The sequence below is a fragment of the Amphiura filiformis genome, chromosome 18, assembly GCF_039555335.1.
Source record: "Amphiura filiformis chromosome 18, Afil_fr2py, whole genome shotgun sequence".
In the NCBI taxonomy this organism is placed as follows: Eukaryota; Metazoa; Echinodermata; class Ophiuroidea; order Amphilepidida; family Amphiuridae; genus Amphiura; species Amphiura filiformis.
This window is the reverse complement of record NC_092645.1, coordinates 65496099-65784456: the sequence shown is the minus strand read 5'-3', so window position 1 is coordinate 65784456 and position 288358 is coordinate 65496099. Positions and strand designations below refer to the sequence as shown.

The window sequence follows — 288358 nt, the reverse complement described above, 5'->3', positions numbered from 1 at the left end:
GTTCAGAAAATATCGTGGTCACCTCGGCGGTAGAGTCAACGTTGCCAGGAAATATCTGTAGGAGAGAGAATGTTATAAGTCAGTAACAAAAATGAAGTCTGCACAAAAAGTAACGCAGCTGTTATAAATACGCCTATAGGGTCAGAACTATTATTGTTTCCACACTATTTCTACATAGAGAGAATGAGGATTTATTTACGCGCATTTTGATACCCCATTTGTCAAATGTTGTTCAATATTAACAACACAGTAGTGTTTTAAAAGAAAAATACCCGAATTTAAAAGTTGCAGTTTACAGCGATCAATGGTAATTAGCATTGTGGCACCTAAACCCTCCATTATCTTCTCGCTGTCACTACAAATAGCTGCAAATAGCTGCAACTATTAAATTCGGGTATGTTTCTTTAAAAACACTGCTGTGTTGTTAATATTGAACAAAATTGGACAAATTGGATATCAAAATGAGTGTAAATAAACCACCCTTCTTGCTATGTTGAAATATTGTTAACACAATTATTAGTTCTTACGCTATAGGCGTATTTATAACAGCTGCGTTACTTTTTGTGCAGTCTTTACTTCACAACGATTGGATGTTCTGCATGTATATAAGCATATAGACAATGTTTACTTACAATCGCGATTCCATTTTGATTTTCAACAAACATCTCGTTGGCACTAGTAGTCACGAATGTTGACACTTTGAATGACGTCACCCAGTAATGATCACCACCCTGCGTTATAACACCTGATACATAGGTCTGGTATCCTAACAATAAAAGAAATTTTATAAGCTATTGGTCTATGGTTTCCTATTATTTTTTGCTTGTAACTCTCAAGAATAGCACATCGCAGCTATATAGGTTTAACTTTATGTTTCTTAATCCTTATAACAAGTGATGTGCCTTTTGAACATTTTTGTAACTTATTTGGGGGAACTCGGGTAGCATCATGCGTTTTGAGCAAGGTTAGTTTGGTTAAGTACATGTACTTAGGGTGCAAAGGGCCCTAGCGCGCCCTCTATATTCCTAAAATTATCGTTTCACGTTTGAGACAGTTGTTGTTTCATGATTAGTAGGCCTGATGATTTGAAACATTTTTTTTTACATGTTCTTATTTTGGATATTCATTTTTTTTCCATTTATTTATAGGTAGTCTATGAATATGATGCTTAAAATAAATTTGGTTATAAAATGCCAACAATTCTACATTGTGCAGTGTGGTTACCTATATCAGCTTGTATCCAAATTGGTCCTGTCTGATCAAAAGCCGCTGCCCAACAACTGGGACCATGCAGCCTTCCCTTTGAGGCTGCGTTGGTAGAATGGTACTCTGATGATGCTATAATATTCTCATCAGGTATGGTGTTATTTGTCATTCCCAGGTAATCCATGCAAACTGTAATATTGAAATAGGAACATTTTGTACAAGAATAAACTAACTTGGGTGAATATTCTTATAGACCTTGAGTGAAATACAATTAAGTAAAAGGTCCAACCCGGGGACCAACTGATATAATTGATGGAATCTGCCGAGGCAAGGAGGCTATCAGATGAAAGCCTAGAACAAAAACAAACAGCATCTGTCATAACATTAACCAAATTCAACAATGAAACCAAAATGTCAATTGACTCAATTCCAACAATATTTCCCTATCGTACAAATATTGCCATTATATTCAAATTATTACACATTTTGAATGAATTTAAATTTGAAAAGGAAATATTCAGTTTTGATATTACACCATTAGTTTCCAATAATTCTTACAGAATGATAGATCTCATGCACTTGGACATGACTCCACTTAGCTCTATCCGAACATAGGGCAAGGAATTTGGCACCCAGGGCAACTAAAATAGGCACACACACAAAACCGAAACCGTACGTCTGCGACAAACTACAAGTTTGCCACTGATACTACCAAATTACAAGAATTAATCCTATATTGAGACAAAGGCTAGAGATATCTGATGATGCTTGCATATTCTCAACAGGTATGTCACCATTTTTTATTCCCAGATAATCGATGCAAACAAGAATATTGAAATAGAAACATTTTGTAAAAGAATAAACTTGGATGAATATTCTAACGGACCTGGAGTGAAAGACAATATTAAGTCAAGTCCAACCCGTCGAAACTGGCAAATTTGGACAATTTTCATCTAGAAACACTTGATCCAAGATTTGGCACCTTCATGAAAGATGGTTCGTCATATCAGATGCATGGACCAAATGGAAATGGAAATGATCTATCCAACCTTCATCCCCGAAGGTCAGGTTGGTTCAAATATTGACAATAGAAGTAACTTTTGAAACGTCTTGTTCAGATGTCAATGTCTTTTTTTTTTTTTAAATCACCTCAACTACAAACAATTATTGTCAAATTATGAGTATAATATTTGCATTTTATACTATTTTGGCCCATGATCGGGATGAATTTTCAGTGGTGGAAAACGGGCTCCTTGTCCCTATTCTTTTCCTTTGCCTTCTCGATTTTCTTTCATTTTTTGTCTTAGGGACACTTTTCTCTTTCATTTTTTTATCAGGGGCACTCTGATAAATTTATCAGGGGCACTCTGATAAACTCTGATCAGGGGCACTCTGATAAATTTTGAATCGTCTTGTTCACGTTCACTATAGACATACATGTTACATTATGAGTATATCCCCTTTCTTTTCTATTTCAAACTTGTTAAACCTGCCACGCATCACAGCCTATATTAACCAACGGCATTTTACATTCCTCCCAATCTTTCCTATTTCAAACTTGATTGTATCCCTCCCAACAGTTTCCATTCCACCACAAGTGACGGTATGCAAAGCAAAGCGTAAAAGAGAACTGTTTAGGACAATAACATTACAATGGTTACCGTTACTTAAAATATGACACGATTAAAGTTCAATAAAATATTGTATAAATTGTCTAATCATTGGTCACATTACAACTATTGCTACTCGAACGAATTTGCTTTGAAAGTAAACTATAAAGCAATTATAATAGAAAATTTCGATAAAAATGCACCATTGCGATTTCACAAATATCATGTTTTGACACAAATATCATGTTTTGAAAACTTAGAGCAATCATAGTAGAATCTTTTTGGAAATCCATTTCCAAAAAAAGTAGTTTAACTCTAACTGAAGTCTGCACAAAAAGTAACTCAGCTGTTATAAATACGCTTATAGATTCAGAACTAATAATTGTTTTCACAATATTTCAACATAAAAAGAAGGATGATTTATCTACGCGCATTTTGATACCCCATTTCTCCAATTTTGTTCAATATTGACAATACAGCAGTGTTTTGAAAGAAAAATACCCCCAATTTAAAAGTTGCAGTTATTTGCATTGATTTGAAGTAAGCGCTTGACGTGTTTACAGTGCTGGCATTATAACCATTGATCGCTGTAAACTGCCACTTTTAAATTCGGGTATTTTTTGTAAAAGCACTACTGTGTTGTTAATATTGAACGACATTTGACGAATGTGGTATCAAAATGCGTGTAAATAAATCATCCTTCTTGTTATGTTGAAATATTGTGAAAACAATTATTAGTTCTGAATCTATAGGCGTATTTATAACAGCTGAGTTGCTTTTTGTGCAGACTTTAGACTAACCTGTGCATGTTGTTCCATTCCAACTGTAACCGGCAGTTATACATGCACATGTGAAGGAACCAACGGTATTGGTGCAAGTAGCAGTTGCGTCACAGTTATCAGTACTCGAAGTACACTCATTAATATCTGTAGAAAATTGTTTTAAATAAGTCGTCACATTTATGAAGCACAGATTTTGAGATATGATCAAAAGAAAAGTTAAAATATGTCATATATTCTGAAACATATTATAAATCTCAATAACGCTTGAATAAACTGTCTTTGTATGATAACATAATGTATCATTTTCGAATGATCACATCATTTGTTTTGAAAACTTAGAGCAGTCACAGTAGAATTTTCGATAGGCATGATAGGCATGTTCCAAAAAAAAAAAGTAGTTTGACTCGCGTATAGGTGACAATTATTCGAAGTAAATATATAAAATGAACATATATAACCAACCTGTGCAAGTTACTCCATCTCCACTGTAACCGGCATTACATTCACATATGAAGGAACCAACGGTATTGGTGCAACCAGCATTTGCGTCACAGTTATCAGAACTTATAGCACACTCATCAATATCTGTACAAAAATATATGAAATAAGTCATTAATTAATAGGTAAAACACAGCTTTCAAGGTGTAATCAAAAGAAAAGTAAACCTGATACTTGTACTCTGCAAAACTCAATAACGCTTGAATACATCTAAATTAGCTTTCCTTGTCAACATAATGTATTAAGTTTGATTGAACACTTCACAAATATTGGTACTGAAATAAATTTATTTTGAAAATTTAGGACAACCATAGTTAAATATTTCGATAAAAATGCCCTATTTCCAAAAAAGTTGTTAGACTCGTTTAAGTGACAATTATTTGAAATGAATTGAATAGTAATATGACACAAAATAGACTAACCTGTGCATGTTACTCCATCTCCACTGTAACCGACATTACATGTACATGTGAAGGAACCATCAGTATTAGTACAAGCAGCATTTGCGTCACAGTTATCAGTACTTAAAGCACATTCATCAACATCTGTATAAAATGTATGAAATGTTATAAATTAATAGGTAAAACGCAGATTTTAATGTGTACTCTGGAAACGTGATACAATTAAAACTCAATAACGTTTGAAGCTTTGCTTGCCGACTTAATTTATTATGTTTGACTGATCACTTCACAAATATTGGTACTGAAATGAATTTGTTTCGAAAACGTAGAGCAATCATCGTTGAAAACTAACGTCAGGAATGCACAATTTCCAAAAAGTAGCTTGACTCGTATAAAGGTGACAATTATTTGAAATAAATAGAATGGTTGAATGACACAAAATAGACTAACCTGTGCATGTTACTCCATCTCCATTGTAACCGGCATTACATGTACATGTGAAGGAACCAATGGTATTAGTGCAAACAGCATTTGCGTCACAGTTATCAGTACTTAAAGCACACTCATCAATATCTGTTCAAAAATGTACGAAATAAGTCAAGTATTATTAGGTAAAACACAGATTTGAAGGTGTTATCAAACGAAAAGTAATGCCGATACTTGTACTCTGCAACATGATACAAGTAATACTCAATAACGCTTGAATACATTTAAATTGTCTTTCCTTGTCAACATAATGTATCAAGTTTGACTGATCACTTCACAAATATTGGTACTGAAATCAATGGGTTTTTTTTGAAAACTTAAAGCAATCACAGTTGAAAATTAACGACAGGGATGCACAATTTCCAAAAAGTAGTTCGACTCGTATAAAGGTGACAATTATTTGAAATAAATAGAATGGTTGAATGACACAAAATAGACTAACCTGTGCATGGTACTCCATCTCCATTGTAGCCGGCATTACATGCACAAGTGAAGGAACCAACGGTATTAGTGCAAAAAGCATTTGCGTCACAGTTACCAGAACTTACAGCACACTCATCAATATCTATACAATAATGTATGAAATATGTCATAAATTATTAGGTAAAACAAAAATTTGATGGTGTGATCAAACGAAAAGTAAAGCTGATATTTACTTGTACTCTGCAACATGATAAAATTAAAACTCGATAACGCTTTAATACATTTAAAAATGGCTTGCCTTATCAATAGAATGTATCATGTTTGACTGATCACTTCACAAATATTGGTACTGAAATTAATTTGGTTTGAAAACTTAAAGCATTCATAGTTGAAAATTAACGACAGTGATGCACAATTTCCAAAAAGTAGTTTGACTCGTATGAAAGTGACAATTATTTGAAATAAATAGAATGGTTGAATGACACAAAATAGACTAACCTGTGCATGTTACTCCATCTCCACTGTAACCATCATTACATGCACATGTGAAGGAACCAACGGTATTAGTGCAAACTGCATTTGTGTCACAGTTATCAGGACTTACAGCACACTCATCAATATCTGTACAAGAAATGTACGAAATAAGTCATATATTATTATGTAAAACACAGATATGAAGGTGTAATCAAAAGAAAAGGAAACCTTATGATTGTACTCTGAAACATGATACAATTAAAACTCAATAACGCTTGAATAAATTTAAAATGGCTTTGCTTGCCAACATAATGTATTATGTTGGACTGATCACTTCACAAATATTGGTACTGAACAGAATTTGTTTTGAAAACTTAAAGCAATCATAGTAAAAAAATTAACAACAGGAATGCACACTTTCCTAAAAGTAGTTTGACTCGCATACAGGTGACAATACTATTGCGAATAAATAGAATGGTGATATGACACAAAATAGACTAACCTGCGCATGTTACTCCATCTCCATTGTAACCAGCATTACATGCGCATGTGAAAGAACCAACGGTATTAGTGCAAACAGCATTTGCGTCACAGTTATCAGGACTTACAGCACACTCATCAATATCTGTACAAAAATGTATGAAATAAGTCATACATTGAATATTCATATTAAATCAAATTAAGAGAATTTTTGAATTCAACACTACTTAAAATTTGATCGCTTACCGGGAGCGCTTTCACAGTACCAACTGCGTCCTCAGCCGGATGTTATGGCTCTGAAGGTTTATGGCTTGACAACCTTGGATGACGTCCCCCTGGTGGTCTTGGGTATGAGACCTTCTCAATTTCGTTTTGAGAACTCAAAGCAATCGTAGTTGAAAATATCAATAGGAATGCGCCATTTCCAAAAATTGTTTTGACTCGCGTATAGGTGATAACAATGATTTGAAATAGATAGTGTTATGATATGGCACAAAATATACTAACCTGCGCATGTTATTCCATCTCCACTGTAACCGACATTACATGCACATGTGAATGAACCAACGGTATTAGTGCAAACAACATTTGCGTCACAATTATCCGGACTTAAAGCACACTCATCTATGTCTGTACAAAACATGCATGACATAAGTTATCAATTATTATGTAAAACACAGATTTGAAGGTGTGATCAAACGAAAAGTAAACCTGGTACTTGTACTCTGAAACATGATACAATTAAAACTTAATAGCGCTTGAATAAATTTAAAATGGCTTTGTTTGCCAACATAATGTTGTTTTGAAAACATAAAGCAATCATAGTTGAAATTAACAACAGGAATGCACAATTTTCAAAAGTAGTTTGACTCGCATAAAGGTGACAATTATTTGAAATAAATAGAATGGTGATATGACACAAAATAGACTAACCTGTGCATGTTATTCCATCTCCATTGTAACCGTCATTACATGCACATGTGAAGGAACCAACGGTATTAGTGCAAACTGCATTTGCGTCACAGTTATCAGGACTTACAGCACACTCATCAATATCTGTACAAGAAATGTACGAAATAAGTCATATATTATTACGTAAAACACAGATATGAAGGTGTGATCAAACGAAAAGTAAAGCTGATACTTGTACTCTGCAATATGATACAATTAAAACTCAATAACGCTTGAATACATTTAAATTTAGTTTGAATTTCAATATCCAAAGTACATTCTGTATGAAGTATAAAACATTTTCGAAATGGACCATTAAAAGTGGATTTTTGGGTGAAAATTATCAAATGTATGAAAAGTGACGCATTACGCTATATGGAAAAAATGACACTAATAGTGATCCAGTTTTAAATAAAATGGTGGTATGGCACAAAATAGACTAAACTATGCATGTTTCTCCATCTGCACTGCAACATACATCACATGCACATGTGAAGGAAGAAACGGTATTGGTGCAAGTAGCATTTGCGTCACAGTTATCAGTATTCAAAGCGCATTCATCAATATCTGTATTTTGAGGATTTTGAGGTATGATCAAACGATTCTTGAATAAAAAAACATAACACAATAATTATAACTCAATAACGCTTGAATAGATTTAAATTGTTTATCCTTGGCAAATAATGCATCTTGTTTGATTGATCACATCACAAATATTGGTATTGAATCGAATTTGCTTTGAAAACGTATAAGCAGTCAAAGTACTCAGCAAACACAAAACGTTTTCGACATCATTCACAAAAGGTTATAAAAGGTTGTCAGAAAACGTTTTAATGGCGGGTTATATAAAGGGTATATTAAGAGTATAAAACGTTTTCATAACCTTAAAAAAACATTTTTTGATAATCTACTGCTCAGAAAACAAAAAATGTTTTACAGAAAACGTTTAAATGTCGGGTTATATAAAGGGTATAAAAACGTTTTAATAACATTCCAAAAACATTCTTGAAAATCTTGATACAAAACATTCTAAACAGAATGTTATTTTGGGGTTGAAAAATATTTTGCGAAAAATGTTTGCCCATAAATATTTTCAATAACGTTTTCATGACCTTTATATGACCTGACATTGAAATGTTATTAAAAGGTTTTGAAAAGACATTTTAAGAACATTGCTGTGTTTGCTGGGTTCAAATATTTTAACATAATGTTATGTAAGTATTGACACAATATTTGGCAAAAATGTTTGCAAAAATAGTTTACAATAAAAATTTTTTTAAACATTTAAAAATATTGTTGTAGTGTGTTTTCATACAAAACGTTTTAAAACGTTATCATGACCTTTATATAACCCGACATTTTAATGTTATTAAAACGTTTTTACCTAAACCAAAAGCCAAAATATAACTTATTTAAAGCGTTTTTAAAACGTTTTTGTGTTTGCTGGGTAAGTACTTTAACATAGGAATGCGCCATTTCCAAAAAGTATGGCTCGTATAGAGGTGACAATGATTCAAAATGAATAGAATGGTGATATGACAAAAAATAGACTAACCTGGGCATGTTTCTCCATCTCCACTGTAACCGGCATCACATGTGCATGTGAAGGAACCAACGGTATTGGTGCAAGTAGCATTTCCGTCACAGTAATCATTATTCAAAGCACATTCATTAATATCTGGATTTTGAGGATTTTGAGGTATGATCAAAAGTTTCTTGAATATAAAACATAACACAATTAGAAATCAATAACGCTTGAATAAATTTAAATTGTTTATCCTTGGTAACATAATGCATCTTGCTTGATTGATAACAACACAAATATTGGTATTGAAACGAATTTGTTTTAAAAACGTGTAAGCAGTCATAGTAAACAATTTACAAAGGAACGCACCATTTCCCAAAATTATGCCTCGCATAGAGGTGACAATTATTTAAAATGAATAGACTAACCTGTGCATGTTTCTCCATCTCCACTGTAACCGGCATTACAAGCACATGTGAAGGAACCAACCGTGTTAGTGCAAGCAGCATTTGCGTCGCAGTTATCAGTACTCGAACAGCATTCATTAATATCTGTACAAAAAGGTATAAAATAAGTCATATGTATTAATTAAACACATACTTTGAGGTATGATCAAAAGAAAAGTTACAATATTTCATGTACTCTGAACCGTGATATAATTTAAACTGGCAACATAATGTATCATTTTTGATTGATCATATCACAACTATTGGTAATAAAACACATTTGCTTTGAAAGTCAACTTAAAATCAACCATACTAGAAAATTTCGATAGGAATGCACCATTTCCATACTGTAGTTTGACTCGCGTATAGGTGACATGTACTTGGAATAAATAGAATTGTGATATGGCACAAAATTGACTAACCTGTGCATGTTATTCCATTTCCACTGTAACCGGCATTACATGCACATGCGAAGGAACCAACGGTATTAGTGCAAACAGCATTTGAGTCACAGTTGTCAGTAATCGAATTACATTCATTAATGTCTGTACAAAAATAAGTCGTACGTCGTATTAGGTAAAACACATATTTTGAGGTATAATCAAAAGAAAACTACAAATATTTTAAGTACTCTGAAACATGATATACTAGCAAGTAGTAGTAGTAATATAACGGAATATGACGTTTATAATTGAACCAACCCCCTCCCCCCTTCGTAGTCCGTGATACAAAATCTGGCTCAGTAGTTCTAGGGTTAATTCAATCATACTAGAAAATTTTGACAGGAATGCACCATTTCCAAAAAGTAGTTTGACTCGCGTATATGTGACATTTACTTGGAATAAACAGAATTGTGATATGGCACAAAATAGACTAACCTGTGCATGTTATTCCATTTCCACTGTAACCGGCATTACATGCACATGTGAAGGAACCAATGGTATTAGTGCAAACTGCATTTGTGTCACAGTTGTCAGTACCCGACTTACATTCATTAATGTCTGTACAAAAATAAGTCGTACGTCGTATTAGGTAAAACACAGATTTTGAGGTATAATCAAAAGAAAAGTTAAAATATTTTTATTTTAAGTACTCTGAAACATGATATACTAGTAGTAATTAAAATTCTATAGCGCTTGAATAAATTTAGATTGGCTTTCCATGACAACATGTTTCATTTATGATTGATCAAATCATAACTATTGGTACTAAAACGAATTTGCTTAAATCAATCATACTATAAAATTTCGACACAGATTTTAAGGTATGATCAAAGGAAAAGAAGATTAGTCGGTCGCAACGGAACATCACCCGCTACACGTTGGAGTATAACCTGACCCATTAACTCGTAAGTTTCCTTTGTTGGGTTATTTGTTTGTTTTATTGCATTATAATTACCTTTTTGTTGTGGATATTGTCGTTGGTGCCGCATGTTAACGTACACTCCGATGCCAGTCAGAATGTTGCTTATAACAATTACCATGAGAACGACAATCGTGCCCCAACGCAGTTTATTGGACGTGCAACTGATGCCATTTGAATTAGTTATCACTGTAATATCATATGCAGAAAACCAGTAAAACAGTGTTGACATTACGTATTCATTATGCTATCCAATCACTGGTCAGGAAATGCGACCAAGCTCAGTGATTGTCAAGTACAGTGAATGAGCAACAGGAACAGGGTACAAGTGTATTATGACTTATGTGTGCATGTTTTACTTGTGACACTTTTAAATACACTCATTATTAAATTTAGGGACTAAATTGGATCAATCTTGTGCAGAGAGCCGATTGAAAAATGTAGCAATTGTATGATAGCCAGAGTTTTGGAACCATAAAATTGAAATAACCTGGGTTCTTTCTTTACAAATTTAATACAATATCAGGTGTTAAATAGGCGCAAAAATAAGTGACTCGTTAAAAGCAGTGAAAATCAAATACTGAGGTATGATCAAGAGAGGTTGCAATTCCCATGAGGTATGATCAAGAGAGGTAGCGATTCCCATGAGGTATGATCAAGGGAGGTAGCGACTCCCATGAGGTATGATCAAGATAGGTTGTGATCCCCATGAGGTATGATCAAGAGAGGTTGCAATTCCCATGAGGTATGATCAATAGAGGTAGCGATTCCCATGAGGTATGATCAAGAGAGGTTGCAATTACCATGAGGTATGATCAAGAGAGGTAGCGATTCCCATGAGGTATGATCAATAGAGGTAGCGATTCCCATGAGGTATGATCAAGGGAGGTAGCGATTCCCATGAGGTATGATCAATAGAGGTAGCGATTCCCATGAGGTATGATCAAGAGAGGTTGCGATCCCCACGTGGTATGTTCAATAGAGGTAGCGATTCCCATACGCAGTGAACGTACGCCCGTCTAGCTATCATTCTCCCGTGACGGAGCGAGGTCGCTTATTTAGCTATTATTTAATATTCTGCACGTACAAAATAAATGTGCGGACAAAGAAGAAAATGCAAAAAATTTGTCCGTTTTACATTTGCATCGACAGGAAGAAGTTGAATTCTTATACTATAACCCCCCTACCCCCGTGACCCCAGAGTACCCCTTTTGGGTATATTTATATTGTAATTGGCGTTCGCTAACATGTTCACCTGACCCATACAAGATGAAATCAATATCAAATATAAAGTGGACACAATTTCCCACTTGAGCACAGATCTGAGACTGACTATTTATGTGTGCTCGTATGAAACGTTCGACGTGATCGCTCAATGTTAGTTGTAACGACAATCTACTCTCTCCACATACGGTAATGTACACGTAAAGTCGCTCAATAATTGATACATTCGGAACGACCATGCTAATTCGAAGCGTCCGGTAGAAACGTTTGACGTAATCTCTAAATTTTAGTCGCAATGACAATCTACGCTCTCCACACATTGTGCACGTGAAATTGCTCAATAATTGATACGTCCGGATCGACTACGCTAATTGGAAGCGTACGTCCCTTTAAAACGTTTGCCGTAATCGTTCAATCTATGTCCATCACATACTGTACATGATCATGTGCAGTAGCTCAATATTTGATACGTCCGGATCGACTACGCTAATTGGAAGCGTACGTCCCTTTAAAACGTTTGCCGTAATCGTTCAATCTATGTCCATCACATACTGTACATGATGATGTGCAGTAGCGCAATAATTGATACGTCCGGATCGACTACGCTAATTGGAAGCGTACGTCCCTTTAGAAACGTTTGCCGTAATCGTTCAATCTATGTCCATCACATACTGTACATGATGATGTGCAGTAGCTCAATAATTGATACGTCCGGATCGACTACGCTAATTGGAAGCGTACGTCCCTTTAGAAACGTTTGCCGTAATCGTTCAATCTATGTCCATCACATACTGTACATGATGATGTGCAGTAGCTCAATAATTGATACGTCCGGATCGACTACGCTAATTGGAAGCGTACGTCCCTTTAGAAACGTTTGCCGTAATCGTTCAATCTACGTTCATCACATACTGTACATGATGATGTGCAGTAGCTCAATAATTGATACGTCCGGATCGACTACGCTAATTGGAAGCGTACGTCCCTTTAGAAACGTTTGCCGTAATCGTTCAATCTATGTCCATCACATACTGTACATGATGATGTGCAGTAGCGCAATAATTGATACGTCCGGATCGACTACGCTAATTGGAAGCGTACGTCCCTTTAGAAACGTTTGCCGTAATCGTTCAATCTATGTTCATCACATACTGTACATGATGATGTGCAGTAGCTCAATAATTGATACGTCCGGATCGACTACGCTAATTGGAAGCGTACGTCCCTTTAAAACGTTTGCCGTAATCGTTCAATCTACGTTCATCACATACTGTACATGATGATGTGCAGTAGCGCAATAATTGATACGTCCGGATCGACTACGCTAATTGGAAGCGTACGTCCCTTTAAAACGTTTGCCGTAATCGTTCAATCTATGTCCATCACATACTGTACATGATGATGTGCAGTAGCGCAATAATTGATACGTCCGGATCGACTACGCTAATTGGAAGCGTACGTCCCTTTAAAACGTTTGCCGTAATCGTTCAATCTATGTCCATCATCACATACTGTACATGATGATGTGCAGTCGCGCAATATTTGATACGTCCGGATCGACTACGCTAATTGGAAGCGTACGTCCCTTTAGAAACGTTTGCCGTAATCGTTCAATCTATGTCCATCACATACTGTACATGATGATGTGCAGTAGCTCAATAATTATAATAAGAACCACACCGGACGGAATCATTTATAATCGTAACGTCGCCGTGAATTATGTCTTGAACGATTTAGACGTCATTCCATTCGCCGAAGATGTGGCTTTTTTCTACTTGTTGTTACAAGCTATATCGTCGCCGTAGACAGATTTATCGTTCCTACCCATATTTCCAGACATGTTCATCCTAACGAAGTCTCGATAAAAATGAACATGTTGAGACTTTTTAACCTTGTTTATATCCTCCATCACCCATAAACACGAACAAATATTTTTACACCGAACTCGAAAACATTATTTCTAGAATGTCTATATTGACTCTAATACTACTTGCCTATGGTATCAACATACATATTGGGAATCATTCTTATCTGTGGATTTTGTCTTAAGTATAACTAACCTCCTCCTTCTCTTCTTACATCATGTTCCACCATCTCCATCTCATTCATGAATATATTCTTATCATCGCAGGCCATTTTGGAATGAAATCTGTTGAGCGAAAATTTGAGTAAAGACATATACATAGAATTATTTTGGTTGAACTTCAAATAATACACGAAATAAAATATTGTATTACACTCTTAAAACACAGGTTAAATTGATCATCCAATACGGGTTACCAGATGAACCACATAATTTTAACCAAACACACGTTATCAGAGGTTAATTTAAACTTACAAATTTTAACCAAAAATTATTTTGTGGTTCACCTGATAAATCGGGTTGGTTAAGATTTTAGCACGTTTATTACAGTGTAATGCATTCAGCTAGACCAGAAGCACGATGTTATTATTTAGAATTCACTTCATGGGGTGAAATGGGCTACCGGTATCCCATTCACAATACACACTCCCCATGGGGTGAAATGGGCTACCGGTATCCCATTCACAATACACACTCCCCATGGGGTGAAATGGGCTACCGGTATCCCATTCACAATACACACTCCCCATGGGAAAGATTTAGCTGAAGTCATCCACAGTATAGATTTGAAATAGAATAGACAACTGTGTTCCATTTGAAATATATGGAATTATATGTAAAGCCATACAGAGAGAGTATTTGTTTCTACAGAATTAACCCCAGCAAATTCCATTTTGGATAACATACTTACATTGTGGAAGACTTTCCTTGTATCTTCTACAGATGTATTGCAGATTTCAAATGGAATTATCTATTTTTTGCCATGTCAAACCAGGAAAGTATGAGCAAATGATAAGCAGGGCGAGTAACATTGGGGTTGCACGAATAATCAGAGGCATTTTACAATATCATATAAACCACTTCATAAAATTGGAATATAACTGCATCCATAATAATTGTTCTTATTAAACCCTTTCGCACAAATGCACCCCATCCCACACCCCCCCCCCCCCCCCAACCCCAACCCCAACACGCACACCCACACACCAGACCACACCTACGATCCGGAGCGATCTCAAACTTTACACCGAAGAAAACAATACTTTATACCGTTCAGCACTGTGAAACGTGCAATTTTCTTCAGATTGTCAAGTCCCGTCTAACAGATAGGGGCTGCAGGAAATGAAAGTAATTTGTGCGAGCCAAACTGGAGAAAAAACAAAACCGTTCATTTGATCACCAGAAGTTTATAAAGACTAGGATTGTTGCAACAAAAATATTATTTGCCTTGCCACTATAAATCAGGGTGGTAAACTCGCATGAATCCCTCAGCGGTTATATGAGGATAGTCCGAAGGATCATTAGTCCCAGAACTAAATAAAAAGTTTTATAAACCCTAACCATTTCCATAAATTGTTTCCTGTACTAGGTTATACTAAGTCATAATTGAAGCATGTGATCCAGTCACAAACACTTAACCATGACATCTTCACCTTTACATTTTCCTGTTCAAGTTTTGTTTCAATCGTTTAAAGGAACATTTCCACACATGATGTTTTAAATAGATCCTTGATACACATTTTGAAGTCAAATTTGCGAGAAAATCATTTTAGAATGTCACATGACACATGTTGTCATTTAGTGCCTACCAAGACCCCCTACTTAGACTGCAATTATATTTTATACCGTGTGTCCCAAAAATATCTGAACACCTGGATGGCAAATAATTCTAGAAAATGGTGACACCATTAATGTGGGTTGTTTTTCCGTTTAGAACTCATTATAATGAGCAAGAGATAACGTCATGGCTTCAAACGTGTGGTTTTTTTTCAGTTGTTTTATTAGAATATTAATCGCATGATCATTATTTACATAATTATACATACGCTGTCGCATTTCATAATTACCATTGCGTGTGTAAAATTGCCTTCTCGAATTCTTTCCAATTTAGTCGAATTTAGGCTACTTATATATACAAGGGACGGTTAATAACTTCCCGCAACTATTATGTATCTCCACTCAGGCGTAACTCAAGTAACATTCATTTACAATAATAAAAAAAAATATATACGTGATAATTGTCAATGAAGAAATGTATGCATCAACATATGAGGTAAGGGACGGTCTTTGAATTTTATCAAATATAGGCCTTAAAGACAAAAAAAAATGGTACGAAAATCGTGAGAGACGAGCACACAACAAGAAACAAAAATTAAGATTATCTCCAAAATGAAAAACAAAAAACAAATATGATGCTTTATGCTATAATAGTCAGAACAATATAAATTGAGGCAATAAAAATAGAGGTTCAAACAAGGGGCTTAATAAGAAAGAATTGTTTCAGATTTCACCACTGGAACCTCCAATTTTTCAATGATCAGTAGTTACCTAATCGAACCAGTAGCATCTCTTATTATGCAAAGGGCAATGGGTGAAAAGCCTACTCAAAATTAGACATAATTAACATGGTCCTTTATCTTTAATAAAAATGGTATACATTTGTAGGTCTTGCGCATGCTCTAGTACCCCATATGATGCTGTTATTACAAGAAAATTCGATTTGTTTTCAGGTAAAACCCAGGTTTTGTTTCCAATACACTAACTTGAAATGCAATACACTAATTATCGGCCATGGCTGTTTGCTGTGGATATATTTTACTGCATTTTATGCGTAAAGATTTTGAATCGTAAATCGAAATTGTGATATATTTAATTTTGAGAATTACAATTATATAAAAGCTCTTATAAAGGAACACGTTTAGCCCATTCGCCTAAGATCCAGGTGCTGTATAGAATATTCAATCACACGTCTATAACACAATGCATATGTAAAACTTTCTTTATCTGTGTCAAGAATAGAATATTGATTTCAATAAAATTGAATACATTTTGAATTTGTACTTTACCACTGAGCGATCTAGCGATCGATTTCTAGCCAATCAGATAGGAATCCTTTTCTTGCGTTCGGCGCTCACCAACGGAGTATAGAGCTGTATGGAAAAACATATTTATATATAGGGTGTTGACACTGTGCGATGTAGGCCTATCCCCGTAGCCGAAATGAACCACCCTTAACCCACTCGGTCCGCATTAACCTTTATTCCTGGTACACCTGATCTCATCCCTGGCCATAACCCCTACCCATCCTTGGGACCCCTAGAAGACATAAACCGATTCGTGGGGTACCTTATCATGACTCGGGTTCTATAATCCACTGCCCTGCGGGTGTACGACGGGTAACCCGAGCGTTCGACGGGTCCGCCGAGTGTCGCCAGGTCGAGCAAGCATTCGACGGGTCGAGCGAGCGTTCGACAGATCGAGCGAGCATTCGACAGGTCTGCCCTGCATTCAAGCGGTCTAGCCAGCATTCGAGGGGTATTTTAATCCTCTTTCCTATCGTCACATAGACATATACCTCGAATTATATTAATATTAAATTTACTCTTATTTCCATGGAACGTTTTTTCAACAATAAGAAACCAATCGATATTATAGAATTCGATAGTTCATAATTTAGTCTGTATCGACACATATCCGCGGCACAGACTGAAAGCGTTAATGCCCTAAAAGATAACTTGTACGGATTTCCGCCGTAGAAAAGTACATTTTCGCTAAACGTTTTAAATCCCGCTATTATGTCTTCCCTTTTCGAGATGGCCAATCGTCATTCTCATCATCATCCTCATTACCATCCCTATCACCATCAATATTTTGTTCAACCACTTGCATTTCTGTGTGGTCGAGTGGTTAGAAAATCTATACATGTGGTGGATCAGCGTAACTGCACATTTTCACACACGGGTTAGAGTCCGTGACCATGTGTAGTCCTACCATTTTTCCTCTCATATTACTGATTCTCCCACACCCCAGTCTTTAGCTCTTCGTCTTTTTTCTCTGTTGATGCGTTTTATATTGGTATATACGCAAAGTTGGCCTAGGTATTGGTATGTGCCAGTGTCAGATACCATTAACGTCATTTATCACAAAATGTAGTTAGTGAATCTCGATCTCTGCCTTAACTCCCCCAACTCAATGTTGACAAAGAAATGTTGCCAACATGTACATGAGACCCTCCAATATTGAAAGAGGGAGGTGGTGTAGGATGGGATACAGAGCGGAATCTTTTCTTCTAATGCATTGCAGCAGTGTTCACTCGCCTTCATACTATTGCTATAGTACGCATATTTGAATTGTTATGAGCAAGTGTGCCACCTATTTTTTCGCGGATTGTAGATGCGTAAAACATTACAATAACATAAAAGTAATGAACCTAATAATGTAAATCGTTCACCCATAATTATGTATAACAATTCGCTGCTGAAAACATGCAAAAAACTTCACGACGTTTCTCAAACTTTCCCGAACTTATTACGGCAAGTTGTAGATGCATATAAGAAAAATTGCATTAAATAACTATAATATAGTTTGACAAAGTCATGCGTGATTTAAGTATAATATCTAAAACCCGAAAGAAAAAGTATAAGTGGTTGTTTGTATGTACCCACCTGCTATAATGCTCATCTACTAATAAAAATCAGCAACCTCCACTGTAGGTAGTTCTCCTGAAATTCTACAAACTAATAAAAAATCTTAATCGCACCCCATATTTATGCCTTCACAATCCCAGGGTCCGTTTGTACAAATATGTTCGCCTACAGTCGATGTTTTGCCAAACACATCCCATACGCATGCGTGATGAATAATATAATAGCGCTTGCTCAAGTCACTATAGGCATACCACATCCATGCAGGGAAACTGTATTAGGGCTGTGCAATATTTTATGTCAGGGAAAGAAAGAGTGTGACAATTGCAGGACGAAATGAGGGGCAAGAGATTTTGGCACGTAAAAAAGGGGGAGATTGTTGGCACTCATTCAAGAAAACAGTAGGGAAACTAGGCCATTAAAGGATCCCCAACAATTTGGCATGTGCAGATGGGGGGCACTGATTTTTTGGCAGGCCGAGAGGAGGCAAGCGATTTGAGGCAATGTTGATTTAGCAGGACGTGAATGTGCAAGCATGTTTTGCCTACCCTCCCCCCGAGGGATAATTATTGCACAGCCCCTAAAGGGTGCGGTGGTGTGATTAGTTTCCGCCTAAATGCATTCTCCAGGTAAGAGAGTATATGACATGGATACTGCTAGCTAACCACGTAAGCACCCAACAGAATATTGAGAACGTCATATTGACTTTCTCATAACCAAATATGGATGCAAAAAGCTACAAAGGTAGCCAAACGGAGGAACCACCGCACAACTCCCCGGTGCTGCATAATTATGACACAATAACAACCGGATATATCGGATATTGTTCTCTTTTAGGTATAGTGAATACACGTCAAATGAGTACAGCAAGCCAAAAAACTAAGTTACCAGTTATGTTCACCCAGTGTATATCCTAAACAAAGACAGGTATAGTCCGTGAATAAATTCATCAGGTTTGCAGAAACTCAGAATACAAAGTTCGTTTTTCAAACCCAATTAAATACTGTTTTTCACTGACCTGACAGTTTCGAGTGTCTTGGGCGACACTCTTCTTCGGAGTGAGCTATGTCCACAAACCTCCGACGAATTTCGGCCTGTAGAGGGCGCACTACTCGCGGAGATGATTGGGTCATAGATGTGACTTAGAAAATGGGTTCATCCTGTCCATTAAACACCCAGCTTGTGGTGAGCTGGATGATGACTCAAAATTCAGGTATTGGTCTGTGTGCGAAGCTTTGCGGTAAATGAGCAATTTCACTGAACCGTTTGGCTTTCTAACTATGCGTGTGTTGAGGAATGGTATTTTACCGTCATGTTCTTTTTCGTAAGTGAATTTTATGCTGACCGTGGGGTCTGTGCTGTTGAGGTGATCAGTAAGGTTGTTAGCTTGATCAGATTTTACAATCTCCAAGACATCATCCACGTACCTTTTCCACACTCAAGGGGAGGGGGGACGCGATAGCTTTTTCTTCCAAAATTCCATGTATAAATTGGCCACCACCGGGGAAACGGGCTGCCCGTGGCCGCGCCAAGTCTTTGTTTGAAAATTTTGCCCCTAAACAGAAAGTATGTGGTTGTGAGGGCGAAACGCAAAAGTTCAATGACATCGTCCACTGAAAACAAGGTGCGGTCTTTCAACGTTGTGTCTTGCTGAAGTCTGTTCTTTATTACATCCAGCGACTCAGTGTTGGTAAACAATGAAACCACGTCATGAGAGTTGAATATCGCACCTTCCTCAATGAAAACTTTTGTCATGTCCTCAGCGAGATTTTTTTGAATTTAACACATGATGTTCTGTTGTGTCGACTAACGGTGCCAGTATGTCAGCCAAGGCTCAGGAAGTTTGATATGCAATGGAACCAGTGTAATCAACAATTGGTCTGACTTTGCTGCCTTCTTTGTGAATTTTAGGCGTGGCGTAAATTCTGGTGATATTCTCCGCAGTGGGGTAATTTAGTTTCAGACGTGGATGACAAACAACAAGAAGAGAAGAAGCAAAGATAAAAAAACACTTAGTCTCTCTGGCTATCCAAATTGGTCCTTTAAGAAGGTGAAACAACAGAATGCAAACAAAAAGACTATGAAAACATGAAAAGTAAAACATAAGAAAAGTGAAAACAGCAAGAAATCCAAAGGACTGGTAGTTATACCTTATGTCAGCGGATTATCTTTTTTTAATTATCTTAGAAGGCCAACAGGATTTTCCAAAAACATGGACTCGCTACAGCGATGAGACTTGATTTGATTTGATTTGATTTTCTTCGGTACTCAGAAAATACAATGTTTACATATAAATAGAGAACAAACAACAATAAAAGATGTACACATTTTAAAAACAACACATTAAGATGATAAAACATTATGAAAACATTATAAAACAGCAGAGCACCAAGGATAGCCAAAAAGCTTTTCAAAAGAAAAGCCTATTTCCATTGGGTCCTTAAACAAGTGTGGGGAGGGGAATGCAAAAAACAATGAAGACAAAAAATATGAAGCACCAACACGAAATATTGCACAAGAAGTGAGACCAGCTCAAATTAATTAATTAGCTTGACCAGCAAGGTGTTTTTAGACTAATATTTTGAAAGTATTGTTTTTTATTAACTTGCTTGATTCCCTTTGGCAAAGCATTCCGATGATGAATAGTGGTGTTATAGAATGTGCGACTAGCTTGACCTTTACAAAGAGGAACAACAAAGTTGTATGGGCTACCCCTGGTACTGTGCCTGTGAACTGCAGATATACGAGTAAAATACAATTTTAAATATTCAGGGGCAAGATCATGAAAAATCTTAAAGGCATGATTTAGTTTAAGCTGAATAACCCTATCATTGACTGAAAGCATCCCAACCTTATTCAACTCGTTTTGACCAATGTTGGAACGGGGCCCCAATCCCAAAATATACCTGACAGTCTTATTTTGCATGACTTGAAGTTTATTTTTGTAATGTTGAGAAATTTATCAATACCACGAAGAACAAACGTAATCAAAATGACATAAAATTAAGGCCGATGACAGTATCTTGCGGGTTTTCATATTAAGGAAGCCAGCCTGTCTATATAAAAATTTGAGTCTACCGCTGGTCTTCTGAATGACGTTTGCAGCAATATAATCACCAGACAATGTGTTATCAAGAGTGACACCTAAATACTTGACAGACGTAGAGTTATCAATAGTCTCACCATTGCATTTGACAGAGAAATTATCAATAGTATTGAGCTTCCTTTTAGTACCAAACAGAATGCACCCAGTCTTACCGAGATGAAGGGAAAGTTTGTTATCAATCAACCATTGTCGGCAAGACTCCGTTATTCTTGACTTAACTTATCAGCAACAATTTTTGGATCTTTATGTGAAACCAGCAAGGCACTGTCATCGGCATATAAAAGAAGTTTGCAATTGACACTGATCGCCATGTCATTCACGTAACAGAGAAATAAAATAGGGCCAAGTATACTGCCTTGGGGAACGCCGCATGAAATTTCCAGTGGACCAGAATCAACCTGATTGGCATTAACAATTTGACTCCTACCACTAAAATAAGATCTAAACCAACCTACTGAAGAAACACCCATGGCCTCAAGTTTGTTAAGTAGAATGGCATGGTTCACAGTATCGAATGCTTTTTGAAGATCAATTAAAACCATACCAGTAAAATTGCCCCATGAAGTTTGGTTATGAACATAGTCAGTAAGATGAGTTAAGCAGGTCTCTGTTGAGAAAGATCGTCTAAATCCAGACTGAAAACCATAAAGAATATTTTTCTCTCTCAAATAGTTTTCAAGCTGGACATAGACGGCCCTCTCAAGCAGCTTGGAAGCAACACTAATACTTACTGGCCTATAATTACCAACTTCAGAACGATCTTTCTTTTTAAACAGAGGCTTAACACGGGCAGTTTTAAAGTCATTTGGAACAGAACCAGAACTAAAAGACAAATTGACAATATGAGCAAGGTGGTCTTTAAGAACTTTAGCACCATCCCTGAGGAATCTAGCTGAGATTCCATCGAGCCCAGTACTTTTGGATGAATTTTAAGCACATAACTCTTTATACACAGAATCGGTAGTAACAGGTGAGGGCTGGAAAGAATTGGGATAAACACCTTTATCAGTATAATAATTTGCAAAAACATCTGATTCTGTACAAAAAATTTCCCTCTGATGAATGAAGATTATTGACCAAATTATCAGCAACATTTGTATAGAATTCATTAATATAGTCAGCCACTTTGCTTGAATTAAAACACATTTCACAATTTGAGACTGATCTTTGTTCTTCGTGCTTTCCAAAGAGCTTTGGTGTTGTTTTTGTTTTCTTCGATCTTATTAGCAAAATGAGTAGCTTTTGCCTTCTTAACATCTCTTTGCACTTTATTTCTGATTTTACAGTAACTGGAATACAGCTCATGGTCTTTCTTATTTTTAAACATGTGTAAAAACTTGTCCCGAGCTCTTATGTCAGTTAGAATTTCACTGCACATCCAAGGCTCAGTTCTGTTTTTCAAACGAATTTCCTTAATGGGAGCAATGGTGTTTAAAATACCCAAGAAGGTTTCTTTAAAAACAATTCCAGGCTATATCTACATCACTACAATACACATGTGACCAGTCGGCCACGGTCAGTGCATCCAGCAGGACATCTTTATTGTAATTTGTAAGAGATCGCACCTTGATCACGTTATGCACCTTACTGATCTTCCTGGTGCAATAAATGAGGAAATGATCACTGAGACCTACACTGACCGTGTCCGACCGGCAGATATTATTCCAATTATTACAGACAACATGATCAATAATTGTAGAACTAGTCTCAGTAACTCTGGTATATGAATCAATCAACTGTATACCAACTTTGACCCGGCATTGATCGTGCACTCTCCTCTCTTACATCATGCATTGGTGACATTCAATCATGGATGACATGCAATATGCTTCAACTCAATCGTGAGAAGACTGAATTCTTCATCGCCGCTTCATCTCATGTTAAGAACCAGATGCCTGCTGTCACACTCCAAATTGGAAGTGAGGCCATTGAACCATCGGAAACAGTCCGAAATCTTGGAGTTATCTTTGATAACTGCATGACCATGCGTAACCAAATTTCTTCACTCACACGCAGTGTTTCATTCCATCTTCGCAATATCTCTCGTACCAGACGATTCTTGGACTTTGATACTAGTAATGATATTATCCGCTCACTTATCTTATCCAGACTTGATTATGGCAATGTTCTCCTCATGGGTGCCAACACTACTGATATTGCTCGCCTTCAGACCCTCCAAAACTGGGCTGCAAAAATCATCTTTTGTGCAAAGAAAAGGGACCATGTATCACCGCTTTTACATCAGCCCCACTGGTTGTCTGTAGAGGATAGAATAACTTTCAAAGCCATGCTGTATGTTTTTAAATGCCTTGCCGGCATTGGACCAGAATACCTGTCACCATGTCTGGAACTTAAGAATCCTCGTGAGGGCCTTATATCCGCCTCAGATCGCACACGTTTGAATGTGCCGATCATACGCAGTTGGACTTTCAAATCCGCTGCCGACAAGGCATTTACCTACAATGCACGTCTGATCTGGAACAATTTGCCGTCATCTATGCGAAGTGCTCAAACAGTCTCTGCCTTTAAAAAAAAAAAAAGGCCTTAAAACCCACCTGTTTCATTTTTCTTTTGTTTTTCAATTGTTTCTTGTATATATTTTGCATATGTTTTGGTTTTTCACGCTGTGATCTTTTGAAATGGCGTGTAACAAAAACTCTCGTGTATGTATGTAATCAACTGCTTGCAATCAAATGACTGTAATGACCCAACTCCACATTAAGGAAAATGCTCGTCCACCCCAAGGACAAGAACGATCCGGACTCTACAGCAGACTCTATATGAAATCCCTTGTTCTGATTGTGATCAGTCATATGTGGGTGACTATTTTCCACGAGACTAAGTGAACACATGACAGAAACGGACAAAGTTACGGGTTTGAAAAAGAACTACACCCGTCAGACCAGAAAACAATCTGAAAGCGATAGCCGATCATTCTGTACAACAAAACCATGTCATCGATTGGAAAGGGTCCAAAATTCTTAGCAAGGAAGGTGACGCGAGATTAAGAAGAATTATGGAATCCATCTGGATAAGGAAGAAATCCCCGCAAGTCATTACCAGAGACGAGGGGGCAATTTTTAATCTATGACCCAATCATCTCCGCGTGTAGTGCGCCCTCTACAGGCCGATATTCGTCGGAGGTGTGTGGACATATCTCACTCTGAAGAAGAGTGTCGCCCAAGACACTCGAAACTGTCAGGTCAGCGAAAAACAGTATTTAATTGGTTTTGAAAAACGAACTTTGTATTCTAAAACAGATATATCATAATTGGAACTAGCAGCCAATAGCTGCATCTTTTAGCTCATATTTAAGACCTTATTCGTTAAAATTGTTCAAGAAAAGACACTCCAAAAAGCCAAAGAAGATGCCAATTTGAAAGTTGCAGTTTGCTTCGTTGCATGCCCTATTGATTTGTACACTGGCGTCCGTGCTTCCATTGATTAGCACATTAAAACTATCGTTGTGCTTTCATTGATTAGAACACAAAAGTGCAACTTTTGATTTTGTTTCTTCAGTAGGTTTTAGGTCACCGTTTCTTTAATTCTCAAACTTCCTACATATGTGACCCGGCAGCACAAATGAGCCGTAAATTCCCTAAATTGTATTCTGAGTTACGGTGTAAAATGTGTACGAAGGTCGTATTCATCGGTAACTTAAGCTGACCCGACATCTGTCTCATTTTGATAGTCAAAAACTAATCAATAATCCTATTGTTGAAGTGGATAATAAGCTTCTACCTTAGATGGCTATTGAACTTTTAATAGCTCTGGTCTTTGTTTGCTTTTGCTAAATCCTATTCAAGTGGTGGGTTACCAGGCATTGTATTTTGTACAGGTATGCATAGCCAACAATTAACAAGGAGAGAACTTTCTTAAACCTCGTTGACTTGGGGATGATTTGAAATGACCGCCAATTATGACTGTTTGATATTTATTGCCAGCAATGTCGAAAAAGAGACACATGTAAAAACGTAAAAAGCTATAAATTTGTTGAAGGAGCAAAGTTTAACAAACCATAACCCCGCTTCTGGATATCGTTTGAAGTCAAATGATACACCATTTTTAAGTTTATGATGTTTATTTTTGAAACACGAAATAAAACAAAATTGACCGGGGGAGGAATTTACGGCTCATTCGCCGTGAACGGTATGTAAAACCTATTCTACTATGGATTAGTATGCTGAGAGGAACAGTTTGAGACCATTTTGATAACAATTTCAAATTTGAAACACGAAATAAAACAAAATTGACCGGGGGAGGAATTTACGGCTCATTCGCCGTGAACGGTATGTAAAACCTATTCTACTATGGATTAGTATGCTGAGAGGAACAGTTTGAGACCATTTTGATAACAATTTCAAATTTGACCACTGTAGTATAGGTGAATACCCAATCCTGTGGGGGGTAGGGATGTTTAAAGGCGGGTAATTTTTCGAGTCCCAGCCATACATCCCTACCCCCCCAGGATTGGGTATTCACCTATACTGCATTATTCATGTAGCACAAAGCATAAAAGAAAGAAAATGGAGAAAAAAATAACAAGAGGAAGGCGGAGAAGAAAAAGTGGAAAAGAATGCGTTGAAATGCAGGACGCTGAGACAAGTTGCCCTTTAATTATGATTGCTTGCCAATCTTTAAACAAATCTGAAAGGGTTTAATGAAAACGCACGTACGTTGCAATTTCCTATCTAGGAACTATTACCAGTTCAAAGCTCTATATTTACAAGGTCGGCGGTGTTCAAGTTTCCGAGAGCTTACATTGTTTATCACGCCATACATTTCGTTGTGGTTTAATATTTCCAGTTCCTCTTCTTTTAAAACCGGGTATATTTCGCAACCATATATGGTGAAACACTCTGAAGTCATATTTTCCCTGGTAGTGTGCACGTACCAAATTGCGGGTAGTTGCATTTGACCGAATTGGCTAATTGGAAATCAGTGCAAGTGGTACAGCATATGGTCCGTGCTTGTTAATGTTTACTTGTATTATAACCTGTTTAAGACCACCTAATTCAACTGATGAAGATTATATGGTAATACTATTGATTATTCATTTCCCTGTAAGCAAAATACGACTTAATATCAAGAACTGGAAAATAGGGGGCTACCCAATTCCCGACAATAACGCGCGATTCTCTTATATCGTTAATTTGACATATTTCTGACTGAAATGATAACGAAATACCAGAGATGTAATTTTTATACTATGATTGAACACTACAGGGTGGTCCAAAAACAACTTTACCCAATTTCAAAGGTACTCACAAATTTCCTTCACAACTTTTATATAACTCCATAATATAAATTAAAATAAAATAAAATAATGTATACATTCATGAAGGCCTAACGCAATAAACATATACTGTTGGTAATTTCAATAATGACGGAGGGTTGCACATTCGGCGAGACAGAGAATCGATTCCCGGAACGACTCTCCTAAAGTTAGTTTTCGAGAATTTAAAATTGTATATATATGCTAAATATATTCTTTTTCCAAACGCAGTAAGGTAATTCTTGCCAGAAGAGTTTGTGAGAATCAATTTGGATCCACGCAAAGTTTGAAATTGCACCACTGATGACATATCCCATAGGCTGACGTGTGGAAAAACTTAAGTTTGACCCTTTGTCTTACAATTGGCGCCACAATTGTAATTTACAGTCATATTTTCACCAAATGCTCGTATAGAAAGCTCGTTTAGAATATGCAAACACAATTTAAAACAGATTGATCAACCTAAATTCCAAAACTCGGTACAGCCCAAGTTATTTTTTTCAATGCACCACGTCTACTATTGTATACTGAACATCGCTATCTCGACATGTACACACACATTATGCACTGACTGATACACGTATTGTAGTACAGTACTGCTAGTGCGTACGGTACGTATATACGGGCGCTAAAATGTCAATTCCAATGTTGCCAAAATCTAGCTAATGAACCCATAAATATCCATCTTTAATGTCCCAGAGAAGCCCATGCATAACCTATCAAACGAATCTCGACTTTTGTTTAAGCTTGAATGACTCAAAACCTACCTTTTTGAATGAAGTTTCAGGAAGCGTTAGCAATACGATCCACACATGTGTGTGTTCGCCATTGCTTAATATGTCATTTTAAACAATAATTGGTTAAATTACGCGACACGCGATGCTTTAACTTGTGAAAAGTTAACGGATCTTAATCTTTTCTGTTTAACCCTTGTTTTAACCTGTTAAACCAAATTGTTTAAAAGAAAATGTGTGGATTTAAACAGATATTGCTTAAAATCGTAAACTATTTGTCGTAAACAGCTCAATCTTAACTTCTGAAATAAGAGTGCAAATATCACACAGTTGGTAATTTACTGCAATCAATTTTCACCTAGGCCTACATAATGTATGGCCAACCGACCACTGTGGACAGAGCATACACGTTTTGCTTCTGATTTGTAATGATTTTTTCCTTCAAGAATCTTTTGAATTTCCCCCACCTCTCCCTACCCTTTTGGGGGGGTTCCATCTGTTATAATAGAGTTAAATTTGTAATACTTCCCCCATCAATTTCCCCTCTGATAATTTTTCCTTTCTTCAATCGTCCGTTCCTTTTTACTTTGTACTTTCCTTCCTTATGCCTAGTCTTGCCTTCTAATTTTCTTTTTTCACTTTCTTCCCTTTCTCTAACTCCTTCACTTTCCATTACATTCACTTTACTTCACCCCAGTTCCCCTACATGTTAACTTCTTCATTTGTCTTCAGTCTTGTTCTCCTCTTCCCTTTCTGGAGTTTTTGGTGTATCACCCTATAGGGGTTTATGTTATTTACTTACTCACTAACCTTTTGGTCTTAAATCTTGTAATGCCACAAAAGTATGACCCCTCTCCCGAGTGGTGTCAAATGAAGGAGAAAAAAGTAACAAATACAATAAAAAAAACCACCGGAGTTCTACTCCAAATAGTTTTAAAGTTGCGTCCATTTTACTACCCTCCCATGCCAACTGACTCGGGAAGATGGGAGATGGGGAGATGTGGGGATGGCGATGGATGTGAGTATGTTTTTTCGTGAGGAACTCTTACACATGGGTCTGGGTATAAGGCTATGTTTTGAAGAAAATAATTCTTAGACATGGATCTCCTTTGGAAAAGTTTCCCTGCTACGCGCTCAAAACTCACCATGTGAACTCATTTAACCTAAAAATAATGATGCTTTTCACGGCACGCGAGAATTTAGGTGCTACAGAACGTAAAAATGGTAAAAGTATGGACTTATATACACCAATCCGACTAGGCCATTACTGCGGTGTCCCCGACGTAAAACTGCGGTGTCCCAAGGTCGTGGGTTCCATAAATTATATACTTGTTAGTGTGCTATACAGAATTGTACACAGCAGTGATTTTCAATACACGATCATGAATTGATTGAACAAATTAAATCTCCCGCACTGGTACAACTGTGGTTCCGTCAATAGAGCGTCAGTAAACAGATATAACCAACATTTGTTTAATAAATTCAAAAACAAATTGGTGAAAATAGAGGATTTTACGATTTAAAAAAAAAATTGTCTCACCGAGGTGTTTATTTATTTTTTTACTTCGCCGAGGTGCTAAAAAATTGTCACGACCCCAAACTACCCAGCAACCACCCCCTCCCCCCCCCCCAGCCCCAGCTACCCAGTCCCTAGATATGTAATGGCGCGTCATTTATATGTCGTCGTTGCAACACACATAATAGCGTACGTGCAGGACAAATGCAAAATACGTTTCCGAGAAAATCGCGTATGAGTAGGTAAGTCAAAAACCTCAATTCCGTGACCATTCTCTGGCTAGTAAGGTTTGACGATTGATTCGACTTCTATGGACCATTTAGAAAAAAAATTAGCCCCATGTCCCTCGTGAAAATCCCGGCATTTTTCGCTAGAGGCCAAAATCCAAAATGGCCGCCGCCGCCATTTTGAAAAATTAAGTTTTGAACCAGAGCACCTATAATCATGAACAAAGACACTTTTTCGGGTATGTCGAGCACAAGGATTCCAATTCTGACATTAGTTTGACATTGCGACATCATTTTCACCCAGAAATCCAAGATGGCCGCCGGCACCATCTTGAAAAATTTAGTTTTGAACCAGAGCACCCAAAATCGTGTACAAAGACACTTTTTCGGATAAGTTGACCACAAGGATTTCAAATCTTACATTACTTTGACATTTACCACATCAATTTTAGCCAGAAATCCAAGATGGCGGCCGCCATATCTTGAAATAATAAGTTTGGGACCAGAGCACCTAAAATCGTGTACAAAGACACTTTTTGGGTAAATCCACCCCAAGGATTCTGAATCTGACATTAGTTTGACGTTATGACATTGTTTGCCCAGAAATCCAAGATGGCCCCCCATTCGGTAGAGCGAAAACGTAACTTTTGAATGGGAGCTCCTAGGATCATGAATTAAACCCTTTTTTTTTTTTTTTTAAATGGTCAAGGATATGGAAGCATATAAGTGTGTCACTTCTGCCTTATCTGGGGTTTATGTCCCTTATCTGGGGTTTAGACTGACTTATCTGGGGTTTACATCCCCTTATCTAGGGATAAGGTTCTTATCTGTAGTTTAGACTGCCTTATCCGGGGTTTACGTTCCTTACCTGGGGCTAAGATACCTTAACCTTAGCATAACGCAGTCTAAACCCCAGATAAGGCATCTAAACCCCATATAAGGCGCCGTAATCCCAGATAAGGGACGTAGACCCCAGATGAGGCAGTCTAAACACCAACTAAGGCACCTTAACCCTAGATAAGGAACATAAACCCCAGATAAGGCATATAAACCCCACGTAACTCTAGATAAGGGTAAAGTCCAGAAAAAGGCAGTCTAAACCCCAGATAAGGCACCTTAACCCCAGATAAGGCAGTCTAAACCCCAGTTAAGGCGCCTTAACCCCAGATACGGAACGTAAACCCAGATAAGGCATCTAAACCCAGATAAAGCGCCTTAACCTCAGATGAGGGACATAAACCTAGTCTAACACAGTCTAAACCCCAGATAAGGCATCTAACCCCTATTATAAGGCGCCTTAACCCCAAATAAGGGATGTAAACCCTAGATAAGGCAGTCTAAATCCCAGATACATTTTTTAGGCATCCAAACCCAGATAAGGCGCCTTAACCCCAGATAAGGGACGTAAACCCCAGATAAGACAGTCTAAACTCCAGATAAGGCACCTACCTTAACCCCAGATAGGGGACGTAAATATAGGATAATGCAGTCTAAATCCCAAATAAGTTGTATAAGGGACGTTAACTGGGGACAACACAGTCTAAACCCCAGATAAGGCATCTAAACCCCAGATAAGGCGCCGTAACCCCAGATAAGGGACGCAAACCCCAGATAAGGCATCTAAACCACAGATAAGAAGCCGTAACCCCAGATAAGGGACGCAAATCCAAGATAATGCGTCTTAACCCCAGATAAGGTGCCTTAACCCCAGATAAGAGACGTAAACCCCAGATAAGGCAGTCTAAACCCCAGATAAGATACCTAAACCCCAGATAAGGTACAATAACCCCAGATAAGGAACGTAAACACTAGATAAGGCATCTAAACCCCAGATATGCGCCTTACCCTCAGGTGAGGGACGTAAACCAGATTTAGGGACATGAATCTAAAATAATGCAGTCTAAACACCAGATAAGGCGCCCTAACCCCAGATAAGGGACGTGAATCTAGGATAATACAGTCTAAACCCCAGATAAGGTGCCTTAACCCCAGACATGAGACGTAAACATATGATAACACAATCTTAACCCCAGATAAGGCACCTTAACCGCAGATAAGGAATGTAAACCCCAGATAAGGCAGTCTAACGCCAGATAAGGTGCCTTAACCTCAGATAAGGGACGTAAACGTAGGGTAACGCAGTCTAAACCCCAGACAAGGCATCTGAACCCCACATAAGGCGCTTTAAACCCCAGACAAAGCATCTAGCCCCCATATAAGACGCCTTAACTTCAGATAAGGAGTATAAACCCCAGATAAGACATCTAAACCTCAGATAAGGTGCCTTATCCCTAGATAAGGGACGTAAACCCCAGATAAAGCAGTCTAAACCCCAGATAAGGGACGTAAACCGCAGATAAAGCTGAAATGACATACTTATGCCTCCATATCCATGACCATTATAGAATTTCATGATCCGTTGTCCTTCATTTAACTCCTTGAACGAGTTGAAATTCACTCTTTTAGAGTGGTTTTCACTCTTTTTTGAGTGGTTGTGAAGTTAAAAAAACACATTTCACTCATTTTTGAGTGGTTTTATAAAGGAACCACTCTTTTTTGGGAGTAAGTTTTTCACTCTTTTACATTGAGAGAGTATACAAGAAACAAATTAAAAGACAAATGAAAATACATGTAAAATTGTGGCATTAATACAAAAGTAAAAGAAACTGTCTGTCTTAACAAAAAATTGGCTTGAAATTAGCAGGAACTAAAACAAAATATAGAATAATGAAAATATAAACTTAAATTAAATACTGGCATGACATGACAATTAATGGACATTAAATATTCTTCAAGACAGAGGATCTCAAAGACCATGCACGTTTTAAATAACTTTTGCAAGACATATCAAAATAATTGTTGACTTCATTCTCACGGTCCCAGGGGTTCCCAACATAAGGCACATTTTACATCTAAGTCCCCGCCATAAAAAAAAATGCCAGAACATCTCTAAATTCTGGTCCGAAAGATTACGTTCTAGCTCGTAGAATTCTTCAGATCATATATCATTCAAGGCGGTGCATGTAAAGAGGAAATGACGAAGATCTTCTGTACCATTTATGCACAAAGGGCAATTTTCGTCCATGCCTACAGTCCAGGAATGAATTCTACCATTAAGGGGAAGAGTGTTAGACCGTGCCTTAAATTTGAAACTTGCTCCGTGGAAATCAGTTTTTTCCCAAAAGATACCTTTCCATTTTAAGTTCTTTCTTATATAAAACATAGTCATTAAGAGAAGATTTAGCTTTAGCGTTATTTTTTTTTTTTTTTTATTAACGGCGTCTTTATAGAGGGTAGCCCAGATCAGTGAACAAAGCACTGCTTTCCACTGGGGCCCTCTTTACATATTAAAATACAAAGTTATAAAAAATATACAAATATTGAAAAATAAAATTTCCTTAATCGTAAATTACAAAGCATAAAATTACAAAGTATAAATTGCACTTTTGTAAATTGCATGCATATCATTTATCAATAAAATAAAGTCTGCACAAAAAGCAACGCAGCTGCCACAAATACGCCTATAGTTCCAGAACCAAATAGTTGCTCCCACAATATCCCAACATAAAAAGGAAGGACGATCCACCCACACGCACTCCGATGCCGTATCTATCCAACTTGGTTCAACATCAACAACACAGCAGCGCCTTGATAGAAAAATCCCCGTACTCAAAAGCTGCAGCTATCCGTATGGAATCGAAGCAAGCGCGACTTAGACAACGGTGGGCCCCACGCACCACAGCGCCGGTACAACAACCATTGAACGATGCTAACTGCAACCTTCAAACCCAGGCACCTCTCCCCAAAAGCACTACTACGCTGTCAATATTGGACGACATCCGACTAATGGGGCACCAAAACGCACGCAAATAAACCACCCCCCTCTCCACGCCGAAACATTCCGAAAACAACTACTAGCTCCGAAGCCACAGGCGCATCTATAACAGCCGCGCCACTTCCCGTGCAGACTATACATGAACAATGGATCACAATTTAAAATCAAATGAGCATAAAATGTAGGTACAACAAAATTGATAAAATTGCATTTATATATAAATAGATTGCAAGAGTACAATGATAAAAATAAATTTATTACAAAAACTTAGCACAGCAAAATCCAAATGTTACTAGTACAAAATAAACCTGGGTGTGATTCACTGCGAAAGCCATCGGACATCCCACAATTGCACAAAAGACACAGGAGGCGCCACACATGACCGACTCAAAACGTAGAGTGCTACCATTGACTTTCACAGTGAATCAAGCTGAAGCCTATTACATTAAACAAGAACACATAACCATCAAAATTACCATCAAAATCTTACTTAAAACCAAAATGTGACTTAAAACTATTTAATTTAAATACATACAAAGAAATGCAAATGTAATTGGTTTCACCAGTAATGCTAGTACATGTACCCACAGATGAACCCCTACACAAATGTCATGTAAGTAAAAAGAAACCCACACTAATCAAGCAAAAACCCACCCCAGAACCATGCAACACTTACTAAATCCTGCAAAATTTTAAATAAGTAAAAGTAAAATTCTACATAACTCAGCAAGCACCCCACAGCTCCAGGGCAACACTCCACTCAATCACCATGATGCTCCACAACCTATACACCAGAATGCAAAAATTCCTCTGTGTGCACATGCAGTACATTAATGGTGAAGTACATGTTGGGCATAAAGCCAAATCATAATCAAATAATCCAATGAGATAATCAATAAATCAATACAATACTAGACCCAGTCCCAGAAAACAAAAAACATGATACAAACCAGTTTAATTGAGGATGTGGGCTTTGAGCATTTTTTGAATATGTGAATATTGGGCGAGTTTTTAACCTGTGCTGGAAGCTGGTTCCACAAGTAAGCTCCTGAGTTCTGAAAGGTACGCTTGCCCCAATTGGTTCTACTACGACCAACACGGATGTTGATTGTGTCATGCAATCGTGTTCCATAACCATGGGACTTCATACGATCATGGATGTTTTGTACCAAGTACTCGGGGCTAACTTGTTGATACACCTGTACATCAAAATACATTTAAAATAATTTGCACGCTGATCCACTTTCATCCAATTTAGTTCACCATAGATTTCACTAACATGTTTATCTCTAACTTTACATCCCAGTGTGAGTCTTGCAGCACGATTTTGAAGCATTTGGATTTTGTTAATAAGCTTATCAGCAGCACCTACATATATCGGACAGCAGTAGTCAATGTGGGGGAGAATGATTGCATTATACAACATGGTCATTGTTTTCTGATCTATATAATACCTCAGGCGTCTTAGAATGCCAGTCTTTTGCGAGATCTTATTTGCAGTTTTTTTAACATGGGTATTTCATTTCAAATGTGAGTCAAACCACATGCCTAAGTATTTGAAAACATGTACATGTTCTAATTTTACATTGTTAAGTTTGATGTTAAGAACAGAGTTTTTTAACTTACGCTGTGACCCAAACAGCATTACCTTTGTTTTTGAGGCATTAACAGTCAATTTATTGACATGCATCCACTCAGCGACCAGTGCAAGTTCCTCATTAAGAACATCTTCAATGTCATCCCTGGAGTTAGAGTTGTACATGATGGCCGTGTCGTCTGCATATAGTACAACCTTGCTTTTGGAACGAACACCAGGCATGTCATTAATAAATGCAATAAAAAGGAGTGGGCCTAAAATACTGCCCTGAGGCACACCAACTGCCACCTGCATAAGTTCTGAGTGGACACCATCAATGCTTGTGCATTGTTGCCTTTTACTCAAGTAATTTGAAAACCAATCCCATTCCTTACCTATGATGCCCAGATGTTTTAGTTTTGACAGGAGCACCTCATAGTTGACGGTGTCAAATGCTTTTTTAGGTCAAGCATGACAGCACCTGTAAGCTCACCATTGTCCATGTTATTAAGAAGGTAATCGGCCACATCTGTGATACATGTAAGGGTTGAATGTTGGGGACGGAAACCTGATTGCATGTTTGAAAGAAGCCCTTTTGAGAGTAAGTGATTATAAACCTGCTTGTGAATAGCCCTCTCAAGAATTTTGGAGACAACCGGCAGCACCGATATTGGTCTATAATTCCCACACTCGGTCTTGAGACCATCTTTAAAATGGGAGTAACAATGGCTTGTTTCCATTCTGTAGGAATAATACCTGTGGAGATGGTGAGGTTCATTATATGAGTGAGCGGTTTGGCAATATGGGCAGCACCCTCTTTCAACAATCTAGAGCTTAAACCATCAAGCCCAGTGGCCTTGTTAATACAAAGGGCAGATAATTGTTTCTGGACGAACTCATCCTCAATATCAATAAATTGAAGGGGTTCCCCGCTGTAGCTGGGAAGTTCACACTCTTTACTACCTTCAAACCTTTGGGCCAACTTCTGACCAATTTGGACAAAAAACCATTAAAGGTGTCAGCAATTTGCTTGGGGTCACATAATTGTTTACCATCAACATTGATTTCACTGATTTTACCGTGCACCTTGGATGGTAGTAGGGTTTTGATGGTTTTCCATAGCTGTTTGCTGTCATCCTTATTTTCCTTGATGGTCTCTGTATTTGTAGTCTGGTTTCTGATATTACGATACAATTCCCAGTCCTTGGCACTACCAGATTTCTGTGCCTTACCTTTGTAGTAATCCCGGTCTTTACACATTGACAAAATATCTTCATTGAACCATGAAGGCTGGTTCCCCTTCACACGTACCTCAACTAGGGGTGCATGCTTATCTGAAATCTGTTTAAATTTGTCTTTAAAACAACACCAAGCAATCTCAGGATTATCAGCCTGAAAAACAAAATTCCAATCAGTGTTATTAAGATCATCATGAAACAAACTATTATCAAACTTACGGTACGACCTGGTTTTCAAGATCTTGGGTTTCCCTTTTACAGGGCGAGACTTGTAGGTCATATACACCAAATTGTGATCACTAAATCCATACCAATTTACACTCGTACATTTGTTTGTTGGCTTCCTTAAAATACGTTTTTGCCCAGCGTGGATTTGCTGTTGAATCGTACCCAAAAATATAGCTTAAATCGCATTTATGTTAAGGAGAATACACGAGAAACTGTTGATTCACGAGGCGGAGCCGAGTGGATTAATATCAAGAATCAACAGTTTCGAGTGTATTCTCTGACTTAAACCATTGCTTTATACTAACAATAGGCCTATTATTACTCTCTATAACTGTGGATTCTTACAAACACCAATCTGCAAATGTTAGGATTGATTTAAAATGTTTGTTACACAAATTGAATAACCGTGGATTCGTAAAACCTCTCAAAGTGATTAGACAATCAATAGCTGTTTATACCCACTTCTAATGTATGTAGTACTGCATTAGATGCGTTTAATAGGTCTCTATTTGCATAACAATTGCCAAAATGGTCACGGGTTCATCTCTGGTCATAGCAGATCATTGGCATTGCAGTGTTGCACCTAAAGGAAGCTAAACCTGCTTTGCGTTATGTGTACTGCTATACACACGATTTTATTACAGATGATGGATGTCCTATCTTTATAATGAATTATTATATTTGCCATACGGAAATTATATAATAGTGGATCAAACAGAGCCAAGGTAGCACCAATATACAAAGATGGCGATAAAGGTGATGTTGGCAACTATCTCCCTATATCAGTTCTACCTACCATTTCAAAAATTATTGAACGTGCAATTCATAATCAACTTTATGACTATCTCAGTGTCAAAGGCATTCTTTCACCAAGTCAATCTGGTTTTCGCCCTAATCATTCTTGTGCCACTACTTTACTTGATGTTCAAGATTATATTTTGAAAAATATGAATAATCGTCGTGCTGTAGGTGCTATTTTTCTTGACTTGAAGAAAGCCTTTGACACTGTAAATCATAATCTACTTTTAAATAGACTTTGTATGTATGGTGTTAACGGATATGAACTTGAATGGTTCAAATCTTATTTGAGTAATAGAAATCAGTGTGTAAATATTAACTCGGTTCTTTCTGACTTTAAACCTGTAAACATAGGTATACCTCAAGGGTCTATCTTAGGACCACTTCTCTTCATAATTTTTGTAAATACTTTACCACAAAGTGTATCATGTAAATCTGTGATGTATGCTGATGATACTACCTTCTTTGTTCTTCAGAAACTGCATCCCAACTTCAAACTGATCTTGAAAACAATTTGAATAATATTGCTGATTGGTTTTTAAAAAACACTTAACTTTGAATATCAAAAGACTAAATTTATGATATTTGGTACATGGCATGTTCTATCTAAATTTGATGATATTAAGTTAAGTTATTGTGATCAAACCATTGAAAAAGTTGACCAGTTTAAATACCTTGGTGTTATATTTGATTCAAACTTAACATGGTCTAACCATATCAACTATGTTTCTAAAAATATTTCTAAAAGATGTGGTGTCATAAATCGTATTAAGTATTATCTTCCACAGTCAACTCTGACCATGCTGGCAAATGCTCTCGCATTACCCCATTTTGATTATTGTAGCCCTGTATGGTCAAATTGTTCTGGAGAACTTGCAAACTCTCTCCAAATCCTCCAGAACAGACTTGCAAAGAATTATTTTGTCAGCTGACATTAGAACACCAACAGATGAAATGATGGATAAGTTAAATTGGATTAAGCTTGACAAAAGGTGGTACAATCATTTGTTATTGTTTTAAAATGTATTAAAGATCAAGCACCTTCCTACTTATCATCTAACCTTACATTTACACATTCTGTACATAATGTTGCAACCAGAGGCCAAATTTCTAATATGCTTTATCTACCAAAATGGAACTCAAACTCTGGTAAACGTACTTTTAATGTTAGAGCTGTTAAAATATGGAATGATCTTCCATCTAACATTCGTAGTAACTATAATACAATGAGTCTCTCCATGCTTAAGAATGCTACATTGTGCACCTCAACCAAGATAATTTAATTCATCAGCATAAGTTCATAATGTACTCATAATTATTTCATATTCAACTATGTATATTTTTCCTCATGTACTCAGTATGAATACTATTTAAGTTGTATTTTAATTTGTAAATGTACGGCTCTTGCAGGGCCCCCGGGAAGATCAGTGTTTTCATTGATGGGATTACCCTGCTTAAAGAAAGTATAAATATAAATAATAAACATATTCAGAAGAAATGGGGATATCAGTATAATGATGATGCTCTACTCCGTGAATCGAGAGTTTGGTTTAGGAACAACCATTGAAATGCATCCCGTAAATCATGATAATTAGAATAATTGTAATTTTGCGATGGAATCATTCCGAGGATATATTGTTAATTGTGTTTCGAAAAAGGATCTAAAATAGGATTCTAATTTTAGCCGAACACAGGTAAGTCCTTGTCAAATTTGCAAACAGTGTAAAGGAAGACTTCGTTTTATTTTGTTGGCCCTATGAACTATTTTACCTACATGCCCCTGAACTTGAAATCCGATCAATGTAGGCCTACGTACCCAGAATTGTACCCGGACTTCGGTAATATTATAACATTTAATTATCGAACTAGGCCTACTGAAGGATCCAAGTAAATATTCAAGCATGCCAAAATACCATCTGATGAAAAAATGCAGCTTGTTTTTTGTACGAAAAACAAATAAAAATTAAACAGAAAATATACCTACTGTGGATTTTATCATAATCAAACATGCTCAAAAACAAACAATTAAATAAACAAATACAAAGGCCTAAATGCATTCATACAAAATGTAGGCATATGCAGCGATATTTCCAAAATAAAATATACGTCAGCGACTGAAAAAAAAACATAAAAAAATATAAAGCAGATACAAAGAAAAGAAAAAGAAAAAAACATAAAGGAAAAGAAATGACAAAAGATAAATATTTTTATTAAAAATAATATAAAAAGGAAAGAACATTACACTAGCAAATCGTACCAGAATAATAGATTTATGACACAAATAAAAGTATAATGGCCGAATTGCAGGCAAAATGCAACGTGACGATAAAAACAAAACAAAAAATGAAGAAAAGAAAACCGACAAAAGATCAAATATTTTTAATTAAAAGAAAAAAAGTACATAGGCCTACCTATAAATCTTGGTGGAATAATAGATTTAAAGTCAAGTCAAGTCATGTTAAACTTTATTAATCCATTTCTGGAAATTACATGCACATGAGATCATAATAAAATACAATAGAGAACAAGCATAATACAAAAACAGGTATTATATAAAGCACAATGAAATTCAAAGGCACTCCCAAGAAATGGTATGAAAACATAAATTAACGACGGTACTTGGAGTTATGATACAAAATAGCTTGAGGGACAAATGAGTTCAGGTATCTGTCTGTATTTGCACGGGGCAGTTGCATACGACCAGTTTTTGAGTTATGATGATATGACAAGCGATGGTGGAGTGGATGTTGGGGATCCTCCATCACATCGGTGAGCTTCTTCAACAAAAGATTTATGACACAAATGAAAGTACAATGGCCGAGTTGCACTCAAAATGCCAAATTTGCGTTGTTATTTTACATACAAATAGCTCTGTATTATATAATTTTGGAAAAACGTATAAGCTCAGCGCTTTATACAAATCAAATAGTATATTCATTGTATTTTTTACTATGTAAAATGGTTTCATAATTTTCAAATGTCGTTCATTTTTGTTATTTGTTCATGATAATGTTCTGTTTTCTATCATTTAGGCCTAATTTAGAAACAGTCATAATTCTATTCAATAAACTGTAGATTACATGTTTTGTACGAATCCACACTTCTCTGTACGATTCCACACTTAACTGTAGATTCGTGCAGAAAACTCTTGATTCGTAGAAAATAATCTACAGTTTATTGAATAGACTGACGTCACAGCAATGGTTTAATAAAAGCGGATGGGACAGAAGACAGCCATTTAAATCTAATGTGATCAATATTACAGTCAAGACTTAATAATGCATTGAACAGTAATTTGGGCCATCGACGCATGTCCATACAATTAAGGCGCGCATAGAAATTTACCTTGATGCGATCTTGAATAGTAGCAATTGACTCCCAGCCCAAGTCCCCGTAAAGAGCGTCGATAGGGGTATTACGAGAAGCCTTCAGGATGGATCGCGCCATTTGTGTTTGCAGTTTTCAATACGTTCGGTATCCGCTACATTGGAAATCCACACCGCGCTAGCATAATTAATACACGGAAGGGCTAAAGAGCGCCATAGAATATCCCCATAATAAACTCTGTTGAAATCATCTTGACCATCAAGGATTGACTTAATATACCCGATAATTCTATTACCCTTTTTAATAACCTCCGAAACATGCGTGTGATCGGACAAATTGTTGTTCATGTGGACACAAGATATTTATGAATCACAAGTAGAGATGGTGCTTTCTCCTAAATTCCAGAGCATTTTTTTCCCTGCCTATTGGATTCTTTACCTATGATCTTAACATAACATTAGATTTGTCATAATTAAAACCAAGCCGCCAGGTGCGCGAAAATGACGAGGCGACGTCAAGCATTTTTTGAAGTTCATCTGCATCATTAGCCATTAAGACAATATCATCTGCCCAGAACAAACACCCTATTTCTACGTCGCAGACACGCACACCTACATTACAATCCTTTAACAGTTTAGCAAACTCGTTTATGTAGGCGCAAAATAAAATTGGGGAAAGCACACAGCCTTGTTTTACGCCGTCTTCTATGTTAAAAAGTCTGTATCAATATCCCCAAAAGTTACCTTGGCCTGAACATCAGTATAAATACTATCAATGAGTCTCCAATAGCCCACATAGAGGCTACAGACAAAACTGTTCATGTGAAGAAGAAAATACGAGGGGTACCGTCTCAAGTAACCAAAGAGTGACTGAAACAAGACACAAGATCAATAAGTGGTATGACCAGGTACAAACACTTGCCAAAAGTATTGCAGCATCACTGAAAAACATTCATCCAATAGCTGTCCTGGTAATTTCACATTACGTGCCAGATGGCAATATGCTTTGCATTAAATAAGTGAGATCAATGGGACGCAAGGTGTTACCTGTTCCGGAGCTAACAAGGGCGGAAATAAGGCATTCATCCATTTGAGTGCAGGGGGTAATAAACTTTAGTCCACAAAATGTCCAGATGTTTCTACAATGCACCCCAAATTGTTTGATTGGCTTCTGCAAGGTATCTGACAAATGGTGTTGGAAGAATGATTCATATATATGTCGGGTGGACGAAACTACCAGTCTTAGAAGACAAAGGTCCTTCAAAGGGCGAGGCACTGGCGGGCTCGTAGACTCAACCCGAGTTCGGTCGTTCAACATGCTACGAGCGGCCATTGGTAGCTGAAGTCTGTGCGAACAGTGCGCTGCAAGAGCCGTACATTTACAAATTAAAATACAACTTACTGCTGTATAATAAATTAGTAAGTTTTTAGTAACATTGATGAAAATTATCAGAAAAGTGCCTATTCTTTTGTGTGTGTACGGTCCATCACCTGTCACTTGGTAGACTTGTAACGTTTTCTAATGGCGCTGCCCATGGCCACTCGATGAATTTGTGATGTTCCCTGAGTAATTTAATTTAATTATTTAACTTTGTTTACAAGCTGAAAGTATTTCATGAGATGGGAAAGCCCCTTGTACGTGCAAGATAATGGTGTGGAAAGTCATTTTGGAATTCCCCAAATTATTGTAAACAAAGTCAGAGCTATGTTTGGAACTTGGAAATCCCCAGTTCATTATTGCACCATCAGAAAAAAAAACCAGGAAGTGATGTAATGTGAAAGGTGAATGTGTATAATTAATCTTGGGAAATCCCAAGATTGCAGCAATGTTGTGAAAATGTGATTGAAGTAATGGTTTATTAATAGATGATGGGTTTTTGCATGAGTACTGATATAAAAGCTTGAGGCTTTTGTTTGGACTGGACAGAATGTCATGGGAGATTGTGAAACTCCACATGTGTGTGATGGTCTTCGTGCGTTAAAAAAAAAGAAATATATTTTAACCAGTTTATATAGCCAATAATTGAGCTAATTTTAATACAGCAACGAAGGAGATAGCGAGCAAACAAACGTGCTCTTCCTCATCGAAGGATTAAAGTTCTTCTGTCGAATTGCTGGAATTTGCTGGTATTTTGAAGACAACGCATCTGTCAAAAACAGCGGAGCTGAAAAGAAACCTGTTCCCTGGAGAAAGAGAGAATGGTGAAAGAAACACCATTTTTGGAGAAAGCAGCGCAAAGAGATATATTTGTGGAGAAAGCAGCGCAAGGAGATAGATATATTTGTGGAGAAAGCAGCGCAAAGGAGATTGGAGAAAGCATCATCATTTTCGTATGAGGATTTTGCATTCCCAACTTTGTCTATGCAATCATCAATTCTTGGAATTGGGTACGAGTCTGTCTTTGAATGAACATTTGCAGCTCTCATATCTGCTACTAATCTGTATGACCCATCAGGCTTGGGAACAAGAATGCATGGTGAACTCCACTCACTACTACTTGGTTCTATGATATCATTGTCTAGCATATAATTAATCTCATTTTTGAGATGTTCCATTTTCAATGGATTGACTCTGCAAGGATGCTGCTTGATTGGTTTTGTATCACCAACATCTACGTCATGAAATGCAGCATTTGTTCTACTTGGCGTATCAGGAAATATTATTGTCAAATTTGTGAATCAAATTTGCAATTTGACTTTGTTGATCTTGAGAAAGATGACCTAACTTTGAGTCCAAATTAGTGAGCACATCAGAATTGTTCAATTTTACATTATACTCTTTGTGCTCTAGCTCTTTATCCTGGTCACATGTGACATCAGAATTGTCATCTTTACTCTTGTCTACATTGGCGATTTTGTCTACATCGGCATGTTTGTCTACATTATCAGCATGTTTTACTGTACGCACAGGTTTTGGAATGCCACTGTCAGTTCTTTCAACATACTCTTTGAGCATATTTATGTGGCATAACTGCCTGCTCTTGCGTCTACCAGGAGTCTTGATAATATAATCTACTTCACCCACTTTTGACTCTACCTCACATGGGCCATGATATCTGGCTTGCAATGGGTGTCCTGGAATTGGAAACAGTACTAGAACTTTGTCACCTGGTTTGAACACTCTTTCTTTGGCATGTTTATCATACCATTGTTTCATTTTAGCCTGACCCTGTTTCAAGTTTTCTTTGGCGATATCAGTTGCTCTGTTAAGCCTATGCTTAAAATTGGAGACATAATCCAATAAATTGATATCTGATTTCTCATTGAGCCACTTTTCTTTCAACAACTTTAAAGGCCCACGCACTGTGTGTCCAAACACTAACTCAAAAGGACTAAATCCTAAAGTTTCCTGAACAGCTTCCTTAGCAGCAAATAACAACAGGTGTACTCCCTCATCCCAGTCCCTCTGAAATTCCAAACAATATGTCCTGATCATGTTTTTCAACGTTTGATGGAACCTTTCTAGTGCACCTTGTGATTCTGGATGGTAAGCACTTGAGGTATACTGTTCTATACCTAATTGATACATGACCTGCTGAAATACTCCAGAAGTAAAGTTTGATCCTTGATCTGACTGTATGGACTTGGGGAGTCCCACAAATGTGAAGAACTTGGTTAAAGCTTTCACTATTGTCACTGCTTTAATATTTCTCAAGGGTAAGGCTTCAGGAAAGCGTGTTGACGCGCACATAATTGTCAGAAGGTATTGATTACCTGACTTTGGTAGGGGCCTACACAATCAATAATAACCCTACTAAATGGTTCATCAAAGGCTGGAATTAGCTTTAATGGAGCAGGAGGTATTTTCTGATTTGGCTTCCCTACTATTTGGCATATGTGACATGTTTTACAATATTCAGAAACATCTTTTCTGAGAGTGGGCCACCAGAAATGTCTCAGAATTCTTTCATGAGTTTTCTTAACACCCAAATGCCCTGCCATGGGACTATCATGTGCTATGTTAATAACTTCAGTGTGGTAGACTTTTGGTACCACAATTTGGTGCACTACCTTCCACTCTTCATCGGCAGGTGCATCAGGGGGGCGCCATTTTCTCATTAACACATCATCTTGTTTGTAAAAACAGACAGAATTTTGTTCTGCTTCTTCAAGGGTCAATGCCCTTTGATTGATCTCTTTGAGTTCTGGGTCATTTTGTTGCTCCAGAATCAGCTTGTCATGACTTAATGGGTCTTTTATGGTTTCCCCAAGTTGTTCATGCTCAGAGGCTGTGTCATTTGTAGGGGTCTTTTTATCCCCTGGAGAAGGAAGTTTATCTTCTTTCTCATTCAACTTTGACACAAATGTGTCTTCCAAATTGTAGCCTAAGTCATCAATTTGGTTGTCCTCAATTGTTTCTACAGATGCTCTCTTACTCATTGCCCGTGTCACTTGTTACGAGTCGTACTGACTCAAGGCCAACATCACCTTTTACCCGAACTCACACGAATGCACAACACAAATACACTGTTTGATTAAGCTAACATAATCTAAGTCTTTAATTGAACACACAGTATGCTTGGTACATATAACAACAATATACACTAAAATCACACAATCAGATTTATTCTATCGATACTTAACCAGCGGTCTTCTTGTTGGTGATTCTAGAGTTCTTGCAATGTTCTGGACGACTGATGTAATATATCCTTATTCACTTGTCCTGCGAAAACCAGCGAAGTCCAGTGTACACTTGCGTTTATAAATCCTTGCGTATAAAATCCTCATACGAAAATGATGATGCTTTCTCCAATCTCCTTTGCGCTGCTTTCTCCACAAATATATCTCCTTGCGCTGCTTTCTCCACAAATATATCTCCTTGCGCTGCTTTCTCCAAAAATGGTGTTTCTTTCACCATTCTCTCTTTTTCCAGGGAACAGGTTTCTTTAACACAGCTCCGCTGTTTTTTTGACAGATGTGTGGCCTTCACAAACCCAGCAAACTCCAGCAATTTGACAGAAGAACTTTTAATCCTTTAATGAGGAAGAGCACTTTTGTGTGCTCGCTGTCTTCTTCTTTGCTGTATTAAAATTAGCTCAATTATTGGATATATAAACTGGTTAAAATGTACTTCTTTTTTTGAAGCACGAAGACCATCACACACATGTGGAGTTTACAAACTCCCACAATATTCTGTAAAGTCCCAACAAAAGCCTTCAGCTTTTTATATCAGTACTCATGCAAAAAAACCCATCATCTATTAATAAACCATTTTCACAACATTGCTGCAATCTTGGGATTTCCCAAGATTAATTATACACATTCACCTTTCACATTACATCCCTTCCTGGGTTTTTTTTCTGACTATGGTGCAATATACTGAACTGGGGATTTCCAAGTTCCAAACATAGATCTGACTTTGTTTACAATAATTTGGGGGAATTCCAAAAATGACTTTCCACACCATTATCTTGCACGTACAAGGGGGTTTCCCAGCTCATGAAATACTTTCAGCTTGCAAACAAAGTTAAATAATTAAATTAAATCAAATTACTCAGGGCACATCACACCCTCCCCCTTAAAAGAAGAAAGTTCGAATGTAATGAAAACTTTCTTAAATGTTTCCTTCTTTTACATCAACTTCAACATATTAGCAACTTTGAGTATTTAACTCATCATACACAGTGACTACTTGTCACACACAACTTCCCTTTTAAAAGGAATTTTTGTTTATCAGGTTTTTTATGCAATTCTGGACAGGGCATCAGCCATATCATTGTCTTTTCCCTTAATATGTTTGATGTCCAGATTGTACTCTTGCAAGGTCAAACTCCACCTCACCAGTCTTTGGTTTTTATTCATCATCCTGTTGATGAAGGTGAGGGGATTATGATCTGTGAAAACAAGCACAGGGTATACTGTGGTACCCAAATACACATCAAAATGTAGCAATGCTAATAGCAATGCTAGACACTCCTTCTCAATTGTAGAGTAATTTCTCTGGTGCTTGTTGAATTTCCTTGAAAAGTAACAAATGGGGTGATCTATTTGATCTTCACCCTCTTGCATCACAACACCTCCACAGCCTATGTCACTGGCATCAACAGTCAACTTGAACTGCTTCTGAAAATCAGGTGCAGTAAGTACTGGTGAACTCATGAGTATTGATTTGACTTTGTGAAAAGCATTTTCACACTGTTCTGACCAAATGAATTTTGCATCTTTCTTCAAAAAATCAGTCAAAGGACTTGCTATCTCTGAAAAGTTTGGACAGAACTTTCTATAATAGCCAACCATTCCTAGAAATCGCATGAGTGCCTTCTTGTTTACAGGTGTGGGGTATTGCTCAATTGCTTCAACTTTGGCTTTGATAGGTTTCACCTGACCTTGACCTACAACATATCCCAAGTATGTGACTGTGGCATGGCAAAACTCACTTTTTACCAGATTGACTGTTAATTGTACTTCAGACAGCTTCTTAAACAATTGGTGGAGTTGTTCCATGTGTTGTTCCCAAGTTTGACTGTAAACAATCAAATCATCTACATATGCTTCACATCCCTCTATGTCTGCCACAATTTGGTTCACCATTCTCTGAAATGTTGCAGGTGCGTTTTTCAACCCGAATGGCATAACTTTGTATTGGTAAAGACCAAATGGTGTACAAAAAGCAGAAATCTCTTTGGCACGGTCTGTGAGCGGAACCTGCCAGTACCCTTTCAAAAGATCAAATTTGCTAACAAATTTTGCATTCCCAATTTTGTCAATGCAATCATCAATTCTTGGAATTGGGTACGAGTCTGTCTTTGAATGAACATTTGCAGCTCTCATGTCTGCGACTAATCGGTATGAACCATCAGGCTTGGGAACAAGTATGCATGGTGAACTCCACTCACTACTACTTGGTTCTATGATATCATTGTCTAGCATATAATTGATCTCATTTTTGAGATGTTCCATTTTCAATGGATTGACTCTGTAAGGATGCTGCTTGATTGGTTTTGTATCACCAACATCTACATCATGAAATGCAGCATTTGTTCTATTTGGCGTATCAGGAAATATATTGTCAAATTTGTGAATCAAATTTGCAATTTGACTTTGTTGATCTTGAGAAAGATGACCTAACTTTGAGTCCAAATTAGTGAGCACATCAGAATTGTTCAATTTTACATTATACTCCTTGTGCTCTAGCTCTTTATCCTGGTCAAATGTGACATCAGAATTGTCATCTTTACTCTTGTCTACATTGGCGATTTTGTCTACATCGGCATGTTTGTCTACATTATCAGCATGTTTTACTGTACACACAGGTTTTGGAATGCCACTGTCACCTCTTTCAACATACTCTTTGAGCATATTTATGTGGCATAACTGCCTGCTCTTGCGTCTACCAGGAGTCTTGATAATATAATCTACTTCACCCACTTTTGACTCTACCTCACATGGGCCATGATATCTGGCTTGCAATGGGTGTCCTGGAATTGGAAACAGTACTAGAACTTTGTCACCTGGTTTGAACACTCTCTCTTTGGCATGTGTATCATACCATTGTTTCATTTTGGCCTGACCCTGTTTCAAGTTTTCTTTGGCGATATCAGTTACTCTGTTAAGCCTATGCTTAAAATTGGACACATAATCCAATAAATTGATATCTGATTTCTCATTGAGCCATTTTTCTTTCAACAACTTTAAGGGCCCACGCACTGTGTGTCCAAACACTAACTCAAAAGGACTAAATCCCAAAGTTTCCTGAACAGCTTCCCTAGCAGCAAACAACAACAAGTGTACTCCCTCATCCCAGTCTCTCTGAAATTCCAAACAATATGTCCTGATCATGTTTTTCAATGTTTGATGGAACCTTTCTAGTGCACCTTGTGATTCTGGATGGTAAACACTTGAGGTATACTGCTCTATACCTAATTGATACATGACCTGCTGAAATACTCCAGAAGTAAAGTTTGATCCTTGATCTGACTGTATGGACTTGGGGAGCCCCACAAATGTGAAGAACTTGGTTAAAGCTTTCACTATAGTCACTGCTTTAATATTTCTCAAAGGTATGGCTTCAGGAAAGCGTGTTGACGCGCACATAATTGTCAGAAGGTACTTATTACCTGACTTAGTCTTTGGTAGGGGGCCTACACAATCAATAATAACCCCACTAAATGGTTCATCAAAGGCTGGAATTGGCTTCAATGGAGCAGGAGGTATTTTCTGATTTGGCTTCCCTACTACTTGGCATGTGTGACATGTTTTGCAATATTCAGAAACATCTTTTCTGAGAGTGGGCCACCAGAAATGTCTCAGAATTCTTTCATGAGTTTTCTTAACACCCAAATGCCCTGCCATGGGACTATCATGTGCTATGTCAATTACTTCAGTGTGGTATACTTTTGGTACCACAATTTGGTGCACTACCTTCCACTCTTCATCGTCAGGTACATCAGGGGGGCGCCATTTTCTCATTAGCACACCATCTTGTTTGTAAAACAGACAGAATTTTGTTCTGCTTCTTCAAGGGTCAATGCCCTTTTATTGATCTCTTTAAGTTCTGGGTCATTTTGTTGCTCCAGAATCAGCTTGTCATGACTTAATGGGTCTTTCATGGTTTCCCCAATTTGTTCATGCTCAGAGGCTGTGTCATTTTGAGGGGTATTTTTATCCCCTGGAGAAGGAAGTTTATCTTCTTTCTCATTCAACTTTGACACAAATGTCTTCCAAATTGTAGCCTAGGTCATCAATTTGGTTGTCCTCAATTGTTTCTAATGAGGCCTTCTTACTCATTGCCCGTGTCACTGCACATGCAGGAAATATCTCCTTTTCCTCACTATTATCATCCTGTATACAGGGCTTATCTGTGACTATTGGGTCAGGAAAAACCTTCCCCCCTGCCAAGTCATTTCCTAGCAACATGGACACTCCTTTGACTGGCAATTCATGTCTAACTCCTATGGTTACCGGACCAGAAACCAAGTCAGATGTCAAGTTAATTTTGTGGAGAGGTACACTAATTATTTCCATCCCAATACCCTGGATCAAAGCATTACCAGCTGAACTATCCTCATTAAAGGGCAAAGTTCCTTCCAGAATCATAGACCGTGCACAACATGTATCTCGCACAATCTTAATGGGCTTTGGACTACCATTCTCACCAAGTGATACTACTCCCTCTAACACAAATGGTTCAAATTCCTCACACACCTTGTCTGTGTCACCTCACTTTTGTGGGAATTCTTGTTTCTTGATTTCACTGACTTGTTTCTTTGATCCAAATGACACTGCACAACCTACAGTATTACTAGCAGTTTGCTGCTGTTTTTGTGCATCTTGTCTGCCTTTTAAGAAATAACACTGGGTCATCGTATGCCCTGGTCTCTTACAATGAGTACAAGTTACTTTGGATTTAAATTCAGTCCCAAATTTTGCTTTGTTACCTGAACTCCCTGGGGCCCCTCTACCACCAGCACTATGCTGTGTATTAGACTGAGGGTTCACTTCTTGTGTACCACCCTGATTTGTTCTAGGTTGATTATGGATGAACCTGTTTGAATAACTTCTGTTATGACCAAATCTACTTGCCTTCAATTTGTGAGTTAAGCCATAGTCGTCCGCCATTGTCGCCGCCTCATTAAGCGTCTTAATTTTGCTAGCGCTTTCATCCAAATGGGTTTTAATGTCAACGTGGACACATTTTGTGAACTCTTCTATAAGAACCAATTGCTTAAGTTGGCCGAAATCATCTTTGACTTCTTTTGAACCAAGCCACCTGTCAAACATTTGTTCTTTTACTCTAGCAAATTCTACATGGGTTTGATCTGCTTGCTTTCTTGAATCTCTGAACTTTTGTCTGTATGCTTCAGGCACCAGTTCATAGGCCTTAAGGACTGCCTGTTTGACTTCTTCATAATTATTATACTTCTCTATTGGTAGAGCTGAGTAAGTCTCCTGGCCTTCCCCAAAAACTACTTTGCAAAAGTAGGGTCCAATGCTCTTTAGGCCATTTCAAATTTGTAGCTACCTTTTCAAAATGTTGAAAATACTCGTCAACTTCTTTTTCTTTGAATTTAGGCACAAGCTTTACATACTTTGTAACATCAAACCCTGACTTTGAGGAGAAACTTGATGAGTATTTGTCACCTAGCTTTGCCAACTTCTCTTGTTCAAACTTGTACTTTTCCTCAATTTCTTTTTCTTTCAAATGTGTTTCCATTTGCAATTTTGTTTGTTTTTCCTTTTCTTCCATTTCCAATTTTTGTTTTTCAAGTTCCAATTTTGCCACCTTTTCCTTTTCTTCAATAAACATTTTCTGTTTTTCCATATCTAGCCTTTCTTGATTTTCTTTATTTTCATTCTCTAACTTGATCATTTCCAGTTTTTCTTTTTGGTCCATTTCTATTTTCCTCAGTTCTAATTGAATTTCCAACTCTTTCAATTTAACTGCCGAGTCACCACCGATTTCAGTTTCGACCTCTTTTCTCTTGCCCAAAATGGATTCCTCAAAATACTCTTCATCAACTAAAACCTCAATCAAGACATTTTTGATTATTTGTCTTCTTGTAGTTTGCTTTACTTTCAAGTCATAATGTTTGGCAAGTGCTAATAAATCAGGCTTCTTCAACTTATCAAACTTCTCCCAATCTATAGTTTCAAGAAACTCTTCTGCTTTGAACTCTGCCATACTGTACGTTCAGTTTCAAGACTAAGTATATTAATGTCAACTTTTTTACAGTGTATTTCCCGGACGACGAGCCCCCAATTTTGTTACGAGTCGTACTTGACTCAAGGCCAAAATCACCTATTACCCGAACTCACACGAATGCACAACATAAATACACTGTTTGCTTAAGCTAACAAAATCTAAGTCTTTAATTGAAAGCACGTTATGATTGGTACAATATATGACAACAAGTGCACATATAAAATAATCACACAATCACAATGATTAATTTAACTTATTGGTACTTAGCCAGCATTCTTCTTCTTGGTGATCATAAAGTTCTTGCAATGTTCTGGACGGCTGATGTATATATCCTTAATCACGTGTCCTGCGAAAATCAGCGAAGTCCATTGTACACTTGCATATATAAATCCTTGCGTATAAAATCCTCATACGAAAATGACGCTACTTTCTCCCAAGTACCAAATTCCTTGCGTCGTTCTCCAAACACGTTTATAACTCTTGCGCAGTTCTCCAAATACTAAACTCCTTGCGCTGCTTTCTCCAAAATTGACGCTATTTCCACCTTTCACACAATATCTTCAGGAAGCAGGACTGTGATGCAGCTGTCCCCACGTATATTGACAGTTGCGTTGAATCAAAACACCAGACTTCAGCAAGTCGACAGAAGAATATATTTTCCTTTCTCGGAAGAAGTACGTATTCTGGATCTTCTCCGACAACACTGGCAAATAGTAGTACTTTGACTACATAAAATATGTCTGGTGTGCAATTTCCTTTCTTTGAAGGAATTGGACTGTAAGCATATTAGCTAGCTAGCCCAGATCAACACTATCAACTGTGACAATAATTGTGTTTACATTTTCTTATATATCAAGCCCTGGGAAATCCCAAATATTAATACACATGATGTGATCTTGGAAATTCCCAAGCCTTACATTGTAATTATAACATTAACCTTTCTCATTACATCACTTCCTGAGGGGAATCCCCTGACATCCCTTCCTGAGCTGGGGAATCCTGTGACATCATCAATCTACAATTTACAATCTCTAGGGGTATTCCCATATGATCCAAAATTAGAAATGATTCAATTTGTTTTTGATCAATTTGATGCAAGAAAGGGGAATCCCTAAAATGTCTCATAAAATAGATTTTAATTGTACACAGAGATAAATCATCAAATTAAATTACTCAGGGCACATCACAATACCCGTTAACACCATACATACTAAGTCTATCTCTGACCAGTTAAAATTGCATCACAAAAGCCTGAGAGTGAAAATGCATTCCAAAGCTGCCGCACATTCCCGTACCCCGGGGTGGGGGCACATCATCAATTATTTTAGTGGGTATAGGGCCTATGCTCCCCCGGAATTTGGAGATGGTAGAATCTTTGGGACCTGACGGCGTAGGCTACCGGTAAACAGGGATATAAATAAGGATAATTTATTGGGTGGGCAATTGAATTTATTTTTGCCCTCAAATCAGGGAAAATAATTTACTGGGTGGGCAGCTATAATTTATGGCATCCAGGCATGTTAGTTTTCCAAAATATAGACCTGTTTTTGCGCAGAAATTGGCGTTAATGTAAAAAAAGTGGAATTTACACCCTAAATGCACTTTGATGACTCAGATCTCCTTAAGAAAAAGCACCTTCTGTGAGTTTTCACAAACCTGGATCATTTGCAAGCAGCAGTGGCAGCGGAAGCATTCAGATTTAAGGGGGAGGTGGGCAGTATATTTTGCACGAAAAGAGCACAACATTTTTTTAATTTCGGACTATTTTAGCCCAAGCTGATGGGCATTTAACCGCGTCATAATTAACCGCATACTTAAGCGATCTAGAATGAGCGTTTATGGCGTTTCGATAGTATTTTTTGTGGGACATGAGAGCACCTCAGACGTATCGAATTGCATTCTGAATACGAAGCATGTCTTTCTGATATCAAATAATTTTCAATTTTGAAATTCACGATATAATACAAATTTTATGACAAATTATTAAAATTTGATATTTTTCAAATTTTGATATATAACAGTCCTCGAAATAAATTTTATAAATCTAATGATATATTCTTAAAGTGTATGTAGCTGGGAGGAAAAGCCGACGATCAATTGAAAATTTTGACCTTTTATATTGAAGATATGGATTTTTTCCCAAAAGACCTATTTTTTTTTGGTTTTTTTGTAAAAAAAATCCATATCTTCAATACGAAAAGTCAAAATTTTCAATTGATCGTCGGCTTTTCATCCCACCTACATATTACTTTTAAGGATAAATCATCAGATTTATCAAGTTTACGTCAAGTACTGTTAAATATCAAAAATATCAATTTTAATGATTTGCCATAAAATGTGTATTACATTGCGAATTTCAAAAATCAAAATTATTTGATATCAGAAGGACATTCTTCGTATTCAGAATGCAATTCGATATGTCCGATGTGCTCTAATGTCCCACAATTAGGGAGTGTTCATAAATACTTTGGTGGGGGGCTGGAAAATATTTTTTTCATGTCGAAAATTTTTTAACCCCCCTCTTCGCGAACCCAAAACTTTTTTGACCCCCCTCTTAATGGACCTAAAACTTTTTGACCCCCCCTCATATTAGGTTCAAAACTATTTTGACCCCCCCCATTTGTACACTATTTTCGCCCATGATGGGGATGAAAATGCCTTTATTGTGACAATGTGCGCATACAGCGCGCAAACGTTTTGTATTTTACACTATTTTGGCCCATGATCAGGGTGAATTTGGGTGGAAAAGGGTTCCTTGCCCTATTCTTTTCCTTTGCCCTCCAGATTTTATCTTTCATTTTCATTCATCTTTGTCATGGGGCACTTTCCCCCTTGCCCCCTGGCTACGCTACTGCCGAAATGGGGTGTTTTGCTATTTGCTGGGCCAGTTCGTGTGATCGCGAAGCACAAAATTTTGCAATTTTACCCTATTTGGGCCCAAAACACAGTGCTTTTCGATGTGCTAACAAAGTTGCATAGGGCAGTTATTGTTTTTTTTTCTCCTACTAGGATATTTAGGGGGATGTCCCCCATGGAAAAATTAGGGGGTGGAAACGTGTACCCCGGTTCTCCAAGATTCCTCCGCCTATAATTGTAAAGCAACATGATTTAGTTGATAATAAATTAATAATCTGTACTGCATGAAACATTATTGTACAAATTATCAACACTAAAGAAGAACAAAGTTATTGCAGTCTTTTGGTGATTAAAAGAGCAGATCAGAAGGAACTGACACAAACCTCAAAATGAAGTTATAGACAACAAGACAATTTTTAACACTTCATACTTGAATGACTTTTCATTTTTCATCAGGACCTGATCAAATACCCTTATCTGGCATGAACTTTTGTTCTGGTTTTAGGGGAACATTGGCGCGCGTAGCGCGCGAAAAAAATTTCAGGCTATTTTATATTTTTTGCTTCAGGACTAACGTTGCTAAAGTTTTTACACCCCCCCCCCCCTCTACGTGCCCAAAAACTTTTTAACCCCCCCTGTTCATACACCCAAAACTTTTTTAACCCCCCCTATTCAGAACTCCTAAAATTTTATGACCCCCCCTACATATTTTCCAGCCCCCCCCCTACCAAAGTATTTATGAACACTCCTTAGAATTTGAAAGTTTCCGCATTATGTTGTGGCATTTTGATAATAAAAAAGGAGTCATTGGATATAGCCTAAAAAGGTAGGTAGCTGCATTTTAAGGTGTTTATTTCATGTTTTTCACAAATGCCCCATTGATTTCAATGGTTATTTTGAATTTAGAAAGAGATCGAAGTTTAAATGAGCCACCTTCAAGTCATTTGTTGGTTATGAATTTTTATTATGGGATATTTGACTTGTATAGACCATCGGTGTTTGGGATTATGATATATTACAACATCAATGCATAATGTTGCTACCCTATGTTTACCTAGTGGTCTTTTGATGTTTCGGTGGCTCTGAAAAGAGCCGTTTGATTTACATGCAGTGACTTGATTTTTGGTAAAACACAACAAGTTGATTTTGTTTAACTCATCCAAATGGATTTTGGTTTTTATTCATATGCATTTTTCTTATTTATTTGTTTTTCAGTTATGATATTGTGCATGTATTATTTATATACGATAAATATTGATTTTTCAGTCAAACCCGAATTTCGGGAAGAAGAATCCAAAAAATTTTTTGGGGTTTTTCTTCCTGAAAAATTCGGGTTTTTGAAAACCAATATTTATATAAATAACTACATGCACAATATCATAATTGAAAAGACAAATAAATAAGAAAAATGTATACTTGTGAATAAGAAACCAAAGTCCATTTGGATGATTTAAAACAAAATCAACTTGTTGCGTTTTACCAAAAAAAAACAAATCACTGCATGCAATCAAACGGCTCTTTTCAGAGCCACCGAAACATCAAAAAGACCACAAGGTAACATAGGGTAGCAACATTATGCATTGATGTTGTAATATATCATAATCCCAAACACCGATGGTCTATGCAAGTCAAATATCCCATAATAAAAATTCATAACTAAGAAATGACTTGAAGGTGGCCCATTTAAACTTCGATCTCTTACTAAATTCAAAATAACCATTGAAATCAATGGTGCATTTGTGAAAAAACATCAAATAAACACCTTAAAATGGGTGTATTTTAATTATCCTACACATTTCAACCGATCGAATGCTACCATTTCATGGGAGATTGATAGCTCAAAGCATCCAGTAAGATTTTGCACCTTGAATATCAAGGAAAAGCAAACAAACACAAAAAATATCAACACAAACTAGCACAAGTTGTAAAAGTTGGCGAGTTTGGAAGTGATTTATTTCAATCACGTCCGCATTGGGAGATATTATCGTTTGCGCCAAAATTTGGCGCACACTATGCAATCACACAGAGATCGAGACGGCAGCACTGTACTGCGTGCATTACGGCGAAACTGCTCTCGCAATGTAAAATGCTAGAGTAAAGATTACACACACAACAATCAATGACAAGACTTGGAATATTAAATCCTCACATGGAAATTCATGATCAGACTGGAAATATTTGAAAGGCCGGCCATTAGGAGAGAATTTGAGCGGACATGTTAACATCGGCATTACCGCTGTGTATTGTAATACACGGTGAGTCTAATGCAAATTGTACCGCACGAATTAACAAGTTCTCATGAATGAAATAAGGCTTGAATGCAAGAACTGAATGTTTGATCTATAAGTTCCATGTCACAGGTGGGTCTAGTCATGATATCTGCCGTCTACGGAAATATCCGTGGAAATATAACTTGCACATGCAGGAATCAGTCAATGCATGCAAAACAAACGGCTCTTTTCAGAGCCACTTGAAACTTCAAAAAGACCAAGATTTGACAAAGGGTAGCAACCTCATACAACAGAGCAATATATCGTAATCCCAAACACTAAATGGTCTATACAAGTCAAATATCCCACAATTAAAAGAAATAATTATTAAATGACTTGAAAGTGGCTCTTTTAAACCTCAGTCTCTGAAAAACATCTCAAAATCATAGAGAATATCCAATGTGAAAACTCAAAAATGTCAATCTAACTCATCATGAAGGATTGGTGTATCCACAGAAAGCCATTGGCTATTAAATATAATGCTGAAATCAAGTAACTACCCTACAATTTATTTTAACAAGTTATTGTCACGAGAATTCTTGTGAATAAAAGATATCAAAAAAAACTCAGGGAGTACTTGTGTGAAGTTTATATGCTTTTAATATACTTTATCCCTAATACAGTTTAACTGTGCGGCTGATGAGCCTGGCTATATTGCGCAGGCGAAAACCGGTTCCCGTTGAAGGTAACCTTGCCTTCTCATTTATCCTATGTCTTTTAGACATTATAAAGCATAAAACAATAATTAAAACTTGATTGATAATGTCATTTGAATGCATTCCTATCATGGAATAAAAGCATCTACAATTATCCAATTCCAGTTATTATATCTGAGATATCATGTCGCCTTGTAGTCAGCTCCTGTTCACCCCCCCTTTTGAATTTTAAATTTAAAGAAAGGGGGTCATTTAAATAGGTATAGGCCTACGGTAACTTTTATAAAAATTCCCTTTAAAAGGGAAAGTCAGCCTCAATGTAGAAGAGGTCTTGTAATTAGTTTTGGTCAATGTGAAAGGCATTTTTAGGATCACGCTTACATCTACATGACAGTCCACCAAACCATCAACGATGAGAACATGCACACTGAAACAGCAGAAAACATTAATTCCTAATCTCATGTCAACTCTTTTAATTCATTACTCCAAATTGTTCTGGTCTGTTTTTGTTTTTGTTTTTTTGTTGTTGTTGTTGTTGTTGTTGTTTTTTTTTTTTGTCTTTTCAGCTTTTTACCCACGATATCTCAATTTCCAATTTTGTAATACCAGAACTTACGAACTCAATATCTTCGCTTAGGAATGTCCGATTTCACTGTTTTCGATATATACACTGCCGGTTTGAGTTAACTTACATGTACATTTTATTTTAAAATAGGCTAACTTAATTAATTCGCAATGTATAGTTTAAGCCTACTATATATATATAGATAGTGGCCAGCACATTTATAAAGGACTGGTTACTCACTACAATCTTCACTCTTAAACTGTGTTTTTCTGAATGTGCTGATCATGTTGATTGCTAGTCGGAAACTCCTGCGAAGCTATGGACATGGCATCTTACATACTCTATTCTATAACATTAACAGTCTGCCTAGTGCCTTGTGTGTTTTCTCTTCAATCATTTTGTTGAATGTAATTTTATGAATCAAATAGTTATGTGTCATTTTATTTATAATAAAGAAGTTATTAAATTAATAAAGTAAGACAATTTATTTATCTATAAGTGCATGTCAAATGGGGTACATTGTTCAATACAATAGGCCTACATGCATAAATTATGCCCATATTATAGCTAGGCCCTAAAAACTTTATTTTGCATCGGATTTTTCCCGTTGAAAAGACAAAACTGATGTTTATGATAGCAACCATTTCATCAATAACATTTTGAGTCATTTTTATCCATAAAACGACACAGGATATGATAGATAACTACTTTCACATCAATATGGTCCATATGATCACAGATTGTTGAGAATCTGTGATATGATCCGGGATATGATGAAGATTTTGATTCTATAGATCTGTTATCAACATGATATCACGCTGTTCAGTGGTCAAGGAGTAAGGACCCCCGGTCAAGGACACTGATATGACATCATAGGTGATGTCAGATTTTCTTCTGCTGACCATATGATGCTATATATTAACTATTATTGTTACATTTAGGCCTATCCCTAGAACTTTTAAAGTCATAATTAGTTCAAACATAACTTTGGTAATACTCACTCGTTTTCGTTCGTTGAAACGGCAAAACATACTTACTTTTCCTTACAAATCGAATTAAAATATTTAAAAAAAAATTCAACCACAAAAAGTTTTAAACAAAAGTCATTCCAATACCAATAAAAATTAATCTCTTGAGCATACAAACACCATCCCAGAAACAGGTACCAGCCCGATGGGCTGGCGAAAAGGGTACCGCCTATATTCGTAAAAAATATTAGTGGTGTGCGTCCATAATTGGATGACAAGCTGCATATAACGCCATTGCAGAGGGGCGCACACCACTAAATAAACTCCCATTGAAATACGTGTAAATATACATGAAAGTAAGTTTGTTTTTCTACCCCATGTAAAACCATTTTTCATATTTTTGTAGCACCAATGTCTTAAATAAAGATTAAAATTTAATTTAAAATGGGTTTTTTGACACAAGTTGAGACTAACTTTTAAGCTACGGGGACTTGAACAGCGCCACCCTTATTTTCAGCTTGCACGAATGCCTCCTTACCATGTCCGTACGCGGATTAGTTTTGGGAGCCAAACTTTTGACCAGATCAAGATGCACCATTTTGTGATATTCTGAACATTTACCAATTGCATATCTTTTAATTTAAATATAATAAACAATCATGGCTACTCATCTTGCTCCCAAGGGACACCCACTTGTTTGCACTACCGACCTATGTTTACCGGGACTATCAAGGGTTACACCAAATGCGGAAGGATTTAGTGGTGTGCTGCCAGAGCTTCCAAAGGTGCAGGACGAAATTGATGTTTTAGTGATTTTACGTTGTTTACCCCGGGTGTTTACCTATCTTGCAATCAGACCGTTTGGTTTCGTCGACATAGTCGAGACTTTTGAGAATCATTCTGTGTAGATCCAGGTAGTTGACTAGACCGTAAACATCTTTGTCATGTACGGGTGCTAACTAACTTCATGACCTTGGCTTAAACAATGTTCATGCGTTTAAGCTTACCAATGATTTACACTTTACTTTTGTTACTCACTGTAAAGCACGGTCACTGACTCCTATGTTGTAAGTGCAGACTTTAAAGGTAAATACTAGAACACGGACCTTGATCCGACAATAGATCAACAGACCACATGGTAAAATCAACAAATTGCTTCAATAAAATCACCAGTTTAACTTACGTGGTATGAGAGGGAAACGCCAGTTAACACATTTGCTAGTCAGCCAAAATTAGTCAGGATTTTACGTTGTCAATATTACTTTCGCATGGACGGACATATTTTTATGGGCTCGCTAGGATTCTAGCGGTAGATTTCTTGCAATATTTGGCTTATTTACCATCGAATTTATATCCTTCAAAGTTCAATGTACCTGTATATCGTTAGCATATCAAGCGCAGTCAAAAAAAGTTTTTTGATGTTTCTGATCTTCACGATGAAACATTTAAAAAAAACCACGACTTCCTCAGTTCTCCCAGCCATTTTGTTTACTCGTTGTTATCGACGTCACCAATTAGTCTCGACGACCTCACTTGTGCACGTGGCTGTATTGCGAACACGCCTTGACGACAGAAACTGGCTGTAGATGAGGTGGGTCATCTCGTGACTTGCATTGTTTCACCAGCGATCACGCTCGTTGGACGTAGCGGGGTCAACGGCTTGGAAATTATCTTTAAAGTATCAGAAATTCCTTGGAAGTTTAATTTACTTGGATACATTGAATAAGATAAGGCTAATGAAAGTCAATTCCCAGTTTCCCGTTACATAATTTTTCATGACTGTGTAGGTGACCATTTCATTATTCATTATTCATTATTTTATTCTATTTCATTATTGCATCTGTTACAGGTGTAAACCAATAACTACCCATGTATACATGTGATAAATCACAGTTTGTAGTTTTCAGATGTAGTTTACAACCACATAAAGGTGATTATACAACTATTATCAAAAGTTTCACAATATTTTTTACGGGATGAGATCAGAGCAGATCAAAAGTGCAGGACAGAGAATTGAGTAGGTATTCATTATTAATTCATTATTAACCATATACCATGCTCCTACTGCAAAGAAAATCCCTGAAAATCAACAGAAAGAGATTTATGATATTTAAAACCACAATTATTTATTTGTGTGTCAAAATAATGAAATATTTGGCCAGCAAATTGTTTTGAGCGGAGTAAGGGTAACAGGAAACTGGGAATCGACTTTCATTAGCCTAACTATGATTTGGAGATCAGATATATGTGAGTACCAATTTCATATAAATTGACTGAAAAAAAAAAAAAATTGTTGAAATGTTTGAGCTGCGCAAAACGTTAAGTGTGTAAATCCCATTGACACACAAAATGGCATAAGCCAGTCTCCGTGTACAAACGGGCGTACAGAGACTTGCAAGCTAGTCTAGCCAAAATGGCCTAAACCGCAATACAAATTTACATTGAAATTTAAAAGAACCGCTTGCTCAAGGAAACCTACATAAATATGTTGTCTATACTTCACTTGACCCAAATATATGATTTTTTTGGTGATGAGAGACTCGCACATGGAATTTCAGAGGGATTTTGATAGCAGTTCCATTAAAAAAAGCTGCTATCGTCATGAGACTAAGATCTAGAAACACCCCCGAAATGCTTTTTTTTTGGGAATTTTGCTAGCTGAATCTTTTTGATGAAAGTCAATCTTTGACTAGATGTTACTTTCCTATGGAAAGTGCTATGACAAAAAAGTTTTCAGTGTTGGCTTTCTTTACTCAAGGGCTTTAATTATCTATAAAATGATGCAGTTTGATGGCAAATTTGAATTCACCTGGCATACCTAACTTACGATCGATCGACCACAGTAATTTTCACGATACACCATCTCTCATGTTTAATTCATTCATGATTATTTTGGTTTTCGACCACCTTTTCCTACCCAAGTTTAAGGGGCATGTCCCCATGGTCATTGGTACTACAGATAAAGTGCTCAACTAAAAAGGAGCAGAAATATATTTAAATGTAGTGAATCTTGGCATTTTTTAAACCATCATTCGATACAGCACTGTTTCGTATAGGTGTTGGCACACCTACACTCAGTCAATGAGAGCACAAGCAAAATATACCTGGCTGGGTGGGCCAAACACAGCACAAGGCTAATTAAAGTGTCTATAAAAAGTGTGACATAAAATATATATATTTTTTAGTGTTAACTGTGTACTGTAGCCTGGGTATGAGAGGCAAACCTTAGTTTAAAACACATTTGCTAGTCAGCCAAATTGGCCTAAACTGGAGCCCAAACACAATACATATAACTGAGATAGAAATTTTAAAGAAAAGGGTTGTCAAGGAAACCTACATAAATATGTTGTCTTTCACTTGACCCAAATAATTTTTTTTGACTTTTTTTTGTGATGATACAATCGCACATGGAATTTTAGAGGGATTATGATAGCAGTTCCACATAGAAAAGCTGCACTATCATAACCAATCAACATTTGTGTTTCTTGACAGAAACAGCCAATCAGAAAATGTTTTCTTCAGGACTATTGAATGAGACCAGTTTTCCACCATTCATCTGTAGATTCTGTAGCATCAACCTTGACCTAACTTCCACTTTTTAACCAATCAAAATTTGTGTTTCTTTTCTTCTTGACAGAAACAGCCAATCAGAAGATGTTTTCTTCAGGACTATTGAATGAGACCAGTTTTCAACCATTCATCTGTAGATTCTGTAGAACCAACCTTGACCTAACTTCACTTTTTAACCAATCAAAATTTGTGTTTCTTTTCTTCTTGACAGAAACAGCCAATCAGAAAATGTTTTCTTCACGACTATTGAATGAGATCAGTTTTCAACCATTCATCTGTAGAACCAACCTTGACTTAACTTCACTTTTTATATTAACCAATCAAAATTTGTGTTTCTTTTCTTCTTGACAGAAACAGCCAATCAGAAGATGTTTTCTTCACGACTATTGAATGAGAGCAGTTTTCAACCATTCATCTGTAGATTCTGTAGCATCAACCTTCACTCTTTGGACAGATTGAAATCTCATGTTGACAGACATATGATCAAATATGTGAAATATATACGGGCTATTAGTGCCAAAATGACTAAAGAGAGACCATATCAGTGTGAGTATTGCCAGAAGCGTTTTGCTACATCTGGTCATCTGACAGGCCACATGAGAACTCACACTAAAGAGAAACCCTACCAATGTGAGTATTGTCAGAAATGTTTTTCAGACAATATCGGTCTTATAAGACACACCAGAACTCACACCAAAGAGAAACCATTTCAGTGTGAATATTGTCAAAAATGCTTTCGATATTTCGGTGACCTGAAATGCCACATCAGAACTCACACCAAAGAGAAACCATACCAGTGTGAGTACTGTCAGAAATGCTTTACCCAAGCTGGGTCGCTTACAGCTCACAGAAGGATCCACACCAAAGAGAAACCCCATCAATGTCCGTATTGTCAGAAAGACTTCTCACAAAGAGGATCTATGTTAACTCACATCCGATCTCACAATAATGAGAAACCATATCAGTGCGATCTTTGTCAGAAATTTTTTACTCAACGATGGTATCTGTCTAAGCACATGAGAACACACACCCAGGAGAAACCCCACCAGTGTCAGTACTGTCAGAAATGCTTTGCACGGTCTTACACACTGACAGCTCACATTAGAACTCACACCAAAGAGAAACCCTATCTATGTGAGGTATGTAAGAAGACTTTCGCGCAGAGTGCGAACCTCAAACGGCACATGAGAACTCACACCAAAGAGAAACCCTATCCGTGTCAATTATGTGAGAAATGTTTTGCACAAAGTGACAACCTCAAACAACACATGAGAATTCACCATTAAAGACAAAGCAATGTAAGATAAATGGTTCCATACAGACCATTACCATAACGGGTGCATTGTTCAGGACTGGCTCGATTTTAGGTGTGACCTCAAACCAACTAACATCTCACACCGGGAGGGGGGGTACTCAAGCTTGATTTGGGTAGGGGTGTGTCGCTGCATATTTGAAACAGAACCCATCAATATACCAATTTTTCACAAAAAATGGACCCATTGATGTACCAAATTTTAAAATTTTCAGGCAAATGTAACACAAATTGTCTTAATTTTTACAATTTTCCTCCAAATTTTGGAGTGAGGCAAAATTGGGTTATTTTCCACATACCAAAATTGGGGTCATTGATATATCAAAAGGCTGAAAATGCTACCCAAGTTTGGGGCATGTCCCCATATGACAGCATTCAAGCTTCGACTTGCGTTTGTCGGACACACCTGTGAAAAAAGTATTTAGGGGTGAAAATAATAAAATTCTTGATTGTTTATATGTTTCAAGGGTAAAATATCATCTAGTATCAGATTTTGGCACTTAAAACTCCCTATCTTTTATAGATTTCAAGAAAAATTAAATTTTATGTCCGATTTTGGCCGAAAATAGCCGTTTTTGGGTGACAAAAATTTTGACTTGCCGATTTCCTGTGAGTGTATTAACATGAAAACTATCAAATAGTGCCTAATTTTCTATGCTAATTGTGTAACAAGGGTACAATTGTGATATTAAAAGCATTGAATGGGATCCACATATTTCTTTATTTTTGTAACAAGGGTACAAACTTGAGGGTTCGGGTGACAATTGATTTGGAAAAAAAATACAATATTCGCATCATTTTTGATTTGAAAAGGCCATATCTCCACAATGGTATGAGCTATAGGGATGCTTTAAGTGTTTGTTTGCTCAGTATTTCAATAGCTAAATGGTGTCTCTATAACAAACAAGTAAGCTAAATATACAGAAAGGAAAATAACTTGCAAAATGCTACCCCCACCCCTGAAAAATGTCACAGATTTTGCAAAAAAAATAAGTCCTTCAAAACTGGGAGGTTTGAGGCTAAACAAAAGACATGTTGCCCTTACCAATGCCTCCCTCTAGAGCAACATGGTTTTTTTTGTTTAGCCCTTAGTATCCCCATTTTGAAGGACTTATTTTTTTGCACCAATTTTTGCTCAAATTTGAAGACTTTGGACTTTTTATGTCAGATTCAGTTTCTACACTTTTAAGTTCTCACCATTCTGGCCACCAAACGTAAGTCAAAGCTTGAATGATGTCATATGGTCATTGGTACTGAGTACCCCATGGGATCTCACATCTGGTAATGGTCTGTTTACATAATCACATTGGAACGTCATTAACACATTATCATGTTTTGATGAATCCAAGTGTGTGAAAATATTGGATCCAACAGTTTACACATAAAATTGAATGCTCTCGCTATGAGTTTTAAAATATTGGACTCTTAAATTTTAATCTTAATTTTATATAAAAATTGTCAGAGCCACAGATTTTAACAAGATTGTGTGTTTTTATAAGGTCTTTTATACGTTTTTTTGTCGCCTAAGGCATTGATTTCAGCATTGTATATGGTCATTTTCACAGTAAAGGGTGTAACTTTTGATTTTTTGGGTCAAAATTTCAAACCACTTAAATATGTTTCTGTTTACTGAAATCATGCATAGAAGCAACTTAAATGCCAGTAAAATAATGTTTCAAGGCTTAAACCTTTTGATTTCTAATAAAAAATTTGACATTTCCATAATATTTTGGTTAAAATCTAAGAAAAAATTTATTTTACATAACCTCAGAAAATTATGACATGAAAGCTGGAATACATGTGAAATCCCATTCCAAAGTAAGTCAACAGATATAAGTTAAATTTTATACCATGTTTTGCTATGTTTGTAATTGCAGTTTTGAAAATTTTTAACATCAAGTGTCATTTACAATGGAAATTTCCAAACCTTAAACATATTTTTTAAGTTTTAAAGGGGCATTTCGTGATCCACAGCCTCATCCCCCACTTTTCCCAAAAAAGTTGAGATTTTTACACCACTGGATACCTCTGGCTACATAATGTTTATGTACCAAATATTTCTTGCAGATTAGTTCGTTTAGCAAAAATATCGCCAAATTTGAATTTCGTTCTGGTGCACCAGAACGAAATTACAACACATTGTCTATGGAGCAGTGTAATACACATAATCATGCATAACTCATAAACGCAAAATTGGAATCAACTGAAATTTTGGCTTTTTTCGTGGATATGTACTGAAAAATGTCATAAAAAGAGGATGCTAGGATCACGAAATCCTCCTTTAATTGGGTTCCTAAAATAATTTGAATGTCTAACTTCATGTACAAATATACTACTTGATGAAAGGAACCTCCCAGCCAAGTTTCACAGAAATTGGAGTTATTTTTTAGAATTGGCGATTCAAGCGATTTGTGTTTCGGAGGCTTCAGTTAACAACACAGGTGATCATAAAAGTAAAATATTTGGCTAACCACTACAAGTTGACATAAAAAATAGGTAAAAATATCACAATTACTAATTTTCATGCTTTGCTTCTAAGTATTGAATTTCAGTTGTGACAATATTTAAATTATTACAGCAAGTCATTTTTTTGTTTCGGAGGCTTCATGTTAACAATTGTTAAACATTGCAGAAGTAGTTTTTTGAAAACAACAGTGTTGGGATCATCTAAGCTGTTATTTTCTTGTGTATATTGAATCAATGATTCTATGCGGCAGATATTGTAGATTTATCACATGTTAATTTTTTCACCCATTTGTTAAGTATGGTGTTTTTTGCATGTGAAGCCTCCGAAACAGGCTTTTTGGATATCAGTATATTTTTCAAACATTAACCATAATGTCAATTTTTTTTTAATTTATGACATTCTGCACATATCAAGTAATAATTACAATGCAGATATCAGTATGAAACACACCAATTTAGATATGCATAGATGATAATTAATCTTATTGTTGTTTCGGAGGCTTCATTTGTTTCGGAGGCTTCAATTGTTAACGGAAAGTTTGTATTGGGTCCCATTTTCAAACGGTGATATATATCTCCACGATTTAAAAACATGTGACTTGAGGATCTACTTTGCTACATTTTGATAAATAGATTTGATGAGCTCTTTTATTTATATTTGCACAAGCTTGCTGAACAGTTTGTTTCGGAGGCTTCAAAAAGTTAACGGAAAATGGCTCTTTGAAGTCAAGATTTTATAAAAATTTTAAAAGCTTGCAAATCGACTAATTTTTGTTACCCATTTCAAGTTAAGATAACAACTGTTATGAATCAAGAAGAAGTGAAGAAATAACCAAGAATTATGAACCAAAGCTACACCCACAAAGTTTGTTAACAATTGTTAACGGAAAATGAAGCCTCGAAACGACAAATATTGAAGTCCGGTTCTCAAAAATACAGGGCTGTTCACAATTAAATCTAATGTGGCAGTGTTTACTGAACATATGACTGTACTTTCAGGATAAGAAAAATTATCCATGAACTAACTGAAGAAAACACAGGGTTTTACAAAAATGTTACTGTTTTTATAGTTTTTCAAAATGGCAATATTAAGTACATTTAAGCCTGCTAAAACTGAACGCAGTAACTCCCAAAGCTGATTATGCTACCCAAGGTAGCTGCTAACTAGATGACTTATGTGGCCAAAAATCATGGAATTCTGTGGCTTTATTAATAGAACACTACGGATTAAAATGTTAAAAATCCAAAGTTACACCCTTTACCGTGAAAATGACCATATTGTACACATCTAAAGATATGACAAATATTGGGTTTGCAGATAAACCTTTGTTATAAATTTTGTGTAGCTGCAAGTAGATCTGAGAGTGAGTTATAAAGGTGCTATTAAAATAGTATAGACCACTTGGCATGTGATGTCATTGCCCGGCAGTATGCGCGCGCATTATGGCAATTTCCATTGTTCTTTGCCCTGCAGTGTGCGTCGCTCGTAGTTTGCTAAGGGCACGTGCATTTTAAATCGCCCGCCACATTTCATATAGTACAAGAAAGCTATTGAATAGTGTAGCGGCTCGTTCAAGCATATCGACAGACGAGTCCCTCGCCTTTGTTGATATACACTGATGTCAAGTGGTCTATATTTAGATTGACATTATGAAGAGCGTAGTTTCAAAACCCCTTATATCCACTTGCCCAATTTTGAGAACACATCAAAAAATCATCAAAATAATCACTGATATAAGGTGTTTTTCAACAAAAGCAGTTTTTGGCAGGATGCTCATCCTACCCAAGCATCCCACCACAAACTGCTTTTGTTGAAAAACACCTTATTTGCCTGTTATAAGGCAAATCGAGGGTTGACAAATAGAAGGCCTTAACTCACTTTTGGCCATTTTGAGATTTTGGTACCAAAATAATCTGTAATACCCACAGATTCTTAAAATCATAAGCCGTAACTCAATTCAACTCCGGGGCACTCAAATATGACAGTGTACGCATGCGTGACCAAATTTTTTTCAAACACCCCCTAAACAAGTTTTACCCTACCAGCAAATTTAGCGCCTTAATAAGGTAATTCAATATAAAATTTACCCCCTAATGAGTTTTTGCCTGGTGAAAATGCAACAAATGTATACTTTTTGGACTCATAATTAACCAAAAATTTGAAAAGGAACCCCAAACAAGTTGTCCAGTTTCAGAAAACTACCCTTATTCTTGAAAATCAGTGTTTTTTTAGACCCTAAATGCATCACGCACGTAACTTGCCTGGTCTAAAAATAACACCCCTTTTTACTCGTTTTTTTGGTCACGCATGCGTACAGACCATTTATGTGAGTGATCCCCCCGGGATTCAACTTTCTATTGCATCTATAGTACAATAATACTTGGTCACATCTCAATGCAAAATATTATTTTTACTCATTTTTCTCAAAAAGGCACTTTTTGAGTTAAGGCCTTCTGTTTGTCAACTCGCGAAATTTTGCAGAAATGAAGTGTCATTTTGAAGCTTCATGTTTGATCTTTCCAAAAGTTTATGAAGGGCCTAATTCTGGGCTCATTTGTGCTGGGCCGTTATATTTTCTCATAATTCCAGTAAAATTTTAGGTTTGAGATACGTACATTGTATCCATCAAATGGTATGATTAAACAAAATGGATTTTGGAAATACTTCCACAGGGGAGTATAAATTTCAAATGGAATGAACATATAAGGTAGTTCCATTTAAATATCATACAAACTCTGAGAAAGACTCAATCTGAATTTTCCACAGAGGGATCGGGGCAAGTTTCAAATAGAGTTGATTAATGTGCTAATTCTATTTGAAATTCCTACTCCCCTTGAAAGATATTTCCAAAATCTTCCACAGGGGGAGTGTGGGTTTTAAGTGGAATAGCCCAATGTCAGTAGCCTCCTCTCTCATGGTGGTATGCCACTGGTACATGTGTATTCCAAATAAACATCTCAAAAAAAGTAACTAACCCCCCTATAATAATCACCATTATTTAAAAACAGGTGATTGTATTACAAATCTGTAAAATGCATTGGAAGGGGAATTTATTTCTGCACATTTTGACACCTCATTTGCAACAATTGACTAAATATTGATGTCACAGCGTACATTTAAATCAATGTAACCCAAGATTTGAAAGTTGCAGTAAATTGTATTGATTTTGTATTCAGTGTAATAAAAGGAAATCTGTGTTATGATATCCGAGTGTTTTTGTATTGTAAAAATTTGTATGCAAGTGCAACTTTCAAATCTGGACCTCACTACATAAATTGACCAGTGTTTTATTGTTGTCTGGGCTATCGCATCAAATGAGGTGTCAAAATGCGCAGAAATAAATTCTGCTTCAAATGCATTTTACAGATTTGTAATACAATAGTCCCTTTTTGAATAATGGTCATTATTTAAGGGGGGTTAGTTACTTTTTTTGAGATGTTTACATTTGACGCTTGTATTCCTGATGAATTAAGGGGGTACTATACCCCTCAATAAATTTGTGACTATTTTTGCATTTTTCTCAAAAACTAATAACACCCTTGTAACAAAAGTTATGTATATTTAAAATATAGGGGCAAGGAATCCAATTACTACACTGGAATTTCAGTGACCCAAGACAAGCGGTTTGATTCTTGTGATAGAAGATGAGGTACCGCTAAGATGTACCTCATTTCCTATCATATTTACTGAACCGCTTGTCTTGATTCACTGAAATTTCAGTGTAGTAATTGGATTCCTTGCCCCAATAATATACATAACTTTTGTTACCAGTGTGTTATTAATTTGTGAGAAAAATGCAAAAATAGTCACAAATTTACCACAGGGGTGTATTACCCCCTTAATACAAGTAGGTATTATAACATCTATTATATTTGTATGCATAATAATTTGAATGACTATCAACAGTATCCGTCTTCCAAATAAAGATGAAACATTATATATAAACCATGTGTACTGCATTCTTAGACGGTTTTCAAACGTGCCTCACAAAACACAGTAATGAGTTTAAGGGCTCGGATAGCAATGTTTGCACAGTATTTTTTCTGGGACATGAGAGCACATCAGACATATCGAATTGCATTCTGAATACAAGGAATGTCTTTTTGGGTAAGAATGTGTATCTTCAATACGAAAGGTCACAATTTTTCCTCCCAGCTACATACACTTCAGTTTACTTCGAGGACTGTTAAATTATCAAAAATATAATTTTTAATAATTCAGAATTATTTGATATCAGACAGAAAGAGATCCCTTGTATTCAGAATGCAATTCCATATGTCTGATGTGATCTCATGTCCCACAAAAAATACTGCGCAAAGTTGCTATCCGAGCCCTTAAGTTGTCCATGTGCAAACTTAGGCTTCGAGCAGGGGCCCAAAAGCAAATTCGCAGATTTAAGAAAACTGGTCATAACTTTTTTGTCATGTTAAAATGTATAGTATAAAGTTATTTGGAATGGTTAATTGGAATCCATAATCCCTTATGAAAACATGACCTTAATCTTCTACACAGGGGTATAGATATCAAATGGAGTCACCAATTCAGAAAGGGGCTATTCCAGTTGACATTCATTCATACACCCCCTATGAAAAACATGACCTTAATCCACAGAGGGAGTGTTAATTTTAAATGGGGGGGGGGGAGGGGGGTACTCCATGAGTGACACGCATACATGGCAGAGTTGGTACTCTTTGATTCTATCTCATTGAGTACACTATTTGCCTTGCATAAGAGACACTGCATGGCTGAGTCGGTTCTCTTTGGTTCTACCTCATTGGGAGGTGCACTATTTCCCCTCCATGAGCGACACACAAACATGGCGGAGTTGGTACTCTTTGGTTCTACCTCATTGGCCATCATCCCTGAGTCAGACACAATAACTATTCACAAGGTACTACATCAATACATTTGCACATGTGTAGATCGCTCACAATTTATTTCTCTTTCACAATCATACAATTTGATTTGATCATGGATTTAGTGAAACGTACATAACAAATAGGTGTAAGAGGCATCCTTAATATACATCATAACTGAGTCACTTTTAGTCTTTATTTTATTTAGTGTATAGGGGTAAATTTTCACAGGATTCATTTTTCGTGATTAATTCTGGATACTGTAAAAGTCAATATTTTCGCGAGAAGATATTTTCGCGATTTTGAAATTGATACAATAGAAACCTAAATGTTATTTTCGCGAGTTATTTGCGGGATTTTATGTCCACTCGCGAATTCGCGAAAATAAAAACCTCGCGAAAATTTCTACCTTTACAGTAGTTTAGTGGGTGTTTAATTTGCGTTTCCAAATATATTCACATTAAGCTTGTGTAATAAATATTTTAAAAATTTGCAGAAAGTGCGAAAATCAAACCCCCATGAAAATCTCCCACTATACAATCTGGTTTAACTAATCCCATGGACACCACTGCCTTTCATACAGTGCACCCGATTGGTTAATTACATGATATAACCATCTGAGTAACCAATCAAAATAGAGCTTTTAGATCTCTTAGAAATTTGAAGTTTGAGCCCTACTGACTTTTCTTATTAACATATCTCTGATTGGCTCACTACATGATAGCCTCCTTTGTAGCCAATCAAAATGGTTCTTAGAGGCTGATGGGGTTATACCATACATTCCAACAGCCTTACAGCATTTCTGATTGGCTGACTACATGATACGTTCATCTAAGTGACCAATTACATATTTAATCTCAATCCTCTTCAACCGACTATAATTCTTACCATGCTGATTGGCACAATGGACTATTACAGTTTTAATACACACACCCCCTATGGAAGACATGACCTTAATCTCCCATAGATTTCAAATGGAGTCACCCATTTGAAATTCACACTCCTTGTGTGGAAGATTAAGATCATGTCTTCCATAGGGGGTGTATGTGTTCCAACTAGAATAGCCCAATAAATCACATTAGTCTTCTTGTAACCAATCAGCAGGTAGTACTCTTAGGGTTAGGCCTCCAGCCCTACCACCATTCTTACCATGTTGCTGATTGGCCCAATAAATCATAATAGCCTTCTTGTAACCAATCAGCAAGTAGTACTCATGGGATTAAGTCTCTTCAGCCCTACCACCATTGTTACCATGTTGCTGATTGGCTCAATCAATCAGTCTTCTTGTAACCAATCAGCAGGTAGTACTCATAGGGATAATACTTCACTACTATAAATTTACTTATTTCAGAATCTGCAGAACAGAAAAGGTATACTTCCCTTATTAGCAAGGACCTTTTCATACGAGATGATTACGGGGATGTATTGTATTCACTACGATCCACAACATGCTCATCTATCAGGGCACAGTTATTTAACCCCAATATATTTGTACACTCATTGAATAAACTATGAAAATTTGGGTACAAAAACTCATACTCTGCAAATTGAGGTCAAATTGTTGCACTATGATTGTTTGATTGAGGTTATTAATCTATGCCATTGGGATGAGGCCATTGTGGTTCATAGTGATTGCATTATACTAACAAATCCCAAATAACTACAAACCAACCCTTTTGTATTATAATTAATATCTGTTCCAACTCCAGTGACGACACCTGCATATTTTCCTGGGTAGGATTAGGCCATATTTATTAGGATTAGGCATAAACACTAGCACTACAGCCCTGTTACATTGATTTTTCAAAGTAAAATGCTAATACCTACTTGAATACACCCCAAAGGTCCAGGGAAATTTTACGAGTCGTCACTGGAGTTGGAATAGATAACATGAAGGCATAGTTATTGACTCATTTGAAAGAAACCTGACTGTTTTGACATATTGTATTTTTGCAGTGCAAAACTGATTTCGCAACTGTCAGTGCCCTCGCATGGTGAATCACACGTAATACCGTTTGTGGAAATCAGGACGATATTTGAGGGTTTAGGGCAAAAAGGTCCTATCAGCAATAGCTGCCAGGTGTCATACTTTAGATAGAATGCAGAAATTATCCAAATGTCTTTAGGGCAGCTATTGCAGATATGACCTTTTGGTCATCCCTTGTTTTGAGTTGTTCTTACAAAGCACCTGATTGGTTCATTACATGATATACTCATCTAAGTAACCAATCAAAAAACAGCTTTAAGATCTCTTTGCAATCTTAAGCTTACCCCCTCCCCTTCATTCCTACTGGCAATTCTTACCACATCTCTGATTGGCTGAATATATGATATAGGGATATGTGTAACCAATCAGAATACTTCTTAGAGCTAGGCCGCTAATTTGGCCATTAGTGGCGCCCAAGAATTTTAGGGGAAAAACACATTTTATACAGTTGACATAATTCAAGTTCATCATAAGACCACATATTATTAAAAAAACAAAGTTTGTTTTACAGTGCTTTTTACATGACCTATGACCTCTACAATTATTGATTTTTATGTACATTATACATACAGCTAGTTAATTTGTAATATCTACAAAAAGAACAATTTTAAAAGTTCATATTTTTTAGTTTTGTGTCACAATATGCATTGGGCTATCCCAGTTGAAATCCATACACCCTATGGCACACATGGCCTTAATCTCCCACACAGGAAGTGTGAATTTCAAATGGAGTTACCTGATTGGACAACTCCATTTGAAATCTACACCCCCTGTGTGGGAGATTGAGGTCATGTCTTCCATAGGAGGTGTATGGATTTCAACTGGAATAGACCATTATGGAATGGGGGTTATATCTACAAAAGAGAAGACATCCAGCCCTTCCCATAAACCATTGCACTACAGTAAGCATGCACCATGTGGTGCTGGGTAAATAGACTGAGGGTCAGACTGGGCATCATAAGCCTAATTCATGCTGGGAAGGGTGTGACTTCTCTTCTCTACAAGGAAATTATGAATAATTCTAATTTCTGATAATAAACCAAACTGAGCAAAAAAATATGAGTTGTTTCAATTTTTATATAATGGGCTATTCTATATAAAATCCACACTATCCTAGATGTTAGAAATATCTTCCACAGGGGGAGTATGAAGTTCATATGTAATTACCACATTACGCAGCTCCATTTGACTTTCATACACCCTAAACCCAGAGGTAGAGTAAGTGTCAAATCGAGTTGGCTAATATGCTAATTCCATTCCCTATGAGACATGTTTCTCTGAAAAATCTGTGACCAATTGAAAAATCCGATATCCGGATATTTCACGCAATCACAGATTTTTGTCTCCTAGTGATTTGAAATTCATATTCCTCATAAAAGATTTTACAAGGGGAGTATAGCCTTTAAATGGATTAGCCCAATACTACGTTGCTATGACTACATAATGGATGGAAAAGAAACATACAAAATATGAGCTGAATTAAGAAATTCAATTTCTATTAATACCATTTTATCAAAATGTATTTTTTATAAATTATAGTGCATCACATTAACTACAATATTATATTTTTGACATTATAAAACATCGTAAGCTACCATAAACGTTCGCCTAATGTGCCCTCCCATAAAAATCCCGTAAATAAGGGCATATACCATTAATTCTTGTAGGGAATTTTAAAGGAGGGTGCTCTCTATTTGTACATGAAATTTACGCCCAGGTGCGCCATTAGGCGAACGTTTACGGTATTCCAGTTGAAATCCATACACCCCTATGGAAGACATGACCTTAATCTACCTTCTACACAGTCATGTCTTCCATAGGGGGTGTATGGATGTCAACTAGAACAGCCCGATAGTGAAAAGAACAAACCAAATTAAAGAAGCCCTATCTGAGTGATTCAATGCGTATTTTACTTTCTTCTTGTTTTGAAAAAAGATGAAGAGGGTTAGTTTTTCAAAAAACAAAAATTGGTCTGCTTTGCAGGGCTTCGTTGGTATTTAAGGTTGGTCTGAACCCTGCAATTATGAAAACTTTCGGGCCCCATAACTGCTAAATTATTAGTCTAAACAATATAAAAGTATACATTTTTAGAATGGAAATGACTTGCTGAATTCATCTGTGAGGTCCAATTTGGGCCAAAATGCTCATTTTGGAGAAAATCCCAAAAACAGTTTTTTGGCCCAAATTTTTTGCAACGTAACAAAAAAAATTGTTTGGCCAAAAATTGTTTTTATTAATTTTTAAAAACTAGATAAAAATATCTAGAGACTGTTTTTCATTTTTTTGAATTTTGACCAACTTCACCAAAAATATTTGAAATTTGAGCGAAAAATTTTGCATTTTTTGACCATTTTTGGTGCAAATTTCTCAAAGTTGGTCAAAATTCAAAAAAATAAAAAAACGGTCCCTAGATATTTTTATCTAGTTTTTAAAAATTAATAAAAAAATTTTTTGGCCAAACAATATATTTGTTACGTTGCACGAAGAAATTTGGGCCAAAAAACCCGTTTTTTTTTGGATTTCTCCAAAAATGAGCATTTTGGCCCAAATTGGACCTTACAGATGAATTCAGCAAGTCATTTCCAGTCTAAAATGTATACTTTTATATTCTTTAGACTAATAATTTAGCAGTTATGAAGCCCGAAAGTTTCCATAATTCCAGGGTTAAGACCACCCTTAAGTTTGTTCCCTGGAACTGAAAAACACAAATTGCATATACCCTGATGAGACTTGTAAAATAACGAACATGTTTAATGCAGTCAAATGTAATAAGGGAACAAACCAAATGTTCAATGATGTCCTATAAACAAAAGTGCTTTATTCTTTAGGAGGCACTCCTTCCTCCCTGAAACATAGGACTGTTGTCGACACAGCTGTTGTCGACAACATTGTAGACAAATCAATTTTCCTGATTGTCGACAAGCATGGGGCTATTGTCGACAAAAAACTAGCCACTAAAATATTAGAGATAAACTTAAGATGCTTAATATCGTCATTATTTACCATAAAATAACTGCATCAGTCTGCTATTTCATTTGTATATAAATAAACAAAGCACAATGTGGTCTCTGAACTTAATATTTTGACTTTACTGAAGTCTTGCTTTGTCGACAACTTGTTGACATCGGATCTTGAGATTTCAGGATTGTCGACAATGAAAATTCTACTCGACCACAGCCCTACTGAAACATAAGAGTGAAGTGTCAACTTTGACTGGGGATTTTAACTATTTTTTAAAACTATGTTTTACCAAACTTAATCAGACTTTTTGACTACCTCACCCAACGAAAAAGAACTTTCATTGAACTTTTGACTTGTTCCCAAGTTACTAAAATGCTATAATCATCGGAGTAACCAATCACAATAGAGCATTTAAATCTCTCAGCACTTTTCAGCTAAACCCCCTTTCTTACCATATATCTGATTGGCCCAATACATGATAGAGTCCTCTTTGTAACCAATTAAAATAGTTCTTAGAGGCCATATGCATACAATTCATAATTAATCATATAAAACAAATCATAAAATGAAGGTACATAATGATTATTTATCACTAACAATGCTGTTTTTTCTAACATGATTGTATATAGCACACGGTACAATTTTACACACATTTTATGTTTATTCACTTTTTGTCCAAATTATCGCCTCAAAAAGCACAAAATGACAAAGTTGCAATGTCCTTACTTGTCTCAATATTTTGGTGTATAATCAGCACCACTACCACCGGCAACCTTGTAATCATATGTTCTGTTGCCATATTAATTTAATCCATTCACAATCTAAATTTAGGTGTTTTTGTTTGTTTGATTGTTTGTTTAATCTTTAGGATTGTGGAAGGAACCAGTTGGTTCCTTAATCTCAGTACCTTAACCACTGAGGAAGGAACCAGTTGGTTCCTAAATTATATGGAAAAATAACTGCATTTTACTTGAGATGATAGCTATGTTGAGGATGGACTTATTGTACAAATTGAAAACAGAATGCTGTCAAGTAAATAATGAATGAATGCTTTTATAGAACAAAGAACACACAAAATGAAGATGAAACCATATGCCATAGAATTCCATCTACAACCATTATGCATCTATTGTAAGACCATTCTATTGTAATTTTTTCCTATAGAATACCATCTTCAATGAAGGTTGTATTTTTTGATGAAAGAGACAAAAGACAGACAACCTCCACAGTAACACTATAGAGGTTGTGCATATGACGAATTATAACGTAAATATGGTGGACTACTCAAATGTATTCAACAAAAGCATCCGAATCAACTGCGACAGTTCGTCTCACACACATAACAAATGCACTACGATCAAATAGGTCGATGACAACATTTGATTGAATGGACTGCACTGGGCCATGATTACAGTGAAGGACAACGGTTCAAATCCTTTGTTTGGAGCCAATCGATAAAAGCATGCAAGGCTTCTATATTACTGATACAGGTGGCTGTACAAACAAGTACTATTGTAAGACCATTCTACTGTAATTTTCTTTGTGGAGGGTATCTGCCTTTCATCTCTTTCGTCAAAAAAAAAACGAACAAAAAACTCATTTAGAGGCATTATGCTTGCAGATGTAATTCTTTAGTAATTTCCAGTGACCATTTGGTATTACCACTCCTAACCCATGCCATGTTCCTGTATTTATATCATAGTTAGTTAAAGATTTTGAAATGTGCTTTTCCATTTAAAATTGACACTACCCCTGTGGAAGATGTCAGAAATATCTTCCACAGGGGGAGTATGAATTACAAATGGAAAGTACACAATAGGCAGCTCCACTTGAATTCCATACACCCTCTGAGAAAAATTCAACCTGAAGGTCTATAGTTAGTGGAGTAATATGATATAAAATCTGTCTTCAATAAGAACATTAGACATTCATAAAATAGTCACATTTACAACACAGGAATGGTAGGTAGAACATGGAAACAGTGTGACAATGGAAATGTTCACAATTGCTTGCAGTGTAGAATGGCGCTTGATTGTCCTTTTAGCGCATACAGAGTGTAAACACAGATTTGGGTCCTGATTGGTCGATTCGTTTGTCCCACAAATGGACTATTCCAGTTGAAATCCATACACCCCCCTATGGAAGACATGGCATTAATCTTCCCCACACTAAAATAAAGGAGTGTAGATTTTAAATTAAGTCATTCATGTAATCCCATTTAAAATTCACACTCCGTGTTGAAGATTAAGGTCATGTCTTCCATAGGGGAGGGGATGTATGGATTTCAACTGAAATAGCCAAGAAGCATGCCTTCCCATCATGCCTCATAATCCAGTGTTTCTATAAACTAGCGCATACACATGTAAATTGATGCTTAATAAATGAGATTTTTGATAACAGTTGCAATAATGATAATAATCAATTTGGGAATTTAAAGTCCATACCAGTATATGCCATCCTTGAGGCAGCAAGTAAAAATCAAATTCTGAGATTTTCTCAATAACTCCTTAATTTTGCAGGAATCTGTTTTGTTAGATGCATTCCTTGCATCATTTCCCAAGCTTATACCTGACCATTATACAACATTCATTGATTTTATTATGTGCCATGAACTATCACCCAATTTAGCGAAATATAGCAAGGTTCCAGCAAAATTTCACCTGTTGCATCATGGGAAGGCCATGAATTCCAGTCATTACAAAAACTGGGATTTATATTTATAACAAGGCTATTCCATTTACAATCCATACACCCCCTATGTAAAACATGAACTTAATCTCTCACACTGGGGTGTAGAGTTCAAATGGAAGCACCCATACACCCCTATGGAAGACATGATCTAAGTCTCCCTCACAGGGGTGTAGATTTCAAATGGAATCACCCATTCAGGTAATCCCAAAGATAAATGTCTTCCATATGGGGTGTATGGATTTCAACTGGGATAACCCAATATGACTTTGAAGCATTTATATTACACATAATTAATTCATATCTTCATATACAAAAAATAGAAACTGTTGAATGCTGAATAGACCCTGTGTGCAGGTGTGAAAGCCAAATTCAATTGTGAACAACTAATTGGGATTGCAGTGTCAACATGACAAAGAAATTAGACTTATAATTGAAGACAGAGATATAAAGACTAGTTTGTGTCTGAAGTCACTGTCAATCAAATTCCCTACGATCCTTGATTGTTAACAGCGCTTAAAAGGAAGGTAGATTCATCTGGTGCCAATCGGAGAAAAGGAATAGCAGAAAATGGCATAAAATTATGTACTTTTACAAGGCAAAAAGCAGCTTTTCTAGGCATTGTTAACATGGTGCCTTCTGGAAAGTTTGCTACAATAAAGACTTTTGATATGGTTTGTTTGTTTGAAGGTGCACAATTAACACGGCATCCAGTTTTTCCACCACGTTCAGCAACTCATCATCATGACACACTTGTAAACAAACCATGCTCGAGTTTGATTGACAGATGATGTCAGACACAAACTAGTTTTTTTTAATTCTGTCTTCAATAATATTATTTTTAAAGGAGTCAGGACTTAGAAATGTATGTAATGCCAATTCCAATTGGACACCTCAAAAAGACTTCCCATTGCAACAGTCTAAGGTGTTAAACTTGATTAAAACATCTTGATTATATCTGAAAGCAGTTAGAGTTGTATATGTTTCAACATGTTTTGTTACAAAAGTTGGAATTCAGTGCAAATTACATTGCAGGCTTGTTGATGAATCACTGAAAATCTTGTCATGGGCAAAATAGACTCCACTGAAACATTATATAAGATTGTAGAAATAACCAAAGTTTGATTATTTTATGAAATTTTTTACGAAAATGAAATTCACATATTGAGTTTTGACTTTCAACTGAAATATACAGGATATAATTTAAAATACAGTGCAGCGCCACCGCAGGATTGCGTTCATCATTGTGTTATCCAGTGACGCATATTTTCCTCCCAGTGGGGGTTGGTCGGCTCATCTTCGTCCGTTCCCCTCATAGCGTACGCCTCATCGTCAGTGGTATTGCGACCATGGTTGTTAGTCTCTTCATCAGTCCTCTGATACAGCGCCTGTGTTTCCAGTAAATGGAAAAGCTTGCTATAGATAGTATAGGAACCAGGGGGAAGGTAGTGTAGAAAGAAGGTACGTGGAAGAGACATATATGGATATTGACAAAAAATATACAACAAAACATAAAGAGAAAGACAAAAAGATGGATAGAGAGAATGAAATGAGCAAGAGAGATATTAAGAAAAGAGAAAAAGAAGACACAAAACCAAAGAGAATGAACAAAGACATACAAGACATAAAGAGACACATTTTGTGCAGAAGATAGGAGATGTAGAGCAGCATGAGAGAAAGGGAGGACAGAAGGACACATGGATAGAGATGCAGATTGTGTAAGAGATACAGCAAAGACAAAGTATGTTTAAGAGATGCAGTGAAATAGACACAAATATACACAGACAGTCACAGGTTGTGTAAGAGACACAAACATAGTGTAGAGACAGAGCATGTGTAAGAGATGCAGTGAAAAAGAGGGAGAGATACAGGGAGACGAAAGGCGGAGATTGTGTAAACAGACATAGTATAGAGACAAAGTACATGTATGTGTAAGAGATTCAGACAGAAAGAGACAGACAGACAAAGATAGACAGAGGCAGAGATTGTGCAAGAGACACATACATAGTGTAGAGACAGAGTATGTGTAAGAGATGCATAGCCATGCAAACAATGCATCCATCACAACAGAAAAAGTGAGAAAAGAATAGATAAGAAAAATAGCAAGATAACAGCAAAGAATAATTAAGGATGATAGTATATAGGATCAAACAGTGCAGAGTGCGCCAGCAATTTGTGGCATCAAAATATATACATCAGCAAGCGTAAGCAAACTCAATAATTCAGAACAAAGTGCATTGTGGGTAATGTCAAATAAATGATCCAATCTCTCACATATCTCCTATGTGTCATTGGCCCCTGAACATGTTTAAAGCAAAACTTCCTATGTAACCTATTGGCCGTTTTGTTTTTACCATGTTCAGGGGCCACAAGCACATAGGGATTTTTTCCTGCCCAACGATAATATGAATTCTTAGGGGATTCCCGTGATTTACTTTTCATTTGCAACAAAATCAGACTCAACCAATGCTGTACTTGCTATTCACATGATGACGACATCAAGACCAGAAAATGAACATAGCATTTTTAATCAAGTTCAAAGTTCACCCTATTAAAATACTAAGTTTATCCCCTTTCTTAGTCCCAGCACATTTGTTTCTGAATTATCAAAGTGGTATATTAATAGAACTGTCATTTTCTTGAAGATACACAGACAGAAGCTCAAATGTATGCATTACTAGCAGCAGAGCATTATCAAACAAAGATTTTATTAAGGGGGTACTACACCCCTGCCTAATTTTGTGCCTATTTTTGCATTTTTCTCAAAAATTATAGAGCATTGATGATAAGTAAGATATGTTTATTATAGGGGCAAGGACTACAACTACTGCACTGGAAATTTTATTTCAGCACAGACAACAGTTGTGGAGTTACAGTCAAAAATGAGGGAAAACCAATATTTGATCAATAAACCAATAACTACAGGGTGTCCCAGAATGATTTGTACCGTGTTTGCAAAAATAACTAAAAATAGAAGACGGGCAGTGTATCTATTTTTGATACCAGCATTATAATGTTGGACATGTCTCCTACTTATTCTGTTAATTTCAGCACGCTACCTTTATTTGTTTTGGCGTGGCATGCAATAATGTAAAATCGATGAAAAACGACTTGCATACCTTTGAAAAAATGGCACGATACGATTAAATGAAGAACGTGGAATGTTTGCACAGCATTTCAACGACAACTACTGTTGGGGTTGCGCCTTAAAGCTTGCCGGACAGCTGCAATGTTCGCTCTAGTTCTTACAGTCTTACGAGCACCTGAAGCTTCACTCTCCCGATTCCTGACAGTTCCGTGCTCGTCAAACTTCTTTACGTTATACACTATCGTCTAATGAATCTTCTTTGCGTCTCAACATAGCTGCCGGTTTGCCAGTAAGTTTTTGAAAGATATCCACGCTGCTGTACAGTAAATTGAGGAGCCGTCTTTTCTGTACCACAACCAGTTCGATCTCTGCAAGCATGACATGGACCTCACACCACAATAACTATATTTAAAACTACCGCCAAAGAGAGAATGGGATTAGGCCACAAAATCTTAATTCCATATAATGATTGCTTCGTAACGTCATAAATAATAGATAGATATCGGCTATTTAGTGGAAATATGAATGGGGCACAACTAAAATACCTGCATAACTTTTTCCAAATAACATTGTGCTGAACGGTTAGTAATGTTACAGATTTTCAAAATAGGTTGCGTTGTCAAAACTTAGAATTCACCATTTTTACGCATTCGTCTATAACTTCTACTAGAAACGTCCAATTTTTAAAATCTAAAAAATCTGTGAAAGCTAAATATATGTAGAACTTAAAATGCAAAACAATATGACCATTCAACATGCCCTTCATACCTAAAAAATTCCATCTTTCCCGGTATATATCATTCTGGGACACCCTGTACTTGCCTTGAGTTCCTGAATTTTCAGTGTAGTAGTTGTAGTCCTTGCCCCTATAATATACATATCTTACTTGTCAGCAATGCGCTTTACTTTTTGAGAAAAATGCAAAAATAGGCACAAAATTGGCCAGGGGTGTAGTACCCCTTAAAGATTCTAAATTTAGAACATTCTAGCAGTCAAAGTCAATCAATAGAGTATCAGACTCTGGTACATTGATGTATGGCAATGTGAGTTACCCATACAAAAATGAGCTAATTCTGGTTGCGATGGTTATTTCTAAATGTAGGTTGATCAAGGTTCTGCACCTATATAGAGCTGCATCCGTAAATGATGCTAAAAGGTTCAAGATTGTGTCCCTTGAGCCATACTGATCATCAATGTTCTGCAAAGTGTGCGGAGACCAGTACTGTGGGTTTGTTGTAGCATTCTATACAACTTTTTCTCTTTAGATACTTTTAGATGGGCAAGAGTTATTCCAGTGGTGTAATGGGTCAATAAAATGGTTCTCTGCTATACTATAATTTGGTTCACCTCAAGTTTGGTAGTGACGTCACTGCTCTTTCGCGGTTGTGCCCCAAGCGTGCTGACAAGCCACCCCTGTGTGCGTGCGTGTACACTCAGGACGTTTTAACTTTACGCACGCGAATCAATACTGCGGCGAGCGAAATAAGCACCTACGTCACTACCGAACTTGAGATGAACCAAATTATAATGCCTCCATAAGATTTGAGACTCCCTCTCATAAGCAAAGAAAATGACATTCTTTTAACATTGTTGTGATCATTGCATACTGATAAATCCCATGAGAACTACCTGTCTATTGGTCAAAAATAAGTTTTCATTATCGATTGGACCAATCAGCAACATTGTTAGAATAATTTCACCATGCAAAAAAATTGGGGTGAATTATTTGCATAGCTCCATTCTGATTGGTGATTAAAGTGAAGATATCATGTAAATCAGAGGCAATGTTAGATCGGCAGGTAGTGCTCTGGGGTTAACTATAGAGGGAGACCTTATCAACTTGTTTGCAGTTAATTTGGATTTTGCAGAAAACACCTTTGAAATTGAACAACCAGTTCCAAAGATACGAGCAATTAAAGAGTTTCCAAAATAAGAGGAAACAAAAGGAAATATTGCCTTTGTATGGCTATATCTCAAAATCAATATTTCTGAGTTCGGACTGAGTTTGCTTGATCGCATCACATATTTGTCCTAATTTTGACCTATTTCAGTGTTAAAATTACAAATTTTCATGGGATTGCAGTACATTTGTCCTGTCAAAGTCATTTTAATAGCAGGGCAGAGGGACAATTTGAAAACTTTGCCCCCTTGGTTCATTGGCCTGGTACGCCCCTGCTTGACAGGTTATGTAGAGACAGCTCATATGCAATCTGGCATTTATCAGCATGCAGAATTCACAGCAATATAAGTACAAATAACATTGCATTATCAAAGTTGGCAGTGCTAGCAAAGCATAAAGCAAAGATTGCAATAAGAAATACACAAGTAAAAACTGCAAAATGGACTACTCCATGTGAAATCTATACACCCCTATAAAAGATGACCTTAATCTACCACACAGAGGTGTAGATTTCAAATGGAGTCACCCATTCAGGGAACTCAATTTGAAATTCACACTCCCGTGTGGATGATTAATGTCATGTCCTCCATAGGGGTGTATGGATTTCAACTGGAATATCCCAATACATGTAAATGCAAGCTATATTTAATATCTAGCAGCTTTGTAAAAAAAAAGGTTAAAAAAAGAAGAAGTATATTTCATTTTGTCTATGGAATTGCCCTTTGATTTTTTACTGTTCTTGTTCTGGTGATTTTAGAATTTGAGAAGGTAGTACTTTTAAATAATTCCTCAAGTACATTTAAAGAATGGAAATCATTCCTCTCCCTACTTTTTAATTGGTTAAAAATAATGTTATGCTGAAATCTAAATGAAACTACAATATTTATGATTTGTTATAAATGTAATGTGAATTGTGTTACCATATCATACTAGGCGGTTGCTACTATTGAGTTATTCCAGTTGAAATCCATACACCCCCTGTAGAAGACATGATCTTAATCTCCCACACAGGGGGTGAAGATTTCGAATGGAGTCACCCATTCAGGCGACTCAAATTGAAATTTACACTGTGTGATAAATTAAGGTCATGTCTTCCATGGGGGGTGTATGCTTTTCAACTGCAATAGTATCAGATTTGTCCTATTCATGCACTACTTATTATATGACACAATCAAACACAAATGAGTGGTTCGTAATAAAAAAAAAAGTTTCAAATTTTCTTTAAAAATCTAAAATTTCAGAATTGTATATTATTGTGCCCATATTTGGAATCAGCATGCAAAATGCATTAAAATGAGTACAAACAAGCCTAGTATTGGTTCAGTGGTTTTTGAGATAGCTCTTGATATTTTGAGAAAATATCTCAAAACTTGGCCTTCTTATGTTGAAGCCTATGGCTAGCATACAGAGCATTAATGTTCTAAACACCTGCGAAAACTCATGCATTTTCAATGGTTTCTGGCCATATTATATGAGCCAATAGTAAAATAAAATATCCGAGAGCTGAATTTAATGACAGTCATCTCACTTGTTTGTGTCACAATACAGATCTAAGCTAAGAAACAAATACAATACAACATAAACTAAACTAAAACTAGTCAGTTTGGTCAAAAATATTCAATATTCAAAGATGGATACCACAAAAGCACAATATTTTTTAATTCCTTAAACTGGTAACTAGCCTACACTGTCTGTTCTATCTACTGTACATGATATAAGAGGCTGTTCTTTTTAAAGTATACTACCAGAGTTGCCGAAAAAATGTTAGCACCAATCGCAAGTCACAAAACATCTAACCTTTGAACCCAAATTTGTGTACACCACCATGTAACGCTGCACCTGAAAGCCTGACTGAAGGAGTTTTCAACTTAGCAGACAGACTGCAATTATTTTGGCTTAACTCTCTCCATGCAGATGTCAACTGCAGATGACAATTTTTTTTTTTTCAATTCAAAATTTCAGATTTGTACATTTTCATGACCATATTTGGAATAAGCATGAAAAATGCACTAAAATGAGTACAAACAAGCTTAGTATTGGTTCAGTGGTTCTGGATAGCTCTTGATATTTTGAGAAAATATCTCAAAACTTGAGACTTTTTATGTTGAGGTCTAAGGCTAGCACACAGAGCATTAAACAAGCCATAAATGGAGTAAGGTTTAAAAACCAGTTATGGCCTGTTAAATGTTCTGCATGCTAGTCAGGTGCAGTGTTACATGGGGTGTTCACAAATTTGGGTTCAAAGGTCAGACATTTAGGGCGTAGTGTGTGTACAATATAGAATGCAGAAATGGTGAAATTGTCTACAGGGCAGCTATTGCAGATAGACCTTTCTTGGACCAAACCCTATTACTTATCAATCAACTGGATATACTTAAAATGAACAGCATCTTAGGCTGGTAACACTACATGTACATTAAACTGGCAATACTATGTATGTAACTACTAACATGTTTTATTTTGTGTGTAACTTGCACTTTTCATCATAGATGCTGGTAGGTAGACGGACAAACATAAAATGGGTATGGACAAACCAAATGGCAGTCAGCACATGGTATGATAATAATGGAATGGAAATGGAGAAAAGAAAAAAAAGATGGATGCTTTTATGAAACATTTTGTTAATATGAAAACACAGTCAGATGCCTCCTATATAGGGGTGCTTTGAACTGAGGTACTAAATAGGAGTACCTTGAACTGATGAGGTACTCAATTGGTGATATCTTGAACTGAGGTGCTCAGGGGTACCTTAAACTGAGGTACTGAATCAGGGGTCCTTTAACTGAAGTACTCAGTCAGGGGTGCCTTTAACTAAAGTACTCAGTCAGAGGGACCTTGAAGTGAGGTACTCAAATGGGGTCCCTTCAACTGATGAGGCACTAAATCAGGGGTACTACCGTATATGTGCTCTGCTATTTCATCTGCATTTTGCTACAATCAGAATTGTGCATTTCTAAAGGAAATCAAATGGAGAACGCTCATTCTACCAAGTTTGATGTGGCACATGGAAGGACAAATAGTGCATTTTGCCACAAAATGTCTGAGGTAAATTAGTTTTAGTCCACCAATATGTATCAATATGACAGGTTTCCCATAGAGAAGGCATCTCTAACCGTATACAATGAACAGGATATTCCAGTTGAAATCCATACACCCCCTATAAAAGACATGAGCCTAATCTCCCACACAGGGGGTGTAACTTTCAAATGGAGTCACCCATTCAGGTAACCCCATTTCAAATTCACACTCCCTGTGTAAAAGATTAGGGTCATGTCTTCCATGGGGTGTACTGGTTTCAACTGGAATAGCCCAATTGGTTAATGAAATAATTGTGAAGGCAAATATTTTATTTTCAAAATTGCAATTTTTTTTTCTTCATAATTGTTTGTTATAAAATCATGAGCTTTTAAATAATCGGCATGGCAACAGGATTTCAAGATTGCCAGGTTGCTTGGTGCTTCCCTCATGCTTTGCTGGTTTTCAAAAAAAAATTCATGGCTTTTTTTGTTGTCAGAAACTGACTTTCAGCGCAGCACTTGCTTTAAAATAGGAATACATTTTTGCAAAACATTTTGGCAATTTTTAGCCAAAAAAAAACAAAACAAAACATATGTACAATTTTCAAAAAGAATTTACACTCATTGCATTGCAAACTCTGCAGTAGTGACCTTTAACCTCTGTATTAGTCAGTGGCACAAGTGTACAGGTGCACTTCAAATATGATGCACTTCATTTGCATGTGCACTATTCACATCCATGTGCATTGAGAAAACTCAGGGTTTTGTATCAAGAACATAATTACGCAACAAACCATGACTCATATCCAGGTGCATTGAGAAAAACTTGGGTTTTATATCAAGAGCATATTATGCAACAAACCGTGATAGTACCAATTTAAGAAAGACAGCACAAAAATTTTATCTATCAAAAAAAAAAAATCCCCAAAATAACTTAAATATTAAGCTCACATTGACCGTAACAAAGTCAATTGAAATCAAGATTTCAAGGCAAAACTAAATGGGCTATTCAGTTGAAATGCACACTCCCCATGTGGAAGATTTCAGAAATATCTTCCACAGGGGAGTATGAATTTCAAATGGAATGAACACATTTGTGACATGATCAAGGGGAATGAGTCACATGTCGACCCTGGTCAAAAATGAGTTTTACACATGTTTCTAAAAAGGACATTTAGCGCTTTCAGAAACTGAAAACCCCATGTTGATACAACGCGTTTCTTTGCAAGGTTATGTCAATTTGTGTCCATCCATATCAAAGCGATGCACTTGTAATGCTTTACATGTGTCTCATTTCACATAATAGCTAGAAATAAATACCATACTCATCTCAAGTGGGGGTCACTTAAAATCATCCCAAGTCACATGGTTATGGAATGTTGTCTGTATTTCTAAACCATGTGACTTGGGGATGATTTGAAATGACCTCCACTTGAGTTGAGTCTGGTATTTATTCATAACTATTATGTAAAAAGACACATGTAGCAGCCGACAAGTGCATCGCTTTTGATATGGATGTACACATTTATCAATCACTGAAAACAATATAAAACAAAAGAATTTTAACACTTTCTTTGCTAATATCTCAAAATCAATATTAGCGACATCCGACTCATTCCTCTTGATCGTGTCACATTTAGGCAGCTCCATTTTAATTTCATACACCCTATGAAAAAAGATTCAACCGAATCTCTCACTGAGGGAGGCTGAGTTTCAAATGGAGCTGCTAATGTGATCAATTTATTTGAAATTCATACTCCTCCTGTGAAAGTTATATTTCCAAAATCTTCCACAGGGGGAGTATGCATTTTAAATGCAATAAGCCAATACATATGTTAGTGGTAAAATGAAGTCTTATGACTATAACATTATTGCATCTACTCTGAGTACTATCTTTGATAATTATTTTATTATCAAAACTTTAACGACTGTATCAGGACAACTCTATTCGCTCAAAGAAAATCACAGAATTGTGCATTTCCATATTTGGAATCAATATGAAAATTGTATTAAAATGAGCACAAACAAGCCTAGTATTGGTTCACATGTTCTTGAGATGGCTTTTTGATATTTTGAGAAAATGTGTTGAAGCCGATGGCAAGCCCACAGACTTAATTAAGAATTCTGCATATGGACTTTTAAACAAGACTGATTAAAAAAATGTGGCATGAATACTTGTAAGAGCAATTGCATAGCATTTTAACAAGTCGAGGGGTCAGTGACACAAAGATCATATTATCTAAAAAGGAGTTATGTCTTTGTGTCACTGACCCCTCAAAGTCTCCTAATACAGTCCTCAAATATAAGATAATTGTAAACTGAACATCTAATGATGTATTAGTTGCATGAATTCATGGAACCAACTAACATTGTCAGGGTTGCCAAAAGATTTCATCCCGAATCGCGGGTCAAAAAATCGAAAAGTCGCCCAATTTTTCTCTTTACCATTGGTTTCTATGGGACATGAAACTATCTGAAGTCGCGGGAGCCAATGTTGAAAAGTCGCCCAATTTTTTTTCTTAACCATTGGTTTCTATGGGACCGGAAATTGTCAAAAGTCGCGGGAAAAATCTTCAAAAGTCGCCCAATTGGGCTACCAAATCGCGGGTTTGGCAACCATGTGTACAAGCAAAGAAAAACAATACCCAAATGAAACCAAAACTTTTTGGGCTATTCCAGTTGACATCCATACACCCCCTATGGAAGACATGACCTTAATCTCCCACACAGGGGGTGAAGATTTCAAATAGAGTCACCCATTCAGGTAACCTTGTACAGGATATTAAGGTCATGACTTTCATAGGAGGTAGATGGATGGATTTCAACTGGAATGGCCCATTAGTAAAAATGTCTAATGCTTTAACAAAGCAAAGCTCAAAATGCCCCCTTAATAGATTTTTTTATATTTTTTTAAATACACCAAAAATGCAGGCTTAGCAGTAACTACACCGCCAGAATAAATATTGAATATATTCCCCACTTTGCATCAACCTAAACTGGCCTCAAAAAGAAACTTATAATTTTTCACAAGGTCATATCTTGAAATCCTGTCTATCAAATTGAACCAAAATTACACACAGATTTACTTCAATACTCTACTCTTAACACATGTCAGTAACCAAGCAGTTATCCAACTGACACAACAGCAAAATGCACTGACATGGGACAGCTTCCTGGACCACATTCACAGCCCAGCCCTGTTTCATGAAAAAAAGTGTATGAAAAGCAGAAAGCAGCACCGTTTTATCATCTGTGCAAGGATCTTGTGTGCATTCTCACAGATATTTTGTCCTGGGTGCCAAATGTTGGGCTGTGAAAGTGAAGGAAGTCCAGGAAGCTGTCCCATGACAGTGCATTTTGCCGTTGTGTCAGTTGGACAACTGCTTGGTTACTGACATGTGTTTTGAGTAAGTATTAAGGTAATCCTGTGTGTAATTTTGGTTCATTTTGATTGACAGTATTTTAAGATATGACCTTGTGATTCACAAGTTGTAAAAAATTATAAGTTTCTTTTTGAGCTCAGTTTAGATACTAGCAGAGCAAGGACCAATATTTAGTTCAACATTTTGCTTACATTTCGTCTCACGACAAATGCCGCCATTCTTTCACAAATGTTTGGATTACAAAAGAAAAATCCCTCTTATTCTTTATTTTGCTTACATTTTGTTCTCATGACATATGTTGCTGTTCAAAAAATGTTTGGACTACGAAGAAGCCCGGACCAAGATAATCATTAGAGCAGAAACTCACAGCGGTATAACGAAAAAATCTCCGCCGACAGAGAACCAAAAACGGCAGCGTTAGTCGCATTGGATAAAAATGTGGAAACATTGAACTAAATAATTGGTAATTTGTGAAATAAAAAGTACTGTATAAGTGGTAATTGGGCTATTCCTGTTAATATCCATACACCCCAATGGAAGATATGGCTTTAATCTATCATACAGGGAGTGTAGATTTCAAATGGAGTCACCCATTCAGGTAACCCCATTTGAAGTTCACACTACCTGTATGGGAGATTAAGATCATGTCGATCCATAGAGGTGTATGGATTTCAACTGGAATAACCCATTTTTGTGAATAAAGGTTCGTTCACAAATAAGTTTAAGAACATGTAAATATGAACTTCTGCCATATAATGATGATAGCATTATAAAGGCAAAATCCTGTTCCACTTTGTCGAAAATCACGAAAAATTCTATGCGAAAATAACCACTTTTAACAGTAACCTGCATAATTTTGAAGTTTTGCGTCTGTACACATCTTATTTCTTGTCCTCATCCGATAAGCTTACCCTAGCTTCCTTGAGCTCATCATCAGTTACACGAGGTAACTCGTCGTCCGTTCTCATGTAACTCTCATCGTCCGTTCTGACGTAGGACTCGTTATCGGTTGCTATGTAACTGTCGTCGTCTGTGCGTACGTACGATTCACCATCGTCTGTTTGCCCTGATCTGTGTGTATCAAATCATACAAATTCTGATTAAATTACAAATTTCCTGGAAAATAATCCCTCTCTATTGTTGATCTGTCGCTTTTCTCGTCTTCCAACTCTTTTGCCCACTCACTCGCTAGTATATTATGCGCTGTTTAATGGCCATGGACATACATGTATCACAATACATTTTCCATTTCTTCTTGCAGTTAGTTCTGCCATGCTCTCAGACCTGTCAACCTTTGAGATCACAAAACTGTATTCCAAAACCCCAAAAGTCATATTTTTCAAATTGCACATTGTGCATGATTTTCTCGTTTTCAAGACGACTTTATGAATTTCCATTTCACGAATACTCTGGTTTCAAGGATTGTTTCCTTTGATCTTTTTTTTTAATTTTGAGTTGACGAGGTCAAAGCCATTTTTAAAAATACATGCTCAAACTGATCATGAAATTTTCGTCTTTGCTGGCACTTGCTGCTCAGTGTACAAATGGCAGCCATTAATGATTCTCACAGGGTACCTAGTGCTTTCGTATGCAACATTCTGATTGGTTAATATGCCTTTGTTTACATACCAATGCACCAATCATTGATGCGCTAGCTTACAACATCAGGGTTTGTGTTGTGTCAACTTTTATAGTCTACATTTGCAGCCTTTTTTAAATGGGATTTTTAATTTTTTTGGAGAATGGTAAAAACCATATTTTCTTGGGAAAAAACTTGTATATGAAATACGGGAAAACGTAGTTGGCAGGCCTGTACTCTCTCTCTCTCTCTCTCCATTCCTGCTTGTCCTTTCTCTACTTACGTATCATGCCCTGTAGAATGTCCATGGTCATGTACCATACCACGTGTTCCATCTTTTCTTGCATGTAATTCAGCAATGAAATCCTGGTCGGACATTTTGCTTGACGTCACAGATGCTCCGTCCATATGGATATCTGAGAGAGAAGACAAATGAAGTAAATTAAAAAGCACAGAATATATGTCGGGCTATTCCGGTTGAAATCCATAAACTCCTATGGAAGAGACTACTTGAAACTTACACCCCATATGTTGGAGATTAGTTGGAGATTAAGGTCATGTCATCTGCAGGGGGTATATGAATTTCATATGGAATAGCCATTGTGATTCAAAAGCCGAGTTCTAGGAAAGGGGGGGGGGCTATTGAATGGAAGGCAAAAATCCCATAAAGTTGACTTGCCTTCTTTAATGGGGGGGGTAAGTACAATGACTGTTTCAACTTCTGATCCAGCAGACCCACTGATTACAACTGAAATGACTACTTAAATCTTCAGCTTCTCCATACCTTGCCTCCTTAACCCATCGTTCCTATCCCTGACAGTGAACCCTACTCTGACCAAAATATGAAGGGAATGCCCTGATAGCATGGATGATACTTACAACTTTATTACTGTCGTTCATCAGGAATACACCCAAATCGAAGGTGGGGTGGGGTGGGGTGGGATAGGGGGTGCGGGAGGGTGAAGGGTGCCCCAGTGGTGATGTGTGATACATACCTACTCTATTACTGTCTCTGTTATTAGATGAGGTTCTCCTTCTACCAGTACTTCTAACTGTTATTCTATCTTCGTCAGGACTATCATCATCATCAGCTGCAACAAAGAATTATAGTAATTAAAACTTGTTAACAATGCCACTACAAGAATTTCCATCATCTTTTAGAGATCATCAACACATTAGAAAATTTCCAATGATCTCATGTGAGTCATAGCAATCAGTATATCATTTCTAAGATTATTCGTGTCTGGCCCTCCAGACCCACCCAGATCAATGACTCCCACCCTCTGACCATCTCAAATGTGGAGGAGTTGATGACTTATCTCAGCACTCTGTATTGGGATTTTCCAATTGAAATCCATACACACTGTATGGAAAACATGTCCTTGGTTCCCCACACATACAGGCGATGCGAATTTCAAATGGGGCTACCTGATTGGGTGATTCCATTTTGAAATTCACACTCCCTGTGTGGGAGATTAAGGTTATGTCTTCCATAGGGGGTGTATCGATTTCAAATGGAATAGCACATTTATATCATATGTTCAGACCTGTCCTGCCGTAAATGAATCATTCTCCAGACTGCTGGTCAAATGACTATTTCATGTCCCCACCCACTCCTAACAATCACCCCACATCTCAACTCCTTGACCCACCCCTGACAGTGACTTCTTACCCTCACCCTTCAGGCATTTTATTTATTTATTCGTTATTTATTCAGAAAATTCCATCAATACAAATGTACTGGTCTCCCTGGAAGACCTGATATATACATGTATACATGATAATATGAAAACAATAGTAGATAATACAAAATGTAGGAACCAAACATGATACAAAACAGAAAAGCCAACAGATCATTCCTTAGATTCCGACTCCCTCCAGACTGAACAAATGCTTGCTTCACATCCCCTCCCACCCATGGCAGTGACCCTCACCCTGACCCTCCAGACCCTCAACTCCTTACCTGAACCAAGTTCCCTAACAAGTGATGACATTGCACTAGTAACTGAGTCAGCAGCAGCCAACAGATCATTCCTCAGATTCCGACTCCCTCCAGACTGAACAAATGCTTGCTTCACATCCCCTCCCACCCCTGACAGTGACCCCTCACCCTGACCCTCCAGACCCTCAAATCCTTACCTGAATTAAGTTCCCTAACAAGTGATGACATTGCACTAGTAACTGAGTCAGCAGCAACCAACAGATCATTCCTTAGATTCCGACTCCCTCCAGACTGATCAAATGCTTGCTTCACATCCCCTCCCACCCCTGACAGTGACCCCTCACTCTAACCCTCCAGACTCTCAACTCCTTACCTGAATTAAGTTCCCTAACAAGTGATGACATTGCACTAGTAACTGAGTCAGCAGCAACCAACAGATCATTCCTTAGATTCCGACTCCCTCCAGACTGATCAAATGCTTGCTTCACACCCCTCCCACCCATGACAGTGACCCTCACCCTGACCCTCCAGACCCTCAACTCCTTACCTGAATTAAGTTCCCTAACAAGTGATGACATTGCACTAGTAACCGAGTCAGCAGCAACCAACAGATCATTCTTTAGATTCCGACTCCCTCCAGACTGATCAAATGCTTGCTTCACACCCCTCCCACCCATGACAGTGACCCTCACCCTGACCCTCCAGACCCTCAACTCCTTACCTGAACCAAGTTCCCTAACAAGTGATGACATTGCACTAGTAACTGAGTCAGCAGCAACCAACAGATCATTCCTTAGATTCCGACTCCCTCCAGACTGATCAAATGCTTGCTTCACATCCCCTCCCACCCCTGACAGTGACCCCTCACCCTAACCCTCCAGACCCTCAACTCCTTACCTGAATTAAGTTCCCTAACAAGTGATGACATTGCACTAGTAACTGAGTCAGCAGCAACCAACAGATCATTCCTTAGATTCCGACTCCCTCCAGACTGATTGAATGCTTGCTTCACATCCCCTCCCACCCCTGACAGTGACCCTTCACTCTAACCCTCCAGACCCTCAACTCCTTACCTGAATTAAGTTCCCTAACAAGTGATGACATTGCACTAGTAACTGAGTCAGCAGCAACCAACAGATCATTCCTTAGATTCCGACTCCCTCCAGACTGATCAAATGCTTGCTTCACATCCCCTCCCACCCCTGACAGTGACCCCTCACCCTGACCCTCCAGACCCTCAACTCCTTACCTGAATTAAGTTCCCTAACAAGTGATGACATTGCACTAGTAACTGAGTCAGCAGCAACCAACAGATCATTCCTTAGATTCCGACTCCCTCCAGACTGATCAAATGCTTGCTTCACATCCCCTCCCACCCCTGACAGTGACCCCTCACCCTGTCCAGGGGTGGAGGGTGTTGACCTGCTTGCCGGTGTGGTAGCTGTTGACCCACCGCCTCCTCCTTCGCCGCCACTACCGCTGAGTCGTCTTCTGTGATTCGGACTGGAACTTGGTGAACCATGACTCTGTAAAGAAATGTGGACAAAATCAAGATGAGCACAACTGCATTTCTAACAGTGTCCCTCATTGGTTACTTACATGATATAATCATCTGAGTAACCAATCAAAATGTTGGTTATAGATCTCCTTCAGCCCTACTGACTCTTCTTATCACATCTCTGATTGGCTCATTACATGATATAGCTCTCTTTGTAACCAATCAAAATATAGTTTGTATATAAGAGGCTGATAATTTGGCAGATGTTAAGTAAAGAAGATATATTACCCTTCCCAGAAACCTTTGCAACTTGTTACATCACCTCATTACATCCAATAACACTCGTATTAATTTGTACAGGTTCCCTTTGTTTTTATGTTGAGAATAGACTGGCTAAACATGGGTCAATGGTCAAGAAATCAACATCTTTTACAAGATCTGGATGTGCTCTGTTCATTGATGTACTTTTTCTCACTCAACCCATTGCATGATACTAGATAGCAAATCAGTACAGAAAATTGAAATGGAAGAAATGCATTGTGGGAAGATGTCTTCTCAGCAAGTAAAGTGTCCTATCTTATTCAGATCATTCTTATTGAATTTAGTGTGAAATCAAAAGGCACATAACTATTATTTTCTTCCACCTGTAGAACTGAATATTCTTACTGACTTGTAATTTCAGTGAAGATTATTAGCAAGTATGAAACAGAGCCAACACACCAAATGGTGACGAAATGAAATGATATTTTTCCGGTCCATGCAATGTGTTATCAGTGATGTTAGAGGAATGAAATGTGTCCTCAATCCCATCTCCAACCAACAAACCCAAACACTAATTACATCAAGCTACAGATAAATTAAGTAATTCTTGGCCAAACTCGAACATTAAGAACTTTAGTGGCTCTGTGAGAAACACACACGCAGATAGCGCAGTACAGAAGAAAGCATACATGCGTCTTACAATGCGTACACGCTTATTACGCAACATAGACGCAACACACATGTTCCGGGTTGGCCAAGAACTACTTAATTTACCTGTAGTTTCATATCCCCTCTACCTAGAGTAATTAGTGCGTAAGTTGTTTACAAATCCACAGAACCCCAAACATGTAACTCTACTTTAAAAAGCTTAAATAGTAGGCCTATGTGTCTTTAATGTTGCGTACTTTGTATTTGACTATACCTTTATATTTGGTATTTGTCAATAAATAAATCTGAATCTATGTTAGCAATTCATCTACCAATCCATGTGTTAATGTCATCAGTCCCATCACCAGCAAACCCCAAACACTTACACCTACTTTAAGTAGTTTCATAAGTCCCTCCAGCTGTACCATTAATTCCCTCCTACTCTCCTGTAGCGCCGCCATTCTCAACTCAAGCTCATCTTTACGTTGCCTTAGCAACCTAAGCTCGGCTAATAGAGTTGGGTTGCGCTGTGGGTGCGCCCTCATGGCTTCATCGTGTTCCTGTCGCAATCGCTGAATTTCCCTCATGATTTCTCTACAAAATTGAAAAAAGTTCAATTTAGTTTGTTTTGTATTGACATATATCTCACATATTGCTACACTTGTTTACAGAGAATTGTTGCTTACCTATTTAGTGCATACACAGCCTAACCCTAACCCCTAAGGGCTTTTCGGCGACGGAAGGGAAAGAAGGAAAGAATAAAGAGAGAAAAGAAGGAAAGAAGTTGTTTGCTCTGGGTGGGATTCGCACCCGAGACCCCTCGCATGCCAAGCACTCGGTCTGCGACACTTTGCCACGGGTCTTGGGCTTCGCTGGCCAGCGAAACCATGCCTATATATCACTTAGGGCGATTGCGTCATCAAACCACGTGGGTTGCATGCAAGAACAGCGCATATATCAAGTAGTATTTTGTAGTATTCAGGCGGGTTAGGGTTAAGGAGGCATGGTCCGATTTTTCATCTCTTTTATTTTCTATCTCGGATTGATACCTACTATTACAACAATTTGTTTCCAACTTTTGAGTTACATTGCTGCAGCGGTTTTGATATGAGAAGCAAAAGCGTGTATAACAATGCCTCATAGGATATTACATACACTTCTGGTGTGGTAACCACAAATCACTATGTTTTTGTTCACACTATTTAGACGAAATATATCTCGGACGTTAAATTTCACTGGGGTAATGAGAAAAATGTGAGCTTTCTTTTGATACCAAAATTTCAGTTTTGATGAATGAAAATGGAGGACAAGGCTGTCGATTGGGTCACCGACCTTTGATTAACAGGGACGCGGGGTTCTGACTGGCTCAAAAGCAAATTGTCGCAAAAAAAGCTACGAAACACCTCACTCACTAAAAGTTGCTAACCAAGTAGCTGGCAGAGGAGAATGGGTTATTACAATTGAAATATGGAAGACATGACCTTAATAACCACATTTGAAATCCACCCTACCTGTGTGGATGATTGAGGGTCATATCTTCCATAAAGGGTGTATGGATTTCGGCACCCTTTTGAACTGATTGATGTGCACGCCTGGCTTATCTAGTAAAAAGAACTGTATCACACTACAATCCCAATTCAACATCTTTTCTTCGGTAATTAGCCACTGTGACCAACAAACCTATATGTGACATTGTCAATTGGACCAGGTATGGAAAACAATATAGGCTCCAATTATTTTTTAAAAAACTTAAGAGATTAATTTAAAAAAAATTTAATGGGGAAATTAGGATTTGTGAAGCCTTAATCAGGCCGTTGCAACTCATATACTAGCGCAATACAAAATGGTGGCGACAGCGTCGGCTTTCCCTGTGTATTACCCTGCGCATACACGGCATCCGATGGCGTCGCCAATAGGCACCAAATTGATTCACGGGCGCCGCCATATTGGAAAAGTAAAGAAAAATGCTGCTGCCACCACGATAGTACTAAAAGCTACGTAAAAAAAATATGCGTAGTGCTGTGAAGACTTACGCTAATTAAAGAAAAATGCTGCTGCCACCTACGTCCACATGTTGCAAGTGTGACGACTCGCTGGCCTCACGTCGACGAACGGAGTTTCAAGTCCATCGCACTACGTGCTCTATATAATTAGTCCATGCCTTAATCATCCTATATATTCCACACTCCTCTTAATAAGGCACACCTAGATCGCCAGTTGACCGGCGGTTGATGGCGGCTCAACAGTGTTCCTTTGTTTAGAACAATAGAAACTGGCTCCAACCGGATGGAACCGGTGGTTGCGTTTTGAATCCGTCTCTTACCTATTTTTAGCTTCAAGTTGAGCTATTAATTCCCTCTGCTCCTTGTTGGCATCCAACTCAGGTGGGATTTCTGGTGCCTGAGGCTGGAGAGAAAACAAAATCAAAGAATGACAGATCAGTTAGAAAACAAAAGACTTAAATTCTCTTCTGGGGCGGAAGAGAATACAAAGAAGCAGAAGAATTCAAGGTCAGTTAGTCAAAGTTCTCTTCTGGAAGATGATTAACCATGTGAGAACTACCTGCTGATTGGCCAAAAAGAAGTTTTCATTATCAATTGGACCAATCAGCAACATTGTTAGAATAATTTCTTCACACAAAAATATTGGGGTGAATTATTTGCAAAGCTCCGTTCTGATTGGTGATTAAAATGAAGATATCATGTAATTGACCAATCAGAGGCAATGTTAGATCGGCAGGTAGTGCTCAGGGGTTAAGAAACAACAAGGTATCAAGCAATCTCATCTTTATAATTATGATATAGAAACACTAAACACCGAAATACTATTTCATCTATTTAATATGTAATCCTAATAACATATTCATTTGTGTTGTTTATAATCCTGGTTAGTACAAAAATAAATCATAATCTTCTAATAAGAAGCGCTTACAACAGTTCTATTGTTCCAGTAGATCTGATTAATCACTCGGCTGAATTAATCAAATCAAATCAGGCAGTAGTTTCAAAATCATGAAGATTCCACAAAATGCAACAAGTGCTCACACATTTCTACAAATCTTCATAACTGAAACGCAGATTACTCGCTTATGTTGCAATGTTGTCTTCTTCCTATACGTGCTGTACCTCAAGTTTCAGTATTATCGCATGGGCTTTACGTGCAGTTAAAAAATGATCCTGGCACTATGTGAATGCAGTGTTGCCCAAATTGTGGGCCAAAACATAAAAAATTCACTATTAACCATAGCTTCCTATGGAACAGGAAACCGGTAGTCATTGAAGCTAATAACGAAAAGTCACCTAATTTAATTTAACCAATGGTTTCTATGGGACAGGAAAATCTACAAAAGTCACTCAATTGGGCTACTTAATCGAGGGTTTGGCAACTCTGCATAAAGCACAAAGCATAGATAATAATGACAAGGAAATGATGATTATGATGACCACTCACTGTGCCAAATGTCTTATTATCATTTCCTGTCACTCCATTAGGTCAAGGAAATGAAACTACAGCTTGGTTTAGAGATCAGATTTAAATCACAGATTATAATTGTCTGTGTAGGGGTGTGTGTTGGGGTTGGCATAGGGGGGGGTGGGGTGTGTGTGGTGGGGGTGTCAAGGTGTGTTCGGTTTTTGTGTTGGTTTTAGCAGGATGACTTTAACTTAAATTTCAGTTTTCCAAGGACCTATATATGCCACCTGAAGACGTGTTTGTTAGGTGTGTATGTGTACGGGAGGAGTATACATCTGTTGGGGTGCATACTATGCACTGCATAGAAGATATATCTAACCCTTCCCAGAATCCTTTGCAACATGATACATCACCTAATTTCATCATAAGACACTCCCATTACTTTGTACAGGGTCCCTTCATTTGTTTTCATTTTAAGAATAGACTAGTCAAGAAATAAACATATTGTGCAAGATCTGGATGTGCTCTGTTCATTGAGGTAGTTTTTGTGTCACTATCAGCCCATGTTGCAGTAGATATCAAATCAGTACAGGGAATTAAAATGGAAGAAATGCATTATGGGAAGTGCATCTTCTCTGGTTAATATGTATATTGACTATATGTATTTGCAAGTTTGTACCTTTGTTATTCTTATATTTGCTCATTCATTTCTTTGTCCAAAAGGAGACAATTAAGGCAAAGGATTCAAATGTGCTGTGATCAAATCATCATAATGCATAGCCCATTTGCAAAGTGAGACATTTGTCAGGCAAGATAAACTTGGATAAATTGGATCTTTATAATGTTATTGAAAAGATAAAACAAAAGATATTAATTAGGATTAGTTAAAACAATCCATTTAACACTGATGTAAACAACAAATCAATGGTATTAGTCCATTAAATCAAGTAACTTGCTTTTAGAACATGCATTATTCAAACAAGAACCAGTACTTAAAGAAATAACTTGGACAAAATGGTCAACAAAATTGTTTCATAACCAACTAGAAACATCACGGTTTTTGACGCAAGGCGTCGATTGGGATGCCTGCACCATGGGATGCCTCCACCATGGGGCGATTTAAATTCGCTGGAATAGTGTGATGTCATAATACAGCCTGTATGCCTACTTTGGTTCAAGGACATGTTCCCAGTCATGCATGGTTCCTATTGACTTTGTGTTGATCAAAAGAAGTTTACATCCACCTGAATGGCATTATCTCAAAAACTAGACAGTTTTAAGATCTAAAAATTTGTCCAGTTATAGTAATTAGTAAAATAAATCATAATATCCTGCTTACATGTCTTAAAAATGTGAAGTTTTGTCAGAAATTATCATATTCTTTTTACCAACTGGTTGGTTTCCAAAAATCCAATTGGTCATACTGTGTAAACATGGTACACAGGGGACTGTCCTTGAGAGGTGCTTGAACCAAAACACTTCAAATTGTATGCATGGCTGTCTTTATCCAAGGTGATGATGTAATGACTATTCCAGCGAATTAAGAAAGATTAAAATGTCACACTGTATGAGTGGTAAACAAACAAACATAACCTCAAATGACCTTTGACCTCCATGGGACCTTGGATACCACCAATACATGAAGGTTCCCATAATGCAGGGACAACCCAAATTTGGTTGCATTAGGATTTAAACTGTTCATGAGACCAACAGTCTTAAATAATGGTATTTTACAAATTGACCTTTGACCTTAGTATATGACCTTGAACAACACCGATAGATGAGGGTTCCCACAGTGCAGCTATGACCCAAGTTTGATATAAAATTGGATTGGTTGAGCCCATATTTATTGGTCGAGCTATGAGTTTTAAAATATTGGACGAGACGTAGTCGAGTTCAATATTGTACAACTCATAGCGAGACCAATAAATGTTGGGCGTAACGCATCCAATTTTATCATTATTATGTGTTGGATCCAATATTTTCACACACTTGGATCCATAAAACATAATAATGGTTGCAATAGGATTTGAACTGTTGATATGAAAACCAAAACTCTTAAATAATGGTATTTTACAAATGGACCTGAAATGACCTTTGACCTCATCAGTATATGACCTGGAATACCACCAACAGATGAGGGTATATGCAGTTATGAACAAGTATCATGGTTACAATAGGATTTGAAATGTTCATGAGACCAAAAATTAATTTATAAACTTGATGACCTCAAATGACCTTTGGCCTCAGTATATGACTTTGAACATCACCCACAAAAAGTATCCAGAGTTTCTGACCATGACCCACTTATCCTGAAAATCTGAAGTCAATCCGCCCATCCATTCATGAGATACAGCATCCGGAGGGACGGAAAGACGGACATGGCAAAAACAGTATGCCTCACGGTGGAGGCATAAAAATGAACACAAGGGCTCGAACATATGAACGAACGTAAGGACAAAAAACACAATTTCACTTTTCACTGTGCACATAGTCTGTTTGGTTTTGTTTTGTTTGCTATGTGCACAGTGATTTTCATCACTCCCAGTGTACTTTTGTACTGTTTTCCCGACACTTTGTGGGCTCTGGAATTGCGGCAATTTTTGGCCATCAAACTTTGCCTGTTTTTGTGCCTACACTTATTATTGTTTGGTTTATTGTGTCTGTTTATATGCACAGTGATTTTCATCACTTGTTCTACAGAAAAATTATCAAATTCGTGTACATCGTGGAACATACTCTTTGCGTGGCTGTGCGTATAAGCAGTTGTGCGCGAGATAGCCTCGCTAATATGGACGCGTGAGAGTAGCGTTATGCTGCGCATGTAGTTAGCATGATTAGTCTCGGAGTAACAAGCGTAGTTGAATGTTCCACGATGTACACGAATTTAATATTTTTTCTATAGTGCACCTTTGCATTCCCATATAGTCCATGTTATTTTTGCAGGTTTAGCACTTCTGTGCCTATTTCTTATGCCTACATTTGCTCTTTTTGTCCGTATTTTACTTGTTTCCCCACATCAAGTTGGCGTACCTTGCTCTTTTTCTTTTCAGTTGTTCATATTCAAGGTATCCTCTTGTATCATTTATTGATGTGTTTGTGTCCTCGTCCTTTGGATTCACCATTACCTACTTGTTTTGGTTTCAAAATAATTAACCCTGACCAGAAACTTTTACTGCCCCTGTGGAAGATATTCCCAAAATCTTCCACAGGGGTAGTGTGGATTTTAAATGGAATAGCCCATTGGCCAACTTGAAGGTGAGGACGGATAATTTTCCACTATGGACTTTTGATTTTCAAGTTAGAATCTACTTTCTTCTCTAAAATTAAAAAGTAAATATCCCCATGCATATCCCATGATTTCTGGAACTACCTCATGCCCAGATGCTAAGATCATGTCACCATTAGTAATAACATACCTGGCCATTTTGCACTGGTCTAGCTGGGGACCATACTGTGGAGGTGGATGCTATAACAAAAAGGTATGAAAAATAAACAAAATAAAAACAAACCAAAAATATAAAACAAAAAATGCAACAAAGGCATTCAACATGGCAACTCAGTGTTATTACATGGTGCAAATAAACAGGCAACTTTGATGAGAAAGAAATAATATGTGACGTGACAATTATAAGGCAAATTGGTGATGTGATTATGATAAAAGCAAGGAATTGAAAGGAGGAATGTCAATCTGCCATATTAAATTTCATATGGAACTTCAGTTTCACTATATCTGGTATGTTTTTCAGGTGTTATTCATCATTTGCAGAAGAACAAAATTCATTACAATTTTGAGTTAATATGTAATTTTGCCCAAATAAATATTTTAAAATGCAAAAAGGTTAACAGAATTTTTGGCAGAAACAAATTAGCAACTGAATTTAAGTAACTCATTGGGTCTCTGAAAACAGCTCACCAAGGATTATATATAAATGAATAGTGAAACATCGTGATTTCTGTGATTTTTGTTGTCAATTTCCAATTTTACTGAATAACCAATAATCTGGTCATCTCATGGCATCATGCAAGGCAGTCAAACATGGCAGACAAGAGTAATTCCTTCTTCAATATTGGGCAATTCCATTTGAAACTCATATACCCCCTATGAAAGACATGACCTTAATCTTTGACACAGGGAGTGTGAATTTCAAATGGGGCTACATGAATGGGTGACTCCATTTGAAATATACACTCCCTGTGTGGAAGATTAAGGTCATGTCTTCCATAGGGGATGCATGGATTCAATTGGAACAGCCCCTTTCTTGTCACTGATACATCATATTCATCATGCTTTATGACTTAGTATACATGGGGAATGTGAAGGATAGGGGCTAAAAGTGTGAGAGTGGAAATAATAAGCTGTAAGTAACTGTTGAAAAAAAACCCAACCTGAAACGGTGTGAGCGAAGCAACAAGCTGACGCTTGATCAGAGCACCATCTTTTTAGCGAACACTTCGGATTGGGTAATAGGCTATGAGGGTATCACCCTGCTATTTTTTTTTTTTTTTTTTTTGCTCTTATGTACTCAGAGGCAACTTTTAACACTGTTTAAAATGGTCTCCTTTTTTACATAATGAACCATTGTGACTGAACGCATAAGTATTTAGGGGGAACTTATGCTCTCCAGTTTGGACAACCTGCTACACAAATTTCCGCTTGCAAAGCATTTTTACAATGTACAGTAAACATGTGCTGAAATATCATAAGAACATCAACAAAATAATGTTTTCGCTAAAAATTGCTACGCAAAAGTAAATAAAACCCTGTGTATAGCGCCCCCATCTATCCATCATTTCTTACCGGACTATTAGCTGCAGCGGCCAATCTCGCTGCATATCTTGCAATGAGACGATGCTCATCGTCCAATCTGGAGTTGTCCAATGTACTATTTAATCTGAAAGGCAATGTGAAAGGTATGTGATATAATGTCAATTCACTATTTGGTACCATGCTAATTTCATCTAATTTGCTTGTGAGGAAAACATCTTCAAATTAGTGGCTCAATTGATAAAGGTAGTAAGTGTCTTAAATACCAACTAAAAAAATTGCTGCTTCCAAATTGGTGTTATCTTACCTTTTAATATCTTCTTCAGTTCTCAACACTCTTGTATTTTCTGGATTGTCACACCTTAACCCTGGTTTAGGCAATGTTAATCCTGGTTTAAGCCATTTTAACCCTGGTTTGAACCATTATCTTACCTCTTTATATCTTCTTCTGTTCTCAATACTCTTGTATTTTCTGGATTGTCATATGTTAGAATTGTTACTGGAGTTGCTGGGCTAAGTATGAAAATAAACAAAGATAAACATCATCATTATTCAGAAATCTTTGCTACCCCTGTTTGCTACAATTGGATGAAATAAATGAATTCAAGCATGTGGGTTATACACATTATCGTATATGATGGTGAGGTGATCATGCAATATAAGGTATTGTTGCAAAAACTTGTTGATAATCCTTGCCTGGATACATGTTTTTAAGGGGTACTACACCCCTCGATAAATTTGTGTCTATTTTTGCATTTTTCTCAAAAACTAATAACACAGTGGTAACAAAAGTTATGTATATTATTGGGGCAAAGAATCCAATTACTACACTGACATTTCAGTGACCCAAGACAAGCGGTTTGTTATTTATGATAAAAATAAAGGTACCGCTAGGACGTACTCTCGTTCCTATCATATATACTGAACCACTTGTCTTGAGTCACTGAAATTTCAGTGTAGTAATTGGATTCCTTGCCCCAATAATATATATAACTTTTGTTACTACTGTGTTATTAGTTTTGAGAAAAATGCAAAAATAGTCACAATTTACCACAGGGTGTAGTACCCCTTAATGAATCAAAAACTTGTCTGAACTCAAAACAAATTCTTAAAGCTATAATGTACAATTTCCATCCTAAAATAATATTAGTAATGACTTTCAAGAAAGGCTTCTGTCTATTTGAAGCCAAAATAACAAGATAATGTGAAAGAAACCCCACTGATTATATTGGCCGTTTTACATGGAGTTTTATGGGGGAGGGGATTTAACAAACATGTGAATTATGACATTATATCAAAATTGCTCGGTCTACAAACTCAACAAATTTGGCCGATTCCACTTCTGTGCAAGTTGGGACATGTGTAAACATTATGCCACAAAATCAGGTTTGAAAAAAATGAACAAATTTCATATTATAAGCTCGTACATTACGGCTGCTATCCAGCTATATACTAGCTATTATGTTCTTGAACATGAACATCCTATTTCTGTATAAAGCATAATGCCAAATTTGAAATGGAGCCTATAGCTATAGATCTCGTTTGTACAACTAGATTGCTATGATCCTTTAACTAGACATTATATAATCCAGTTTTTATGATTGAGGTTGCCTAATATGAACAAATGACTTAAAATCAAATAAACAGCTTGAAAATCATTGAATTGTTAAGCTTAAAACGATTGGTGCAAAATCAACTGACAGAGTATACATGTCAAAAAAGTGCAGCAATGTAATGTAAATCATAAAATCTGCCCAACACCAACCAATCTGTAATAAAAACAATTTCTACATGCTTCCAAGCATCTTATTTTTGCATGATGGCATAAAATTGTGAATATCTCATGCTGCAAATGGGTTCCCATCTCAACCATGAAAATAATATAACACATGAAAGTGTGCTTGACTGTGTGTCAGTGGCATAGCTGCTGGGGGGTAGGGGGGGATCCCGGCAAAAATTGCCTATTTGGGCCCCCGCCCCCTAGTGCAAGGAAAGAAGAGGAATAAGGAGGGAGAAAGAGGAAAAAAGAGAGGAGAGAGAGGGAGAGGAGGGGCAGAGAGATGATGAAGCCATACGATATGCAATACCTTCGATTATTATCAATAAGCCTGGCAAAAATTGTCTACTTTGGCCCCCGCCCCCAGTGGCAAATTGGGTGGATTTGGGCCCCTGCCCCATACAGGCTTGCTCCCCGGAAAAAATCTCAGCTACGCCGCTGCTGTGTGTGTACAGTATGTGAGAGGAAGGAAACAAGGAAAAAGAAATTATCAAATCATATATGATAAAGTACTTAAGTTGGAAAGAATGTGAAATAAAAATATTAAAACATGCATGAAAGTTGATATAATAATTAAGACTTGTTACAGTGTCAGCATGCATACCATCCATGGGTAGTTAAATTATTAAGAACATGCTTTAATATTAATACTTGGCATGCTAATTAAGGACTTCATAATAATATGTTAATGTTAAAATAAACATGTTTCTCATCACTTCTTTTTGCTATTTAATCTTAATATGGATGAAAAACACAAACAGAAAACAAAATTTGTTGTACTTCTGCTTCTAAATGGAATTAATCCCTGATGCTAATCATAATATTGTATAGTGGGATATTGTGGCTGGGTTAATTTTTCGCAATTTTATCAATTTGCGGCTGCCTATTCAACCGTGAAAAGCGTGAAAATTTGACCGAGAAAAGCGCAAAAATTTCCCCCCCATAAATATCCCGCCATACAGTAGATTATCTGAGTTGACCACTATGGGCTATTCCAGTTGAAATCCATACACCACCTATGGAAGACATGACAGTAATCTTACACACAGGGAGTGTGAATTTTAAATGGGGTTTCCTGAATGGGCAACTCCATTTGAAATCTACACCCGCTGTGTGGGAGGGAGATATAGGTTATGTCTTCCATTGGAGGTGTATGAATTTCTGTGATAGCCAAATACTTCCATCACAATTACCGGTAATACAGATAAAACCGACAAATGAAAGAAAGTGAAATTCATGCAAAAGAAAGTATAAAGTTAATAAACATTCAATATAGAGATGGTGGTTAGTGCATAAATGACATATTAAGTTATACATGTAAAATGGTGAGTTCAAGTAACCATAGCAACAAAATATGTAAATGATTGAAAATGGATCAAATCTTTGTGGCCCTGGGAAATAAATTTGCTGATTCAGTTTTCATAGTTAAAAAGATCAAACTGCAGGAAAAGACACAATGCTATTTTTCTATACTTTTGATGTTTATATTTTTGTTTTTGGCCATGAGATATTGTTAGCCCATTTGGGATAATCCAATTGAAATCCATACACCCCAATGGAAGACATGACCTTAATCTCCCACACAAGGGGTATAGATTTCAAATGGAGTCACCCATTCAGGAAAACACATATTTTGAAATTTATACACCCCCTGTGTGGAAGATTAAGGTCCTGTATTTCATAGGGCTGCATGGATTTCAACTGAAATGACCCACTGCTTGTTGCTCTTTAAAAATAAATTTTCCCAACATTTAATTTGGATTTTCTGCATAAATAATGTGCACATTGCAAGCACTACATTTTGCTGAAAGCACATCAAACTGGCACAACAGCCTGTAATTTACAGCGTTTTGATTGGGTAAATAAACAATATATTCATCTGAGTGACCAATAGAAATACAGCTAGAGCTCCAAAATTGCAAGAAACAGGATTAACATAGCTCAAACCAGGTTAACATGTTTTAAACCAAGGTTAACATGGCTCAAACTAGGGTTAACATAGCTTAAACCAGAGTTGACATGGCTCAAACCAGGTTTAACATGGCTCAAAGCAGGGTTAACATGGCTCAAACTAGGGTTAACACCTGGTCAACATGGCTTAAACCTGTTAAAAGCATGAAACCAAAATTGTAAGCAACATTTTATGATGGTTTTTATTATTAACAAATTTGTTCCAGAATAATGATCTCTTCCTGTGGCACAGTTCACCAACTTCCAATCAACAAACATGGCTGAAAATTTGACCTCAAGTTGATGAGTAGGAGTTTTTGTCCCCAACCCATTTAAAGGTCATTCTATTAATGTACAATCCTATTGAGGTGAAAGAACTGTGTCCTGACAGATGAGCTTGATTAAGATCCAAGTGAAAGGCTTGGAAAAAAACAAGCACTTCTTATAAAAAGGCTGGCCACTTACGCTATGTCATTTTGTGAGGTCCAAATGGGCGTTTTGCTAACGAATACAACAAGACAAACAAGGCGTGTTAATAATGATCAACGACAAAACACTTGGCAAAGCGCCATCCTAGAAGTGGGTTAGACTTACGCTATATCATTTTGTGAGGTCCAAATGGGCATTTTGCTAACAGGAAGATGTAATGATAGGGAAGAGAAAGCATGATGTTAATGATGATCAACGACAAAACACATAGCAAAGCGCCACCTAGAGGTGGGGTTAGCTTAACGAGGTGCGAGTCTTAAGTACAAGAACAGAGCCAGAGAGGAGAATTCTCACTGATTCAGGGATGAAAATGCAACTATAGAGGTGTATATGATGTATATATTTGGACCTCCTAAGAACTGCCGGACCGTAGGGAAGTTTTTTGAACACGGTTGGGTAACATGCTCCTACAATGGGTGCTGAAAGTAGCCCACAACTGGACCAATATGGATAGGAATACACCCAAATGTAGTGGGAATATGCCCAAATGTCGTGGGAATACACCCAAATGTATTAGGAATACATCCAAATGTATTAGGAATACACCCAAATGTATTAGGAATACACCCAAATGTATTAGGAATACACCCAAATGTATTAGGAATACACCCAAATGTATTAGGAATGCACCCAAATGTATTAGGAATGCACCCAAATGTATTAGCAATATATCCAAATGTATAAGCAATACACCTAAATGTATTACTATATAAGTTTTTTCATACATGATCTGCTATATGCACAAATTTTTTATTTAGCTAATATTATGCTGCAATATTTAGAGAGAAAAAATTGCTTATCCTTTCCGGATTGACCCTAATCTTGAAAATCTGGGAAAAGTTTTTACTGTACAAAAGATGTATTTTCTCATTCAACCAATCATACATGCCGTTATTTGATGGGTATGTAAACTTAATGTTAATTGGTCAATCAGTAGTTAATCATTGCTTTAAGAAATGGACAATAAAATTAACTTCATTATTAGAGAGACAAAACAAATAACACAAGAACATGACACACAAAACAGAGTGCAATAAACACAAATGCTGGTGCAATAACAATGTCGTTTCACACATACATGTATCGTCATGATAACTGTATACTGATAAACCCAATATAACTATAGACCAGTCTTTTTATATTTAGATTATAGAAGGTGATCTTATCACCTGTTCTGCAAATTCAAACCTGATTTTACCACTGTCACCAGGGTGTCTAGCTAGCCACCTGTCCACCCATCATTTTGGAAGATGTAATAGCAAATGTATTAGGAATACACCCAAATGTATTAGGAATACACCCAAATGTATTAGGAATACACCCAAAATGTATTAGGAATACACCCAAATGTATTAGGAATGCACCCAAATGTATTAGGAATGCACCCAAATGTATTAGGAATACACCCAAATGTATTAGGAATACACCCAAATGTATTAGGAATACACCCAAATGTATTAGGAATACACCCAAATGTATTAGGAATACACCCAAATGTACCCAAATGTATTAGGATACACCCAAATGTATTAGGAATACACCCAAATGTATTAGGAATACACCCAAATGTATTAGAATAAACCCAAATGTATTACTTAATACACCCAAATGTATTACTGAATACACCCAAATGTATTAGGAATAAACCTAAATGTATTAGGAATAAACCCAAATGTATTAGGAATAAACCCATTTTGGACAGGCAGTTTGCTCAAGGGATATGCTTATTTCTAAAAAACAATGCTTGAATAAGTTCTGTGAACTCAAAACAAGACCAGACAATTAAATCCAGGCTATGGCAATAATATTTGAACTGACTGACCCCCAAAAACAGGCAGATGTCTGGTTTATGTCTTCTAGATCAAATTTTGGACATGCTAGACCCTGATTGTCGCTGCCGTGTTTAGCAAATAGTGCCTAGGCATTACACAGGTTACCATGGTTACTGATGTATGGTTTATAGTAATCTGGTATTAATCAATTTGCAGAAACCACAACAATATACCAAGCAAATTAGGGACCAGTCACAATTTACTAAGTGAAGGCATGGAGGAATATAAGGGATACTATTTCTCTTTGGGGGCTAGCAGGAAAGGTGCACGATAAAAGCAGAACATTTACTACCGTATTCATTCCAATAAGCGCCCATGCCCCAATAAGCGCCCATCCAGGGTATTTTCAATTTGCTAAAGGGTAGCAGCTAAAGGGTACCATTAATGTTGAAATGACAGATAGACAACAATACGATGTCGATACAGTGAAATAGCTGGAGGACTACAAGTCCTGTGTAAACTTGTAATACATTTTCTGCATCAGAAAAGCTACTAGAACGTCAAGGACCCATGCGTAAATTCGTCTCTAATACTAATAGACGCCCATTACGAAAAAACCTGGTAAAGCCGGTAAAAAATAAGCGCCCACCCAAAATGACTTTGTTAAGCGCCCTGGGCGCTTATTGGAATGAATACGGTACATTACAATGTATTAATTCGAGGAAAACTTAGGGACACAAGTTTCTTGAATAAACACAATGACGGGATGCAAATGTTTTAGCCAAAAATTTGATTTCCATTCCTCCCTTATTCCTCCATTCCACCCTGGTATAAATGTTGACCAGTCCCTAAAAGATACCACTCATGCAAGAGACAAAACACTTACGTTGTTTCAACAGTTGGCGCCGAGTCCACAGAGATAATAGATTCGTCAACGGGGGCGCTATTTGGAGGGGATGCGTGCACAAGAGGTGGCGGTGTGGCATGACTAGAATAAGGGGGCAACATAAAACATACACCATTCACAACGATTGTTACAGCTTATATTTACAGTATGTACAATGCACCATTTATATATCGACGGTTTAGGGCAACATCAACTATTTTATTACCGTATAGTCGCCCCCGAGGGCGTTGCATTTTCCAAAAGGGGGTGTTTATTAGAGGTCATTTTTAGAATGATAATTCCAGTTAAAATCATTAGGTAAGCTTAAAACCCACGCAGAAATGATAAACTATATGAACTTAGGAAGAACAACTTCCAAGTTCATGACCAGGTTTTCGCCAATTACCGACACCATAAGTGATCATGTATGCACCTTGGTAAGCTATACTACACATATTAGCATTTTTGAAACATCCCGGTTAAAAAAAGTGGTGGGGCGTTTATTTGAAGGGGCGACTATTCAAGGAAATATAGTAGGTACATGGGCTGCTTGGTGCACAAAAGTGTTAACTGCTAAGGTTAAACAAAGGCAGTTAACACTTTTATGCACCAGGCAACCCATGCAGTTAGCTTTTGTGTGCTCCAAGCAGTCGATATACGACACAATCAATGTAACCATCTATAGACCTTTTTCCTGTGACATCACTAAAATCAATATTGGCCTACTCCAGTTGAAATCCATACACCCAGCTATGGAAGACACGACCTTAATCTTCCACACAGAGGGTGTGAATTTCAAATGGGGTTACCTGAATGGGTAACTTCAATTGAAATCTACACCCCCTGTGTGGGCAGATTAGGTCATGTTTATATAGGATAGTGTGGATTTCAACTAGAATAGTCCAAATACCTGGGTCACCACAATTTCTGGTATTTAAGAAATTGAAAAGGGCATAAATTCCAGCCATAAACTAAAGCAATACAGACCAACCAGCATTAGGCAAAGTACAAGTATCACCCGTTAATGAGGACCAATCGTTCCATGAAACACGAGAGAAGAAACTGCTACGCACATACCGCATATTATTTGAACTCTTTTTCAGGATGACGTGAAGACACACGATGCTCTATCGTAAATATTTTGTTACACAGTCGATGAAACGATCAGTCCTCATGAATATGCGAGAATTCGCAACATGCGAAGCATGGGAACTTTGCCTGTTGATGAAAGGTCTGTATCGCTTATAAGTTTATGATTCCAGCACTTTGGAGATTCAAAGTACCGAGAAACAAAAGAAATTATCACCAATTCTCGAAAGTTGCAGAAATAGCCACATTTTTAGTAAAGCATGGTGACTTTCGAAGGTGCAGCAAGAAAGCAGCCCAATTAGGCAAAATAAAGCATACTGTGGCAACTCTGTAAACTGAATGAGGTATAATCAGCTGGCATTAGGTTGCATGATAAATGGCAACAATGAGTTAAAGGCAATATCAGTAATGGGCTGTCCCTGTTGCAATCCATACACTCCTTATGGAGGATGTGACCTTAATCTTCCCCACAAGGGGTGTAGATTTAAAATGGGGTCTCTCATTCAGGTAAAGTCTTATTCAGATTTCATTTGACAGCTTAACCATCGCGTATACGCGTGCGACGTCAAGCGTGTACATTGGACCTTGTGCAAATAATACGCTGGACGGCTAGCAGCACGCTTAATTTGTAAAGGGAATCTGAATAAGACTTTAACCCCATTTTAAATACACACTCCCTGTGTGGATGATAAGGTCATGTCTTACATATGGTGTATGGATTTTAACTGGAAGGGCCCAATACTCGGGAAAGTGTAGATACAATGTATATTTGAAATTTGTAGCAAAAGCTAAATCTATTAAAATCTAACAATTAGGAAGAAATACACCAGTGATGATAAACATGTGAAGCTCTGATCAATTGGATTCAAAATTTGCAGTCAAATATAAGAATTAATTATAAAGAGGGTCACCCTTTGTCTTATCATTTTCAAAAGGAAAAATCTTTTTGATGAATAGGTTTTCTGATTTAGCGAACACTGATATATAGCACGTTCAACCAGATTATATTATCACATAGCAGACTTCAAAAATTGGACATTGTTGAGGGATTTTAAATTTCTTTGATGTCTAAAGCAAAAACCGATCATTGTATATACAATGTGTGCTAAATTCAACATGTGCAAACCTAAGTAACACTCATAATTCTTAATGCTCTGCGTGCTACAATAGGCTGCAATGCAAAAAGTTGTGAGATATTTTCTAAAAATAATTTTAACAACCACTGAACCAATACTAGGCTTGTTTGTACTCAGTTTAATGCATTTTTCATGCTGATTCCAAATATAGTCATGAAAATTAATAATTCAGAAATTTTTGATTTTTTTCAACCAAATTGAAACTTGTCGTCTGCAGTCGACACGCGTGTGGAGCAAGTTAAAAATAAAATAATAGTGTGACCCAGATAGATTTTAAACATAATAACATAATCTTCTAAAGTGTATAGATACTTTTGACAAAGAATGTGAAAACATCCTAGATTGTCACCATGCATATAACAGTTTGAATAATATCATGCAAACACACGGTGTCTACTACCATTTATATATGCAAGAACACTACAATACGATATTCCTGTTGAAATTCATCCACCCTATGGAAGACATGACCTTAATCTTCCACACAAAGGAGTGCGACTTTCAAATGGGGAATTCCATTTGATATATGTGATGCGATCAAGCAAAATCAGTTGGAACTCGGAAATATTAAAATTTTTAGTTTCCTATAGGATAGTAAAAGGCATTTACAAAGCTGCATTTTGCAGAAAACCCCATTGGAATTGAACAACCAGTTTCAAAGATATGAACAATCAAAGACTTTCCAAAACGAGAGGAAACAAAAGGAAATATTGCCTTTGTTTGGCTATATCTCAAAATCAATATTTCCGAGTTCCGACTGATTTTGCTTGATCGCATCACATATACACCCTCGTGTGGGAAATTAAGGTCATGTCTTCCCATAGGGGGTGTATGGATTTCACCCGGAATAGCCCAGTTTCATTTACATTACAATAATATTATATCACACACCAACAGTAAGGATTATAACATATATATTCATAGATAACTAGAAATCTGAATCCAACTTTTTCTGTACATATACACAAATATGCATGCACACCCTACAGTGTTTGGGGCAAAAATAGGGTTAAATTGCATAATTTTGCCAGCTTCGAACGCACTGGCCTATCAAATCTGCTTTCATTTGGGGCTAAAGTAGTCTAAAATTGGAAAAAAATTTGTGAGTTTCACGTACAACTATCCCACTAAAACCGGCGATTTGAATGCTTCTGCAGCCCCTGCACAGTAAAGCAACTTTGCATTGATTTAACTGGCATATGCATAGAAAGAAATTTCAACCTCTCAAAATGTTTTAATTTTTCAGGAATCAGAGAAACGATTGAACACACATGATATGTTACAACCAAAAAATTCTAGATCTGCAACTCAAATTCTCTAATCATTATCGACATTTTACTACATCTGGATTAAATAGTTCCGACTCCAATTATAGCTGCCATATGTTTGATGAATTTTGACAGGAGGCAGCTATTGCAGTTAGGACAATTTAATTGTTAAAGGTAGCAGAATGTTGTCAACACACTCATCAATCTCAAGAAGGCCAAAAAAAAAAAAAAGGTTAGTCTCAAAGCTTGCACGCGTTTGTAAAATCCCACGATTTGACAAAAAACAAATGCGGAAATTTTTTTTATTTCAATTTTTTTTTTTTTTTTTCCAGTTTTTTCCTCAAAATACCATGAAAAAAGTCGGAATAAAAAAAAATAAAAATAAATCGCTTTTCGCATTTGTTTTTAAATTTCTCGTGAGCTTTGAGACAAACCTTTTTTTTTGGCCTAATACCTGTAGTAGCAGGACATTTTGTGAGGTCTATATTTTCACACTTCGACTGTTAAATATCAGAACCACAAATTTAGAAATCTTTGAAAATATTTTGATCCACAAGGTTTAATTAAGGCCTATTCTATTTGAAATCCGTTATACCCCTGTGGATAATTTAAGATAAGTATTCCACAGAGGGAGTATATTTTTCAAATGGAATTGACTAGGGTTAATTAATTTGAAACCCATACTCCCTCTGTATATGGCTTTACTGATATCTTCTACAACTGGAGTGAGTATTTCAAATAAAAGTTACCTAATTGTCTATTCTATTTGAGACCTCTACTCCCTCTGTCAAACTCTTTAGCTAAATCTCTAGGGAGAGTGTGGATTTCAAATGGAATGAATGGCCCAATGTGTAGCTGTTTGAAACCACAAACAAAATACACCACAAACTGATCAGAGGGAGTATGTTTTTCAAATGGAATTGACTAGGGTTAATTAAATCCTCCCCTGTACATGGCTTTACACTATACCTATATCATCCACAACAATGCACGAAAAAATAACACAGCTAAAATATCTTGCTACGTAGTACCAAAATACTTCCCAGCACGTACGTGTACCTACTTGCTCAGACTAACTTGGGAATTTGATAAATTGATATTAATTGTTAAATTTATGCGGGAAACATTTTAACTAGGTGAATTCTCACTTCGGGGACCTATTTCTTAAAAAGACAAACATTGATTTTATGCTTGATGTACTTGGTGTTGTGTTACAATAAATCAACCTTAAGATCAATTTGTTAAGCTGAATTTATACTCTATCACTAAACCATTGCGACGTATAGTTTTTGAAAAGCTGTGGGCAATCGCTAAGGGAACAAACCAAAAGATCAATGACGTCCTATAAACGAAACTAGTTTCGTTTAGGGGGGAGGGGGTAAAAATACTTGATTACGTTTGTACAAAAACATCGGTCTGAAGAATGTGTCATCATTATTATTATGTCAAAAATTTTTCAACATTTCTTTATTACGTTTCTGGCAGGGAAGGAGGGGGTCGGCTGAGAAACGTAACTAGTTACGTTTATAGGACGTCATCGATCTTTTGGTTTGTTCCTAATGAAAAGCGAAGCATTGCATCGCTTTTCAATTTATACTAATCACATTAATTGTGGCATTGCAGATGACAAAATTCAATTCATAAATTTGTATTTATTGCTTCAAAGTAATTCAATTCCAAAAAAGTTTTACTGGTTCACAGCAATTAATTGGTCAATCAAGTTCATGTGACAAGCGACACCATTCAGGAGTTGATTTTTTTTTTGCAACTAATCAAAGCGACATTGCATCAATCAGCTCGATACTCTGAAAAAAAGAGCATTATGCAATTGGCTTTTCGGCAAGAGAGATTGAGCGATTTTATCTCAATTATAAATTCAGCTTATTAGAATATTAGGGCCATTATAGAGATTGATGAACCAAGCCTGTAGGATGAGACTGCTTACACAATACACCCAAATGTATTAGGAATACACCCAAATGTATCAGGAATACACCCAAATGTATCAGGAATACACCCAAATGTATCAGGAATACACCCAAATGTATCAGGAATACACCCAAATGTATCAGGAATACACCCAAATGTATCAGGAATACACCCAAATGTATCAGGAATACACCCAAATGTATCAGGAATACACCCAAATGTATTTAGGAATACACCCATATGGACTACTTACACAATGTGTGATAAATCTATGGGCCTTTCCGGTTCGTCCGGGTAATGCTGAATACGCTGCTGTCTTGACGGAGATTTGAACGGCTTCTTCAATGCTTTACCAACTTTCTTGGCCGGCGATTTCTGTTTTTAAGGTAGAAATAAATGCACACAGTTTTTATTTGAAGATCCTGGTATATGATGGCAAACATGCATTTATGCTTCAACTTAAGTCAACACTAAATTTGTGTCCTAGTCCTAGCTCTAATAGTAAACACCCCTACTTACATGGAGCTACTAGGTAAATTAAGTCATTCTTGGCCAAACTCAAACATACCGGTTGCGTCCATGTAGCGTACATGCAATGTAAGGCGCGTGCGTGATTTCTTCTGTACCGTGCTATGTGCGTGTGTTTATCGCGGAGCCACTAGCATTCCCAGTGTTCGAGCTTGGCCAAGAATTACCTAATTTACCTGCAGTAAATCTTCCTATAGTTTTAATTACAAATAAAATAACCAAAATTGTTCTTATTCAGAACTGATTTCAAACCAAACTGGCACTTTCCAATCATTTTATTTTTACACTCAATAAAATCATATTGTTAACACATTATCTGTCGATAAGTTAGACTGTTTCACAAATAATTAATCAATTATAAACTTACAACCTTGTTTTATAAAATACCTTACATAGTCTGCTCTGATCTGTTTTATGTACCATTTAACCTTACCAAAGCTAACAAACATATAGCAAACATGACAAACATTCAAACTAAACTGCCCACACACTGCTATATATTATGATCTCAATATATGCCAGTTGAAATGACTGATTACAAATTGATTGCTTGGTTGATTGATTGATTTTACTGACAATTGACATTTACCTAATTAATAAATGATGATCAATACATACATGACTAAGTGATTCAATGATATAGCATGATTTAGAGATATTGTTGATAATTGATTGATGTCTGATCAATAATTGGCACAAAAAGTGACAAATTGGGTGATTGATTAATAACTTGATTGATATCGGGATTGATTGATTTTTAATTGATCAATTGCTACATAGATTGGCAATGAGCTATTCCAGTTAAAATCCATACACCCCTATGCAGACATGACCTTAATCTTCCACACAGGGAGTGCAGATTTCAAATGGGGTTACCTGAATGGGCGACTCCATTTGAAATCTATAGCCTGTGTGGGAGATTAAGGTCATGTCTTCCACACGGGTTGTATGGATTTTAACTGTAATAGCCCATTAAAAGTTTCTTTCCAACTAATCCAGACTTACCCAAAGTTACTTATAAATCATTTTTTAAATCCTCTTCTAGCTAAGAGTAGTCAAGATCCAATTGATTATTATATTAAAAACACCAGCTAACTATCTTCTGATGGTTTTAGCCTCAACTTACTTTTTTAATTTATTTTGTTGTTTGCAAGAAACTCTATATCACAAACACTGGCATACTTAAGCAACACAGTAGCAATCACTGCACACACATCTATGACTGATTTCACTGCAACTTCCCATGGTCATCTAACCGCATTTCTGATTGGTTGGTAACTTGAAATGCTTATTTCAATTGCCAATTATGACTAGGCTTTAAACTATTTATGGTCAAACTTGCATTTGCAGATGATCTTATTAATACCCTCCTTGATTGGTTCAAAATTGGACACAATATTCATTTTGGCCAATCGGCAGATAGTTCTCATGGGGTTAATCTTTATATTGATACTGATACTTATAATAAGCTGTTCCAGTTGAAATCCATACACCCCCCTATGGTAAACATGACCTTAATCTCCCCCACAGGGAGTGTGAATTTCAAATGGGGTTACCTGAATGGGTGACTCCATTTAAAATACTATCCCAATGTGAAGATCAAAGTCATGTCTTCCATTGGGGTGTGTGATTTTCAATATTTATGATTTACTTCAAGAGCTCTTGAAAGTGAAGAACTGCTCAAAACAAAAAAACATTTTGTCATTATTTTAATACGTAGTTACGATCTAGCAAACATTTGTCACATGTAACCTTTGACCCCCTTAAATGCCTGAATTTGTTCCCCTAAAAAATTGGTTCTCAAATACCAAAAATAATTTGCCATAATTACAACAAATAGACTAAGAAAGTTACCCAAATTGTTAAAAAGTTGCAGACAGCATTGAAAATGAAACTGAAAACTGAAGTACAAATACCACACAAAAATGCCCCATCAAATTCAATTTTATCATAAGATTGTATTTCCTGTTGCAGAAATCAGCCATAGCTATAACAAGGTTTTACCATCATTTTGTCTGGTTTGAATACACCCCACCCTACCCTCTAACCCGGATTTTATTGTTACAGTGGTGTAGGAAAACAAGGAATACGCCCAAATGTATTAGGAATACACCCAAATGTATTAGGAAGACACCCAAATGTATTTGGAATACACCCAAATGTATTACAAATACACCAAAAATGTATTTTGAATACACCAAAATGTATTAGGAATACACCCAAATGTATTAGGAATACACCAAAATGTACTGGGGTGCCGCCTACATTGGTACAGTGGGGTAGATGTCCTTGAATCAGAGTTTAAAATACCAGAAAAACAACCAGTGTGCCCTGAATGAGACCCAGTGGCACCCATATAATCTGACCCTCCCACTGGATCCTGATTGAAAAAAAGAAGATTATAATTAATGGTATATAACTCATTTTCAGCCAAATACACTCAGACAAGGACATCCCATTCTTATCATAGAACCCAGCTTTTAAATCACAATGGACTATGTACCAGTTGAAATCCATACACCCCATATGGAAGACATGACCTTAATCTCCTAAACAGGGAGTGTGGATTTCAAATGGAGTCACCTATTCAGGTAGTCCCATTTGAAATTCACACCCTGTGATTAAAGGTCTTGTCTTTCATTGAGGGTGTATGGATTTCAACTGGAATAACCCATTTTGGAGCAGACGACACTAAATGGGTGACTCTCTTTGAAATTCACACTCCCTGTGTGGGAGGTTAAAGGTCATGTCTTCCATTGGGTATGTATGGACTTTAACTAGAATAACCCAATGGCTATGCCCCCAGCAATAAACCAAACTCAGACAAAATGTGGCAAACTGCTACATTACCAACGATCAAAGCCAACATTTTCAACATACACTCTGTTACCATGGTTACCATGGGCAACTGCATGTGACATTTTTCACGCCAATCGCAAACAAACAATAATAACCACATACTTCATAAATAATTCAAATTAATTTACTTAAATTATAAAAAAAATGGGGCGAAAGAGAAGAAAAGAGAAACTTGAAAAGTAAAGAAAGAAGAAAAATTAAGAAAATGAAAAGAAGAAACCAGTGGCATAAAACTGTGTGCTCCCGTTCCCAAGCAAAAAAAATACATGCAAAAAAAATTCAATCAATTTTGATTCTTGCATCAATTTTGTTCAGGCAAGCAAATTTGTCAATATTTCCAACAATTTTCACTTCAGATGAAATCCAGGAAAAAAAATTCAGATAAAAATAATGTCAAAATGTCAGCTACTACTGGTGCAAATAATGGGCTATTCCAGTTGAAACCCATACACCCCCTATGGAAGACATGACCTTAATCTTCCACACAGGGGGTGTAGATTTCAAATAGGATCACCAATTCATGCAATCCCATTTGAAATCTACACCCCCTGTGTGGGAGATTAACATCATGTTTTCCATAGGGGGTGTATGTATTTCAACTGGAATAGCCAAATTGAAGTCAAACAAAGAGATGAGACCAAAAGAGTACCAACTCAAAATGTCCATGTACGTTACATTATCATTTCTCGGCAACAGCCCGATATATCTAACAATAATTTGTATCTTTAAGGGATCTAAAATGAGCGTTTATTGGGTTTCGACAGTATTTTTTTGTGGGACATGAGAGCACCTCAGACCTATCGAATTGCATTCTGAATCTGAAGCATGTCTTTCTGATACCAAATAATTTTCATTTTTTGAAAATCACAATATAATACAAATTTTATGACAAATTATAAAAATTTGATATTTTTCAAATGTTTGATATATAACAGTCCTCGAAGTAAATTATATAAATCTAATGATATACTCTTAAAGTGTATGTAGCAGGGAAAAAAGCCGACGGTCAATTGAAAATTTTGACCTTTCATATTGAAGATATGGATTTTTCCCAAAAAGACCTAATTTTTTTGGTGTTTTGGGAAAAAAATCCATATCTTCAATACTGAAAGGTCAAAATTTTCAATTGATCGTCGGGCTTTTCATCCCACCTACATACACTTTAAGTATAAATCATCAGATTTATAAAGTTTACTTCAAGTACTGGTAAATATCAAAAATATCAATTTTAATGATTTGCCATAAAATGTGTATTAAATTGCAAATTTCAAAAATCAAAATTATTTGATATCAGAATGACATTCTTCAGTATTCAGAATGCAATTCGATATGTCTGATGTGCTCTAATGTCCCAAAATAAATACTGTCCAAACGTTCATACCCCAGCCCTTAAGAGTATTACATAGATCTGCATGCATAGCACTTAGTGCACATTATTGGCACAAAGTATTAGATGCCTGTAAACGTTACAAATATGCCAAAAATCGGGTTCAAAAAAATTAAACATATTGTAAGATCGTCTATTACCGGGCGAATTGCAAAATAATCCTGAGGTACACTATTTTGCCCTCCATGAGCGACAACGCAAACATGGCAGAGTTGGCTCTCTCTGGGTCTAACCTCTTTGTGTCAAAATTAAAATAGGATGAAAAAGAAAAAACTAATGAAATAAAAAGTGAAATGAAATGAAGTGACAGTGAACATGCTTTCTGCCATTGTGTTAAAATGTGCCATTTCAGTCAAATGCATACAAATTGGTTTAATTTTTGATTGTAATTGGTATATTGAGATTATTCTACAAAATATTTATTTAAAAAGGACAGTTACTTGCATTTTTTGGACATGCTTTTCAAAATTATGTCAGGCTTACTAATATGGTATGGAGGGTCTACTATTGCAGTTATTCCGAAAATTAATAATTACTTCCAAAAGGTTATTTTCTTGGACAAGAATGTTGACACTGACTATTTTTAAGGTCTTTTTTGTAATCAAAGATGTAGAGGCGAGATTGGCCAAAAAAAATAATGTTGCAAAACATTTTCAGGCCGCCGCCAAATCACCGAAAAGTCACCCAATGTTCAAAAATTGCACTTTGCCTGGTACATGGCAAAACACTTTGAAGGTGCACTACCCTCGTCTCCCACGAGCAACATTCAAACATAGCGAGTCACGACTACCTCTCAGTGGAGGACACTTTTAAGTTGTGGAAACAAACACACTGCAGCATCATGAATCCTGTGTGGCGATTTAAGTTTACGATTCAGTGCTGTCAACTTTCTAAAAAAATTTTGAAGACTTGAGGCATAAAATTGGTATTTCCACATACATGTAAAATCAATATTGTCACATGATGGTTTTTCACCGTATTCATTTCAGCTTTTTCAGAATTCTACAGCAGGTTTTTTTTTCAATATCTATTAAGTGAAACCAGTACAAAATACAGAAAATCAGTTAGCTCTAATAGGTTATTTCCCTGTGGAAGATTTTGGCATTATCTTCCACAGGGGGAGTATGAATTCTAAATGGAATGAACACATTAGGCAGCTCCATTCGAATATCATGCAACCTCTGATGAGTAAGATTCAATGTGAATCTTCCACAGATGGAGGGTGAATTACAAATGGAGCTGCAAATGTATTCATTCCATTTTAAAATCATACTCCCCCTGTCAAAGACACTACCAAAATCTTCCACAGGGGAATGTGGATATTAAATGGAACAGCCCAATAATCCCAATATACCAATTGTTTAATCCATCTCAATTCTAACAAAAATATTTTCCAAATAAGTCAATTAGCAACTATCTATACTGTAGTCTGCCAAAAATAAAAAATAAAATAAAAAGCTCCCACAATGCATCAGCAGCACATTCCATGCTCGTCATGCCATGCCAAAAAAAACAAGAGAAAGGCCCCGTTACTAGGGAGAAGACTGACATGTACCCAGGACGTGTATTCCTTCATCTCGTGATCCGACGTATGACTGGCTGAGATGTGACCTCGCCAGAAACAACTTTGGCACAACTGGTAGTTGGAACATCGTTGGCACTTGTAGCGGAATCCCATCATAGAGTCGCTGTGACAGTAACTACACTCCACTGGATGGAATACTGGATGGAAACGAAATAAAAGAAACAATATCAGTTTTAGTACTGTCTGATAGTCATGTTAACGTTGGCACTTGTAGCGGAATCCCATCATAGAGTCGCTGTGACAGTAACTACACTCCACTGGATGGAATACTGGATGGAAATGAAATAAAAGAAACAATATCAGTTTTAGTACGGTCAGAAGTACATGTTAAATTTGGCACTTGTAGCGGAATCCCATCATAGAGTCGCTGTGACAGTAACTACATTCCACTGGATGGAATACTGCATGCAAAACAAATTAAAGAAGAATATGGCAAAGAGCAGTAATGTTATTATCTATTATAACTTCACCTCGGTTTTAAAACTTATTTTAGCCACAAAAAAAATGCACACCAACTATGATATAAATTGGATCGGTTGAGCCTATATTTATTGGTCGAGCTATGAGTTTTAAAATATTGGACGAGACGTAGTCGAGTCAATATTTTACAACTCATAGCGAGATCAATAAATATTGGGCGTAAAGCATCCAATTTTATCATTATTATGTTTTGGATCCAATATTATCACAACTTGGATCCGAAATAAAAGAAACAATATCAGTTTTAGTACTGTCAGAAGTACATGTTAAATTTGGCACTGTCAGAAGTACATGTAGTAAATTTAGTACTGTCAGAAGTACATGTTAAATTTGGCACTTGTAGCGGAATCCCATCATAGAGTCGCTGTGACAATAACTACACTCCACAAAACATAATAATAACAAAACTGGGGGTCAGGGAAAGGTTGGTAATTATTATGAAGATCTGCAAACGCTATTTTGATTGGCACAAAGAAGGCTGTATTGACCCAATCAGAGATATGTTAAGGAAAGTCAGTACACATTTTTTGTAGCTGGGGCTGAAGGGAAATATGCTTAGAATTGCTAAGAGATCTAAAAGCTATATTTTGATTGGTTACTCAGCTGATGATAGCATGTAATTAACCAATCAGAGGCCCTGTAAATTACCATTTTCAACATTAGCCACTCTGTGCATGAGTGGTAACCACATAATACACTGAGGTGCTGGGTTTGCTAAGAGATCTAAAAGCTGTATTCTGATTGGTTGCTCAGATGATTATACCTATAATTAGCCAATCAGAGGCCCTGTAACTTACCATTTTCAACATTAGCCATTCTGTGCATGAGCGGTAACCACATAATACACTGAGGTGCTGGGTCAGCCAATAACGTGTCCAGAAAATCATTCAATGTTATCCGTCTATTTGCGTTCTGCTGAAAGATTACAAAAAAAATACAATTAAAATAAAGTTTGATTTGATTTACTGATGAGAGTTTTAGTGATTTTACATGTATATAACATCAGTAGGGTGTTGATTTGGTTTACATTATCTATTTGCATTCTACTGAAAGATTATACAGAAAAAATTAATTTTACGGCTGACAAAGGAAAAAAAAACCTATACTAGAAAAAATTCGGACCTGACCAAAATTGTGCACTTTGGGGGAAAACAATTTTTGTTTGCTCTATATATGCATGCAAAATCAGCCGACCCCACTAGTACTTCTGTCCACTTGTATGTACATTTGTAGAACAGGGTGTGTTTTTTGGTTCCCTATTTATATTGAATTCACTGATGAGGATTTTAGTGATTTACATATAACACTCAAGCGCTGGATCTGCAAATGTCTGCTGAGAAAATCATTGAGTGTCCTACCCTTGTCGGCATTATTACACAAGCACAAAGATATTATTTGCTTTCAAATTTGAACTTTTTTATACATGAACACAGACATTTCCTTTCAACCAATAAAACTACTTGTTAAAAAACAACAAAAACATGCTAATTCTGTTTGAAACTATAAATATTCGGATGTGCACTGCAACATTACCAAGACAAGAAACAGCATTTCCTTTCCAAATCAGGTTATTCCTGTTGAAATCCATACACCCCCTATGCAAGACATGACCTTAATCTCCCACACAGTGAGTGGATGGTGTTACCTGAAGGGTGACTCTATTTGAAATCTACACATGTACACCCCTGTATGGGAGATTAAGGTCTTGTCTTTTGAGGGGGGAGGGGGTGTGGATTTCAACTGGCATAGCCCATTAGATGTAAAAACAATCAATAGCTGCGTCTGTTGAATGTTGACAAATTAAACTTGTTTTCATTAAATTGTCAAGATCCTAGCCTTGATTCAAGACTTCTGTATTTGCATCCTTCTACATGCATCATCTACAGAAAGCCTGAGATTTGGAGCAAGTCAATCAAGATCCTCAAGGATTTTGTAACTGAATTAGATCTTAGCTGTACCTGTAAAAGTGATATTTTTCATGCGATTACATTTTCACAATTTTGTGACATTTCCCTTGTTTTTAAATATGCCAATTTAAATTACGTCTATACATTGTCCTAATAGTAACGCACAAAAGGAATATTCGCGCATTGTTATTTTCAGGGTAGCTGCATCGAACGTGACAATTGGAAAAATAAATATAGCGCAAAATTTTTCACTTTAATGGTAATCAAATAGTCCCAAGGAGACATGCCAAATCAATGAGCGTGTTTCTACAGAGCCAAATACCGTTTTGGAAACGGTATGGAACCGTTAATCACTCCTGTGGAAACGGCCTCCAACGCCTTTTTGCAACGCCTTTTCATCGCCAACGGAAACCTCGTTTGAGTAGGTTTTTGCCGTTGACGAAGCGGGTAGATTTTCTGTGGAAACAGACCTAAGCGGTAACTTGCCGATTATTGAGCAAAATCAAACAAAATGGCTGTTAATCAACATGTTAATTGGACAGACGACATGACAAAACGTTAATAACAGCCTGGGCAACATAACAAGTCCAAAAAATTATGTAAAGCCACAATTTCTCTGTGATACGGAAAAACAGAACAACTCACGGAATTCGGGGTTTTTGCTCACGGAAATTTGTAAATGCTACAAAATAGTGAAAAACTGTGTAAAATGTAAAACTTTTCTGTTGATTTGCAAAATATAACAACAAAAAAAAGATTATTTAGCAATAATCAACCATTAAACAACCCATTCTAGCATTAATTCTAGGCCTACGATGCAAGATTTTGGCCATACTACCGTAAAAGGTAAGACAAAATACACTTTTAAAACATGTTTGTCATTCAGATTAAACGGTGTGAACACGCCAACGGCAAAAACCTGTCTGTGGAAACAGCAGGTTAAACGGTAAGATAACGGTAATCCATTTAGCGGTAACTTAGCGGTGCGCCTGTAGAAACATGCTCAATGCAACAGAAGAGACCACAACGCAAAGGTTTGCCTTCCCATGATGCATTGGTGAAATCATGGTTATTCCTTCATGTAATTTTACACGAAATTAGGGTTAGGGTTAGGGTTAAGGTTAGGGTTAGTTTAGGGTTAGGATTAGGGTTAGGATTAGGGTTAGGGTTAGGATTAGAGTTAGGATTAGGGTTAGGATTAGGATTAGGGTTAGGGTTAGGATTAGGGTTAGGATTAGGGTTAGGGTTAGGATTAGCTTACACGAAATAGTTACATGAAGGATTGACCGAAATCATGCTAAATAACATATTTATATGGAATAAGTACAAAGGCTTTTCTTGATGGGAATTTATAAGTCAAAGCCGTAGCCAGGGGGTAGAAGCGGGCTGCAACACCAACCCCCCCCCCCCATGCTAATCCTAATATAAAATTCCATTTTTTTCTGCAAAAACATTGAAAATCAGCCCTTTTTTTAAAAAAAATTCTCAAAAGGTCAACTTTTTTGGTAAAATGTTGAAATCTGCCCTTTTTTTGAAGGAAAACATTCAAAAAAGTCCAAATTTTTTGATGTTTGAACCTTGATGTACATATTTTGTGAGATTTGGTGAAACATACGAAGAATTGTCAACATTTTGACAAGATTCTAAAATTATTGTGCGGTTTTAAGTGCTTATTTCTAGAATCACTAGAATGTTGCATGATGGGAAGGGATGATAGTCTGCTGAGAGGAGACAATGTTTGTAACTATTCTTTAATTACTTTACATGTCTCTCTTTTCCCTCTGTATAATCACAGCTACATCATCAGGGTATTCATCTGGTGCATGTAAACTGGATTAATTCACATCAACTCTCTCTCTTATTTTGTTTACAATCAAGTAACTTTCTAACTATGATATTAGTTTCTGCAGCATTTTCCATAGCGAGAAGAGTCAAGAAGAAAAACATCACAAACAATTTGAGCAGAATATCGCAGACGATAACCAAAAGCCCATCGTCCCTGATGGCCTTAATCTCCCATACAGGGGATTTTGATTGCAAATAGCTAGTCACCCATGTTAGGTAGCACCATTTGAAATTCACACACCCTATGTCGAAGATTCAGGTCATGGCTTCTATACAGAATGTATATGAATTTTATCTGGAATCATAGCCTTATTTGCCCACAAAATGGTGCACTATACTTTGATCAGCTCGTAATCGGTGGGAATTATTACTCTCCTACACACCTGGCTACATTCACAGAATGCATTCAAATCCAGATTGATTCAGATTATACAAAGATACAAAGATCCCCACTTACCGATCCCTGATTAAAGCAAGCCTGTGCTGCCATCTCGCTATAGCCAAATCATGGGCCTTCAAATACAGCAGTCAACATCCCTACCCATATACAAAGATCACCACTTACCGATCCCTGATTAAAGCAAGCCTGTGTTGCCATCTCATTATAGCCAAATGATGGGCCTTCAAATACAGCAGTCAACATCCCTACCCATATACAAAGATCCCCACTTACCGATCCCTGATTAAAGCATGCCTGTGCAGCCATCTCATTATAGCCAAATGATGGGCCTTCAAATACAGCGGTAGGTAATTGTAGGACTAGCTTGAGGTACTCGTCAAATTTACTGTGAATTAAAACTCCATTGCTGTCGGAAATCTGAGAAAAGATATCTGCAAAGGACAAAAAATTAATATCATACAAATTAATGAAAATTAAATAATGAATGCCGCACCCAAAACGTGGCTGATCAGAGCCCGGATAAAAACAGAGTACCAGGATAGAGGTTATCCACGTTACTTATGTGTGACTTCTAACAAAAGGCGCTGGTTCCCGTAGTATTCCGCATTCAAACCAATTCAATGCACAACCTCGGAGTTACCTGCATGACTTTGGCGGGCTATTTTGAAACAGTCATGGTTGCACATGCAGGTCCTTCTTTTGAAAGTCCTAAACAAAGGTATAGCAGTCGCTGATAGGATGTGCAGCTTATAGAACACGGATAACCTCTATATGCTGGGAACGCATTGGCAGGATGCTCGGAACGTGTTGCCAGTACCCTAAATGTGCCACCAGCACCCCAACTATGTGATCAGCATTGTATATTTATTGAAGTGAGATACCCTGCATGTCCACATTTGATAATAGGAACATGCAGGGGTGTGTGGGGTGTGTACATAGGAGAGTTTGTGGGGGATGCAAAAAAGTATAATATAATGCCAGTTTTCTTGACAGCAACCTTAAACACATACTGGTTGTTGTTTTACCTTTAATCTTCTCCCTCTTCCTCTTCACCATGGGTTATTCTAATTGAAATCCATACACACCCCTATGCAAAACAGGGAGTGTAGATTTCAGATGGAGCCAACCATTCAGATAACCCCATTTGAAATTCACACTCCCTATATGGGAGATTAAGGTCATGTCATTCACAAGGGGTGTATGGACGTCAACTAGAATAGCCCATGTTTTAATCAATACCTACTTGTCAGTACACACATCCCTGTGTTTCCCCACACTACAGTTAATTGTCTCCACGCGGGTGATGACTGCAGACGACAAGTGTCAAATTTTCTTTAAAAATTCAACAATTTCAGTATTGTAAATTTTCATGACCATATTTGGAATCAACATGACAAATGCATTAAAATGAGTACAAACAAGCCCAGTATTGGTTAAGTGGTTCTTGAGACAGCTCTTGATATTTTGAGAAAATATCTCAAAACTTTGGACTTTTTATGTTGATGCCTATGGCTAGCACGCATTAATTGTCTCTGGATTGTAAAGTGGACATTTTTGTGCAATTAATTTTTATGCTTTGCCAATTATTTTGGACCGTTTTCCTTGGTTTTTGAATTTGTGATTCTTAAGTTTCCTTAAACTGACCTATTCATGAAAGGAATATATTCATGCGTTCTCTGATTTTATTGTTTCATCCTCCTTCTCCTTGTTCCCAAAATGTTCATCAAATTCTTTTTGACTTTGATCATGCCATTTTGAGTATAAAACAATCAAAAGATTTGACCTATCCCATCCTATTGGCACCTGGGATTAAAGGTTTAGTCGCATCAGGAAAAAAATCTAGTTGCCAATGCGACTAAAATGGTTGCACCATACAGCACTGGATTGACCATGCATTAATTATAGGTTAATGAATGCATAATGAATGCATCTTACTTGTTGAGAGTGAAATTGTACAAAATAATGCACTTGTACTGAGATGTTGATGCATCTAATGCACAAGCCCCACAGGGCATCAACATCGCAGTAAAAGTCCATTATTTTGTCCAATTTCTCGAGCAAAAAATTGCTTGCCCCCCCTCCCTCCTTTCGGCTCGCCAAAAATCTCTTGCCCCCCCCCCATTTTACCCTCCCCCAGGGCTCATAATTATTGCACAGCCCCTAACGCTTGCTCTGATTGGTTCTCACCATCTAGGAGTGTATGAACTGGAAATTCCACAGGGGTTATGAATTTCAAATGGAATAGCGAAGATCACACTGTACAAGTGTACAGCTCTGACCTGGCTATACCCTTCAGACAAATCAAATATTTGTGCTTCCATAGTAGTGTCTTGTCCTCTTTCTTGCAGACATGTTGATTATTTCAACCCCAGGCCGGCAGGGTGTGGTTCTTAACCCCATGAGAACTACCTGCTGATTGGCCAAAAAGAAGTTTTCAATATCAATTGATCCAATCAGCAACATTGTTAGAATAATTTCAACATGCAAAGAAATTGGGGTGAATTCTTTGCAAAGCTCCATTCTGATTGGTGATTAAAGTGAAAATATCATGTAATTGACCAATCAGAGGCAATGTTAGATCGGCAGGTAGTGCTCAGGGGGTTAAGGTTCATTCATACTTCACTGCATCTGCGTTGTGGTGAGTTGCGTTGCCCGAATTACATTCTCTTCTCAAAATACGCCATTGCCATATTAAATTCGTTTTGACAGGATTTGCAGTGCGTTACGTAACGTGCGGCACAAAATGATCAATATATCAGCAAGGCATCTCAGATGCAGTGAAGTATGAATGGACCTGGCAACGTAAGTTAGTCTAATTATGATGGGGTTTTCAGCAAAGTAAAGCTATGAGAATGGCTCATGTAATGAAAATGAATTAACCAAATTTGATTTTGATCGACATCAGACTCATTTAGCTTGATCACATCACATATTTGGAAACACAAATTAAACACCCACTAAATGGTCCAGAATTGATAAAATGTGACCATCCACATCGAAACGCTCGTAAAGTCGGCCCCTGGTCAATTTTGTTTTCTTCCATGTTTAGAAAATATATATCATAAGCTTTACAATGATATATCATTTGACTTCAAACGATATCCAGAAGTGGAGTTATGGCTTGTTAAACTTTGCTCCTTCAGTAAAAAGGTACATTATTTTGGTGCTACAATATATCTCTTTTTCTACATTGCTGGTATTAAATATCAAATGGTCATAATTGGCAGTCACTTCAAATCATCCCCAAGTCAAAGAGGTTCAGGAATGTCCTCTCATTGTTAATTGTTGGTTAACCCACCACTTGAACAGGATTTAGCCAAAGCAAACAAAGACTAAAGCTATTTACTATAAGTATAAGCTTATTATCCTCTTCAACAATAGGATTAAAGATTGGTATATGACTGGACTGAAATGAGAAACTTGTAGGACAATTATTGGTACATATGAATACAAGCTTTATGCACATTTTGGACTGTAACTCGAAATTCAATTTGCCGACTTTACGAGCGGTTTGAGATGGATGGTCACAAATCACAAAAATAAACCATCAAAAATATCCCACTATATACAGTCATGACAGTAATTTGTGTAGACTATATTGAACCAAAGTGACCACAAACAATATTCAATATAAAGTCCATCTCATCTCAAGTTGCAACTAACACCATGTTGAATTTTGGATTTTGCAGTGGCAGATTCAAAATTGTGTGCGCAAACCTGATCCCACAGGGTGTATTTAACACCACCGTTGAAGGCGATTTGTCCATTTGAAGCAACCGCGTAAACGCACTGATATGAATCTGCCGGTGCCAAATCCAATACAGCATTACTTTAACCCTATGGACACTTTCCAGATGAATTATTGGCATCTAAGAACTATTTTGATTGGTTACAAAGAGGGTTATATCATGTTTTGAGCCAATGAGAGATATGATAAGAATAGTCAGTAGGACTGACAGGAGATAAAGCTTAAAAGTACCAAGAGATCTAAAAGCTCTGTTTCGATTGGTTACAAAGAGGGCTACATCACGTTTTGAGCCAATCATAATAGTTAGTAGGGCTGACAGGAGATAAAGCCTAAAAGTACCAAGAGATCTAAGCTCTATTTTGATTGGTTACTCAGATGATTATCTTACTATAAATAGGGGAATGTTGTATCTATCTATGTGAGTCCATCAAAGGCTCCGTCAGTTTCGATCCAAATGTCGCCAAATTCACACGGGAAATTGAGGAATAGACGACAATGTATTTAAAGTTTATTTGGTTGAAAACGGTCAAGTATTGGCCTCAAAATAAGTAAAAAAGTGAGTTTTTGGGGCAAATTTGTAGTTTGTTTACGGCCAATGCCAACCAACGCGCCCAGATGTCTAGCATAAACCGCGCCGTTAAGCGCTGTCGGCGTCTGGCGGCGCCGCTTGCCGCTTGACTTGCACGCGATTGGAAAGGGCGCAAGATAGCCAACTTGCGCACGGGGTTATGGTGATACGGGATAATGGGATAACGGATTAGGCCTACGAAGACATAAATATCGTAAGGGTACGGGAGGGAAAAGAAAAGAAAAGAAAGAAGGACACAAAATGGTAGGCCTACTTTGGATGGATTATAGGTCCCACGGGCACGGGGTTGTGGTTTAGATTACCAAGATGATTCGGAAGGAATGAGGAAATTTTCAATGAGTCTACCTGTACAGTAATTCCTCCTGTTTGAGTGAACGCTTCCATTTACTCATCTAGCGGGGACCCGCGCGAAGCGCGGGTGTCCCGCTAGTATCATACAATTAACCAATCAGGGGTTCTGTTAGAAAGGCAGTAGAGCCCATGGGGTTAAACTTGAGATTAGACAGGCTAGTGTGATGCCCTCTTTTCTTGTAAACCTGTTGACAATTTCAACTATGCCTTGTTTATTTCCTTCTGTTGTGATGACATAGATTATATTGAATGAGGCATGAAAACAGTATTCAATCTACAGATCTACTAATATTTTTTTTTTTAATATTATATACTACTATATGTCCCAGACCGCAGGATATGTATTATTGCTCTGCATGCTTGATTCCAAATATGGTCATGACAATTTACAGATCTGATATTTTTGAATTATTAAAAATAAAATTTGAAGCTTATCATCTGAAGTCGACACCCGCGTGTAGAGAGTTAAATCTAGGGTTGTACGACTTCAGCTTTTTAGTAGCTGACTATTTGGCATCAAGTTTGCTAACTACACCCAAATGTATTAGGAATACACCCAAATGTATTAGGAATACACCCAAATGTATTAGAATACACCCAAATGTATTAGGAATACACCCAAATGTATTAGGAATACACCCAAATATATTAGGAAGACACCCAAATGTATTAGGAATAGAGGTAGTCATTGTGACAAAAACGCCGCCATCTTGTGGGTACGGAGTGCCTTGTTGATAAGACCACCACGTTGAAGCTTGACTGAAGAGGTGCGTCACGTGCTGCAACTTCCGCGTAATCGGGGGCGTAATGTCTAACGCATGACATGCAGAATGGCAGTACCCACAAGATGGCGGATCCCGCGGAAAAGGCTGACGGCCTCTATACACCCAAATGTATTAGGAATACACCCAAATGATGTATTGGATAGAGACACTCAGAGGTTATCACCACTCTTATCAAATCTGACTGTGAGCTACATTTTTAATATAGCTCTCAGTGCATATAGGACGTGATAGTTGTTGTTTTTCTTCTTTTATTTGAGACATACTGTAGAATTGGTTTCTCAGCTGTTGGTGACATCAGAGAAGATATCTAACACTTCCCACGATGCATTTCCCCCATTTCAATTTATTTTCTTAAACTGATTTGCTAGCTAGCGCAATATGGGTCGATAGTGAAGAAATATACCTCAATGAACAGAGCACATCCAGATCTTGCAAAATATGTTTATTTCTTGACTATCAACCCATGTTTAGCCAGTCTATTTTCAAAATGAAAACAAAGGGGACACATACAAAGTAATGGCAGTATCATTTGATGAAATGGGGTGATGTATCATACTGCAAAGGATTCTGGGAATGGTAATAAATCTTCAGTGATGCATTATTCACCATGCAATGTGTACATGTAGTAAACACTCCAGTATTGGTAAGACACTGTTCCACATCCATGCATGAAATGGGCTATTCCAGTTGATATCCATACACCCCTATGGAAGACATGATCTTACACATGACTAGTGGGAATTTCAAATGAGGTTACCTTTTAAAGTGTGGGAGATCAAGGTCATGTCTACCATAGTGGGTATAATGGTTTCAACTAGCCCAATCTTAGGACATGTTATGCATTTGACACAACCCTGCTCCCATTCAACTATGTTGAGTGTTGAATGAGTGTTGAATGATTGGATGACGAGAAATTTCTTTTCAAATTATCGGCCTCTTAATTTGCTTCTATGTATTAGGAATACACCCAATATGTATAAGGAATACACCCAAATGTATTAGGAATACACCCAAATGTATTAGGAATACACCTAAATATATTAGGAATATATCCAAATGTATTAGGAATACACCCAAATGTATTAGGAATACACCCAAATGTATTAGAATACACTCAATTGTATTAGTCAACTTACATCTGAGTTTATCCATGAGTTTGCCAGCACACAACGTTGACAGCGCAACCTTCAATGCAAACACCGTGATCTTGCCTGTAGCCCCACTATAAGACAAAAATACAACATAGAAAACAAGGAAATGTTTAGTATTAAAAGGCGACATCAGTAGTGATCAAGCAAGATTACCAGTTTTGTTGTTCAAATTGATTCTGAGTTGTATACAACTGCAAGACAATACAAGGAAAATAGGAGTTATTCAACAAAGGTTATGTTAACATCGTCATGATTCGAAATGAGTTCGCTTTATGCTCAAATTAATTCTGAGAGGAATGTTGGAGGGAACTTTGTAATTACAGACCTGAAACAGGGTCTTTATAAAAAAAAAAAAAAAAAGGAAAAAACCTGAAAATGCTCAAAAAATGCTGAAAAACAGCGTAAAATTGGGGTAAAATGGCTCAAATTGGGCTGAAAAGAAAAGAAAAGGAAACACAATGAAATGAAATGAAATGAAATTAAATTAAATAAATAAATAAATTATTAATTAATTAATAATTAATTAATTAATCAATTAATTAATTTATTTAAAAAAATAGAAATAGAAATAGAAACCAGAACATATCCCACTAACACTTTTTGCAATGCAATGTTTTGATAAATTGTGTAAAGGGCAATGTGGCATATATTGGATGATGTTACATGCAATGCTGGCTGAATATTATTACAAGGAATTCAATAATAAATAATGTACTGAAATGGAAATGACATTAAGCTGTTCCATTTGAAATCCTTAATCTTCCACACAGGGAGTGTGACTTCCAAATGGAATTACCTCAATGGGCTACTCTATTTGAAATCTACACCCCTTGTGTGGATGATTATTAAGGAATGTCTTCCGTAAAGGGCGTTGCAACCGTGATCTACACAACGTAGATCATGCAGTGTAACACCGGGTATTTTCCTCAGTGGAAATGCATTCGGTATGACGGTTAACAGGTATACCGGAAGTCAACCTAGCAAGATGACGGTAAATGAATGAAATGCAGATGACCCAAGGTCATGAAAACAAAATACAGTACTTCCTCCCTACACCAGATCACATGATCATTTACCAGGTAGAGCAACAGTGGAAACGTGTGGTTGGCAATCTAACGGTTAATCGCTTGGCGGGTGTTACCCGGGAAGAAATATGGTGTGCCCAGTGGAAACACATTGATTGTATCAAGCAGCTATGCAGTGTTAACCCCCTGAGCACTACCTCCCGATCTAACATTGCCTCTGATTGGACAATTACATGATATCTTTACTTTCATCACCAATCAGAATGGAGCTTTGCAAATAATTCACCTCAATTATTTTGCGTGGGGGTGGTGAAATTATTCTAACAATGTTGCCGATTGGTCCAATTGATAATGAAAGCTTCTTTTTGGTCAATAGGCAGGTAGTTCTCATGGGGTTAAGAGCAAATTTAATATCTAACAAGATATGTTGCATTGAAAATGACACTCATGGGTCGGGTTTAAATTTCTTATCATTGGCTGTCAAACATCATTTTAAGGTAGATGCCATGTGCACATAATATGTATGTATAGGCAGTGGCAGCATCTGGACATACTACATGTACTATAATAGGGAATAAAAGAGAGAAAATAAATTTTTAGTACATCGTATATCTACTAGGTACAATGTAGGTCCATTTTTGAGCATTGGTAGAATTACTGTCAAAAATATTAAGGAATCAGATAACAACATTTGCACAGTATTTTTGTGGGACCCGAGAGCACATCAGAAATATCAAATTGCATTCGGAATACAAGGAATGTCCTTCAAATAATTTTGATATTTTGAAATTTGCGACATAAAACATATTTTATATCCGACGTGCTGCTCTCAGGCTCCACAAAAATATGTGAAAACGTTGCTATCCGAGCCCTTAAAGTTGACCAAATTTCACACACCAAAACAATGGGTGAGAGTGTTTCTGATTGGGGTAGTTATGCAATACATTCATTTCAGTGATCAATTAAAATACAGCTTCTAAATATTTAAGCTCAATCCTTTTCAGCCCTACCACCATGCTTACCATGTTTCTGATTGGGTCAATACATCATAATAGTCTTCTTGTAACCAATCAGCAGGTAGTATTCATGGAGTTGAGTCCCTAAAGACCTACCACCATTCTTACCATGATGCTGCTTGGGTCAATACATCATAATAGTCTTCTTGTAACCAATCAGCAGGTAGGCCTAGTATTCATGGAGTTGAGTCCCTAAAGACCTACCACCATTCTTACCATGGTGCTGATTGGCTCAATAAACCGTAAGAGTATTCTTGTGACCAATCAGCAGCTAGGGGAGTAAACCTCTTCAACCCTACCACCATTCTTACCATGCTGCTGATTGGCTCAATAAATCACATATTAGTCTTCTTATAGCCTATCAGCAGGTAGTACTCATGGGGTTAGGTCTCTAAAGCCCTACTACCATTCTTACCATGTTGCTGATTGGCTAAATAAATCATAACAGTCTTCTTGTAACCAATCAGCTAGTAGTATTCATTGGGTGGAGTCTCTTAAGCCCTACATGTACCACCATCATAGTAACTGATGAGATATTAGTCTCCGATAGTAAATACCAGCAAAGAGAAACACAAAAGTCAAGCTGATGATATCCGTTGTTTAGCCAGGATTTTTCAAGAGGAGAGAAAAAGTGGGAGTCTGTAACTATTGAATTGGTTTAATCAAGAAATTGGGAATTAAAGTTGGAATCCAAATTTAAAATTGGTCATTCACATTTAATGAATAACTTAATGCTCTGCATGCTAGCCATGCCCCTTCAACAGAAAAAGTTCAAGTTTTGATATATTTTCTCAAAATACCAAGAGCTATCTTAAGAACTACTAAACCAATATTAGGCTTGTTTGTACTCATTTTAATGCATTTTTCATGCTGATTCCAAATATGGTCATGAAAATTTACATTTCTGAAATTTTTGAATTTTTAAAAATTTTTGGAAACATGTCGTCTGCATTCGACACCCGCGTGAAGAGAGTTAATTATCACTATCTGTTCCAACTTCAATGACACCTGAGTGACCTCTGTCACTTTCAAAGAGGTATTACAGTGATTTGATGAGACAGGTGCCCTGTTCAATTCTTGCTGTATATTGCTGTATTGATTTACTCCATTCATCGCATTTACGCCCACAAACCTCCTCTGACAGAGAATGGAATTTGTCTGGAACGTATAATATAAATGTGTGGTGCAACTACAAGTCATGGAGGGTGTAATACTGGTTTCATACTTTCCTGTCGCTTGCCGCTTTGACAATGATTTTGCGCAGTCGCACCAGAAATGCTAGCGGTCAATCAGTGACCAGCGGCAAGCCGATATATCGATCACTCCACCGCTTTGCCCAAGCGACAGCATCGCTAGGAGTTCAATTCAGCGGTGTCGCTCTGACGTATGAGAACATGACACAATTTTTGGTAATGCTGAACTGCAACATTGGCTTCCATAATATAGTCGTGCTGCTCCGCTTGTAGAAAAGTGCAATCGACATGATGAAGCGTCACACCGCTCAGCGACAGAAAGTATGACACCAGCATAAGACAAGGAAGATTGGGCTATTCCTTTTATACACACTACCCCTGTGGAAGATTTTGGAGATACAATGTATCTTCCACAGGGGGAGTACAAATTTCAAATGGAATGAGCACATTAATTAACTCTACTTGAACCTCACCCTCCCTCTGTGGAAGATTCACATTGAATCTTTCTCAGAGGTTGTATGAAATTCAAATAGAGCTGCTTAATGTGTTTATTCCATTTGAAAATCATACTCCCCCTGAAAGATACTTCCACAACCTTCCACAGGGGTAGCGTGTATTTTAAATTAAATGGCCCAATTTTGATGATATCTTCACTATTGACTATGCACAACAATTCTATATAATTGAAGACCAAATTAAAAAGAATAGTTTAACACCAGCATGTGTGTGGCAACAAATTTCCACCAGGATTAAAGTCTTTTTAATTTGGTCTTCAATTATAGTGTTGATTCTAAATATGAATGAAATCACTGCAATAGGGATGGCAAATGAAGCATGCGATACATCCAGTGTTAGAAAGATGCCAACACTCTGCGATGCTATTTGAAATCCATACACCTGTATAGTAACATGACCATAATCTTCCACACAAATTATGTCGCACATCATCTCCTAATACAAGGTTCAATGATTCCAGGCAATGATTGAACTGTGGCAAAAGGCATGATTAGTATGGTACTCAGAAGATATCTTACACTTCCCACAATGCATTTCTTCCATTTCCATTTCTGTACTGATTTGCTATCTAGTGCATCATGGGTTGATAGTGATGAAATGTACCTCAATGAACAAAGCACATCCAGATCTTGCAAAATGTGTTCATTTCTTGACTATCCACCCATGTTTAGCCAGACTGTTCTCAAAATGAATAGGAACCTGTACAAACATGACTAAGTGATAGGAGTGTCATTTGATGTAATGGGGTGATGCATCATGTTGCAAAGGATTCTGGGAAGGGTAAAATATCTCCTTTGGTTCTCAGTGATGGCTGTCAGAATGTTAGAGCTGTCAGAGGGTGGGTGACACACCAGATGTAGAATTTTATTACCTTGTTCATTTTGCCAAATGTCCAGATCCCGGGTCCAGATTAACAACACCAGCAAAATGTTGAAACCGACAGCAATGGGCTATCCCAGTTGAAATCCATACACCCTCTATGGTAGACTTTACCCTAATCTTTCACACAGGGAGTGAGTTACCTGAATGAATAGATGACTCCATTTGAAGTCTACATGAACACCCCCTGTGTGGGAGATTAAGGTTATATATGTCTTCCACAGGGGTGTATGGATTTCAAATGGGATACCTCATTGCTGGTGGTGTCAACATTTTCTAAGCTGGTGTTTTTAATCTGGATCCTGATATATTTATGTAATATAACCGTAGAACCATGGTTACTCAACTACAAACCAAACCTGATAAAGCTCTTCCAAGTGCATGTTTAAGCCATGTAAACCAGGTATTAACCATAGTGTTAAACCTGATTTGGGTTATGTTAACCCTGGTTTGAGCCATGTTAAATCTGGTTTGAGATATATTGACTCTGGTTTGAGCCATGTTAACTCTGGTGTGAGGCATGTTAACCCTGGTTTAAGCCATGTTAAACCTGGTTTGAGCCATTTTAACTCTAGTTAAATACATGATAACCCTGGTTCAAGTGTATGTGCTTTTCCACAACATATCTGGACATATCACATTTGGCAAAATTATGCCGACAATTGGAACAGAGATGTTGGACTCCATAAATCACCATGCATAACACTAACACTGATTTGGTTTGAACCATGTTAGCCCTGGTTGAGCCATGTTAACAATGGTTTGAACTATGTTAACCCTGGTTTGAACTATGTTAACCCTGGTTTGGAGCATATTACCCATGATTTGAACCATGTTAACCTTGGTTTGAGCCATAGATTTCCCACAAGGAATCAAAATAGTGTACCTACAGTATTTTGCCGCAAAACCACACAATTGGCATCTACAAAGGAATGGGCACTACAAAGGTTTGTGCAAACGTGCTCTATTAATACACACACACATCGCAAACAAGAACACTACTGAAATTTCAAATAAATCATGGTCATCATGGAACATACAAATGTATATGTCACACATGTAGCATACATCGATTTCTACAGTGTACTGTGCAGTACTACTATGTAGCATATTATTGTCATGGAGCAATATGCATATATTAAGTGTTCCATGATGGCCAAGATTTATCATTTAGAAGGACTATAAATAAACAAAGTGGGAGTTTCCTGCATGTCAATACAACCCCGAGGTACATTTCTCCCCTATGAGTGATATCACTAACATGATTTAAACCAGGGTTAACATGTCTCAAACCAGGGTTAACATGGCTCAAAACAGGGGCAACTAACATGGCTCAAACCAAGGTTAACATTGTGGTTCAAACCTGGATTAACTTGGCTTAAACCAGGGTTAACATGGCTCAACCAGGATTAACAAGGCTTAAACCTGAGCTAACATGGCCCAAAATAGGGTTCGCATGGCTCAAACTAGGGTTACCTTCACTTAACATGGCATAAACCTGCTAAAATACCAGATAACAAAAAATTGTCCCTTTGTATATTCTAGTTGAAATCCATACATCACCTGCGGTAGACATGACCTTAATTATCTCTCACACAGGGGTGTAGATTTCAAATGGAATCAGCCATTCATGTAACTTCATTTGTAATTCACACAGCTTGTATGGAAGATTAAGGTCATGTTTTCCATAGAGAGTGTGTGATTTCAACTGGAATAGCCATGTATAACTTGCAAAGCACAATACGGCAAGCAAAAGGCAATGACTCTTTTGAGCCATGTTATCCTTGGTTTTAGGCATGTTAACCCTGGTTTGAGGCATGCTAACCCTGGTTTGAGCTATGTTAATCCTAATTTAAGCTATGCTAACTCTGGTTTGAGCCATGTTAACCCTGGTTTGAGCCATGCTCCCTGGTTTGAGCCATGTTAACCCTGGTTTGAGGCATGTTCCCTGGTTTGAGCCATGTTAACCCTGGTTTGAGCCATGCTAACCCGGGATTAAGTCCTGTTGGACCAATTTATAGTCATCACTAATTCATTGGTATCATGCAAACATGGTGGAGTCCAACTTCTATATGCTCTATTTTGATTGGTTACTCAGATGATTATATCATGTAATGAACCAATCAGGTGATCTGTAAGAAATTCTACACCTGGTTGTTAACTCACTCACCTCACATGAGCAGGTGACATCTGACTTCTTGTTTGGAACCCATATGAACTATAAGATACAAAATAATGCATTGTATATGTATTATAAATAAGTTCTTGTTTGGAACCCATATGAACTATAAGATATAAAATAATGCATTGTATATGTATTATAAGTGACTTCTTGTTTGGAACCCATATGAACTATAAGATATAAAATAATGCATTATATATGTATTATAAAATGATTTCTTGTTTGGAACCCATATGAACTATAAGATATAAAATAATGCATTGTATGTATTATAAGTGACTTCTTGTTTGGAACCCATATGAACTATAAGATATAAAATAATGCATTGTATATGTATTATAAATAATTTCTTGTTTGGAACCCATATGAACTGTAAGATAGAAAACAATGCATTGTATATGTATTATAAGTGACTTCTTGTTTGGAACCCATATGAACTACAAGATAGAAAATAATGCATTGTATATGTATTATAAATAATTTCTTGTTTGGAACCCATATGAACTATTAAGATATAGAATAACAGATTGCATTAATACACTTTTTAAGTAAAATTAAAAAAACTGGGGCTTCAACATCTGACAAGAGCATAGAAACTGCGCATGAGTTACCCAGAGTACTGAATCACCTCACATAGCAGAGGAATGCTTTGCTTCTTGATATATAAGATAAGTCAGCTACACACAATTCTAAGTTAACTTAGTAATTCTTGATGACAGAGTTTTAACTTAAACGTTTTACATTCACATATTGATGGTTCAGAACCAGAAAGCCGTAACTCAGCTCTCACAAAATGAGCATTAAGTTGGCTCCTTGCTTTGGTCTTTAAAAATCATTATTTCCTCCATAATGTCTTTTGTTTTCTATTGAATTTTGTCATGATAAATGGACTGTATCTTCTATAATGCCCTGGCAACTTTACGCTCATTTTGTGGGAGCAAATGGTTGAGTTGAGGCTTTCTGGCTTTCAATTGATATACAAAAAAATATAATAATGAATCTTTGTCCTAATAACTTAAAAACACAAGATCCAACAAAAATAAACAATAACAAACAGGTTTACGACAGGCTGAGGCATGATTAAACATCACTTTGAATCTTTTGAGATAGCCTTAAGAACAAGTCTTTATCATAACTTGAAATCAAAATAATGTACTTAATGCAGCCAAGCCGATATAATTCCTGTTTTGCGAGTTCATTATCACATCGGAAGCTTTTAAAGTGCAGAATTATGTGTACATGAATTAACATACATCTATGTTTAGTTTCCTTTTTAGAAGTCCTAAAATAAAGTAAGTCATGGTCTGTTTGGGGGAACAAAATCAATCTTAACATTTTCTGAAGCATTACAAACTTTAGCCCATGAGTACTACTTGCTGACTGGTTATAAGTAGATTATTATGATTTATTGAACCAATCAGCAACATGGTAAGGATGGAGGTATATGGCTGAAGATGCTTAACCCCATGAGTACTACCTGCTGATTGGTTACAAGAAGACTATTATGATTTATTGGGCCAATCAGCAACATGGTAAGAATGGTGGTAGGGCTGAAAATGATTGAGTTTAAATATCTAGAAGCTTTATTTTAATTGGTCACATATATTAACCAATCAGAAACACTATTAGAAAGGAAGTAATTTCTTAGGAATACATCCAAAAGTATTAGGAATACACCCAAATGTATCAGGAATACACCCAAATGGATCAGGAATACACCAAAAGTATTAGGAATACACCCAAATGTATCAGGAATACACCCAAATGGATCAGGAATACACCCAAAAGTATTAGGAATACACCCAAATAATTGAAAATCTGAAAAGAGAATAACTTTGTATTAAAATGTACTTGTAATAAATGGCCTCATTGCTTCAGAACTCTCAACATTTTTTTTCCTTTCAGTATAGTTTGTGCTTTTTATGAAATATAATTTTTAAGGATCAGATATAAGAGTCACAAATGCAGAAACTTGCACATGGACTGTGAAAGTGGGAGTTTTTTGTATGATTATTGATTCACGCACTGCAAATTTTCAATGTTTTAAATTTTTAATGTTCTAAGCCATAACCTGTTGACCTAAGGAATGCTATGTGTTGTTAATTGTATGTTTCGATGTGGTTGCTTGGAACTCGAATAGCACAAAAATGAATGTGAAAATTTCATAAGCTTTTTATGCAACTTGTGTTGCATATTTATTCATCTAGCTAAGACATGTTTTCTATCAAATGTTGGTAATGCAATCTAGAATTTTCTATTTCAGTTGAAATCCATACATCCCCTATAGAAGACATGACCTTAATCTTCCACATATGAAATTTCAAATGGAGCTACCTATCCAGTGTCGTCTGCTCCAATCGTGAATAGCTTTGCTCCAAAGCCAACCTATTTTCCATCCAATTATTGAAAGAAAAAATGAAAAACCATGCCATATGCCCTCTGACACTATAGTAAAGACACGTCAGTGAGTGGACTTTCGCGGTTGGTGTGTGGGTAGACCAATATCTTAGGTAGAGCATGTCTACTACTTCCATGGGTAGACAGTGATCTTTACTGCATAGTGGTCCTACTTACTTGTTGGTGATTTGCCTATAGTGGAGCTTGCCTTCAGCAAGCTCTGTACATTACATGTATTGCTCGAGTGGTATTAATTTTTTACAGAATGGTCTAACCCGGCAGGGATTGGCCTATATACATTTTCTTTACTAATACGGTAATACTAGCCACCACTCACTTGCTTGGGTTTATTTTACTTGGGGATCTCTGGATCTTCTAATAAGGTACTGCGAGGGCTCTGATCAAGAGCTAATCGTGAAAGTGAAAATGAAATCCATATAGAAGACATGACCTTAATCATTCTTGGCCCTTGAACATGTTTAAAACAAAACTGCCAAGAGGTTATAGAAAGTTTTGCTTTAAACATGTTCAGGGGCCATTGCAGTGTAAGGTGATGCTATGTATTCTTGGTATCTGTGTCACTCTAATGCAATATCATAATCAGCAGTAATTATATTTTAATGAATGAATTGTGATTGCCATTATGAGAGCAGGTGAATTCATCTATGGCATCTATACATCGTTACACTGCAAGTTTCAGGTAGCGATGTCGGATGTCAGTGCTTTTACAATACATGGGCACTGCAAGTGTACTACAAGTGTACCACCTGCCCCCCATAACTGATGATAACTCCAGATTCCAAAATTTCCATGATTTGGACCCACCACTTTACAAACGTCAAAATTTCCGGTCAAATTCAATGTAAATTTACAACTTTCCCCAAATTTTTGGCCAAATTGACTTAATTTAGAAAAAAATAAGGGGTTATTGAATGGGGTTGCCTATGGATGATTCCATTTGAATTTCACACTCCCTGCATGGAAGATTAAGGTCATATCTTCCACAGGGGGTGTATGGATCTCAGCTGTAAATAGCCTATACTGCTGTCATATCATCATGAGATCTACCTGCCTATTGGTCAAAAAGACATTTTCATTATCAATTGGACCAATCAGCAAAATTTCACCATGTAAACAAAATGGGGTGAATTATTTGCAAAGCTCCATTCTGATTGGTGATTAAAGTGAAGATATAACATAATTGATCAATCAGAGGCAATGTTAGATCGGCAGGTAGAAACTTCCTTTTCCAAATTTTGGTTCTGTAATCCCACAAGATTCACCTGACATGTAATTCCTTTACCCCCAGCTATAATAGCGACCTTTGCCCCCTACTGATTACTTCACAGCTAGTCATGATATGTGATAGCATTCTCAATAATTACTCTTCATGTTCACAGTGTGACAAGTGTGAGAATAGTGAGCACAGTGATCTGTCTGTACACAACATATTCAATAATAGGAAAGACGGGACGGTCTTACTTCAGCAGACGACACTATAAATCAGCATAGTCTTTTTATATTTTTTAAGTTCGGAGAGTAAAACCTGACTTTTTCCCTGCATGTCACAGGTCTCCGCTGACACATTGTCATGAAGTCAATGTCTTGCATGTGTGTACCTTAAAACCACACATATCCCAAGCTCAACTTTGTGAGCTTATTTTTCAAGTTGAGATCGACAGCTATATAATAGATGAGGTAACAGCATTGTGTATAATTAATATAACAATAAAGTGACAGGTATGTGCCTAAAGTCATTGTGAAGGAGGGTCTAGCGGTACAAAACAATGTTTTAAAAAAGCGGGGTCATTGGGTTTGATATCTTTAGACAAGGGGTCATCGGGTAGAAAATTTTGAAAAAAAAGGAGCAAAATTCTATTTTTTGTTCCAAATTTACAGTACAAATTTGAATGTTTCCAAATTTAATGGCATTTTGATGACATAATTCTATAAAAAAGGGGGTCATTGGGTAGCCACACCTACAGGAACATACCATCACTTCTTAAGTTGAGTCCCCCCCCCCAGAGTGTAGTAAATCAGTAAACAACATGCTACCTGAATAGGTGACTCCATTTGAAATCTACACCCCCTGTGTGGGAAATTAAGGTAATGTCTTCCATAGGGGTGTACACGATGGATTTCTACTGCATTAGGATGTAAATGTCAAGTACAACAGGATGAACTGTAACACTATCCGTTCCGACTATATCGTTTTATCTCTTGGTGGTTATAATATTATGACACAATATTATGTACAGCAAATTCCATTGCATCCCCCTCCTACCAAGATCCTATCATGCTAGTCAGCAATGAAACTTGAGGCAATAGTAACAACAGGAATTTCCTTCCGTCTTTATAAACCAGGCCTTGCTCATTATTTATATCATGGTCAGAAATTTGAGGCATTTAGGGTGTCTGCACTGGTAAACCTATATAATGTGAAGATGGTAAGGTCCTCTGAGTCTGCTATCTTGTCTTTGAGTAAAAATCTTATCAAATTGGTTCATGTTAAAATTATGCTGATGATAGGCTCTTGTTGAATTGATAGTAAATATTAGGCCCACTTATGAAGACCCCTGTGCAAAGTGCAGACCCCCATATACTCACCCACTGTACCATCTGAGTAAAGTTATACCCCGTTTACATTGGGCAAAAGTCGTAATCGACTTAAGCTGTATTTTGAATTATGGCTGCAGATTAATTTGTTTGGTGGGTGTTTACACTTTTATTGGCTGAATTCAATTTCAAATTCATATTCAGGAAAATCGAATTTGTTCATTACGTCAGGTAAACATAAATTCAACAATGTGTTCTTTTACATTAGCGAAAAGTCGTATATGAAAACCCCTATGTACAGACCCCCTACCAACACCCTCCTTATGAAAACCCCCCTATGTACAGCCCCCCTAAAATACTCATCGTATCCCATCTGGACAACAGATTGACAGATTAGTCGACGTTAATCTGATGTGATGACGGTAGCCTCTTATTGAGTTGATAATAAATACTGACCACCCCTTATGAAGACCCCCTATATACAGCCCCCCCTAGAATATTTACTCATCCCATCTGAATAAAATTGGACAACAGATTGGTCGACGCTAATCTGATATGATGACGGTAGCCTCTTGTTGATGAGTTGACAATAAATACCGACCCCCCTTATGAAGACCCCCTATGTACAGACCCCCTACCAAACCCCCCTTATGAAGACCCCTATATACAGACCCCTGAAAATACTCACTCATCGTATCCCATCTGGATAAAATTAGTTGACATTAATATGTGATGACGGTAGCCTCTTATTGAGTTGACAATAAATACCAACACCCCTTATGAAGACCCCTATATGAAGACCCCCTATGTACAGACCCCTACCCCCCCCTTATGAAGACCCCCCTATGTACAGCCCCACCCCCCTAAAATACTTACTCACCGTATACCATAAAATTAGACAACAGATTGGTCAACGTTAATCTGATGTGATGATGGTAGCCTGTTATTGAGTTGACAATAAATACCGACCCCCCTTTATGAAGACCCCCTATGTACAGACCCCCCTAGAATACTTACTCATCGTATCCCATCTGGATAAAATTAGACAACAGATTGACAGATTGGTCCACGTTAATCTGATGTGATGATGGTAGCCTTTTATTGAGTTGATAATATATACTGGATAATATTCCCTCTATCCTTCCTACAGTGAGTTCATCAACTTGACTGAGGGTGTTTAGGCCATTCTCCCTGAATGCCTCGATCATGTTCCATATGTCAACTAAATGTACTGTAAGGAGAAAAAATAGACAAGAAGATAAATATTTTGATTAGTATCATTATGTTCTGGACTGGAAGCATCTGACCTGGGAACGGCGATGCAGGACAGGAGGATATGGAAAGCTGTTGTGGTTCTGGAAAGCGACAAAAATTTCAATGGGTCATTCGTGTTCCATACATCCTCTATGGAAGATATGATCTTATTCTTCCACAAATGGGGGTGTGAATTTTAATGGAGTCACCCGTTCAGAACCCCATTTGAAATTCACACCACCTGTGTGGGAGATTACAATCATGTCTTTTATAGGGGTTGTATGGATTTCAATTCGAATAGCTCAATATTTCAGGTCAGTGTCCTTTCGTGACTTCTAGAGCAACGGGCACTAGGACCCACAACATGCTCATCTATCAAGGCACAGTTCTTTACCCCAATGCATTTGCACATTCATTGAATGACCTTTGAAAATTTGAGTACAAAAACTCATACTCTGCTACTTGAGGTCGAATTTTGCATTATGATTGTTTAATTGAGGTTGCTGAACTATGCCATTGGGATGAGGCCATTGTGGTCCATAGTGAGGTCTCACCCATCCATTCACAGAAACAACAAAACTAATATTCTATTTGACTTAAAACAAAAGAACACAACCCTCCACCTTATGGCAAAAATAACACTGAATAATACAATGTAAACATTGAATTCTTAGACCATGTTTACGCTCATAAGGCCAAGTAAAATAAAAAACATGTTTCACGTCCAGATTTTTGAAAAAAAAAAGGATGAAGAGGGGGCTTTTTATTTCTTTCTATATGAAGGTGCTTGGACAAACCCAGTATAGACATCCTTCGAAATAAATTGGAACTTGCCAACATTTTGCAATTTCAACACACTACAACGTACCTCTCCAAACAATCTCTGATTCCACTAGCCTGAAGGATGGAAGCTTAAAACTAAAAGGAATGACCTTTGCTAATGAGTCAGTGTGTGCACAGATGAATACAATACTCTGACTTACAAAGATGGAGAAAGGATATACTACTTGCCATGTTGCCCAGTGAAGCCCACATTGTCAGTCAATTCTTTTTCGAATTATTTGTGTCTATGGGACAGGAAACTTTGTGGGAAAAAGGTTGAACAGTTTTTGTCATAATGGTTTCTATGGGACAGGAACTTGTTTGTGGGAAAACCGTCATAAGTCACAAGTCGAAAGTCACAGATTTTTTTGTAATTTTCCTCAAAACTCTTAATTGTACCAATGCCAAAATCCACATATTCTGAGGAAAATATCACATGCAAAGGTTTTTTTTATTTTTTGTTTTTTTTTGTTTCATGGAATTCATACATCATTTTCACTGTCAAACTATCAAAGTGATATACTGGTAACCGGATTGAGTGACAATTTAACAATGATTTGATTTACCGATCAAATTGAAGTGCTGGAAATTACATATAAATGGGATTACATGGATCTACCCAACAGCTCAATAATAAGATTTACACAAAATGACTTGTACCTAATTCCATTTCTACTTGAAGGCATTTCTACTGCAACCTAATTCATATAATCCATTTTCATTTGAATCTGGTATAACCTGTATTTTTTAGAGGGGAGGTGATTGATGCAGCATATAGATTAAAATGCCATTCATCAAAATTTCTGAGAACTTGTTCATGGGACCAGAATCCTTGCTTTATGACCACAAGGTATCATGCTTGAAAAGATTTGAGTTAAAAGGGCAAAACTTTTGGCCACAGAAAAATCCTGAAATCAGGAAAAATCCTGATATGTGACCATCCTCCACAATTGAGCCCGGATGTCGCCAGTGCCACTATTGACTTAACAATAAACAATAGGAAACAAAGGATTTATTGACTGCTTTATTGATTTTTCACTAAAATGTCAAGTACTATAGACATGATATACATCATTTTAAAGCTAATTTCAAGCAGAATATTTTGGTTGAATATCTCAAAAATGATGATTGGCAACTTGAGGGCTCAGTTGTGCTAGATGGTCACATGTAAAGAATCGCATCCATGTACCCGGGCCATGTACACAATAAATCCCAGTATTTAGGGTCCGTTAAGAAAAATAGCATGATTAATATGTTAAAAATTCTAGCCTTACAAATTTGGGTTTTCACAGTTGTTATGAATAATTGTATGGTCAAGAAAATGAATAATTTATTTGCTTCTAAAGGGGTTAAAAACGCATTAATTTGTGTGCTAGCCATATAGGCTTCAGCGTAAAAAGTTCCAAGTTTTGAAATATTTTCTCAAAATATCAAGAGCTATCTTAAGAACCACTGAACCAATACTAGGCTTGTTTGTACTCATTTTAATGCATTTTTCATGCTGATTCTAAATATGGTCATAAAAATTAACAATTCTGAAATTTTTGAATTAAAAAAAAAATTGAAACTTGTTGTCTGCAGCCGACATTCGCGTGGAGAGGGTTACTACACATGACTACACCCATCAATGAGCCGTGTCCATTCACCCAACTGTGGAATTATGAATGGTGATGACACTGACACTGTGCAAATGAATATGTGACCCACACTCACAAGCAGTACTCCAATACCGTAAAACCCCGTCTACAAGCATATAATGTGCTTCTGATGAAAGCTACGTTAATCCAGTCGCCATTATGGAGTTTGAGCAAATAAATTACGGATCCAAGCATATACAAACAAGTATTATTTTAAGACCAATCTATTGTATTGGTATATTAATGCTTGCTTCGAATTAATTAAGCTTTTATAAAAAACACTATATATGCTTGTAGACGGGGTTTTACGGTATGTGATGAAGGGAGGTAAAGGGTAATTCTCTCTGCACTCTTTAAATAGGACCCTGAGTTGTCATCTACCCACCCCCCCCCCCACACACACACACCCTGAGCCCAAGCCAGCTCACAGCAGCCCTGCCCACAAAACCCAGAGACATATATCCCCGGCATATATCAGCAAAACCTTAGTGACAAAAGGCTTTATATTTCCGAATGGTAAATATCTTTTAAGATATTTTACCATTCTGTTTAAAAATTTAAAATTCAGCTCCATGGTGACTGACATGGCATTGTATTTAAGTAACAATTTTCCCGTCTCTGAGACATGTGTTGAGCAGCAAAGTACCAATGAATATGAGTACAGGTCGAAGTTTAAATTAAAAAGTCAACCTCAGAGTTCAGAGTTCAACCCCAGTTAAGAGCCTGTTAAGAGGTCAAAGTTTAAACTCAATTCATAGGTCAAATACATGTACTTACAATTGCATCTTTTCTGTATAAATCTGAGTTTACAGCTGGCTCTGTAGGTTGCGAATCTTATTACATCAAAGTTTTGACTCCCTGCAAAAGAGAAAAGTACAAAATGTTGATTTTAATTTAAAATAATTAGAAATAAAGGTGAAAGTGCACAAAAAATCATGACATAATTCAAAATTGATTGATGAATTGTTCATAACTGACAAAATAATTCCATTTTGTTCAAAGAATGACCAAATAATCAATTTGCATTTATAATGAAATAAAAATGTTTAAACACTTGGGTAACGAAGTAGTGCATAAAGACAGTCAGATTTTATCAGGGGGAAAATAAATGAAGAAGTATGAACAAATGAATCATGGACAATCAGACAAAAACAAAACAAGCAACAAATGTACAAACAATATCTAGCAAATAATTCTGGAAAAAGGAAACCTTTCAGAGAACAGGTCGGTTTTAATGAAAATGTCTCAAAAGAGCATAGTGCACATCACCTCAATTTGCATGTGAAAAATCAAACTGAATTATGGGAAGATAGAACAAGCAAATACAGAAGCCTGACGATGTTTTTAGAACATTGTATTATTGCTATTGTTGAAATGACAATACAGTAGGTTCTGCATTATATGTGTCCTAATCAAACTTTGATAGAAATGATGTAACTTTGTACAATACCATCATGCCAAAATTTCCATGCTAAAGCACAAATCTGAAATTGCTACGGCTAGAAAACATGTGCATCAAGAAATCTCAATTTATCTGACTTTATACCAGCATTCCTTTTGATCAAAATTCAGTTCCAGTCATTCGAAAAAATGTTTTTTTTTCACTTACGTGGCCCAACTTCCAGATGTTAATCATAAATAACACACAAATGACAAATTACTTAAATTTTACTGGTATGTTTGCAAATATTACAGATAAGATAACCCCATGGGCACTACTGGCCGAATTATCGGCTTCAAAGAACTAATTTCATTGGTTCCAAGGAGGGCTATATCATGTATTGAACCAATCAAAGATTTGATAAGAATAATCAGTACGGCTGAAGGGGGGATTAAGATTAAAATTGCTGCGAGATCTACAAGCTCTATTGTGATTGGATATTCAACTGATTATATCATGTAATTAACCAATCAGGGGCTCTGTAACAAAGCCATTAGTGCCAATGGGGTTAAAAACCACCATTACATTGGGTTATATTTCCAGTTGAAATCCATACACCCCCTATGGAAGACACAACTTTAATCTCCCACACAGAGGGTGTAGATTTCAAATAGAGTCACCCAGGTAGCCCAATTGAAATTCACACTCCCTGTGTGTAAGATTATTAAGGTCAAGTCTTCCACAGGGGGTATATGGATTTCAATTGGAATAGTCCAATTTTGTTGAATACAATGGCATCTTTAATATGAAACTGATTATGTCCAGCCATCACAACATTTCACATATATCGGAAGCCTGTACATATCACTTTCAGTTGTCCCCTCAAGTTCCCCAGTATACAGCATCAATATCAGTAATCCCTGGACCACTACCACAGTATATAGCCACAGCAGCTGAAAGGAGTATCCCAGAAAGCATTGCAGTATAGCTGCATGCTACATAGCAAATGTATACAAAATATAAACAAGAGCCGCTTAGATATTGAGAGCTATGGATAGTTTCACAATACTTTAGGGGTCATATTTTTGCAAACAAAAGTCTTAACCTCCCTGATTTAAGCCAGTTATTGAAAGTTGAAGCGAGGGATTTTGTGTACATTTTCTATGGCACATACAGTTCTATTATGGTACCGCAAAGCATAATGGGATACTCCCTTTAGCTGCTGTGGTATAGCATCACTATCAGTAATCCCTCGACCACTGCCACAATATAGTAATAAGCAATCTTTCACAAACCCACAACACCTGATATCCACACTTATTACAGAAACCACCACAAGCAAGTTAGAGCTATCACTAGGATCATATGCTCATCTATCAGGGCACAATTCTTCTACCCCAATACATTTGGGGATGCTTTGGACATTTAGGTACAAAAACTCATACTCTACAACTTGAGGTCAAATTTTGCACTGTGATTGTTTAATTGAGGTTATTGAACTATACCACTGGGATGAGGCCATTGTGGTATATTAGTCTCAACATTATGAGTGTGACTTGCTATAGGGGCTACGGCATGGAGTGTCAGTGTATTCAAAATCTACAGGCTACAGGGGTGATTTGCAGTATGTTTGTGGTGTGCCTCAAGGTTCAATACTGGGGCCATATTTAAGTCTCACCATAACAAGTGCGACATGCTGTAGGGGAAATGGTATGGAGTGTCTGTGTATTGAGACTTTACAGGCTATAGGGGTGATTAACAGTATGTTGGATAATATAGGACCAATATCATCTGGGTTTCGCTATTGACATCACATATAAATACCTAGACCAATCAATGACTAGGGACTTGGATGAGCTAAATGGAGGAAAGGCAGCTATTATGCAAATTAGGAGATTTACATCTATGACATCATTTTTTGTCAAAATTATTTGTGCAAAAAAATGATGAATATTTACACCTTTCTTACCATTACTGTTATATTTTGAAGTACCATACCTGTAATGTTAATTCTAGTGCAATATGTTAGTGTTAGAGTCAGAATTCCAATTGAATGAATGCAGCTTTCAACAACTGTACTTGATCCAACCGCGATCATATATCGCATATTTCAAACTATAATGTGAACGCACAACCTTACCAATCACGAGAGCCTTGCCATGGTTGGCTTCACTTCCGCATCACTCACCCATGGTCCCACACGCTGGCGTACATCATGCATATTGTACGCAAGAAATCGTCACAGTATGCCAGGCTGTGTTCATTCAATCGGAATTTTTACTATAGGAAAATATTTCTGCTCATGACCCCATGTTGACATTGGCTAAATAAGCTGTATTTTCGCTTGAAAAGGTGACCATTCTTGTCTTGTCATCTACCGTATTTCACAAATAGTAGCCCCCTCAAATAAACGCCCCCACCACTTTTTTTCAACCAAGATGTTTCAAAAATTCCGATATTTCCATGCTATCTTGTGTACATAGTAAGTTTACCAAGATGCTCACATGGTCGATAATAGCGTCAATAATTCGCGAAAATCTGGAACAGAAACCTGGAAATGAACCAGAAGCCAGTGTTTCTAGTTCATAGTTCGTCATTTTAGCGTGAGTTTTAAGTTTACCTAATGATTTTAACGGGAATTATTGTTCTAAAATTGACCTTGAATAAACGTCCCCCCCCCCCCTTGGGAAAATGTAACACCCCGGGGGCGTTTATTTGACGAAATACGGTAGTTAACTTTCTTACCAGTCGTTTTTGTTATCATAACTACAGTTCGCCCTTTGAAATGTGAACTTGGATGTATGTGAGACAAACATTTTTTTGGAGGTTCCCTTTTTTTCTGATTGTGTGGTTTGGCCATGTCTGAAAACCGGAGGGGTAATGACACAGGGCACAAGCTTAACTGCCTTGAGTTGACTACAGTTGCAGTTAACATTATTTGAAGTAGCCCTCAACTTTATGGTGGTAATATAAAACTATCAATGTGTCTGGTACCGGTATTGTCTGGTGCCGGTATTATCTTGTAAAGTGTGCTGAGGTTTGTGTGCTGGATCAACGTCTAGGCATTGTGTGTTGTTTCCCTTTTGCAATACAAATAAGTAGCGGCCACAGTATTGAACCTTGAGGCACACCACATACTTACGCATTTCTGCAATGAGTTGTCTTCTATCTGCCATTGCCTTGTGTGTAGGTGTTCCTTCACCTAACCCTGATGACTGCTGACTAGAATCATCAAGTAATCATACAAATAAGTAGTGGCCCCAGTATTGAACCTTGAGGCACACCATATACTTACGCATTTCTGTAATGAGTTGTCTTCTATCTGCCATTGCCTTGTGTGTAGGTGTTCCTTCACCTAACCCTGATGACTGCTGACTAGAATCATCAAGTGCAGGAGGTGGCCCTGGAAAAACGAATAGAGAACAAGTTTGGATTTAGTTCCAAGTTAAGTTAAGTTTAGAGTGACAATTTTTGTGTGTGTCCTCATTTTCAAGCAAACACCAACGCACACATATGGCAATTGATCAAAAGATAAAACACGAAAACCCCTAAATAGACAAGTTTTTCACCATTTCTGTGAATTTAATGCAAAAATAGGTTGTATATATGCCCGGGTATATATGAAACCCTTAAATCTGTTGACACACTGAAAATGCTCATGCTCACACAGCAGACACACAAACAGACAATATTCCTTCATACAACATAGCATCCAAAATTCTTCCCATGTTATCCTCCATGTATTCCTATCCACTGCCTTTATACATAAAATCCAGAGGTTATTAATGCAAGGTGGTATCTGCAATAGCTGCCCTATACACATTTGACAATTCCTGCATTCTATATTGTACACATCTCAAAATATTACACATGGCAGCTATTGCAGATAGGAAATTCTTGCATTCAACCCCTTAAAATCTCATTCAAACATTGCTGTCTAACCTAATTAGTTTTTATTATTACAAGTTTTCCCCCACAGCAATATACCTAGATTTTATGCTATCAACTTACAGGCATACATACAACCATTTTTCATATCATCTTTATTTTATAATAAAACAAAAAATTCTTTTATTTTTCTTTCTTTTTTTGTGAGATACAAAAGGCAATGAAAATTGGATCATTGTTCCATTAACCCTGTAGGCACGACAGTGTTTCTCACAGAGCCTGTGATTGGTTACTTCCATGGTATAATCATCTGAGTAACCAATGAAAACAGAGCTTACAAAATATATTTCATGCTATTTAATTTACATACATAAACCATTTTTCAAAACATGTTTCATTTCAAAATAAAACAAAAACCTCTTATTTTTGGCTCATTGTTCTGTAACGGATACTTACTGAGTACCAAATTAAAATATAGCTTATGCCATGTTTATTTCATAATAAAACAAAAACCTTGTATTTTTGTGAGATACAAAAAGGGGCAATAAAATTGGATCATTGTTCCATCTTTCTAGAGTCTATGGTTCCATTAACCCTGTAGGCACCACTAGCTTTCTTACAGAGCCACTCATTGGTTACTTACATGATCTAACCATCTGAGTAACCAATCAAAGTAGAGCTTAAACAATTTTGCTTATTTCGTGATCCTAGCATCCTCTATTTATGTCATTTTTCATTAGATATCCACGAAAAAAGCTTATTCCCAAAATTTCAGTTGATTCCGATTTTGCGTTTGCGAGTTATGCATGATTACATGTGTATTACACTGCTCTATAGACAATGTGTTGTAATTTCGTTCTGGTGCACCAGAACAAAATTCAAATTTCACAATATCTTTGCTAAACGAATGAATCTGCAAGGATTTTTTGTACATAAACATTATGTAGCCAGAGGTTTCCAGTGATATAAAAATCTCAACTTTTTTTGAGAAAAGTGGTGGGGATGATGCTGTGGATCACGAAATACCCTTTTAAAACAAAAACAAAATACACATTACATAAGCTGTAATGTACAATCTCTTACAATTAATTCTAATTTTGTTTTCAAACCTGTAAAAAGAATATAGTACAATGCTTTTTTACATATTCCCCCTCTTATGCACCCCTGTAGGACATCTCCCCATACCTCTAACCCTTATGCACCCCTCCCTGATGGACATCACCCCCCCCCCCCTCGACTACATCAACATTCTTAATTATCAATTTTTGCCTCCTATTAACATCAAGGCTGCATGGTTACGTGCATGCATGAACGTTGCACGCTATATATAGACGTTAGTGTCAAAATATAGCAAAACGCCAGATCTACTCTACATTGAACTGTCACAGAAAAGATGATTATTAAAATCCCATTCCCACATAAGCCTGCAACATAAACAGTCTCACTCAAGAGTTTGCCCTATAGGCTATTTATAGAACACAGTCAATGGGCCATTCCATTGAAATGCATACACCCCCTATGGAAGACATAACCTTAATCTTCCACACAGGGAGTGTGCATTTCAAATGGTGTTACCTGAATCGGTGACTCCAATTGAAATCTACACCCCCTGTGTGGGATATTAAGGATGTGTCTACCATAGGGGGTGTATGGATTTCAACTGGAACAGCCAATGAAAGGATACCACTATACACATAATATTAATGCTCTGCATGCTAGCCATAGGCTTCAACAAAAAAAGTAATTTTCTCGAAATATTAAGAGCTACCTCAAGAACCACTGAACCAATACTAGGCTTGTTTGTACTCATTTTAATGCATTTTTCATGCTGATTCCAAATATAGCCATGACAATGTATAATTCTGAAATTTTTGAATTTAAAAAAAAATGAAACTTGTCATTTGCAGTCGACACACACATGGAGAGGGTAAATTGCTTGGCTCTAGAACTATAAGACATGCATGTGATCATTGCTGGGCATATAATATTAAAGCCTCCTGTATTGTTTATATCCCTCTAGCCTTGCTGTAGTGCTTTACCCATCATTTAATCACACACCGGGATGATTATTACTATTTGGTGGCCAAGGACCATTCTTTAAATTAAAAAAATAATGGAAAAAAAATCATAAATTGAAAAAAGAAAGAAAAACTTATGATTGAACATGCTATGGCTTTTTTTACTGATAACAAGCCTCCTCTAGCTCCTCCCCATCACCAATCATAATAAACCATCATCATCATTATCACTGTTTCCATCATTGTCTACATCATCTTCCTCATTATCTTATCACCCATATCACTATGGACCACAATGGCCTCGTCCTAATGGCATAGTCCAATAACCTCAATTAAACAATCATAGAGCAAAATTTGACCTCAAGTTGCAGAGTATGAGTTTTTGTACCCAAATTTTCAGAGGTCATTCAATGAATGTACAAATGTATTGGGGTTAAAGAACTGTGCCCTGATAGATGAACATGTTGTGGATCCTAGTGTATCATCATCACCACTGCTATGCCACTATCATCACTGCCATTGACATTACTGTTGTCATCGTTGTTATCATCATTATCATCATCATCATCATCTTCCTCATAATCTTCATCACCCAGATCATCACCACTGGCATACCGCTATTCATTGCTGTTGACATCACTGCCATCATCATCATCACTGACCCATCACCATCTTAATCTTACTCCTTCTTGTTGATGTCATCATCTATATAATCTTCCTCATTATCTTATCACTCAGACCATCGCCACCACTACTATACCACTATCATCATTGCTGTTTACATCACTGTTGTCATTATCATCATCATCATCATCACTAGTCCATCACCATCATCATTGTTGTCATCATTATCTATATTATCTTCCTCATAATCTTCATCACTCAGATCATCACCACCACTACCATACCACTATCATCATTGCTGTTTACATCACTGTTGTCATTGTCATCATCATCATCATCATCACTAGTCCATCACCATCATCATTGTTGTCATCATTATTTATATTATCTTCCTCATAATCTTCATCACTCAGATCATCACCACCACTGCTATACCACTATCATCACTGCCGTAGACATCACTGTTATCATTGTCATTATCATTATCATCATCATCATCATCATCATCATTGTTGTCATCATTATCTATATAATCTTCCTCAGTATCTTATCACTCAGACCATCACCACCACTACCATACCACTATCATCATTGCTGTTTACATCACTGTTGTCATCATCATCATCATCATTAGTCCATCACCATCATCATTGTTGTCATCATTATCTATATTATCTTCCTCATAATCTTCATCACTCAGACCATCACCACCACTACTATACCACTATCATCATTGCTGTTTACACCACTGTTGTCATTGTCATCATCATCACTAGTCCATCACCATCATCATTGTTGTCATCATTATCTATATCATCTTCCTCATAATCTTCATCACCCAGATCATCACCACCATTGATCTACCACTATCATCATTGCCGCTGACATCATTGCTGTCATCATCATTACTAGCCCATCACCATCATCTTCTTCCTCGTGTTGTTGTCATTATCTTCATCATCATCCCCACTACCACCATCACTGACATCATCATCCTCACTGCTAGCTTCATCACTATCCTATCGCCATGACAATCACCATCATCATCATATCTGCATCTTACTCTTTGTTGATGCCATCATCTTCATCACCCTGATTTTCATCAATATCACCACTACAACCATCGCTGTCATCACTGACATCATCAACCTCATCATTAGATTCATCACTATCCTATCGCCATGACAATCATCATCATCATCACCATCTCATCTGCATCTTACTCTTTGTTGATGCCATCATCTTCATCACCCTGATTTTCATCATTATCACCACTACAACCATCGCTGTCATCACTGACATCATCAACCTCATCATTAGATTCATCACTATCCTATCGCCATGACAATCATCATCATCATCATCACCATCTCATCTGCATCTTACTCTTTGTTGATGCCATCATCTTCATCACCCTGATTTTCATCATTATCACCACTACAACCATCGCTGTCATCACTGACATCATCAACCTCATCATTAGATTCATCACTATCCTATCGCCATGACAAACAATCACCATCATCTACATCTCCCTCTTTGCTGATGCCATAAACTTCATCACCACAATCATCATCTTCATCATTGTTATTACTACTACTCTGCAAAAATGCTGTTTACAAAGTTGTTTAAACATAGAGTTGTTGAAGTGCACAACTGAATATGATGTTTAAGCAGGGCACCTTTAAAACATCCTTGGTTGTTTAAAAGTTTTAAACAGCATTTTTGAAGTGTACCATCATCATCATCATCATTGGCATCAGCATCAACAATTTCATGTGTCATCATTAAAGCCATCATCAGCATCATCATCAAAAATTGCAGTTGTCATTTCACAATCACTATCCTCTTCATCAGTTCATTATCACCATCAACATCAAATGTCAAAACAGACAAATCCTAACCACATTTTATTAATTCAAGTCATTGTTTATAATCTGTCACAGTGAGTCCTCTAATCATCAAAGAATTGCCCTGAGGCAGGATCAACTCAACAGCTGTGACCTCATCTAAGGTCAATAGTTAGTCTTCATGCCAGTCACATTCTAGTCTCACTATACATTGGTTCACTTCCAAGTTCTGTACATGACCGTCAATTTTTTTCCATCGCTTCGCCCACATTTTTTTTAGTCAAAATAAATCTACTTTTTGCCCCAAATTTTACATGAATTTAATAAGCAAATTTAAATCAGAAAATCAGGTTCGGTCAAGCCCATGGAACCGTTTTTTTCCCGCCACATAACCTTTCTCTCATTACTGCATTCTTGTTTTGTTTTTCTGACCATTTTACCTTCTGTGTGCAGTTTTGCTACTATGTAGTTTATCATGTCATGTACTGTGCAGCGCATGTAGATATGGCCAGCTAGCATGACTTGTGTAAGTTCAGGTTTTGCTTTTGGAAAGTGTAATTGATTTCATTATGCCAAGTAAGCTGTGTATAAAAGTGTAATGTGATTTGTATTATCACACACACTTTGATCAGTAGTCAACATCATGGCAGTATAATCACACCCACTTTGACCAGTATACTGACCCTCATTGCACTGACCTTTTACTACAAGACAAGAGGCTCTTGCTCTTCTGCTTAACATACACACTCCCTTAGTCTCCCTATACAGATACCATCACATGCATGATCAGAAACTCAAAATCAATGAGAATCCAATATGTAAATAATTCTGGTTAAATTACCGCACAAAACATTGAAAAATAAGGGACTCCTATGATTAGGCCAAATAAAAAAATAAACATGTTTCACGTCCCCTCCCGCTTCCTTTTTTGAGGTTTCCTCAAATATATTTTTATTTTTTGAAATTCAGTTATAACTTATGTCTAGGAAGCTGGGATGCTTGCTATAACTTGTTAAGATACAAGAAACATTTTAGGAAGGTTTTGTGATCATGAGAGGGGGTGTAACTCTCAGAACAACAAAAAAAAAAAGGGCCTCCTCCTTTTTCCAGGCATTATTGTATACGCTAAAACAGCTCTAATTGTGGGTATTTACACCAATTTTGCGATAAAAATAGAAAATAAAAGGCCCTCTTCCTCCTTTTTTTTTCGAAAACCGGACGTGAAACATGTTTTATTTTTACTTGGCCTTATGCACACTTGCACAGCCTCTTAAACCAAATTCAAGTCTAAAGCCCGATCCTGACTCCATATCGCAGCACGATGTGATGCTGCGATGCTATAAAAACTGTAATCTGAGCCGAGTTTTTATGAGCTCAGCGGTGAAAATTCTCATCGCGCGGTGGAAATTTCGGTCCGTGAAAAAATTTCGAATCGCGCTGCGATATCGCAGCCGTGCATGCTTCTGATTGGCTGCTGGAAAATCAAGGTCGGTAGAATGACCTTAAAAGGAGATGCAGACCCCACATGTTTTTAAAACATCGCAACATCGCGCGATGAAATTAAAATGTACATTTTAATTTCATTGTGAGATGCTGTGAAATTTGAAAAGCATCGCAGCATCGCAGTGCGCTGCGAAGTAGAGTCAGGATCGGGCTTAAGAGTCCAACCTCACACCTATCCTATTTCATGGCCAGGTAAAAGTGAAAAATCTGGATATGAATATCATTTGTAATTATGCTGAGGTGAGTACAGCGATGTGTGGCAGATTTGGAGGCATTTTCAGGCTTTTTGGTATAATATTGGGGTAAAATTTTCAGAAAACTAGTTTAGAGCTGCATTTATTATATGACATGAATATCCACTTGCACAGTTTAGAGATTGGTCTTTCCTTTTTTTTCTCCAAAAATCTGTCAAGAATGCAGATTCTTTGGTACTTTTATGGAATACCTACCCTCTGCACTGAGAAGAGTGTGATGGCTTGTTGTAACTATAAATTGCACACACAGGGTACGCTGTGTAGCCTGTAGGGTATAACATAATTATTCTGATTCTTCATTATTTTTCTCAAAGGTTTAGAAAATATTCCAGAATTGGGCAAATTGACCTGACTGGTTAATGAATATGGGCCACACCATAGATAATACAAGGGGGGTAAGTTGAACTCATGTAATAGCCTGATGAACCAGATCACTATCCTCTCATCTCTAGCCTAGGCACCTGTCTTGACCTGTATGTGTAGCGGGTAATTTTTGCTGGGTTTTATTTTCGTGCCCAACCCTTCACAGGTATAATATCGTATCCCCAAATTTAATGGCCAACAAAAATATTGTTGACCCATAGGCTTTCATGTGCAGCAGCTTAAAAGTTCTGCAAATAAAAGAAATCGCAATGGTTCAGAAGAGTTTAATATGTGAAAATTAATAGCGCTAAAATATCCAACTATAGAGGTTGGTACAAGCAAAGTATTTGGTACAAGGCACTTTTTTTATACTCAATGAAATAATCAATTACATAGAGACACTGATGCTACATCGTGTATGTAATGAACCTATATTCATGCATTAAATGGGATAGTTGCTTTGGGAGGCTTTGGGTACAAGTCACTACAAGGGTCCTGAAAATCTTGTTCAAGAACTATAATTTCTAAAAGTGACAGATAGGTCATTCAAGTTGCCATTTATTATTTTTGAAATGAAAAATTTGGCAAAAAACAAGGAAAACAGTTTGACAAAGTTGAAGCCCCATTCAAATACATGCAGCTAATTTACTGTCAGTATAATATAGGCCTACATGTAAGGCCAAATAAAAAAATAAACATGTTTCACGTCCCCTCCCGCTTCCTTTTTTGAGGTTTCCTCAAATATATTTTTATTTTTTGAAATTCAGTTATAACTTTTCAAAACATATGTCTAGGAAGTTGGGATGCATTGTATAGCCTTGTTAAGATACAAGAAACACTTTAGGAAGGTTTTGTGATCATTAGAGGGGTGTAACTCTCAGAACAACAAATAAAAAAAGGCCTCCTCCTTTTTCCAGGCATTATTGTATACGCTAAAACAGCTCTAAGTATGGGTATTTACACCAATTTTGCGATAAAAATAGAAAATAAAAAGCCCCTCTTCCTCCTTTTTTTTCGAAAACCGGACGTGAAACATGTTTTATTTTTTACTTGGCCTAACTTACAGATTCATGTAAAATGCCTTATTTTGTTTTAAATACACAGCTTTCAGGTGAACCACTAGCAGGTTTGATATTTATTACCAGAAATGTGGAAAAAGAGACACATGTAGAACCGAAAAATGGTATTATTTGTTGAAGGAACAGAGTTCAACAAACCATAACCTGCTTCTGGCTGATTCGTGGTGTCCAGTCACATATGGATTTCAGCTGGAATAACGCATTATGTTAATGTAGAGTCCGAAGTTTTCCGTTTTACGGAAAACGGAAGAAAATCACGGAATCGGAGGTACAACACGGAAAATGACATTTTTGTATGATGTGACAAAAATTGTTAAAAGATAAGAGAAATAAATGTTAAAAAGAATCATGAGTTGTGTATGTCAATGTTTTTGATAAAAATACAGTTTAATAATACCGAAATAAAGGAATATTACCAAGGCATGAACCCCCTATAGCCCTCCAAACATCGTGATAGTCGGCATATATTCCAATCAGAGCATATTGATTGCGATATTGAAAACTTTATTGTGACATTAATAATAATATCATTGTTTATACATTTTAAGCTTTATTCATGACACAGATTTACAAATTTTACAACACAGATTACAACACGGAAAATGGATTTTAGAAAACGGTAATTTTCGGATTCTATGTTAATGCCTGAGAGTGCCAGTAGTATAGAGCCTGACAAGTAGTGATTTTAGCAAATTACATCATGTATTCATCATCACACAATAGATCATATCATGTTATCCCAAAGGAAAACAACCCAAATGCAATTTGTCAAATTAAAGCCAATGTCGTCTTTACTACAGCATCTAGGGGTTAGGTTTTGTCAATGCATATCCAGGTATTAGAAGAAACTAGCATCTTGAAGAAGCTGCTGTCAGTGATTGCCTAGATAGTGATTAACCTCCTTGCTGAAATTTTGATATTTGGCAACTTTTTGGGAAAAGAGGCAAAAACCTGCAATTTTACATGTTTTCATTGCATTCAGAGTCTCAAGTACTCTTTCTGGGGTCTGTAATCAAGTCAAGTTGTTAATCTTGAAGCTTACTAGACTATTTTGTGTTAATTTTAATAATTGTTTATAAAATAGATTATGTTGCTATATCAGTGCATTGACTGTATAAAGTATTAGCTTGATTGTCAGCTGTCACAGCATACAAACAAGAACTGTGTTTAAAAAAGACAACACCATGGATGAAGATCATGTTTCATATTAATTTTGCATTGATAAGTGCCTGGAATATTGGTATTTCTTGGTAAATACCACCAAGGACATACTTGGCACATGCTTTTGGTCCTTGTTCCAAAAATTGGGCCAAATATTAAAATTTGACTAGGATTGAGCTATGTTTTATATAGCAAAGCAGGATAATATTTTTTAATCCAAAAATTTAGTGCTCCAGTTGTCATGAATCGGTGCTCGTCCGTGAACCATTATTTATATGCCATAATCCATGCCCAGTGTAATTGTACAATATAAACCACTATCAGCAGGTATTTACCCATCTAATCACTAGATATTATTCTTACCAAAAGCTATAGTCAGCAAGGGAATATACCAGCAAGTTCTTTCCAATCTTAAAACTTGATTAATTCAATGCGAGTTATACATTCATGTGCATAAATACTGTATATCCTCGAATAGTTGCCCCCCTTCAATTAAACGAACCCCACCATTTTTTTTTTCAACCAAAATGTTTTAAAAATGCTGATATTTCCATTCTATCTTCTGTATATAATAGTTAGCTTACTAAGGTGCACACACGATGGCGAAACCCAGAAGTGAACCAAAACTCATTGTTTCTAAGTTCATAGTTCATCATTTCAGTGTGAGTTCTCAGTTTACCTAATGATTTTATCAGAATATTAGGAATTATTGTTCTAAAAATGACCTCTAATAAACACCCCACTTTTGGAAAATGCAACGCTCCCGGGGTGACTATTCGAGGATACGGTATTTAGTATCTTTACAAACTGCCAATTCCTATCTTAAGAACTACTGCTGTACCAAATCAGGGAAGGTTTTTTGCCCATGTCACCTTCGCTGCAAATTTAAGCCTGTCCAGTTTCAAATCTGTGTCCCTTACATGATAACTCTACTTTGAGATGACCCACCTGACAAATAATGTCTATTTATTACAAGTAAACTCCATTAAGCAGATCCCATACCGTGATAATAGCATCATAGAGAGCTCATTAATGCCAGTCATTTTCATCAACTGTATTGTGCACAAATTACACCGAATATCCCTAGACTTCCTTTATAGAGTGGCCACAGAATTAGAGAAGGAGAACCTGGACTCAACCGCCATCTTGACACAGGCAAAGAGCAAAAATTGGGGTATTAGGTTTCCTCGGAATGCGCACGAGGTATTTGTTGTCATGCAAGCGCGACATGGATGGTGGGCACATTTCAGAGACGTACTTGATGCGACCTACACTCGAGTTATAAGATGCTTCAGATGAGACGCAGAATTGTTTTTGTTCGTCTCCGCGCATCGTCGGCAAGAACCCAAATACCCCCAATTTTCTCCCCATATCTGACGGCGCGATAATGTGCAGTATAGGGAGTCCCGGTTCTTCTTTACTAATTCTGTGAGAATGGCTTTCAAAAAATACCAGGGCCACAGAGCGTAAAGCTCATTCATAAATTTCTGCAACAGCAGATCACCTCAGCAGCCAATCAGAGACATTATGCATTTCAACAAAATAAACATGCGATGTATACTTAAAATTACACCCTCGTCAAAAGTTTACAGGAAAAGATTATATAATACTGATTTCTGAGAAACCCAACTTACCTGGAAATCATAATATGTTCCATTGGAGAGTAGTCAGGGAAGGACATGAAAAGGAAAAAAAGAGAAAAAATAGAAAATATTAATATTGTGACTTTTAGTACAAAAATAATCAATATTGTGATCTTCGGCTACATGAATGTCAGCATTTTTATGTTAGGCATTAGGCAATAGCAAATTGATTAGCAAATATTCAAAATTGTGGTGTATTTTGCTATGCAAATCAAGGTAAATCCAACACTGCATATCCATAATGCAAAATAATTGTCAGTCAATGTTTGCAACTTAAATTATCAACAATTCAGGGTATGTATCTGAAACTACATACTTCATAATGCTAAAAAAAATAATGTTATGGCTCAAAGCACTTGGCAGTTTGAACAAAAATGCAGTCTGTCGCAGAATACCTTTAAATATTTTTTTAAAACTTAATTTTGAATTAAGATGATTATTTGTGAGTGTTAAAAAGTGCACAGCATAAAATTGGGGTTCATTTACACAATTGAAGTACACATTATGTTAGGCAAAAAAAAATATTGTTGTGTTGCCCTCAAGTGGGAAAATGGGAAAGTTGGGTAGGACGGTCGGATTTTTTTTTTTTTTTTTTTTAAACCTTCAGTTTTTAAAAATCCCCTCAAATATTAAATAATACTTCTTCAATTAGGAGACATTTGTCAATTTTGACTTCTGGATACCTGTTAGACATCAATTAAAGACTAGTCTCTGAATAAAATATTAATTTAAAGTGAAAAACTTTGATTTTTTGAACAAATCTATAAAAATCATCATTCAAAAAAAAAAAAAATTGCACCCCTGATTTTCCAGGATTTAGGGTCGGGCGGTTGAGGGCAACACAACAATTTTTTTGGCCTTATATAACTGTTTTATATCTATAATGGAATCAAGTAAATTGTCTTCTAAATATTTTTCAGGATGTCATGACTTTACAGCAAAAACACTACTTAAAAAAAAAAAGTCAAAATGGATGTGCTAAGAAAAAAGAATGCCTAATATTGACTATACTATTTCCACCATATTGACAAAAATTGGGTAAATAAATAATAATCCTACTGCATCAAATACCAATACACATTGTCCGAATTAAGAAAATAAAAGGGGTTGTCCCACGGACAACCAGGTTGTAATTTCTGGTTGTCCACCAAAGTTTTTGGTTGTCCGTATAAAGCTGCCACAATCTGAAACAACTACATGTGACCAATAAAGTGGAGTGAGTGTAGTCATTTTATAAACAATTACTCTTAAATATTTAACAATAATTCATCAGTTGTGTCCAGTTTGAGTAAACTAACATGCTGAAAAGTGACTTTTGGCTGCAGATCTTTGGTTGTCCGTTGGACAACTAGAGCATTATTTTCGGTTGTCCGGTGCATGTTTTGGTTGTCCCGGGAGAACGGACAATCAAAATTTCGAACACTGCCAATACATGTTGTACCGTACTATGTTCTGCATGTAAGTGAAATTTTTGTGAGGTTATTTTGTTCGAACAGCAAATTTCAGAGCCCACAAAAATATTTTTGACTTGCAGGTTTTAATATGTAATAGCTGTTCAAATAAATTTAAAAAAATATGCAAATTGCTCCGAACAGTTAAAATTGATGCCGCTAAAATACCATTCCATGCATACAACAAACAACATGAATAATTTTGATTCATTTTGAATGTCAAATATTCATGTCACATGTCACATTCTGATCGTTATCTTGCGTTATTTCTCTTCCATAATTTGTATCATTTTTGACACATGTCAGGACGATTCATGTCAACTAGGATTGAATACATGTCTGGGATTTGTTTACATCACTGCGCTATTCCAGTTGAAATCCATACACCCCTAAGGAAGACATTAACCCTTAATCTCCCACACAGTGTAGATATCAAATGGATTCACCCATTCAGGTAACCCCACTTGAAATTCATACTGCCTGTGAGGAAGATTAAGGTCATGTCTTTTTAGGGGGTGTATGGATTTCAACTGGAATAGCCATGGCAATAGGAGAATACCTTAGTTTGATTTTATCAGTGACAGGTGTAATCCATCCATAGTCGTGTTCACACGAGCAGCAAAAAACTTGGAGGGTCAGAACTTTTGAAGTTTCAGTTAGAGGTTTTGGTCGTGTGGATGCACTTAGAGGTTTGATAATAAGGGATATTCAGATCTGCCTCAAACCCTCACATTGAAACATTGAGGTTTGTGACTGTCTCAAGATTTAATTTTCACATTTGGATGTTCCTTGCCCATTTGAACACAAATGAATGTGACTGATGAATGAATTATTGATAATTATGTAAACAATTTTTATATTATTTATGCAAAAGAAATTTAATTAGGGCCTACATATTTTAAAAACATCATTTGCTGGTGCCACACAGACCATATTGCCTTCCTTAGTAGCGTGGGTAGGCAAAGCCAGGGCAAGGGGACAGCAGCCCCCCACCCAACATAGTCAGTGGCAAGGGGGTAACCGAATGGGTGACTCCATTTGAAATCTACACCCCCTGTGTGGGAGATTATGATCAGGTGTCTTCCATAGGGGTGTATAGATTTCAACTGGAATTACCAAATCAAATTTTAAATTTTACACCAGTAATTGCCAGGAGGATACCCACATACGATATAATTACACCAACAGTGTTAGTACATGAAAATATCTATGTGAACAAGAATATGAAAGAAACTACTAGTGGCTGAAAAAATCCACATTGATAACCCAAATCAGATTTGAGTTTTAACATCAAGAGGTTCACCTCGCCAGGAGCATTATAAAGCAGGTCTCTATATGATATTCACATACAATAACTACATCAATAGTGATGATGACATGTACCTTAAACAGTGCAGGGAATACTGCGATGAAACGCTTCTTGCCGGCTTTATTCCTCAGTTACTTTTGGTATACATATCTCAAACGAAGGTAATTGTCAGGTAATTATACATGGGTAAACGAGGCACCTGTCATAAATTTTGTTAATTGAGATTTTTTCTTTTTCATATACTAGCAATAAATATGGATTAAAATGATATCTCAACAATCTTTGTCGGATTTACGGTTACAAAGTTATGATCGGTGATATCGTGATAAACAAAATACAGAGAAACAAGCCTTAAAACAAGCCAATTTAAAAAAAAAGGAATTTGCTTTTTGAACATGTTAACATGGATTTTAGGAAGAAAAGATTAATATAAGGTTCGAACGAGAAGATAATCAAGATATGATTTTCTACATTTTTTTTTTAATTTATCAACACCTTCATGACTATTTTTGACCATACAGTAAATCAGGCATGAGACTGCACTTTCCTAAAAAAACCTGCAAATGCATATGAAATTGGGCAAAAAGTACTAAAAACAAGCAAAATTAAATAAAGTTTTTAATACAGAAATTATGAGTAAAAATAATGAATTCAGTTTTAAAACTCTAAATTCTCAAGCCAGTAAAATTTGTATTTGCCGACATCAGCCTCATCCACTGGCGTTGAGACACACATACTCACATGTGATAACCACATCAATAGTGATACTGACTTGCAGCATACATGTACATCTAAACCAGTGGATAGGGAATACAGTACAACCTGCTTGCAGCCTCAGCTGTTTATTCAAGTCGTTGAATTCCTAGCATATATCCTTCCGTATCAGCGTGCGTAAAAAGGTACATGTACAGCAGGATCCAGATTTCCAAGCCGTTCTTTTTGTCCAAATACTCAGAAATTTATGGCTTCTTATACATGTTTCTATCAGTCAATAGGAAATGCTGTCTATAGTATAATTCAAAACATATCAGCATACATGATGAACAACCTTTTCAATCTGCTCAATTTGGATCAAACCTTATGTACATGTATACAGAAATGTATGCTGCTACTACATATCCATCCAAAACCATTTACATGTTCTTCATCTTGGTGAGGAAAGACTGTCTATACAGTATATTTCAATAATGCCGAACATATCCTAGCTTCTGTGTCAACGGGCATAGAGATGTACCGCTAACATGACCCAGCTTTAGAATCCATTCAAGCTTTTTTTGAATCAAACCTTTTGTATACAATGTATGGCTACTACATATCCGTCTCAAACCTTTACATGTTAAGGAAACACTGTCTATACAGTATATTTTAATAATGCCAAACATATCCTTGCTTCCGTGTAGAGATGTACCGCTAACATGACCCAGCTTCAGAATCCATTCAAGCTTTTTTTGAATCAAACCTTTTGTATACAATGTATGGCTACTACATATCCATCTCAAACCTTATGTTTATCATCCTGGTAAGGAAATGCTCTCTACACAGTATATTTTAATAATTCCGAACATTTTGTGTCAGCGTGCATCTGTACCGCTAGGCTAACCCAGCTTCAAATCCGTCCAGTTCAAATTGCATCTCAGATCTATTGTACACTGACAATGTATGGCTTCTATGTAATCATAACAACCTTAACACGTCTTTCTATATCAACACAATGTCGTTCTGGACTGCTATCTAGTCAGACACATCGTATGTAGCATCCACATTAGTGTATAGTAATGTAAAGCCGTGTTGTGGCCTTTAAAAAATCAGTTCAATGCCAATTCAAACTCCCATCCATCCTACATAATGCATGTCTTTTATTAACCCTATGAGAACTACCTGTCGATTGGCCAAAATCAATATTGTGTCCAATTTTGAACCAATCAAGGAGGGTATTAATAAGATCATCTGCAAATGCAAGTTTGACCATAATTAGTTTAAAGCCTAGTCATAACTGACAATTGAAATGAGCATTTCAAGTTATCAACCAATCAGAAATGCTGTTATATGACCAGAAGTGTCCAGGGGGTTAACATGCTCAACCGGTACCTGTATCACAGTCAAAATCAACTTGAACAGGATGGATCATACAAACAAATGCTGATTGAGCTCAAATTTCTTTCTCAATTCTAATGTTTTTAGATGTATTATACCCGAGTCCAACTGAAGTTGAGTGAATGAGTTGATTCAACAAAATATCATGAGTTAAGTCCACTTGCAAACCAAGGGAGAACAGTGCCAGTGCATTGATGGTCACCCCAGGGTTAAGTAAGAAATGAATAAATAAATAGTCACTGAACCAATACAAGGCTTGTTTGTACTCATTTTAATCCACTTTTCATGTTGATTCCAAATATGGAATTTACAATTTTTGAATTTTTGAATAAAAACAATTCGAAACTTGTCGTAGACAGCGAGTGGAGAGAGTTAAATGAACTGTGCCAACAGTTCATACATGTAGAGGTTTAATTCCCACTTGTAGCCTAAATATGGAACTTCACATGGAAATAATTAATTATTCCACTGCAATTCGTATATAAATCCAATCCCATCACATGCATCAGATATCAGAGTGCATGCAGAGATATTATATGCTTCACAAACGCACACATTCAGTGCACCGTATAGACTACGTCTTCATGATATTTCACAGATGTATGCGACTTCTACTTCTGCTCAAACATATCAATATTGTAGTGATATTTAGCTCACTGGGTTATTGCAGCATAAAATCAGGATTGCCAAACCTGCAATTTGGTAGCCCAATCGGGTGACTTATGACAATTTGCCCCGCAACTTTTGACAATTTCATGTCCCATAGAAACCAATGATTAAGAAAAAAATGGTTGACATTTCAACATTTGCTCCTGCAACTTGCGGTAGTTTCCTGTCCCATAGAAACCAATGGTTACGAAAAAAATTAGGCGACTTTTTGATTATTTGACCTGCGATTTGGGCTCAAATTTTTAGGCAACACTGCCTCAAATCCAAGATCAGCTCACATAATGCCACCATGCATTTGGTTCTATATCTGTTTGTGAGCTAAAGCCATCAATATCCAGAGAAATCCTCTATGTAGCTACTGGATTTTGCAGTTCACATAATATCAATGTGTTCTGCATATAGTATACACCATGAACATTAGAACTCTAAATCCATTTATGGTATAAAAGTCATCAATATATAGAGAAATCTTAGTGTCGCTATTATAGTAAATCCAACTGCAGCTCACATAATATTATCAGTGGCCATCTGTTCACATACAGCATACAATATATGTACCTTTTTCAGATATATTTGACGTCTAAAGTCATCAATACAGAGAAATTGTCAATCAAATGTTGCTAAAATCCACTTGCAGCAGCGATGTCCATCTGTTCGCATACAACATACAATATGTACCTTTTTCAGATTCGAAATATATTTGTCGTCTAAAAGTCATCAATACAGAGAAATCCTCAATCTAATGTAGCAATATTTTATAAAATCCACTTGCAACTCAAATATTATCAGTGTGCCTCAATTTCCCATACAGCATACATGAACCTCTCTAGGACTCGAAATCCATTTGTGGCCAATATTTAAAGTCATCAACAGTCAGATGCTCCATCTAGTCTAGTATAAAAATCTAAGCTCGTATTTTCATGTCAGTGTGCATTTGGATGCACATCACATGGAGCATATAACATGTACTTTTATAACAGCTCACAAAATTCTATTTGTGGACTAAAATGCATTGATCAGTATGCACAGGTCAGTCTGCGGTCTAAAAGTCGTCAATACACATGTATGTCTAAATCCTCAATCAAGTGAATTCTAGCGTAGCTCACATTTCATATATGCATTTGAATATGCTTCACATAGAGCGTATGTTCAGCTCACAAAATTCTATTTCTGGACTAAAACTCATCAATATGTAAGAATTTTCAATCCACTGTCGTCTATGATAAAATCCAATGGCACCTCACACATACATCAGCATAGCCAACATACTGTAGCCTATATACTGCATAGGGCTATCATCTGCTCAATTCCTACTTGTATGCTCTATTTCACTGCCATTATAATGGTCATATATCCTACACACCTGGTTGCTATTGGTTATAGGTCTATTCCAGTTGAAATCCATATACCCCCTATGGAAGACATGACCTTAATCTTCCACACAGGGGGTGTTTTCAAATGGAATCACCCATTCAGTCACCCTTTTGAAATTCACACTCCCTACCTGTGGAAGATTCAGGTTATATCTTCCATAGGGGGTATGGATTTCAACTGGAATAGCCTGTGTATGTAAAGCGATTTATATCAAAATCTGCCAATTAGCGGTGAATGTCAACCAATTTCCACCTGTAGAAAAATCCTCATTTTCTTACTGTTGACATAAAGGCTGTCACTTCTTTTATAGGGCATACACATTAGGGGCTGTGCAATAATTGTGAGCCCTGGGGGAAGGGTAAAATTGGGGGGGCAAGAAATTTTTGGCGAGCCGAAAGGGGGGACAAGCAATTTTTGGCAAGCTATGAGGGGGAACAAGTAATTTTGGCACCAATTCTTGGGGCGCCTTTTAAATAAAACGCTCTAAAAAGCCTTAGAAAAACAGTACGGAAATGCTTAAATATGCAAATTTTTCTGCTCGCTGCGCTCGCAACATGTATATAGACCATTTAAGGTTTGCAAATTGGGATCCTAAAAATTTGGCATGTTCAAGGTGGGAGGTAAACCCCCCCAGGGGGCTCATAATTATTACACAGCCCCTTATTTAAACGAGCTCCGACTTGCGGTGTGGTATCTACATCAGTATCAAGGGGCTTTGCAATAATCATGAGCCCGAAAAGAAGGGGGCAGTAATGTTTGGCAAGCTGAGGGGGAAGGAAGTGATTTTTGACACACATTCATGGGGTGAAGGTCAAGTAATTTTTGGCAGGCTGGCTGGCTGGGGGAGGGGGGAAGGAAATTTTTTTGGCATGCTGGGGCTCATAATTATTGCACAGCCCTTAAAATGGTAAATGGTATAAGAGTGAGTACTTCAAATGAAAAAGATACCCAGTTGTCTATTATATGTGAAACCCATACTCCCTCTGCAAAAGAATATATTCCACAGGGAGTGTGAATTTAAGCTGGAATAGCCTACTGCAGCCATCTCAAACTAACACCACTAAGATGCTGCGCTATTTGATGGCTTCCTCTGTCCTCACACAGACAGCTCACAATTATTCACACACTAGGATCCACAACATACTCATCTATCAGGGCATATGTCTTTAACCCCAATACATTTGTACATTCATTGAATGAACTTAGAAAAATTGGGTACAAAAAACTCATACTCTGCACCTTCAGGTCAAATTTTGCACTATGAGTGTTTAATTGAAGTTATTGAACTATGCTATTAGGATGAGACCATTGTGGTCCATAGTGATAACTGTCCACTACTATTTTATGGTTAGTGATTTTCGATGTGATGATTTCAACCTGTGGTTTAGATGTATGCATGCTTATCACAGGCTGTCCTGACAAACACACCATCTATACATGGATTTAGGGTTTCTCTACCGGAAGTCAAATTTGTGCCGAAATTCCTTCCCACAATGCAATAGGTGTATTGCATAACAAAGGAGATGGATTAACCTCCAAACTACATCTACTGTTATGCAATACGCTTATTGCATTGTGGGGAGGAATTTCGGCACAAATTGACTTCCGCTAGAGAAACCCTGAATCCGCGTGTTAACCCTGAATGCATGTCCGTTACCACCTATGGGTGACAACCACTTTTATCTAGGGCGCCCTCAATTTAAAGCTGTACCAATCAATTTAACCCCGAGATTCCGGCACTCCGCTTATCCGCGGGTACTCATGCTCGTCGCCAAACTTTGAAAACGCCCCCTTTTGAATTTCATTTCAAGTACTGTAAAAGTGACAGAGACAAGGAAACACACAGCAGAAAGGACCGCTCTCATTGGCTAAAAACGATGCCAATCGCGCTCCCAGGGAAATACAATCTTACAAAGCAGGACCCGGAAGTGTCTCTGCATGAGGTTAAAAGGGTTGTCTAACTGATTCATGTTAGAAAACTTTATTTCACGCACAACACAGATACAGCAAAAAATAAAAACACATAAATGTTCTTTTAATGTATAGGTCTACGTAAAAACTAAAAATTAAAAAATTAAAAACAAGCAATGTCATTCGAAATCGGCAAAGCGGAAAAATTGCCACTTTTACTAGTACTACTAATGTAAGCATTGGCTTGTACTGTATACTGTATAAGTGGTAATTTTCATGAGGGTTTTATTTTCGCGAATTTTGCGATTAGAGCTCCAACTGCGAAAATAACACCTCGCGAATATATGCAATAATGTATTAATACTAGTATAAGGAAGGACTGGGCAATCGCGAAAATAACATCCACGAAAATGCTTCTCTCACTCCAAATCGCGAAAATAACTGTACGCGAAAATTACCACTTATACAGTAGAGGGAATTTTAGTGAGGTTTGAGAATTTCAGAAACTGGGTAATTTTTACCCATAGGCTTTAACTCTTGTTAAACATATATAGGAAACCGTAAAGCTCTGCCAAACAGTTCAAAACATGAAAAATTAATAGAGCGAAAATATTGCACTTAACAGGAATTGAAAATTAAAACATGTGAAATAATTCAAATTTAGCAAAGCCTGAAAATTAAATCACACAGAAAAAAAAAATCCGCTTTTGCTTAAGAGATTTCTTGATGCCACAAGGACTTGTTATTGACAAGTTTTTCTCTCGCATTTTTCTTTTTTTATCACCATCCTCCATTTTGCCTCTCATGTTGTCATGGCAACATGTCTATTGATATTTTGTAGGACAATACAATGTGACCTTTAGCGGAGTGAACTTAGAGGCTTCATTGGGCTATTCCAGTTGAAATCCATACACCCTATGGAATATATGACCTTAATCTCCAACACAGATTACAAATGGAGTTCAGTTACCCATTCAGGTAACCCCAGAAATTCACACTCCTTGTGTAGTTATGGTCATGTCTTCCAGGGGGTGTATGGATTTCAACTGGAATAACCCATTATATCATAAAGACCTGATAAACAACAAAACTGAATTAATGATGGAAAGGGAGAAACATAGTGGCACTATTATTACACTTTGGATTTTTCTTTTTTTCTTTTTCCACAATTTCAAAAATATTTATTTGTTTTTGAAATTGAAAATTTCATGGGTGTAAGTAAGTAAGTTCAAGGGCTCACATTTTGGAAAGCAAGGGTATGGTCTGGTATGATCTGGGATTCAGGTCCCCGAACAGGCAGGTATGTCCTGAGTTTTTTCTCTGGTTTATCTGCCTAGATGCATGTTATGTTTCCATTGTAAATTAAATTATGCTAGTGTGCGATGCATGGTTATTCTTTCTCCTACAACTGAAGTCATTACTATCCATAAATGTGTACATATCATGACATTTAGAGGTTAATAACTGCGCTTCGGTTATTTGGAGGGGATTGTGAAAAAAATCTAAACATTTTGCCTTTGGGATTGAGGGATATTCCGAGGTCCAAAGCAAAATGTTTAAATTTTTCACAATGCCCGACATATTACCGATGCAAAGTTATTAACCTCATTCATAACCTTTATAAACTTCTCTTTACCAAATAACTAACAATTTTTCTCAAAAAATGAACAATTTTTACGTTTTGCCTTTCTAAAAATCAATCAGTCTAAAAAAGGACGACCAATAACAGAAGTGTGAATCACAATCTGTGCAAATATGGTAGCGCGCAATCCAAATACAGTGGCCAGCGCTCTGGCAATTTGTTCAACGCACAACACGGCGCGTGCGGAGGTTACTAATATTTACGCTGACGGCGCGGAGGTCCACTGTTGAATATCAGTGACCGCGTTCCGCGTTTGCATTTTGGCAAATGAATAAAAATGATTGGATCGCATGTGTCGGGTATATTAATGAGGTTATGAATTAACTATACAACACAAGAGGGGCTCATACTCTATCACCTTGTATCAAATTACAAGTTAATTTTCAATTGCATGTAAGCTTCAGAGTTCAAATGGCACAACCCACTGAATAACATGGGATAACACTGGACTCCCAAGAAAAACAAAGCATCAGTTATCAAACTACTAACACAGAGCTCTCGGTCTGTGGGTCTGTGCATATCTCTGTCTTTACTCTAGGGGAGTGAGTTGACAGAAATATGGCTAAGTGGGTTAATAAGGTCAGGAGAGTGAAAACTATTACTGCAGTAGTAGTGGAAACATACCTCTGGCAGCATAGACTCTGAATGAGTCTATGCTGGCAGTCACTAGAGAAAGAGTTCAAGAAACACATGCATGCACCGTAATGCCTACCCAGAATTCATTGCTGCACATTATTTTTGAATTTCAAACTTTGTCCGAATGGTCTGCAAATGGTACAGATTTGTCATTTCTGTCTGTTGGTAAGGGTATGGAAGTGGTTGTGTAAGCCTACCCATAATGCAATGTGAAGTGGTTGTTTACCCATAATGCAATTTGTAAAAGTGGTCCAATCGGGTTGTAACTCGGGGATAGACACTCCGGGAGTATAAAACCGCAAAGGTCATCTAAGGTCAAAGGTCAGGTCAAATTTAAAGTTCCTCTGATCGGGCTTTAACTCGGGTAAAATAATCCCTACCAACCTGCAAAGGTCATCCGAGGTCAAAGGTCAGGTCAAATTTGAAGCTACTCCAATTGGGCTGTAACTCGGGGGAAATGATCATCCTCAACACTCGGGGAGTCTAAAACCGCAAAGGTCATCCGATGTCAAAGATCAGGTCAAATTTGAAGTTGTTCCAATTGGGCTGTAACTTGCGGAAAATAAACCCTGACTCCCGGAGAGTATAAACCCGCAAAGGTCATCCCAGGTCAAAGGTCAAGTCAAAGTCTAATTTTAAGTTGCTCTGATCAACAAAGCTCATCACCAGGGAACAGTTTGGAACATTTAGCAGGAGTCGTGTCAAAGGTCAAGGGTCCACCTCCCCCAACTTAATTTACGGTCTATCAGTAGACTATCACCAGGATGTGGCTCTAGTGTTATATACTTGCCCATTCATTATTTTTCATTTTCCGATGACACTTTGTACATACACATAGGCTATTGGCGAAGGCAATTTTCTTTCTGTCATTTTTAATATCTCAACAATTTAGCCCTCTTCAACATACACTCAGCAGTAAGCTGGTGAATTGTTTGAGATGGTTTTAGTTTCACAAATTGAAATTTCTGTGAGATGAAACAGTGAAAATATTGATCACAGTACTGTTACTTATTGTGCTGTGTGCTAGCTATATAAGTGTCAATGTGAAAATGTCCAAGTGTTGAGATATTTTCTCAAAATATCAAGAGCTATCTTAAGAACCACTTAACCAATACTAGGCTTGTTTGTACTCATATTTATGCATTTTTCATGCTGATTCTAAATATGGTCATGTGTGCTAGCCATAGGCTTCAACATAAAAGTCTCAAGTTTTAAGATATTTTCTCAAAATATCAAGAGCTATCTTAAGAACCACTTAACCAATACTAGGCTTGTTTGTACTCATTTTATTGCATTTATCATGCTGATTCCAAATTTGGTCATGAAAATTTTGAAATTTTTGAATTAAAAAAAAAAAATTGCTACTTGTCATCTGCAGTTGACACCTGCATGGAGAGAGTCAGTTTGAAAGCTCATAAACATATCAAAAAAAGTAACTGACCCCCCTTAAATAATGATCATTATTAAAAAACGGCTGATTGTATTTGTACAAATCTGTAAAATGCATTGGAAGCAGAATTTATTTCTGCACATTTTGACACCTCATTTGTAGCAATTGACTAAATATTGACGTCACAGCGTACATTTAAATCAACGTATCCCAAGATCTGAAAGTTGCAGTAAATTGTATTGATTTTGCATTCAGTGTAATGGAACCGTGACGAAATCTGTGTAATGATATCTGAGTGTTTTTGTATTGAAAAAATTTGTACGTAAGTGCAACTTTCAAATCTGGACCTCACTACATTAAATTGCCCGGTGTTTTATTGTTTTCTGGGCTATCGTATCAAATGAGGTGTCAAAATGCGCAGAAATAAATTCTGCTTCCAACACATTTTCCAGATTTGCAATACAATAGTCCCTTTTTGAATAACGGCCATTGTTTAAAAACTTTTTTTGATATGTTTAGTTTTGTTGGCACTTTAGAAGAGTAAATTCAAATCTTGATCATTATTTCTCTAATGTATTATTGGATATCATACAAAAAATTGTTTCTGAAAAAATTGCCAACCCAGCAGTATAACTTGAACCATGACATTCATAATTTGTCACTTCATGTAAGGCTCCAATCAGGGCAAATTCTTTTGCACTAAAGATATTTAAGGATTTTAGAGGAAAATAACAATGCTGCTGGCAAAATAATCATGCCAATATTAAAAAAAGTGAGGTCTGTTTTGAAAGTTAAAAATTGCTACATGCAAAAGAGTACAGCATGTACCTTGACACTGGCAATTTGTTGAGGTAACGCTTGAAACTGATTGGGGCATTCCACTTGAAATCCACACTCCCCCTGTATGTGGAATACATGCCCTAATCCCTATAGAAAGATTGTAGATTTCAAATTGAGTCACCCATTCAGGTAACCCCATTTGAAATTCACACTCCCCTGTGTGGAAGATTAAAGGTCATGCCAGGGGAGTATGGATTTCAACTGGAATAACCCATTTTGGAGCAGACGACACTGAATGGGTAGCTCTATTTAGAAATTCACACTCCCTGTGTGGAAGATTAAAGGTCATGCCTTCCATAAGGGAAGTATGGAGTTCAACTGGAATAGCCCATTTTGGAGCAGACAACACTGAATGGTGGCTCTATTTGAAATTCACACTCCCTGTGTGCAAGATTAAAGGTCATGTCTTCCATAAAGGGAGTATGGATTTCAACTGGAATAGCCCATTGTTTTGTTGGCAATTGAGATGAGACGGAAGGATTGAAGAGTGAAATAAAAACACTGCCAGGGTTGCCAAACCTGTGATTTGGTAGCCCAATTGGGCAACTTTTGAAGATTTCCCCCAACGACTTATGACAGTTTCCTGCCTATTGAAATCAATGGTTAAAGGTCCGTAACCGATCGACAGCATCATCCCCGATTTTTTCATTGTTGATGAGGTTTTGGTATCACATAATAGATACTATTTTTCTCATTACTATCCTGAAATTTGACGCTCCAAGTCGATGTATTTCGGAGAAATCATGAATCACAGCGGTTTTTACAGGTTACCAGTTTGTAAACAATGGTAAATACTTTGGATTTCTGGGAGGGAATTATGAACGAAATATCAGTCTCCGCAACAGCTACTTTGGTTTCGCGTCATACACATTCTGTAAAAAAAGCGAACCACACTAACTGCTGAGGAGACGGCGCGCCGTATTTAGTTATGAAAACGGCAACAATTATCGTGGTGTCCTAAATAGCTCAATTGATTAGCGCGTTGTTTTTACCGAGAGGTACCGGTTCAAAACCCGGTATCGGAAGGTTTTTTTTCCTCTCCATTTTACCCAAACTTTTTTATATTCATTTGAAATGTACATATTGCAAGGGAAATATATTTTGTTTCCTTTTTTTCTGAAACGGTACGAAAAAAAAAACATTTTCCGTTCAATACGGGCCGGGCATTGTACAGCATGTCAGCATTCATCATTGCCTGCCCAGAATGCAATTCAAGTATATCAAGGTATTGGATTGCAAATTTGGCTATTTATTCACATTTACGCTGAAAATGCTCTCGTTTTTTCACAAAGCAGCATAAAGGAGGCGATATTTGATACTATTATGTAATTTTAAAGACAATCCATATCCAAAACCAATAGGGTTACCCCCCTTTAAGAAAAATATTGGGTGACTTATCAATATTTACTCCCGCGACTTCCGCAAGTTTCCTGTCCAATAGAAACCAATGGTTATGAGAAAAATTGGGTTACTTTTCATTATTATTTGACACACAATTTGGGCTGAAATCTTCTGGCAACACTGTACGCTGCCAGTGACAATCATCATCAAGATGGTAGTGTCTGTTTGCTGAGATGAAATGGGGAGCAGTACAAAATGTCAAGTTGTGTTCCATATGCTGGGATATTTGTGTGCTTATTTAGATGTATTGTGCCCATATTAGGATGCCTTCTGTCCTTATTAAGACATATTTTGTCCTTTAGTATGGACTGAGTCCTTGTTAAGATGTATTCTGTCCTTATTAAGATAAGTTCTTTCCTTATTAAGACGTATTATGTCCTTATTAAGATGTGTTATGTCCTTACTAAGATTTGTCTGTCCTTATTTTATGTGTTCTGTCTTAATTACAATTAGGTATGTCTTCTGTCCTTTTAGGATGTCTCCTGTCCTTATTAGGATGTGGTCTATCCTTAATAAGATGTATTCTGTCCTTTTAACATACATTTCCATTATCATATTTGTAACCAGCTCATGAAAAATGTATTATAATGAGTACAAACAAGCACAGTATTGGTTCAGTGGTTCTTGAGATAGCTCTCGATATTAGAAAATATGTAGCACTAAAAGCTATCCTCAGCAGATACATGTAGCACTAAAAGCTATCTTCAGTAGATACATGTAGCACTAAAAGCTATCTTCAGCAGATACATGCAGCACTAAAAGCTATCTTCAGCAGATACAGGGTGTATCAAAATGATTGGTACCGAAGACTTCTCATTTTTTGCCGAATTTTTTTACTATTTTCTGTGCCAGTTTGGAGTTAATTGTTTAAATATTTGTAATTATAGTAGTTTTATTTTCTCTAAGAATTTTAGATCCTAAAGATAGCACATTCTGTTCAGAAGTTACATGATTCTAAAGGAAAGTAGGTGTTTTTACACTTTTCATCGTAACGCTGGATCAGTAGCGCACCATTTTCAAAGCTCCATTTTACTGCAAAAACCTTGTGAGAATGATATGTTGAAAATCATGGAAACGTTTAATATTTTCCTTGCCTATTTCTTCATTCATAATAAATATGTTCGAATCAATATTTATTGGTTGAGAGTGATATTATTGACTTGAATAATTTAGGTGGGGTGAATTGGGTGAAAGAAGTTTGTGTAGCAACACCTTCCAGGGCGGTAATTTAAATGGTAGTATTGAGATTACTAAGTAGATGGTGTGGCAGAATGGCTATAGACTGTAGATAGTGTAAATTAGTTTAGACCAGGTAAAAATTATGGCTCTACAGTATTCCACACTTTAGAGTGCATTCATAGTTAAGAATCACTGGTTGACACGAAGCTATGGAGAAGTGCAAAGAAGATTTAGAAATACAGTTTCCAAGAGCAAGGCATATCCCATGCAAACATGCTATAACTTGCAATGCTTCAAAATTTGATATGGGCAGTTACAGAATGGATTCATCCCAGGTGTTAAGTTCTTTCAAGATAGGGCTTCACCTCACACTGCCAGAGTCGTAAGGCAGGGACGTCAGGAACTATCTTTCTAAAAGCATGTGTAAAGCAAATTTATGTTATGTAGACTGAGGTGAGATATTGAATATATGCAATAAATGGTTCAAGCAGTGAACCTATTCATCTTGTGTTGTGTAAGTAAAACCATGATTACGTCGATCTTCCTCTAAATGACAATAGCTCCCAGATGCATGAACCTATCAACTTCAGATTATTAGATCAACAAGTTAACATATACCCCTTTCTATTGATAGTACAAAAACTATATTAATTAGCAATTTTATATTTTTGATATATTTTTGAAAATGTCACATAGCCCGGTACCAATCATTTTGATACACCCTGTACATGTAGCACTAAAAGCTATCTTCAGTAGATACATGTAGCACTAAAAGCTATCTTCAGTAGATACATGTAGCACTAAAAGTTATCTTCAGTAGATACATGTAGCACTAAAAGCTATCTTCAACAGATACATGTAGCACTAAAAGCTATCTTCAGCAGATACATGTAGCACTAAAAGCTATCTTCAGCAGATACATGTAGCACTAAAAGCTATCTTCAGCAGATACATGTAGCACTAAAAGCTATCTTCAGCAGATACATGTAGCACTAAAAGCTATCTTCAGCAGATACATGTAGCACTAAAAGCTATCTTCAGCAGATACATGTAGCACTAAAAGCTATCTTCAGCAGATACATGTAGCACTAAAAGCTATATTCAGCAGATACATGTAGCACTAAAAGCTATCTTCAGCAGATACATGTAGCACTAAAAGCTATCTTCAGCAGATACATGTAGCACTAAAAGCTATCTTCAGTAGATACATGTAGCACTAAAACAAGAATGTTGCAATCCTTCTCAAAGTAGCAAACAAATGCTATCTTCAGTAGATAGCACTGAACACTGCAATGTTGCTATCTTCATCTTCCTCAAAGAGCATTAGTATCAAGATGGTGCTATATCTTTGATAGATAATGTAGAGCATCACAGTTCTTCAATTTTATAAGAAAATATTCAAAATCTAGAATATTGCTACATACAGTAGATAGCATTGAACATCAGTGTGAAAGTGATACAATGCCACCAAATACCTTAATAGAAAGCACAGAAACCAAGAATTACACTATCATTCACAGAGTGCATTAAATGCCAAACACATGCTATCTTCAGTAGATAGCAATCAATGCTAGTCTTGTTTTACTTCAGCAGAAAACATTAACATGTCTTTATATTACCTATAAACATGTATGTTGCTATCTTCAGTGGATAGCATTGATCACTACAATGTCGCTATCTTCCTCAGAGAATATTAATACCAAGATAGTGATAGGTATATCTTTGATAGATAGCATGTTCATGTAGAACATTAAAAGTTCTTTAATTTTACCTGAAAACATTCAAAATCTAGAATATTGCAATATGCAATAGATAGCATTGAACATCAATGTGAAAATGATTGAATGTCACTAAATTCCTATCTTAATATTGTTAGCACAAAAACCAAGAATGACATTATCTTAAAAGTGCCAAACCCATGCTATATTCAGTAGATAGCATTAAACGCCAGTCTTGTTTTATTTTAAAAAACATTAATGTCTTTATATTGCACATAATTTATTCTTTCCCTCGAGTAGGCTATTAAGGAAGCAAAAAATTAATCTTTGACCAGGATTTGAACTTGGTACCTCTGGTTATCTAGACCTTTATATTACCTATAAACATGTATGTTGCTATCTCCAGTAGATAGCATTGATTTTGAGAAAAATGCAAAAATAGGCACAAAATTGGCCAGGGGTGTAGTACCCCCTTTAAAAGTTACTAATGGATTTGATATAATGAACTTTCAAAACTAGGCATGCTGCTATCTTCAGTAGTTAACACTTAACACAATAATGTAGCAGGGTGATGCTGTATCTTTGATCCTTAGTAGATATCATAGAACATCTCAATTTTCATTTATTCACCAGAAAAAATGGAAATATATAATATATATTGCTATCTTCAGTAGATAGCAATAAACACTGTGTGGTACTATATATATTCTTGATTCTTTGGTAGATATCATATTTGATAGAACATCATAATTTTCTTTTATTCACCAAAAAAACAAAAAAAACCTGAAATTTCATATAATGTTGCTATCTTCAGAAGAGAGAACTAACCAGGGGTCGCATTTAAGGAGTTTGCGCGTCCAGGGACTCCTTATTTTTTTATTTTGGCCATTTTGGACTCCTTTGCGGAGGCGCAAATCAGTATAAGCCGTGATAAGAATCGTCGATCAAAAGTAAAAAGATAAAAAGATCAGTAAATCTTCCAAATCACCATTGGCCAACGACACTAATAATTTCACTGGAATATTTGACAAGTTCCAAAGTTTAGAATTTTGGACAGGTCGACTCCTTAAATTCTCATTGGACCCCTTAAATGTTGGCTTTGCAGGTGCCAAAGGGTCCAGAAAAATTAAATTGGACCCGTTGATTTTTTGTGCTCGCGCTACCCTGGAACTAACCTAACACAATGTTGCTATTATCCCAAGCGAATCTTAATTAATTCATACTGTTATAACCATGTAATCAACAAGACATTACATGTGCAGTGTTTTTTATGCTCTGTATGCTGGCCATAGGCTTCAAAATTGAAAGTCCAAATTTTGAGATATTTTCTTAAAATATCAAGAACTATCACAAGAACCAATAAACAAATATTAGGCCTGTTTGTACTCATTTTAATGTATTTTTCATGCGGATTCCAAATATGGTAATGAAAAAGCATCAATACATTTATATTGTATTTTCAGACATTTTAGTCATTATACGAAAATCTGACGAATCCCAGAAATTGAGGAGCAAAGGGATTCGACCCTAATATACTACTAACAACCTGGATTCTTCAGTCGATAACCAAAAAATGCCTCAATGTTATATCTTCAATTCTTCATCATCAGTAAAAATTAAATACCCAAACAACATTATCTTCAGTAAGCCGCATAAAACACAAACAAACCAAAATATAGCATTCAAAACTAGGTACATTGCTACCTTCAGTAGATAGCACTGACCACTACACTGGATATGGATTATTGTCTTTAAATATGGCGCACCACAACTACGTTGCACCCTTTCCACCAGGTTGTTGACTGAACATGACAAGTTTCAAATTTTCTTTAGAAAAAATTCAAAAATAACTGAATTGTACATTTTCATATGGCCATATTTGGAATCAGCATGAAAAATGCATTAAAATGAGTACAAACAAGCCCAGTATTGGCTCGGCGGTTTTTTGAGATAGCTCTTGATATTTTAAGAAAATATCTCAAAACTTGGGCTTTTTTTGTTAAAGCCTATGACCATTATGCAAAGCATTACTATCTTCAGTAGAAAGTATTACATCCAACATAGACTTAATTAAAATTGGAGAACTGCAAACTGATACCCACATATTGAGAGGGTTGCCAAACAATTCTAGCCCAAATCATGGGTCAAATAATCGAAAAGTCACCCAATAATTTTCTTAACCATTAGTTTCTATGTCAGGAAATTGTCAAAAGTCACAGGGGAAATCTACAAGAGTCGCCCAATTGGGCTACCAAATCGCAGGTTTGGCAACCCTGCATATTGATCGACAAGAACCTTTTGCAAAAATCAATACATAATTTCCCATGTACTTAATTGAAACCACACTAGAGAAATGTATGAGATGAAATAACCTCAGATGACCAATGATGGACACAGGCCAAAATGACCTTGAATGACCGCACGAGGTGGTTGTCCAGTGGGCCGGCATTAGCTCACTTCGTTAGCCATGGTTAATTAATGCTAGTGGATCAAGCATACTGGTAATGCATAATGTTCTTTTAAGATACTTAAAATACTTTCTAAAAAATGCAAAGATGCAACTTCACCAATGAAGGAGACACCCCAGATCAAAATGACCTTGATGGACAGCACAAGATGGTTGTCCAATGGGCCGGCATTAGCTCACTTTGTTAGCCATGGTTAATTAATGCTAGTGGATCAAGCATACTGGTTATGCATAATGTCCTTAATACTTCCTAAAAAATGCAAAGATGCAACTTCACCAATGAAGGAGACAGATCAAAATGACCTTGAATGACAGCACAAGATGGTTGTCCAGTGGGCCGGCATTAGCTCACTTTATTAGCCATAGATAGTTAATGCTATAGTGGATCAAGGTGGTTGTGTCCAATGGGCCGCCATTAACTCACTTCGTTAGCCATAGAAAGTTAATTAATGCTACTGGGTCAGACACACTATGTATAATGTCCTTAATAATTCCCCAAAGAAAGTAAAGATGAAATATCTTGACCAATGATGGAGACAGGCCAAAATGACCTTGTATGACCACTCAAAATGGCTGTCCAGTTAACCGGCATTAGTACACTTCGTTAACCACAGATATAGCTAATTACTGCTGGTGGATCAACCGATCGAGCACACTATGCATAATGTTCTTCAATTCCCCAAAGAATGTAAAGATGTAATATCTTGACCAAATGTATGACCACTTAAGGTGGTTGTCCAGTTAGCCAGCATTAGTACACTTCATTAACCATAGATAGCTAATTAATGCCAGTCGATCAAGCACACTAGTTATGCATGTTCTTCAATTTCCCAAAGAATGTAAAGATGTAATATCTTGACCAATGAGATGACCACATGAGATGTACAAATGTATGACCACTTACGGTGGTTGTCCAGTTAGCCAGCATTAGTACACTTCATTAACCATAGATATAGCCAATTAATGCCAGTGGATCAAGCACACTAGTTATGCATAATGTTCTTCAATTCCCCAAAGAATGTAAAGATCCAATATCTTGACCACAGGCCAAAATGACCTTGTATGACCACTCAAGGTGGCCGTCCAGTTAGCCGGCATTAGTACACTTCGTTAACCACATGCTACTGGGTCAAACACACTAGCTATGCATAATGTATGAGTTTGCCTCTACTCTTCACTCAGTCCATTTCCTCATCACAATTTAATGCATTACATATTGTCATCCCAATGGCATAGTTCAATAACCTCAATTAAACAACCATATTGCAAAATTTGACCTCAAGTTACAGAGTATGAGTTTTTGTCCCCATATTTTCAAAGATCATTCAATGAATGTACAAATGTATTGAGGTTAAAGAACTATGCCCTGATGGTTGAGCATGTAGTGGATCCTAGTGAAGACATTATATGTGACGTGTCATGTCAAAAGGAGACACTTTTGGGCAGGTTATGAATTTTGAGGTTTTTACATATCTTAAATATAGAGATATTTTGCTCCACAACGCCGTTTTCCAAAATGAATTTGAACATTCCTAAGCAAAGATATTGAGTTCGGAAGTTATGGTATTATAAAATTGGAAATTGAGATATCGGCCTTTAAAAATATTATTGACAATGTTGAGAGTGGAAATTAAAATAAAAAATGTCTCAAAAAATACAAGATGCCAGTTACATTCCGTCTGAAGCTATCAGACAATGTTTTTAACATTAATAACATCACAAATTAGCAACAAACCCAAATTGTGAAAAAATCACCCACCAGCAGATTTTTGGCTATTTCTCCATTTACGATCCTGCCCAAAAGTGTCTCCTTTTGACATGACACGTCACATATTTGGAAAATAATTGAAGCTGTGTTCTTAAACATCAACATTTTCCATTGACTTCATGTAAATTTGAAATCATTTGAAATGAAATTAAGACTTGAGGTGCAATGGAATGACATAATTTTTTGTAAATGAGAATTAATTCCAAAATTATCATGCTTAAATCCCATGAGAACTACCATGACTACCTGCTGATTGGTCAAAGGGAAGTTTTCATTATCAATTGGACCAATCAGCAACATTGTTAAGAATAATTTCACCACACAAAAAAAAAAATAGGGTGAATTATTTGCAAAGCTCCATTCTGATTGGTGATTACAGTGAAGATGTCACATAATTGACCAATCAGAGGCAATGTTAGAATGTTTTTGCCACAAATTTGTCACATATAGGTCATATGTGATGCCAAAGTACTACATGTAAAATTTTTGCTTAATAAAATCCATGCAAACAACATTTCTAAAAACTTATTTGCACACTATAAAACAAGAGCATGCATGTTACAATTAATATATGCATTAAATAACTATTTTGAGACCAAAAAAAGTATGTCCCAGAGAAAGCAGGTGTGCATGTTGAGTGCTATCTACTCAAGAAATCTACCACATATTTGATGACAAGATTTACACTGTCTGGCCTGTATACCATCCAGCGTTCGAAATTTTGGTTGTCTGGTTGCCCGGGACAACTAAAAAAGTCGCCGGACAACCAAAAATACTGATTCGGTTGTCCGCCGGACAACCATAAATCTAGCCAAAAGTCACATTTGCAGGCCTACGGACAACCAAAAACTTCGACAGACAACCAGAAATTGTAATCTGGTTGTCCATGGGACAACCATTTATTTTTCCTAAATTCGAACACTGATACCATCCATCCAAACTTATTACAGCAACAATCTATCATCGCACCTGACTCATCATCTGTGTGTATTATGGTATATCAATATCAACCACATGCATTTTATCATTGTGTATATTTGCGGGGTACTTATTAAAAACTCAACTCAACTCTCTCCACACTCTGATCAGATACACCAATCACTAGGACCCGCAACATGCTCATCTATCAGGGCACCATTCTTTAACCCCAATACACTTGCACATTCATTGAATGACCTTTGAAAATTTGGGGGAAAAAACTCATACTCTGCAACCTTGATGTCAAATTTTGCACCATGATTGATCAATTGAGGTTATTGAACTATGCCATTGGGATGAGGCCATTGTAGTCCATCGTGAATCTGCAAATTTGACCCAACATATAATATTGAGCTAAATCAATGGGACTTGTCCAGGCAGTTGCCAGGATTTATTGGGGGAGCAGGGATAAGCTAAAAGCTAGCCCAGGCCTTGCTGTCTAGAATTTAAAGGCGAGTGGTCAATCATTAGCATAATGCTAGGCTAGCGGTCGAATCACTCTCTAGTAGTACCGTATGTAGTGGTCGAATCACTCTCTAGGTGTGAAAGGTCATTCATACCAAAATCAAACACTTACACGCTGCTGACACGCTCTCTTTCGTTTTCGGTGATTAAGGCTTATTTATTACGAATAATCAAATTCATTGAGAGTAGAATGTAAATCGCTCACTTTGGGCGAGCGGTGGCGAGCAAGAACGATCGCTCACCTCAAACAGTAAGGCCTGTAGCCCGTCTTGTAGCATCTTGTCTTTACCATAGCCACGTGCACGTCCCTTATGGACCAACCTCTAAGTCAATCTTGATTCATACCATTAATGACAGAATGTCATTTTTGGAGTGAAATCGTAATGTCACAAACCCCTCACGGAAATATCCTGCGCCTCCTCGAGCCACTTCCGGTCCTGCCGGGACTCGAACCCACGACCCTGGGTTTAAGAGGCGAGCGCTAAGCGTATAGACCAAAGAGGACTTCCCGTCAGGTCTATAACACTAACGCACTTATACCTCCGTGACATGCTCCCCCTCCTCGTAAGGTGCGTCCTCGCGCCTTACTTCCTCGGTTTAAACTGGTCGTCCTTGATACAAGGCATACTCGGCCAGACTGGTCGTCCTTGATACAAGGCATACTCGGCCAGCCATTTTTATGAACGCCTAACCCTTTCCGATGGGTGATCCCCCTGGTGTTAAGAAACACCAGGGACCACCGCTGCCACCATTTATGTCACAAACCCCTCACGGAAATATCCTGCGCCTCCTCGAGTCACTTCCGGTCCTGCGGGACTCGAACCCACGACCCTGGGTTTAAGAGGCGAGCGCGCTAGCGTATAGACCAAAAGAGGACTTCCCCGTCAGGTCTATAACACTAACGCACTTATTCCTCCGTGACAGTATAACTGAATGGTTACAGTAAATTGAATGCAGATTTAGATTTCAAACTGTCTTTTTTTTGCACAGCACGAATTGCAATGCACTATGTTTTGTATAGCAATTACCAAATTTTGCATCACACTTTTGCTAGACACCAGGCACATTTTAACTCTGGATGATATCTATAAGCGGTCTACATTGCATACATACTCAGTACTATACGTACTACTGATACTTACATGTATATATCACATCACAATAGGATTATCAACAGACACTTACCTCACAGTAACACGGCATCTTTTTGATCAGAATTATTCACTTTAGAAGCCATTAGTACAATTTGAACAACATTATATAGTTCTATATATCTCCCTTGCTTTAAAACAAAACCACCACTACCACATAATGCGGATGTCAAGTCGACAGGGTTGCCAAAAAAATTTCAGCCCAAATTGCTGGTCAAATCATTGAAAATGTGCTCATTTTTTTCTCATAACCATGGTTTCTATGGGACAGGCAACTACTGGATGTCGTCGGAGCCAATGTTGAAAAGTCACCCAATCTTTCTTCCTAACCATTGGGTTTTTTTTATATAGTCAGGAAATTGTCTAAAAGTAACGGGGAAAATCTTCAAAACCAGCCCAACTGGGCTACCAAATCGCGGATGTGTCAACCCTGCATGTCGAATGCGACTCGCTATTATAACTTCTCTTTATGCTCCAAAGTTAAACAATTTTTTGAGGTAACTTTTTTTTCACACATGCATGTAAACAACAATCCAATTCTGCCTACAATTTGGTTGCTTTTATCTCTTTTTTTTCAGTCAATTTTTTGTTAAACTTTACCTCATTTTTTTATTCCCAATGACATAATATTCTAATACTCAAGAGAATGTTGTCGTTAAATACACAATAACCATCATTCAAAAACTGCTCCCTACATGGGCTATTCCAGTTGCAATCATACATCCCTATGGAAGGCAAGACCTTAATCTCTCACACAGGGAGTGTAGATTTCAAATAGAGTGACCCATTCAGGTAAAACTATATAATTCACAACCCTGTGTAGAACGTTATGTCTTCCATTTGGGGTGTATGGATTTCAACTGGAATAGCCCATTTTGTAGCAGACGACACTGAATGGGTGGCTCCATTTGAAATTCACACTCCCTGTGTAGAAGGCTAAGGTCATGTCTTCCATAGGGGGTTGCATGGATTTCGACTAGAATAGCCCAACTCATGAAATTAAAACTATCGCCAAATATTATGGCTCCACACCAAAGCAATGCGGAATGCAACTCGCCAATATTGCATAGTGCTCCTGGCTGGTTTCCCTAGAGTTATGTATCTTGCATATATCGTTATTAAACACCAGGGACTCGGTTTATTTTTCATCTTTTTAATTTCAGCTAATGTTGACCAATCACTGTGACATTGCCTTGCATTCTATTCTCTAGTCCTACATGTTTGGCTCATTCTGATCAAGATGACATACTTTGGTATTGATTTCAGGACTTAGTAAAGTCACCCACGCACCTCATTTGACCCCAGGTCGCAAGCTATGACTCATCACAACTGTCTGCTCATGTCCAGTTCAAAAAAATGACCATTTGTAACATCCTGAATAAATCTCTCAAATGTGACCATCCACCACAAACTGCTTGTAAAGTCGGCAAATTGTATTAACTGAGTTACAGTGCAAAATGTGCATAAAGGTTGCATTTATATGTACCTCAAGTTGGTGTGACATGTTTCTCATTTTGCTAGTGCCAGTCAAACACCAGTTTTACACCAATCAATAATCCTATTGTTGAAAAGGATAATAAGCTTCTATCTAAGTATAGAATTCCTAAATAGCACTAGTCTTTGTTTGCTTTGGCTAAATCCTATACAGCCTGTCTCAAAAAAAGTTGTGCAAGTGAATGGCGCCCTCTTTGGCAACTAGAAAATACCGTTGTGACATAATGCTTACATCCACGTCAAGGGAGTAGTCTTAGGTCTCCAATGCTGTTTGTTCAGTTCAATTTGCTTGTTTTAATCTCGAGATATGCTTACTTAACAACAAAAGGGTAAAATCACAATTGTGCCACTTTTACTAGGAAAGGGGGTTGTAGCCTACATGTAAATCAATGATAGCAAAAGAAAGAATCAATTACACAACAATATAAAATTGTTTTTACTGTTTTTATTGTTTTATCATGATACATATATAATAATTCTCTTTTCCACTTACGACAAGTTAAAAGATAAATAAATATTTCACATTCTGCTGTAAAATTAAATACATGTGCATGATTTTATCATGGTAAATACTGTTTTCTTTGTCACTCAAGACATGTTAAAGACAAACAAATATTGCACACTTATAGGTTAATCAAGTTAGACAAGTTCATGAAATTTGAAAAATTAATGAAATTAGACAAAATAATGCAGCGCGCTGATGTTGAAGCGTCTAATGCACGAGCCCCGAAGGGGGAGTGCATAGACGCATCAACATCAGCTATCATTGATCTACATGTACAGCCCTATTCCCTAGTAAAAGTGGCACAATTGTGATTTTATCCTTTCGTTGTTAAATAAACATATCTCGAGATTAAAAAAAGCAAATTGAACAGAACAAACGGTATTTGAGAGGTAAGAATGTGCCCTTGATGTTGATGTAAGCATCATGTCACAACCGTATTTTCTAATTGCCAAAGAGGGCGCTTTTCACTTGCACAATTTTTTTTTAGACAGGCTGTAGAGGTTATCCGTGTTCTATAAGCTGCATATCCTATTAACGACTGCTATACCTTGTTTAGGACTTTCAAAAGAAGTACCTGCATGTGCAACCATGCCTGTTTCAAAATAGCCCGCCAAGAGTGATGCAGGTAACTCCGAGGTCATGCACTGAATTGTTTTGAATAAGGAATACTACAGGAATCAGCGCCTTTTGTTAGAAGTCACACATGAGTAAAGTGGATAACCTCTATTCAAGTGGTAGGATAACCAACAATTAACAATGAGATGACATTCCTGATTCCTGAACCTTGTTTACTTGGGGATGATTTGAAGTGACTGCCAATTATGACTGTTTTATATTAATTTATTAGCAGCAATGTGGACAAATAGACATACGTAGCACCAAAAGTACCTTTTGCTGAAGGAGCAAAGAATAACAAACCATAACTCCGCTTTTGGATATCTTTTGAAGATAAATGATATATAATTTTAAAGCTTATGATTTATATTTTCAAACTTAATTGACCGGAGGCCAACTTTACAAGCGTTTCGTGGTGGATGGTCACAAATGTCCATGTGTGAGAGAAGAAATATAATAATGTCCCTTATGAGTAAGACTAGCAAATTACTGTAAGAACTACGGAGACTGACACACCAAAGACCAGAGGAGATGGACTATTCCACTTGAAATACATACACCCCCTATGCACGACATGACCTTAATCTTTCAAACAAGGAGTGTGAATTCAAATCGGATACATCGATCTGAATGAGTGACTCCACTTGAAATTAAGGCCATGCCTTCCATATAGGGGGTATATGGATTTCAACTGAAATAGCCCAATAGTTCTCTAGCTTACATAATGTAACCACACTGGGCCTTAATACAAGAACACATTTATGAGAATGTGAATATATTAATTTTTTTTTGTGGTAAGATTTCAATTAAATACCACCATGTAGTCTGTCTAACTCCTTCTACTTTTGCTCTCCATGGGGTGTATGGATTTCAACTGGAATAGCCCAATAGTTCTCTACCTTACATAATGTAACCACACTGGGCCTTATTACAAGAACACATTTATGAGAATGTGAATATTAATTTTTTCTGTGGTAAGATTTCAATTAAATACAACCGTGTAGTCTGTCTAACTCCCTCATGGCAATGCGACAACAAATTTAATTGCAATACTGAAATTTTAATTTGCTCTACTCTCAATATATACATTGGGCTGTTCTAGTTGAAATCCATACACCCCTATGCACAAAATTACCATGTACTCTCCCACACAGGGGGTGCAAATGTGTCAAACATTACAGATATGCCAAAGTAAGGTTCATTTGAAAAGATCGTATTGGCTTTTAAAAAGCAATGCACAATATTGTCATGGCTGCAATATGATCATATTTACAGTGTAACATTTGAAAAATTAATGTAATCATTTTGCATGGTGCATTGTTTTCGTTATTTCAGCCCCTGACCTTAGGAATTTCTGTACCAATTATAATCTTCAACTTGTGACCTCTGAATCTATGACATTGGAACTCATCTCAAATTGTGTTATCAACAGCTTCTCGAATTCTAAGAATACCAGCAACCACATAAACCATAGCATCAGGTTGAAATCCATCCTTAAATTGAATCATAAAACAAAACATAAGTCATGGCTTAGGCATATCATATCTCATAAGGTTATCTGTGTGTCACTAGTGAGACAAGTATTGGTGAGTTATCCATATTTGCGAGTTACCAACCCTTAAAAAACCACAGCATCAGGTTGAAATCCATACTTAAATTGAATCATGAAACAAAACATATAAGTCACTGCTTGTGTATCTCATAACTGAGGTTATCTGAGGCAAATATTGGTGAGTTATCAATATTAGTGAGTTACCAACCCTTCAAACCATACAATGTAGTATCTGTGTGTCACTAGTGAGGCAAATATTGGTGAGTTATCAATATTAGTGAGTTACCAACCCTTCAAACCATACAACATCAGCTTTAAATCTATCCTTACAGTGAATCATGAAACAAAACATTAGTCACTGCTTGTGTGTCTCGAAACTGAGGTTATCTATGTGTCACTAGTGAAGCAAATATTGGCGAGTTATCAATATTGGTGAGTTACCAACCCTTCAAACCATTAGAGACTGACCGATCAGATCGGTAGCTTCCGTATCGGGCCGATTATTAGCTTATCGGTAGTGATCTGCATCGGCCGATTTTTCCTTCATCCGCCGATGTAATGCACCGATCACCCAATATCATGAAAGTAATTGTTGAAGCTTAACAAGTATTCATTTATTGGTATATTTCTTTGAATTAGACTAGTTAAATCAAGCGAAATTTAGCAAAAGAACAAACTTTGTAGGCGATAAACATATATAAAATCATACCGTGATTCAGGCACGCAGCTGAGATAATCAGGTAATTCCCCGCATGCACATTACAATTGTAGTTCTTACTTCCTGTTTACACACGTGCGTATGCGGGCCGTGTGCAAAACTCAACACTTCCGGGTTGCACACGTGCGTGTCAGATTGGCGAGATCTACGGGCCGTGTGCAAAACTCACACTGACTTGAACGTAAACACAATATTAAAATGGGGCGATCAAATGATTCGATGGACTGGGACGTGAGCTTATAATAATCATGGTCAAATTCAGTATTTTAAATGCATATGGGAGTGTGTTTTTTTGTGCTCAGAGCATACATAATTATGGTAATACTTTGCGTACAAGTACCCTTTCAACATACGGGTGAAATTTACTCACGGTGATGGCAGCCATTGTTTACAATTGGCGAACTGGTAATCGGCGATCGAATCGGCAGATCAAAGAGATAATTGATCGGCCAATCGGCCGATTCAGATAAGGACCTGATCGGTCAGTCTCTACAAACCATACAATGACGTATCAGCTTGAAATCTATTTAAATTGAATCATAAAACAAAACATAAGTCACAGCTTAAGTATATCAGAACTATGAGTTCATCCGTGTGTCACTAGTGAGGCAAATATTGGCGAGTTATTAATATTGGTGAGTTACCAACCCTTCAAACCATACAATGACGTATCAGCTTGAAATCTATTTAAATTGAATCATAAAACAAAACGCAAGTCACAGCTTAAGTATATCAGAACTATGAGTTCATCTGTGTGTCACTAGTGAGGCAAATATTGGCGAGTTATTAATATTGGTGAGTTACCATCCACACAAACCATCAGGTTGAAATCTATCCTTATATTGAATCATAAAACAAAACATAAGTTATGGCTTTAGGTATTATATATGTCAGAACTCTGAGGTTATGTGTGTCACCAGTGAGGCAATTATTGGTCAGTTATCAATATTGGTGAGTGAAATAGTGAGTTAACCAGAGCACCAGGTTGAAATCTAAAATTGGATAACAAAGATAAACATTTATCACACCTTAGGTATGCACAAATCATATAGATCTTATAACTCTCTTTCTCTCTCTCTCTCATTAGCGAGGCATATTGGCCAATTGCCTACACTAGATATTGGTGTGTTACCAACCACAAAAATCATAGCGTCAAGTTGAAAGCTATGATGAAATAAATCACTTGTTACAAGTTAGAACCATCCCATGTGCTATTTTTAGCAAGTGAGCTACCTTTGATACAGAATTGTCCAACCAGGTTGCTAACCTTAGACTTTGAGATGAAGCTACCAATAAACTTAAGTAGCCCAATGTAAGCATTGATTTCTATGCAGTGTTTGATTTTCATCTATTTTTTTTGTGTAGCAAAAACTGCTACTCAATTTCAGATTTGAGTAGCAATTCCAAAATTGTGAGTAGCATTTTGCAATGCTAATCCAGGTAAATCGAACACTGTTTCTATGGTAACACAAATGCACCCAAAAGCTTGGCAGGTGACCTAATTTATGTATGTGTACAAGTCCAAGGAATAAACCCCCCCCCCCCCACCAACTGATACCCCTACTAAGGTAGACCTACTGTTCCTTATACACATGTCACTTGTATGACCCACCCTAGGACCCCCGGGGGATGTGCGTCATGGTTGGGTCATTTACCAACCAATTAGTGGCGCAGGGTGCGGTCATTTACTCAATATGTGTGTCACAACATACCCCGAGGGGTGCGTCAGTGTCAGTCACTTTACCTAGGTGCGTCAATGGTTAGGTGCATCAGTGTCAGTCAAAATACCTAAATGGTGAGTCAAATGTGCGTCATGAGGACAGTCATAATCCTTAACATGTGCGTCACAATTTTGACGAGGGGCTCAGTCATTGTCAGCAAATGTCTGTCATTGTTTAGAGGCACATGTGGGTCATGGTATAGTTAAATCCGACGCACCATTGTAAAGTGACGCACCACCCCCGGGGGTCATGGGGTGGGTCATACAAGTGACACATGTATTATACTATAAACTCTATTTTAAATACCGTAAAACCCCGTCTACAAGCATATATGGTGTCTTTTATGAAAGCTAAATTAATTCGAAGCAAGCGTAAATATACCAATACAATAGATTGGTCTTAAAATAATACTTGTTTGTATACATGCTTGAATCCGTAATTTATTTGCTCAAATTCCATAATGGCGCCTGGATTAATGTAGCTTTCATCAGAAGCACTCTATATGCTTGTAGACGGGGTTTACTGATATACACCCCTAATAATGGTCTTGTCTTCCATAGGGGTTGTATGGATTTCAACTGCAATAGCCCAACTCAACAGAAAACTGTGCCATCTGCAAATCTCTGACAGACTTAACATAATGGAGACACACAACTCATTGAACAGGCAAGCCTAAATCGCTTGATACAAGTTAGAACCATCCATGTATACCTGCGCTATTTTTAGTAGGTGAGCTATCTTTTACACCATTCTGTCCAGCCAGGTTGCTAACCTTACACTTGAGATGAAGCGGCTAACAAGTACAAGTAGCCCAATGTAACATTTTGTAGTAAGCATTGATTTCTATGTTAACACAAATGCACCCAAAAGCATTGCAGGTCCAAGGAATCCATTTCCCCAACTGATATGTCAACAAAAGTAGCCCTACTATTCACCGATCGCACAGTCATGTCAAAACAAGGTTCTACATGCAAAATGTGTGCTGTGTGTGCGTATGCCTATCAAATGCATGCTTTAATTTCCACATACGCTTTGCAAAATCCTTTTGGCGCATTGCTAGAAAAGTGCAAGAAACATAAATGCACATTTTGCGCTTGCGTTTGCAGGGAGAACCTTGTTTTGGTAGCAAGATGGCGAATCCGTGCAAAGGGTGAATAGTGTGTCTCGTCTGAAGTTGAGTGTAACGCCATGTTGGATTTTGTAATGACAGATTCGAATCATGCATATACTAACCTAATCCTGTGGTGGCATATACACATGCGTTGAAGGGCAATTTGTTCATACGCTGGCAACGCAACCGAGAAAACACAAATTTGAATCTGCCACAGTGAAATCCAACATTTTATGATTTGTTACACTATCACCTCCAAAACCAGCCCAATTTGGTGTAAAAGATGAAGCTTACTGGCAACTCTGATCTCCAGCCATGTCTGGAATGCCGCACAGGTATTATAAAACAAGGGATCTTTCGCGAGCGATTTAATTTTGTACATTTTAAAACAAACTTGCAACTTTGTTAAATTGAACACCATGAACATAACTCCTATAAAGGTTTTAAATGGCAAACGAACAAAATTTAAAAATGAAAAATTATTACTGTCGATTAATGGCTTTTTTTTAATTTGTGAAAAATGTGCAGCAAAAATAATCTGTTTACAGTACTTTGCCATTCTGGACACCCGCTACGACAAGAAAAGTTATCGCACACTTCCCACAATACATTCCAATTTTCTGCGCTGATTTGCCATCTTAAAGCCATATTATAACATTTGCTGAGGAAGACGCCCTCACTGAATTTTTAAAAGTCCTTTTTTACACGATTAAATTGTACTTTATTAAACCAATATACCCTGCAAAAAATCAAGACTCTAGGTGCTGTGTAGTTTTGTCAAAATCCGAGATTTTGAATAAAAGGCCGGAACCGGCGCTTTATTATTACGATGGAATTATTAGTCAAACGCATACACAATGTTCATAACACACAGTAGGTACACGGCGTGCGGGACGGTGATATACACAATAAAAGGTCGTACCACAACATGTGCTGATTTGCAATCTTAAGTGCAATATGGGTCAATAGATACAAAAAGTACATCAATGAATAGAACAAATCCAAATCTTGCATACATGTAGTTTATTTCTTGACTATCGACCCATGTTTAGCCAGTCTATTCTCAAGATGCAATCAGAGGGAACCTATACAAAGCAATGGAGTATCATTTGATGAGATGCGATGATGAATATCATGTTGCAAAGGATTCTGGGAAGGGTAAGATATTCTCTCTGCACCACACTAATTTGATGTTGAATTGATATCAACATAAGAATGTCTCTTTCAACATTTTACAAGTCCTTCCTATGTTTATGTCACTATCAATGATTCCAGCAAAGATGATTTTTTTGCAGTGTTTTATTTTGTGTGTGAGAGAGAAATTATTACAACTAATAGGACAACACAGTGGTGTGGAATGGATGGCCCAGGCTCTGTATTTTTTGCACCAATCGTCTCTCTAGATTTCATTGTTTTTTGTATTATTTATAAATTGATATTCAAAAAAATATTATCTTTTTGAAAATATCAAGACGTATTAAGGTTGCCATTAGAGTCCCTAAAATGCCAAATTGCCATGTTCATTTATTGGAGGGATATAATTCTGGCGATTCACAATACAATGCGCTGCCACCAGATTCTCTTGTTAGTCAAATTTTTGACCTTCAGGGTCAACATCGCCATTCTAGCTACCATTGAATTTTCATGCGAGTGTGATAATAATAATGTTGAAAACAGGTCCACGAAGGATTCTGTGTGATAATTAAAAATAGATGTACTATAAATATAATAATTGTAAATTACTGTTTTGCTGCGCATTCATGTGTAACATCGTTATATTAACATTTAAAGACATAATGTACCTGTGTTGTATTCGTATTACGAGGGCTTTGGATGTCGATATTTTCCCATAATATGCACTGCGTATCTTGACCTCTCCCCCAGTGGCTGACTGTCTGGAGGCGCATCATATTATGAATTGACCAAATTTGGATACCACTGAAGTGTTCGATAGTAAATCAACTGCATTCAATAATCCCGAGTAAAGATGTCACTACAAAATGTGGAGTTTGAGCTTTAGTACCCAATACTGTTAAAGGTTATACTATGAGTGTAAAGTACATCAGGATTAAAGAGCTGTTTCCTCACTGATGAGGATGTTAATGAAATAAACTACACCAGGCACAGAAAAGAAACTCGTCATTTATATTCATCCTTGCTGTTCAATAAATTGATAATTTTGGATTATTCTGAAATATATACATTTTGTTAATTGGACTTTTCTTTCTCATTTGACACCCTGTTCGTGAACATTGAGCCTCCAGACAGTCAGCCACTAACAAACATTTTGTTAATTGGACGTTGCTTTCTCATTTGACACCCTGTTAAGTGAAGAAGACACCCTGTTAGTGAAGAGCGAACAAGAATTGACCAAGATATGCGCCTCCAAAGCCTCAAACCCCAAAATCAAAAGTTGCATTTTCAACGATTTTCAATGGGGAACGCATCATTGTATTGCACACAAGCACCACGGGCCAATCAATAAATCAAACAGTGTAACAGGCACAATTGAATCGTTAAAATTGCAACTTTTCATTTTGGGGTTTGAGAGTTTGGAGGCGCATATCTTGGTCAATTCTTGTTCGTTCTTCACGAACAGGGTGTCTTCTTCACGAACAGGGTGTCAAATGAGAAAGCAACATCCAATTAACAAAATGTTTGTTAGTGGCTGACTGTCTGGAGGCGCATCATATTATGAATTGACCAAATTTGGATACCACTGAAGTGTTCGATAGTAAATCAACTGCATTCAATAATCCCGAGTAAAGATGTCACTACAAAATGTGGAGTTTGAGCTTTAGTACCCAATACTGTTAAAGGTTATACTATGAGTGTAAAGTACATCAGGATTAAAGAGCTGTTTCCTCACTGATGAGGATGTTAATGAAATAAACTACACCAGGCACAGAAAGAAACTCGTCAGTTATATTCATCCTTGCTGTTCAATAAATTGATAATTTTGGATTATTCTGAAATATATACATTTTGTTAATTGGACTTTTCTTTCTCATTTGACACCCTGTTCGTGGACATTGAGCAAGAATTGACCAAGATATGCGCCTCAAACTCTCAAACCCCAAAATGAAAAGTTGCAATTTTAACGATTCAATTGTGCCTGTTACACTGTGTGATTTATTGATTGGCCCGTGGTGCTTGTGTGCAATACAATGATCGTTCCCCATTGAAAATCGTTGAAAATGCAACTTTTGATTTTGGGGTTTGAGGCTTTGAGGCGCATATCTTGGTCAATTCTTGTTCGTTCTTCACGAACAGGGTGTCTTCTTCACGAACAGGGTGTCAAATGAGAAAGCAACGTCCAATTAACAAAATGTTTATTTCAGAATATTCCAATATTATCAATTTATTCAACAGAAGGAATGAATACAACGGACGAGTTTCTTTTTGTGCCTGGTGTAATTAATAAATACATCAATGTTGACATTCACACAGCGCCTTTCATGTGTATCAAAATGCTCGGTAATTGTTCCGCTTTCGTTTGAATATGTCAGCTGCCATACAATGCCCAAGACATGCTCATGTCTTGGGTGGTGCTCATTTGACAATTTTCATAACAGCTCGCCGTTTCACCCCTGGGTAGAGAGGCAAGTAAGGTAAAGTGCTTTGACTAGGTGCACAACACGATAGCACCACTGGGCTCGAACTCGCAACCAGAGTGAGAGGTAGAGCCCGTACCGCTCCGCCACCGTGCCCACACATGCACACATATATAATAGTCTTACGCTTGCGTAAATTCACATAAGCGCACATCAATAACAATTATGCAACTAGCATTTAGTACTAAGCCCAACTGAGTGCTTTCCATTCTATATCAATACACGATGTTACAAGTCTCATTTTTTTAATTATACATTGTAAGTCGAATAAATTATAGTGTATGTTCAACAAAGTACAATTCAATGTCGGTACCCTAAATATAGTTCCCCTTTTATCATTTGCATTCAACATTTCTTTTTGTCACAGCACAATTGACAGCATTTCAAATTGAATTTCCAATTAAGTGATTTTCTTTCCGTTTTCTTCATACTTTTTTAATAACCTGCTGGAGATGAGTATTGTATGTAAAAGTGGAAATATTTGCGCAACTAATTTTTTGCACAATTAATTTTCGCACTAGTCGGGCTCAATGCCACTGCCGCAAAATTCCAAACCAGTGAATATATATATGTCAAAGTTCTTTTATGCATAGATCTACGTAAGAATACTTGTGAATTTAAAATCAAGACGAGTACAAAAATGTAGCTCAAAAACGACAAATCAAAAATATTATCCGCACAAAAATAACCACTTTTACAGTAATTTTGAACATGCATGCAGCATTCACCAAGTGTGGTATCAAATTATTACAATTTTTCTATGATTTTTACAACGTAAAGCACTTGAAAATTGAAGGAGACTGACCTCATTTTCTAACACACATTTATCAAAAGTTTAGGACCAGAATGCCGTATCTGCAATAGCTGCCAGGTGTCTTATCTTCAGATTGGGTACAATATGGTCATTTTCACGGTAAAGGGTGTAACTTTGGATTTTTAACATTTTGATCCGTAGTTTTCTAATAAAGCCACAGAATTCCATGATTTTTGGCCACATAAGTCATCTAGTTAGCAGCTACCTTGGGTAGCATAATCATCTTCGGGAGTTACTGCGTTCAGTTTTAGCAGGCTTAAATGTACCTAATATTGCCATTTTGAAAAACTGTAAAAAACAGTAACATTTTTGTAAAACCCTGTGTTTTCTTCAGTTAGTTCATGGATAATTTTTCTTATCCTGAAAGTACGGTCATATGTTCAGTAAACACTGCCACATTAGATTTAATTGTGAACAGCCCTGTATTTTTGAGAACCGGACTTCGATATTTGTCGTTTCGAGGCTTCATTTTCCGTTAACAATTGTTAACAAACTTTGTGGGTATAGCTTTGGTTCATAATTCTTGGTTATTTCTTCACTTCTTCTTGATTCATAACAGTTGATATCTTAACTTGAAATGGGTAACAAAAATTAGTTGATTTGCAAGCTTTTAAAATTTTTATAAAATCTTGACTTCAAAGAGCCGATTTTCCGTTAACTTTTTGGAAGCCTCCGAAACAAACTGTTCAGCAAGCTTGGGCAAATATAAATAAAAGAGCTCATCCAATCTATTTATCAAAATGTAGCAAAGTAGATCCTCAAGTCACTTGTTTTTAAATCATGGAGATATATATCACCGTTTGAAAATGGGACCCAATACAAACTTTCCGTTAACAATTGAAGCCTCCGAAACAAATGAAGCCTCCGAAACAACAGTAAACTTAATTATCATCTATGCATATCTAAATTGGTATGTTCCATATTGATATCTGCATTGTAATTGTTGCATGATATGTGCAGAATGTCATAAATTTAAAAAAAAATTGATATTATGGTTAATGCTTGAAAAATATACTGATATCCAAGAAAGCCCGTTTCGAAGGCTTCACATGCAAATAACACCATACTTAACAAATGGGTGAAAAAATTATCATGTTATAAATCTGCAATATCTGCCGCATAGAATCATTGATTCAATACACACAAGAAAATAACAGCTTAGATGATCCCAACAGTGTTGTTTTTCAAAAAACTACTTCTGCCATGTTTAACCATTGTAAACATGAAGCCTCGAAACAAAAAAAAATGACTTGCTGTGATAATTTAATTTTTGTCACAACTGAAATTCAATACTTAGAAGCAAAGCATGAAAATTGGTAATTGTGATATTTTTTACCTATTTTTTCATGTCAACTTGTAGTAGTTAGCCAAATATTTTACTTTTATGATCACCTGTGTTGTTAACTGAAGCCTCCGAAACACAAATCGCTTGAATTGCCAAATATAAAAAATAACTCCAATTTCTGTGAAACTTGGCTGGGAGGTTCCTTTCATCAAGTAGTATTTGTACATGAAGTTAGACATTTAAATTATTTTAGGAACCCAATTAAAACTTAAAAAATATGTTTAAGGTTGGGAAATTTCCATTGCAAATGACCCTTGATGTTAAAAATTTTCAAAATTGCAATTACAAACATAGCAAAACATGGTATAAAATTTAACTTATATCTGTTGACTTACTTTGGAATGGGATTTCACATGTATTCCAGCTTTCATGTCATAATTTTCTGAGCTTATGTAAAATACATTTTTCTTAGATTTTAACCAAAATGTTATGGAAATGTCAAATTTTTATCAGAAATCAAAAGGTTTAAGCCTTGAAACACTATTTTACTGGAATTTAAGTTGCTTCTATGCATGATTACAGTAAACAGAAACATATTTAAGTGGTTTGAAATTTTGACCCTAAAAATCAAAAGTTACACCCTTTACCGTGAAAATGACCATATAGAATGCAGAAATTATTCAAATATCTATGGGGCAGCTATTGCAGGTTCTAAACCCTTGATGTATGTTGTATAAATGAAGGCTTTGCTTTCATGATGTACTACATGTACATCAGGGGTTTAAGGAAAGAATGTCCCATCTGCAACAGCTGCCAGGTGTCATATTCTTAGAATGTGTACAATATAGAATGCAGAAATTATTCAAATGTCTATGGGGCAGCTATTGCAGGTCCTAAATCCTTGATGTATGTTGTATAAATGAAGGCTTTGCTTTCATGATGTACTACATGTACATCAGGGGTTTAAGGAAAGAATGTCCCATCTGCAACAGCTGCCAGGTGTCATATTCTTAGAATATGTACAATATAGAATGCAGAAATTATTCAAATGTCTATGGAGCAGCTATTGCAGATATGGCCTTCTTGCCTTGTCATATATTTTTAATACATCTTGATGGTAAGTGCTCATTGGCAGGTCTAGATCTTTTCTTCTGAACAGATTTTTAACCTATTTTATCATGTGTTTAATAGTGCTGTAGGTACATGTAGGCCAATTTTAAGTAGGGATGGAAACGTTAACCGCATACACCGCTAAATGCACTCATGATCTGTTAAACGCTTTGCTGCAATTATGGTAGATGTGTGCACGCAAGTCATTTTCAACCTTCAATTTTTCATTCTTCAATGCTAAACAAAAGTTGAAAGTAACAAAATCTGAAGACAACCTTAATTACCGATACATGAAACTTGCTCAAAACATTCCTTCAAATTTAACAATAATACGTCATAATAATACAGTTTCTGACATGTTAGGGCTATTTCCTTTGCAAATTTTACCTCATGTACGGCGCCATTTGGTACTAGTAATAGTATAACCTGTTAGAAATTCCTGTTTTGTGAGGTGCACCATATCGTAATATTAAATGCACGCATCACTATATACACCGGCGTGTCCAGGATCTTTTCCTGCGGGGGGCTAAGCCCCTTTTTCAGATTTATGCGGGGGGCTTTATGGCTAAAATCGCCAAAAAACGGCTGATTTTACATGATTTTTAACAAAGTGCGGGGGGCTTCAGCACCCAAAGCTCCCCCCTGGACACGCTACTGATATATAATGTGTTATACAATTGAGAAAATAAACTGAATAACACATCCCTTTAATATTTTAAAATGTTTTTTTTATTTCATGACCCCATTCTAAAACGTCCATATTGATAAATTAAATTGGAATCGTACAACCATACCTACCACTGCTATCAAAAGCACATGTCAGGGTCAGAAATTCGCAATCAAGTGCAAGATTTTTTTTGGATTCTCCCAGTGGAATTTTGCAAGAATCTGATTATCCATGGATTCTCGACATCTATAGGTTTGTATGATAAACTGAAATATTTATGAGAATCCATTTAGATTCTTGCAATTTTGTTGACAAGAATCTTTGCGAGAATGGATTCTCAGATTCTTGCCAAATTTCTGACCCTGCATGTTCAGATTTTGTTATAAAAATTTCAACAAAAAGTAACTTACCTGTTTCCAGAAGAATTCCGTCATAAACAGTCAAAGAGACATGGAAAGAAAACAGACAAGCAAAACATACTTGGTTAATAGTGTGATCATGGTTACAAAATGTCCACCTCTATGGCTTAGTTGTTTTTTTTGGTTTTTTTTGGTTTTTTTGTCTATTAGGTTTTGTTTGTCTACGTTGATTTTCATCACCTCACTGACACATCTGTGGGTTCAGGAATTGGCAATTTTTGACCATCGAAGTCGAACTTTGCCTGTTTTTGTGCCTACATTGGTTGTTTGGTTTTTCATGTCTGCTTATGTGCCCAGCAGGGTTCCCGCTAGGTCCAAATATTATGGGGTCCAGCTGGATAATTTGAAAATTATGGGGACTCACTCAAACAATTTATTGGGGTCTTTAGACACACATTCTGACACGGTTATCACATGTTAGTCTCAAATGATGGGGTCCAGATGGACCCCCATAATTTTCAAAATTTGAAAAGTATGAAGTCCATGATTTTACTGTGCTAAACGACCCCAAAACATGGTGTAGCGGGAGTGGTGCCCAGTGATCAAATCACTTGTTATAGTGCACGTTTACTTCCAATGCATACATTTGCTGTTTTGCCCCCCCCCCTACATACTGTCTAGTCTGTATTACTTGTTTCCCCATGTCAAGTTGGTGTACCTTGTCCTTGCTCTTTTTCTTTCCAGTAGCGCCTATTAGTCTTGATTTTTGCAGGGTATTAGTTCACTAAAATACATTACAAACGTGTGAAAACACCAAAATTCTTGAAAAATGTTGAGGGTGTCCTCCTCAGCAAATGTTACAATATGGCTTTAAAGAACTGTATAATGACAGATGAGGTTGCATCCTACCTATAGTGATTATACCACCAATAATACTATGGACTACAATAGCCTCATCCCAATGGCATAGTCCAATAACCTCAATTACATAGTCAGAGTGCAAAATTTGACCTCAAGTTGCAGAGTATGAGTTTTTGTACCCAAATTTTCAAAGGTCATTCAATGAATGTACAAATGTATTGGGTTTAAGAACTGTGCCCTTGATAGATGAGCATGTTGTGAATCCTAGTGTAAATCCCACCTAACCTACAACATATTCCACATACTGTAAAACTGGAAACTTTCGTGCGATTCTTTTTTTCGCAAAATTTGCCAACTTTGAACTGTTTCCCTTGTTTTTGAATCTGTGATTCTAAATTTCCTTAAATTGATCTTTACACAAAGTAATATATTTGCGTGTTGTTATTTTTGCAGTAGCAGCTTGACGCGCTAAAAGCGCTAAAATAAATGTAGCGCAAAAATTTTCACTTTTACAGTATTGTCATTTGTCTCAACAAATCTATACTCAACTTGTAATTAGTCCACAACACCCAAACCTTCATACCCACCCTATTACTAACACACACAAGCCTAGCACACAAACTCATCTTTCCATCAGTGTATCCTCCACTCATTTCTCACCCTCCAGACTAGATTTCTCCACCCACCACCCATATTTCAATCAGCTGAGAGAAGGATTCCATCTTAAGGCATTTCCATGTATATTGTGTACCATCTCAGATTTCCCTACAAAGACTTGGATCATATCTAGATTAAAGGTACAGTGATTTGCTCAAAATAAGCCATAATATTTACATTGTACCAGGCGGCGAGTGGCATGATGGTCGGAGAGAGCCGGCAAAACCACTCTATGGCATTTTCCATATACTCAGTTAGTATTGTGGGGTTCATTATCGAACCCCAACGGTTAGCTTGTATTTATATTATTTAAAACATAGGCCTATTTGTTTGTGATATTTCAAGCGTTTTAAAATTTCAAAATAATCCCATTCAATTACACGGTTGAAGATGGAAATTTACTGAATTTACAGAATGCACGGCGCATACCACCTGATATTTACAGGCATGGGAACCATTCATTTACCTAATTTTGGACAAAAAAAGCTGTTCTCTTGTAAATAGCATGGAAGGTCAGTTTCTATTTGAGCAGAGTTAGTCCCTTATCTATCTTTTACTGGTAAAGGGTCCCAATCGCATATAATCCGAGTTTCTCTACGGATGTTGATTTGTACAAATTTCTTCCCACAATATAACATGCGTAATAACTTCTGAACTGTATCTATTGTTATACAATATGCCAATTACCTTGTGGGAAGGAATTTCGGTACAAATTGACATCCGGTAGAGAGACCCAGAATATGCGTATAAAAACACACCATGGATGTGTGTATGAAAAGGGTATCACATCATACATACATTCATTTCACTTCACGTTTTGTGCGGTGTAATATTTGCACATATTATTATTAAAAACACAATACGTCCATATCAATAGGATGAACTTGTTGGCTGCTACATGCATCTCATTTTACATAATAGCTACGAATCCTAGTCTAATTTAGCTAGTAATCAACTTATTTCACCAACTGTATAAGCATCATGACCATTGTGTAGCATCATTGTCCCCTGTGACTCCCCCCCCCCCCATCGCAGTCAAAATGTGTCTAATTTCAAAGAAAAAACACCAAAAAAAGATCAGTACCCCCTCATCAGTGCCCCAATCAGTTGACTCATGCTATGCCACTATATTTTACCTCATATACAGCATTCATCTGCTAACGACCCACCGACCACCAATATCATCATCAATTAAACCACCTAGATCAATGATATTAGCATTTTTATTGATTTTACCCTTTACTAGTAGCATGGTAAGGCCATTATCATACCAGAGCTAATTAGCCGATGAAATAACCATACATAGATGTTCACAAGCTTCAAAAAAAAATTTTTAAATTTTTGGGACTACATTTGAAAAATTTGACTCCTTAATTTAACTTTTTTCTCATCATTATTATCATCTCCTAGCACAAAAGATATCATGCCCTTCCCAGAATCCTTTGCAACATGTTTGCTACCGTGTGTAACCAAATGACACTCCTATACACAATTTCCCTATAAAACATGCCTTTTCATATTAAGAATATGTGGGTCAGTAGCCTGGGGGGGTACTCAAGTTTGATTTTGGTATGTATGTGCCGCTGAGAATTTGAAAGTGGACCCATAAATATACCAATTTTCAAGAAATTTGGACCCATTGATATACCAAAAGTCAAAATTTTCGACCAAATTTAACCCAAATTGTCTTAGTTTTTACAAATTTTCCCAATTTTTTTGGGAAAATTTTGAAATTTTGGATAGATTGAAGCAAAATTGGGTTATTTTTCGAAAAAATTGAAAAATTTTTGAAAAAAGGACCCATTCATATACCAAAATTGGCTTAAAAAAAGGGTCATTGATATACCAAAAGGCCGAAAATGCTACCCATATTAGCGGCACGTCCCCGTATGGTCATTTGTACTAAGTACCCCCCCTGGGGTCAGTAGTCAAAAAAGTATTTTATTACCTTCGCATCTCCGACTATAGATTCAAAATATGTACTCAACAGCAGGCCCGTACGCAGGATTTTTTTGGGGGGTGCTGATTTTGATAAAGAGGAATTTGGAGAGGTGCGGTCGCACCCCCAGCCCCACCCCACCCCACCCCCCCACGTACGGGTCTGCTCAACAAATTTTGTTTCCCCATTTTATATATTACCTTTGATATAACATCAACATGTAATTTAACTACGGTAGCAGCAAGTAATGACCATGAAATGCCTTTCAAAATTTCACTAAAACATGTTTTTGTAAACCCCCTTATTTCCCACTGAGCCCTCGTATTAGTTACACCCATCACCATAGAGTGCAAGTGCAACTACATGATGGTCTGTGACAAGATCAAAACTACTAAAATACACAATTTCACAACAGCTTCAAGTAAAATAGCTTCAACCCAAATATTGAGGAGATTTGGTATTACCTCAATCTATCCTCAATATTAAGCTCTAAGGAAGAAATCACCATGCCGTCCATTAAAACACGTTTTCATAAACCCCTTATTTTCCGGTGAGCCCTCGTTATAACCCATTACCCATTCCTAACTAGTGCAAGTACTACACTGCACCATGATGGTCTGTGACTAGATCAATGTTAATACTCTGTGTGCTAGCTACAGGCTTCAACATCAAAACTCCAAATTTTGAAATATTTTCTCAAAAAATATCAAGAGCTATCACAACAACCACTGCACCAATACTAGGCTTGTTTGTACTCATTTAAATCCATTCATCATGCTGATTCCAAATATGCTCAAGAAAATTTACAATTCTGAAATTTTTAAATTTCTAAAAAACAAAAATTGAAAGTCGTCTGCAGTCGATCGACACCGCCATTTACCTGTGCCTGTATAGTGCATCATATCCACAGTATATACCTGCCGTTGCTTAATCACATAGTATGTACAATATATAGCTCCAGGTCACACTACAGCGATATAATTCCACATGCCCACCTTCAATACACACACTCGGCTACATCTACATGACTATGTGTGTTATCAGTCCCGGCATATATCCACACACAGAGCTTATATACATAAATAATGCACTTGATGACTGGCTTTGAGGCTCTCTCCGTCCGTCGTTGTTTATACGCTGCTTGCCAGGTGGCGGGCTTTTAGATGAAATAATTGCAGCTATTATTACCAGGAGGGGATGGATATGATCGAGTCTCTTACACAGCATCATCTGTTACTCTTTGCTCCATACTTCAGAAGCTGGTGCATTGGTACATACAGTATTTATCAGGGGGGTGGGGTGAGGGTTGGGTTGGGTCGGGGTTTTGGTGGGGTGGGGTGGGGTGGGGTGTGTTGGGGCAGGGTGTGGGTGGGAGATTTTTGTAATTTGGGTTTGGGTAGGGATGGGTGACTTAATTAGATACTGAAATCAGACTATGAAAATAATTAAATTTTATGCAACATACACTAAAACATGTGTGAGTTTAATGTTAGCACTTTTCGCAGTGATACATCAGGCAGTCGTGAATATTTAACCCTGTGAACATATTTATTACACAAAGTACTTAATCATTATGTGAATATATTTGGAAACACAAATTAAACACCCACTAAACTGTAAAGAATTGATCAAATTGCGAAAAAATTAACCCAGGAAAATATCCCACAACACAGTACACGATGAATTATTTGTAGAATTTTGATGAAAAGAAAGCAAATTGTCCAGATTTTTGGAAACAATTTGGGGTTAATTTTGATGAGTGAACAACACCACACATCGCAACAGTTCATGGCGGATCTGCCAAGGAATTAAACAAGTAATATTCTCTCATAAATGTCTCGCGGTCAAGTCAATTAATTATACAGAGAGAGGTGGCCTATCTGCTGTGTCCTAGCACACAAGATGACATATATGCTATTTTGACATCTTGTTTCTCAGCAACCAATGTGTTGTACATAATGATACAATAATTGACACTAACATTGATTTTGAGTTGGGACAGAAAAACTTCATTCTTTTTGGGTTAGTATGTGAAAGCCAATAGCCTGTAGCCTTTCTATGAGTGTACAAACATAATTTGTTTTAAAAACTGTCCTCAAAGATGAGCTTGTTCAAGATCTTACATGTACCATATTACGTTCCAATAAGCGCCCATGGCCCAATAAGCGCCCACCCAGGGTATTTTCAATTTGCTAAAGGGTACCATTAATGTTGAAGTGATGGATAGACGTCGATACAGTGAAATAGCTGGGGGATTAGAACTGTGTAAACATGCAATATATTTTCTGCATCAGAAAAGCTACTGGAACGTCTCAGGACCCTTTTATAATGTATGTAAATTTGTTTCTAATAAACGCCTGTTAGGAAAAAATTGGGTAAACCATGTAAAAAATAAGCGCCCACCCATAATGGCTTTGTTAAGCGCCCGCTTATTGGAATGAATATGGTACATGTAGTTAGTGTTGGGGAAAAGTCATAATTGTTAGTTTCCTCGTGAAGGAATAATAATTCATTTCCTCATATCATTATCAAATCTATGTTTTTTTAATGTTTGGCATCAAGAAAGCTACTTACATGCATCTAAAGTAAATTATACTTTTATGAGTTATAATTCACAGATTCCTGGGTAATAATGCTTCCATATGTTTACTCCGGATGGTTTTATATACTTGTTATTGCCTTGTCATTATGGGCCAATCCACACAGACAATAAATCTGTGAAGTTCTGAGATGCAGAACCAGACGTAAGGACTTACACAGAATACATCTTCACCTCATAAAACTCATGACAATATTTGAAAGAGTGGTCATCCTTGTATGTGGAAGAGCTTGAAAAAGATTCTATTTTTAAGGTTATTCATCTGATTTATAAACAAACTGACTGACCTAACACTATAAGGTATTACAAAATACTACAAGATATTCACTGAACGTGCATATATGCATCCCATGTGATGATGCAATCACCATATACGCACACTTTCGTTGGTCGGGTCAGCAAAACCCCCATGGCTACCAGTCGCCGACTTAGTGCTTGGCACGCAAGGAGTCTGAGGTTCAAACCCCAACCCAAAACAAACAATGTCTTTGTTTGTTTTCTCTCTTCATTCCTTCCTTCTTTCCCTTCCAGTCACTAAAAAGCTCTTGGGGTGTTGTTTGGGATAAGACTGGGTCAACTTTGGCACTGCACATCTCTTTTAAAAGGGATTTTTATTACGCTTTCACAGCCAAAAACAGTCAACTTTTGCACTACACATCCCTTTTAAAAGGGATTTTTTATCATGCTTTGCACATCCCTTTTTAACGGACTTTTATTATGCTTTCACAGCCATAAACATGGTCAACTTTAGCACTGCACATCCATTTTTAAAGGAATTTTATTATCATTTCACTTTGGCACTGTACTTCCCTTTTAAGGGATTTTTAAAATGCTTTCAAAGCCAAAAACACTTTCAATTTGTCACTACACATCCCTTTTATAAGGATTTTTTTTTATTATGCTTTCACAAGGATAGCGCAATGTACTTGCATCCTCAGGTAACATGAGCAGGTTGATGTAATGACCACTCAGGCTCAGTGTCTCCTAAATGAATTGAGGCCACTGTCAGTTTGACTTTGTTATTTGTTCATATAGATTTATGCTGTGGTACTGTAAAAGTGGTAATTTGCGTGCATGTAATTTTCCGAGCTTTACCGATTTTGAACTACATTTCTTGTTTTTATTTTCGCGATTTTGAGTTTTCTTATAGCCCTATACATTTACATTTCTGTGTTTTTATTTAATTGTGGTAGCTGTGTTGTACATGAAAAGCGCGAAAATTATTGTACCACAAAAATTTCCACAGTATATATGCTGCTATTTTTGCGTACAGAATTCTTCGCCATTTTGGGATCTTCGAAAATTGTGCAAGTTGTTTATTTTGTGGAATTAATTAAGTGAATCATAACTTCATATAAAAACTGCATTTTTGTGTGCTGTATTTTCTAACTGGCATGGTCACTATGAAATTAGCTAAAATGAACCCACATGAAAATAAAAATGTATGCAAGGTCCGTTCATACTATGCCGCAACTGCTTTGCGGTGCGCTGCTGATATATTGATTACTTTTTGCCGCAACTCAACCCAACTTGTCGCATTTCCAAGTTTAAATGAATTTAACTTACTTTAATTGTAGTATTTTGCAGTACGATGCACCGCAAAAGCAATTGCAGCATAGTATGAAGGGACCCTAAAACTAGTTTTCATCTCGCCACAGCCGGCAACACTGACTCTTTGATGATCTACATTTTTTATAAAGAAACCATGATCAAAACTAAGTTGGATAAAGACTGTACAAAAATCTGTACTGTTTTTTTTTATTATTATTATTATTAATGCCAATCAGGGGTTCACAGCAGCTTAGGAACAACAGAATACAGATCTCTGACTAGTGCCGTCGTCGGCACCGTTTTTTAATGTCGACATGTCGATAAAATTCGTATACCGACGTCGACAGTGTGTCGACATAAAAAAAAATTCTAAAAAAAAAAAAAAAAAAAAAAAAAAAAATTTTAAATTTTCAAAAAATATTTTTGGCCAGAAAAGCAAGTTATAGGCCCAAAATGACTTGTTATTCAAGGTTGGAAAATAGAGAAATACTGCTACTCAAAAAAAAAAAAAAAAAATGCCAATTTTTTTTTTACAAAGTTGATACATTTGTATATTTTAATTACTTTTGCTTCTATTGAACAGCTAGCAATGCATACTAATTCAATGTGTCCCTGACTGTTCAATAGAAAGAAAGGTAATCAAAATAAACAAATTTATCCAACTTTATAAAAAAAATTGGCATTTTTTTATTTTTTATAGCAGTATTTCTTTTTTTTTTAGAATTTTTTTTTTTTTGATGTCGACATGTCGGGATTCGTGCCGACGTCGACATTATGTCGACATAAGGCATGTCGACGACGGCACTATCTCTGACTACTTTATCTGGTAGGCTATTCCAAACTTGAACTGCAGTGTGGATGAAGATCCTCAGCCAGTAGATATGGTTCTAGAATCTGGTACTGTGAGAGCGTGGTAAGGCACCCATGGACAAGATGGAGTGAGTAGCTTTTCTTACTACAAATGGCTTTCGTAACAATGCCTTCAGATCTGGTGGGCACAAGCTGGTCTGCTTTTAGGACTGTTGCTGCAGCCACTTGCTGTCATTTTAAGATATATATGGAGCAACTGATATATCAAGCAACTGATGAGAGTCAGTTTGAATTGGCTATTGAAGTTGATATCCACAGGTCCCCTATGGAAGACATGATCTTAATCTCCCACACTCCTATGGAAGACATGATGACATTAATCTCCCCATACAGGGGGTTTAGATTTCAAATGGAATCACCCATTCAGGTAATAACCCTATTTGAAATTTACACTCCCTGTGCAGAGGTTGATTCAATGTAATCCCAGCATGCAGTATGATATTATGTGCAATGTGATCCAGCCATTTCAACACCATTTCACATTCAAATTTATGTACAAAATAAGAACCAGTAGTTTTGATGGAATATTCATCGCGACTTTTATGTTTTGAATTGGTAATTGGGTACGGGTAATGTTTGTGGATACATTGCTACCAAGAAAGTTAAAAAGTCGTGTGTTTTTAAAACAATTTTAGACATTTTAAATGCTTGGGAAAAGAAGGTGGAACCAGCAAAGTTTTCTTGAACATGCATGCATGCAGACCCATAGCTTATTACTTGTTGTATAACAACCTTGACCATGCACAGCAGGAGCCCAGCATGATATTTTCTGAAAATAACCATGTGTTTCTCAAACATGCTGTCAGTGGCTGCAATGTATTCTGGGCTTACATTTAAACAACCTCTGCTCCCTGTGTATGAGGTCATGTCCGGGTCAATTTTCTTCTGTATGGGGGGAGGGCCTATAGATTTCAACTGCAATAGCTAATAAGTCTCTGGGGTACAGACATTTTGAAAATAAGGTATTTTAGCGAAATCAACATAGTTATAAACGAAGCATGCACATCCGGGAATATGAACTCAAACAGGGAGAGTGGAATTGAAAAGACCTCATTTATCAAGTGATGACACTGTCTTTTCACAGTCTTGCTATTATATCTTGAGCAGTAGGGGTACCAATTGAAATTTAATACAATGCAAAATTGAAAAGCCATCCTGCTGAACAAAATGGCATATGGAATATATGGACAAAGCCATGCTAAGTTTTTAATATTAATGCTAAAATTGGCTAATACTTTGGTCTCCTAAAAAGCAAGAATCCCCCACCCACTGATACCCCTCCCCAAATGAGTAGGTAGTTTATACAGGCATCCACTGACCCCTAGCCCCCTCTCGGGCCCCTTCCCAAATAATAATAATAGCTGGTGGTATTATCAATTCGCACAGGGAGTGTGAATTGCAGATGGGAATACCTGAATTGAGTGAATCCATTTAAAATCTACACTCCCTGTGTAAAGCCCGGTCCTGACTCCACATCGCCACGCGATGCGATGCTATAGACCACTTGGCATGTGACGTCATTGCCCGGCAGTATGCGCGCGCATTATGGCTATTTCCATTGTTCTTTGCCCTGCAGTGTGCGTGCGCATCGTAGTCTGCTAAGGGCATGTGCATTTTAAATCACCCGCCACATTTCATATAGAACAGGAAAGCCATTGAACAGTGTAGCGGCTCGTTCGAGCATATCGATAGACGAGTCCCTCGTCTTTGTTGATAAACAGTGATGTCAAGTGGTCTATAAAAACTGTAATCTGAGCCAGGTTTTTACGAGCTCAGCAGTGAAAATTCTCATCGCGTGCACACTTCTGTTGGCTGCTGGAAAATCAAGGTCGGTAGAATGACCTTAAAAGGAGATGCATACCACACATGCTTTTAAAACATCGCAACATCGCACGATGAAATTAAAATGTACATAAATTTTGTTTGAAAAGTATCGCAGCATCGCATCGTGCTGCGAAGTGGAGTCAGGATCGCATATAACTGGAATAACCCAATATATGTGAGGGATCAAAACTTACACCCTATGAGGTCAAATTACATGGCATCAGGTGATTGAACTGTGGCACTGAGATGAGGTCATTCAAGCTATTAACATTTGACATAACAACTCCGGGCTATTTATCCAGTTTTGAGGGAAAATATTCAATTTTCATAATAGCTCAATTTCACCTGACAAATGAATAATAGAAAAGAACATCAATTTCATGATTCATGCCAGCTACCTCAGGCAACATGAAATTATCATAGCGCCGCATCAATGTTGTGAGCTTCTACATGTGCACTGTTAACATTTGAAATTTAAGAACATTCAGCAGTTCTTATTTTTGGAAAATCTAAAATTATTCAATTTTGTGTGTCTGGTGTAGAAAAAATTAATAAATTTATTTGAAAATCACTGTAAGGAGACGCTAGAATTTGTTCAGCCTATAATTGGCAAAAATTATTCAGGTTTGTAACTGTATCCATCGATAAATTCCCAACTTGAATGTTGTTATGAAAAGGTGCACTTTTTGGTTGACCAATTGATTAATACAGTGTCCCTATAGGGCTAGAAAATTACATTTTTAGACTCTCTAATATCCAAATGAATTGAAACACCGGCGTGAAACTTCAGATACATGGAAATTGGTGGTAAATGTCATTCAATCAAGAAGAAAATTTATATAGTTAAATTGGGCCATCCCCCTGTCATTTCAAGTTCTGATTAACCATGTGTGAGTAAAATTAAAGTGAAGACCTTTCTGATCAACCTTTTGACGTCCCCATCTTTCCAACTACCCGTCTCAACCTTCTCATCATTCACTATACATATGCACTGCCGTATGCACTACATAATACCACCACTACTCGAGTAGATTTAGGACAGTTCGCTATACATGCTGGTACTGTATAGCCGGAAATGTTTGCTAGGTTTTTAATGTCACACCGACTTTTCACAATTAATTTCAGAACCACAAATTTAAAGACTGAGAAAATACGTATTCCCCCATAGACTTTAATGTGTAACTACTTGTAATTGGAAGTATACATGGTATTTACAAACTGCAAAACTGCCCCTAACACTAACAGTTCAAATCGCAAAAATTTAACACAGCGAAAATATCATGCTTTACTGTTCAAGTGGTAATTTTCGAGAGGGTTTTTATTTTCACGAACAGAGGTTGGGTGGTAAATTTAATAATATTGATGAAAATATGTTTTACTGGGATTATGAGGAGAAAAAAAAGCAGAAGCAATACTTCATTATAGCCTATTGTACATACAGTAAACATTTTTTTCAGGCCTAAAATCACTTAGATTATGAGGAAAATATTGAGCCCTCTCCATACAGATGTCGACTGCAGATGACAAATTTCTAATTTGAAGTTAAAAATAGAACATTTCATGACCATATTCGGATAAAAATGCATTAAAATAAGTATTAACAAGCCCAATATTATATTGGTTCAGTGGTTCTACCGTTACCTGTTGAAATTTTGAGAAAATACCTTTTAAGGGGGGTACTACACACTTGGCCAATTTTGTGCCTATTTTTTCATTTTTCTCAAAAATTATAGTGCATTGGTAACAAGTAAGATGTGTATATTATAGCGGCAAGGACTACAACTACTGCACTGAAAATTCAGCAACTCAAGGAAAGTAGTTATTGATTTATTGATCAAATATTGGTTTTCCCTTATTTCTGACTGTAACTCCACAATTGTTGTCTGTGCTGAAGTAAAATTTCCAGTGCATTAGTTGTAGTCCTTGCCCCTATAATATACATCTTATACTTGTCACCAATGCGCTATAATTTTTGAGAAAAATGCAAAAATAGGCACAAAATTGGGCAGGGGTGTAGTACCCCCTAATCTTTGACTTTTAATGTTGAAGCCTGTAGTCAGCATGAAAAGCATAATCTGATAGTAAAGTTTACATTTTGATGGGGTGAGGCTGTCAATCAGGTCACTCACCTTTAACATTAAGCCTCCAAATTTCTATTGATGGATTACAGAATTGATTAAGAATAAATTTGTAGCCACATTTGCAGACATAATGTGGGAGTGAATGAGAGACATGCACGCACTGCATTCATCTCAGAGCTACCATCTACAATGTGTGTTACAAGCCTACATGTAAGCAGGAAGCATAGAAGATTTAAAATATTTACATCCTCATTGTACAGGGTGTACAAAAAAGCCCCAACCTAAGCAATTTAATAGGACTTAAAATGAAAACGGAGCTGAGTTTAATTGAAAGGAGTGACTATTCGAGGACATACAGTATTCACAGATTTTGGTGATTTTTAGAGATAAAAATTGCTATAAAAATTTAAACAACACCAGACTTGAAAGGACTTCATCAGACATCTGATAGATGATGGTGTAATATCATTTTCATGATATTTCATAGCAAACTGAATTGCAAATTTTAGTTCCAGTATTAGATTAATTTAAATATTATTGTTTTAACCCTATGAGAACTAAATGCTGATTGGCCAAAATGAATATTGTGTCCAATTTTGAACCAATCAAGGAAGGTAGTAATAAAATCATAATTATGCAAATGCAAGTTTGACCAAAAATAATTTAAAGCCTAGTCATAATTGGCCATTGAAAGGAGCATTTCAAGTTATCAACCAATCAGACATACTGTTAGATGACCATCTTGACATCATGAACTAAGATACTTACCTGGATAATCATATGTTCCACAAAGATTGAAGTCAAAGAAGGATATGAAAAAAAACAAGAAAAGAGAATTTATTAGCAAACAATTTACTTTGGGATGACAACATAAGGTGGGGGGAAGCTTTGTAAAAGCTTCCCAAAATAAAACGACCACAGAAGGTCAAGGTGGGGAGGGGGCGATGATGCAAATGCCACTCTCTATAAATGGTCTGTGCAGTGTACAGTACACAGACAATATGCACATGGTATATGATCAGTTCATAAGTCAATCAATATGAAGATAGCACTTAATTATGATTGTAATCAATTCATTAGTTATCATTTGTTCTACTTTATTGAATGTCACCTCACACCTTTCTCTCATATGATTCTGTTGTCTGTTTGTGTGCAGTGTCAATTATAGCACCTTCAATATATGTGCTGATCAATAATAATTGCTGGCTTGGTCACATAGGACCTGGTATTGATCATGTTGATGTTAATTAAATTTATGTTGTGTTATGGGAGGGAGAGATGTGGGGTTACACTGTGAGCAATAAACACACTCCCTCTAGGACTAAATGTGATCCATGAATTTAGTCCACTCAGGCAGATGTCGGCAAATGCAAAACTGAGATGTAGCCAGAAATTAAGATTAGTGTTATAGTTAGTCATAGTATGACTATGAACATGTACAAATGTGTAACTTTGCAACTAAATAGTCCCAAACAAAAATGTTTGGTAGACTCATAACCGGTGCGATCTTACCTTTCCGATGTTGATTAAGATACTTCTTGCATCGATCCCAAAATACAGAAAAAACCAATAGTCATTTTGTCCCACATAAATGAATAAATAACAAAACCCCGATCCCCGGTGGACTCACCCAAAAGGTGACGTCACACCATATGATCGCCCTTATCCGACTTGGGATCCCCTACTCGGACCAAACTTGTAGGGGGTGGCGGGGTCGGGATAATCAACATCGGAAAGGTAAGATCGCGACGGTTATGAGTCTACCAAACATTTTTGTTTGGGACTAGACTCAGTACACCGGTCGATCTTACCGTTTCCGATGTTGATTAAGATACTTCTTGCATCAACATCTGAAAGATCGATCTAGCAAGTAACCGACGGATGGAGGTACAAGATTGGTCAGCATCTGATCAGGGATCGGGGCGGAGTAACGATGGTTTTAGCGAGGTCAGAAAATATTTTCCCCCAGCGGTCGGAAACAAAAAGACCACGCGATCACAGACATAAACCTCCTTACTTAATAAGTTTGGTGGTTAAGAATAGCGACACTGGTTCTTACCATGCTGAGTATTCTGTATAGTCTGAAAACCTGGTACCCGTACACCACCGTATTATGATCGCCCGAACAATGTCCCGGTAAACCTCCGCCCGTCTCTGATTACTAACGTAAGCGGAAGTATCGTGAGAGAGAAGCGAAGGTGGCTTCCGGGACACCGCCTACTAGATCTCCTCAAGGGACAACCGAGCGGTATACCCAAGATGATGAGATAGCTTGTGTCGAGTGGGTCGTGGGGCGCTTGAAACCTTCGCGATCCCCGGACCCCACCAACACCTGGACCAGCCATTGCGACAGCGGCTGGACCGAAAACTCTGTAAGGGTGATGAATGCGGTCGTGAGTCCCTCGCAAGGCTTGTGTTCGGAAGAAATAGTGCTGCAGCGCCTTATCGGACACCCCAGCCTATATTTGGCTTCAGCGAACCTTGCCCAACCCTGGGGATTGGAGAGGGGCGAATGTCGGTATGCACCGCGCCCGTTCGTAGTCACGAGAACAGAGCGCCCGAAACAGTGTCGCTCCAGTGTTTGTGAACACGGAAGCTAACCTCGAGACCGTGTGCAACTCAGCACCGCCGTCCCGAAGCCAACGCCAAACCGGAAAGCCATCTTGAGAGTTACGTATTTAAGCGTCGCTTTTGACGGAAGGTCAAAGGTGACCCTTAAGGTAATCTAAGACTGTGTTGGGATCCCTTAGGAGGATCACTTTCCTTTTTGGTAGACACTCGTTGAACATACCGTCGAGGCGTAGACTAATAAGGTAACCATCGGCTATGATAGTCGACCCGTCTCGAAACCTCGGTGAATGGAGAGGATAGCTGACTTATAGCTGGCCCCAGTGGCCCGCTGAAGTCTTGCTTGGAACTTTTCTGTCAGAAACTCCGGAACTAGCAGCACAGAGGCTCTAGCGGGAGAGCTATTTGTCTCATTGCACCAAGCGTAGTATGGAGCCAGACTCTGGCTATACGTGCGGAGGGTAGACTTCCGTCTAGCCCGGCGATGAGAAAAACAGCTTCTGATGAAAAGTATCCCTCCGCTGCGTGTTCCCTGGTAAGGGCCATGCAGCTAACTGCAGGTGCTCCAGTGATAGACTGGGTACCTCCGCTCCGGGCATCCGGAGTAGATCTGGTACCTCGGGGAGTGCCAGCGGTCTTGCCGCTAGCAGAATGACAATGCAGTCTTCCCACCCGATCTTGGCCACCACCCTCATGAGTAGTGAGATCGGAGGGACTGCATAAGCTGTCATCCCTCCCCAGTCTATGGACAGAGCGTCCACGGTGAATGCTTGGGGGTCCGCGACCCTTGAGCAGTACACCGGCAGTGGATGATTGCGATGAGATGCGAACAGATCTTTCGAGGGTGGTACATCCCTTGAAGATCGTCTGAGCGACCTGCGAACAAGGGACCATTCTGCTGGTCCCGACACCCTTCCTCGTGACAGATAGTGCGCGAGGATGCTGGTGACGCTCTCATCGTAATCTGCCTGAACTTGCACCACCCTATCAGGTGTCGTGCATGCAGGCTCAATCGTGGTGGCCCGGAGTCCCCTTGTCTGTTGGGGTAGGCTACCCGCGGTTGTGCTATCCGTCAGGACAACGGTATGTGATTCCACGATCACCTCCTCGTAAGCGAGGGAGGTTGATGTGAAACTCTGTCTCTATGGCCCCCATAGGCCGAGGCGGAGTCTCCGTGGATGTGGACCCCCAGCCCGTTTTGGCGCTATGGTTGTCACTCGTGACATACCGGGGTGCAGGAAACCTGACACCCTGGGTCAAATTGGGCTGATGGGTCCACCACCAGAGTTCCTCTCGCGCGATCTCCGACAACGGAACCGCGAGGGATATTGGTGACGACTGGGCCTGCAAGCAGGCTAGAAGGTGTAGTTGGGTAAGCCTAACGTAGAAACGGCAGTACAGTACGAGGTCTACCATACTGGCCATTAGGCCTACCACCTTCATCCATGCCACAGCGGGTTTTGCCGAGACTCGCCAAGAGTCAGGCACACGCACCATGTTAAATCACCCGCTCGGGTGAGAGCACCGCGACCCCCGCCGTGAGGGTGATCCGGGCCCCTACAAATAGTGGTGTCTGCGTCGGGACCACGCTGGACTTTTTGAGCTGATCAAAAATCCAGGGTCCCGCACCCTCGGACTATCAACCCCATGAGACCCGTAGTCTTCAGTGGAGTGCGTCCGTATATGAGCCAAACGTCCAGGTAGCAACTGATGTTGACACCCTGTGCTTCAGGTGCGCTGCCACCGCTCTGACCAAGAGTGTTAAACACCCTGGGAGAGATGGACAGGCGGATGGCGGTATCAAAACTGGTAATTTTGATCCTGTACCTAGAAGCGCAGATGCCTCCGATCTTGAGAGGCGATTGGCATATGCAGATAGGCGTCCGAGAGATCTAGCGATGCTGTTCCCATGCCCCTGATGGGGCAGGCTAGCACCGGCGAGTCCCCATTCTGAACCTTTTGGGCCTGAAGAACGTGTTCAACAGCCTGCGGTTCGGATGGGGCTCCCGTCGCCGGTCTTCCTTGGAGCCAATGGCTCCAAGATCACCCGTAGAACGGGGGTAGACCGGGACAATCGCCCGCTTCGTGAAGCTGTGTGATCCCTGTCAGTAGTGCCCGGCGCTGGGGGCCGTCTGGCCAGTACTACTGTGGACCTCTGAAATGTGCAGGCGAATGTGGGAGACTGGGTTGCCAGTCTGTAACCCCCACTCACCACTGACCATACCCAGGCGCTCAGAGAGATGGTTTCCCACCTCTGGGTGAAAGCCATAGCGGTCGTCCACTGGGAGATCCCCTGTGGAAAAACCGCTGAGCCCCCAGGAATGCTCTGCCTAGCTTCCCTTGGAAGGCGCTTGCTCTTCTTCGGGGCTTGCCAGCTGATCCTGTGCTACCCTTGCGCCTCCCAGAAATGGGTGCTGCAGAGGTAGTGGGCTCGGGTACTGTTGGTGGTGCACGGCCTGCTGAAGTCGGAGCTCCTACCCATGGTAAGGGCAGTTTCCGACCTCTTCAGAGTGCTCCCGTTGGTAGCTTATTTGCACGGTCCTCCACCGTCGCGCAGAAGCATCCCAAGAGCAAAAGGACCCTGCCTTTCCATCGCGTTGAGCGATTGGAGTGGCAGGCCCCTCCCAGCTGAGTGGACACCCTATGGGCTAGGCCCATGGAGCTCTCGTTGAGGCTAGCTGTTAGCACCGCTAATAGGCTCACCTGCGGAAGAGCTCAGATGTTGTCTGAGCGTGCTACGCTTGGCGACATCTGGGTCCCTCTCGGATCCCCTCAGGTAGGTCCCGTGGTCCTCCCGCGTTACACGCAGAGGAAGCGTGCAAGCACGCGGCGTCATAGCTCTACTGAGCTCGACAGCCCTCGATATCTACCCGTGAGGTTTGCCGGAATGAGAGTGCAGGCGTCCCCAGTGAGGAAGCAGCAGCTGAGCATCCTACTGAAAGGATCCCTGGTCCTCCTCCATGGACTCCCCTTAGGGGGTGTCGGAGGAAGATCAGTGCTGTTGCTCCCCTCGCGGGGCAGCGGGGGCAGGAGACTGTAGTGATGTCACTACGGACTCAGCTTCCGACTCCTTTCCCTCGCCCACAGTATCCGTATCATGCTCCGATGATGGCGGTAACTGAGGACGGGCATCTGAAAGCGGGTAAGAAGGCATAACCACTGTGTGGCTCGCCCGACTACCTGCCAGCAGAAGAGGAGTACTCCCGCAAGACCCTGAGGTATCCGCCATGGCACCACTGGGTCCGCATGCTCTCGCAGCCGTCGTCCTAAGCGCTAGCAGCACGGGCCTACCCTGATCAAGATCTGGGTTAGCTCCATGCCGGCTGGCCTGGTCAACAGCTGATGTTGGTACTGCGTGGCCATCGCTGGCGACACTTGCCACGGTGCTGGGCCGTGGAAGAAACACCCTGCGGCGGTACCACGGGGCATACCCAGCCGGCAGCTGACCCTGAAAGGATCCGCCACCAGGGTAACCCCATGGTACTGCAGTACCAGCACCGCCTCCCCTTGTTGCCACAGAGACTGTGGCGACTAAAGCGGTGCTGCGGTACCGGTGCGGTATCAGCGTGGGTACCCGTGAGGGTTCCCAACTGTGGACCGCTGTACCCTCGCCACACTGCGTTCCCTGTTTGGGGGATCAAGCTGTGTGCTGGCGTGGTACCGGCGCGGGACTAGCGTAGGTGCCCGTGAGGGCTCCGGCTGTGTACCACTGTACCCATGCCTCACTGCGTTCCCCGCAAGGGGATCAAGCCGTGTGTATGGGTACCCTATACCGGCTGTCCCTTGGCTAGAGGGAGCTTGCCTAGTACCACGGGTAGCTGAGCGTGCATACCCCGATCAATCACCTCGCCACCTGAATAGGCAGCGTCAATCAATGGAGCTATGCCCTGTTGATTTGACAGTGATCGATCAAGAGAGGGTAATTGACCCATTGACGGTAATGGATCACCCACGCTCCGCTGGCTCTCGAGGACATAAGTGGGTTGTTGATCAGCTAGGCTGTTCAAGCTACTTACTGTACCCTCTAGAGCTTCGCCCAAGGTCGCTGTGTGTGGCGGACCACTCACGGCAGCTATGGGCGGGTGCATAGCGGCTACCACTGAAGTCAAGCCGTGGCTCGTCTTTGTAGCTGCCACCGAATGCACCTGGGTCGCTGTCCCGTGAGAGACTGCGAGCCCAACCCCTGAATAATCGCCAGCCAGTCCCTGTGGACAGCCAGCAGCTATTCTAGGGCCCAGGGTATCACTCGGCGGTCCCGCCATGGAACGCTGCCGTGTGACAACCCCAGTTGGTTCTGCTAAGACTACACCCACAGCGTTAGCCGCGGTATCGTCTCTGCTGAACCCATGCATGCTAGGGTTCAACCCAGGCAAGCCCGGTGTACCCTTGCATGCTGCCCGTCGCTGGCTACTACTGTGGCTGTTTGCGCCTGTAGATATGCCTGCAACAGACGGATGTCCTCCTGCTAAAAACCCGTGAGGACTTTCGCTAGAGGACTGGTATCCTCCTGCTACAAACCCGCTAGGGTTTTCGCTGGTGGTTACCGCTCTCCTGCCTGCTACTCTGCTGCGACGTATAGTCAGTGCTTTCGCTGGCTGCTGAGCCTTTGGACGCGCTAGCAGTCCCGAAGGAACCGCCTGCTTGTCCGGGGACCGGAGCCCCTTAAGCAGACCTGCCATGACCCATAGGGGCTGTCACAGCAGAATCTACCGTATCGACTGGTATCCTCCTGCTGCAAAACCCGCTAGGGTTTTCGCTGGTGGTTACCGCTCTGCTGCCTGCTACTTTGCTCCGACGTATAGTCAGTGCTTTCGCTGGCTGCTGAGCCTTTGACGCGCTTAGTCCCGAAGAACCGCCTGCTTGTCCGGGGACCGGAGCCCCTTAAGCAGACCTGCCATGACCCATAGGGGCTGTCACAGCAGAATCCACCGTGTCGACCTTACCAGTGCCCTTGGTAGATTTCTTCTTCGTCTTATGGCGATGGCGGAGCCTATCCAAATCGTCAAGCTGGAACTCGGAGAGTCCTAAGCAAAAGAAAGACATCTAGAAGATCGTGAGCACTCCCTGTGGGTGAAACAGAGCGGGTGTGGGTCCCGCTCCGTCACCAGGGAAGGGCAAGCCCGACAGGGCCGAGGCGAAGCGAGGAGAAAAGGGAGGGGGGGCACTACCCCCCCCCCCCCAACACGCCACTCAAGCCCAGTAAGCAAACCTGAGCACGGAGGCTGGTCGCTAACGTTAGTGGTAAAGTAAGGACTGGCTAACTTTATTACTAAAATGTCAGACGCGTCCCTACCAATCCCCACCGTATGAATATCTGATTAACTCGTCTTTATTGGACGGTAATGAAGACATAACGATAGAGTAATCACCCTAACATAGCAACAATAACCTACCGTACATGAAATACAATGTGTATGTACAAACATCTATTGTAACTTACAGGCTGCAATGGATGTTTACGTGGAAACAAAATGAATGGCGTCAACGAGCGGCCATTTTGAATTGCTCGTGTGTCCCGTATACAAACGGAGGCACGATATGAAGCTAAGTTTTGGATCGTTTTTTGTCACTTTTTCGTCAGAAAATGCCGTCAAAACTATCCTCAGCCGAACAATACCGGTTTGGTTTTACCTAAGGTGTGAAACTACAACCGTATATCTCGCCTTTGGTCGAGAAATTGATACACAGTGCTATGAACAATCGATAGGCACGTCTGTGTCAGTCGGAGACCAAGGAGGATAAGGGCGATCATATGGTGTGGCGTCACCTTTTGGGTGAGTCCACCGGGGATCGGGGGTTTTGTTATTTATTCATTTATGTGGGACAAAATGACTATTGGTTTTTTCCGCATCTCGGGATCGATGCAAGAAGTATCTTAATCAACATCGGAAACGGTAAGATCGACCGGTGTACTGAGTCTCAGCTATTTATAAACATGGGGTTTGGCAGGCCTTGCCGTTTGAGGCGAGCGATTGCTCTCGCTCGCCACCGCTCGCCTAAACTCGATTTCTAGTGAGTGATTTTCCACTCGCCATAGACACTAAATATCACTCTCTGCGAATCTCACAAAACCAGCCATCAAATCAGTAATTTCAAATCAGTATATCAGCATTTAATCGATTCTGCACGTCCCTTTAAATTTAATGCGTTTCACACGCATTTCAACATAGATACCGTTTTAAGACCGAAGCTCACTTGATTATACCCAAATAAGTGATATTTGTGAAAATTTGACGACTCACCTAGAATTATGCTGGCGAGTGATTAACCACTCGCCTTTAAAATCTAGATGCCAAGGCCTGGTTTGGGCTGATAAAAAGGGATTTTTTTACTTCATAAGTTTGAAAAAAACTTTAGCCTGAGTGGAGTGGATCGGGTCAAAATATTCTGCAGGGGACAGGGCCGTTCCGACCATTAGGCCAGGTAAAGGCGGTCACCTAGGGACAAAACGCAGAGGGCGCAAAAAAAACACGAAAAAAAAGGTGAAAAAAAGACAAACGGGAATAGAGAAAGAAAAGGGAAGAAAAAATGAGGACAGATAAAAAGAAAAAATGGGCAGTATACAAATAGGTCAAAACTGATGAGTTTAAACACTTTTTGGTATACTTTGGTGGGGCGTGACACGAAGAGGCTTTGCCTGGGGCGGCAAAATTCCTAGGCACGGTCCTGGCAGGGGAAACAACTACCTCAATGTAACCAATGCAATGTTTATCCACAGCACTGTACTATGTTGATTTTTGAGTTTTTGCAAACACTAAACTGAAGTAAAACATTTACACACTAAATCCTATGCACTAAAGAGATTGGGAGTGACTTTGTATTAGTGTACTACATATAGACCTGTATTTGCTATGTGTATTTACACTATGGACCACAATAGCCTCATCCCAATGGCATAGTTCAATAACCTCTATTAAACAATCATAGTGCAAAATTTGACCTCAAGTTACAGAGTATGAGTTTTAGTACCCATATTTTCAAAGGTCATTCAATGAATGTACAAATGTATTGGGGTTAAAGAACTTTGTCCCTGATAGATGAGCATGTTGTGGATTCTAGTGTTAATCGGCTTGCAATCGGCTTCCAGTGTTGTACAATGTATTCTGGCAAGATACCTATCCCAGCATGCATTGATGCAGTGGGTGGAGTATACCGTACAGGTTCGCCTAATGGCACACATGGGCTCCTTTGCCTTGGGGAACATTTAATGTACAATAAAGTCGTGTTCACATTGTCGGACGTACGCCCGGCGGAACTTGGTCGGCGCAAGTTGCTAGGAGTAGCGGTAGGTGCTGCTAGGAGTAGGTGCAGTGTGAACGATGGTCGGCATAAGTTCCGCCAGGCGTACGTCCGACGATTTACTCCTGACAAAAGTCAGGAGTAGCGAGTGGTGTAACCTCCGCCAGGCGTAAGTTGCAATGTGAACGCTGCTACTCCTGGCACCCGGTGTAAGTTTGACCTTTTATTGGTTGGAACCAGGGCCGTTCCTAGGGATTTTGCCGCCCTAGGCAAAGCCTCTACCTGCCGCCCCACCAAAGCATACCAAAAAATTGTTAAGGGGTTGAAACCTCATCAGTTTTTTTTTTTTCAGTGGCGGAGCTAGGGTTTGTTGCGCCCAAGGCTAAGGATAGGCCTAGATACTGACATTCCGCCATTCTTGAAACAATTGCGCGCGGAGCGAGTAAAAATGTGCACAAATAGGGCTTACCACTAATTAACTTTGGTTATAATGATAATGAATATCGGTCTTAAATTGATATTTCAAATGATTTTGTGCGAAATGTGTGCGAAGAGCGCGAAAATTTTGACTTTTATCACTTGGTGGGGCGCAGAATCGATCCTCAATTAGTCAATTCGGTGTCCCCTAAGGGCGGCGCTGTCATTTTTTCTTCCCTTTTCTTTCTCTATTCCCGTTTTTCTTTTTTCGCACTTTTTTTGCGCCCCTCTACGTTTGCCGCCCTAGGAGACCGCCTTACCTGGCCTAATGGTCGGAACGGCCCTGGTTGGAACTAAGACATAACATATTGCGTGGTTGAAAAAGGTCACAGAAACACCGGAAGTGGTAGCCGATGTTTACGCCGACCAGAAGTGAATGCTTGGTGGAACTGGTCGGCGTAGTGCTAGGAGTAGGCTAGGTGTGGATACGCGGTAGGAGTAGCGAAAATATTTGTGGAATTTTGATCAATGTTAGCGTAAGTTTACGCCGGTGTAACTCAAAATGTGAACACGACTTAAGAGAGCTCCTCCTCTGTAAATCCCAACAAGAATTATGCGCCTGTCAATTGCAGTCCCCGCCAGGGATGTAACAGCTCATTGGGTCCCAGCACTGCAGGACATAGCCGGGACATACTTATATGGGGATGTAAATGCATCTCGAAAGGGCCGGGGATCTACCCAGGACGTTATAAAAAAGAGTCATCTCAACTGTGCAGGGTCGTAAGCAGGGGAAACACTGATTTGTTCTATCCATTTTCCAGGGAATCCAGGTTCTTTGATTATGATTTGAGTCTCGAATTCATGTACATTTTGTGATCTTTTCGGCGGTTGCCCCGGGGTTAGGGGCAGGGACTTGCCCAGGGATGTAAAAAAATTTTGCCCAGCCCATGGACTTTCAGCCGGACTGTAATACATGTTTGTAACAGTTTCCAAAATCATGTCCCCGCCTAAGTCCCCAGGTCCTGGGGGGAGGGACTGCAACTGACAGCCACATTAATTTACCTCCATGTGATGACTGAAAAACATCTGTCAAAAAGTGCAGGACTCATGTGTGACTTGGCCAGACATCATGATAACTTCGGTTCAGGACTAGGTTTTTTCTTTTAATTTTTATTTCTGTAATTCTTTCCCTCTTTTGGGCTACTTTTCCCAGTGCAGGCCGGGCAGTAATTTGATGTATTTTCCTTTCAATTTGGCCAATTTCTAAAGGTGTTGGGTCTCTGAAGCTCCAAACTGCAATTACAATGGGTTTTGTGACCATATTTATAGATGAGTCACTTGACTCAGTTCGTCCTTTAAGTAGGCCTACTGGGAGTTTTTTAAGTCAAGTGCCCCCCCCTCAATTGGATGGTTGCGTTCGGGTAAATCGGGTAAATCTGCCCAAGTACTGGAAGTTTTTTTAAGTCAAGTGCTTTTCTACCCAATTGGGTGTTTGCGTTCTAAATTCGGGTAAATCTGCCCAAGTATCCAATATTGGGCGGTTTTTTGGGGGGAACCTTAAAAATTGGGCTACTTGAGAATCCCTTACAGCGGCCTGTTGAGCCAATGCACCGCACCTTGGCGTTGAAAAGTGTGGCAACACTGCACAGGGTATCATTGACAGTGTGTGTTGAATATGATCATGGGTAGGGTAGAAAACCATTTGAAATAAAATACTAGTTCCCAGTGCATGATGGGAATCTTGCAAACTGGGCTGCTGGACATGGACATGCCATGCATGAAATTGGTTTGTCCCAAAAACTAACTGGCTCAAGTGATGTTTATCCTGGGTTAGGGTAGGTTCTGGTTTCCAAATACCATCTAGCTTCTCACTGATGGACAGATGAAACTAAAGAATGTATAGAATAATATAAAATCTTACTGGGTGCCTCAACTAGAACATAGTCCGTTGAGAAGGACCGCGGCTATCGGGGGAGGCTTGCAGCAGAGTCCTAAGGACTACTGGACAGTGGCGGCAATACGATATACCAAAAGTCAATATTTTAGGCCAAATTGTCTTAGTTTTACAACATTCCCAAAAATGTGGGGAAAAATATAAATTTCAAACATTTTGGCTACAGTGAGGCCATATTGAGGAAAAAAAACTGAGAAATTAATAAAAACATCCATACCAATATTGGCTTAGAAAAAAAGTCATTGATATACCACGGCCAAAAATTCTACCCATGTATGCAGCACATCCTGTGTGGTCATTTTGTAACTAAGAACTCCCCCCCCCCCAGCTACGGGCAAAAAGTGAACAAGCACACACACAAATTTAAATTCTGACCTTTCAAAAAAAAAAATGTTATTTTTGTTCTCAGACTTAGTCCTTTAAAACAATTTTTGTTCTTGCAGGGAATCAGATCTCATGCTTTTGTTGAACTTAAACAAATCTTAGCTTGAGAAGTTGAGATTGAATAAACTTACTGTAAATACTTGTACACATCCACATCTTTGAACTCTCAGCATAAATCCCACCGCTGACACCAAAAATGATCACTTCACAAATCCCACCACTGCCACTAGAAATGAATATCCTCCAACCAAGCAAGCAACTCTAGCTGCTGCTATGTGATGAGAGACCAATTCTATCACTCCAATGCAATGTTGATTACAAAATAAACCACTTGGATGCTAGCTAAAGCTCACACTAGGTTATATTCCTTCAGAAAGAATGTCCGTTCAACAAAAGTATAAAATTTCCTTGTATATTCTCCACAGATCAGATTCAGACTCAATGTCACTCCACCACAAACTGAAATACCAAATCCTACTTTGATGATCCACAAGAAAAACTGTTCTTCAACAACAAAGGTAGAATTTTTCATATAAATCCACAGATCGGGGGAGGGGATCGGACAGACAAAAATCTACACCCAACTGGAAGTGTGTGTAGTCTGTCCACAAGTGCTGGGTAATTCCTATAATGTAATCAGGTATACATGTAGGAACAAAGCTTTTATACAAGAGGAAGGATTGTATTAACTCTGTTAACACTTCCTGTGTCCCTCTAATGAGGTCGCTAATGCATGGTGCAAAATTCTGCAGTATGTACAAACACTTTTGCCCTGGAACATAACTTCATCAGTACTGTTGAGTTGTATGATATCTATTATAACTATCTGACACTCCCTGTAACTTTGTAATGGCTATGAGTATGACATACATCTGTATTCAAGCAATGACACAGGCATTCAATACAGTTTCGTTCCTTGGACACTGCATGAAAGCCGGGGCAAGAAGTCAGACTGCAAGATTCAACTCCTTCAAGATCAAGATGGCACAATTTTCAGTTTTCCATTCCAGAAAATGTAATTCCTTTGATACAAATTACACAAATATGTCACTGTCCAGTATAATGAATTACATCAAAACTAATTCCACTGCAAAATTCCAGTATTTAACGTAAAAATTTCCCAAAAATCATTACGTTCTATAAATTGCACAAAGTATACGATGAAGTGTCTGGCCCAATATGGGTCCAAAGTGTTAATGCTAGTGAATACTACACTGTGATCAGGCACATTGAAACAGGAAGAAGTTAAAACAGTTTTTTCCCCTCTAGACTGCTCTCAATTCCAGATACTAAAAATACAGAACTATATTTTGCATAAATTTAATTATCTTGTTTTGCAATGCCGCTCAATGATCCTGTTGTTTGATCAAACTGGAAATAGAAGTAGAAATTCAATTCAATTCTTGTTTACTTATTTTTGTTTCAAAAAAGGGCCAAAATAAGCATTTTTCTTGTTACAATCAACCTTAGAAAGACTTGTACTAAGACTAATTATTTCAGTCTACTTAATAGACTGCCCCCCGCCCAAAACTTAAAAAGGTGTAGGAATTTAATAATTTTGGTACCTAGTACCTCTGATCAGCTCAAACTTTAGAAGGGAGCACAGTGAAAACTAAAGCTTTGTAAAAATCAAATTTTATGGAAATGTTACAATATTTGTGAAATGAGCCACATGTATTATGTGTGTACATTCTAGATGTAAACAAACAGGTCTTAAGGTTAGCCGAGAGTTTTTCATGCGCTTGATTTCAGAGGGGCGTAAGGTCATAACAGAAACAGCCATGCAGAAAATGAACAAGCGTACTGGGACGTAGGCCTACTTTACAATAGAATATTGATCCACGGTCAAGACATGAAACTTGGCTTAGCTCGTGCCCGGAGCTCGTGAGTCGGGGCGGGCGGGGGTGTCATGAGGGGCGGCATGCCGGGTCGGATGCCGAGGGAGGGCACAAGCCGTTTTCGCAATTTTCATAAGGATTTTATAAATTTTAAATATAACATCAACAACAGTATCCAAAAGCAATTATTTGCAAATCGAATTTGGGAAGAATATTCAAAAAGACAGACTTAGCAGGCCTACAAATTTCTGAATTATATAAAGTGAAAAACAATCAATCACGATTCACTGCAGTCAGCGAATCAATCAAATAAAACTAAAAAGAAAGGAGCAAAAAAGAATAAAGAAATAGTGAAAAAGATAAAGAAAGAGAGAGAGAGAAAAAGAAAAAGAACGACAAAGAAAGGAAGAAAGAGAGAAAGAAATAAAAAAAATGAAAAAAAGAAAAAGAAAAGAAAAGAGGAAAGAAAGAAAGTAAAAATGAGAAAAGAGAAAAAAAGGAAAGAAAATTCAGCCACACGGGACTCGAACCCACAAAAATTGTTCATAACAGATTCCCAGTCCAACGCCTCTATCCACTCGACCATAATACATCAGCTACGAAATTTCTTGTTCTCGAAGCGGATATGTAACTATTAAAGCAATTACTTAATGATTACAATCGCGTCCGCACAATGGCTCTTAGAATAAACACGCATGTCGGCGCTGAAATTTTGAACGAAGTGATGGAGGAAAAACCTCGTTTTTTGCAATACTAGCTTCAATTTGGAGTGAAAATCAAATAGGATAGCAATTGGCAGAATGTTGAGAAATAATGTAGGTATTCAGATGTCTAAATTAACGCCCCGTTATCAAGATATCGATAATTTCACAAAACAGTTTTTTCTCAGACAAGATTCTCGAAAATGTTCCCCAAAAACGGGCTTTTTAAATTTAATCGGTACTGTATTTGGTTCTTCCCCATGGCAACATTATTTCTTTAATCGATTTGTAGTACAATACAAAAAGGAGAAAACAATCACTTTCGGCGTGGTTTTATACGGAGCGAACATTTGAAAAAAACTGCATGGAACGTGTTTTTGATCTTGTGAACATGGTGCGTAAAAATGATTTAAACGAAGGATTTTCACACGGATTCTAAATTTTTTTATAAACACACAAAAATAATGTAAAGATACATCCATGCACCAACATTTGACTCACTGCGATATTTGATTGCTGAGAAAACGCGGTTTTAGAGAACAACTTTATACGTCTTTTATACGTTTTTTATACGTTTCTTCGTGTAACCTTAATGTGGCAGGTAGAGGATGTACAATTTAAGTCAAGTGTACAGTTATATGAATTGAAGAAACTGGTACTTCCTGTGCACAGCACAGAAAATATCTTACACTTCCCATAATGCATTTCTCACATTTCAATTTCCTGTACCTGATTTGCTATGCAACATGGGTTGATATTTAATGATGAAATGTTCCTCAATCATGTCAATAAACAGAGCACGAAATATGTTTATTTCTTGACTATCGACCCATGTTTAGCCAGTATATTGTCAACAAGGAATGTACTAAATGTACAGTATCATATCATTTGATGTAATGAGGTGATGCATCATGTTTGCAAAGGATTCTGGGAAGGGTAAGACCTCTTCTCTGGCTACTTCCTGTGCACAGGGAGATCATCCAACACCTGTAGACTCTATTATCTCATTGTGTCCAATATCCAGAATACATTTTTTAAATGGGTTAATTATGAGATTATGATACCATTAAAATTAAGGATTGTTTCAATTGGCTTATTAAAAAACCCTAACAAGGAACATGCTTTTTTGCTATCGGAATTCAGAGAAGGAACGAAAAAGGAGAGAAGATCAAGAAAGATTTCACTTGGCACCCCCGGGAATTGACCCTGGGACCCCTTGGGTGCCACGCACACGATCACCGACCTCATGCCACGGGGGAGTTGCTTGCCCGGCCAGCGACTTGGTGCCCATAAATGACTTAGGCTGATTGCGCAATGCCATCACGTGGAATGCATGCATGCGCAGTGGTTTTCCTTATAAGATTTTGTAAGATTTATAGGTGTTAGGGTTATAACAAGTTCTGCCTTTCATATTATCTATTTAAAATAGCCCTCCAAAGTATACAGCTCTAGCCACATACAACGGATAAGTAAAAAAAAACCTGCAGTACTATTGCCATTGCAAGAAAACATTCAATTACTGTGTATACTGGCTCTAATCAAGGATTGAAATTGACAAATTAAGAGTCAGAAACGGCTAAAGGCAATAGCTGCCCTAAAGACATTTGATAATTTCTGCATTCTATAGTGGACATGTATTTTAAGAATATGACACCTGGCAGTTATTGCAGATATACAGCCTTTTCTCCCTAAACCTTTCAAGAGTCAATAACAAGTTCATCCATATCATCCTCCCATTTTTAGTGGCTCACAACTAGAACCTTAACTCCAACAGATGACATAAAAAGTAAAAATGGGATGAAATTCTTAGCACATGCTCAAAATGTGTCCTCTACTCATCTCGTCAGTCCAGCAACAAATCTGCACAATCCAAAACAACTTGTAGCTCACAAAGTAACTCCAAGCAAAGTTGCTCCAAGTGATGAAATCTTAAACATAACAATGATAACATACTCCTCTACCAGTCTAGCAACTTGGTACAAATCCGAATGATCCAATAAGGATGCAATTCTAAATATAACATGTTCAACAGGTGTACTCTAACTGGTCTAGCAACTTGGCACACATCGGCATGATCCAAACCTTGTAGCCCACTACTAAAGTATACAAGTAGCACCCTAACTGCAACTCAACTTACTTAAGGATGAAATCCTAAACATAACATACTCATAAATGACAAAATATTCAATACAACGCATAAAATGTATTGATATGCTTCCTGCTCAGACATGCTCACAGTGTTTTCTCCTTTCGTTTGCCACTTTGCACAAATCCACATGATCCAAAACAACTTGTAGCTCATCTAGCACAAATGCGGATGATCCAAAAGAACTTGTAGTTCACTGACTTGCATAAATTTTGTACTTCCATTATTTGATATACAAATTTTCACATGCATGAATTTTGTTGTTTGTGTAGAATTTTGAGATCCAACATATTTCACGCACAAAAAAACCCCTCAGACTTATACGCATGTATCCGGTGGTTGTTTTTAACTCTATAGAGTGTAGGGGTGAGATTTTCGGGTAATTTTGTGCCCGGGTACCCGGTCCATTTTTCGGGCGGGTAATCAGGTGTATAACCCGAAATTGCACCAAAAAAAATCACACAAATTTAAACACAAACAATCATGCAAATTTTTCTCTTTTTTTTAGGTCAACCATAAATGATCCTAGCATTTAGGAATATGTCCTGGGATGCTACAAAACCGAAAAAATAAATAACTTTAAAAAAAAAAAAAAAATTGCAATTTCGGGCACACGGGCAGGGTATTTCCTTCCTGGTAATGTAATCTCGGGCGGGTACCCACGAGCCAGCCCGAAAATCCCTGGCTTAATAGAGTGCTTGTGCATGCAATAAATCGGGATACCGGAAGGGGGGGCCTACATGTATATAACAATTACAGTGGCAGCCACAGATAGCATGACAGAGGGACAGGTCCCTAGATCGAATCCACAACCATTCATACCTATCAGCTGTTTTATGTGAATTGTCCAGTGGTACCTGGAGGACAGAATTTCATTTAAAGTCATATTATAACATTTTCAAACAAAATAGATTAGCATTTCTTTGCCATAAAATGTTAGCTTTTACTGTCAGATATATCCCCTTTTATTTTTGAGCCGAACAACTACGCCAAAGCAAAGAAAATTGGAATTTACTACCTTCGGTCATGTTGTGGTACGACCCTTTGTTGTGTATATCACCGTCCCTTGCGCATTATGCATGCGTATTATGCGTACTGTGTGTTATGAACATCGTACTATGCGTTCGACTAATAATTCCATCGTAATAATAAAGCGCCGGTTCCGGCGTTTTATTCAAAATCTCGGATTTTGACAAAACGACAGCACATAGAGTCTTGATTTTTGCAGGGTATATTGGTTTAATATTTACAATTTAATCGTGTAAAAAAAGGAATGTAGAAAATTCAGTGAGGGCGTCTTCCTCAGCAAATGTTATAATATGGCTTTAAATGAGGATGACTCTGTCATGAGTGATGTCGTATTGAATACTCTCTATAGAAGGTCTGTGGTGGGTGGGCAGCCAGAGACTGATGGGTAAATACCAAACTTATCGACAAAGAGACAAAAAATTTAAAATGTATCAATGTAAGGCTTCTTTTTTTTCTCTTTTCATGCTATGCTACAAGAAGTATGAAAATTATTCTGTAGCAAAAAAAAGTACTGTCTTCAATTTAAACACAATTTTTCTCATTCAATGCTGGGATAAGACCTGAGGCGCACAAACACTTATGATTAACTTTCCCTTATTTTCCATTTTCTTTTTTATATTTTTATTCCTTTTTTAGGTTATTATGAACCCTGATATTTAGATTCAAATTCTTGTTTTGATGCATAACACGAAGCCATAATTCGATCACAATAACTGTGTTTTCAGGTATGTTGATAGAATTATACGTTATGTTTTATAAAAAAATATTTCGTATTTGACAATTTTGATTTATCCATTATCCTCCTCACATAATCATCCTCAAATGGGCTATTCCAGCTGACATCCATATACGGTGATACCCCCTATGGAAGACATGACCTTAATATTCCACACAGGGGGTGTGGATTTCAAATGAAGTCACCCATCCAGTGTTTTCTGCTCCAAAATGGGCTATTTCAGTTCAAATCGATACACCCCCTATGGGAGACATGACCTTAATCTTCCACACAGGGGGTGTGATTTTCAAATGGAGCCACCCATCCAGTGTTATCAGCTCCAAAATGGGCTATTCTACAATCCCCGAAATATGTCGTTGAAACGCTTTAGGCATCTTGAATGAAATCATAAGTGTATTTTTAATGTGGATAAAAATGTTCAATATTTGGAATTAGAAGAAAGCTGGGCCATCAATTAACACTTTTCCCTTCCCCACCCCCCATCATCCAATGTTGCGACACTTTGGAGACACGCTGAACACATTTGCACGTTTCAACATTGCACAGGGGAGTGGGGGGACTTATTTTCCCCTAAAGGCGCTTTAATGTTTCAAGACATATTTCGGGGATTGTCTGAGGCAATCGCTAAAATTAACATCTGATTTTAAACCTTTGGCTGTAAATTTAAAACTACTTGATAGAATTACTCCAAATTTTTAATGAATATTAGTTAATGCATAAGCTATGATGTGGATATAAAATAAAACAACTAATTGTATCAATTTTGACTATATCGCCCTGCACTACAAGCAGGTTGCACCCATCACCTGTGTATGTCTACAATCATAGATTGAATACAATAGCGGTCTTTTCAAACATACTAATCTTACAGATGTGAGTGATCAGCATGATATAGTGCAATGCATAGGTATCGTGTGAAACGCTGCAGTGCAGGGCAATATAGTCAAAAAACGACCTTTTTCACCTTTTTCAGACCAACGCCCTCCCCCAAAGCAAAAAACAAAACAAAACGAACCAATAAAAAAATCGCATTAGTACGCTCATGAAGTAGGCCTACTCATGCAGAGATATCTTTAAAATTGATCATTTTATTTGCGTGAAATGGTAAAGTGCGATTGTAAATCGTCCCATTGAATCACATAGTGATTTGACGGTTTACCATAGTCTAATACTGAATATTAATACAAGGAGTTTCTTTAATTTAGAATGGTAAACCGTTGACAAAATTCATAATTTAGGCCGATTTGGTGTCAACTTTTATTTGTAAAGTGTTTTGTTTGAAAGCTTGTTAAAAACTACATCTAATTTTACTATTTTACGTTTTGTTAGCTCTAACATTATTTACATTTTACTGATTTTAGCAAATGTAAATCGTCTGTCGAGATTTACCATTTTCATAATCACGAGAATGCAATGCGCACCCATATATCACGGAATCCCGTAATTATTTCAACATGACAGCGTGGTGTAATGGACAGTACTTCAGACGGTGAAACGAAAGGCTAGTAGTTCGAACCCCCACAGTTTCACTTTTTTTTTCTTCTTTTTTTTTGTGTGACTTATTCAAGCCAGTAAACTATTCTTCTGTATTCATGACAATGGTGACATTGTGAAACACAAAAATAAGTTTTAACACCCTAATTTATCTATGGCATGATAATTGATTGGTTTTTTTTTAATTGTAATAAAGACACAAATAGATCCGGACATCTTTAAAGATTATGAATATGGGCACTATAGCAATTGTAAGATAAACTATTCTTCTGTATTCATGACAATTGACATTGTGAAACACGAAAATAAGTTTTAAAACCCTAATTTATCTATGGCATGATAATTGATTGTTTTGTTTTGTTTTTAAATTGTAATAAAGACACACATAGATCCGGACATCGTTAAAGGTCATGAATATGGGCACTATATCAATTGTAAGACCCCCCCCCCCACACACACACACCCACCCACGTCAAGTTTCATACGTTTCATAAGTATTTACTTATAGAGTGCTTGCATATAAGGTCATTAGTTCAAATCATCTCCTGTATAGGCACGCTCCAGAAGATATGCAAATGGATGGAGTACAAAAGAATTATTTGACCACTACCTAAATAAAAGATGAGTTGTTTTATTTTGTGCCCACATCATAGCCTATCTATTAATAAATAGTCATGGAAATTTTTTCACGCTGTACCTATGCATTGAACTATATCATGCTGATCACTCACTGTAAGATTAGTATGTTTGAAAAGAGCGCTATTGTATTCAATCTATGATTGTAGACATACACAGGTGATGGGTGCAACCTGCTTGTAGTGCAGGGCGATTTAGTCAAAATTGATACAATTAGTTGTTTTATTTTATACCCACATCATAGCTTATGCACTAACTAATATTCATTGAAAATTTGGAGTGATTCTATCAAGTAGTTTTAAAGTTATAGCCAAAAGATTAAAATCAGATGTTAATTTTTGCGATTGCCTCAGACAATCCCCGAAATATGTCGTTGAAACGCTTTAGGCATCTTGAATGAAATCAAAAGTGTATTTTTAATGTGGAAAAAAAATGTTCAATATTTGGAATTAGAAGAAAGCTGGGCCATCAATTAACACTTTTCCTTCCCCCCCCCATCATCCAATGTTGCGACACTTTGGAGACACGCTGAACACATTTGCATCGTTTCAACATTGCACGGGGGGGTGGGGGGACTTATTTTCCCCTAAAGACGCTTTAATGTTTCAAGACATATTTCGGGGATTGTAGTTGACATCCACACACCCCCTATGGGAGATGGCCTTAATCTTCCACACAGGAAGTCATGTAACAAGGAACATGCTTCTTTGCTATCGGAAGGCAGAGAAGGAATGAAAAAGGAGAGAAGATGAAGAAAGATTTCACTTGGTACCCCCGGGAATTGACCCTGGGACCCCTCAGGTGGCACGCACACGATCACCGACCTCATGCCACGGGGGAGTAGCTTGCCCGGACAGTGATTTGGTGCCCATAAATGACTTAGGGTGATTGGCAACATGTGGTTTTCCTTGTAAGATTTTGTAAGATTTATACCGTATTGTTTTGTAATAAACGCCCGGGGGTGTTGCATTTTTCCAAAAGGGGCGTTTATTGAAGGTGAATTGTCAGTGAAAAAAACTTTTAAAATCGGGTTAAATTTCCCGATGGTGCTCCTGTAGAAAAGAGGAACTTACGGCTATACTAATGGCGACGCCCATGGAAAATATCATTTTCGTGGTAAATACATCAAAATTACACCCGTAAGTACATCATCAAGCAAGAATCTAAATTCTACCATAATTAGGCAATGGAATGAATGGAAGTGCGAGTCATAACAGGTTTTGCCCTGCAATTTTTAACGATCGTCCCTGACAAGACTGACTGACTGATATGCCAGTTTTAAGCTTACTCTCACGATATAGCATGGAATTTTTGTCGAGGGGCTGGGGGGCGTTTATTAGAGGGGGAGCGTTAACACAAACAATACAGTACGTGTTAGGATTATTACGGTACACGTAGGCCTTATAATGGAAAATTCATCTTAATTTTAAACCCTAACAAGGAACATGCACTTTTGCTATCTGAAGGCAGAGAAGGAACGAAAAAGGAGAGAAGATGAAGAAACATTTCACTTGGCACCCCCGGGAATTGACCCTAGGTCCCCTTGGGCGCCATGCAAACGATCGCCAACCTCATGCCTCGGGGGAGTCGCTTGCCAGGCCAGCGATTTGTTGCCCATAAATGACACTTTACGACACATATCAAAAAAAAAGAAAAAAAATTTACATGCTATTTTGTCCAAATAAGCTTACCGTACATTCATGTTTTCATCAGAAAATCACAAATTACCTCCAAAAGTAGCGGTGATAATAACTCAGTCATATCGGCGTGATTTTAAGCTTAGGGGAGAATGGGGTCAGTTGGAATGTGGGGTAAGTTGAAACATTGTATTTTTTTCTGATACAAAAAATTAATTTGGTAAAATACTGGCACCTATAGAAAAATTATCAAATTTGTGGACATCGTGGAACATACTCTTTGCGTGACTGTGCGTAGTAAGCAGTTGCATGAGATAGCCTCGCTAATATGGACGTAGAGTAGCGTTGTACACAGCGTGTAGTTAGCATGATTAGTCGCGGAGTAACAAGCGTAGTTGAATGTTCCACGATGTCCACGAATTTGATAATTTTTCTATAGTAATAGGTATCCACCAAATTAGCAACAGCACTGATGCCCCACCAGTGTTGGCTTGGGAAAGCAATATATCTGTTTTTGACATAGGCCTACTGACTAATTTTTATACCCCTCAGAAAAGATGCATGCGTTATCTCCATGTTGTTTGAAGATTCAGGGGATTATTTTTTGAGTATCATAAGCACTAGTAGTAAGTCCCAGAATAATGTTTATATATAAAAGTTTTATTGTATTTCTTCTTTTGTGGAATGAACTTTGAAATGTAAAAATAGGCATCGGGGTTTGTTGAAACTTTTGAGGTGGGGTTAGTTGATACGTGAAAATCGCATAGAAAAATATGGTTAAAAATTTGACTTTTTAAAAATTTGTAACATGTTTACCATTTCTTCAATATTGCTTAATATGGTTAAAAAAAAGCAATAATACAAGCAAAAATTGCACACAGAAAGTACATTTTATAATATTTTAGGCTTCTCATATTTTGGTCCATGGTGACACTTGTGTAGGCCTCACAACACTATTTTTGTCACCTGACGAAGGGCGAGGCCCGAAAATTTGTGTAATAAAATATTCTTTTACGACATTATAATTATTCTTCGCTTCTTTGCTTCCTATGTTTATACTGATATGGTTAGTGTTTCTTGAAAGTAATCGGTCTGCGTTAAAAAGACGATTTTGTGAAAAATGTTTCAACTAACCCCAATCTCCCCTACAATGTATCTATCGATTTTTTCAGCATTTTAGATTTTGTTACGAGTGTCGACACATGTTGATTGTCATATTTTTTTCTCCAATGAAATGTTGATTTCTTTACCCTGAATAAAGTATTTGGTCTAGACTGCTGCCCTCATTGTCGAGTTATGTCGACTGTCTGGGTTGACGACAGGGTCCGCATTCAGCAATTTAAAATGCTCACCAAATTTGGGAGCGAATGCTTATGGTACAAAATTGCTACACATTCCAAAATTGGCACAGCAAATGATGAAAATTGTGTAGCATTTTGCTACTGCTGCTACGCACTTATTGCAGACACTACATGTAGTTAACGATAGCACTCAGTTTGTGGCCCTCACTGTCACACTTGGCTAGCACATACATGTAGTGTGAGGTGTTCAACAGAAGGGTAGACACAACCTATCTGGATTATATTGATATCAATATAACAACATCATGCAGTGATAATTAGATTTCATAAAATAAAATCGCCTTTGTGTAAAATGGATCGCCGTGGTGAAAAATGATGTTGTAATAAGGCATTGTCAATGATGGCCGCAGAAAAGTGCAGAATTTTAAAAACAGACATTTACCCATAACTTTGCTGATTTTTGACCTACAGACATGGTTGACCCCTCATTTTTTTAAAAGTTAAATAATCACCTTTTATGAATGAAATTATGATCTGGGGGGTCAGGCATATTATTAGCATATGGGCAATTCCACGGTAACTCGTGCTACACTTTATGGCGTCCTTTTACATACTTTGTGCTCCAGCTTTTAAACTGATTTGATTGGAATCTGTATTTTTTGTATTTTAATACCCAACATTCAAGGCTAGATCCTCATAGTATTGCTAATTCAGGATATCAACTTTTGTATGTATGGGACAGCTGTAAAATCGGTAACTCGTACTTTCGAGCAGAGGACATGCTTAAAAATCACTCATTTTTATTTTGATGGTGTGCTAAAACGAAAAACACTAAAGCCTTATTGATTATATGATAAGTAATTGCTATAATAAGGTTTGTTTTGGTGTACCTTAAAAAGTTGTGCCCCTCATAGTTTTACATTGACTGGCAAAAACATGGTAACTCGTACTACGGTAACTCGTGCTACAGTTTGTCCGCCATATATAAAATGGTATTTTTTGATAACAATTCCTCAACAACTGGTGTAATGATCAAATAACTCAATCTATGTACAAATAACCCCCCAAATAACCCATCTATGTACAAATAACACTATTCAGTGTACATGTATGTACCAGCATACAATGTACCACACACATTACATACAAACATCCCAGCCTTACATACGCCTTGCTTGATCCTGTTTGGATATTTTATTCTAGGGCTTAAATTTAAACAGCTGTTAAATTGAACAGTCAACAATTGATAAAACTTTTACTCCCATGTTATTTGACTCTAAATTCCCTCACAAAACTTGTAATGTTCATGGTTATTTGCTCTGTAAGTTTTTTAAAAATTGCTTTCTGAGTTATAGAGTGTTTGGTCATCTTTTGGTTGAGACCATTTCCTGCTTGGTGCAAATACTCTAGTTTGCCCGATTTCAATCACTTCACTAAGCTGGAAAATGAGCCTCATTACACTCAACAACAAACCAATTTCCAATACAAATCTCAGAACTATACCAATCTCAGTATCAACAAAATGTCACTGTGGCTGTTAATCTCAGGATTTCCAGTATCTATTTGTTTGTTTGTTTTACTTTATTTCTTCTTTTGCCTCGGTTACTCATTCAGTGGATGTTTTAAGGTATCCTCTGTTCTTCCATGAGGCCCACATTAATTGATTGGTTCTTAGGCTAGATCCTAGAGGGTGGAGGGCTAAAAATTTTGGTTGCATCATTTTGACCAGGTACCCCCCGGTATTGATAGTGGGATATATGCTAAATAGCATGTTTTTTTTAGAGAGACTGTACAATGTAAAGTCTTTGAGCTTAAAAAAAAAGGACTTTATCGGTGTGTGCAAAAATTTGGTATAAATAAATAAACTATTTTGGCACATGATCGGAGTGGAAACTGGCTCCTTGAATCTTATCTCTATCTTTGCCTTCCATATTTTTACTTTAATTTTCCTGCGACAGGAGGTCACTTTTTTCTCTTTCATTTTTGGCCCCCACACGTGTGTGGTTGCCTGGTTGTTTGTTTCTTTCTTTCTTTGTTTGGCTGTCCGGGCGGAAGCAAATTCATTAATCCACTGTACAGCTCCAACACAATAACTACAAAATTGGTACCGGTATGGTGATACAATAATGGTGGCTTGATGTGCTGTGTAGTTTTGTGTTATGTTATTTGCATATTTATGAATATTAATGAGCTTATTTACAAATTTTGCCTACATTTTCATTAATCCACTTTGCAGCATTATAAACACAATAACCAATCAACTTCAAACTTGGTTTGGTTGGATATGGTGGCCTGATGTGCTGTATAATTTTGTGTCATGTTATTTGCATAATATTAATGAGCTTATTTGGATATTGCATATTATTTTTTATTTACAAACCTTTGTTATTTACACACTTTTGTGTGTGTGTGTATGGGCACCTTAATTACTGAACTGCATAATTCTAGTTTGTCATGGGGCAGGCTGTCCTCCCCCACACTGGCTACACTGCTGCTAGAAAGCTGTTACCAATATCATGGTCACATATAAATGCATATTCATGTAGTTGGGAGATCCTCTATTGCTGCCAAGTTGTAGATTTTGCATTACCTTTGCTGGTACAGGGGGAAGTGGGCTATGGTAACTTGTGCTACATCGGTAACTCGTGCTACTGGTAACTCGTGCTACGGTACAGTTTTTAAATGGGTCATTATTATGTGATGGATAGTGTTTTGTATATTAATTTCTTATTTTTACTCAAGGCACTACTAGTAGAAGGAAAATAATAAGTGGCATCAATTAAATTGCCAACATTTTGAAAATATATAAAAAATGCATCTTTCGGTAACTCGTGCTACGCCATATTTAGTGCTATGAAAACGCAATGAAAGAAAACAAATAGTTACCAATACCATAGTCACATATAATGCATATATTCATGTAGTTGGGAGATCCTCTATTGCTGCCAAGTGGTAGATTTTGCATTACCTTTGCTGGTACAGGGGGAAGTGGGCTATGGTAACTCGTGCTACATCGGTAACTCGTGCTACTGGTAACTCGTGCTACAGCTTTTAATGGGTCATTATTATGTGATGGATAGTGTTTTGTATATTAATTTCTTATTTTTACTCAAGGCACTACTACTTAGAAGGAAAATAATAAGTGGCATCAATTACATTGCCAACATTTTGAAAATACATAAAAAAATGCATCTTTCGGTAACTCGTGCTACGCCATATTTAGTGCTATGAAAAAGAAAATAAAAAAAAAAAATTAGTTGGGGATTATTTAAAATGTGTTGGATGTTTCTTGAAGACCATATTTCAGAGATATAAAATGTATCAAATTTAGAAGAAAAGTGCCCATGTTTAATAAAATAGGCCCACTTGGAAAATATCTAAGTTGAACAGGAGTTTTTCACTTAAAATACACTCTCCAAAGAAACTTTAAAACAAAACCCAAAATGTTAGAAAAATGCCGAAAAAAGTTTATAACTTGAACCTTACATCTGTTTGGAATAATATAAAAGTTAAAAGAATTTCATTTTTTTGAGTCATGTCCACTTTTGCTTGGAATTGCCCATATACATTTTTTTCGGCTACCAGCGTTGCCTGTCATGCTTGTTGTAGTGAACTAGTCAACTACACACCCGGGACTCACAGTGCACAACCAACCCGGGTGAACAATATCATTGCAGACTCATTTTTCACGGTTTTAACGACTGTTTTACCAACTTTAAACATGCTGATTTTATGTTTGAAAGCCATTTTTTCATGTTTCTGGTAAATAATGAAATTTTTTGCAAATAATGAAAAAAATATGTGGTAGGTTTTGGAGCATGCGGGTGGTGGACACAAATCTACTACTTTAATTCCCATGGCCTTATAGTAAATTACACACATAGTTAGGCTAATGAAAGTTGATCCCCAGTTTCCCGTTACATAGTTTTTCATGACTGGGTAGGTGACTGTTTCATTATTCATTATTCATTATTTTCAAACTTTCGTTATCGGTGCAAAGTTAATTACGGAATGCTATGTTTTGAGGCCCAAATAAAATAATAAAGTATAGTTAGTAATGACCATGCTTCACTTCAAAACAAATTTTAATTAAGCACATCTTCTTTGGAATCTTCAAATTAACCTATAGGTTGTGCAACATATGAAAGCACCAGAAGTCCATGATAGTCTTTGGAGAACCACTTTTCCATATAAATACACGGTGTCTGTGTGTTCTATTGCACACTACTTTTTACAAACCAAACTTACTCTCCACTAGCACATCTTTGGAAGCAATATTTATACTGAAATTAGTTTGTCTACTTGCACAAACTGGAGGTTGCTGGTAAAAATCATCACAGGGTGCACGTGTTAATAATAAAACAACCATGCAAGAAATTGACAAATAAATCATTTTATTTATAAGTTTATTTTATTAAATACATAAATATTTGTAAGAAAAGCAGAATAAATTTGACTTCAAATTTTGTTTATTTTATTTATTTTGATGTTGTCTATATATAGCGCTACATAGTGCACGGTAGAAATGCTTTCATATTTGTTCATACGCTGGTTCCCGCTAACTTGGCTGCCTCTCTTTGTGTTCGGTCTATCCATTTAGTGGTAGGAGAAACTTAGATGCAGGGAATTCCTAGTCTCCAGTAAATGCGCCCTACGATATCGCCATTTTACCACATAGTTTAACCCAGCGTTTGCAACTTGACTATTCGGGCCGGTCAGGGTCGGCGTAAAAGTGCTTAAAATACGTGTCGGACGTGAAAGATGACATTAAAACTATCCTTTTTTCTTAAAAACTTGAAAAATGTGAAATAATGAAATAATGGAAAATAATGAAATATTTGATCGGCATTTTTTTCTGACCGGAGTCGGGTAACGGGAAACTGGGAGTCAACTTTCATTAGCCTTAGGGATGTTCATAAAATTTTGAAGTTCAATATTTTTAGGTGAAAGTTCTTTCATTTGAAAGAGAATTAAATTACCTAAACAATAAGGGGTCAATCATGTTTCTAGTGCATATACTTTTGAAGTTACAGACAAAAATAGTGTCATCAAATTGCCCAAAATTTTGTGTGTGAAATTGTGACAGCAGGCACATGTACAATGCACACTACTGTATGTGACCCCAGATGACCTCCTATTCTTTACTGTTATGCTGTTTTGGATGGTCTTGATTTACACACAAATTGCTTTTGAGCTAAATCGAGTGTCGACTTGGTGGAACATGGATTGCACTATGTGATAGTTTATGAATCCAGTATCATGCCAGTAGGGGAGATTGGGGTTAGTTGAAACATTTTTCACAAAATCGTCTTTTTAACGCAAACCGATTACTTTCAAGAAACACTAACCATATCAGTATAAACATATACATACATGCTACAAATACAGCCTTAAATTTTATTGGACCTGCTTATGATTATTCATATAATCCAATTTGAAAATTTGAAAAAAGTGTTTCAACTAACCCCACCCCTGGGGTAAGTTGAAACATAGGGTGAGGTTAGTTGAAACATGGCTTGTAAAAATTTCAAAATAATTATTATTGTGTTGTTAGGGTTATACTTCCCTTGAAGGCACCCTTTAACATACAATCAGTGTGAAAAATGAATAAATAAATATGTGGGAGCCTTGGTCAAAACTTTGGACACAAGGTGACGAGTGTCACCATGGACAAAAATATGAGAAGCCTAAAATATTATAAAATGTACTTTCTGTGTGCACTTTTTGCTTGTATTATTGCTTTTTAACCATATTAAAGCAATATTGAAGAAATGGTGAACATGTTAAAAAATTTTTAAAAGTCAAATTTTTAACCATATTTTTCTATGCGATTTTCACGTTTCAACTAACCCCACCTCAAAAGTTTCAACTAACCCCGATGCCTATTTTTACATTTCAAAGTTCATTACACAAAATAAGAAATACAATAAAACTTTTATTTAACATTATTCTGGGACTTACTACTAGTGCTTATGATACTCAAAAATAATCCCTGAATCTTCAAACAACATGGAGATAACGATCTTTTCTGAGGGGTATAAAAATTAGTCAGCAAGTCAAAAACAGATATTCCTTTCCCAAGCCAACACTGGTGGGGCATCAGTGCTGTTGCTAATTTGGTGGATGACCCTTACTAATACCTATTACTAGGTGCCAACATTTTACCAAATTCATTTTTTGTGTCAGAAAAAAATACAATGTTTCAACTTACCCAGTGTTCCAACTAACCCCAATCTCCCCTACCTAGGAATCCCAGGCAAACCTTAGTTAACACATTTGCTAGTCAGTCAAATTCGCCGACAATGTCAATGCATATTTACATAGAAATTTAAAACAACTGGCAAGAAAGAAACCTACATAAATATGCTTTCTATACTTCACTTGACCCAAATATATGATTTTTATGGTGATAAGACAGGCGCACATGGAATTTTAGAGGGATTTTTATAGCAGTTCTATTAAAAAAAGCTGCTATCATAATGAGACTAAGATCTAGAAACACCCCGAAATGTTGTTTTGGGGAATTTTGCTAGCTGAATCTTTTTGATGGAAGTCAATCTTTGACAAGATGTAACTTTGCTACGGAAAGTGCTATGAAAAAAAGGTTTTCAGTTTTGGCTTTGTTTACTCAAGAGCTTTAATTTGATATATAAAATGATACAGTTTGATGGCAAATTTGAATTCACCTAGCATACCTACAGTACCAACATAAGTCAACATCACTTAGGTTTTGGTTGTCAAAATTAATTTTTAGTAATTTTTTCCATTGAGCCCCACAGTAAAGCCATTTTTGGACCGTACAGGCACATTCCACTTCCCTATGCATAGACATACCACCTAGACCTATAACTGCCCATCCCTAACCATGGCAGTAGGTGAAGCCACGTATCCAAGGTGATTTTGGTCGGGTGGTCGGACGCGGAGAAATAAGCGCTCATGTCTGGAACGGAAAACGCGATCGTTATGCGTGATTGCTGCGCCGTTATCGCCTGCGCGTCAAATGCAACATGTTCTGTAGACGCCAACATGTCTGCTTGTTTGCGGCCGGTTGCGTCCTTGTCAAAATCGTTGCTAAGCAGTGTTGACTTCACTACGCAAACCAAAGTTATAGGTCTAGGTTCTTGTTTGTCTGGGTCCCTATGGACGAATAGCGCCACCTATAGTGTGTGATGTGAGCCTGACTAACATAGTTAACTTTTTATTACTTCCGTGGTCCGGCTACGCACTGGTGAATTGCGATCGCGTAGATTGGACAAAGGTCGCTTACTTGAAGTTACTACGCACCGCGCCGACAACCAATTTTCAACTGGCTTGTTGTAAAAAATTAACTTAATCATTTGTTTCATTATCTTTTTTTGCCTGGGTTACTCATTCAGTGGATGTTTTAAGGATTAAAGGTATCCTCTGCATCATGCATAAACTCACAAACATATAAAATCAGAACAACTGGAATTTTTGGGAAAAGCTTTTTTCGTGGATACCTATTTAACTGAAAAATGCCATAAAAAGAGAGATCAGATAGAATCACAAAATACTCCTATTTAATAAATTCATCATTTATGCAGTCGTCTGACACCAATGATTCAGCGTGATGTCAAGGTTTTCTATTAAAAATGCAAAAGGATGAGTGAGTGATGGTGTTGCAATGGCAATGCCAATGATGCTGATGGACACTGAGGAGGAAAAAAATAAAGACCAAAATCAGGTACTTTACCTTGCGCTCCACCGACTCGACGAGGAGTCCTTGGTGATTCTTTCACTTCCGGCATTATTCCACCTCCTTTAAGAATCCTAAATCACGGAAATTGTGCTCAAATATGGTCCACAATCGCTATTTTAGGTGATTTTCTGATGTTAGTTTATCCCTGTACATTGATACGGGCGTAGCAGCATCTCTCCATCATTTTGTATACATTGGTGTTTCTAGAAAGTTTCTAAATTAGCATTGCTCAATTTTATACTTATCACTGAAAAGACCACAGAATAATGAGTTATAGCTTACAATATGTTGGAATTTATTATTGAATTAAATTAAACTCCTAATTACTTTCAAAACTTTATGGAAAATTATATATTTAATAAAAGAATTAGTAACTTTGTAGAAACACTGAAAGAGCTGTCATTAAAAATAATAAAAAAATACAACTGGCAGCTATTTCTGAAATCAGCATTTCAATATTCACAAGCAGATGTCTATGATTTCAGATCATTCCACTATGATTCCACCTGTAAAAAGACGGTGCCTTTCCCCCGTTCTGAATTCACCGCATAGGCTTTATGAACCGGGGGGCTTGGGGTGCTCAATCCCTCAATAATTTTGGTGCGACTGCGGGCTGGAATACCTTTCAGCCCCCCCCGCCCCCCACTATTAAATCCAAGGTGAACTTGAGTTAAAAAATTGTGATAAAATAGAGGGAAAATGGGTCTAGTAGGCTTATATTAGCTTATATTTTGCAAAATTCCCTGACTGCGAGGGGGGAACCCCCTCGCACACCCCCAGTCTGGTCCACAAATTTGTTTTAAAGTTTCACCCCCCAAATGTTGAAAATCTTCCTAAGCCAATGAATTCTGATACACTTCCAGGTCTATACACATAAGTGTAGAATGAATTGAATTTGAATAGAATTGAAATTAATTTTCTGGAGTGAAATAACAATAGAACTGAATTTATAGGCCTACTGCTGGGCGAGGGATCGACGAGCGATTTGTATTTGTCCAAAAAATAGCACGCTTTCCCCCAGGTGGTGAGCGCAATGCATTCTCTAAATTCAGTAAATTTCCTTTGTCAGCCGTGTAGGCCTACATGGTGTAATTGAATGGGATTATTTTGAAATTTTAAAACCGCGCTTAAAATATCACACATAGGCCCATGTATATCTCTATCATGTCATCCGCCGCCTGCTTTTCCCAACGCAACCAAAAGCCGGGCCAAAAGCGCTCTCACCTCATTAGCTAAATCAATCATGCGCTACGGTATCGCTCAGCGATGTAGTATAAATTAAGCTTATGGGGTAACCAGCACGTAACCAGGATTTTTAGGGGTGGGCTGATTTTGAAAAAGTGAACTTGGGGTTGAGATTTTGAAAAAGTGGATTTCTTCATTTTTCAAAAGTTGGACCTTTTTTGACCTTTCGCTCTAGCGGCTACACTCATTTGGGTTTTTGGGGTCAATTTTCAGATTCGGACTACCGCTTTGGTTTTCTGCAGTTTCGGACTGACGAAGTGTTTTCCAGACTCGGACTAGCGCAGTGTATTTCGGACTAGGGGTGCGTCGGTCTACTGTCGGACTGTTAAAGTGTTTTTAGATTCGGACTAGCGGCAGGGACGGATTTAAGCAGTGGCCCGGTGGCCCGGGGCCAGTGGATTTTGCGTCGGGCCAGTAAACTTCCAACAATGCTGGCCCGGCGGGCCACTAGATTTTTGAGCCTGATATAACACTTACGAGACAAGATATCAGTGATGGTCATATTTACACAGTTTTCTGCTCTGCCTGTCACTTGAAATTTATATCTTTATTCAATGATTTTTTTTGTATATTAATATTTATATTCTTGTTCTTGCGTTGCTAGCAAGTTGGAAATGGGCTATTCCAGATAAAGTATGCACACCCCCCATAGAGGATATGGAAACTTGATGCTCTAAAAATCTGGAAATCCTCACACTAACAGCAAAAAAAGTCTGGAAATCCAGATAGCAAGTGTGTTCAAGGGGTTGAGGAAAAAGATTTTGATCAGGAAAAAAACTGGATTTCCATTAGCCATCCCAAAAAAATTCTGGAATTCCAGCAGTGAGGAGCAAAAAACTCTGGAAATCCAGTTAACAATATTGTGTTCAGGGGGTTGAGGAATAAGATTTTGATCGAAAAAAAAACTGGATTTCCATTAGCCACACCCAAAAATTTCTGGAAATCCAGGAGTGAGGAGCAAAAAAATCTGGAATTCCGGATTGTGACAAAAAACTTATAAAAGTGTTGCAAAATGCAAAAAAATTGAAATTCCAATTAGCCATAGAGGAATTATGTTTAAGATGACAAAAAAAAATGGAAAGCATTATAAAATGGGGGGAGGAACCTGTAATTCCTATAGGGCATAGCTGAAAAACTGTTAAAAACAGTCCTGATTTCAGTTTGTGTATGAATGTGTATCCGATCGTCTATAAAGTGACCCAAAAATAAAACAAATTAACGAAACAGCCACCAAAATATATGAATTTCCTGGATTTTTAAGCAATTTTGGACTAAAATTGAGCTAATATTTGGTATCAAAAAATGTTCCAAGTTTTTATTAGCCTATAAAAATTGAGCCAATATTCCCAATTTTGAGCAAAGTCTGAAATGCCTCCCCCCTTTTTGTAAATGAAAACAAGTTCACTTGTTATGAGCAGAGAGAAGATCTCTGGTACATGTAGGAGTGATGAGTTGCAATACCTATTACCTATTGGGGTTCACTGACCTTTTAGGGCCTACATAACAAGTTCAACAAAAGTCAATACTATTACGTAATTGTTCATGGTACATGGCACACACACACAAAGGGAAACTCAATATTGTATTTCTTGGTCATAAACCTTGCCTCCTGCAGTTATGTTTCCTATCATCTCATCTGTTTTAAAATTTACTGGTGCGCTTTTAGAATATTTTATGATAGCTGAGAGAACTTTCTTAATTCTGTGTATTAAAAAAATACAAATCTACCTATCGTGGCTTGGGGTTTTAATAACAGGCTTGATTTCCGGAGTTGATTGGTTTTCAATGATGGATACAAATTTTAAGTTTTTGTTATTTAGTTAGGTTTTATAAAATGTTACAAAAAAATATAAAATAATAATAATAGTATTAAAGGCTACGAAAAAAACCCTTCTATACGGGCCCAACAGTGACAGGTCGTGATCCTGAATTTGTGTTTTTGAGAATTTTTTTAAAACAGTTATTTTGCTTAAATGAGGATTTCGTGATCCTAGCATCCTCATTTTATGACATTTTTCAGTGGATATCCACGTAAAAAGCTTATTCCCAAAATGTTAGTTGATTCCGATTTTGCGTTTGCGAGATATGCATGATGCATTACAATGCTCCATAAGATCAATGTTGTAAATTTGACGATATTTTTGCTAAAAACGAATTAATCAGCAATTTTGGTACATTATGTAGCCAGAGGTTTCCAGTTTTGAAAAAAGTGGGGGGATGTGGCTTCAGATTTTGAAGATATTTTAGTGTAATTTTAGCCTCCCCCCCCCTAAAAAAAGCACACAAAACAAACCACCCGACCCTACTTGAACTTCCATCCGCCCGTACAACATGGTGTGGTTTTTTCGTCGCCTAAAATACTTTTAGATTAATAAATAACATGACACAAAAAACTGAAATTTTGACAATAATAGGTTTTTTTCTGATCATTTTAATGTAAATTTTGACTAAGTATCAGCAAATTCATATAGCGATGAAATACAAAGATAACACATAACTATATAACATTTGAAAGAGGGACTCTAAAATTTAATATACATTTAAAAATCCAAAAGCAAAAATCAAGAAGTGCATATTAAAATTAATTTATATTAAATGAAAATCCGGACATTGATTTTGGTTTTTTTTACATGTTTTGTATCTGTACAATGCCACATTACAAACCAAATGTCAGACGAATCCGTCTCTTTGATAGCATTTAAAAAAGGGACTATGAATCCAATATCATATTAAAATTCTCATCAATATTAACTGTATAGGCCTACTAGCTACTGTTCTTTGAATGGTACAAAATGCAGATGTTCAATCGAAATATAGACCTGTCCGGAATTTTTAGGTTGGTAAGGGAGTGTTCATAAATACTTTGGTGGGGGGTTTTGTAATCTCAAGCTACAAATCAACAAAATGTGCGCACTTTACAATTTGTGTGTAACACTATGACTCCAATGAGTAATAACTCCAAACGGTAATTTTTAGCTAATGAGTTAATGACCATAGGGGTAGATCCCGGGCGTGGGGGATAAATCTCCCCAATATTTTGTTAGGGGCAATGGTCCATACAATCATCCCCCAATGTTGACGCCTGTATATGGGTTTCTAACCAAAATTAACCCCATATTTGGTTATTTTAAAATAAAAAGTGCCAATTTTTTTTGCGCTTGTGCAAATTAATTTCAGTTTTGTACTATATTTTACCAGTTTAGCTTCAATATGGCAATTTTTTTTGCGCGCTTTGTACGCATTTGTACCATAAACTTATTTTGTCAGCAAAAGGTGCTGGATTCACTGGAAATTTTCACCAACCCATATGTCAAAAAGAAATCTATGCCACTGTTAATGATGTATATTTTTGGCTTCTTTTTTAGGACATGAAGGGGGGATCAAAAAAATTTTAGACCATAAAAAGGGGGGATAAAAAATCCACCCTTTTTAGGGGGGATCAAAAATTGTTGACGTCCGAGGTTCCAACTTTTCCAACCCCCCACTCCCTAATGTATCATATGAAACAAATAAATATCCACATCACTACCATTTGTTTCCCAATTTCAAAACAAGTTATGTTTTAGAAAAGAAAAAAAACCATGTATACAAGAACAAAATAAATCACAATTTAGACCAAAAACTATGTTTTTGACCAAAATCACGTTCATGATCTTTTCATTTTACCCGGCTGACATTTCTGAAAAGTGACGTGGGCTGAGATTCTCATACTTGAGTTGAAAAATGCATTTTTTTGTGATTCAGTTATTTTGTGTTTTACGAAACCCAACAATTTGATGGGTTGGGGAAATGGTGATTTTTGCTGACAAGGTTGCTGAATTAAGATTAATTACGGGATATTTTTATGCTGTTACTTGTGAAAAATATTATGGAGCCTGACACATATACACAAAATAATATATATTTATATAATTATTGGTTAAGTTTCAGCTTGTATGGATTTTGGCGATTTTGTCCTAATAATTTCAGAATTCTGCACACATGACTGCAGAAAAAAAACCACAAAACTTTTCAGTTCAGTTTACTATTTGATGCATATTAACCCAATAACATTTAAATTTTGTTGCAAAAAATACCTGGACTGCTGATCTTGTGCCATGTCGGCCATGTTTTTTGGCAAATTCTAAGGGAGTGTTCATAAATACTCTGGTGGGGGGGCTGGAAAATATGTAGGGGGGGTCATAAAATTTTAGGAGTTCTGAATAGGGGGGTTAAAAAGTTTTGGGTGTATGAACAGGGGGTTAAAAAGTTTTTCGGCACGTAGAGGGGGGTGTAAAATTTTAGTAGCTGCGCGCGCAAATGTTCTCATGTTAAACCAGAACAAAAGTACATTTGATTCAGTGTTAAAAATTGTCATCTATAACTTCATTTTGAGGTTTGTGTCAGTTCTTTTAAGTGGTCAGCTCTTCAAATCACTAAAAGCTTCAATATCTTTGCTCTTCTTTAGTGTTGACAATTTTTACAATAATGTTTCATGTACATGTAGTACATATTATTCATTTATTATCCCTGATATATAGGCCTACATCTAAATCATGTTTGCATTACAATTATAGGCGGAGGAAGCTTGGAGAACTGGGGTACACGTCCCCCCTAATTTTTTCCATTTGGGACATCCCCTAAAAATCCTTAAAGAAGAAAAATAAAGCAATAATTGCCATGTGCAACTTTTTTTAGCATATATCGAAAAGCACCATGTTTTGGGCCCAAATAGGGTAAAATTGCAAAATTTAGCGCTTCGCGATCACGCGAACAAAACACACCATTTCGGCAGTAGTGTAGACAGGGGGCGGAAGGGCCCCTGACAAAAAATGAAAGAGAAAAGTGCCCCTCTGACAAAAAATGAAAGAGAAAATCTGGAGAGCAAAGAAAAGGAGCAAGGAGACCCTTTCCCATATAAATTCAACCCGATCATGGGCCAAAATAGTGTAAAATACAAAATGTTTGCACGCTGTGTGCGCACATTGTCACAATAAAGGCATTTTCATCCCATCATGGGTGAAATACACAATTATTGCACGCGTTTTGTCCCAACAAAGCCTTTTTTTGAAGCTCAAATACATGTACAGTCTCTCTAAAAAACAAAACCGGTATATGATTTTGCAACTGCAATTTCTTTTTTCGTCCGTGCCCCTGAAATTTTATTCACCCCCCGACCAAGAAAACTGGCAACGCCCCTGTATTTTGGGCTAAAATAGTCTTTGTTTTTGCGCGCTTCGCCGCAACAAAAAGTCCCAGTAAACATAGGCGTAAATCCCGGGGGATGGCCCATAGAATCATCCCCCTAATGTTGACGCCTGTATGTGTGTTTCTGACCAAATTAAGCTCATATTTGACCATTTTAGCCCCCAAAGTACCAATTTTTCCGCGCTTCGCACGTATTTAATCCACTTTTACATCAAATTTTATTCGTTTAGCTTCCAAATGGCAAAAATTTTAGCGTGCTACTTTAAAACATTTCCACAATTCCACATATTTTATATCAATGACATGGGTACAATTTCATTGCACTTGAATACAAATTTTAGTATCATTAATGCCATTTGAATGGTAGTAGAATTGAATTAATAGAATGGTACCCCGGTACATTATGATGGATGGGGGGGGTCAAAATAGTTTTGAACCTATATGAGGGGGGGGTCAAAAAGTTTTATGTCCATTAAGAGGGGGGGGTCAAAAGTTTTGGGTTCATGAAGAGGGGGTTAAAAATTTTCGACATGAAAAAAATATTTTCCAGCCCCCCACCAAAGTATTTATGAACACTCCCTAAAAGCATGATTTCAGTGCCTCGATTTGAAAAAAAAAAATTGATATGTTATTGACCTATAAAGTGCCATTTCATAAAAAAAAAAACTTTGACACTTTCACAATATGCATATGTATGAAAAGGTAAATATATACTTGTGTCAATAAAAATAACAATTAAAAAAAAGTCATACATTAAAATGCGTAAAAGACAGTCCCAATTTGCAACAAAATTTCACAGAAAGTCCTAATGTCTACTGCAGTGGGGCTCATATGGTAAACGTAAATTGAAGAATTGGCAAAATTATACCATTGAGTGTGAAGGGCAAACAATTCATGCTACTCCCTCAGTCAAATACTTAGGCCTTACTATATGGACCAGTGCTTGAATGGTGACGAAATGGGTCTTGGTGTCATAAAAAAAGTAAATTCTAGACTCAAATTTCTTTACAGACAGGCAAAGTTTCTTGATCAAAATATCAAGAAAATTTTATGCTCTGCTCTTGTACTTTGTTTGTTTGATTACTCTATTTCTTCTTGGCATGCTGGCACACATAAGCAGATGAGTAAAAGCCTACAAATTGCTCAAAACAAAGTTATCAGATTTATGTCAAATAAGAATTGCATGTATCATATTACAGAAGATGATTTTAAAGATCTTAATTTCCTTAACATACAAAATAGGGATAAACAACTCAGGTTGAACCATGTTTTTGATATTTTTAATGAAGTTGGACCAGACTATCTTAGTTTAAGTTTTACCAGAGTTTCAAACGTGCACCAATACAGTACTAGAAACAGTGCTCAAAATTTTCGTGTTCCAAAATCCACTACCATCACGTCTGTAAGAGCCCAGTACGTAACAAAATCCCAGTACGTATCAATTTGATACGTATTGGGCTCAACCTCTTCTACCTAGAACAAAAGTGGCAAAAATAATGCATCCCGCCCAATACGTAACAAAACTAAAATTTGATTAAAATTACTTTATTCATACTCCCTCCCTCTGTAGTGGTTTTTGTTACGTATTGGGCTCTATACATTTTTTTGTTACGTATTGGGCTCCGGTTGTTTTTCAAGCAAATTATGGATATTATGTGCATGTGTTTTTATAGAAGTACTTTATATTGACCCAGTAACTCATTTTGAGTCTTTCTAGAACAACATATTTGACAGTGTTTTATCTCTAGACTTGGAATTTATTTGTTACGTATTGGCCTCTGGTTATTTTAAAAGAACATTATCATGATTAAATGCATGTTTTTGTTATAGAATTACTTTATATTGACTCAGTAAATCCTTTTGAATCATTTTGAGTCTTTCTAGAAAAAAAAATTGACAGTGTTTTTTCTCTAGACTTAGAATTTTTTTTGTTACGTATTGGGCTCTGGTTATTTTTAAAGCAAATTATGGGTTTTAGGTGCATGTTTTTGTTTTAGAATTACTTTATATTGACTCAGTAAATCCTTTTGAGTCATTTTGATTCTTTCTAGAAAAAAAATTTTGACAGTGTTTTTTCTCTAGACTTAGAATTTTTTTTGTTACGTATTGGGCTCTGGTTATTTTTAAAGCAAATTATGGGTTTTAGGTGCATGTTTTTGTTATAGAATTACTTTATATTGACTCAGTAAATCCTTTTGAGTCATTTTGAGTCTGTCTAGAAAAAAAATTTTGACAGTGTTTTTTCTCTAGACTTAGAATTTTTTTGTTACGTATTGGGCTCTGGTTATTTTTAAAGCAAATTATGGGTTTTAGGTGCATGTTTTTGTTATAGAATTACTTTATATTGACTCAGTAAATCCTTTAGAGTCATTTTGAGTCTTTCTAGAAAAAAAATTTTGACAGTGTTTTTTCTCTAGACTTAGAATTTGTTTGTTACGTATTGGGCTCTGGTTATTTTTAAAGCAAATTATGGGTTTTAGGTGCATGTTTTTGTTATAGAATTACTTTATATTGACTCAGTAAATCCTTTTGAGTCATTTTGAGTCGTTCTAGAAAATTATTTTTTACAGTGTTTTTTCTCTTTAAACTTACTTTATATTGACCCGGTAACTCATTTTGAGTCATTTTGAATAATTCTAGAACAAAGCTGATTATGGTTATTAGGTGCATGTTTTTTGTTATAGAATTACTTTATATTGACTCAAGAACTCATTTTGAGTCATTTTGAGTCTTCTAGAAAAAAAATTTGACAGTGTTTTTCTTTAGACATAGAATTTTTCTTGTTACGTATTGGGCTCTGGTTATTTTTAAAGCAAATTATGGTTATTAGTGCGTGTTTTTGTTATAGAATTACTTTATATTGACCCAGTAACTCATTTTGAGTCATTTGTGACTCCTTCTAGAGTCATTTTGAGTATTTTTAGAACAAAATATTTGTCAGTGTTTTTACGTATTGGGCTCTATACATTTTTTATGTGTTTTGGAAGTTACACTGTCGGTAAAGCTCTTATCCGGATTTTTTCGCATATATGGACATGAGCTGACCTCCAGTTAATATTTATCGAAGAAAGAAAAAAAAATTCGAGTGGGTCTAATTTTTTGTTACGTATTGGGCTCTATACATTTTTTATGTGTTTTGGAGGTTACACTGTCAGTAAAGCTCTTTTATCCGGATTTTTTCGCATATATGGACATGAGCTGACCTCCAGTTAATATTTATCGAAGAAAGAAAAAAATCGAATGGGTCTAATTTTTTTGTTACGTATTGGGCTCTATATATTCTTTATGGGTTACACTGTCGGTAAAGCTCCTTTATCCGTTACGTATTGGGCTCTTTACATTTTTTATGCGTTTTGGAGGTTACACTGTCGGAAAAGCTCTTTTATCCGGATTTTTTCGCATATATGGACATGACCTGACCTCCAGTTAATATTTTATCGAACAAAGAAAAAAATTCGAGTTGGTCTAATTTCTTGTTACGTATTGGGCTCTATACATTCTTTATGCGTTACACGGTCGGTAAAGCTCTTTTATCCGGATTTTTCGCATATATGGACATGACCTGACCTCCAGTTAATATTTATCGAACAAAGAAAACAATTCGAGTGGGTCTAATTTTTTGTTACGTATTGGGCTCTTTACATTTTTATGTGTTTTGGAGGTTACACTGTCGGAAAAGCTCTTTTATCCGGATTTTTTCGCATATATGGAAATGACTTGACCTCCCGCTAATATTTATCGAAGAAAGAAACAAATTCGAGTGGGTCTAATTTTTTGTTACCTACCGGGCTCTATACATTCTTTATGCGTTACACGGTCGGTAAAGCTCTTTTATCCGGATTTTTCGCATATATGGACATGACCTGACCTCCAGTTAATATTTATCGAACAAAGAAAACAATTCGAGTGGGTCTAATTTTTTGTTACGTATTGGGCTCTATATATTATGGGTTACACTGTCGGTAAAGCTCCTTTATCCGGATTTGTTCGCATATATGGACATGACTTGACCTCCAGTTAATATTTATCGAACAAAGAAAACAATTCGAGTGGGTCTAATTTTTTTGTTACGTATTGGGCTCTTTACATTTTTTATGTGTTTTGGAGGTTACACTGTCGGAAAAGCTCTTTTATCCGGATTTTTTCGCATGTATGGAAATGACTTGACCTCCGGTTAATATTTATCGAAGAAAGAAAACAGTTCGAGTGGGTCTAATTTTTTGTTACGTATTGGGCTCTATACATTTTTTATGTGTTTTGGAGGTTACACTGTCAGTAAAGCTCTTTTATCCGGATTTTTTTTTCTTTATGTACGTGAACTGTCGTCCAGGGAATGTTTGTCGATGTAGGTGAAAGCCGCGAATGGGTCTAATTTTTTGTTACGTATTGGGCTCTATATATTCTTTATGGGTTACACTGTCGGTAAAGCTCCTTTATCCGGATTTGTTCGCATATATGGACATGACCTGACCTCCAGTTAATATTTATCGAACAAAGCAAACAATTCGAGTGGGTCTAATTTTTTGTTACGTATTGGGCTCTTTACATTTTTTATGCGTTTTGGAGGTTACACTGTCTGTAAAGTTCTTTTATCCGGATTTTTTCGCAAATATGGACATGAGCTGACCTCTAGTTATTATTATTCGGAGAAAGCAGAGATTTCGAGTGGGTCTAATCTCTTGTTACGTATTGGGCTCTTTACATTTTTTATGCGTTTTGGAGGTTACACTGTCGGTAAAGCTCTTTTATCCGGATTTTTTCGCATATATGGACATGACCTGACCTCCATTTAATATTTATCGAAGAAAGAAAAAAATTCGAGTGGGTCTAATTTTTTGTTACGTTATGGGTTTTGTAGGTTACACTGTCGGAAAAGCTCTTTTGTCCGGATTTTTTCTCATATATGGACATGACTTGACATCCGGTTAATATTATCGAAGAAAGAAAAAAATTCGAGTGGGTCTAATTTTTTGTTACGTATTGGGCTCTACACATTTTTGTATGCGTTTTGGAGGTTACACTGTCGGAAAAGCTCTTTTATCCGGATTTTTTCTCATATATGGACATGACATGACCTCCGGTTAATATTTATCGAAGAAAGAAAAAAATTCGAGTGGGTCTAATTTTTTGTTACGTATTGGGCTCTACACATTTTTGTATGCGTTTTGGAGGTTACACTGTCGGAAAAGCTCTTTTATCCGGATTTTTTCGCATATATGGACATGACCTGACCTCCATTTAATATTTATCGAAGAAAGAAAAAATTCGAGTGGGTCTAATTTTTTGTTACGTATTGGGCTCTATACATTCTTTATGCGTTACACGGTCGGAAAAGCTCTTTTATCCGGATTTTTCGCATATATGGACATGACCTGACCTCCAGTTAATATTTATCGAACAAAGAAAAAAATTCGAATGGGTCTAATTTTTGTTACGTATTGGGCTCTTTACATTTTTATGTGTTTTGGAGGTTACACTGTCGGAAAAGCTCTTTTATCCGGATTTTTTCTCATATATGGACATGACTTGACCTCCGGTTAATATTTATCGAAGAAAGAAAAAGATTCGAGTGGGTCTAACTTTTTGTTACGTTATCTTTACATTTTTATGCGTTTTGGAGGTTACACCGGCGGAAAAGCTCTTTTATCCGGATTTTTTCGCGTGTGACCTGAGCTCCAGTTAATATTTATCGAAGAAAGAAAAAAATTCGAGTGGGTCTAATTTTTTGTTACGTTATGCGTTTTGGAGGTTACACTGTCGGAAAAGCTTCCTTTATCCGGATTTTTTCGCATATATGGACATGACTTGGCCTCCGGTTAATATTTATCGAAGAAAGACAAAATTCGAGTGGTTCTAATTTGTTGTTACGTACTGGGCTCTATACATTTTTTATGCGTTTTGGAGGTTACACCGCCGGAAATGCTCTTTTATCCGGATTTTTTTCGCATATATGGACATGATTTCTTCGCATATATGGACATGACTTGACCTCCGGTTAATATTTATCGAAGAAAGAAAAAAATTCGAGTGGGTCTAATTTGTGTTACGTATTGGGCTCTATATTTTTTATGCGTTTTGGAAGTTACACTTTCGGAAAAGCCCTTTTATCCAAAATTTTTTCGCATATATGGACATGAACTCACCTCCAGTTAATATTTATCGAAGAAAGAAAAAAAAAATTCGAGTGGGTCTAATTTTTTGTTACGTATTGGGCTCTATACATTTTTATGCGTTTTGGAGGTTACACTGTCGGAAAAGCTCTTTTATCCGGATTTTGTCGCATATATGGACATGACCTGACCTCCAGTTAATATTTATCGAAGAAAGAAAAAAATTCGAGTGGTTCTAATTTTTAGTTACGTATTGGGCTCTATACATTTTTATGCGTTTTGGAGGTTACACTGTCGGAAAAGCTCTTTTATCCGGATTTTCTCATATATGGACATGACTTGACCTCCGGTTAATATTTATCGAAGAAAGAAAAAAATTCGAGTGGGTCTAATTTTTAGTTACGTATTGGGCTCTTTACATTTTTATGCGTTTTGGAGGTTACACCGTCGGAAAAGCTCTTTTATCCGGATTTTTTCGCATATATGGACATGACCTGACCTCCAGTCAATATTTATCGAAGAAAGAAAAAATTCGAGTGGGTCTAATTTTTTGTTACGTTATGCGTTTTGGACGTTACACTGTCGGAAAAGCTTCCTTTATCCGGATTTTTTCGCATATATGGACATGACTTGACCTCCGGTTAATATTTGTCGAAGAGAGAAAAAATTCGAGTGGTTATAATTTTTGTTACGTACTGGGCTCTATACATTTTTTATGCGTTTTGGAGGTTACACCGTCGGAAAAGCTCTTTTATCCGGATTTTTTCGCATATATGGACATGACCTGAACTCCAGTTTGGGCTCTTTACATTTTTATGCGTTTTGGAGGTTACACCGTCGGAAAAGCTCTTTTATCCGGATTTTTTGCGTATATGGACATGACCTGACCTCCAGTTAATATTTATCGAAGAATGAAAAAAATTCGAGTGGGTCTAATTTTTTTGTTACGTATTGGGCTCTTTACATTTTTTGTGCGTTTTGGAGATTACACTGTCGGAAAAGCCCTTTTATCCGGATTTTTTCGAGTGTTTCTAATTTTTTGTTACGTTATGCGTTTTGGAGGTTACACTGTCGGAAAAGCTTCCTTTATCAGGATTTTTTTCGCATATATGGACATGACCTGACCTCTAATTAATATTTATCAAAGAAAGAAAAAAATTCGAGTGGGTCTAATTTTTTGTTACGTATTGGGCTCTTTACATTTTTTGTGCGTTTTGGAGATTACACTGTCAGAAAAGCCCTTTATCCGGATTTTTTCGCATATATGGACATGACCTAACCTCTAGTTAATATTTATCGAAGAAAGAACAAAATTCGAGTGGGTCTAATTTTTTGTTACGTATTGGCTCTTTTACATTTTTATGCGTTTGGAAGGTTACACCGTCGGAAAAGCTCTTTTATCCGCATTTTTTCGCATGGACATGACATGACCTCCAGTTAATATTTATCGAAGAAAGAAAAAAAATCGAGTGGGTCTAATTTTTTGCTACGTTATGCGTTTTGGAGGTTACACTGTCGGAAAAGCTTCCTTTATCCGGATTTATTCGTATAATTTATATGGATATGACTTAACCTCCGGTTAATATTTATCGAAGAAAGAAAAAAATCGTGTGGGTCTTATTTTTTTTTACGTTTTGGGCTCTATACATTTTTATGCGTTTTGGAGGTTACACTGTCGTTATCCGGATTTTTTCGCATATATGGACATGACCTGACGTCCTGTTAATATTTATCGAAGAAAGAAAAAAATTCGAGTAGGTCTAATTTTTGTTACGTATTGGGCCCTTGACATTTTTATGCGTTTTGGAGTTTACACTGTCGGAAAAGCTCTTTTATCCGGATTTTTTCGCATATATGGACATGACTTGTCCTCCGGTTAATATTTATCGAAGAAAGAAAAACATTCGAGTGGTTCTATTTTTTGTTACGTACTGGGCTTTATACATTTTCTATGCGTTTTAGAGGTTACACTGTTGGAAAAGCTCTTTTATCGGGATTTTTTTCGCATATATGGACATGACCTGACCTCCAGTTAATATTTATCGAAGAAAGAAAAAATTCGAATGGTTCTAATTTTTTGTTACGTATTGGGCTCTATACATTTTTGTGCGTTTTGGAGGTTACATTGTCGGAAAAGCTCTTTTATCCGGATTTTGTTCGCATATATGGACATGACTTGACCTCCGGTTAATATTTATCGAAGAAAGAACAAAAGATCGAGTGGATCTAATTTTTTGTTACGTTATGCGTTTTGGAAGTTACACAGTCGGAAAAGTTCTTTTATGCGGAATTTTTCGCATGTATGAACGTGACCTCACCTCCGATTAATATTTATCGAAGAAAGAAAAAAATTCAAGGGGGGTCTAATTGTTTTGTTACGTTATACGTTTTGACTCCGACACTCTCAGAAAAGTTCTTCAATCCGGATTTTTTTTGCATAAATGGAGTTGATCTGACTTACGGTTAATACCTATCGAAGAAAGAAAAAAGTGGAGAGGGTCTAATTGTTACGTTATTCGTTTTGGCTCCGACACTGTCGAAAAAGTTCTTTTTTCCGGATTTTTTCGCATAAATGCACTTGACTTGACCTCCGGTTAATATTTATCGAAGAAAGAAACAAAACCGAGAGGGTCAAATTTTTTGTTACGTTATGCGTTTTGGCACCGACACTGTCCGAAAAGTTCTTTTATCCGGATTTTTTCGCATTGTGTCTTGACCTCCAACATTTATCGAAGAAAGATAAAAAAAATCGAGTGAGGATTTAAAAAAAAAAATTGTACAGATATAGAAACTAAATGTTTGTTTTTTTTTATTTAATTTTTTTTGAAAGACTAGTCTTAATTGATTATCTAACAAGTAGGCCTATTCAGTAGTAAAATTGACAATGTCCCTAATGGATGAACCAGTATTTAACACTTGTTAGGATTTTTAAAAGCTGAAGGTTTAAAAAAAATCGACTGGACCGACCGGCCCATTTTGAACATAGAATAGCTTGTTATTTAGAGGGCGAATGCGTACGGGATGAGAATGTGCTGGGATGAAAATGTGCGGGCCGCGTGGAAATATACGTGGTGAAAGTGTGCGGGGTGAAGAGTCCAGTATTATCCCATACTTACAATTTATTATGAATCGGATATTCATATTGGTATCGGTACCTTGCGAAAAAGTTATATTCGATCATCGATTTTTATTACACAAGATAATAATTATATAGCTCTGTTCAGTATGGGCGAATATCGTGAGTAATTATACAAAAAATATGTCCAATATACGATATTTGTTAATGTCACTGATATAATTTGATAACAAGCTATTTAAACGTGTGTGCAAATCCTATTGGGTGACGCACGTTATAAAAATGGAGAAATTATAAATAAAAAAATAAAAATTATAAATTATTATCCTGGTGGGCCAGAAGATGTGTTATTTTAATGCTTACATTCTTAAGAGGGTTGACCATGTGTCGTATTCTTTCTTTTTTATTTTAAATTGTTTTATTATTATTATTTTTCTCTCAAAACTTGCCCCTTCTCTAGATCGTGGCCCCATTTACTCCCATTTTTTATTTTACTGAGAAATTTGCTCAATTTTGCTGGGAGAATTTGCTTTAAAATGAGTATATATGGCCGTTGCCATGGAAACTGCCTTCACTTTGAATGCTCCTAATAGCTTAAAATTAAAGCTTGTATATCAATAATATAAAGTGTAATACAAACTTTTGTGATAAACATTTTCACTCCCCACAAACACTTTTGTGGGTCAACCAGGAATCAAATTTAAAAGAAGAGAATCCATTTTTATGTATTTCCCCCTCTAGCCTCCTGTTATGCACACGGTGCGCCTAACTTTATAGGCCATATGCCTTTAACCATTATTAGTTTTCTAAATCACACCAGAAAGCATCAAATTAGTTCAAAGTAGTCGAATGTCAATTTTCCGGGGGGCTTTCCCACTGAAGCTCTGGACCCCGACAGAGGCCTACCTAGCATTGAGCCCCTGGACCCCTGTCGATGTCTTTGGGCACGCCCATGATATTCTTGCAGCAATTTCATGTTCAAAGGGAAGCAAGAAACGTCATTCCCTCCATAGTAATTTCTAACTTGTTTTTATACTTTTGTAGGCCTACATCGCGGCATCACATAATCAGTTGTACAGTGACTTGTTAACTCTAAAAGTAAATCTATGATTTTAGTGCTGTAACATTTTGACTGGATAATGTGAGAACCAGTACAAGTGTCAACCGAAAGCATTCGATAAAAACAAAACAAAAAAATCAAAAACAAAAAAAGACCAAGGACTTGTTTTTAGTTTAAAACATCTTTTTTTTTTACCTGATTGGTGGGGGAACCTGAAAGGGGAACGTAAAAATCGAGAAAAAATATGGAAATCCTCCATCCCCCTTGCTGGCGTAGATATTAAATGACCGCTCCTAAATACTGCAAAATCTGAAATGTGTGAAAATCATAGATTTTCTATTATGTTGTCCTGCAATCACACCAAATTTGTCTGAAACCAATTAACATGAGTTTAGTGTAAGTTTGGCACATGTGTAAACATACAACAAATTTGCAAAAAAGGTTTTAAAAAAATCTGTAAAAAAAATCGTGCATTAATTGTGGCTTTTAAGGGGTATGCAAAATGAAGGGGCAAATCTTCTCGTTCTATTGGTGGCATCGGTATCAATGTAACTTACATGCTTTTAAAGGTAGAAGCCAAAAGGTGGTACATCACTGGTGTTTTAAATTCACTTCATTTTGGAAAGCTTACTATCAACAGATTTAAATAAAAATTTGCATATGTGTTGCTAACACATTAGGAAAATAATGTTGATATGTAAAATGGAAATAAGCGCTTCCTGATTTCTTTTATGACTTCATGAACTTGGTGCTCCACACCTATCAAAAAACAAAGTGGTTAAAATGCTTCTATTTTCAATTTTGAGCTATATTTTTAACTTGCGACATTATTTCACTGAAACGTAATTAAGCCATAGGTAACAGGTTACCACAACCACACTACAGCAATTCTTGTCACCTATACCACCATAGGTAGTTTTTCGTAAGCTTCACTTTTGTGATTTTGGTAACTATTTTATATTTATGTGTCCAATCCATCTCAACTAGGCAATCTAAATTGTACTCACCATTTACATCCCAAGGTATTTTAGTATATCCACCTCAAACCTTTTCAATATTATATCCAGTAAAAAACAAAATATTAAAATTGATGCCTCATTATAATATCACAGACTATCACAAGTTTTCAAAATGGATGCCTAAATTTGACCTGAACCAAGTGACCTATAACCTGACCTATGATGACATATAGCCTTTTTTCGCTGAGGTACACCTGAGTGAATATATACATCCAGTTTAGACCTTGGAATTAAAGTCGACCTTTGAACCTAAGTAGCTCCAAGTCAGGCTTCTTCTGCAAATGCTTTTGCTTTGTCTTCACTAAAAATATTTTATAGGATAATATTTGATAGGATAATGCCTGGTAATGGAAATGCAGACTATAAATGCTAGCTACTAAATTAACCTCACTCCCTATGACATAGTTCATAATATATATGCAGCAGTGAGATATCTAACTTGAGGTGGGCATAGAATATTAGCCTCATTTCCCGTGAAATTACTTATAAAACTGTTCTGTAGCCCATAGTGGAGGGTTTTTTTTTACCTGGGGATGATATTAGTTTCAATAGTTATAAGTGTTGACAGATTGATAGTGGTCTGGAAGTTCAAGTTAGTAAATTACATACTGCTCAGGAACTTCTTTAGATCAGATTTTGTTTGCCAGCCAACTAGATCAGTGTGCATGGCCAAATATACAATACCAAATGCCCATGAACTTCTTAAATTTGCATTGAGAGGTACAGGGCCGTAGCAAGGTATGAAATAGTGGGGCGGCCATATAGCGGGGGTCTGGGGGCCGGCTGAGGCCCCCAGTGGGGGTTCAGGGGGCGAAGCCCCCTGAAGCTCTCGCATTTTGAGGTACACAATGTGCGTAAAACCCGGTATGTGAATTGAAACTACTCACATCATTTGTATGTTAATGTAAATGTACATAAAGTGTGCTAAAAACTAGTTTTAGGGGTATCAAAACTTGTATCGTTTTTTTTACTGCCATATGGTCAAAAATTGGCCTATCTCATTTAGATGTTTTTAACCTGAACGCAAGAACTACGCACATATAATTCAAATGCGCTAAACAATAAAACATTACTGTCTGATATTGTGATTATTGTTAGCATAATAAATAATAATACCGATATAGAATGTTGGAATGATGTGGTGAAAATCGTTCATGTTTAAATATTTTTCTTGCCTGCAAGAGCTTTTTTCTTGCATGTAAGAAATTTGAAAGTAGGTCATCATACACAAAATGTATTGTGTTTAGTTTTCAAACACACAAGATAAAGCTTTTTCATGCAAGTACAAAATGCAAACATGCAAGAAAATTATTCTTGCATTCAAGAAGAAAATTAAGTTCAATGAAATGAGGCTGAAGAAATTAATTAAAACACAAATTGCATATCCATGCATAATAACACTAAAAATAGGTTAGCCAAAGTTTTTATATTAGGGGAAATTAATTTTTCTTCCAATGATTATTTACCTGGGGGGGGGGGGGGTTCTGGGTGAGGGCCAAGGATTTGTATAGTTCAGGGTTAAGCATGTACGGTTTTCTTTAAATGAAAGGTTAGGACAAAAAATAAAACAATTATAATTATTGATAGGAGCGGCACGGGCCAGCCTGAAAATGAAGAAATCGACTAGACATGGAGTCTATAGGTGTCCCTAAACTATAATAGTCTATGATCTGATGACTATTTCTCATTGGTATTTGGTTGCATAATATTTTCTTCTCGGGTGGCAAGGATGAGAGGCTGGTACCGTGCAGTGCTCCCCCCACCCACCCACACCTTTATTTTTTTTTAAAAAAAAAAAAAAAAATTTTTTTTTTTTTTTTTTTTTTTTTTTTTTTTTTTTTTTTTTTTTTTTTTTTTGGCAAAAAAGTGGGGCGGCCATGGCCGCCCTGGCCGCCCCAATTTGCGACGGCCCTGGAGAGGTACTTGTTCTGACTGATATGGATTTGATATAATCAGCCCAGCATAACAACATTATTTACAACATTGAATTTTAAGGCCAAATGTTTATATCTTCTCCATTATTGCACACAGTATTTTGATGCATTATCTGAATAGGTATAGTTTCATACACGTAGCCCTTAAGGCTTCAACTTTTACTTTTCCTCTCTAGTTGAAAGTAAGTGGCCACTAATGTAATGAAGTTCTTAGCATTAACCAAAACAGGTCCAGTTTTAAACCTTTAACTTGTTGTTTTCATACAATTTTAATTGATTTTGTATTAAATTATACAAGTTTTTGGTTATTTCATGATCCCCTCCAGCTACATCATAATTTTGCACTTCTGTACCAAAAACAAAACCAAAAACAGATAAAATGGGATATTCTTATCATTTTGGACAATGATAATCAGCCTTCTGGAACGTTAAAATTTTACTGTATTTCCTAAAAATCACCCAAGTCTTAAGAAACCTCATCATTATCATTATTTATCACACATCATATCATATCTATACATATCCCAACAGGCTCTACATTAGTAGATATGCAGTCTCTAAATATTGAAGAGCTAATCACCCTAGTGGAACGTTATATTTACCCTTTTAATCAAAATGCTTAAGGATCTTCACAATCTTATATCTTAATCTTATGTAGGCCTACATATAAAAACAGTATCATTAGCCCTAATTATAAGAAACGCGACCTTATTCAACACCAATGACCTACATTGCATAACTATGTGTTCTAATCATGCCTGAGCACTCTCTTTTAAAGGGTTTTTTATTAAATCTCTTTTCCTAACAACACATTATAGAAGGTACATAGTATTAAATTGACTATGCATCCATTGTGGAAAAGTTTATTTAATTTATTCAGTGTTATTTAGCATGCATTGCTGAATAAGTTTTCTAAAGATAGTATAACAAAGGATTTAATGTATTCTATTCATGTACTCTACTTAAAGAGAATGAATTATGCAACAAAAAAAAGAAGAGGGATACTGATCAAAATCATGGTATTATATCCCCTTAAGCAGAATCCATATTACCTTCCCTGAGTCCTCGACCATACCCGTCCTGAGGGCCAGGTCGATTCGCACCCAAAACAATTCGGTCCCACGGCAATTCGGCCACAAACCACTTTGAGCACATGCAATTTCTGTTCCAAATAAAATCGGTAATTTACCAATAAACTGTATATGGTTTTTTAATATAAATGTTACGTTCATCATTAAACAGAGAAAATTAAAAGATATATCATGAATGAGGACGCCCCAAAAGGACAAAAACATGAAACTATAGGAAGGAAGGAATATATGCTAGTATGGTGCCCAGTCATTCCTTTTTGATTGCGGTAACGTAACTTTGCGGGCTGCCGCTAGAAGGGGGTGGGGTGGTATGGGTTGAGACACCCCTCCTCCAATTCTTAATGTTGTCGGCAAAAGTGACGGTTGTCGGCAAAACATATAGGATTGTCGGCAGATTACAAAAGCCAATGTGCGGAAGTTGTTGTTATACAATATTGTTATTGTAAAAGTAGTTAATAATGAAAAAAAAATATTGGGAAAATTTTTTGATAATTACCCCCCCTCCCACACACACACACTTTTTAGATTCTTAAGCGCCCTGGCGAAAAAATAAAATTGGGATCTACAATTCACAATTGTATTAGACAGACCAAGATATTTCCGTCGGCAAAATTATGCCGTATACCCCCAACCCTCCCCCCTCCAATCCGATTGGTCTAACGACGCCTCTGCTTACTTTGGGTCAGGGTGCCTGGGGCCGACAAAGGGTGCACTGACAAAGGGTGTACAATGTTACTAAAGGTTCGCTATTCCGAAAAAACGGTTCTCTATTTCGAAGGTTATCTATTCCGAAAATTGTCAAAACACAAACAGGCTCTCTATTCCGAAAACAAAAAGGCTCTATATTCCGAATATGAAAAAAGTTCGTTATTCCGAATATGAAAAATGGGTTCTCTATTCCGAAATCGAATAAAGGTTCTTTATTTCGAAACAAGTCACCGTGTTCTCTACTCCGAATATGAAAAAAATGTTCTGTAAATTTGCGTTGTTAGGTAAAATATAATTCATATTTCTTTTATTGAGTATAGCTATAATCAAGGAAAAACATTTCTTCAGAAGAAGGTTGGGGTCCGGGTGTGAGCGTATTCGTGGGGAATCTACTGAAGATAGCTGATGGCGATGTCATTGTTATCTACTAAAGATAGCTGATGACTATGTGAAGTCATTTCTATCTACTGAAGATGGCTGATGGCTATATGTGATGTCAGTGCTACCTACTGATATTAGCGGAAGGCTATGTGAAGTCTTTGTTATCTGCTGAAGATAGCTGAAGTTATTCTCACCTACTAAAGGGAAACAGGACATTTCGCATCCCTACCATTTCACCCCCCTACGTGCTGAACTGCTGGATATAGTGCCCACACACCACGTATCTACTAAAGGGAAACAGGACACTTCGCCTACCTGACATTTCGCCCCCTATATGCTGAACTGCTAAATAAAGTGCCAACCCACCGAATTAGTTATGGTTAGGGTTTAGGGTTTGGACTTAGGGTAATGGTTTAGGGTTTAGGATATTCGGGTTAAGGTTTTCAGAGCGTAAGGGTAAGGGCGCTGCTTGTGGTTACGGTTTTGGTTTGGGACTTGGGTTAAGATTTATAGTTATAGGGCTTAGGGTTAGGGTTAAAGGTTAGGGTTAGGGTATTGTCAACTTGATACAGTATTTGCCAATTTAGAAATGGTCATATAAAGTCATTGTTATCTATTGATATTAGCTGATGGCTATGTAAAGTCATATATATTTACTGAGGTTGCTGATGTGAAGTAATTGCTATCTACTGAAGATAGCTGATGGTTATGTAAAGACAGTGCTATCAAATGATAGCAGGTTGTTCTGTGAAGTCATTGCTATCTACTGAAGATTATATTTCATATTTTATTTCATTGTGGCATTTTTCCGAGGGGGCGTTGAACCTCCTTGATATACGAGGGTCATTCAAAAAGTTCTACCTCCACTCTTATAACTTCTGTCCTGATAGCTTCTTCAAGCTTAGCTTGTAAGGGGTTTGTAAGCTTGTACATTTAAATGTTACCTACACTGTATTTTGATACATTTTCCATATTTTTGTAGGTGAACTCATAACCAGAGTAAGATTTTATATTCCGGAAACGATAAAAAGTCGTAAACATTTAAATGAAAATATGTGTGTATTCCTCTTAGGAGATTAGATCGATATACAAGTGTTATGATTAGGTAAAAAAAAAAGTTGTTGCATTGCCCTCCGCGGCCGGGTCAAAATCGGGAAAATAATTATGGGCCCGTTTTTTGGGGGTTTAAAAAATAAATAAATCAGTAAACTAAGAGTTAATTGTGAAAGACCTTGATATTATTTACTTCAATAAAAATGTTAAACATCGGGTAGAAAATACAGCCGATATTATGCATTTGCCTCTCTTCACTCATGTTACTGTAAAATAGTAGGTATCAAATGGTTGAGTTGGTACAAAAAAATCCGGCCGGCTGTACCAAGATTTTAGGCTTGAGAGGGCAAGACAACAATTTAGTTTTTTTGGCCTAATATGCTAGCATATTATAACTGAAACAACATCAAATGTGTAACCAAACATCAATAATACCAGTTATAACAATGTATTTTAGGTTTAAAAACATATCCCAGCATCAATTATTTTCGGTAAATCCCATAAGCCTTTGCGAGTACACCTGAGATGTCGTTACTTGACGTCACGTCGACATATATAATGCGCAGTAACGATGTTTGCTAAACGATGTTCGCATCGGCCTGACGCGTACTGAAGTCAAATGACGACATATCAGGTGTAATCGCAAAGGCTTATGGGTTCACCGAAAAGATCAATTACACGAAATAAATACTGAAGTAATAATTTAGCAAGATTGGAAAAATATGTGCGTGTCCGATTACCGCTCCGCACCACACCCTAAATCAGCACCAATGGAGTATGGAGTAGGCCTATTTTAGAACCGGAAACTGGGGCGGGTTAATGGGGTTACAGAACTTTTTGTTCATAGGTCGTACGTAATTATGTATCATTCCATTATCCAAAGACGAAACTAAACCAAGATTGTGGGACAGTCCAGGACAGTCTGTGCACACATCTCACACAACACGCATCTCAAAGTTTGTTCGGTGCATCATGCAGTTATTGTTGCCTACATGTATGCACACAACACCGGGGCACTCACAATAGGCAATTGACCCCTACTGGTAGCGCTGTGTTGTAGATATAGGAGATGAATTAGTTAGCGTCATATATCAAAAAGTATAAAAGCTATGATTTTAGTACTTGCTCTATGTTTCAATTACTTATTCTTTTCAACATTTCTGAATTTTCAACCCGGTACATGCTTCAATAACGAGGGACCATACATTTGTATGAGAAAGAAATCCTACCATCTATATCCAAACTCCCGTGTTATTCTAATGCACATTTTGCTTTACCGGACCGCCCTGGCTTGGGCGCATTTGGAAGAGGGGTGTCACGAAACCATAATAGGTACAAACTTAGTTTATTCTCTAAATGTCAATCTTTAAATCAATAGCATAGTCCTTAACATAACGAGGGACCACCTTGATGAGTAAATGACAGCAAACCATTGCTAAATACCCCAAAACTCGGTCAGTGGAGCTCTGCCCGTACATGTCAATAACGTCATCCATTGGATTAGTCGACCGTAGCGGACAATTCGATCGCTCTTCACTAAGCGGGTTTATGGTTGGAAATGTCACGGTGAATTTGTCGTGGACATAACTGCACTATGGTTTTCACAAGCGATTTGTTTCACGGGTATTGCTTCAGTTGGCTTCGCCGCTAAAAATATCAGAATAAAACCATTTTTTTTACATTAACACCTACACATGGAATAACCTATCAAAAATAACACTTTTTTTTGTCTATAACTAATATTAATGGGATATCAAATGAAGTCGAACCATGAAAACAAAAAATCCTATAAACCCCATTTTTTGACACGCAAACCTCCAATCGCATACCATAACAAAATCTGTGAACTTTTAGTCCTAATGTATATGGCATATTGGATGGCCTAGGGGAAAGTTAGCCCATATTTGCAAGACTATCCTTGCCTTCAAGGTAAAACAAACATACCCATGTTACCCTCGGGCCATGGGCTGGCCTGGTGTCAGATCTTACCCAGGGAAAGATGACATTCCAATACGGTATGCGCCTATAAAAGAAATAGTCGGTACTTCATGTTTCTTCAATAAATAAATATTAATTGGAGATCAAATCAAGTAAATCCTTGCGAAAAATTCCGGATAAAAGAACTTTTCCGACAGTGTAACCTCCAAAACGCATAACGTAACAAAAAATTAGACCCACTCGAATTTTTTTCTTTCTTCGATAAATATTAACTGGAGGTCAGGTCATGTCCATATATCCGAAAAAATCCGGAAAAAAGAGCTTTTCCGACAGTGTAACCTCCAAAACGCATAAAAATGTATAGAGCCCAATACGTAACAAAAATTAGAACCACTTGAATTTTTTTCTTTCTTCGATAAATATTAACTGGAGGTCAGGTCATGTCCATATATGCGAAAAAATCCGGATAAAGGAAGCTTTTCCGACAGCGTAACCTCCAAAACGCAAAACGTAACAAAAAAATTAGACCCACTCGAATTTTTTTTTTCTTTCTTCGATAAATATTAACTGGAGGTCAGGTCATGTCCATATATCCGAAAAAATCTGGATAAAAGAGCTTTTCCGACAGTGTAACCTCCAAAACGCATAAAAATGTATAGAGCCCAATACGTAACAAAAAAAATAGACCCACTCGATTTTTTTTCTTTCTTCGATAAATATTAACCTGAGGTCAAGTCATGTCCATATATGAGAAAAAATCCGGATAAAAGAGCTTTTCCGACAGTGTAACCTCCAAAACGCATAAAAAAATGTATAGAGCCCAATACGTAACAAAAAATTAGAACCACTCGAATTTTGTTCTTTCTTCGATAAATATTAACTGGAGGTCAGGTAATGTCCATATATGCGAAAAAAATCCGGATAAAAGAGCTTTTCCGACAGTGTAAACTCCAAAACGTATAAAAAATGAAAAGAGCCCAATACGTAACAAAAAATTAGACCCACTCGAATTTTTTTTCTTTCTTCGATAAATATTAACTGGAGGTCAAGTCATGTCCATATATGAGAAAAAATCCGGATAAAGAGCTTTTCCGACAGTGTAACCTCCAAAACGCATAAAAAATGTATAGAGCCCAATACGTAACAAAAAATTAGACCCACTCGAATTTTTTTCTTTCTTCGATAAATATTAACCGGATGTCAAGTCATGTCCATATATGAGAAAAAATCCGGATAAAAGAGCTTTTCCGACAGTGTAACCTCCAAAACGCATAACGTAACAAAAAGTTAGACCCACTCGAATTTTTTTTCTTTCTTCGATAAATATTAACTGGAGGTCAGGTCCTGTCCATATATGCGAAAAAATCCGGATAAAAGAGCTTTTCCGACAGTGTTACCTCAAAAACGCATAAAAAATATACAGAGCCCAATACGTAACAAAAAATTAGACCCACTCGAATTTTTTTCTTTTTTCGATAAATATTAACTGGAGGTCAAGTCATGTCCATATATGAGAAAAAATCCGGATAAAAGAGCTTTTCCGACAGTGTAACCTCCAAAACGCATACAAAAATGTAAAGAGCCCAATACGTAACAAAAAATTAGACCCACTCGAATTGTTTTCTTTGTTCGATAAATATTAACTGGAGGTCAGGTCATGTCCATATATGCGAAAAATCCGGATAAAAGAGCTTTACCGACCGTGTTACGCATAAAGAATGTATAGAGCCCAATACGTAACAAAAAATTAGACCCACTCGAATTTTTTTCTTTCTTCGATAAATATTAAATGGAGGTCAGGTCATGTCCATATATGCGAAAAAATCCGGATAAAAGAGCTTTTCCGACAGTGTAACCTCCAAAACGCATAAAAAATGTAAAGAGCCCAATACGTAACAAAAAATCATTTTTTCCTTTCTTCCATAAATATTAACTGGAGGTCAGCTCATGTCCATATTTGCGAAAAAATCCGGATAAAAGAACTTTACCGACAGTGTAACCTCCAAAACGCATAAAAAATGCAAAGAGCCCAATACGTAACAAAAAATTAGACCCACTCGAATTTTTTTCTTTCTTCGATAAATATTAACTGGAGGTCAGCTCATGTCCATATATGCGAAAAAATCCGGATAAAAGAGCTTTACTGACAGTGTAACCTCCAAAACACATAAAAAATGTATAGAGCCCAATACGTAACAAAAAATTAGACCCACTCGAATTTTTTCTTTCTTCGATAAATATTAACCGGAGGTCAAGTCATGTCCATATAGGCGTAAAAATCCGGATTAAAGAGCTTTTACGACAGTGTAACCTCCAAAACGCATAAAAAGTGTAAAGAGCCCATTACGTAACAAAAAATTAGACCCACTCGATTTTTTTTCTTTCTTCGATAAATATTAACTGGAGGTCAGCCCATGTCCATATATGCGAAAAATCCGGATAAAAGAGCTTTACCGACAGTGTAACCTCCAAAACACATAAAAAATGTATAGAGCCCAATACGTAACAAAAAAAATCCAGCCGAAAAACACTGACAAATATTTTGTTCTAAAAATACTCAAAATGACTCTAGAAAGAGTCACAAATGACTCAAAATTAGTTACTGGGTCAATATAAAGTAATTCTATAACAAAAACACGCACTAATAACCATAATTTGCTTTAAAAATAACCAGAGCCCAATACGTAACAAGAAAAATTCTATGTCTAAAGAAAAAACACTGTCAAATTTTTTTCTAGAAGACTCAAAATGACTCAAAATGAGTTACTGAGTCAATATAAAGTAATTCTATAACAAAAACATGCACCTAATAACCATAATCAGCTTTGTTCTAGAATTATTCAAAATGACTCAAAATGAGTTACCGGGTCAATATAAAGTAAGTTTATAGCAAACAAAAAATGCAACTAATCACCACAATAGCCAGAGACCAATACGTAACAAAAAAATTCTAAGTCTAGAGAAAAAACACTGTAAAAAATAATTTTCTAGAACGACTCAAAATGATTCAAAAGGATTTACTGAGTCAATATAAAGTAATTCTATAACAAAAACATGCACCTAAAACCCATAATTTGCTTTAAAAATAACCAGAGCCCAATACGTAACAAAAAAAAATTCTAAGGCTAGAGAAAAAACACTGTCAAATTTTTTTTTCTAGAAAGACTCAAAATGACTCAAAAGGATTTACTGAGTCAATATAAAGTAATTTTATAACAAAAACATGCACCTAAAACCCATAATTTGTTTTAAAAAATAACCAGAGCCCAATACGTAACAAAAAATTCTAAGTCTAGAGAAAAAACACTGTCAAATTTTTTTTCTAGAAAGAATCAAAATGACTCAAAAGGATTTACTGAGTCAATATAAAGTACTTCTATAACAAAAACATGCACCTAAAACCCATAATTTGCTTTAAAAATAACCAGAGCCCAATACGTAACAAAAACATTCTAAGTCTAGAGAAAAAACACTGTCAAATTTTTTTTCTAGAAAGACTCAAAATGACTCAAAAGGATTTACTGAGTCAATATAAAGTAATTCTATAACAAAAACATGCATTTAATCATGATAATGTCCTTTTAAAATAACCAGAGGCCAATACGTAACAAATAAATTCCAAGTCTAGAGATAAAACACTGTCAAATATTTTGTTCTAGAAAGACTCAAAATGAGTTACTGGGTCAATATAAAGTACTTCTATAAAAACACATGCACATAATATCCATAATTTGCTTGAAAAACAACCGGAGCCCAATACGTAACAAAAAAAATGTATAGAGCCCAATACGTAACAAAAACCACTACAGAGGGAGGGAGTATGAATAAAGTAATTTTAATCAAATTTTAGTTTTGTTACGTATTGGGCGGGATGCATTATTTTTTGCCACTTTTTGTTCTAGGTAGAAGAGGTTGAGCCCAATACGTATCAAATTGATACGTACTGGGATTTTGTTACGTACTGGGCTCTTACACACGTCTGGCTCTTTTTATTATAATGCCATTCAGGATTGGGCCAACTTACCAAGTGCAATCAAATCAATTTCTAATAAACCAAGTTACAAAAAGTCTCTAAAAACTCATCTTTTTAACCATAATGATTTTAATCATGTTTAAAGATTTTATTTTACTTTTAATATTCACTTGTATATATATATTTCTTTGTATGTTTTTATATGTATGTATGCCTTTTGCCCTTCTATGTATAAAGGACCCCTTCGGAAATAAGCCTTTGGGCTTAAAGGGCTATCCTGTGATATCTCCTTGCTTTGGTTTTTGTGTATCAGTTATTTATCTTAATGCATTTTATATCTATTTACCTTGTATTGTTGTATGTGCAATATGGAGATACCGAATCAAATCAAATCAAATCAAATCAAATCAAATCATATATGTGGCATGTATACGGGCGTTGAAACAGTCCCCAAAGAATTTATATAATAAGCTTTTTGACAGTCCCCAATCAGGGAATTCCCTTTTAACAAAGGAGCACTTGCGTAGTACCAAGGTAAGCACCATCGGTGTGACATGATCCCACTCCAAAAAAACTTTAAAAAGTAACAGTCCCCAAAGAATTTATATAATAAACTTTTTGACAGTCCCCAATCAGGGAATTCCTTTTAACAAAGGAGCACCTGCGTAGTACCAAGGTAAGCACCATCGGCGTGACATGATCGGACTCGTTCTACTTGATGTGGCTTCATGTATTTATCATGTAGCCTCAGCCTGTATATAATATATTTATTTCATTCCAATGCAGGTATATTTAATATAAAAACGACATTTGAGGCTTTAGGTATTTTAGTCTCCGCTCAAACCAAAGTAAGAAAGTTGTAAGAAAGTTTGAATTCTTATGTACATCCATTGACAATAGGCTGCAACAAATCAACAATATTCGAGTTGAAAGGTAGAAAAAAAACAGATCTAGGCCTCAAGAAAGAAAGAACAGGATTAACTAAAGAATAATTAAGGACATAAAGATAGAACTTTGCCCTAATGAATTTTTAGCAAAAACTGAAGCAAGAAGCTGAGTTTCACTATCCAATCGTGTTCGAAATGTGTGCTGTCGACAGAGTATGCTTCACTTTGCGTGGTTCAGTTCATGGGCCTAAAACTCGGTTTATTATTGCTATACATTGAGAAAGCAACATGATTACCTCGTTCCCTTCATGTAAGGCATAAAAAATTGTTTGATTGGCGTAACATGAAAAAAATAGGTTAGGTCGGTCGGCAATTTAAAAAAAAATTACATACATTTAAAGCTGTAAATTGCGTAAATTGGAACTTTTTAAACATTTTTTTTTAATTTTCAATTTTTTTAAAAATAAAAGAAAAAAAGTCCAGGGTTGGGCCTATTTTTAAGGTCGGTCGGGTGACACCAATCAAACAATTTTTAGGCCTAAGTAACTATTGCAAAATGGGGCCGTAAAATAAACATCGACATAAAATTAATCTTGTTGTGACAAAATTATTTTAATAAATTGTGACCAGTTTTCCTAAATGAATATGGTTTAATATAAGTTATCAGAACAATGGGAAACAGTCATGGCAATTTGAAGCAGAAAAGACCTTAGAAAATAACATGGAATTTCCGACTTTTTGGTGGTCAACTGATAAAATTCCAACTTTTATTTTATTTTATTTTATTTTGGTAATTTTAGAAACCCTCTATGGAGTTCCAGATTTTTTGGTAGTCAACTGAAAAATTCCAACTTTTTTATTTTATTTTATTTTTATTTGTGTAATTTTAGAAACCCTCTATAGGCCTACCCTCTATGGAATTCCAGACTTTTTTGGTAGTCAATTTAACAATTCCATCTTTTTATTGGTGTAATTTTAGAAACCCTCTATACCCATCCATGTAATTCCAGACTTTTATTGCTATTCCAACTTTTTATTTGGGTATTTTTATAAACCCACTATACCCCTCTGTGGAATTCCAGATTTTTTTTGTTAATCAATTGAAAAATGTTTCTTCCTCAAGTATGTTTTGGAATTCCAGACATTTTAGAATACATTTGATTGGCCCTCTAGGGTGCATGTTTTATCTGGAATAGCCCCCCCAGCTTGCCAAAAAATATCGGCCCCAATCGCGAGTCGTATCATCAAAAAGTCACCTAATTATTTCCTTAGCTATTAGTTTCAGTGGGATACTATACCTACTGGAGATCGCGTGCACCAATGTTGAAAAGTCGTCCCTTTCTCCCTTATGGAATGTTCAGGAAAATGTGGAAACTGACAATGCAATGAAAATCTCCAAATTTCGTCCAATTGGGCTGCTATTGAATCGCGGGTTTAGCAACCCCCTTTGAACCAAACGATAAAATCCAGTAGGCCTACAACTCTTTTCTAAAACTTTTCTTGGCATAGGGACTACGATGAATGAACATAGGCCTATCGATTTACGCACGAAATCTGGGCTATAAATAATGATAGACTTTTTTTAAAACATGTTTAGCCAGTGGCTCGGGATGGAACCGGAAGAATTTTGGTAGGCCCCAAGCCGAGACGAATTCGTCTCAGCCCTCAAGTAGCCTACCATAGGGCCCAAATAGATTTAAGGTAAATTAATTTTAGGGTAAATTTCACAATTTAAGGTAAAATATATAATTCGTAAAATTCATCATATGAAGTACATGCCGATTTCAAAACCTTCTGCGCCCCTCCCGCACCCTCCACCTTAGCGTTTCGTGCCTTGGCCAGCTGCTAGTAATCCAAAGTACATAAAAGTATTTTGAAAATTAAATGAGTCAAGGAATCCTATATTGGTAACATCAGATTCAGTTTTTGAAAGAATAAAATGTCAACGACATTAACCTACAAAAAAAGTTCGGAGTGAACTCTAAGAAAATTTATGTTTTAGTACTGAAAAAGGTATTGTGTAAAAATCTGAATTTCATGACGTCAAAGGTCAAAGCTGAAAATCCTGTCCGGGGGGTGCTGGATTCTACTCCTCTATGGGTCTCGTTTTAAGGAGCTCAATTGCTCCAGAGCTCCAACAGCTATCCTTAACAGCATCACAGGAGTGTGATTTGTAGAGCCCCTTAGAAATAAAGATCTGCTTAATATTACTTGAAAAGCATGTTGTACAGTAGGGGAAAAAACTGGAATTCCAGGGCATAATTATGTAAAAAAAAACCGGATTTCCGATATCCTCTATGGGTCCCACATTTGTTTATTGTGTGTTGACTTAAAATTAGCTGGAAATCCTGGTTCAGTAGGGGAAAAGACTGGAATTCCTGTCCATAATTTTGTAAAAAACCTGGAAATCAATATCCTCTATGGGTCCCACGGTTGGTAAATTGTGTAATGACTTAAAATTACCTGGAAATCCTGTGTACAGTAGGGAAAAAAACTGGAATTCCAGTCCATAATCATGTAAAAAAAACCTGGAAATCCGAGTTCCTCTATGGGGGGTGGGCAGGATTTATCTGGAATAGCCCAATATACGGCCACTTTTTGCATGCGCTATACATAATTATATCTGATGATGATAGCGATACCGCTAATACCGCCTAGTTTGAATCTTTTGGAACTAAAAAAGGCAGGACTACTGACTGAACTTGTGTTAGTGACTACACTCTCTACATTGAGTCCATTCAGTACAAAACAAATTAAAATGTTAAGGTTTGTTTGACTTTAAGGGCTTGGATAGTGATGTTTCCACATATTTTTGTTGGACCTGAGAGCACACCCGGGAGAGCACATCAGACATATCGAATTGCATTTTGAAAACAAGGAATATCAAATAATTTTGATTTTTTGATATTTGCGATATGATACACATTGTATGATGACAAATGATTAAAAATTGGTATAGATTTTCCCCCAAAGCACCGACAAAAAAGTTGGGGTTTTATTTTTTTGCAGTAGAACATATTGAAAAAGCTGGGCCAGTAAATTTATTGCAGGGCCACTAGATTTGCCATTTCACTGGCCCGGAGGGCCAGTAGAAAACTGAAACCTAAGTCTGTCCCTGACTAGCGGTGTGTCGGCTGAAAACCACTGCGCTAGTCCGAATTTGCAAAACATGGCGCTATTCCGAATCTGAATTTAGGAAACACTGCGCTAGTCCGATATTCGGACTAGCGCCGTGTTTTTCAGATTCGGACCAGCGCTGTGATTTTCAGATACGGACTACCGCTTTGGTTTTCTGCAGTTTCGGACTGACGAAGTGTTTTCCAGACTCGGACTAGCGCAGTGTATTTCGGACTAGGGGTGCGTCGGTCTACTGTCGGACTGATAAAGTGTTTTTAGATTCGGACTAGCGGTGTGTCGGACTGTTGCAGTGGTGTTCAAATTTGCCAAATGCATCCAGGGTTTTATATCTTATTTTGTAGCCTATCTGAAAATTTTACTTTGCATAATTCTTGCATATATAATTAGAAAATAAGGCCTACCTGACAACATTGCATAACAAAAATAAAAGAAAGTTGTTGCCAACGACTTGGTTTCGCTCCATTTTGACAGGCCATATTTTGGTAACCGAATATCCGATTAAAATAAAATTGTCAGTCTTGTATTAGGAGAAAATGGACTCACATATTTTAATCAGACAAAAATCTATATCCAATAGCGGTACCTTAAAGCTAGCATTATAAGTATCTCCTTAACTAATAACAAAAGGTGTCCACTGGTATCTTGGAGGCATTGTCTTTTTAAAGACATTTCTTGTTTTTAGCCATTTTGGCGATTTTTTTTGGACATCCGTCCCCTCGCCCCCCCTTCAGCAGGGTAAATTTGGTCGGTAAAATATTTTTTCTTTTTTTTTTAACGGTTACATTTCCAATACAGCAATATTGTTTTTAGTCATATTTGGAGTCAATTTCATTATAATTTGGAAATGGTCCAATTTCCTCGAAATTGCTGAAACAATACAATCGGTATTTTTGACTAAAAATGAGCATTTTTACATTTTTTTAAAACATTTTTTCAGAAAAAATAAAAATCGATAATTATGAGCTTTCTTAACTAGATAGCAGTAGGCCTATTCACACAAACATGCATGTATATAATTATGAGTTCAGTAGATAGCAGCATTCACACAATTACAAAGTAATAAGGGTATCCCAGAATGATCTAGGCCTATACCGTTCTTGAAAAAAAATATTAAAATTATATAATCAACAGTGTCTCTAACTTGAATTTTGATACTGGCAATACTATGACACACATAGGCCTATCGCCTTTGTGAATTTCATTAAAATAGCCTGATTCGTTTTGGCGTGAAAATTGATATTATTGAAGATAGACGAAACTGCATAATACAGCGCAAAGGCCTCCCTGAAAGGTCTCATAACACCGTGGATACTTTATCACCATCGTCCAGGCGACTGTGCAATATATTGGAGAAATCATACATTTTTTTTATAGGAAATATACCAAATTTGGTACTGATATAGAGCTTTATATCACGGCAATAATGAATTATTTGAAACATTTCAATATGAGTTCAGATATTTACGATTGAAAAACGTACTTTTTACGTGATTTTTACCACAATTATTAGGCCTACCCCCAAAAAATGTCATAATTACAGAGGATATAAGTTCTTCGAGGAAACCTTGGAGGAAATTTAATCTTCACTTTTACAGCAGCAGGTTTGCCAATGTGAAAATAAATTACCTTCAGTAGCAGCATTCACGCAATGTATCAGCTATCTTCAGTAGATAGCCGCATCCACGCAATGTATGAGCTATCGTATAGTAAATACCGGTAGCAGCATTCACGCAAGGTAATATGAGCTATCTTCAGTAGATAGCAGCATCCACGCAATGTAATATAAACTATTATCATCAGCAGATAACAACATTCTCAATATGAATTGCCTTCAGTAGCAGCATTCACGCAATGTATCAGCTATCTTCAGTAGATAGCCGCATCCACGCAATGTATGAGCTATCTTCAGCTAGTAAATACCGGTAGCAGCATTCACACAAGGTAATATGAGCTATCTTCGTTAGATAGCAGCATCCACGCAAATTATGTACGTATGAACCATCTTTAGCTAGTAAATACCGGTAGCAGCATTCACGCAAGGTAATATGAGCTATCTTCAGTAGATAGCAGCATCCACGCAATGTATGTACGTATGAACCATCGACATCTTCAGCTAGTAAATACCGGTAGCAGCATTCACGCAAGGTAATATGAGCTATCTTCAGTAGATAGCAGCATCCACGCAATGTATGAGCTATCTTCAGCTAGTAAATACCAGTAGCAGCATTCACGCAAGGTAATATGAGCTATTTAGATGAAAGAAAAAAGTGCCCCTCTGACAAAAAAATAAAAGAGAAAATCACGGAGGGCAAAGCAAAAGAAAAAGGGCAAGAAGCCCTTTTCTACCAAAATTCAGCCCGAAAATACAAAATTTTTGCACATTGTAAAAATAAAGCCCGTTCTATCCTGATAATGGGCAAAAAACGCGCGCACATCATCCCAATAAAACCCTTTGTCTCTATGTATTGTATGATGCAACCACAGAATTAAAACCATTTTATTTTGCCCCCCCCCCGACCAAAAAAGCTGGCTACGCCCCTGAGCATTCACTCAATGTATGAGCTATCTTCAGCTAGTAAATTCCGGTAGCAGCATTCACACAAGGTATGAGCTATCTTCAGTAGATAGCAGCATTCACATAAGGTAATATGAGTTATCTTCAGTAGATAGCAGCATGTATGAGCTATCTTCAGCAGATAGCAGCATTCACACAATGTAATATGAGCTTTCTTTTCAGTAGATAGCAGCATTCACACAAAATGAGCTTTCTTCAGTAGATATCAGCATTCACATAAGGTAATATGAGCTATCTTCACTAGATAGCAGCATGTATGAGCTATCTTAAGTAGATAGCCGCATTTAGGCCTACACAATGTAATATGAGCTATAGTCAGTAGATAACAGCATGTATGAGCTATCTTCAGTAGATAGCAGCATTCACACAATGTAACTTGAGCTTTCTTCAGTAGATAGCAACATTCACACAATGTAATATGAGCTAGCCTATCTTCAGTAGATCTTGACACAATGTAATATGAGCTACCGGTATCGTCAGTAGATAGCAGCATGTATGAGCTATCTTCAGTAGATAGCAGCATTCACGCAATGTAATATAAACTATTATCATCAGCAGATAACAACATTCTCAATATGAATTACCTTCAGTAGCAGCATTCACGCAATGTATCAGCTATCTTCAGTAGATAGCCGCATCCACGCAATGTATGAGCTATCTTCAGCTAGTAAATACCGGTAGCAGCATTCACACAAGGTAATATGAGCTATCTTCGTTAGATAGCAGCATCCACGCAAATTATGTACGTATGAACCATCTTCAGCTAGTAAATACCGGTAGCAGCATTCACGCAAGGTAATATGAGCTATCTTCAGTGGATAGCAGCATCCACGCAATGTATGAGCTATCTTCAGCTAGTAAATACCAGTAGCAGCATTCACGCAAGGTAATATGAGCTATTTAGATGAAAGAAAAAAGTGCCCTCTGACAAAAAAAAAAGAAAAATCACGGAAGGCAAAGCAAAAGAAAAAGGGCAAGAAGCCCTTTTCTACCAAAATTCAGCCCGTTCTATCCTGATAATGGGCAAAAATAGTGTAAAATACCAAATTTTTGCACGCTACGCGCGCACATCATCCCAATAAAACCTTTAGTCTCTATGTATTGTATGATGCAACTGTAATTTTTATCGTCTGTGCCCCGAAACTTTTATTTTGCCCCCCCCCCTACCAAAAAAGCTGGCTACGCCCCTGAGCATTCACTCAATGTATGAGCTATCTTCAGCTAGTAAATTCCGGTAGCAGCATTCACACAAGGTATGAGCTATCTTCAGTAGATAGCAGCATTCACACTAAGGTAATATGAGTTATCTTCAGTAGATAGCAGCATGTATGAGCTATCTTCAGCAGATAGCTGCATTCACACAATGTAATATGAGCTTTCTTTTCAGTAGATAGCAGCATTCACACAAAATGAGCTTTCTTCAGTAGATATCAGCATTCACATAAGGCCGTGTAAAATTAATATTTTGGTTCTCGTCCCCTCCCTCCTCAATTTCTGGGATTTGTCAGATTTTTTTAATTTTTTTAGATTTTTCAATTTTTTAGACTTTGGAATGATTTATGAAATCTTCATACATATGAATAAGTTTATTAGAGAACAAGCATCACTTCCAAGTCTTTTTGTGGTACTCTAGGGGTTTATCCTCAGAATCTCACATTTGAAAAAAAAAAAAAAAAAAGGGCCTCATCGTTTCCTCGAGCACTGTTGGAGAAGACCGAAAACTACTGACAATGCTAATTTTACATTGAAAAAATTCAATTCATGAAAATCCTCTGGACGAGAACCAAAACATTAATTTTATACGGCCTAAGGTAATATGAGCTATCAGCATGTATGAGCTATCTTCAGTAGATAGCCGCATTTAGGCCTACTAATATGAGCTATAGTCAGTAGATAACAGCATGTATGAGCTATCTTCAGTAGGCCTAGATAGCAGCATTCACACAATGTAACTTGAGCTTTCTTCAGTAGGCCTACCGTAGATAGGCTAGCAGCATTCACACAATGTAATATGAGCTACCGTATCTTCAGTAGATCTTGACACAATGTAATATGAGCTATCGTCAGTAGATAACAGCATGAACTTTCTTCAGTAGATAGCAGCATTCACACAATGTAATATGAGCTTTCTTCAGTATAGATAGCATGATTCACACAATGTAGGCCTAATATGAGCTATCTTCAGGACCGTAGATAGCCGCATGTAGGCCTAGGCCTACATGACGCATATGAGCTACATAGCAGCATTCACACGATGTAGGGCCTATGTAGGGAAGGTGGGGCATAATGGACCCCCGGGGCAAAACGGAACCACCTGGAAAAATAGGCCTTGGCAATACTGCCGTCTATGCAAATTATATTGAGGAACACAAGTATGGCTACGAGGATTTACAACAAAAATTTTATCTGAAACAATCCACTGACATTCGAGCAAGATCGGGTCAAAAAATTACTACCCGTCTGGTGTAAGATATGTAGATGTTTAATGCGCTGAAATTTTACTTCATTAATATCGGATTCCCAAATAATTGTGTATATTGTAAACACGAAGGTACTAGCCATGAGCTGTATTAAGTGCATGGCCTATATGCTACGATGTATTATGCATGCAACCAATTTCTAAAAAATCGGGTATGGGGCAAAACGGAACCCTAGGTGCGGGGCATAACGGAACAGGGTTCCGTTTTGCCCCGAGCGTTTTGTCCCACAGATGGGTTCCGTTTTGCCCCAATTGGACATAACTTGTCTTCACTCTAGGAAATGTAGGCGTTATCTATGGGCCTACTCGAACATGGTAAACACTTCGCTGAAACATTGACATATAACTAGACCTACAGATAGGGTAGCTGCAGGTAATATGGGACAGCAGGTAATATGGGACACCTGTTTTCATTTTAACAAAAAGTAGCTTAGAGAAGGTACACACTTTAAGTTGATTTGTTAAGTGTTTAGAGACATCAATTGTGCTTCTAGAAATGCAGTTTTGGAGTCTGTGTATCAAACTCTTGGATATCAATGCCAAAAATTTACGTCGTTTTTTTGGCCTGATATAAAATCAATGACGCCACATTTTATGATTGTGTATCCAAATACTCTGGTACTGAGGGTGCATTTGTCACTTTTATGATCTTTAGGTGATGGGTTAAGCTTATCAGCAGGTAAAATTCCACTGAAAAGTGGCACTTTCCTTTATAAATGATTATTTTCTCTGATTTTCAACTGAATGGGTGCAGGTAATATGGGACACATAGGAAATTGTGTGCATTGTCAATGCGAAAAGCAAAACTATTTAGAAAATTGAATTTTCTTGTTGAAATTTGCATTTAACATTCAAAATCATGTAACAAAAATGTTTTTAGAACAAAAGAGTGATTTTCTGAACATTTTGATTTTCACCATAGAGATAACACAGTGTCCCATATTACCTGCACATGCAGGTAATATGGGACACTTGACGATGACGTCATTTTGACGTCATAGCGTCCAAACAAACATAAAAACAAGATAACATTGCCTGTTTTATTAATCTTAAAGGACAGGTTGTTCATCATAACAATCTCTTTTGGGCATATCTTCTATAGTTTTTATGCACATAAGCTAAACGTCCTTAATGGTCCCATATTACCTGCAGGTACCCTAGAATTAATGATTAAAAGTTAACCACTACTCCACAGAGATGGTAGGCCTACTGAATATTTCTTTCTAATCAAATATTGGTCATCATATTATAGGCCTACTAGGCCTATAAGAAGTTAACCACTCACTCCACAGAGATGGTAGGCCCACTTAATATTGTAACTGAATATAGGCCTACATATAACTAGGACTAGGGCCTACCGATGGAACAACTAATATCAGTTTGCACCCAGGGTGCCGTTTTGCCCCATAGGGGTTCCGTTTTGCCCCGATAGTGGGGCAAAACGGATTTTTTTTTATTTTTTTGGTTCAAGTTATATTGGTTAATGGTATATTAAAGGTAAATACAAACTTCAACTGAATATATAATTTTTACAGTCATATTACTTATGGTGACGTCACAGAGCATCCTCAAAGTTAAGTGTTCCGTTATGCCCCACCTTCCCCTAATACCGTAGCTATCGTCCGATAGCAGCAT

General features: G+C 37.2%; 4 protein-coding genes across 4 annotated transcripts in view; 1 reads left to right on the top strand and 3 right to left on the bottom strand.

The window, feature by feature from the left end:
- Positions 1-5173, bottom strand: part of LOC140139650 (lactadherin-like) — a 5268-nt gene extending 95 nt beyond the window's left edge. Inside the window, exons 1-6 of the mRNA XM_072161354.1 lie at positions 5158-5173; positions 4061-4183; positions 3617-3742; positions 1225-1395; positions 633-766; positions 1-55 (exon numbers count right to left, since the gene is read on the bottom strand). The exon at positions 1-55 is cut by the window's left edge and continues 95 nt beyond it. Coding sequence (XP_072017455.1) covers positions 1-55; positions 633-766; positions 1225-1395; positions 3617-3742; positions 4061-4183; positions 5158-5173 — 625 coding nt within the window. The remainder of the gene's footprint in view (positions 56-632; positions 767-1224; positions 1396-3616; positions 3743-4060; positions 4184-5157) is intronic.
- Positions 1-10887, bottom strand: part of LOC140139326 (uncharacterized) — a 244697-nt gene extending 233810 nt beyond the window's left edge. Inside the window, exons 1-9 of the mRNA XM_072161107.1 lie at positions 10681-10887; positions 10161-10283; positions 9705-9827; positions 9265-9387; positions 8867-8989; positions 7294-7416; positions 6868-6990; positions 6383-6505; positions 5426-5548 (exon numbers count right to left, since the gene is read on the bottom strand). Coding sequence (XP_072017208.1) covers positions 5426-5548; positions 6383-6505; positions 6868-6990; positions 7294-7416; positions 8867-8989; positions 9265-9387; positions 9705-9827; positions 10161-10283; positions 10681-10876 — 1180 coding nt within the window. The 5' untranslated portion in view covers positions 10877-10887. The remainder of the gene's footprint in view (positions 1-5425; positions 5549-6382; positions 6506-6867; positions 6991-7293; positions 7417-8866; positions 8990-9264; positions 9388-9704; positions 9828-10160; positions 10284-10680) is intronic.
- A 12419-nt stretch (positions 10888-23306) lies between these two features.
- On the top strand, positions 23307-24029 carry LOC140139325 (uncharacterized). The gene has a single exon (XM_072161106.1). The coding sequence runs from the start codon at positions 23307-23309 to the stop codon at positions 24027-24029; it is 723 nt and encodes a 240-aa protein (XP_072017207.1).
- A 50949-nt stretch (positions 24030-74978) lies between these two features.
- LOC140139324 (dystrobrevin beta-like) lies at positions 74979-249043 on the bottom strand. Its single transcript, XM_072161105.1, has 23 exons — positions 248864-249043; positions 153592-153699; positions 149693-149773; positions 146220-146433; positions 140238-140285; positions 133424-133509; positions 127088-127245; positions 123460-123577; positions 122153-122319; positions 116077-116198; positions 110402-110503; positions 107720-107755; positions 103960-104040; positions 103561-103654; positions 97672-97754; positions 95735-95942; positions 94191-94467; positions 93460-93704; positions 93139-93286; positions 91995-92090; positions 91283-91415; positions 90332-90491; positions 74979-79420 (listed from the first exon to the last, which is right to left on the bottom strand). The coding sequence occupies exons 1-23, from the start codon at positions 248916-248918 to the stop codon at positions 79274-79276; spliced, it is 2967 nt and encodes a 988-aa protein (XP_072017206.1). The 5' UTR covers positions 248919-249043; the 3' UTR covers positions 74979-79273.
- Positions 249044-288358: the final 39315 nt, after the last annotated feature.

Bases quoted from the DNA above. Each gene is read 5' to 3' on its own strand.
- LOC140139324 (XM_072161105.1), bottom strand. From the start codon at position 248,918: ATGCCGGAAGTGAAAGAATCACCAAGGACTCCTCGTCGAGTCGGTGGA. The intron at 149,774-153,591 runs GTAAGTATATGG...TCTCTTTTGCAG, and splicing joins ACAACTCATTACAGAAATGC to GGAGTCAAAACTTTGATGTA. The intron at 94,468-95,734 runs GTAAGTGTTTGG...ATTTCTTTACAG, and splicing joins TGAAACTACTTAAAGTAGGT to AGTCATGGTTCACCAAGTTC.
- LOC140139325 (XM_072161106.1), top strand. From the start codon at position 23,307: ATGCTTCAACTCAATCGTGAGAAGACTGAATTCTTCATCGCCGCTTCA.